We start from the raw sequence: 266,617 nt of genomic DNA, 5'->3' as shown, positions 1-266,617 counted from the left end.
GGTGTTTAAGAGCAGAAGCAGTCCAATATTGTGTTTGAAAAGTGAAAATGAAAGGAAGAAATCTCTCCCATTAATTCAAAATTAATGTACTGCCTAAAGAAAAGGAAAAAAAGGAGACGAAAAACAAGCACCAGAGAAAAATGATAATGATATGGTTAAAAAAAAGGAGACGATTATTTATTATTTAGTACAAACAGGAACTTTTATCATGAGTGAAATTAGTGTCTTGTTAATGCAAAGCATTGGAGGAGCGATGCAAATAAAAGATGATGCCATCGCTCCCTATCAACAACAGGAACACCAGCAAGAGGAATTCTTTTCTGAATCTACAAAGCTACCTGCTGTGCAGACAGCAGTGGGGAGAAAATCGACAGAAACTTGGAAAAGTGCGATGTTTTTTGGGTGGGTAGTTCATTGCAGGCAGCTCTTTTTTTTGTGTTCGCACAAACTCTTTGAAAGCATTCTATTAACAGCCAGACTAGCGAGGCGGCTGTGGGGGAGCCGAGGGAGCGCCGCGCCGCGGTTCCCGCTCTTCTCGGCTCCTGTTAAAATCCCAAACTGGTCTGTGCGACACCTGCGGGTGTCTGGAGCAGGTAGACGAGCAATTGTTAATTGTGTGGAAACTACAGAGGGACAAAAGTGCAGATGGCGGCGAGTGCGGGTCGCTAACATTCACTGTTGTGTTTGTTTCAATAACTGGCGGAGTCATTGGCATGCTGCTGCAGCAACCCTGAGCTGCTGCTGATACACTCCCCCCCCCCCCCCACACACACACACGCACCCTCACACACCAGAGAGAGCTGCTGGCTGCTGGGCTTGGGCCCTAATGGAAAGCTGAGCTATCATTCCGCCCTCCCAAAAACTTCAGGCAACCAAGGGGGTGTGAAAAGTCGAAGTGAAATCGAGGGAGCGGGAGCATGAGATTCACCTTTTTCCCCCTCTGCCAAACCTTTAATTTATTTCATCTCTCCCACCAATTTGCAGAGTCCCGAGACCACTTACTCCGTAATGAGAAAGTGGGCTGTGGGGGGGAGTGGGGGGGGGGGGGGGGGGGGGAGTGAGGCCTGTTGAGAAAACAGCCTTCAGCAACCTGTCAAGCTTTGCTCTTTGTCAGCCATTACTGCCCCACTTCTGCCTGGCATTTGATTTTTAGGAATCTGGAGAAACATTCTTAATGATGCCATCCACTCTCTTGTTAGCGGTCGTTTAGCGGAAGTGGAAGGTCAGAGGTCATGCCTCCCCTTTCTCCACTTCAGTCAACCAGTACTGTGTGAAATATAGCTTTGGAGATACACTAAGGCCCATATCTTAAATGCACTCCCGTGGATTAGGGGGAGATTTTTTCCTGAGCCTCTCGAAATAACACTCAGTGTGGAGGGTGATGGGGGGGATGCTGGAGAAGGACCAACCGGCCGTACCCCACGTGCGGAGACAATGAACTCCGGAGCCGTCACAGGGCGACACCGAAGATTAATGCAGGTGTAAAAACCATAGTGAGGCTTATTTTATGATAGTATTATGAAGCCCACAGTGAGCGGTACCCAGAAGTGTGCCGAGCACGGTGTGTGGCTGAGAGTGTGTGTGACGCTGATCCATCTATAAGTGCCTATAGGTCTAGAAAGCCATCATTTAAAATCATGACTGATTGGAACTTCACGATTTCCTGAACTTCTGAGGTGTTCAGGGACTCAGGCGTTCAGGGACTCAGAGGAGAGCCTGGCAGCACTGACAACTGAGCAACGGAATTTCAGTCACTAAATGTTTGCTACGGGGTACAAGTGGCACAATTTCAGCTCATTGCCTCTTCCTTTTGGGTAGTTAGATTTTTGCCAGCAGAGAAATGAGCAATTTAATGTAATTACAAACACACACACACACACACACACACACACACATTAAAGCGCGGCAATGCTTGGACATGAGAGAAATCCTCTTATGCGGATCTTTTTCTGCAGAGGTTGGTGCAAGAAAACAGTAAATATCCTTCTTGGGTTTAAAATATGGAGTGCCAAAGGAAGACCACCAGTTTGGAAACCTCATCTCTGCAGCCCAGTGTGTCACAAAGCAATTACTCTGACTCACCTTTTGTGTCTCACACACACACACACACACACACACACACTAAAACGGAGCCACATTTTGCAGGAAAACAAGAACCGTTTGGAGGGCTATGAAGGGACATTAAAAACGGAGCTTAACGGCGCCTAAATTGCGCTGATGCAATTAGCAATGTTGTCTTAAATCGCTAATTTGCGATTATGTTGTGCAGTGCTCATCTGTTCGCACGAGGACACGCTACATAAACATCAAAAGGATTCGCTTTCATTGATATTCATGAGCTATTATTAATGTTACTTACACAACACTAAGCTGTCTGGCAGATGAGATTTCTCAGGCCCGGCAACAAATTTAATTTTATGACCTATGGGATGCCAGGAGGGGAAACAGCCACTGAGTAGCTAACTCCAAACATCATTTCAGAGCTGCAGTTTTTTGGGTTTTTGTTTTTTCCATCCTGGGAAGAAGATATTGCAGGTGTATTTTCAGGGTAGAGCAGCTCCATTTATATCTGATTTGCCAAAACAAAATTGTTGCTGCAGCGTTTTGGGAATGAAATTAAACTCTTCCAAGGGTGATCACGGCCGAACTAAGACCTAACACACATATTAAGGAAAAGTTAGTTTAGTAACTATTTAAGTAACTATTCAGGGATTTCAAGCCAGAAATGCTAAATGCTAAACTGACAAACAGTTATTGAGCGTCAATTGGTGATTGTTCCACGAAGCGAGAGCTGGGCAGAAAAACCCTCAATGGATTAAAACAGGAAAATGAGAAGGGAAAAATGGACAGGATTATAGCATTATAGATTTTCTTTTGTTTTGGTTGGAAGGCGCAACATGGATGAAGGTGGGCCTGGCAAAAGTCTTAGAGGACGAGCATGACCAACAATGCCATACTTATCGATCACCTTTAAGAGGACAAACAAAAAGATAGAATCGAGGTATCATTATGTCCCAGGCCTTGGAAGGAAAAAAGAAAAAGGGAAAAGCTTGCGGGTCAATACTGGAGCAGCGCAAGTGCCGTGGGGTAGAGCTGGCAACTTAATAAAGCAGATGTATTGTGTGTGAGGAGACAGGTCGATGTGACTCCCCCCAGATGCAATGCATTTTCACAGCGGGATGGGCTGCAGCACTGTGCAGAGTGAGCTCAGACCAGAGGTCAGCCTATTCATTTCATCAGCAGCAGAAGCCAAAGAACAGTGGGAGAGAGGGAGTGAACACAGTGGAGAACAAATTATCATCCCCGGGGACTCTGCCCACAAGATATCCAGGAAAGCTTAGATGTTTTTAAGGGCAGGGGGGGCCTCTAAATATCATTTGGTCGCAACAGAATACACCTATTATCCTGAAAACGTGGACGCTGCCGCATGTAGGCGTGGAGAACCTGCCACTGCCGTGGCATTATTAGACGATGCAGATGTTGCTGGTCTTACCTTCTCGTAGTAGCGCAGCTCGTAGTCGAGGATGATGCCGTTGGGCTGCTCTGGCTGCGGCCATGATAGGGTGAAGCTGTTCATGGTGGAACTGATCTGGTGCATGATGGGAACGATGGAGGGAGCTGTAGAGCAGATAAGAAACGGTGCAACTGTGTCAGAGGCGAACGATGAAAGAGGTTGCTTTTCAAACTCAGAATGGTGCAGCGACGGCAACTGAGCTAATAGGCTAACGCCCATTAGCTGCCACTTGATAAAAGGGAACAAAAATCTACAGTGTCGTCCGAGCTGGTGCGCTCAGTCACTAGGTCACCTGACCAGGAGAGCGACCAATCACTGCTGCACACAGCCAAAATTTGCTCCTGCAGGACCAACATTCTGCACATGCTGGATCCAGAAATTTGCTTCCGTGCTGCACAGTTCCAGGATTTGCGAGCACGGACTTCACGTCAGCATAGCTAGGACCAGGACACCACAACTCTATGTCGTTTTCATCAGTGTAGTTCCTAACACAAGGTGCAACAGTCAACCCTTTATCCAGTTCTCCAACCTAGTAGTAAGTCACTCCTGATTAAGCTGGTGGTTAAAAGAGTGTGTGCTGCATCCGTCCAGAAGCAACTTGACGGAAAAAGAAAAACCGACTGTGATAAGATGTGGTCTCGCAATACGCAGCAACATGAGCAATATTTGCATGGGCTCATTTACATCACTGCCCCCGGCAACATCCACAGCACATGATGTCATGGTGAGCAATTACTAAACTGTGGTGGATGAAATCTAATAAAACTGCCAATATCCGATGTCAAAAACATGTCAGCGGGGAGAGTAAAAGTACCTCCAGAGTGGTCGTCTTCCTCTTCAAACACCGGGACAGTAAACCAAGTGCAATCTGAATACTAATATCTGTCTTCTCGTATGACTGTACCAGAGCAGATTTGCTCCACCCGGAAAAGGGGGTTCTTATATTCACGTCACACACTGCAGAATTTCTTTAACTTCCCATCCAAACTGCAGTTTCTGCTGCCCTGTTTGTTGTAAACGAATTACTGTTGCAGGCAGAGATTAGAAAAATGAAGGAGCCGCCGTGTTGGACTGGAACGGCGCTCTGCCAAAGACTGTTAGAGCAGGAAATACGAAAACTCCAGTGGAAGAGGCTCACAGATGCAGAGCGCACCTTTGCTCGTCTCAGAGCTTCCCGAGTCTGTTTTTCATCTCATCTCTGCCTTACTGATTCTGAAGGCGGGGGAGTTAGCAATACACTTAGATTAGCAGCAGATTAGTTTAAAGGGATGGTGTTAATGTCATAAATGGATTGAATCCAGAAGCATTCATTACAAACCGTAGGCAAACTTTTCCCGCCAAAAATAGCGATTTCAGAGCTTTTATGTGCAAGTGAAGCACATTGATGCCGCGTGAATGTGCGCCGCCCGCTGTGTGGTCACAAACTCCTCTGAAATGCTCAGATGAGCCCAGTTTCTTGAAGAACGGCCCGGACGACCTTAATCTTCAGACAAATTTGTGAACATACAAGTGAGTCTGATTAAGAAGCTAATTTCACTTGAAAAGCTTGCTGCTTGTATCCAGCTCCATCCCCACGCCTGGGGGCACAAGTGGTGCCCCTGAAAGAGCCTGTCATCTACATTTCCATCCCCTTGGCGCTCCCGCCGTCAGGGTTCGGGCACCGCTCCCCCGGCTTCACCAATGGCTCCTTTAAAAGGCGGTAAAAGACATCCCCTCTCAACTTAATGACCCTTCCCTCTGACCTCTGAAAGGTTGTTCCATTTCTCGACCACAGAACAGGGAGGACTCACTCTGGTCACTTTAAAGTGGATGAAATATCTTCCACGAAGCCCCCGGTGCCGGCTCACCAGAAAAATTCCAGCCAATGAATGAGTTGTGTTGACACTGTTGGTGTGAATGGATTCTCTTCCCTCTGTCTCCCTCCCCACCGTTCCCATACTCCTTCCAGAGCGTGAGCGCTAAGCTTCACCTCGCTGCACTTCAGCCTCTTTGCCTCTCAGGCTGGTTCACGCTCCACTGACCAGGGGGGCTGCCTGGCCTGCATTATCAATTACTGGCCACAGGCACACGCTGTACCTGACAGACCCGGGGGAGAGGCACTCTGCAGAGAAATTCCACCACTGGAAAAGAAAAAAGGAGAGGCGCGAGAAGGAGCTGCGGTTTTACATCCTCCACCTCAGAATCCATCGCAGCGTCTTGATGGATTCCTCCGATTATTCATATTGCAGGTGTTGGATCGCAAACTTCCGTAGGAATTCTCGCTACTTTCCCTGGAGGGGAACTTTTCCCACCGGAGGGGGCGTTCGGCGCTCTCCGGTGTGTCTGGGTGGATCCTCTGAGCCCACATGTGAAGGGCTTGTCAGAGACAATGTGCCGCGCCTGCACGAGGGTTAAGTTCAGCCCAATGAAGCGCCGCTGTCCCCTCCAACCACGTCCCCCCTGCTGTCACCCTGGGACGGCGATGCTGACAGTGATTGGTGAGTCTGTCCTGTGCTCCTCTCTCCTCCCTCCATCCCTTGTCTCCTGTGCTCCACTTTTATCTGGGCCCTCCACTTGCTGCCCCTGGCTTTTAATGCAGAGCTCAGCTCACCATTAATCAAAGTCAAAGCCTCCCAGTGTCTGGATGACACGGTGGGACGGAGGGAGGGACGGAGGCGGGGGGGAGGGGGAGTTGGAGCGGGTGAGAAAACCCAAGAGATTGTTCGGAATGAGCCAGTGAAAGAATGAAAAGCTTCTTTACCTTTGGGTGATTAATCTGCTGTGGAATACAGATGAGCCGGAGCGTCGTCTTTACACATCAGCCACACATGTGAGGCTCTGTGTTGATTTTTGCTACTTCACCGAGTCCGGAATTTTCACTGAGCACATCCAACAGGCTTGGGCCGCATCTTGAAACAGCTGTAATTTATTACTCCGCTTCCATAAAGTTGGGGAACATTATCGGCCTGTAGGGAAATATTTTAATTTTGATTTTCCTGCAGCTGAGATCCTGTAGCCGCCCAGTGAATACCAAAGTGTGGTAAAAACCCCTCTAAATGCTCCGTTTTTTATTCAAGTTTTGTGCATTTTTTGGCATAAAGCAAAGTAACAGTTCTTTACTTTAGAGGTCATCACCAGGACAATAGTAGCTAAAGCTTAAAAAGCTAGCTGCAAACTTTGTTTGGGTGTTTTAGTGAAAGTCCAGTTCCAGATAATCTTGAGGATGGAAAAGATCCAAGCATGCTCTGGTTCTCTCATGGGTTGTCCTCCCAGACGCTGGTGCTCCAGTGGACCGTGCCGGCTCCTAATGGGGGATCTCAGTGTCTCAGATGAGGGCAGCAGCCCCCAGTCACGAGTCGTGAGCTGTCAAAGGCGTAGGTTTAACCGGAACCCCCCCATTATCAGCGGCTCACATTGCCGAGCTAGCCACGAACATATGGTAATTGGCCCTCTCTTAAAGATCATACAGAGGATCAGTTCGGCACCGTGGATCTCAGTCAAGGAACCGCGATGGGCTTTGTATTCAAAAGCACAATATAAATGGAGGTTTTCTGAACCAAAGTTCTGCTCCACAGAGGAGCCACTTCACATCCAGCAGGAAAACAGCAGAACTCATAAGCCAACTCTCAAATTCTCAAGTGCGATGTTTTATTTGTTCTCATCCTGAGTGCGAGGAATGAAAAAGCAAGGCAGCGTCTAAAATGATGAGAGTGTTGGACACTCATGCGCAGAGGCGGCGGTGCAAGCCAAGAATGGAAACCCCCCCGACACCAAACAGCGAGGCAAACTGAAGAAGACATAATGAGCAGTGTCTTGAATTCCCTCCACAGGCATATTTACCTAACGTTCTAATCTGATTCTAGAACCCTGCAGAGCGCACATCTCTTTGATTCATCCGGTTGTTTGGACTGCGGCTCCGGCACATTTGCGTCTTAGCGTGCCGAGTGTATCCTGCTTGGACGGACGTGCCCATAGAAGGCTGGGAATGGCGGTGTTTGCATTTCTGTGGGAACGGTTCTCCAAACAGAACGTCTGAGGAGAGGAGACTGGTTTGTAGATACGCTCGGCAGTCTGTGATCACAGGGACTGCTGGCACACATCAGGGTCAAGAGGGCTGACGTTGGCCAACATTAGGTGAGGCGGACTTTACGTGCACGGGTGACCTAAGTTTGTGTTTGTGGCTGTTAATTCGGTTGATGCATCGAGTCGTCTCTTGCACTTAAACGGCCACATTTCACAAGAAGGGCGACAAAATGGAGGTTTTACAAGCTCATCGGGACTCAATCCAGGTCAGAGTTGAAGGAGTGCGTGAGAGAAGACAGTATATCATATGTACACGTGCACGTGTCTCCAATGAATGAACTACTAAATCACAGTATTGATCAGGGCTTCCTCCCAGACACACGCCGGGGAGGGTGGGTAAATGGCCTCATCTCACCGGGAGTCCACCCATTCTAGCGGCCTCTTTGTGCAGTAAGCCTCCGGCCCCCTGCTGGCTTATTTCTTTACTATTAGGGCCTCTTAGTTTTTAGAGTCAGCAGTGAAGCAATTTCAGCTTGAAAGGGATCCTGGTGAACAAGTACCGGCCTTTTCTTTCCCATGTAATCTTACTTGGAGGACTTCCACTTTCACTTACTTATAGTTGCTGATGGGTAATAACAGAGTTTAAACTCCAGGGGGAAGCTTCTATTTACCTTCTCAATTCTACAGCAAAGTGGAAGCCCAAAATGCCCAACTTGTAATTATTAATGTGACAAAAACCATCAGCCATTAACTTCCATTTGGAGTCTGACAATGGGAACACTGCAGCGTGTCTGAGGCCGAGGCTGTTTGTGACAGGAGCCGCTGTAACGGAGGACTGGGGTTGCAATTTGCTTTTCCCACGAAGCCGAGACATTCAGCCATGTTATTCCAAGGGAGGAGGGGGCTTAAAGGACTGGCGATGTGGAAAATAAATAGGAGCGTATTTTGATTAATTGCTATTTGCCGAGCAATCACATCACTCATTTCCTCCATCGTCCTTAACAGCAGGGCTAGGCGCAGCGGCAGAATGACTCACCTTGAAGGCGGAGCTCAGAGGGGGTTTAGAGGAGACTGTGAGCATTTAACGTGCATACCACGGCCCCACACTTCTGGGAATATCGGAATCCACTTAAACACTTGTTCACCCGCACACTTGACTTTGCACATTAACAACGAAATGCAACTGCTAGCGTCATATCCGACGTAGCCGGCGCAGCGGAGCCGTGCAATATTCATCTGTTTGAATCAAACATTGGCATCCTCACTTTTGTTTCAGTCTGCTGAAACTGTCCTCTTTTCGAGGCCAAAGCACGGAAGCCAGCCAAGTTTCAACAGGTGCTCCTATATTCATTTATGTTCCCCCACAGTTGTGACAGCAGTGGGTATGACAGAGTCATGCCGCCTGCTTTGCAGCGGGCCTTCAATTGGAAATTTATACGGTCCTCCAGGCTATTAATTGAAATTAATTTACTCTTTGCATTCTGTTACACTAGCTCGTTTCATCAGAAACAAGTAAACAGTCGCAATAAACCCATAACAAAGGGGTTTTTCCCTATTATTCTGTGTGTTTTCTTTAGTAATCATTCCGTGATTCCAGCCTCTTTCAGCAGTCAGTCCAATGAAACCTCCTGATGAAAGTAGGACCTGCGCAATTACCAGACTACAAAGGTACACGCCGGGATGGACAGAGGCCTGGCAGATTACTGGCAGACACCTCATTACTGCCGCAGACCTCAACAATGGGGCCGGGCATTGCTTCTTCTACATCTATCTGTCAGGAGTGCTATTAGCCTGTCAAATGGGGACAGTCAGCACCATTAGGCCACCCTGATAATCAGGCCTATTTACTCCCTCGTTTTCCTTTCTGTCACTGTCACAGCCTTGTAGGCTTGTTATAAAAATAATAAAACAAGCTTACATTTACACTTTCCCCATTTTATCGATTGTTACTCAATAAAAAAAAAAATCCTGAATTTTTAATTCAATGAAGTTTAATGAATTTTTAGTTTAATGAAGTTTAATTTTTTGAAGTTTTCATTGATTTTAACACTTGGAAGGTTTACACAATATCTAAAATACAGACAACTGTGTTTGTCTGGCTTGAACCTCACTCTAAAAAGTATACATCGACTTGTTAGTTGGCCTGAAATCCAAGTTGTAAAAGGTTTTCTAGCAGTTCAAGACAGTGCATTTTTAAAAAGGCGGGACGAGAAGCTCTGCAGATGTCAACAGCTAAACGGAGGAGCGTTAGCAGAAGAAGCCAGCTCACCGCGCCGCAAATATCTCGTCCAGGCAGAGTGAAAAGCGTGACAATGTTTGCAACATTTGCGACATTCGCAACATCCTATCCCTCGAGGATGCTAACTTGCTAGCTGCACGGACTATTGTTCTGTTCTGCGATGTCATCGGTCAGCCATGAATGGTCCCAGCTAACAAGCTGAAAAAGTGCATGATGCCACCTATGGTATTGGAGGCTACATAGGTTTCTTAATTCAACTATGCAAGCTGGGACAATGACAAAAGACCATTTTAATGGTTTTGTCCAGAGACGTCCAAGTACACAACATCCAGCGGCTGATACTTCCCAGCTCAGGCATGTCTGTCTCCTCAGGCTCCGTCCAGAGCAGCAAATAATCTAAATTATGTCACAAATTGACAACGGCATCAGAGATCCGACCCAGACGGGTCTTAAAACCTACGTCAGCTTTACTGTGATGCAAAACAGACGTCGGCAGAAAATGAAAAACATTTTCCGTTGTAACATTTTTGGTTTCATTTATTCTGTTTGACATCATTTACTACTTTTGCCTGGTGATGCACAGAATCCCAACTGCCAACAGGCGCCGCAGCTGAGGAACGAGCAACTGTACCATAACTCAGCTAACAATCTTTTGTCCTTCACCACGCCGCAGCTCCACTTTTATGACTGTTATTAGGTCCCACAAGCTGCAACTATGATTTTCACGGTCCAGCTCGTTCACAGAAACACAGAAAAATGAAGAGAGTGCCTCATTTAAATGTTTCACTTGGTCAATGCTTGTCCCCTGATAGGTGCTTCTGTGTATGCCGGATCTACAAAAGAATGAAAATGTTGCAGAATAAAAACAGAAATGCCAGAAAAGGCAAAAAAAAAAACCCGACTTCTCATTTCCACTGGCTGGGTTTGCGTCTTATCATGGACGAGCCCGCAGGGACGCGAGCAGGAAATGAGAAAGAAAGGAGGACAGCTTTCCAACGTGGGTGAGGTCAGGGGCCGCAACCGGGTGCACGCAAACTGAGGGGGGGGGGGGGGGGGGGTCAGGCAGGTGGGAGGAAGCTGTCAGCTTTAGGGACAGAAAAATGACTTTAATCAAATTTGCCCAGGTTTCCTTTATAAAAAAAAGGAAGAACCAAAGTGTAAGATGAGGTGATCTGGATCTTTGGACATGAGCTAACACTGATATTAGATCAGAACCCCCGGCCTCCACTTACCAGCCTGGTTGGTGGTGATGTCGATAGAGACATGCTGCGCCGGATACGGGCTCTTGTTGCTGACGCCGTTGACAGCCTGGATCTCAAAGCTGTAGAGGGTATGCGCCAACAGGTTGCTGATGAACACCCTCGTTTCGGTCAAGCCCAGCTGTCGAGGGACGAAGTCTACATTGTCGTCGCAGTGGGAGCAGGCCCGTCTGTCAGCACGGCACTTCTTGCAGACGATGTTGTACACGACATCACCGCGGCCGCCGGTCTCCCTGGGAGGGTGCCACTCGAGGATCACCGAGGTCTCGTTGACGATGGAGATGACGTTCCTCGGGCTGGAGGGGACGCCTGCAGACAGAAAGGAAGACGCGACAGTCCACGTGCAGCAGGGAAAAGCTGTCATCATCACACTCCTGCCTGTCACAATAAATAAGAAGCGGGTTTGCAAATCTGCCTGCAGTTAGGGTCAATTAAATCACTTTGCAGCCCTGTAATAAATCTAAGCACTATCATCGGAGAGCAGCTCGCATTTTTTCCCGTTTTTTCGGCCCCATTGGAATGCTAATTTATTCCATTCACACCCAGAGAAATCACACAGTGAAACATTTGTGTCTATCAAACATTGGTTATTTAGCAAAATGCAGTGTTCCATAGAGTATTCTTATCCAAGTGGCTCTGGAGATTCACGCTCCCGTTCCCTCCCTCATAGCCTGCCACCAGAGCGGAGCCTCAAAGACGTTATTCAGAACGAAATCAAGGAATAATAAAAAGACTGTTTTGCTTGAGTGGCGGATTAATACTGGGGGGCAGAAAAGTGGCTCGCTCAGCCTCCTACAATTGAAGCGCAATTATTGTAGATTCCAATCTGTTCAAACGGCAGATTCTTAAGAGTTGGGCTTCCCCCGGAGTGTCTGCGTTAGCCTGTCTGAGGCGGTTATTCCCTTCAGACACCCAAGAGATAAAATAGACCCTTCCCGACAGTTAAGCTATAGGAGGCTGCCATTCAGGACAGATGAGGGACAAACGCGTCCTCCCCTAACCTTGACGTGATTCTACGGACATGAAAACATAACAAAAAAACTGTTAATTGTTATGTGTTTTGCTTTGTGTGGACAGATGGTTACTTTAGTGGACACAGACAGGATTCATCACCGCTCCTCCGAACAGACATGTGGGAGAGCCCTGGGGAACCGCTGAGTGCTTATGGAACCGCAGCGGCCTTTCTGCAGGGAACGCAGCTCAGGGTCACAAAAACAGTAAGGTCAGGAACGGGGAAGGGCACATCCTCTACACCGTAATTATTATGGTCTGGATATGAAGACAGACAGCCCTTGGTGCTGAAATTAGAGTGAAAAGTGATGGATTTGCAGGATAGCAGTGATGGCCAGGACCACTTCATACCCTCCTTGTAGCATTTACATCCTCTGCACTGTGCATTTTTCTGCCCAGACGCACAAGAACGAGCAATTTTCTGTTCTAGCGTCTGCACAGTCTGTATTCACCAATTCCTGCTGTCAACGAGCCACAACGCTCTTTCTTCCCAATTACAAGTGAGCGCCACATATGCAGGGAATCGGATGTGACTGCCACTTAACCAGTGATTTGCAGACCATTACTGCTGCTCGTGGCTGTTTTAATTTGCCATAGGATTTAATTTGTTGTGAACATCCGCGCAGGCTCTCGGCCGGTGTTCCTTTAGCTATGCCAGTCAGATTTGGTTGCGCGCATATGTGTGTTAATTTAAACTACAAGGGCGAAGCACCCTCTCTAAGCTGGACTGTGAGCCGTACCACGGCACAGTACGAGCCCGGCTTTATTGTTTTTGTTTTTTTTTATGGTGCAATTGCAGCTAGCGTTGCGGAGTGCTAACCCCGTTTGCACAAGGACAATGAGGATGAGTCAGGCATTGCTTTTGTTCGGATTCAGCTCCGGCATCACGAGTCTGCATCAAGGGTCTGTTGAAGGGGGGATATGAAAGAGGGCTCCATGCAGAGATGAAACACATCTCCTCTCAACCAGACCCGTTATTCCATTTGTCCCGTAATAGTTGTGGCAATCACCAGATCATATCGCTGTTCTTCGGAGACAAACTGACAGGGAAATTCAGACCATTCTGTTTCTCCTCGGTGCAGAAGAAAATGTGTTTCTGGAAGGAATCAAGGGAAGGTGCCACCGGGGCTGCAAACGCGCCCACAGCCGCGTTCTCCACCGGCTCCTAATATGCCGATGGCCCCAGTGCCCACATAAACAGCTCGCGCTGTTTACTCCTTCACCTTTAAACAGTCTGAATCTGCCATTTCTCTCCTTTCACGGTGTTTGTTTTCATGATGTGAAACAGGCCTTGAGGGACTGGTGGAAGGTCCCTGCCTGTGATCAGTGGAGATACTGATCACAGCCAGAGGAGCTGTGGTGGGGGGGGGTCACAGAGGAGCGATGTGGACTGGTGGCCAGAGAAGCACACAGGCTGCTCAGTGTCCACAAAAAAATGTTAGGAAATTCCATCTGATTGAAACTTCCCAACAAGTTGTTGCAAGGAAAGCTGTGGACTTGTTTGTTGCGTGGGATCGTTCTAAGTATCTTTGGCGTCATGTTGGGGACAGGAAGGTCAAAGCGCTGATGTCCTTTTTTCACAACACTAGCGGGGTGCAGTGGACAGCTGGGTTGTTTACTGTGACTTTCCAATAATTCATCAAAGGCTTAAAGGTTGGTTTAAAACGAGGAGCAGATGTAGAGGAAAACCGTCAAATTTGTGGGATTTTGGATGGATCAGTCGAAAAAAGGAGCCAAATTACTGATCTCACAGGGGGATTTGAGTTGTGAAATGTGGATTTAAGAAGGGCCAGCCAAGTGGGGGATCAGGAACATTAAGAAACACATCGGAGTCGCTAACTTTTCCGACCCCAACCCTATATTTACAACCCTATATTTATGTTCATCAAGGACTGAACATTCCATGGGTTACTTTCGTGGACTGGTGTGCAGTGGGCAGCTTCTTTAGCCCCCAATTATCCCAAACATTTAAATGATCATACTCTCGGACAGATGCAACCCTCTGATAGGTTGATTCTCCTCCTCCTGCCACTGGTGCTGTTTTTTAATGAACAAATTACTCATTTCCACTCATGTCCACCCACGGGAAGCTTGAAGGACATCGTCCTGGGACCAGGAGGCGAATGCAGTGAGGAGGGAGGTGCAGTGAGATGCAAACCGGCGTCCCTCAGCGCAGTCTGAGCTGAGAGAAGTGGGCTTCACACCGCGAGACGGAGGACTTGCTGTTATCTTGCCTCGGGCGAGATTGGACTGAGTACAAGACACAGAGAAAACTGAGATGGGGGGTTGGTCCATCCCAGAGGTTGGGAAAAAAATGGGGGCGGGCAGAATGAAGCTCCCCGCTGACAGAGCCAGGCAACGGACAATCCATCAGCGAGCTAATCAGACTGATCTGGAGCACAAAGAGATCGGCGCCTCTGACGCCGGCAGAAAGCACTCCGGCTAAGGCTTCTGGTCTGATTTGAGCTGCGGTTGTGCTCCTCTTATCTGGACCAGCAGCATTAAAGAGATTCTTACTGGGATGATCTCACCAAAATCCACCTCGGCCCCTGCTGAGATCTGGGGCTCTGTGAGCTACAGTACGACCGAACCTAAAGAGCAAACCGGGAAGGTGATGGTACAAAATTCAACACAATCAACATTCTTTAAATTCTTTAATCTTATTTTTCCTACTTCCAAACTGGTGGGTAGTCTCTTCGCTTTTTTAGCAGCTGTTTAAATGGTTATAGCCATTGGATCAGCTGCGGTGCCAGTTCAAGGTGAAAATTGTGTGGCATCAGATGAGAATGTCCAGAGCTGGATGGTGTGGACAGATACACCATGTTGACGCGGTCAGACACAAAGCCACACTGGGGGACCCTCTACAACTTTAGGATGTTCGTTTAGGGTTATAAAAAGGAACCATTGCAACAGAGGTGCACTTAATTCACACCGGGGCCGTTAGGGCTGCCTAAAGTACGACTAAGCGATGTGGAATGTGTGTTCCTCGGCCTGTTCCTAGGGCCAATTAGCTCAGCCTGTACGCATAAATCAAGATTAAATGAATACTTAACCACAACAGTGATGCTTCAATGTCTGTAATATTGAGGAGAGTAAACCATTAAGACCGTCTCCCAGCGGCAGCAAAGTGAGAGAGCTAAACAAACTTTTGAGGGTTTAGGAGTTCCTTCCTACTGTGTTATACATCACATTAAGATGCAGCGATGCTGCGAGAGGCACCGCCGGATCTCCAGCGGGTAACGGCGGGACGGTGTCAAAGCTTAGCAGCACCGCGCCGAGTAATTAGGACTTCGGGGGTTGATCGCCAACAGAGGGGAAGAATAACAGCGAGGAGGAGAGGCAGAAGCAGGTACGATGGAGAGAACCAGCAAAGAAAAGACAACCGATGCTGGCGATGCGCGTGGAACTCACTGGTGCAGGGCTCGTCCGGCTGGTCGGCGTCGCCGCGATAGTAACCGTTGCGGCACACGCAGACGGTGGCGGCCTCGGCTGTCGAGCGGCTGTTGGGGGGGCACTGTAAACACAGACCTGGACCCTGGGTTGATTTGAATGTACCTGGAGGGCATGCTGTGAAAACAATAAGACAACGACAGGCGGTGAGTGAGGAAGACAAAATACACACATCAGGCAGCGTCAACAAGTAAACAACCTTCCAAACATCGCCTCCTCCTCTTCCTGTCTCCTGTACATTAGTGAGCTGATTAGGTTACTTGTGTCCTGAAGAGGTTGGTGTCGTAGCAGCTATCATTAAAAAGAGGATTTTTACCACCTAGCAAGTGTTGACATTGTCGGTTCGAGGAGGCTGGCTTGTTTTGGATTTGGGCCCTAAATTTTAAAGGCCGTTGCAGAGGACAAAGATTATTGCGGCTGATATCAGTGCGCCCGCATCCGGGCAATAACCCTAATCTCACATCCCATAAGGATACAAAGCTGAGAAGTTTCGGCGCCGTGCGGAAGGATTTACTGGCCGTAATAACCGTGATAAATGTCTGGTGTTTTAGCAGGGTTACAGATGCAGGAGGAGGGGGGGGGACTTTAGTGCTGCCGCACTCCAGAGACGGGAGGGGGCAATAAATTTAATGGATCAACCATCTTACACGTTATCCAGCTGTGTCTGTTCTGTAAAAGGTGTCAAAAGAGACAAGAACCAGTGTGTAAAAGGAGAAACTAAAGTAGGGCCGTTAAGATCAATTATGATAAACCTACACGGGGCTCTACTGTGCCAGAAAATGCTTTTTTCCATCCAACTTGGTACATGGAGTAAATAACTGTAATAAAGGAGAAGGAGGCCCCTTTAACCTTTATCGGTTAGGACAATGGTGAAAATGTAGCATAATGCAATGCAGAGGGGGAAAAAAAACCTTTGCCAACCAGCTTTTAAGATTTCATTTGAAAGATTTTTTGCATCATTAAAACACGCGTAGCGTACCGCTGGGTTTGAAACGTGGAACCTATTCAAGTGTGGAAAAGGCCAAGTGCTTTTCTGACTCCTCCATTCGCACTGTTCAACCTTGCTCTCTGACGGCCTGTTAATAAAAGATGGAGAGGCAGGGAAGGGAAACACGGCGAGGAGAAAGGCGTTGTTGTCCACACAGAACGCGAGCCGCGGCTCCCAACAGGTCGGCCGAACATCTCTTTTAGCACGGTTGACAGACTTGCCAGAAGCTAACAGACTGATCTCATGTCTAGTCACACAGTGCTGCTCAGCTGTCCCGCAGTGGCGTTGATGACCACGGCGACCCCGAGCAGCTTATAAATCCGGAGGTGGAGGGAAGAACATGGAACAACTTTCCAGGAATGTGATCATACAGGGAAGCTAATGTACTAGCTTAATGTAAGGAAAAACAACTCATAATAGAAATATGGAGCCAGCTGCAGATCTTCTAAAAACTTTTTAGATCTTTCTAAAAACTAATAACTTCCAAAGCTATCAAAGATTACAGGACAATAAAACACAGATCGAATTTTCATTTTCGGCTAGAGGCAGAGACAACGTATGCGTCATCATCTTTGGGAAAATTCACATCAGCCCAAGAACGGAGCCACACAGAGGCGAAGCAAACGCATACCTGCACAAATCTGCCACCCCGACTCTTGAAAGGGGATCGCGGTAAGTTGTACTGGGCCTGTTTAATGGGCTGTGAACACAATGCCTGCGTTGGGTTTCTGCCCTTGGGTTATTTACAGAGTGGCTACTGATAGCGTGGACACTTGTGAATGGGTAGAAGTTAAGATTAAAGGTAAGATACACGCTGAATCAGCCGTCTGAAATAGCAAAGGGACGTCACAATGCACAGGAGCGGGCACGCTCCTTCGAGGCAAATGCGGCAACAAACAATCCCAGTCTCGTCCCCAGGATACATTCCCCGAACTGATTTACACGGTGACACGTGTAACTACCGCTGACCCCATTAAGCTAAATGGCGCGCTCACATTTTCCACCACTTGACTAGCATATGATCCGCACGAGCCGGGGTAAATTACGATCTCTCTTTGGACAATTGAAGACACTGTGGTCAGCACTGATGGCAGGTGGGGGGTGGGTGGGTTTTTGAACTGGGGCCTGGTTTTGTGATGGACACGTTATGTGCACATCAATCACACAGTTATATTTCAAATCAATTAGTGACCGAGTTGCACCGCGGAGCACCAGGGAGGAAGGGAGGCGAGAATGAGAACAATGCAAACAATTTGTACACCTACAGAGGAAGCGATCCGAGGGTGCTGCACACGCGGCACGGACTTGGAAGGGAGCCCAAAGACCTTTCCCCCATTTTTTGTATATTTAGGCAGGACGGAGGGTTCTCGTCGATCACAGGTGGACCAGGACGGTTTTCAGGGACGGGATTAGAACATTAGAACGACCAATTAGTCTCCCCCAATGAGAGAATAACCCCCAACTGAACCGACTCTATGCAAAGCAACAAAATAATCCTCCCTTTCAAGTGCTCTCGGCAGGATGCTCCCTGCGGTGTTCTCTTTTTGGTCTGTCCCACCGGTAATCATTCATTCTTTCTTCTCCCACCTTTCCTCCCCTTGTTGCTCCTCAACTTTGATTGGCAGGTTTGATTTCTCGTTACGGTTGACTGTCCTTCAATCCTCCTCTCCTCCTCTCTCTGTTTCATTCTGTAATGAGCAGACTGGGTTTTTCTTTTCAGCTATGGATCCCTCCTCGCACCCCTGACCGAGAGGCGATGATCTCCCCGCTGTTTCGTTCCGCTCTCGTCCGTCTGAGACGACCATCAAATGTCACTCTGACCAGAAACGAAGCTCTAACATTAAATTATAAAGTCATTCTTTGTTCTTTTATTTCTAGTTTGTATTGATTGGAGGCTCTAAACCGTGCGTGTGTGTGAAAAGTGTGTGTTTCAATGGACTGGCGACCTTGGCGAGAGTCTTGGGAGAGGCTCCAGCGCCCCCTGTGACCCTGATTAGGAATAAGAGTCGGATTAGAGAAAACGGATGGATGGATTGATGGATGGATGGCTAAAGGAGTGAGGACCAGGGGAGGAGGCAGGTCTCAGGGCAGCCATTAAAGGATTCTGTCTGTACTCTGACAGCCAACTCCTTTAGAAAGACAAGTGTATTCGTTTGGCTCCATTTAAAGTGTGAATTACTGAATTTTTCATTGTCACAAAAGCATCTGGACCATAAAGTGAGGCGCAAGAAAATGGATTTCAAACACAAACCAGTCAGGTAACAGATATTAACTTTAGGTTTCTCCTAAAGTCTTCCTCTAGAAAAACAAAGCTTAGATTCTTCAATAGGATACATTTGTTAGACTCTGGTGATGAAGATGTGAAACATTAGGCCATAACTAATCTCAGAGATCTCCCACGCCAAGCTCTCACAACTTTTAGTAACTGTGAGATGCTGAACTGAAAGTGTCTGAGCAGACAGAGTGTGTGTGACCCGCTGGAGTCGCTAGTTAACCCCAGTGACCCTTAAGTAAAGCCCTCAGCCCCTCCCCGACACATCCTTAACCCCTGGTCTTCATCTATCACGTTGGAAGGATCCCAGTCTCGACAGGCTCTGGACCCCTGCACCACTTCAACCCCACCATCCCCCCTCCCCCCCCCACACAGACTAAATTACTTAAGATTGGGTAAAGACCCAATTTGACCCCAGTTTCTGAGCTTTGAGTGCAGGAGGCTGCGTGTTTTGTATTGATTTCCACATGCGATTAATCAGCCGGGCGCCAAAACGAACGCTCTGGCGGATGTGGACACAAAACACAGCAGGACACCCAACGACTTGAAACAAACGGGCAATCTGCGCCGCGGCCTATCGGAATTCTGTTTGTCATCGTTCATTTTGCAGCCACCGTGCACCTAATATATTCCAGGTTTCACCACCGAAATCCACCGAACAATCCGTCGGGACAAAGGCACGGCTGGGAGCAAAAGGCCGACTTTTCCAATTGAAAACACCTGTCAGTGAAGTATCCCGACAGCCATTGCTGTGGAACTGTGTGTAATTTGACACAGTCGTACCGACTCGGAGAACTCTGCGGTGCAGAGCGGTGACATCACTCGCCATCCCTGGTCAATGTCCACCTCCACTGCTCCCTGTCATCACCCCTTAATCTCAGACAAAGGAGAGAATGCGAGCTGCTATGACGAAGGGCCGGGGATGTGTTCTTAGGAATAAAGGCACGGTTGAGAGAGTGCAGGGCTCGAAGCATAACTTGTCTGCTTGTGTTAAGAGCGTGCTGCTGAAGAGTTCCTCCCACAGAACACTCCCCCTGATCATTAATCATCTGTCCATTCTCGCCCTGTCAGGGCCTTACTTTGGAGATAAAACCGTACAAAGCCACCCATGACTGCCCAAACTCCAGCCCGGCTAAAATCATTCCGGGATCAACAAATCTCTGCCTGCCAGTCTGGTCTTCCTTACACTTTAAACCTACTGTACTTCAGATTAAAACCCCCTCAGGCCATTCAGAACTCAACCGCTGATGTGGCTTCTGAGCAGCTAGCGTGTTGAGAAGATAGCACATAATTAACAAAAATCCATATCGACTTCCAAGAAACCCTGTAGAGCTGACTCTTAATTTTGGATGTTGAGTTGAGCTGTGTGATAACTCCAATAATGACTGTGTTTGCTTCAATATAGTATAATTACATAAACAATATTCCAACTGTGTACCTGTAAATAAAGAAGATGCCTAGAAAATAGTAGTGACTTGGTTACAACATGAGTGGAAGAGAAAAGACAAATAAAAGCTCGTAGACAGTATAAATGAAAGGCAGGAGCCTATTCTGCAGTTCTATTAGCTACCACAGTAGGACTGCTAATGCTAAGACTGTGGCAAGAAGTTACGTAACTATGGACTATAATTACATACTCAGCAATGATAAATGGGTAAAATGATGGATGTAAACCTCCCTTTTCAATGCTCAATTCCTGAGGTGCACGTTAATGCATCACTGTCACAATAATCCGATAACCTATCACCCCACCGCTAACCCTGACGGGCCGAGTCATTCCTGATGAGTTTGATAGGCTGATTGGATCAGGCTGTTGTGAATGAAAGCATGAATGTGTGTGATGGGGATGCGCGACTGAACCAAAGTCCAGACTTTCTTTCACACCTTTGCCTCTTCCTTGTACACATCTTGTCTTGACACTGCAGTATTCTGTCCTCTCCGCTGCTCCACCAGCATCGCCGGATGCTGCCAAAATCCCAGTCAGCTGTACTAATACCCCTTGAGAAAGCTCCGACATCCTTCAATTAGGCTAACTTTGAAGCTCAGCACAGTGCGTTATTACTGGGCAGCCCGGGAATATAGAACTACATGGAAAAAGGATGAGAACCAGCTAAATGTGATCAATTTTTGACACCACAAATGTGAGATATAGCAGTGCCAGGGCTGTGTTTGTACTCGCGATTATGGGCAAGAAAAACATTTCATGCTGGATTCAAAAGAGGGTGGCCACACAATGAATACTGCTGGAAGATGAAAGCGTCCGTCTAGTGAAAATAAATAGGTCTGTGTCTGATATCTTCAAAACAGCCCATTTACTGCAAAACAAAAAACAAAAAAATCATAAAAAAAAGACATGAAATCCCACAACCTGCATGCTAATGCTGACGCGCGGAGCAGGTGTCTGCTGCTTTCATATAGGTGTTTAAAACACGCAGGTGTGTTTATTGTATGCTCGAGACTCCCGGCGCATGTTTTAGCAGGCAGCCAATGTCCCTGGGCGGGCCGTTACTATGGTAACCTCACAGCTAGTCATTCTTTTCTTTGGCCTGCGATTTCCCTTTGAACAGCCGGCCCACAGCAGACCAGCCGACTGGGAAATCTGGCTCACCGAGCACGCGCGCACGGGTGGCGTGTCTGTGCGTTGGCCCATGTTTTGCGTGAGCTGTGTAATCTTTGAGTTGTCTCCACTGAGAAGGACGCTCTGTTCTGCACATGGCATGGTTGCTGAGGTCAAATCCGTTGCCAGGAAGATGCGGGAAATTGCCAAAATACCGGACAGCGAGGGACGGTCGGAGAGGTAAGACGCGGAGAATAAGAATAGGGGGAACACGTGCGGCTGTGCCAACTCCATCCCTGGCTGGCGGGGCAACAGAGCAAAGCCTCCCTCGCTGCTCTGCAGGCTGCGACATGTGCTCGCTCTCCAATCTCCGCTGTAATCGGAATCTAACGGGGCCACTGAGCAGGCACTGCCAACCAGCAGGGATAAAAAAGGAAAGACAGATGTAGATTGTGAGTTAGTTGATGAGGGGTGAAATGCTTTCTGCGAGCAATGAGGATTTTATTGCCCCCATTTGATTGCGACCGCGGCGCCGAGTCAGCCTCACGCGTGCGCGTTTCCACCGGCAGACGCGGCGGCGTGATGATATTCAGTTTTCCGTCAAATTAAATCTGTCAAGGCTCTTGTAGGAAGTGACACAGCTATCCGGAGTTCATAAAATTAGTTGCTGTGCCGTCTGTTTGGGTGTCAGAATCGCACAAAGAGGGATCATCCAAACGGGCCCGATCAAATGAGCAGTTACAGGCCCTGCCAATTACCTCGCCGCTGTGCAGCACAAAGGATAAAATGTATGCTCCGAGATAAATAGCATTCCCGCTCTTTTGGCTCCAAGTTGTGAGAGACCATTAGCTTCTTCTTTCTCAGCACTTGTCCCCTTTAAAAGGGATCTAGCTCGTTAACTTTATGGATGGATCAATTAATCCATAGCAGTTAGCCAAAGTTGCTCACTCTTGCTCTTTTGCTCCTTTGCTTGTGTCATTCTCAACACTGTTTATTACATTAGAAAAACCCTTTTTCTTTTGTCAGCTCACCTGTAAAGGCAGCACTTTGATTGACAAGCAGTTTTGACCGCCGATTACATAAAACAACTTCCATCTGTGGAGAAGATAGTAGTTTTTTCAATTGCAACCATCTAAACCTCAGCTGTTAGCACAAGCACCTCATTCCTTCTCACTCTTAATACCTGGTTCAGATGTCTCTAAATGGAGTATGCAGGGTCTCCCTCTTTGATTTCCTTTAATTTCCTCTGATTTTCCTCTGAAAATCAGACCCCCCCCCCCCCGTGACGTCCACGGTGGAGCATTTTCTCTCAATCTTGAGTTCTGTGCAAAAATACACCCCTCCGAGTCAACATTAGCAAACAAGGTCCCTAGTTTATTTTTTCTTCCAACTCTTGGACAGGGAATAAAGAGGTAACAAGACTGGCATCATCTAACTGCGAAACAATAATCTCAAAAACATACAAGTCCTTATCAGCTCATTTGAAGCTAAAAAGCTATGGGAATAGTTGTAGCGAGGCTTAACAACGGCTTCTAATATGCACGTCTCCTAAAATACGCAGCCCCCTGGCTCCAGGTTGAGGCCTTTGCTTAATGAGGGTAAAGGCCTAAGAAGGAGGATGAGTAATTATGTCCATTTGAAGGTAGTGGAGGAGTAGAATAATACAACAACTGGAAAATGAGGGTCCCCACACTGCTCACCATCCCCCTAATTTGATTCCTAATTGAGCGTACACAACACAATGTTTACACCTAAATATTCTGCCAGAGACAAGCAACCGGGGCAGAATAACAAGTCTGAGGCTGCCAGCACCTCCCTCCCTCTGAGCTCCGAGGAATCGCAGGAGGCCTCTCTGTGCCCAGACTGATGCTGCATAAGGGTGGAGCGCGGCATCGGGCGCCGACCTTTCACCCTCCATTAAGTGTCCTCAGCATGTCACACTGAGGCTGACATTTTCACATGCGGCAGAGAGGCTGCCAGACACAGCGAGAGACCACAGGTCGCTCACAGAGTGGATTTGGATGTGGATGAGAAGGTGAAGGGGGGGGGGAGACAGTGTGCTTAGAGCCAACTCTGTCAGAAATTAGCGATGATGGTGAGCTGGTAGATAAACAGATGATGGCAAAGAAGCCCTGAAAAGGCGTAAGTTGCTGATGTCATGGACATACGGCGATGTTTCGCCGACGTTTTACCCCGGCTAACCCCCGCAGGCTGTTGTCACGGGGGTTAGCCACGACAACGCTCGCTTTCGAAGAAAAATGAAAGAAAAAGTGACAGGGATTAGTCAAGTGGAGCGCAACAAGGGGAGAAACAAATAAATGGGAAAGTCAAAACAGTAAGAATGCAGGTAAATGGATGGGAACCATTTCGATTCACATAGCAACTGAGTGCAAAGCTGGAATCCCTAAAGCCAAAAGAGGTGGTTTTATCATTCTTGTGCTTCTTCTGCAGGCACTGCTAGCAGCAGATTAATGAGCGTGAAGGTCAACATGCATTGTTTTCTCGCCGGAAACGTTTCATCGCTTATTGGAAACAGGCTCCATTTGCACCCCTGCCATTTTTGTCCGGCACCTTTCATGTCCACCGTTGCCTTTGTTAGCTTCGCTGATTTCTTTGTGTTGTGTTTACCTCCAACAGGAGTCAAACTCTGCTTGTCTCCGACGGTGGGCGTCGATGGCTGCGTCGACGCCATGACAGTGCATATATCTGCCCTGTATTATAGCACCTAAAAGTCAGCTTCTCGTTGTGATTGATCCGACCTGACCCAGCACTGACATTGCTTTATCATCCAGCCAGAGTTTCTGTAAAACGGACGAACGGGCGCATCAATACTCATGTCATATTTACAGCGGCGCGACCTCCAGACAACCTCATGCCTCCCAGACAAACAGAAAGGCACTATCGCACGGCCACAGCAGGAGTGAACGGCAGACCCTCCCCTCGCCCCCCCCAACAAATCTGGACAGCGCTGACCTTTCCCAGGTACCCTTGGTCAGGTATGAAAGTTCCAAAAAAAGCAACCATGTAGTGTGTTGGGCTCATCCTGGATGTCTTTGTACAAAAGCACATTGATGGAGTCACTCGTCTGAACGAAGAGCCAGTGACATTCAAAAGAAAAGGCAGATCAAAACAGCTGAAGGAGGGGAGAGGGAGGTGGGCAACACTGACTAGATGCATTAGAAGTGGCAGAAGTAGCTGTAAAAGCACAGTGTCGGAGTGAAAAGTGCTTCACACAGATAGAGTGTGATAATTATAACCTTCTAAACTGCAGAAACGTGTCATCATAATGCCTCTCTGGATTCGCACTAGACGCAGAACTGACAACGGGAAAGAAAAATACCACAGGCAGGTAAATTTAATCCACGAGTGGTAGCAGGAAGACATGAAAGAACCACTCAGAGCATGAACGTGAAAGCATGAAGTCCTTTTTGGAAGTCTTTTCCATGTCTGTACGGGACAGCTTGTGTTTAGCCAAAAAGGCACGTAGCAAAAAGATTCACCGGAGCACCGGTCTGGATCCAACTGGGAGAAATAAAGCAATGCTGGTATGTTTTCACCGCTGACTTAGTGTGCGTGACTCTTCCTCATCAGGTCCAGGTGGAATTGTGAATGCTAGGAAAGACAGCTGCATTGTTTCCAGAGGAGAATTGAAGTGGGAAACACAACACAGCCAACTGGGAAACTGGATTAACAGCATAAATGGCAGAGAGCCATGGACAGGAGGCAGATCTACGGGCAAGCCAGGCCGCCTTCGTGCATGTGTCCGTTGCATCAAAGGAAAAGAAATTTAAAAAGATGGTGGCACCGGTGCAGTTTGGACTGGTCCAACCACAGCGGGGCGAGACCTCCGCACCCCCTCCCCCGCTGGAGGACGGCTCAGAATCCTGGGAAAAATGACTGCACCTTCATGGTGGCTCATTTCCGGTGCAAAACCATCTCCATTTCAAACAAACGTGTGCACGTGGCTGCGGACGGCCGCATAAGCAAGGTCAAGTAAATGTAACGCGCAATTACATTACATATGCATGAATGCAAACGCCGCCGCCAGGATCGCTATATGTCACACGCACGCTGGCATTTTCTGAACGCCACGTGCGGGTCGTTGGCGCCGCACGTTCAAGGGCCCTAGAAAATATAACACAAAGGCCGCGTGGAGCCCCAAAGCTGCGAGTAACAAACTAGAAAAAGTTCGCAAACAACACATATTAGATAAGATGTGCGCTTTCTTTTCCCCGTGATGGGGCGGGCTCGGGTGGCGCGAGATTAAATGTCATTTCCACTTTAGCACAGGTGGCTCAAATAATAACCCATGCATTTTATATACAGCAACTGCACGTAATGAAAACCTCCTCGCGCGCGCTAACCTCCGCGGACGGACACACACGTGCACCGACAGACATGGGGGAGATATATAACATATTGGCGCTGCCTTAAACTAAAAAACACGCACGGTCTGATGCCTCTGCTTTTTGTATTTCAATCACTGCATCTGCGGTTCTAAATTGATTGTAGCTGAACAGGGGCCAGAGATGCACCCCCTGCCTCACTGGCCCGCACCTTTATTGATTAAATCTGAGAGAGCCAATTGCTTTCACACTGGATTACTGCGTTCCAGAGCTGCGAGCAGGGTGAGCCAAACAGAACGGGAGAGAGGGAGGAAGGAAGGAGGAGAGAGCGGGTTGCAGCCATGAGAGCCACACAAACAAAACCTTCCAATCAGATTAGCAACGCTGCTAATTAGCCGCATCTATGAGGAAAAGGTCATTTAGGCTGTTTCTCTTTCCATCTCTCTGTCGCTGATACACACAACCAACCAACGCAACACACCCAAAATACAATACGTTGCATGAATCTAATTTGCCCAGCAACTACCCCGGGCAAACCAGGGAAAAGCACACTCTCAGGTGGTATGATTTAATATTTGTTGTTAAGAGAACAATCTGTTTGACTTTATTTGCTTGAGCTAGTTGTGCATACTTGTGAAACCAGTGTCAGCACAAACAAACAACATACGGAAATCATCTTGCATCTGGTTGGATCTACACACACACACACACACACACACCTACACACACACACAAACCCCTCTATGCTGAGATCCTACAGATCAGCCCGTGCTATCGCAGATCAAGGGTGTAATCTCATTCACCCCTGGAGCTAAGTAGCCCAGGGCAACAGTATTACACTTCAAAGCTTTACTCCGAGTTCGTTACACGTCCCAGCTCTACATTAACTGAGAGGAATCCAACCAAACTTTGCGACCTAGCCGGCACCAGGGGATTCAACCAGAGCTGGAGGATTTTTCTAACTATGGGATGTGGCCACCACTAGGGGCAGTGTTGAGTGGACCAGCCTCTCAGCACTCATCACTCTCCACACAACAATTAGCCACTCCTGCCTGGGGTCCTCTGTATGGGAGAATGAGAGGGGAGGGGCAGGGATCAGGGGGCCCCGGCCTCAGACCAAATACGAGCCTTTTTGTCTGGCTCGAGGTCCATCTCTCAGGCCATTCCCACAGTAGAGGCTTCTAATCCAGATTAAGCGCTTATGAAAATGAAGAGCCGCTTGCTCTGAGATGGAGACGGAAGAGGCAATGCGCACCCCTCGGGTCACAAAGACCCCCTCGCTCTGAGTGCTGACAGAGGCGTTTCTTGGGCAGTGGCAGTCCTATTCAAATGGCATTGGGGGCGTAAAAGCATCACATTAACTCCGCAAGTCAGGCAGGCTCAATATACATTTGGTTAATGCCTCTATTGTGGCACTTCCTCCATGGCTGCTCGCCTAGCGCCGCACCCGAGGAGGACTACTGGTAGAGTGGGAATAAAAGAGCCAGAGAAGACGAGATAGAAAAGGGGCAGCAATCACGGGGTAGGGGCATTTGTTGGCCCATTCATGCCTGTGAACCACACCTGTGAATGTAAGAGTGTGCAAGAATGTTCCTCTCTGAGAACAAAGTTTTCCAAAAAACCAATAACCAACCTGTAAGGGTGAATAATTGCAGGTCTCTTTTGTCAGGCTGTAATAATCAAGCAGGATGTCACAGAAAGATACACAGACTAGGAAAAAAGAGCAAAAGAGAAGCAGGCAAATTATGGAATGGACACGCTCTACAAGCATGTGTGTCTTTGTGTCCCTATCGCGCCGTATTTGGTTCATTCCCCAAAGGGTCTTATTATTCTTGGTGCTGGCTCGAACACAAAGGCAGCATCACTGTATCTCTGCCGATCCAGCTTCCCCTAGAGAACGTTCGAGACGCAGCAGATCTATTTGTTTGTCAGCTTCTGCCCGTACTCGGACCAATCAGATATCACTCTGTTTGAGATGTATACCAGCGTTGGTGCAGCGCTACCGTAACCTCTCCGAGCAAACTTCTCTGCTCTTTAAAGGGGAGGGCCTTTCGCAGTTCCACATATCAGACATCAGAAAAACATGTTAGAAGGTCGTTTGGAGGCATGTGTACATAAAAGCGACATGTTTACGGTGGTGTGTTGGCTTTGATAACAGCTGAAAGCACAACAGGTGAAACGCGGACCACTGCTGCACCTTTAGCGGAATGCTAATATCATTTTCATGCGCTCAGTTGTTATTCAGCGAATCCACACACACTTAAAGGGATTCATTAGACCCCCAAATGTCCCAACTGTGACAGTAAACTGTCCTCTCATCAAAACTGCAGCACATAACACCCAGGACGGGACCACATGCCCCCTCCAGTCAAAGAGAGCCCTGCACACAAATGAAGAACAAAGTACACAAAGAGAGGATTACCGAGTTGCCCCCCCCCCCTTCTTCTCACAAAGCCTGAAACATAAAACATTTGTCTTATTTCTCTGATTTCCCACCGTGCTTCAACGCAGCAGTGACTCTACATTCCACCGTGCACAACAATTTCTTGACAACGACAATGCATAAAGCATCATATTCTTCGTTCAGCCCTTCCCGTCTCTTCAGCTCGAACGGACACCCGCCGATGCTGAGAGGACGGTTTTGTCCCAACCCCCGATTGATTAACTGGTCATTGTGTTCGGGCTTGAATAATGGATTCCCGCCCCTGAAATAAGGCTGCGGGAAAAGAAAATGGTTTAGTTTTAGAGTTCATTTATTTTTCATTTCCTTCTCTGTCACTGTTGCAGCAAAAATAGATTTTTAAACTGAAATAAATAAATATATAAATGCATAAACACTCTGACCTCTTTTTTCAGAAATGTGATTCGTTTAATTGGCTGAAAAAGCCCTTGTTTATCCAGTAAAAACTGGAAACATTTGTGCATCGGGCCTTAAAACCAATATGGACACTCAACAGAAAAGACGAGTCACTTCTTTCAGCGCCATTTTAATCCAGTGTCTTCCATAGGTTTGGAAATCTGACACAGTAGAGGAGGGAGAGTTAGTCTGACGGGGGACAACAGAGCCAAGATCGATCGTCAAGCTTCCCTCATCCAATCTTAAAGGAAAGACTGCGGCTCCCTTCATTTATGCAGCGTGTACCTAACTGTACCTAATCGTAAATGTTTTAAACAAGCCTAATTCTGTACATAAGCTCAAACAGTAACACTTAAGACACCGTTTAAGTGTCACACCGAAAGTGGGTGACAATTTATGGCCAACATGATTCACTAATGACTGGAAATGTGTGGGTGTGTGTGTGTGTAGGTGTGTGTGTGTGGGTGTATGTGTATTTAGCTCTCTCATCCTGTCACCAACTGCACAACGGTTTTACAAGCGTTCAACCAAATCGCAGCCTTTTTAATGATTTTTTTGACTCACCCACCTGATGGGAAAGTGATGCAGCTCGGCTGGTAAAAGAAAGACTGATTGAATATCGAGCAGGTTCAATGAGGTCAATAACTGGTCTCAGAGGACTAGTGAAGCTGCAAACACTTTTACACTTAATCGAGTGAAATAATCGCACACACATTTCTGCGAGGCGCGTCCCAAATCTGCAAGAAGGTAATTCTTGTGGCTAAACGCACCATTTTTGCTTTTCGATACGAAAGGAAAGCGACACACTCAGACGTATTCCAGTCCGTCACACGGCCACGTTGTCCTTGTTTGGCTGATTCACATGTGTGATGGACTACAGTGTCATATAGTGGCCTTAGCATAATTGCAATTCTACGCTAATTACATTCACCGCCTGCAACGGCCTGCCACACGTTCTTTTATTCCTCGCCTCTGATAACCCACGGGAAGGCACGAGACAACTTCCTAGAAATGAATGTTTCCTTTGGCCATCAAGCTAAACAGGGCCGGCTGTATTATTAGCAGACGGGTGAATATTGATGGACAGTGATGAGGGAGAGGGGGAATCGATAAATGAGGGCCTGTGGAGGGGAGGAGGAGCTTTATACATTCTAAAATAGGGGGGAGGCTCAGCACGTCTCCTCATTACCATCTGCTGGAGCGCTCTCCGGCGAGGGAGATAGAGAAGGTGGCAAAAGGGTGAGGCGTTGGAGGTAAGGGGGGGGGGGGGGCGGACAATGAAGCCCAGGCAATCTTTAACATGCTGCCCAGAATGATTTCTTAAACAGACACTTTTCGGCAGAATTATTGATGTGGTTTTCTCTGCACCTTTAAGACTGCAATCATAATTCAAAAGCAGAAGATAATGGATTTGATTGATTGGGGTCACAGGAGTGTGTGTGTGTGTGTGTGGGGGGGGGGGGGGTTAAAGTGGAGCCCCTGATATTGCTGGACTTTTGTGTTTTTTGCCGGCGAGGGTGACACGGGCAAATTGCGCCGAGCCCCTGCCATCTGCTGAATGTTAAAGGCTCTTTGTCTCTGTGGCCTGGTGTCCATCAGTGACCGGGCAGGGGAGCCAGACACTGGGGAATTCAACTCACCACTGAAGTGGATTGAAAAGAGCAGCAAACAAAACTATGGTTAAAATGGGGCCTGTGGGGAAACGATGGGAAAGATTGCAACTGGGGGAAAAAAAGCCTGGTGACCAAAGATGCAGGCCTGAAAGAGACCGGAGGTCAGAGAACCGGACAGACAAAAAAAAAAGGTCTGAAAGGACAGAGTGGAAAATAATAGGAGCTGGAGTGTGTGTTCCTGTTTGGAGGCTCTGTGTGTGGTGGGTAAATCCTTTATGTCTGGATGTAGTCTCTGAATTCCCCTCGCATTATTAGCGCCTGACTCTTGTCGCTGGATAGAGAGCAGCGCATCTGTGTTTGGGGTCACCGCAAACACTCTGTTTGGCCCTACAACTCAAAGAGTCTTTGTCTGGGTCACACTCTTTCACCGGTGCTCTCTGGCACCCATCTATTCAGGCCATTGAGAGCCATGGAAACAAGAAGCCTTTCATTTTCTGCTCCTCCTTAAAGCGCTCGTGTCTCTTCCTCGCACTGCTCCTTCTCTTTCTCCCCCCGTCTTCATTATGGCCCTGCACGGCTAATAGAAACAGGAAGAGTCGGGCTGTTAATTGGGCTTCAAGGTGACTTCGAAGGTTTTTGGTGTGTGAGTGCATTGGCGCGAACATGTGCGACACACACGGATGAACAGAAGTGGACAAGACCAAATGGTCTGGAATTGGCTCTAATGGTGTGCCGAGGCCCCCGTTGCTCCTGTCTGCCAGCTTACACACAAACAAGACAAATAGAGAAGCAATCAAAGCCTAAATGGAGCTGAAAACTCTAAATTCAAAAGTTTTTTGAGTTAAATAGTCCATCCGGCGATAAACTTTACAACCACACAAATTAGCACGGATGGGTTGGCAATCGGCCGGCCTCGCTCGCGATGAAGCGCAAATCAGCTGTCTGACGTCTGCGACGGTGAAATCAGCACGTTAATAATGTGATAAATGTACCCTGGACGTCACATTTCACATTTTCAAAACGCACACTTAGAAGAATCGTCCCCCTCCTCGTCTCCTCTCTCTAAACATATGCACAACGTACGTGATGTCAGCCATTAGACGCCAGTGAGGCAGCCATGATGAATCGGCACTTAGCCCGGGGAAGCGCACTTTGCTCAATGGGCTGTGAATCTCCCGCTGCCACTGTCAGCCTGCAGAATGTTAAATAAAGTTATTTGAATATTTGTAATATTAATGTGCCTGCGTGTCAAAGCCCAGCAGAGCCTACCGGTGAGGGAACACACAAGAACATGTGACTCTTCTGGTGAATAGCCACAATAAATACCTGGCTAAATGAATGCAAATCAGGGACGCCGCATCGGTTTATATTGAACACAGAGGAGAGGACGTCCCCGGTATAAATAACTACAAATATTATGATTGACCACACTTTCTTGCTATCACACTTCATGGCTAATTCACAGGCCGGACGTGAGCTCAGCAGCTGGATTTAGCAATACATTTAATCCGTTTTGGAATTAAAGCGAAGTGAGAAGACGCGCAGTAATGTGCTTTGCATGAAAATAGTTAAACGCTTCAGCTAATTACAAAACATGACAGCATGTAGCTGTGTCTCTCCAGGAAGGTGCCGATTGGCCCGAACAAAAAAAAAGGAAGGAAGGAAGGAAGGCAGAAGGCGAATAAAACCAAAACCAAAACCAACAAAATTAAAAAGGCAGAAGTTTCCCCTAACAGCCCCATGTCTCCACTGACATCACTGTGTTTAGAGCTTAAAGACGGGGATGATTAGCCACCCGAGAAGGTGAAATCAGTGCGTGCATGGAAACACGCACACTGCTAAAATGATCAATGATGGCATTAGACGAAAGACAATAGAAGTAAAAAGCCATCAAGATGATCTTATTAATCACTCAGCAGGAGGCCGCAGCGAAGGCTGCAAAGAAGATCCAGTAGAACCAGCGTTGACACACATGGCCACCAGGTGAGCACCGCGCCGTCGACGGGAAAGTGATTAAAAATATTTATCACATTGCTAACATGGTTAGAAGGAAGGGTTTTTTTAGGGGGTTGGGGTGGATGGATGGAGGGGGGTATCTAAATGGCTCGTGTGAGAGCTGGTAATGAAGATGGCCTGCTGACATACAGGGCACAGCAACACTACGTGATCTCTCTGCCCAACTGACAACACACACACACACACACACACATGGAAACCAATGCTGAAACTAATAAAAATGTTAAACTAAACAGTCTGTGGAGGCATCTGAATTCTATGCAACTGAATTTTGGGTTTCAATGCGTTCCTCCAGCTGGATTGATTGTTTCGTTCCATCAGCTGAATTTATTGCTACTTTTTATCCTGCGCCCATTCGAAAGGAACAGTGAGTAAACATTGGCATGTACTCCCGCACGTCCCAGTTGGACAAATAATCCAAGATCAAATCAGCAAATTAAAATACAAACAGAACTGTTTTGATTCTCTGGTTTGCTACAAAGCTTTAAAAATGAAAGCATTTCTGCATGAAGTGGCGTGATCACATATTCATTCTTTTGCTGTTCATGTTCATTCATCCTAAACGGCCACTTTTCATCTACTGAAACAATATTGGCTCAACTCCCGTTTTATCGTAGATTATAATCCCCTGACATGACTCCGGATCTCTTATTTCCTTCATAGCTGTTTCTTAATTTCTTTGAAGGCAAATGTTGAAAAGAACAGCATAAACAACATCTCACTTTTTTCACTAACACCGTTCTTCCTGCGCACAAAGTCTTTAATCCACCCACTAATACAGAGTTTCCCACACACACACAACAAACACACACACGTGCGCACGTGCCAAACACAGCAGGAAGTCCACTTGCTGCACTTACTAACATGAGAAAGTCAAGGGGATTGTGGGAATTAGTGAAAATATAGGTTATCGTCGCAGTTCAAAGTCTGCAGAAAAGGGTGTCATGGTCCATAAACATACTCACACACAGGGATTCTGTGTGTGAGTATGTTTATGTGTGTGAGTGTGTTTATGGTGTTTAAATCAGTGCCACTGTCCCACACTAACATAAACCACACCAGTGTGGGGGAGATATCTGGAACTGTAATAATAGTGAGGGAATAAACTTGGTTACATAAACGGGAGATTTTGGAAATAAGCAGATCATCATTGAGTGCATTTATCAGAACTTCTAATGCAGCGATGCACAAATGCAACCCAGTTTTCCAGCTTTAAACAGTGTTTGATAAGTTTAAACTGAGCTGGAAGTCGCACCCTGTGGAGCCACTTCTAAATGTTTGTGACTGTGCTTTAAAATGTTAAATTATTTGTGTAGGGGAAGACACTGCTGACAGGATAGCGTGATCGTGGGTTTCCAGGAAAAATCAGCACATTTTGAGTAAATCCATATTCAGGAAAGGACAATGTAACAAATGGAGGTGTTTATATAAACGGGGGATTCTCCAATATTATCTACTAACCTGCTCTGCAATTCACTATTAGCACTCATGCTCATTATCTCACACAGGAAATGGACATGAGTCTCTATAAAAAGCCATACGTGTTGAAAAAGGAGCACATTTGTAGGAAAATGAGGGAAAATTGTGTTTACATTCAAAGATCAATGATAAATGCTTTAATCCATCAGATTTCACTTAAAACGTGGACTATTAACTTCAGAAAATGTATAAAGACTGAAAAGAAACACATAACATCTGCTATGGAAGATGTAGCTATGTTGTTGTTTAAATAAAACAACCTCATTTTAAAAATGTTAACTCAATAAACCAGAATTGATTGTCTTATTGTCAAATGTCTGGCCCTAAAAGTAGCTATCCTACAGGATTATGCTACTTCTGTCAATATCATATCACTATCAGTCTGCCCATTGCACTGTGCACGTACAGAAACAAACTCTAATCAATAACAAAAATGACAGGAAATGAAAACACATGAAGATCCGGTACCTGCAGATCCAGCACGGTACCTGAGTGCGTGTGTGGGAGTGTGTGGGAGTGTGTGGGAGACAGATGTTTTTGAGTGGATTGTTTAGAGAGCGGTTGGGAGAGGAGAGACATCGCACATTGAGCTTTGGAGATAGGTGCCACTCTCCTATCTATTTTCTTGATCACAGCAGATGTGTGTCAATCAGTCTTATCTTCGCCTCACACGTTCCCGGGCTAACTGCCGGAGGCAGCCCAAGCAGCGCTGCGCCACATGGGCCGCCCCGAGCACCGAGTATTATCAGCAGACACCTTGACTAAATTATTCTTTAAATGTGCTCAAATGTGAGAAAAATCAGGGTGTAGAGCATAAATGAGTATCAGAAGGCCTCAGGAAGTTAAGAGCGTTAGCTTGAAAACTTCAGCTTAGCCTCCGATTTCATGTTTGTGCTTTTCCTCTGTTCCTCAGAAGTTGCCCTACATTAAATTTCATAAAAATCTAACCATTTTTCACAATAAAGGAGGCTGTACAGAAGGATGGCGTTAGTAACAAATTAAGAATCAATGCTAATCTGTTACTATGGCAGCATGTGGATGTGATCAAGGAAGAGGTTCGACAATCCGTGCTCGGAAAAAAGCATGAAACACAATCAACTCTGCTGTTCCAGGGTACAAGCGCACTTATATGCGAGCTAAAAACAGAACAATTTCGTCTCTCTGATGTGATTTGGTACATCAAACACCGTCCATCACTTTAAAAGTGCCTGAATCTAAAAGCGAGCTTAGGAAGAACATGTTACAGGTCACCCAAAAAACGAGGTTTGAGAAGGTTTAGGACGCTTACCTCGACACACGTTGCCGTTGTCATGTTCAAACCCAGCTTTGCACGTGCAGCTCCCGATAGGAACCATCCACTCCCCGTCTCCATTGCAGTAAAGCTTTATGGGGACGTCGACCTCCTCTGAGTTGGGGATGCAGATTCCTCGGGCAATGACCAGGGAGGTGCTCTCAGCCCCCGTCATTGTTTCTGGGAAGATGGCAAAATTCTGCACCACACTGGGGCACTTTTTGTAGAAGACCCTGACAGAGAGCAGCGACATGCAGGCGCCGTAGTCCTGAAAAGCCAGGTAGAAGCCGTTCTTGGACAATGGGCCAAAGCTCCGCACCTCCGTGTTGACCTTCATCAGGCGTCCGTCGAAGTCCACCTGGGAGAAGCTCTCATCCGCCGCGATGGTGTCCACTTTGAGATAAGGGGCCTCCATCCAGAAGGCGGTGCTTTTGGTGGCGATTACGGCGTCTGTCTCGTAGTAGTAGAAGTTGAAGGTCTCCTTGCATGAGCCGGGCACGTTGGGGATGGAGCTGCAGTCGCGCACGGTGAATCGGATCTCCACGTAGATGCGCTGCGCCCCGCGCCGATCGACGAAGGTGGTGAGGAGCCAGTTGTTCTGACTGGGCTCGAAGACGTTACACACCTGGTACGTCCTGATGGTGTTGAGGTTTTCGTCGTAGCTGCTCACCTCCTCCCACTGCGGATGGAGAAAACCAGAAAACACACACACACACACACACTGCTGATTAGTCACCATTAAAAAATCAAACATTTCCTGTGTTTTGATGAAGAAGGTTCATGGCTGAGCCGCGGAGAACTTGGGCGCATCTCCGTAATCTCCCCAAAGCACTAAATTTGATTCTTCTTCCTGGATTAGCAGAGATCAGCCCATCAGGCTGTGAGGGCTTATTTATCCACAGACGGCGCACAAATATTCTTCCTTTACGAATTATAGCGGACGTCTAAAGTGCAGCAACACTAAAACTCTCTTCAAACACGCGCAGCAGCTGTGATACGTGCACCGCAGGAAGCTAGGCAGTGCATTATATCCAAACTAAAGAGCTCTACATAAAGAAAATCAACATTATGCTCCGCTGAATTACAATTAGACAGATGCAGGTTATTACTGGCGTGTTGAAACCATGCACGAGGCGTGATGTGAGGCCAGTTCTCACAGGTGTGACCTAGAAAGGGATGTTGAATGAGGCGCGGCTTCAGGATCGCCTCGGGTGATCAGCACAATGCGCCAGAATATGCTTTTATTATGGGGAATTTTTCAAAAGGAGGAGAGGGATTTTCAGGAAAAGAATGTGTTGAGATTCCAAACAATATTCTCAAAAACTGATTTGCTAAAGGTATTAGAATAATACAGAATTGCTTAATTAATATAACACAACTAAGTCACAATGAGCCAGTTAATCTTATGTGGATTTTTGTTGGAAATGCATCAAGAAATAGCATGGGGAAAAAAAACATAATTAACGTCGTGATTTATACTATAATACAAGAGGTTTTGTTTTTGGTCATGCACTCTTTCATATTTTTAATTGATTTGCTTTCATAAAATTACTCTGTTCCTCTATTTTCTACCTTTAATGTGGCCTTCCCAGCAATTATTTTAGCAAGGCAGCCTGAGTAGTTTAACTGTTTACACGCTCATTAAAATACTTTTCCAGTTCCGAATTCAACTAAATTTCAACCCGCTGCCCCTTTCATTTTTTTTCAAAATGTTTTAACGGCTTGAGAAACTCGGTGCCAGAGCCGAAGCGTTGGAGATCATTAAGTATCAATGTGGGATGCAGGCTGACCTGTGATTGGTTGGGAGAACTCTTGTGGTTCAGGTGAACAGAGGTTACTGGATACGACCGCTCGCCCAATAAAGAGTAAAAATTGTTTTCTCTCACATCAACACCACTAATAATGATTTTATTCCTTTATTTTTTGCTTGGCTAAAACATTTATTTCCACACCAATGTTCCAAACATTCCTCGGCGAGTGGGAGTTAATCGAATCCATGTTGCCGATGAGTGGCCCTCTGATTGGTTCTAGCTTCTCGTACGCACAACTGTCCCGGGGCGTCCTCCTCCACCTGACCTTTGAACTCAGTTGCTCCATCAGAGGTCGAGTCTTTACACGCAGCCTCCGTCCGTGTTGGAATGCAATCCGGAATCTTTGAAAATTTTGCAAAATTCCCCGCTAAAGCGACATGAACGGACCCTTTTTGACCTGAGAAAGAGACGTCGGCGTGTGGAAGAAAGATGGGGCAAGGGAGGTGGAGGGGAGAGTGGCGACACCGCCGACATGACAAATGAGTTTACAGAAATCCGAGGTGCAAATTAAACCTTTTCTTCATGGCTGCCCCCCCCCCCCCCCCCATGCTGCGCTCGTCTCCTCCCCTCCTTCTCCCCCGTCTCCTCTGTAATGACCATTCATCAGCATTACAGGAACCTGTCCCTTTCAGCGCCGCCTGTTCATTAATACAGCCGGGCCCCGGGCTCCTCCGCAGCTGACTGCCCTGGTCGAGGAGGGGGTCCTCGCTGCCCCACGTCTGGGCAAATGACCACCATCTTTCACGCCGCAGCAATGCCCGAGGCGTTTCAGATAATGCCTGTTTGAAATCTGTCCAGAAATTTATTGGCTCGTAAAGTAATGAGCTGTACTTCGTTTCATTTCCTCCTCGGCTGACATTTAGTGTCTTTGGTGACAGCAAACAAAACCTAAACGATATTTCATGTGTGTCTCCTTGTACGTGCTACATATTGAAAACCAAAGTGCTTGAGAACATTTCTACAAATGGGGGGGTCATTTGGCCGTTTCCCACAAATCAAAAGAACTGTGTTGAGGTATAACACACGGTTCTGAGGTTGAGGGTTGAACTGGGACGAGGGAGTTTATTGAGGGCTTAGAAGTTTGTTGGGAGGGTTAGGGTAGGAAACTCGAAAGTCCCCAAAAAGATAGAAATTCGGGGATGTGTGTGCGCATGTGTCCGTGGCCACATATTGATTTGCTAGCTGCTGTTGTGCAGCGACAACTCAAGGCTGCGAGTGACATCTCTGCTTCCACAGGTCCGAGAGATCTGATCATCCCCATTAAACACGTTTCTTTTCATCCTTGTTTTCTTTAACATTAAAATTCACTCAGCGCATGAATCTCAAGCACCTTGTAAAATAAACAATGAAAAAAGAAACCCGAGGCATGCCCCAGAGTGCCATCAGTATGCTGCAGTTTCCCTTTTTCAATTCCACGGCTCTTCCATAGACCTTTTACATCATTTAAGTCAAATCTATCTCCCGCGCTACTCCGCGGCATCTGTTTGACCTTGCCGGAGAACCGAGAAAAGGGGAGGCATCATCACCTGTCACCTCGCTGATAATGGAGTTCCCTGGTCCTTCCATCTATTTCCTTTCAAGGATTTTTGTATATAAAAACAACAGCTGATGCTGCTCGCTGAATATTTGGTCATGCTCGCGGGCCTGAGCACAAATCTATGCTCTCAACATGTATCATTCATATCGCAATGAGGTGGAAACCGGAGTGTTATTATTCCCATGTTCCTTTTTCGTTGCAGCTCGCCACATGGTTGCTATATAGGCCCCGTACATTCCCATGATTACAGAAAATGCTCCCACAGAAGCTATAAGCTAGGAGAATCACTTTGGAGATAGCTAAAACGTCCTTACTGAGCGTCACTGCATTTCTACTCAAAGCTAACTTTCTCGCTGATGAAGTGCCAGCCAAATACGGCAAACATCTTCATACAACACCTATCAGCGCTAAGCAACACCCCTTGGCTCGCCGGTAATAGGTTTGCTTTTTCCAGTAATCGAGCAGACTCTCTCCTCCTGGCCGCGATTGCGAAGTGGGGCCATTTGGTGTGTCATTATGGCTGCTCCGCTTTATGGAAATCAGCAAGAAGACGGAGGAGATATGGATTCACGGGGCGCTTAATGTTTTCGTTAATGACCAGTCACAGCTAGCTGAACCGGAGAAGAGATGGTAGCGTAAAGAAGGAGCCAGACTGATGGGTAAAAAAATGACTCAAAAGTAGGGGGGAAGGGGCAGTAATGTATCTGGCCTGAAGTTTCCGTTTTTCACAGCCTCGCCTGCCTGTCTTTCAGCTATCGATACTCCGCTCTCGTAAAGGCCATTTATCACATTGATCACCAGCCATTAGCTTCAAAGGCTAAAACAACCCGCAGCAGCAGTGACCACAGTCCTGCTCGGTGCAAAAACCAACAATGTGCTGGAGCCCCAATCATCCACTCGAATGACCTATCAGGAAATGGTTATAAAGCTTGTGGAGAACAATGGGGGAAATAGACTGTACTAATGAGTCGTTTAAAGAAGGTATTATGGGCCGTTTGTGTTAGCTACCACACGCATGCTCTAAAACGTGTCAAGACTGCTGCTCAGACAATGAGTGCGATGATAATACAGATGTGAGGATAAAATAAAAAGGCAATAAAGGCCCTTTCTGCTGTAGGAACCTTTCCAGAACATCCACAGTTCTTAGGACTATTCACACCCCCACCAAAAGCACATTTGGCCATTGTTGGTTGTTTGTCTTTAATGTGAATTGCAAATCTGCCTAAAACCTTCCTTCTCCTTCTATAGGATAGTAGAACCTCTTCTTTTAAAAGGCATCTTGTGCAACACAGGACCCTTTTTCTGGAGCAGTCTTAAGGTGTTGGCTCGACTCCTATAAATATTTTATGACCAAAGAGCTTTTTGACCTTTACATTATAGTGGGAGTTGTGAGTGTATGGCTATGTTTCAAAGGTCAAGCGGCAAACACATTCAGTGTGTTTATATGCACAATTTAAACGAGCTGTTGCTCAAAATTTGACTTCGGTGTCTGGTATTGTCAGAATCCGTTCCTTGTCACAGTTTACATGCATCAGAGGAATTTGGCTAACTGACGGGAAGACGGTCTCTTCCTCCAGACTAGAGGCGTCAGGTGTCAGACCGGCATTTCAAAGAGCATAATCATACGACTTTGTTCATCTCGTACATAATGTACGCTTCTTGTGCAGCTAAGATGTACGCTCTCCCTCACGGTCTCATGGTCATGTTGATGTCGAGAGGTTAGCGTCAGCGGTCAGCTAACATTGCGGAACATGTGTTGTCTGGATTAATGCCGACTAAAGTTTATACACGCCTAACGATTTTCTATCGCAGTGTGTGGCTTGGTCGGACAATTACTTCTGTATTTGAGCATCATGTAAACATACTGGGTGTAAAAAATCTTTTTCTCTTACCGTTTTTTAGACTGGCCATTTAAGAGTGCCATATGAACCAGTATATACGGTAACCCTACCATCCGCATGCGTAGTGTAACGCCTGGTTGCGACTGTTTTAAATCAACAACACTATTTGATACATGCTCAAAAGTTTAACCCCTCCCCAAAACATTTGTTTCTTGGGTTGTAATCTAAACTCCCGTTACCTAGACAACACAGGACCAACGGAAAGAGATGTGCTAATATTCCAGCGCTCATTTCAGACGAGACCTCCAGTTTCCCCGTCTAAATAAACTATCTGGAAGAGGTGTTACTTTATATGTTCCCCAAAGGATTCTGGGACTAGACTGTGTTTATATAGTGTGTGCAGCGTGCCGAGTGTGTTGTGTTTACATCTCTAATCCCAGGAGGAACGGATGGCACGTTTACGAGCACTTCCTACCCCACACTCCTCTGCTCATTTATCACCACGGCTCTCCAACATGTGGGCGCAGGCGTGCAGGAGATTGGTTCACGCGCTACAAGCTAAGGATGGACATTTCGATAATGAGATGATTTGTTATTCATGACAACGCAACATCGTAGAGGAGCAGGAGAAGGAACGCCTTTAGAGAACCAGTTGTGTGTGGGTGGGTGGTAGCGAGTTTTAATAATTATGTGCGAAAAAAATAAAATCAATGCAGGTGAGATTTGGTGGCAATGTGAGACGTTGGACCGGAACACTGTCTCAAGACGACCCTCGATCTGCGGATCTGCTGACAGTAATCGCGGTCCAGACGCGCTCTCTCTCCAAAGGCTGGTTCAAACCCCTCTGACTTAATGAGGAGATTTGCATTTCAACCTTGGGATGCGTTCCCTGAAGTCAGTGGAATGACCATCAAATAGGAGCAACAGGTTCGCGTCCAGGCGGAGCCGCAGCTGCATTCGGCCACGTGATTCTGAATATTAATGCTCGCATTTCCGAATTTTCTTATTTATTTAGTTAGTTTTTTTCTTCCAATTGCCTGACCTGTTTGTATTTTGTCCTGGAGCCTGTGTGGGCTGCCCTCCAGTTTCCACCCACAGTCCAAAATATGCACATTAGGTTGATTGGAGACTCTAAATTGCCCCCAGGTGTGTGTGTGTGTGTGTGTGTGTATGTGTGTGAGAGAGAGAGAAAGAGAGAGAGAGAGAGCAAGAGTGAATAGTGTGTGCAATGCAGAATGACCCCCCATGACAACTGGGATGGGTTCCAGCAGGCCAACCCCCCCCCCACACACACACACACACACACACAGACACACACACACACACTTTCAGCACCGTTAAGTGACTGCTAAGTGCGGGCGAGCAGGATTGAATGAATGAATAATAAAACAAGTTCGAAAAATACAAACCAAACTCCCAGCAGTCATCTGTAAGGTATGATGTAACGCCACGAGAGGCACATGCTCACACTCTCTGGCATACTGACATATTCTGAGAGCCATTCCTCATCTCCCACCTCGCACCAACACACACACACACACACACACACAGAGTCACGCCTGGGCCTGTAAAATATGCAGCGCCATGATTGCTATTATCATTTCTGATCAGCTATGTTATTGAATGAGGGTTGCTGTCGGGCCTGTTGCATGGGAGCGATTATTTTCCAGGGCATCCGTGGTCCAGTTCCGCCTGGCTGAATGTGATGGATGGGGAGGAAATGGTGATGTCTGAAACAGTCCCAAGTCCTGCCAGATCCAAGCCACTCAATAATTACAGTCGCATAGTTTGACTGAACCTAAATAAATCTGGGGACTCGCTGAAGTTGGGCTCCCTGACCCTCCTACGGCCCTGATCAATACATTTGGATTTAGGTGGGAATAATTTCATGGATTTTGTGAGAACTTGTGACCGCTGGGGTCTGGACTTGTCTGAGCATAGCTTCGTATTATCCATTCCTTCATTTATCTGTAAAGCACCACTTGATCCCCCTGTAACGCTGCTGGAATAACCCTGCACAGGCCACCAGTCTATCACACACACACACTCACACACACTTTTCTGGACACTCCCGGTCACCTTACAACATTAATCAATCAACAATAAATAGATACTTTAAAAAGCATTTGAGCTGAATAATTTAGGCAAAGTTTTAAGCATGTTTAAGCATGTAATTATGCTCCCCTAAAAAATGACCAGGATTTTCCACAGGTCTTAAATGTGATGCAGGTAATGTTCCATCCAGATCCCTGCTCTTTAACTCCCTCCAGATTTTAGAATACCACATATTAGCGGGAGTCTTTTCAGTTATTGTGCAGGCTTCGACCGAGCGGCAGGTCTTTTGATATTAAACACAAAAGGTTCCTCTTGGTTTAAAGGTTTTGTTTTGATTCTTTTTCATAATCTACATATTTCAGATTAGAGTAGGGTAAATTGGAATCATTTTTAAATTCTGCTGTTTATCAGATTACTCCTGTAAAGATCAAGACTTTGAAATGAATGGAAATTATACCACGGGCCTCAGCAAGGTCATATAATTAAAACAACAATTGACATTATATTCATTAACAGAAGGAAGCTGAACCGTCCTCTGCTGGGGCTCTCAGCACAGGCCGCTGAAGACAGACTGAATCTGACCTTTCAATATGCCGGAGGAAAGAAAAACTGTGGAAAGACAAAAAAGTCTTTGCAAGGCAAATGAGAAAGAATAGAAGGATTCCTGGCTAATTTTGTCTGCTTTGCAAAGCTAATAAAACCACACCGCAGGTTTGTCCTCATGCAGGGAAGCGTTGGTGTCTCAACTTGGTGCGTCTAAAGACCTGGACTTGGTAAAACAATGGACTATGTGTTGGAACAGGACACAGCAGTGATGACTTCTGGGCTAAAGTTATCAGGATGAACCATCAAGATTGCCATTAGCATTTATAGAACTCACTTTCCCAAATTTCACCATCTAAAAGAAGTCTGACTCGGTTGTCAAACACAGTAACACACTTTAATACCAAATGAGGTATAAATTCTTTTCTTTTTCTTTTGCTCCAGTTTCTTTAACTTTGTTATTTTATTTCATCTTTGCGGTAAGAAAATAATATTCTTGGGTTCTTCACACATCAGAATAAGCGGGGGGGGGGGGGGGGGCTTCACACTCGGTAAAGGAGGAAATCAATAATTGAAGTTATTTTATGTTATTTTATTTCCAGGAGGGAAACCGAAATAAAGGAGAACTTGCCTGATTTGGTGGCTATGCTACCTCTGTGGTGCGCCCTGTTCTGTCTGAGACATCTGAAGTGTTCAGGCGGTGAGCGCGATACTGATCGCAGATGTGGACCTCCCGGCAACATCTTGCAAACGGGTTTTCACGAAAGTTTAGCGGGGAAACGACATTCTCGGCTGATATATTATAGGTGTGGCAGAAGGCCGCAGATCCATCGTCATGCCGGTGATTTGTTGCCATACTGTTCGGGTGTTCACACTGAGAAGAGATAGTTGCGCTTGAGCCTGGAGGAAATGTAACTGCACGGCTATGTGGCGAAATTACTCTCAATAACAATGCAGGGAAAATGAGACGAGCCTCCCACTGTTAGGAAGGTGCTAACCGCGCCCACTGTCTACGCGCGCCTCCGAACACTTTCGACGTTTCCAATTGTCAGGCTAAGTTTGCCGCTTCCATTTGCCTCTGCGTGAACGTTTGAGCACATGCACCCGTGTAATGGAGGTGCTCCTTTCACCTAAAGCACAGCCGGTATGACTCACTGTCATTTTCACTCTTCATTCTATTTCAGCTCCAGCTCCTGGGGGGGGGGGGGTCAGAGTTCGTGTCCCTGCCTCCTTTTTCCAAGCCTTCTGACTCCTCTTCCATCTTTATTTTCCTTCCCACATCTCTAACTTTTTTCTCATCTGCATTCAATCAATCTCCGCTTACCTCCTTGCCATTTTTCCATCAGTTCCACTTTATTTTCTTCCATCCCTCCCTCCCAAACTCCTTCCCATGAGCCGGTTGAGCCACTGCTGCTCTGTCTGTCAGGATATGAATAATTGAGGTGTATTAAGTCTGGTCAGCAGATGGTGAGATGGCCGTTATGGATCCATCCGCTCTTTAGGAATCACCAAGTGTGCGCCGACACCTGTCTGGTTAAAGCTCACGGGGCGCCGCTAAAGCTCAGGACGCAGCGAGAGAGCTGGGCGAGGCACGTCCCCCCCCCAAAAAACAAGATGGCTCGGGTCTGACTGCACCTGTGCCAGTGCACACTCACGGACGCAGGTGCACACACGCTACGGTGACACTTAGAAGCCTGTAAAATGTGTCTGAGGGCACACATGTAAAATTAGGAGTGTAGATACAAACAAACAAGTCAGGGTTGAATGTATTCTGTTTTTTGTCACGCACCTGCTGCATCTGAACAGAAGGATTTCACGTGCCTTTGTCTTACTTCCTCACCCCCTTCCCACACCCCTCTCTGTGCTCACTTGGCCAGCGTTTATCCCTTAGTTGCAAAGACCTGGCCTTTTTCTCCACGCTTCACAGCCCCCACAGCCCTTGTCAGCACAGCCGCTCTTTCCCCACTGGCCATCTAGCCCAACCCCAACCCCCAAGCCTCCCCCCTCAAAGCCTGGACTCTTAGAGTCACATGAGTTAACCTAAGCTCCCTTCAACACGCACACCTACAACTGAAACCTGGCTGCTTTTTCTTCTCTCTCCCCACTTTCAACACAATTGATTTCTTCTAATCCCCTATTCGAACCCCCACAACCTCCCAGACTCCCTTCGTCCCATACCCTTATTTCCCCCTCCACTTTGGTTTCCAATTCATGTGAATTATTCAGAAGTAAAGAATACATAAATAAAGACAAGGGAAATCTGTTAGCTTATCTTGGTAAAATGGTAAAAATGTATGACATATTAACATCTCCCCACATCTCCAGATTTGTCTTTGATACTTTACGGCTGCAGAATTTAAAAGTGACATGTGGCATATGAGATAAGCAAATGGACTTCTTTATCTATATCAAATGTAAAGCAATAAGCTGAGAGGGAAAAACCATTAAAATAACTATTTAGGAGATACTGCCTAATGGCAAAGCACAAGAAAATGATCCAAATGAACATAAAGCCGGGTTTAGTAATTGTAACAACTCATTCTCAAAACGTATTCTAGGCAGGACTAGTTCCTGGTCTGGTGTCACAGAACTATCACATGATTGGTCAGATACACTATGTGGGCGTGGTTGTTGCCAGCGTAGTTGCAATGGGTAGTTTTGAGTTAGCTGAGCTGATAAATGCACAATGTGTGTACAACACAGTGTGTGCCGCGTAACTAGACACATAAATGGGTAATGAAACGGAAAAAAGGGGTCTCGCACAAAAAAAAACTGCCACAAATACATATGTGACAATTAGAACAGTGGGAGGCAGAAAGTCTGCTCTCTTGTTAAAGCAGTTTATTTGGCCTAGAGTTTGCAGTCAGTCAGTATTTCTTGCACATTGTCTTTATTTAAAAAAAAAAAAACGGCAACAACTGAATCACCTTTATTGACAGCTGCTTTTCATTTCCGGTTTTGAAAGTTTCTTGCCTCACCTCATCAAAAAATCCCAGAGACCATCGCCCCTGCTTATCTCCCCCTATGCAGGATATCTGCGTATGTACCATCCACACGCAAAGACGATTGCAAAAGATTGAGATAGTGTGTTTATGTGCACAACAAACAAAAGAAAAGAAAATCATAGGATCGGTGATCCAAACAATGTGCGTGACCTACCAGTAATCTTGAATCTCGTAAATATTGTTCTGTTTAAAGTCAATATCTACAGAGGCAGCATTTGGAATGCTAACACTGTCTACCATAAATATCAGTGCTCTGCAGTGTCTGTGCATGTGTGTGTGTGTGTGTGTGTGTGTGTGTGCATTCTGCCTTATAGGTATACAAATAAAACAAAGAAACGTATCTATATTTCTTAAATGATACCAAAATAATGGTTTCTGTAACAAGAGTCTTCGACCTTTGTCAAAGGAACCAGCAGGACCACGAAACTATTATATTCCTCAGCTAAAAGCAGCTTTTTAAACAGATTTTCTTATCAGTGACATGGTGCTCCAGAAAAGCTGTTGAAAGCTGAGAAAAATTAATTTGTATGAAAACAAACAAGAAACAGGAAGATACGGGAAGGATGAAATGTTACATTTTCAAGTGAAATCAAACAATAAGAAAAAAAAAGATGGAACCCATTACGGGGGGATGTTGTAATATTGTTTCCTGCACACATCTGTTTTCCCCCCTCTCATCTTTGATGCAACCGCAAGTGTGCATTCGCATACAACCCCGCCATTATATGGTCATGTTTCCAGGTCCCGATAGGTCCCCGTGCTTACTGCACTGGAACTAATGGTGCTGCTCCTGCAATACCTCAGAATTAACTCTTCAGGTCAGCCAAACACACTCTCTCTGACAAACACGTCTACACTTCTTCAATGAACTCCTCAAGGAGAGGTCACTAAAGGAACTTAATGAGATGTATCAAATAGCAGCTTGGATGACAACAGTGTGTGCTTTTCTCTTGTGGCGAGTATGAAAGTGGTTGGTTTTATGGAGGAATACACAATAAAATGAAAGTTTGGGACACACCCTGGCTCAACTCCGCCACGCCTTGGTTATAAAAGATAAGTCACAATGGCAAAATGTTAGCTGTTAGCTTACAGCTCTAGAGTGTGGCATAATGTTTTAAATATCGAAGCTGATGGGTCTCGAGGCCGCACTTGTCTCAAAGCAGGTAGCAACTCCAACCGTTGCCTGAACGGTGCTGGAGGGCAATAAAAACTTTCTTTACACACGTGTAAAACGCTTCGTAAAAGCCCGCAGAACCAGAAAATGTGTGAAACAATTACTCTGTGCTTGATGGCTCTTGCAAGATTGATTCCAGCGGCAGTGGTCTCTACAGCGTTTCAATAAATTATTAAGTATCACAGAAAACAAGTCCTTGAAATCCTTGAAAAGTGTAATGGGGCAATCATACCTGCGATACCGTGATTATCCAACAGTTTCCATTCCAATGACTTGGAGCTTCTTACTACTTTCATGCATTTGTATGTGCATGGAATCTTCTTTAAGATAAAAAGAGCTCTGGTAAAAACTGAAAACTGTCTCTTTCTGTTATGCCGTACTGCCTCTACTTCCTTGAATAACTGTATCATTACAGTACTATTTAGGATATGGTATCCTTTAGCCTCCATTTACAGGGACTTAGGTTCTGTGTTCTGGGGCTAAGGTGGACCCATTATGTCATTAAGTCATTATGAGCTGGGACATAGGGACAATAATACCTGTAATAGGAGCTACAGTGGGCACTACTTAAGGCTATATCTTGTCTGACTTCCTGTCTATTTATCTGTGGAGTAGAGATTCTAATTAACTTTGTCTTGTCTTTCATGTCACCGTTTTTTTCAGCCAGCCCAAGTTGTGGCAAGGAGAGACTCACCCCGGAATTCGGATATGCCGTCCATCCCAGCTCAGCTGTGGCCACCCGAGTGTCCATGATGGTCTCTGAGAACAGACAGAAAGACAGTGCAGAATCGTGGTTAGTCTACAAAGAAACTACTATTAGCATCATTCCGAACTGCATTCGAGGCCCAGTGAACACTGTCACTATCTTCAGTGAACAGAGAAGGAAAGGAATCCTTCAGAGTGGTTTCATCCGTCTCCGCTAGGCTTCTGTATAAACACAAGAGACGGTGGAAAGGGGCGCCACTTAGCTGAAAAGGATGTCTCAAGGCCTCTGTAACACTGCTAAATTCTCAGCCTTTGCGACATTCTCCCTTGGTTAACGGTTAACTTCTTTTCTCTGCAAGTACGACTAATGTATAATCATTTTGACTATATCGGGATTTTTTTTTTCCAGATATAAATGAACACATGGAATTTTCTTGCCCAGAATGAATCCCCCTGCACAGGTGTGCTGGTGAGATGTTAGAGATGTGTATTTGGAACGTGCACATCTCTGCCAGAACATCCGTACTATCTGAACATCTGATGTGATGACTACCAACAATGTTTGCGGCACGGCCGCACGGGGGGATTCAGAGGAAGTCCAGGTCTGGTTATCCAGAGATCTCTGCGATTGCACATTTGAAAAAAGGACTTTTGTTTAGCCAAATAACAGGCTTTGGCAAAGGACTCTGGAACAGTAGTCTGTTCCCTCCTGAACGGGACAACCGAGATGGTCCGATAGCGGTAACAAATGCTGTGTTTCTGATGTTTCGCTACAAAATAGGGCCATGTTTGCCTTTGTGCAGGGAAAAAAATGGGTAAGAAAACAACAATAGAGCAAAATATCAAGATTTTCTTTCGGGGTGTTGGTAGGGTGTTTTACTGTCAATCAAGTGGGCGTTTTTCGGTGGGCTGCCGCATTGAATACCTCACAAACAGGATTCACAAATTTCTTTTTAAGCTTAAACTGTCTACCTGAGAGAGCACAAAAAAAGCAGAACTATTGTAGAGTCCTTGCGCGAACTGTAAAAAATGTTTGATCTCTGTACTAAAAATTCTGTGTCACCTTGTTTTCACACCAAAAGCACAAGGATCAAGAACGATAATATATCTGTTTGAATCACAATGAACTTTGACCCCTGGTCATCAGGACCTAAATGACTTATTATCAGATTTACCGAAACCGGACAAACCAAAAACATAAAAATGACTGATGCCCTGAAATCTTAACGTCCAGGGAAAAAAAGAGGCCTTACAACAGGTCTCTCTGGATTTCCCCTCTCACTCACACAGATTTACAGCACTGATGAACAGGCTGACACCTCAGCCTTGCCAGAGCGATGACGGATCCATAATTTTCCCTGTAACAGACTGTTGGTCTGACTGTTCCATACTTGTGCGAGTGAACAGGGCATAATTCACCTTTTCTCAATGTCCCCGGCCTCGACAAGCCCTCACTCACTTCTGTTGTGGCCAAACAGATAAAGAAAATGGGCCCCCATGAGAGTGAATGGCACGTCTGGGTGATGTATGGCGGATGGAACGACATGGAGTGGTAGCGTCCGGGCAAACGGCTGCCCGGTGACACTCGTGTCTTTTAATGTGGGAAAGAAAAACCTCTCCCCGGTTGAGCGCAAAAGCAAAACACGCAGACTCCATAACAGGTTCCTAGGCCACTCCTTCGCCGGGAGCACAACACCAGTATTTCTTGCTTATCTGAAGCCTTGTCGAATTTCCAACTATTCAGACATCATTCCAAATGACGGCGTGCTAAAAGCTTGTCAAAAAAGCTTTAAGTAAAAAAAAAAAAATCCTGCATCTGAGTGACGTGCCGAGGCTGAGGAGGAAAAAAAGGGTCGCGCATTCCAGATGTTAACGAAGTGTAAGAACCTGCCTTCAGACATAAAATCAATTAGCCCAGGTATAATTCAGCGACTCACATATTTGCACGTGCACACCTGGATGCACACGCACACGCGCCCGCATTCATCAGCCGCCTCGGAGAGCAATTTTCTGTGTACACCTTCAGAGACAGCCTCGTTCACGCCCAACTTCCAACCGAGTCTTTCAATTTCCCCGAAAATCAAGCTTGTCTGCAGCCAGTCGGTTCCAGCCTGCCTGGCTGCCTGTACGATTTGCTGTCAGCCGGGGGAAGATGGGAACGCGCAACAGTCGGCAGGAACCAGCCAGCACTGCAGGGACTGCCAACCCTTTCTCAGGGGAAATCACACGAGCTTTAGTCAAATCACAGAGGCGCTCGATGGGCCGTTTCCAGCTTCCTCAGGAAATGAAAAGATGAAGGGGGGGGAGACAAGGTGGTGAAAGCGAGAGACAAAAAGGGTCAAAAGCTTAAGCGAGAGGTGGCCAAGCCCCGTCATGTGACCTATACCATTAGCGGCATATCAGAATAGAGGATGAGTAAATGGAGTGTGCTAAGTGGCTATTAGAAGCAGGGTGGGGGCCGGGCAGCCATCACGCCACCGCTTCTGCACCTGTCCACCAGCACTTGGGACACAGACAATGTCCCGTGTGTGCATGTGTGTGTTTTCAAGATTAGCTCTTATGTAGACCGCCGCATTTAATCATGAGTGGATTTGAAAAGCTTCATTTGGAACACAGCTACCTTTTGAAATTCCAGCTCTTCAGAAACATTAAAAGAGGAACATGGTTGGTGTGGTACACAAATTGGGGGTCCTCCTATGACAAAAAGCTCCCAAAGAACTGATCTTCTGCATCTAATGGTGGCTGGAATGAATATGCCTGAATTTTCTATTAATTTTGGCCTCGTTTAAATTCATTCAAACCCTTGAGATTTATGCACACATCAATATTTGCCAAAACCAATAATAAAAGCAGGGACTGAGCTCTTCTTGCTGTCTTTGCTATTTAAAGCTGTTAACTGTCCAGGTCAGATCATAAAACCCTCATAAAAGCAACCAGCCCTGCCTTTCTGCGGCTCCCTAATTGCACCCGCACCTGACCACGCAACCCTTTACACTCTCCTTTAAGTCTTTTGCATAGCCCCAGTAGGCGATCCCATTCTACCAGAAAAAGCCTGTGTGAGGATCCATTTAGACTGGTCAGACAACAGGATCAGGTGTTCGTTCTATGGGAATCCATTGTTGCTGACTTAAGCTTGACCGGTAAAGGCAGCATCATGAGGGCAAAGCTTGTGGTCACTTACTAAGGTGCTGTATCTGTGAGTTCATTTATGAGGACGTGTGTGTGGGTAGTGGTGGCGTGTGTGTGTGTGGTGGGGGGGCTCTTTTCCTAGATTCATATTTTGCTGTGTCAACTCTACCTGTGAGATTCAATAAATTCAACACCGTCAGGCTTGCTAGCTGCCTAAGCTGGATGAAAAAGATCATAAAGAGCTTAGCATTGAAGTCGTGGCTTATAGAGTTCCCAGCATTGCTGGATTGTGACACATAATATTCATATTTACTGCCACTCCGCTCAAACGACAGTAACTGGGTTCCACTGCGCTCACATTCACAAGACATCTTCGCCTAAATATCTCCTCAAAACATCAACGTTCAGTTTAATTAACAACCCTAATATTAAATATACGCACTCGACTATGATACTAAATTTCTTAAAGCCTGGAGTGAAGAGCTCATAGTGTAAGATTTGTCTTTCTTTTTCTATTTAAGGACCTATTTTAAGGACCCAGGAGAATGTTTCCTACATCAGCTAAGCAATAGATGAATTGTAGCGGTGCCTATTTTTATCAGTTACATGTCTGTAACGGACCTTTTTTCAACCTCACCCTGTCTTTGATCTATATATTTGGTGTAGCCGTAAAATATCTGCATTTCCAAACACTCTTTAAGCAAGAACTGTGATGGACTAGATCACTATGCATAAAAAAATCCAGAACCCAGAAGCCCGATGTTTCTAATCCCAGAAAGCAAAGCTCCATCTAATTAGCAGCAAGTGGTGGATCAATACCAAATGGCAGGCTGCTTCCATAGATAGAGCGAGGGGGACGGAGTGGAGAAGGGGGACAAATGAAAAAGCGAGAGAGACTGCATTAAACATTGATGGGGCCTCGTGTTACCGATCGATATGGTAGCCCCGTTCACACAATTACACATCAGCAAGCAATCTTATGATACATTGTATGAACACACATGATTACATAGCGTGAGTGCCTGGGTCAAAGAACAGCTATAGAAAGACATTCAGGGGAATAAAGGTAAAAAGAAATAATCCGTCCAATCTGATCAGGCTCTTTAAGCCTTTATGTTCGACTCTAATTCTGCCGCCTGAGAGTCACGGCGGCAGCACCTTTGTGTGTTTCCTCCCACATCTGCATGATTGTATGGCTGCTGGTCGATAGAACATATGCTGAGGCACCGCTCTCAATCTCCCTGCCGCCTTGGTGAATCGAATTGAACAATCCTCGGTGGGTTTCCCTTACCATCACATTACACATCTTTTCCACTGGTCTATGCTATAGCGCCCCCCCCCAACCACTCTCACACACATCCCATCATGACCACGTCCTCCTGTTCAAGAAATGCACTTTGTAATTCAATGAGACAATCATGTCCAGATTCTGAGAGGGATTTCTCTTTGTGATTGCAGCAACAAACTCAAATAAGATCCGAGGGGGTCTCGAGTGACGTTATTTTAGAGACTTTTATCTGTTCTCAGATGGGAAATCAAGTTGCAATGATACAGATGGGGGGGGGAGGAGGGAAGGCAGAGATGAAAATCCAAGAGGAGAAATCAGCAAGACTGAATTGAGCACTTAACAATGATGAACCCACCCCCCCACCCCTCCCCATAGCCTGCTGAGGCTGGCATCTTAATACGAGGCTGCAAACAAAGTGACAAATAAACAAGAGCTAAAGCTGCAGCCTCTTCCAATATAATCAGCCATCCACTCTGGGGATTTGTGAAAAAGACAGGACGCTCACGAATAGACAAACAACTGGGTCTAGACCCTGGCTGGGGTTCGAGGCGTGGCGCTGCTTCAGGTGGGGAGGCAGAGGGGGGGGTGTCCCAAAGAGGGGACGTCTGATGGAGTTCTGTTTAACAGAAGAAACGGGCTCCTTCTAATCTGCGCCACACCAAATGCCGTGTCACTCGCGCAGAAGGCGTCCCGCTCCCCAACAGTCGACTGAACAACTTCAAGAGCAATGTGTTGCGTCTGTGTCTCCCCGAGGACAGAAATGACAATGTGGCTGATTTGAAAATGAAAGAGGAAATAATCTGCCGTCCTCGGAGATGGTAGCGGAGAGAGATGGGAGTCACGAACCAAAGCCACAACGAGATGATGGATCGCAGGTGGCGCGCGCACCTAAGCGTGCGCAGTGTGTAAACAGCGCACAGGCACGCTGTCACTCATTGGAACGCAGCATAAAAGGAAGTCCGGGTCAGCAGCAGAGATAAGAGGAGACACAAGCCAAATGAGATCAGCAGCAGATGCTGGAACGCCTCGCGCGATAGCAACGCTAATACACGTGCAGATTCTGCCGAAGCTGATGAAATTATCCCAAGGTGACACTCTCCTGGCTTTATACATCTGGGCTGCCGTGTCGAATAAGTCTGGAGTTTCAACCTTGCAGCGCTCACGTTATCCCCATGGTTACTGCTATTGCAGCGAGGGCTCGGGGAGAACACGACGGCTCTAACAGGTGCTGGCGGCTAACGCAGGGCAGGAAAGCCTCTTGGGTAGAGGCGGCGCGTGCATTTATATCGCGGTGGTCAGTCACGAATCAGGGACGGTAGAACACAGAATCAGACTGTTAATACATAATCCATCCGCGACTCCGCCCTTCTCCCTCTCTTTCTCCCTTCTTCCCTACCCTGGTCAGGGGAGAGAGGTTAGACACATCATTTGCATTCATTAACATTACATTAGCAGACAGAGTGATCTTTAGAAACCAGGCTGCTGGAGAGTGTCATCTTTAATTCATCATAACCCTGCCACACATCTCACCCGCCCATCTCATCTCTCCGTTCCCCCAATGCCTTCTCATTCCTCCTTCCTCCAACCACTCTCACACGGCCCCTCTTTTCCTCCCGATGCTTTCTTTTGGCCTCCGTTTCTTGTTTCTTTGTTCTTTATTCTTTAAGACTTTCTCCCGCTTTAATTCACGTTTCATCCTTCCCTCTACTGCTCTTCCTTTGACTTTGACTCCTTTTTCTGCATAATGTCTTTTCTCAGAAGCAAAGGTGATGGACATGCCCCCAAAACACTCCCCCATACATATGTCTTAGCATAAATCCAGAAGGTGGAGCTTTTTCCTTTTTAAAAGACGCAAGGGACCGATCAAAGCACTTATCTTGAATACACTTGCTCTCAAAGCCCTCAATCATATACGCCTTTACTTGCGACATTTTCTGACACAGCTTGAAATGTAATTTCCTAGATTTCCAGCTGCAGCGAACTCACACGCGAGATGTCATGTGCGGCTTTGTGAATGTGTGCTTTGATCTGTGACAAAGTGCTGGAACTATAACTGTGCTTATTACACCAGTGCAGGAAGGAAACACCGACGAGCAGCAAAGGAGGGAAGAAGAGGTGCTCTTTTACATTTTTACCTCTGGCAAAGACAAAGAATCTTACCAAAAATTAGTCCCGTCTCATGGGTCATAAAAACAAACAGCCTAATTAGAGCAAAAAACTCCCAACGAGTCCCCCGGTTTTCAACAAAGCAGGCTGTGAAAAGGCAAACGCGGATAATCGTTAACCCGCAGGAAGAAGCGCTGAGCCATACACAATCGTGATATTTCTATATCATACTGAAATGATCAGTTGCATCCCGACATGGGGGGATATTAACATTTCCGTGAAGAGGTTAAACCATATCAACAAACTCGACTGAAACACGGTGTTCGTCATGGGGGCAATGGCTCTGCAATTTCAAATGGCTTTTCCCTCCCCCCTTTTTTCTGGCACGCACAGCAGAAATATGATCACGGAGATGTTCAAAGTGAGTCTAATAGTGATGACAACGCTCGGGGAATTCTGCAATTACTTGCCTGGATGTTGGTTCACAAATTCCCACGTGCAGCTCTGGGAATTCTGCAGGTAATTTCATAGATGGTCATGTTATTGGTTCTTTTTTTATTGTTTTATTATTTCAGGGGTGGCACGTGTGTGAGCTGCACTGATCTTTACGCCCGTATGTGCTCTCTTTTCAACTGAAAGTCATGAGCTCGGGGTCTTCTAAGGTTTGCAGTAGCAGCAGACCGAGATGGAAGCCAAGCTAGCTTCCCTACAACCATCACAATGCTCATTAGTGGTAACATTACCTCAAACCAGCCTGTCCGCTTTCAAGAATGCAGCAATTTGCTGCAGTCAAAAAAGGGTAATTACAACTCTTATCAGCCTCCTCACCTCACAAAACAGTATTTAAAGAGTGGAAGCCCCCTCCCCTCCCCTCCCCCTTACCTACAATGGAACAAGACATTGGCCCCCTGTCATTTATTCTCCCTGAGAGCTCTGCACCACCCACTCTCCGCTCTTTCCAGGACAAACATTAAATGCGGAAACCTGATCGTTTTAATGACACGGCTGAAATAATTCCTCAAACAAAGCCCGCAAATTGATAGCGGAGAGTAGCTGCTGGGATATCAGGTTGCCTCGGAACAACTGCCGGACCAAACTCCTGTTTATGTAGGAGATCTGGAATAGCAAAAACAGCCATGTAATTTAACCTTTTCCCATGAGGAGCAGGGGGGCTTTACAATGAAAGACATTATGGAATTTTTCAGCCTCGCATGTAAAAGTTAGGAGTTTGCCAGCGAGAGTACTCACATCGCTTCTGGTGGCCACAGAAAATGCTAGTCTGATGAAACAGACCTTGTTCTGGTCACGCTTGTGCACGGCTGACCTTTAGAGGTTTAATCTATAGCTAATGGGATATACGGGGTTAGTTACAGCAACCTTGATTTTCGAGCAGTCCAGGAAATAGTGCTGAACAAACAAAAACCACGCCACTCAATTAGCTTCAACGGCAGTTCTTCACGTTAATGAAGACATAAAGGGCTTTTATTGACACGTGCACGCGTTTGCGTGGACATGACTGATGAGGTGAGAGAAATCTCTCCAGGAAATGTTCCTGTGGAGAGAAAAGATTGTCGTGATGGAGAGATGAAGGAAAAATGGAATTCAAACTGAAGAAAGGATGCACTTTATAGCAACAGTGATGCTGTGGCCGTGAGCTAAGAGACACTGGGCACCGTGTGACAGAATGAATTCAGTGATGAAGAAAAGACTCCGACTTCTTTTGACTTTGACTCCCGTTTCAGCATAATTTCATTTTACAGCAGCAGAATTGCTGGAAACGACCTAAAATACTCACCATACACTCCTTAGCACAGAGCCAGGACGTGAGTCTTTTCTTGTATAAAAGCTATAAGGGGCCAATCAAAGCACGTCTCCTGAACACGCTTGATCTCAAAGGCCTCATTCATGCACACCTTGACTTGCTATACTTTCAAACAGAGCTTTAATTTTCTAGATTTCCAATTGCAGCTAATTCATGGGCAAGATGTCATGTGTGACTTTGTGGATGTGTACTTTGGACACAGAGAAAGACGGCGCCAGTGCTGGAAGGAAACACTGACGAACAGCAAAGCAGGGGAGAAGAAGTCCTCGGCACCAGGAGCACCTAGGCAAAGCAAGAATGACCCCTTCAACAAAATACCTTGCACATATTCCATTTTCAGTCAATCCAAGACACAAAATTCAATCAATCAAGACAAACTAGACAAAAACATCCTTATCATTGGTATAAAATAATAATATAATCCTCTCCCCAGGCAGGTCCAACATTGCACCCTGGCTGTCCCTCACCTGTACATGGGTCCAGTTACTCAACCATGACATCAACTGTGATTCCTAAACAGAGCTCAGACATGAATGTCTTGACTTTACTATTCCTTAAAGTTCTTAAAGAATTGACATTACCTTGACACTATATAACCGTATCTGTGGTTTTAACTGTGTTCAAATGTATTAAAGTATTAATCTCAGTCGGTAAAAGTTTCTGGGGAGAGCCAGAGAGATGTCCCCCTCTCTCTCACTCCGACTCAACAGTGGCAGTAAAAAGGCGACCTTCAACCACCTTGAACCCACTGGAGCTGAATTTCAATAAACGACAAATTATCAGCCCTCCTCTCTGGGGCATGGGAAAGGCACTAAGCCTGAACCAACCGCACATATAAGACGATCTAGCTGTCACGGAGGTGCGAGTGAGTCAATCATAAGACGCACTTGCATTCTAAGCCCATCGGGAATGCGCACCACTGGGGTGGACGACTGATTGTTTTAGCCGTGTATGTGTGTGTGGTCTACCGTCGCCTCGGATCCATAGTGCCAAGACGGCAACAGCGACGTGTTATTCAATTTAACTGTGTTTTCCCCTGACTGACATAGTGAGAGTCCAGTAATTGATGCCACGGTTTGGTACTCCCCAGCTGCGTGCTCTCCACCGCAGAGACGGCGCTACTTAAGCTGGTACGAAGAAGGAAAAAACGGACAATGTGATCTCACCCTTAGCCGCCGCCGAGGTACCCTTTGGGGATCTCGTTAGTGCGTGTGGCTTTACATACACACACACACACGCAGACACACACACGCCTCAGCAGCAACGTGCTTTACTGTACTGAGATCACCTTTTATTCCTCTATGCAGGCCCTGTTCATTGCCTCGGAAAAAACCCACTAAAGCTCCCTTCTTTGAAGACAGACTTTGTTTTGTTCTTTTTTAGGAGGTGGGGAGTTTGGCAGGGCGGGGTGGGGTGGGGGGGGGGGGGGGGGTGCGTTTTGTTTGTTTCTCCTCTGGGGCTTCTCCAGATACTACAGCATTCAGCAGTAGGGGAATCACAGATAGAAAATAGTCCTGAGGCGGAGGGAGAAACTTTGAGCGGAGGATCGGGAGCTTGACCTTCGAGCATCAGTCAGGCAGAGGTGTGGGAGACTCTCCAGTAAGAATCTTTAACCGGAGAGAAAAAAAGGAGGGAGGGATCATTTTTACCTGTGGCGAGTAACAGTCAGACAGATCTTTTTGAGCAGGATTCCCAAAGTCTCCGAGAGCAGAAAAATTGCTCCGCAACCCCTCAACAATGGCTTTTCAGCACTTTTTTCAAGCTCGGGGAATGAGGGCCATTTAAAAAAGGAGGCTATAAGTTTCCAGCAGGAATCTGTGTTCAGTGCTGCATTTCATGCCCCTGTTTTATTTCCAACATCAAGCACCCCCGTCTTTTTTTTTTGTTTACCTTTTATAATTTGCTGTTTGTTCTTTTTATCTCTGCTACTGTCTCATCAAACTTCTCCTCTCCAGGCCACAGTGGAATAAATGTTGTAGCTGAAGAAGAGTCTTCTGGGACAGTAAAATTACTTCAACTTCAGTCCGTTTTTTTTGCCAAAAGGGGGGCTGTGGGACACGCATATTGTGTTTGACCTCACCCAATTTGGCATCCACGATACACGATGCGGCTCTGAATGTCGCAACTATTCGGTGACAGCGGAAAGCAACGCGGCGCGGCGCTTCCAACATGGCTCTTTTTTCCCTTTCCTTTCAAGATCGCAACACATTGTCTCAGTAAAACTTCAAGTTGACTGTGACAAAGGCGGATCAGAGTGCACGATTCACACAACAGCCTGCAGCTAGCTTTAACTTCAAACCAGAGCTTCCAGTTTTGGAGCCCCCGCTGGATGAATCTGCTCACAGCTGCTGAAGTCAAAGGGCAACGCTACGCTAGCGTGTAACGCGACTGTGTGGCTGGAAAAAGCCGAGCCTCATTAAATATGTAGCTCCGCCATCCTACATTAGGATGTCGCTTTTACTGCGTGCTACAGGAAGAGCAACAGTGGCTTTGAAATACATGCATTCGGGCGGCAAACGCGGCTCTAAAAGCCGTTCCGAGCTGTTAGATTGTTTCGCCACTTGTATGTCAGAAGGTTAGAACAGATGCAGGTGTCTGTCCAGCGTGGGTGTGAGACTAAAGCTGTGATGGGAGACACAAGTGCTTTTCAGGTGTTTGGAGAGAACGGCACTCCATCAGGACCTGCTGGATTTTAGATGAACTGGCAGCTATGTTGTGTCGGTGGGAATAAGTCCACCTCCAGTGGAGGTGCGTGTGAATAAAACTGCTGCGAGCTGCTTCCATCCAGTGATTATTTATCTGTACAGTGCTGGCGCAAATTCGGCTTCTCTTTCCCCGAGAATGCTTTAGATTATTTATGGGGTGCGGATGTTAAAGCCAAGTTAAGGCAGATTTATTGCTGACATTTGGAATGAATTTGGGAGGGAAAAGAATGCTAAAATACTGTAGATGGAAGCGATGAAGGCTTGAAAAACAACAGGTGTTCATGGCCTCGGTGCCAACAGCGTCCCGTTGAATGAGAGGAACCAGAGACGGGCAGATACAGAAGAGAACCCCAGGGGGGTTCATTACAAATGTTAAGTAGAGCAGAAAGGCTCCGTCAAATCCCGGGGAAAATTAACGCTCAACCCATGGGGTTCTCCATTTCTGCACAGCCGAGTGAGACACTTCAAATATGAGTACCAAGAGGGCGGTTCAGTGCTGTTATTTTAGAATTGGATGTGTTTCTTTCCCTCCTTCTGGTTAAAACTAGAAATCCAATGTTAAATTCAATAATGGATTAATGTTCGGAGCTTTGCTGCTGCTCCACAGCAGCTCCACATTTTATCCCGTGATTTTTTACTCCGAATCCTTAATGCTACCATGAACATATCCCTTCCTTAGATGGTTTGGCAGCATGCAGTACTTATTAATTAATTAGAGCTAAATTTGTTCTAATTACATAAACAAGGAGAAATTTTGGCATTTAAGAACAAGTTCCTAAAACTGTTTTCTTGCCTGATTCCCCAGATTCTAGCTGGAATTTCAGGGAAAAAAAGAACGTAAAATGGAAAGAAGAAATAAAACAGACCTCAAGATAAATGTTGGAATGATTTTAGGGAGTGAGGGTAATGTGTTGCTCCTTAGCAAAGGAATTCTAATAAGATGAAGAACAAATGTTTGGCCGGAACAGAATTTTTGGAGCCGAAAAAGATGTTTTTCAAATGTTTCACATTTGTTGAATTTACGCTCAGCAAATAAATTTGATAAAAGAGTGCCTCTCCCATTCCAGGAGGTCTTTGTTATCTTAGACTGTGTCGTCATTAAAATTGGAACGTCTTGGAATGACTTCCAGAGTTTTTGCCCAGCAGTGTTGCTCATCTCTCCTCCTCAGGGTGGTTGTTATCCGGCGCGTGTCCCCCTGACAGCTCCTCATAATGAGCCTGACGAACCAAAGCAGAAGGTATGTGATACAGGAGAACACCGGCAGAAACAGAATCGGATGCCGAGTGAACAGGGTAGGAAAATGTATCTGTGGCGAGGCTGTGAGCTGGCATTCTTCCCGTTTTGCTGCCCGGCTGTGCAGAGATGCTGTTGCCATGGCCTCGGTAAAGGCAAAGGGTGATAACTGATGGTGAGATAATGCACCGTGCTATCTCCTCTCCTTCTACACGCGCTCCCTCTCCAGGTGTGCCGAAGGCTGGGGCTAAGTGACGAGCCAAGCCGCAGTGTCTGCTGCCTTTAATGGTGACATTATGCAGGAGGATGGGAGCAGCGTTCACACCAGGCTCGTAAATCAAACACTCCTGTAGAGAAACTATGTGAGGACTCGCCGCTCCACTAACCCTGCAAGGGCTTTACGTATAGAAATGGGGAGAAAAAACACAATCACACACTGAGTGTTTGCAAAGGGAGCCACACAATTGAGCACCTGCGTTCAAATGGCCCCGTTCATGTGATCCGAGGACGCAACTTCTTGTGAAGCCTGGACCATTAAAGAGCACCATTTAGTGTCTGTGTTCAAGCACCCAGCAGCTGTCTGTGCGTCTTGACTCTTGCAATGCCCACAATGCAATGACATAAATTGTGTTTTTGTGGCAAAACTACCCAGTGACATTGGTATCAAGCATGTACATGCACCGTGGCCTTGTCTTGCATAACATTTGCCAGGAAGATAAGGTCCTTGAAGGTTCCCGTGGGCCGCTGAAGCTGCCATTCTTATTTTAAAAATGTCCTCACACATTCTTGTCTTTGTGTTATGTTGACGTCATGAATATGGAACTTGCTTTTGCCTTGCCAAGGACAGATATGGCATTATTCTACATCGCTAGGTTGAGACAAAAGGCACTTGTGTCCGTGCGGTGACAGCACCTCTGCCGACAGGACAGCATGTTGTACAGGAACATGCGCCAGCGTGACTGAGGTTTGACAGAGCCGTTAAAGCATTATTAGTGCCTCCTGTCACAGCCCGGCAGACACGGAGGCCTGTCGGTGGCACAGGTGAGGTAAACACAGGTCCCTTTTAGCATATTACCCATCAGTCAACACGACAGGTGCAGGAGATAAAGAAATGCACGCCTACTGCGTGCGGGAAAACAAGCGCGTTTGTTTGAGCCCTCTCACAAGGAGGCCCCGTACGAAGAGATTTTGGCAGGTCTGCGCGAGTTCACACCCACATGCTGAAGAAAACAACCTGGTGACAGAGAAGGCAATACCTCACATAGCGAGCCCGTTGCTTACCCCCCTCCTTTCTTATTTATCCCTCCATTTCCACTGCCCCCGTAGAAAGATAATCTGAAGAAATCCTCAAAACTGGGTATTTTGTTCTGTGTGATTCATGAGCCACAAATCCTTGAAAATGTGCCCGAATGCTGATGCTCGGCATTTTTTTTCTTCCTGCTAATACGCAATTCTCGCAAAAGCCGAGGTGAGGAATTTGATTTGTCATCTGCCTCAAAGCAGATATCGCTTCGCAATAATACACTCCATTTGACACCTGCGATGATGGAAATGAAAGGAAATGTCAACTTCTTCTTCCGAGGCTATTTAGAAGGGAGGAAAACCACCACCGTTTATCTACAGGGAAGGTAATAGTCACAGTATTTAACAATGGAAAGCAATGGTAAGCATGGTGCCAAAAAGGCGGAGGGTCATGATGTGGCAACAGAGGTTTCGCCAATAAAAGTGTTTGGACTGGAAACATGCAGCTGGCAGGAGATGCAGGAGGCGGCGGTTAAGCGCTCTCTCTCTCCACGGGGCGCCATTTACCAAGTTCACCTTTGTCCGTCAGAATATGAACTAAGAAAAACACGATAGGCTTAAACCAACACGGGCCTGGAACTCTAAACTTGTGGGTTCCACAAGCTGTTTGATTTATTGCCCTTTTCAATTCGACAACGGAAGAAGAATGCGAAACAAAAGTTAAAAGCAGGTTGGAAAAAAAGGGCAAATGGGGGCGCTGACAGACGAAGAGACACAGAAGGAAGACAGCGCACGCATGGTCTCGCTGTAGTGTTTCCAAGGTCTGCTGGTATTTGTCTTACATCTCTGCAATGGCATGAAGGAACCTTTATCCGGCGCGATTCCTTCACTAAGATAATGGATTGCGAACACACAACCTCCACTACAGACCTCATCATCTGCCCCTTCCCCAATTCCCATCACCGACACGCAGCTCGCCACGCGCACACACGCACACACACCTCAGTCAACACTCTGAGCCGGGCGTGTTAATTCCTCCCAGCCTATTCTCAGTCACACACGGCCGCGGAGCCAGTCGCCAACGGAGCCTCGCTGCTAGATTAACCTTTGCTCTTGCCGCAGATCTGTTTTTCAGTGGGACCGCCACTCGGACAGGGGCCACGGCTGGCAGGGAATGATTCATTGTCGGAACAGTGTCAACGCAACGCTGGTCCCTGCATTAGAGGCTTTTGAAGAGAGGCCCTGTTGACGTGGGCCGAGTGCCAAGCCAGAGGAAAAACAGGCCTACTGCCCCACATGACTCTTAACCCGACCTCTCCCCTCAGGATGGAAGGATGGGTTTAGGAGTGTGTGCGTGTGGGAGGGGTGTTGGGAGAGAATGGCTGGTGTGTTCGGGGGTTCATAATATGGCTGCAGTTAATTCCCAGAGAAAGAGAAAGAAAAACAATTGTCATCTCTGTTATTTTCTCACAAATGTCTGAGCCTGTTTTCCCTGATCCTCCCCTGCGGTCTGTGTTACATTTACGAGAGGAAAAGGTCACTTGTCATCGTAAGTGTAACAAGCACGTCTCAGAAAAAACAACTACTGCCACTCTAGCGGCGGAGTCGGAGCCACTAGCTATTAGCTTTAAATGTGAAAAATACACAGAACGGTGAACATGACATAATTTGTCATTTCTTTCACAAGTGTGTTTAAGTTGGTTGTTGCAGCTCGGGGGAGAGGGGGAGCGTGAACGTCGTAAAACGTATGAAAAAGTAAAAGGCTGGGTGAAAATGTGCCACAAAAGTGAGAACATGACAGAACTGATGAACAGCAGCGCTGCAAATTACATATTGGCCTTTACGTGGCGCTGAATTCTCCCGAGCTCTTGGAGGGGGAAGCACGACGGACAACTAATTTCCTGAGAACGGAGCAGGAGCGGGGAGCAGGAGCGGGGACCTGTGAGCATCGCACGTCCACTAGCCCCTGCTCTGCCATGACAAAATAGCATTTAAATGACCTATAATGGGGCGGCGTGAAGGGAAAGGATGACGAGAGGAGGGGGTGATGGAGCAAGGCCAGCAGCTCATTGCTTCTCCATTGGTTTGTGGCGAACGGCGGTTTCACACTAAACAAAAGCCAAATGAAGAAAAAGCCAAAGGAGTGCCCATGCCCCGCCCAATCCTCTCTCAATTCATATTCTTCTCCCGAATGAAAAGATATCCCTGCCAATGTGAGCAATGCATTGATTAAAGTGCTTCAGAGAAAGGTTTGGAAAGTCCTGGAACCAAACCACACCTCAAGCAGAAGTGTATCAGGGACCGTCAACATATAAGACTTGTCAGGCTGGAAGAGAGAATGCTGGAAGTGAAAAGGTGATTCGATTTTTAATGAAGCACTGACAAATGGGTCTTAAACCCTGGCAGCCATAACTCAAGGTCTGGGTCCAGACATGCCTGGCAGGTACAAGAAGGGCAGAGTGCTGCCTCACAACAGGTTCCTGGTACTGCTGGCACATTTTCTTTAGCCACAGATGGATGTGGATGGATGGCTGTATCTTGCAGATTAATGTTTTCTTTGTGAAACGGCCAAATTATCCTGGACGTTGCCATTTAAAAATACATATTTTTTTTGTCAGTACGACAGACTACTGTATAGGCCTGAGCACATAGGTCTCCACGTGTACTGCACACGCATGTGAAATCCAGCCAGGAGGGCGAGAAGGACATTAAATCTTCAGATTGATATGCCAAAGGCAGTGAACGGAAGCATATAACATCGTGGGCCAAGTCCAAGCCATACCTCAGGCGTGTTCTACATTACTTAGAATACAGGAAGGGGGGGGGTGGCGTCAAAGCGCATTATGTTTATTGTGCCTCTTGAGTTACGGCGTCCCTCATAGTCCTCCCAATAAAAACGTCACAACGTTGCTCTTAGTATTCCGCGGCATTGGATGGAGTGTTTTCCATTTTATTATGAGCTCTAAGTAAACACGGAGGAAATGGATTTCACCTCCATAGCTTTAGTTCCAAAGGAGGGAACTAAAGGCAACTGGACTGCTGAATCCTTGCCCACTGGTTTGGTCAAGCTTCTCTTTACAGTTCCAGTTCCACTTTTAAGGCTTAATTATCGTCATCTGCATAATCTCACTGGCATTAATTTGAATAACTAAAGAACACCAGGGACACCAGTTCACACGTGTTCTCAAAGGGAGTCACCTGGCTCAAACGGAGCTCTAGAGTAATTGGATCAAAGCTCAATTCCATTCAAAGCTCTTGCCATATTGTGGAGCTCTGGTCATAAATTATATGAAGATTAGCAGGCAGAAATCACTTCTTTTTTTATTATTTTAATAAGAAAACGGTTGCCGAGCCTCCCACGCAGCAGTGGGGGAATTGCTTCGACTGAATTTGTCAGTCAAATTGACGGACACCTGCGCTTCTGCAGAGGTTCTGACGGAACAAATTAGAATACGAGTAAGTCATTAAGTGCCTGCAGTCACGCCGACATGTACTCGCTCGCAAACTTTACCACTTTTAATCATAAGCTGCCATATGTCTGCTTTCAGAGGATACCCCGTGGGCTTGCTACAGGAATTAGAGATCGGGGGAAGTCCACCTGTTATGAACAACACAAACCATTCCCTTCCGCCAGTCCTGAGGGGACAGCTCAGTTTCCAGTAAAAGCCGCTGAAGGGTAAACATAATTAGACTCTTTCGGGTCGCTCGACTCTGTTTTCCCCCCTTTCGTCGTTTCCTTTTGGCCTGTTCACCTCTTTCACGGAACACTTGCTTGCCGTCCTCCGAAGGACAGAGGAAGCTAGCAGGCGGAGACAGATTGCGCCAGAGTTATCGGGCATTGCAAGACAGATTTGGACACCTATGCTGTGAAGCACCTGTGCCAGCAGCAATACACATCTGCTATGCATCTGCTCATCACAGGTGATTACTGGAATTATACAGCGTCTTTTCAACCTTCCAAATGCTTCGTAGATGTGACTGATGTGTCTCAGCATCATTAACAGCACTTATTAGGAGTGCCACAGACACAGATTTTCTTCCTTTTCTGCTGATCAATAAAAAGCCAGTAAACCTTCCTGATTACGTGTTTTCTTTGTCCTGGCCCTGATATTTGAACTCCTGGTTGGGTTTAAAAATAATCCGTCAGACAACACACCTACATTGCGGCAGAGGTGACCCAAAGAAGCAACAAACAGCCTACGTACAGTTAGATGACACACCAGGATACAGCAGATCGCTTCAGTGTCAGAAACACAAGATGGAGCAGCACAGAAAACATCTGAAAGAAAGTCGAACCAGAAAATCGCATTCCAAACTAGGAACAGGGCAAAGAAAAAGCTAACACTATTAAGGTAACTCTAGCCTGCGGCTTTATATTTCTTATCTGAACGTTTGCTTCTGTTGGAAAAAGAAAACTCCACAGCTTCAATCCCTAACCCTAACCATCACAACTAAAGACCTAACCTTTCATCTAACCTCATTCCTACCTCAGCCTTTAAAAAAAAATATGTCTTATCCTTCAAACAGTTAGTTGTCTGGACCAGCTGAAATAAATGAATGGCGCATATTGTCCTGACTATGTGGCACATAGTAGAAAACACACAAATGCACACAATGTGTCCATTAAACAGACCATTATAACCATTATACACAGGCGGTCTCCAACACACAGCAGCTTCACCTCACCACTCTGTGCTTGGAGCTAAAAATGTGTGTGTTCTTAATACAGTCTTACAACCACCATCCCAGACATGTTAGAAAGGCTTAGACTCACTTTCCTAAACGGTGTGTTCAATGATCAGCAGCACTGCTAACACCAATCATTTGGAGCATAAGCAAGCCCAGATAAAAGGTACTGATGGACTAAAATGACCAGCATACAGGTGATGCGCTCTCACACCCTACTGTTTTTAAGGATAATCTGTATAATGGACACATTGTCACAATCACGAAAAAATTGGATGTTTCCCAAACTAAAAAGTGAAACTTTAGGGACGCTAACACCAGTGTGCTCCTGATGTTTGCAGCCATTATACATCAACTTCCATATCAGAGGAGCTCCAGACAATACCCTATTTACTCTCTCCACCAGATGGTGGTCTCCTCGCTTCTCTGGTAACACTTTTTTTGGGCCGGCGTTATTTTTATGCCTCGGGCTACCAGCCGATAAATGAGGCCTCGGAGACAAAGCGGAAATAAAGTGTCTGTCCTTCTATTGTCCACGGTGGTGGCTCAGATGTGTACAGTGCACATCGCAGCCTTACACGCTGTGGAGACAATCTCTGCCAAGTCTTCACACACACACACACACACACACACACACACACACACACACACACACACACACACAGTGGACAGTGTGGTTATCCAATGCCAAACAACATAATTTAAAATAGAAATGTGATTTGAAAGGGCTTAAGATGTGTGTACATACAGTATTTCCGTGACAGTTGGCTTTCTAAAAATAGTTGGCAGACTTTAATGGTGTTGGATACATTTTTTTTCAGTCTTTTTAAATATGGAGAGTGACAGACGTGTAGAAAATGTACAGTTCTCTTTGGGGTATTTTTATCTTTCCTGGCAGGTTTTGATTATCAAATTTTTTAAATTATTATTTTTTTTAAATTTAAAGGCTGTCAAGGTTTATATATATATATATATATAAATCTCTTCCTCGCCCTCCTGGGCGGTGCCTCCTTCCTTCAGACTTGGGTCCTGGGAGTCTGAGGGTTCTGTGCAGGATCTTAGCTGTTCCTAGGACTGCGCTTTCCGGCTGGGTTTGGTGTGTGCGTGCGTGTGTGTGTGTGTGTGTGTGTGTGTGTGTATAAAGATGCAAGTGCTGAAGACCAGCAAATGCTACTGACTGGACTGAATGTCTTCATATAACCCCACCCGTACATTCCATATATATGTTTCTTGCTGCAATTTGCTCAAGTTGGTAGACTTACTTTATACATTTCTCATAAATTACAGGTGCTGCAGTGGCAGGTGCATGTCTGCAGGGCGTGGAGCAGGACCTCTGCATGGGGCGACTAATGACGCCGCGGGAACGTGGTAGCCTGACTTGGCCGGAACTCTCTCAGGATTTATCACATTCTGCTGATGAGCCGCCCCGGGGGGAGGGGGATTTGGGGGACTTCAGGGACATTGTACATTTCCTCATTTTCTCCGGTTGCATGCTTTCCATGCTGGGATGTGTATTTTGCACTCATTATGGTGGGGACGCTCATTGGTTTTTGGAAGGAATACATTCCTGTCCTGTCTCCTCCGTTGATTTCTGGTAACTCGGTGCACTATTGCAAATCCTGGATATGCCACACCCTGAAAGGGAAAACCAGAGCACATTTGTTGCACAGAGCTGCCAGGCTGAATTTCTATTGCATCTCTGGACAATTTCCCAATCCATCCCTTACCAGACAAAAGACATTATGCCTGTGTAATTTTGGAACTTAAATAAGCACCGAGGCAGCACCTAATCTCCTGATCAATAAGGGGATTTAACTTTATACAAAAGACTCCGCGTCTGCATGCGCCACGGCCGCCACAGGAAAATCCTGCAGAGGTTCCTGCAATAATGTGTCTCCTCACCCAGTGTTCCTTCCCAGCCCTCACTTTTTTTGTTCCATGTTCACCTTTTGTCTTTTAATCCCTGTCTTTCTTGCCGACAGGACCGGGTGGATTAGAGCTAGGCGGAAGCGCAAACCCTGTTGCATTGAAGCAAGGCATCTCCTCTCCAACCCACACTTGCTTCAGGAGTCATTTGAGCGTGACGTCTCTGCGTGGAGATGCTTGCAACGCATGCTAACCGCAGCGGGGTTTCCGTGTAGGTGTGGGCCGCACGTGGGTGGTGCAGTACTTTACAACATGGTATAATTTGCTGGAATCGGTGCATCGCTACTTCCTCTAATCCTGTTTAAACTGTCTTCTGGAGAGAAGTGCACTGCACACAATCTCATCCTTTGTCTTTTTTGCCCTCGTCCTCCTCTTTAACTCTCCCTATTTCACACAAACACGCACCCACATGCACACTCCACTTCAGCTGGGTCTTTGCAGCACCGTATAAATATGCTTGTTTGGATCCCACCATGGAGGCAGTGTAAATAGAGTTACCGTCTAATCCTTTTCATTCTCCCTTGTCATTTTTGGATTTCCACACACACACACTCTGGATTCTCACTTAAGATGATCCTTTGTGGGGCTGAAACAGCAAAGCAAGCAGTCTTTCACAGCTGACAGACGAGGACTGGCAGAATCGAGTGAAATGGTATTAGTCAGTCCAATCTGTGTGGGGCATTTACACTCGGTGGATGTGCATTTCTTCTCCTCGCAGGCGGTTTGAGATATGGATTCATTTCCAGCCCTCTTGCAGAGGCACAAACAGTGTGAGTCTCGCTCACCTTCACATCGGATCAACCACAGATGAGCGCATGTGCTAGCGCACGTTATCGGAGGGCTAGAAGTCCTCCCAATCGCTGTCAAGTCAGCATCAAGGCTTACTGCATGAGTAGAAAATTGGTCATTTTCAGACTGTACCACGATAAAAACTTTTAACACAAAAGTTCCTCACAATCACAAACCCCCTACTGGGCTAGAACCCAGAACCTTCAGAAGATAATCATTTCTACTGACCATTCCTCAGCTTTGCAGACATCTATAAGTCTTCATTCCTGCCCCCTTGAGCGATTGTTTATTTATCTTATTGTGTCAGTGTTACAACTGCCGTGTGGTACAGGGTGCGGCTTTAGTGTTCCTAAATGGCCACCTCACATCAGAAAACCACAATGTTTTCAGCAGCGAAGTGATCGATCATTGCTTTTAAGGCCCTTCATCCCTGCTGCCAGGAGACCCTGACCTAAACAACAAATACCACTGCACATGTTCATGCCCACACCAGCCTCTCAGCCTTCAGTGCGTCAGCCACACAGCAGCAGCCAAATCAATAACCCAGGCTCTGATATTCATAAAAACATAAAAAATTAAAAGGTCCTCTCATAACAGCACCAGGCATTTAGGTAAAAAGTGGCATTGGTAAAACACACCCAAGCCCATTCCTGAAAAGAGCAAATACAGCAGGACAGGTAATACCAGCAGGTCATGATAGGGGGCAGTAGTGTTAGGTGGCCACTCAAGCTCCATATTCACAGACCACAACATACGCATTTAAGCTCATACATTTGTGCTAAAAAATCTCAGTAAAGAATCAGGAAGCAGAGAATCACGGGGAGCGCAGCGGACAGAGCAAACACACATTTTTGCTCGACACACTCAAACCATATTACCCTGGCTCAGTGAGCTCACTTGACTCCTCCGGTATAGCTATAAAAGTCACCCACCCTGTCATATTTTCTTCCATCTACAATCCTTTCCTGACTTCTCCTTCTCTATTCATCATCAAGCCAATTCCAACACCTCAAGCGGAATACGAAGCCCACTGGCGGGAGTTGCTGTTCTTCTCCTGCTTAGAAGGCACCAGGTTTGTGTGGCATTGTCCAAAAATCACACGTTGCGTGTTACTTTTTCTTCTGCCTAGGAGCAGATTCAGCTAAACCTGGCTCGCATCATGTTGTCCCGAAACAAATGAGGGAAACAGTGCAGCCATTGTTTTACTGTGAAAAAATAGCCTGCAACGTAACAAAGCATTCATTAGCGTGCAGCGCCGCACAACCATTTACAATGGCAGTCTAGCCGAGAAGATGGAATTTGCAGAGCAAAGATAACAGAGGGAAGATAGCGGAGACAAACCTGCTAACACAGAGCCAGACAACCACCCAGAGATCTGAAAGTCATTAACTCCAGCGCTGGCTGGAAGGGATGGGGTCTGTGATGGCCTATTTCTGTGGGCTCTATATCTCATCAGAGGTTCTCACCCCCAACTCCACTCGGTGTGATTTATTTGGCACCAAAAATCCTCCCTTTTAAAATCCAGTTGCAAGTTCAAGAGTGCCTCTATCTATGCTTTCCATCACATGTGGGCCAAAAGGGCAGTTGTCATGGAGATGGGACACAGGTGCTCCAGTGGTTCTCCATTGTGATGTTATCAAGGAACATGGAAAAGGAAATATTTGTTCACCAGAACCCCCATCACATAGAGGACTACTTAATCCCAACCGCAACATTGTCATGACTCAAAACTTTACTTGGGCAAAATTTCAGGGTCACCGATCTGTGTCACGGCACTGAAAAGCTCTCACAATGGTCCATTCACTGTGCACTGCAGACCAGCTGGTAGAGAACCTGCACAATATAACAAACTAATGACTCTATAATGAGAACTAGATCAGTTTCTGGCAGGTAAATGCTCCACTGACAGACCAGCGCAGACGCTGGTGCACAACACATGTTGTACAAAATGTAAACGGCAGCCTGCAAATGAAAATTTCATCTTGTATCTTGTTTATTTTTTTTTTAACCTCGGCATCTCACCTCAGAAGGTGGGGAGATTTAGCAGAGAGAGGTTGCCGATGCCGTGCCAACCCTCATTAATTTCCCCGTCTGTATTTCCAGGACAGCCTTATTTTGGTAAAAGCAGCATTTTCCAAGCTAACTCGTTGGGAAACCACAGAGGCATTGATGAGACATCAGACTTGGACTGAACAACGAGTGTAGAAGCCAATGGACATCTTGCATATGTATATATATATACACTGTATATATGAAATCCTCTGATATACTTGGATCTTGTTTACAGCAACAGTAAAAGTCTTCTTCTTTTTTTAAACAGTATTTCCGCAAAGATATAAGGATCTCAGCTGCAAATTCCCAGAAAACCTTTAATATGTCTTCCACACACTCCTCAAGTTCCACCGTGAGGTCAAAGCCAAATCAGTAATAGACGTCTACATGAGAGCAGCAACATGTTGGGGGCTCCATTCAGAGCCAGCAGACAGGCGCTGAGCCAACACACTTGTTTAATTTGCAATAATGTCTCCCTTTTAACAAAATATCTGTCGGCCGAGGCCGTTAATGTCCGTGTCTGGCTGCCGGGGAAATTTATACACGTCAACATTAGTAGCCATAATTTGTGCCTAAATGTCTCTTAACTGGCTCATCATAGATCTGTGATTGATTGTTTTTATTGCTGCACCATGCTAACCTTTACAATACATCTTCTGCTTCGCCTCGGTAACCAGACAGGGCCCTTTCTAGATTGCGAGGCGCCGTAAATCAGAGTTGATTTGGCTTCCTTCCACCGATACGTCGGCTCGCCCTGCCCGAGCAGGTTCCAACACAGAGCATTTCACATCACTCAAGTCGAACTCCACAGATTCCAGATGGAATGGTGCTACCTCCTTTTGGTGGCAGCGGGGGGAAGCAGTCCCCTTCAGAATGCCATTAATACCCCCAGCACGTCAGTCCTGTGGATTTGCCAGAGTATAATGTCATCTCTCTTCCCTCGGCTCTTCATATAAGGCCGTCAGAACAGATCTGCTGGATCTGCTGGTTACAGTAACGGGGGATGAGAGGAAAGGCCTTCGCTGTGAGGGAATCAGATGACACGGAACACGCTGGGGTCAAAATCTCACAGTGCTGCCAGACCGCCATCACGACGCTGCTGTAAGGAGGAAAGGGTTGTTTTAAAAATGAAATCATTTCCAAAATTACCTCCTCTGTTCTTTTAAAAATGAGGGGCACTGGTCATGTTTCTGTGTTATTCATAGTGTCTCGCAGCCAGGAAAGTGGTTCATCCATGACTTGACTAACATAAAAAATAGTGGCTTCAAGATGATGTCAATTGGCTCTTTGTTGTCAGAGAATAGTTGAACATCAAAGATTCCAATATTCATACATCAAAGGCAAATTAACTGAGATGCACACGCAACCCTGGATGAAAATCCAGCTAGCAGGGAGGGATAGGAATTTTTTTTTTTGGCATTCACAAAAGAAAACCTGAAATGAAAATGATTGCTGTAGATATAAGAGCTCAATATTTCCCTTCCTAAGTTTGTACTGGCTCACTCCTTTTAATTTGCTCACAATGGCAAGGCCGCACATTGAGTACATGAATGCAGCTTAAGCAAAAGCTTGTGTGAGGGGGATACTAGAGAGGCTGGAAGGAGAGAGGATGGAGTTAAGAATAGATGGGGAGAAGAGGAAAAATGAGAGGCAGACAGGGGAATTCATTAACTTCTCTTTAATAAAGCCTGATTCACAAGGGACCGCTTTCATTTCTTCATCTATCCAGGTCCAAACACACACGAATTAGGACACGATTGGCTCCAATGCCACACGGATCAACTCCAAATCACCGCACGCAAAGTGATCAAAAGCACAGCGATCAAACTAACGCAATAAAACCTGAACCCATTAAGAAAACCTGTAGCGCTTCATTAGTGGCAGGATGTCCGCGATGAAGCTTTTTTGAGCCGAACGCCGCCGTGGATCCTGTCTATGCTGACAGCAGCCTCTTCGCTACTTTATTCCGTGAATAAATCTCTGGAGTGCTGACAGCGTAGACACTGAATGTAAATATTTTGTAGACTCAACGGAACTCAATACTGCCGAGGAGCTCGATATCTTAAAGCAACAGCGCACACACGATGAGAAAATATGAAAACAATAGAGGCAAAACATCCCCTCCGTTCCGATTTTGCGAATCATCTTCGGAGATTTTAAAGCATTGAAACTGGAGTGGGGAACAAATCTGGTTTTCCTTTGGTGGTTATCGTTTGTGGGGGATGTGGGGCCATTAGAGCGGATGGTTGGATGGTATAGGAAGGCGGCAAGTGTGACGATAAAGTTGCTTCTACAGTATAGAGAGCATCCGCGCTTTCCCCATGGACCAGACAGCAAGGCTAATTTCAGCAGCGTGGGCTTTGTCAGCTGTCATTAGCATGCGCAGACCCACAGGAACACACAAACAGGCACATCCCCCCCTTTCCGAAACACATGAACGCAGCAGCACGCTCACTTCACTGAGCTGACTCTGGCAACTGTCAAACATCACGACCCAACTGGACGAAGCCCGGTGAAGATATTGTACACTTTGGTGCTAATAGATGGAGGGATGAGAGGAAGCGACAGCAGTAGGGAGGACAAAGTAATGCAGGCCAAGGGAAAAAGGAGACACAGCACACCGACAACGCCTGTTCCTAATCAGTCCGGAGGCCTCGGTAGTTCATAGATAGCAACGTGGCCCCTCCAACGCAAAAGGTCACACCATCACATCCGCTTTCATCCTATCTGCATCACACGCTGGCGACACCACCGAGTGGGAAGCTTTCATCATTTCAGAGTCAATCTGAACTCTGGGTTTGTTCATGCTCACAGTCCAACGGGCTCCATCTCCAGCATCATGGCGGCTTCGCTGAGTCATATGGAGATGTCAGCCGCAGTCAAGTGGAAGCAGTCAATTTTCTTCTCCGAGGATCAACAAACACAACAGCCGAGTGGAGGAAACAGCGGAGTTTGTTTTCATTCATGGTTCTCGTGCTCAAATAATCACATCTGGCTCTTCGCTGACCCGGCAAAGTTCAAAGCGTGGACATGCAGGAGGACGGGTTTCCTGCCTCCATCAGCGGGCTGTCTGCCATTGTCTCCCACATCCTGCACAGGTCAAAGGGATGATTGCGCCAAGGTGAAATTGTCGCAACACACATGCAACATTTGTTACAAAGTCTACAATTAGAAAAATAGAATAAATACGTACTTAAATTAATTCATATGACACGATATTAGAGTTTGGCACTGACACATATCAGCATGTTAGAAGACAGCAAATCCAACAGGAGCTGAGATAACAGTAATTACAGGAAGCCACATGCATTTTGCCACAAACATAAACACACACACACACCCACACACACACACACTCACACCACAGTGAAGCAGCCTGACCCCCTTCTGTGAAGCAGGTGTTGTGATACGGCTCTCCCTCCCTGTGTATTCATACACACACCTGCGTGTGTTCTCTCCCCATCCCAACATCTCACACACACAGACACACACACACTGGGGTGCGCACGTCTTCAAAGGCCAGGCTGTGAAGCTGAGGTGACATGTCTCTGGTCCCAAGCCATCCTCAGCAAATGTAGTGCTAATTGCGATTCCCCCACTGTTATAGAGCAGTGAGGCCCCAACCGGGTCCATATGGACCCCAAGATGGAACCATCGCCTGCTCACTAGAACAAAATATTCAAGCGTAAGTTCCTGCGCACAGTCTGAAGACGGGCCCATGTAGACGTTTGACAGCTGAGACTTAGCGAGACTTCAGCGCGACATCTTTAATGATCTCTTTATCTGATTGACAGGCCAAGCATGGCTCAATTCACACACCCAAGCATCATCTGCATGTAAAACAAACAGGGTTATCATGTCACGTACATACACACACCACACGCTGACACACAAATGTGCTACACACCCACCCGCTGAATGCTCGGAGGAAAAAAAAGGGGTTTCCTTCCAAAATCCTCTTGTGACTTCCACAATATTCTGCTATTATACTGCTAAGAGAGCTATTTCCTCCTGTAGTTATTCTGTCATCAGGGCATTGTGCTATACCGGCTCCTACCGGGCCTAAATGAGGCCCTTTCATGGGTATTTTCGGGTGCTTCAGGATGTTCGGATCACATTTCAGTCCTGCTGCAGCCAGTCAAACGCCATTTTGGACAATACATACCTGCGCCAACACACATAAAACGCACAGAGGCGTTTCCTTTCCTGACCCCAACCAGTGAACTCCAGCTTCCAGTGATTTCCTCCATCTTCAAGATGCTTTTACCTGTGTCTGTCTTTTATCTGTTACAGGAGGAGCAAATATCGTAAAGGAAACACACCGCTTCTCGGATGGAATTGCTGCGAATGAAATCTAGATATACTTCGCAGAACTGATCTGCTCTCCTGAAGGTCAGCCTGATCAAGAGCAAGGGCAAACGGATCAGTTCAGAGTTCTTAAAGGCGACACTGACATGCCACAGTGGGCCTCTTTTAATTGCAACTTAACAGATCCATCTCATGATAATGGCAATTACCTGTCAATTAGCAACGTGCTGATGTCACTATGATGGGAAAGACAAAGCAATAAGGAGCTGTTGGCGTAGAAATGGTTGTCCATACTAATTATCTGATCTATTGTCCGGCTGGGTTTGGTGTGTGTGCGTGTGTGTGTGTGTTTGTCTGGATGGAGTGTGAATGTTTTAATCGGCCTGCCAGCATCGTTTCACATCAGCTGAAAGACTCTCAGGTGCACATCTGAAGACCTCTGACACACTTCATCTCCCCGGCAGTCCATCCGTTTTATGTTAGCCGAGTAAATCTGGGAATATTCCTGAAAACCCCTGCAGGTTTCCGCTTTTTCCACTTTGTCTGTCGAATTAAATGCTTCTAAGAACACGAAAAAGGCGCACAAGATGAAAAATCAGGGCTTTATCCACCACCCACAACCAATCCATCAGACACAAACCCGTCTCCTCAACTAAGCACAGGACGCGCACGACATCTGTCACTGCTTCCAAGCTGTGATCCATGATATGATTGCGACGCCGCTACGTCCTGGACGATTTTCCAATTGATCTCCAGAGCCGAGGCGAGCTACGGTTAAAGAAAAGGACGGAGGCTTCGTATTTGCTTTTTGTCTGGTTGCATTTCTTTTTTCCCAAAGCATCCATCATCCCTTTTCTCCCTCTCTCTGTCTCTGAGGAGCTGCCGCATGATGTTTATCAAAAGGAAGTCAATTTTCAAAACATTACCTTCGCCTCAAATTGATTGAGAACACATGCGGAAATGCGAGGCGCTATCCATTCAGCCAATTACCGCGCGGCGTCTGGGATGGCCTTCAAGAGCAGATGAGTGTAAACCTGTGTTGTTTGTTTCACCTTCTAGAGAGAGGTTGTGCACTCCCATGTCCTGTTTCTTCCTTCAGCTGTTTTCACAAGTCCAAATCCTTGTTATTCGAAAGTTGAAAGGGTTGTGCCTTTTAAATTGTCTTTAAATTGACTTGCAATCCTTCAAAATGTGCATAAACACAGTTATGAAAACTCAGCTAATCGTGATGGAGGTCAAGCAAATGTTAGTGAATAAATACTGATACTAACTGTCAGCAATATAAAGGAATTTTTTATTTCTTTTCCGTTAAGTAAATACAGCTGGCCTAACACACGCGCGCGCAGAAAGACAGCCTTAATGTGCTCTGTGGAAGGAAAGTCGAAAGCCCGATGAACAAAAGGGCTGAGAGATGATCCGCGCTGCAACAAATCCCTGCCTGACTCTGTTTGGCCAGCTGCTTTTCTCCACTGCAGTATTCTGATGTGGCATTACACAGAAAGTATTGACATTACTGCAGGCTTCGACACGATACATCACACTTGGGGAGCTAAAAAAAACACATGATTGAAATTTAAATGAGTTTAAACCGACTGAAGTCCTTTTAAAATATCCATAGAGGCGCACATGCTGCAAATTTAAGCCTTTAAAATCGTCGATGAGTTACAGGGTGCTTGTTTAACAGTAATAAGCGCGCCCCTTCTGCATTAAGGACGTGTGATTTGATGTGTTACTGAATCCTTTTCTCAAATCAATGCGCTTGCTGTCATTGGGGAAAACCACCAGGCTGAAACGTTCGGCTCAACACGGTGGGACATGTCGATATTCAACATCTTGACCATGAACATCTGTTAATTTACAACCAAATTCAGCTCTGCTTAACTTAAACTCCACTGTGTGCCATAAAAATGAACTGTACTGTTTGTGGCCAGTTCGTTCGCCCGGCTCATAGAAGTGACCCTGTTCTTCCCAGGCATCATCGTCAGTCGGATGAACAGATGTGAAACACCTCATGGACCCGCTGCTTTCGCTACACATGGGAGAGAACACCGTACACGAATAAGAGATGAGAAAAGAAACAACCGAAGTGGGAAATACATTTGTAATAGAGCAGGTTTAAAAGTTTAAGAAAGGTGTTTGTGTGAGAAACTGACTTCTCATAAAGTCAAGACACTGTTAATACCACACAACAAATACACCACCGCACAAAATAGCCTTCCTGTTATTACTCACAATGGCTAAGACTTATATAAAAACTGCAAATCACACCCTGCAGCCGTCGAAGGAGACGTACACTCTCTGATCCCCGTGCACACACGCTGCAAGGGGCTGGAGGTGTTAGTAGCCGAACCCACCAGCCTCCTCATTAGTGCAAATAAGGCAGATGCAGGCCTGCCTGCCTCTCTGCTGTTGCACAAATTAGTCCGCCAGTTTCCCCTTCAACTAAAAGAATCAGGCACACAGAGGAACGAGACAAGAATGTACAGTTCTTACCCACAGAATGTCCTTCCATCAAAATAAGTCGTTTGGCCCTGGGTGACATAACTGTTTATGTAGGAGAGAGAAGTCAGAGGGCAAGTATGGCCTGAGAAAACTCAGGTTTATTATTATGAATACTAAAAATGGACTCAAACTAGAGGAATACATAACAGGTATTCAATATTTGAGATGACAGTTTGAAATTCTAATCAACGCTTCTAGAGTTGAGGTCCATCTTTGGTTTGCTAGTGTAGAGACTGGGGCCCAACGGCCAAAATTTGGGCTCCTTGAGGGAAATGCCTCCCTTGGTCCTAGTACTATTGCTGCAGTGTATCCAGGCTATTGCTAGTAGATCCAGACGGTGTCCACTGGTTTCATGTTAACCTCCGGGCTTCCAATCAATAGCTAATTACCACCAAAATGCTCTCTTATCTGGCTACTGAGGTAGATAGGGAGGGGCAGGCTAGAAATGTGCATGGCTGAGGAATTCAGAGTTACCTAGTCTAGAAACTTCCCTCCCACCGCTGCTACTAACTGGCCCATCAGTGTCCCACTCAGAAACCGGCATTCCATTTTGCACCGGGCGGACACCTCATTTCATCTCCGCCGTGCAATTTTCATTCCTCACGCTGAGGCAAAGACACACAGCGAGGAGCGAACGTTCATGCACAATTTCTCTCTATCTGCCCTTCACTTCCCAGCGCTTAATAAGAGATTACATTTATGGCGAGGAGAAGGGCAAGTGAACGGTGAAATATGTCTATATGTCCTGAACCTGAGAGAGATGCTGGCTCTTCTTCATTAATAATGGGACAGGCTCCAGGCCTAGGCCCTTAGCACTCCGTCTTCCCTGATTTCCCTTCCGCACATCAAAAGCAACACGGGTATGGCTGTGCGAGTGTGCCAGGGCTCTTGCTTGTCCTCATCTGAGTGTGTATACACATCATTCCCTATGAGAAACAGCCTGTGGAGAAGCCGGCTTTTATTTAATCAGAAGTGGAGCAGCTTCCACTTCCATCCTATTAATGTTCTGACTCTAATTCATCTGAGCACTGGAGACACAGCATCTTTTGTCCTGCTGATTGGTTCAGAATGCAAAAAAGAAGAAGAAAAAAAATCAGTTTGCTTTTCCACTAGGCAATTAATCTGTAGCGCCTAAATTAGTACAAAACTAGGTAAAGTGGAAAGTTTAGGGGTTTGGTTGACTTATGTTCCGCCCGCACTAAAAGCCGGTTGAAAAACAAGCGTATCCTGCTTTCTTCTGCCCCCACAACTTTCCAGCTCATAACCCTTAAGCTTGAGCCACCAGGCTTGAAAATCAAATGAAATCACCCTGGCCTTGACTCAAAAAGTTGATCTGATTTGGAGAAACATGAAGCAAGCTCTTTGTTCACTCAAGCCAACGATTCCGGCAGTCTTCACCCTCTTCCGGACGGTCCCGATGCTTTCACATCTTTTTCAGGACAGGATCGAGTTCCCTTTCAGTAAACACCAGAACGTTTCACGACTGCATCTGTTTTCAACTAAGAAGGAGAAGGTAAGGAATGGAATATGGGGGATTAAAGCTGGGGGAAAACGAGCTGACTTAAGGTGGGTTAGCTAAAATAAACACGTTAATAAGCAAAAATATTTAAAGTTGACAATTAAACAGAAAAAAAAAATTCAATATCAGGTTTTGTGGAGCAGGCTCAGCTAGCCAGGCTTTAAAGATGGCAACGAGGTTGGATATGAGGCTGAAGGCTTGGAGGCCGCAGGAGTCAGGGTGCGTGAACAGTGGGGGAAAAAGATTGGATAATCAATGCCTTCTCTTCCAGCCTCCCGACCCGGCAAATATCGAAAAGGCTCCCATTTCCTGCTGACTGAACAACTGTCACCCAATCTCTAGGACAGGTGATAATGGAGGGGGAAAAAACCTGAAAGACTGAAACATAATGAGAAAAAGCACATTTTCACACTGCTGTCCAAGACCTGAGGGGGGAGCAGGTCACTGCTCCCAATCAATTCAGAGGCATTGGCTGTGACTTGGGGAGTTTTATCTAAGTTTGCGCACGTGGAGTTGGGGTGAGTGTGCCTGCGGTTGTGTTCGTCGACAGCCGTGGTGAGTTCTACACTTGTGGCAGAGCTGTAAATGTTTCCAGAAAACACAGGACTAGCAAAGTTTGAAGTTCAACTGTGTCAGGGCAGTAGCTCCTGCTCTCCTGTGTTCTAATGCGTTTCGCATGTTGCCGGGAGTGGTGGCTCCACTTTCCCACAGTCTGGACCAATAAGGCCTTAGCCGTACGCCTCACTGTGGGCCACTAGCTCTAATAGGCAAGAGTAAAGCCGGCAGAAACCAATAGCAATGATAGCTTCTCTGAGGTTGCCAAAACGACGAAGTTGGAAGGACATAAAACAAGAGGGAGGACTGGAACGGGATCCCGAGTCGGGGAACAAGACATGCAGCAACATACAGTCATCGCCTTCTGCTCACTCCACGCTCTCTGGTGATGTTGCCGGTTCTCAATCTGTAACATACAGGGACGAGCTCGCATACCAGCCCCCAACCTGCATCCACCATCTGGCCTTCCCGAGGCTCGGGTGTCTCTGGGGTAAGGTGAGCCATGAGGGGCACCGTGTTTGTGTGTGGATCATAGGTACAAGTGCGGGTTTGAGAGAGACACAGAGGACACACAGCCAAGAGTTTTACAATTAAAAAGAGAGAGACTCAAACCCAGAATATTGGAGATATGAAAAAGAAAATAACAGCGTGTCGTAGAAGGAAAAAACCTCAGCGTGGCAGAGTTCGACCACACTGCCAGCACAACAGATTTACTGCACTGCAGGTACACGAGCTTCAGGCAGAGCTTTGCACTGGGGGTCGTCATAGCTGACTAGGCTGCATAAGCACACCTTAACACTCTCACATGCTGTAGACTCCTCACTGCAGGCAAAATAAAGCCTCCATTCTGCGACAAGGTCACGTCTGCACCCGGATGTGCAATACGGAAATGAGCGGAAAATTGAAATTCCACTTTATTAAGATGTGGTCCTAGGTCAGCCGTGCTGCCCACCGCCGGACACCAGTGCACACCTGCGTGTATTCACCGCCTCGGTCCAGCAGGACCCGTGATGGACCTCCAGTTCCAGTCTTCTGTTTCCAAACCGTTTGAAACAAGAGAACGGCGGAGAGAAGCGATCCTGAATTCCCATCCATTAGGGACTCAACAGGAGTCCTTTCACAGGCTGTCTCCTCCGCGCAGCTGGTGCACTCGCATGCATCTCCAGCGGTAGAAATCTTAACTCAATACTACACCAGTCTCGCAGAGCCAGTCTGAAGCACTACAAGCTGTTTTTTCACCACTGGATCGAAGTGTGCGAAACATGGAAATTCCTTTCAAGGTCAACGTATCGGACCTACAGTATGTGCAGAATGTTCAGGTGTCAAGCTGACACTGATTTATATTTTTCCTACTATTTCAGACAAAACTGTAAAATGTTCCAACTATTCAAACGTTCAATAGCTTAGTGTTGTGGTTTGAGTTCAGGCAGCTCTTGTTCATGAACTTTATGCCAAAATATTTAAGCTAGTGCCTCTGAAGACGTGCAGAAACCGGGAACTGCAGAAACATGCCTCCCCTCTTTAAAGAAGCCGTGCAGTTGTGATGACAGATTGGGCCTACATTGCTCAAGACAAGTAATTTCTGGAGTTTAACAAACACACGTACAGTCAGCGTGATTGGTGGTTTAATAAATTCACCGCAGTTTCCGTCATTTTTCTGACCCACTTGTAAAGACCTAAAAAGCATCTTGAGACTTGTTCTCCTCTCTAATCATTGAAGCTCTCTCATATCAAGTGCCAGGCAGCACAAACTGGTCCAAATTCACAATCACAGGATTAAGACCAGACCTAGACAATATTCAAGTGCTTTCTTTTTTAGCACGTGTAAAGCAGTACAGTGGGACCTCTACTTACGAACATCTCTACATGCGAAATTTTCAGGTTACGAAACGTCTCAACGGGAAAATATTTCCTCTTGTTACGAAAGAAATTTCAGGATATGAAAGGCAAAAATACGCTACCGCTGCTACTCGCAGCTCGCGGAGTTTAGCGAACGCAAACATGCTCTGCCATTGGCTATCGCCTAGCATCTTCTTGTAATCCCATTGGCTAGGAGGGACGTAAATATGTACAAGTTTGTGTGTATCCCAGCGTCTTCTTCGTCGTCTTCGGGATTTATTGTGGGTGTTCGTATGTTTGTCCATTAGATGGCAGTGTTACCACAAGTGTTAACGTTCGTTGCTAGTAATGATGGCTAATGTAAGATTAGCCTGTAATAAAGTTCATTTTGTTCCTGGGGAAGCCTTGCACTGAATTCCTATATTTATTTTACGGTAATTGTAACATGTATTTGTTACATGTTTTGATGCATTTTTATGATTTATAAAAAAAAAATTATGTCCGAATTTTTGGGGGCTTGGAACGGATTAGGGCATTTACATGGAAAACGCGTCTCTATTTACGTAATTTTCAGGTTACGAAACAACTTCCGGAACCAATTAATTTCGTAAGTAGAGGTCCCACTGTACATCTAATAAGGAGCAGCCATTTAACTGGACAGTTTAAGCCTACAGGTAATTATAATGACTCTAGATAAGGTTCCACTACTAACGTAGAGCATGGTGTGATTTACTTTGGTGCAGAACTTTGAGGATCTTGTGTCCTCTGCATTGACGTTGTGGATTAATATGAGACATCTGCTTGCCTGCAGCAGCAAACATGGAGGAGACTCAACAATTTACACAGGTACATAGGCACATGGAAATAACCCGATTCTATAGGAGAGAAGGGCTGAGTTAAGGGAAGATTTGTAGTTATGCTAATTGCTGCATTGCCAGAGGCGTAGACTCAGAGATTCTGAGCAGAAAATTTTACCATAACTGTGTATCTTTATCGTTAATAATGCCTCCACTTGGTCCTTGAATCTCCAACAGGATCTTTAGGGGCTGCTAACAGCACATTGCTAATGTTCTGGTGTCAAACCCATGCTGCACGGTTCCCAGTGTAGCACAGCCAGCTAACACACACTGCCTGCTGCTCATTTACCACCTCACTCGATTGCAGCTCCCTCATTTGTAAAATAGTCAGATTGCATCTTTTCTCATGTTCCCTGACCCCCCGCCTACTGTAGCTACCATCTTTGTTATCTTCCTCAGTCTAACTTTGCAAACTCGACTCCACTGCCGCCAACTTCTATCCAGCTAAATGAGCGGGCTTATCAAGGCCTAATTGGTTTAGGCGTAAACAGAAATAAGCAACAGCTCCGTGAGCGAGGAAGAATTACCGCGGCTGTTGGCAAGAACCATCCGCACACCGGAGAGTGAGGGCGCAGCAGAGGGAGACAGGAACTGTGCGATTGGTGAGATTTATGGGGGGGGGAAAGATGAGGGGCGTAGTAGGAAAGTTGGAGCTGAAATGATGGGAGGAATGAGGGGAGAAAACAAATGAGGGGAGAGACCGCGTTCTGTATCTCGTGGAATTCCTCCCCTTCAAAATAGGCTGCCATTGGTGGGATTGAGGGCCTGGACTCGTGCTTTAGCTTCCTCAATTTAACTTGTATTCAGGTGATTTCAACCTGTGAAACTGTCCATATTATGCGGTTAAAGGCATTATTTAAGATTTTCGGGGCGGGCTCACCAGTCCATCTGATGCTAATGTGAGATCAGTTCATTCGTTCTTCATCAGCATATGTACTGGACCATATGTTCGCAGCTGCCTGTTCCTCTAAAGTTTCAAACGCACCCAGACACACACACATCACTGATCTCTTTGTGATGAGCGGCCGATTTGGACTCGTAATCAGATTAAAGGGGGCACCCAGAAAGGCAGGGATAATGTGGTCAATAGCTTCTCTCTCTCTCTCTCTCTCTCTCTCTCATGCACACATTAAAGAGCAACAGATTGGAGTTCAAATCAGTGAAGATTTTAACCTTCCCATGGGGAAAACACTCCTTTTAATTAACAATTCAAACAAGAAAACCACTTTTTTTTCCCTTGAGGTAGCCATCTGACTAGGGGACCATCTTTATGTCCACCTGTTTCTCTTCTTATCTCATCTCTTAAAAGGTGAGATCCCACTTTTTTTCCCCCCTCTCGGGGAAATCTGACAACTCCCACCCGCCCTCGTGAATCGGCATTCATATTTTCTATTGCTGTCACATCACACCGGGCGCACGTCTGACCCTCAAAACATCCCTCCCTGCAAAGGCCGCAGGGCTGCATGGTTTCCATAACTGCACCAAAATGACAAAAACAAACACACAAGCTGAGGCACAAATGTTCCATTAAGGGCGTCGGAAGGGGCATTATTGTATATCACCGAGGTATGAAGATACAGAGAGCCATGGGGAGCCGCTGTTCGGTTTTATTGAGGAGGGGGTCTGCTGCTGGGACAGCTCAGGTCTATGGCCACAGCGCTGCGCACCGTCCCTCCAGGGTTCCACAGCGGAAATGAAAAACATGTTTAATCGAGGAGATATGAGCTACTTGTGGCGCTGCTGCGCGTCCACGTCCGTGTGAGAGGAAAAAAGACGCAGAAAGCCACGGGGGGACGACAGAGAGAGTGGAGCGCGAGCACAATTTAAACAAACCAAAGAATAAGCAGCTTTTTTAATGAAACAGGAACTTGCACACTGATTTCCACCCATTTTTTAGCAGAACTACTCCTGAAGGAAAGTACGAGATATGTTTTTGTTAACGGGCTGAAAAGAATCAGCAGGAGTGACGAAAGTAAATCTGAGCGCACCTGATAAAGTACTTCACGCTGTTAGTGTTTAAATAAAGTACAGTGCAAGTAACGCACAGGGTGACAGGACCAGGGGACGGGGGGACGATCTGCTGCGATCCACGTGTGTGAGATCCCTCATCTGCCCCCGACGCAGCGCTACCCGACAGAGGCGAGCATCCCCGGACGCAGGAGGAACCGTTTCCACCTCCACAAACAAGTCCGATCCGTGCGCCTTATTTACCTTCCATTGCAGAGGACACGGCGACCAGTGCGCACAGCAGCGCAAACAAATCCACTGCCATGGCAGATGGGTTGGACAGTCTCCGCGGCCGGTCCCCGAATTGCCAAGACGCACGGGCGCGCGTCAAAAAGAATCCCTCGGTTGTCAGCGCGGTACTCCAGCAGGCAGCCAGGGCGGTGAGTCACATCTCCAGCCGTAGTAAACAGTGTGTGACAATCGGCACAGGGGGAAGAACGGAGCGGAGGGGCTCCTCGGGTGCGAGAAAGGGGTGGGGGTGAGCTGGAGGAGGCGGCGGCGGTGGTGGAGGGGGGGGGGACCCGACATCGCCTGCTCTCAGCCCCATTAGAGTGCACGGGCCAATCACCGTGCGCGGAGCTGAAACTCACCAGCCAATCACCGGAACGCCGCTCCACCCACCAAGAGGTGTCAAAACACAAAACTTTTTCTTGACCTATTTGAAGGGACGCCCGCTGCACGGAAGAGAAATAGCGACCCCACATGGGTGACAGTGGCCACTGCGACCGAAAGGTTAAAGGACTCCCACGTGAATATAAATGCTCGCACAGAACGCCGACAGATTCTGCAGGATTAGAGAATTGTGTCGGCCTCCGTCGTGATGACTCTGAATATTAAAATATGCTGATCTGGTAAAACTGTGGAATGAAATCTCAATTTGAGGCTTCTGTCTGTGTTTCCTGGCTCTGTAGGCCTCATAATTCACCATCTATTTGTTATTTCAAGTGATTGAAACAATTGCTCTCCTGGTATTGTCTGAAAAGTGGAAAGAAACTATTTCTTAATGGCTTTACCACATTCAACCGCGCCTCCTAATGATGTTAAACAGGCACCACACTCCGCATGGCACTGTTACCCCCTTTTGAGCGAGCGTGTGCTCCGACAGATGGTGCACACAATAGGCTAACGGGGGTCTCAGAGGACTGGGGGCCACCTCTGCTGAGGGAGGGACAGTTGCTGCCCTGTGGGACCCAGACTGGCACCCGTCTTTGGCTGGGATGTCCCCACATGTTTCCGGGGTTGAAAAACTGGAATAGAGATATTAATCCAGAGCAGGAGGAAACCGGGTTGTACCCGAGGCCTGTGGATGACCTCATACTTCACTGCTGCTTTAACACTGGCCCAGATTTTTGGAATTCCACCCCAGTTAGAATTAGACAGAAGATTGTTTTGGTGAAAGAGCAGATTTGTAACCAAACCAAAGGGCTTCTAACGCTTCCTTAATGGATGTCCCAGTGCAGCAAAGGCCAGCAGATGAACTGGGTCAGGCGCGCCTCTTGATGAGCCTCCACCAACTTGGGAAAGCTGGTGATGAGATCATTTGTCCGTTTTAACGGGCTTCGCAAAGAGCGGCGTAGTGATGCAGCGCAGCGTGGGACCGGGCACCGGCCCCCCACACGGGCCCCGCGATGGCCTTTATTTTTTTCCATCAAGTCACTCATCATCACCTCTGACTCCACAGATCGCCTCCAAATACGGGAGCAATATGTCCTTGTTTGCTGTCCGCACCCCAGGGGAGGGGAAGGGAGGGGGAGGATATGAGGGGAAGGCAGGAACAATAGCGCTGCCGCCGTGGCACATCCTCTCCCACAACACACCGACAAAACGGCAGGATATAATAGCGCGGAGTGTGTGCGAGTGTGTGTGCAGCCGCTCGCCCACCCGGCACTCTGATAATGATCCACACAAAGCCACACAAGCACTCGCCTCCTCCAGCTCGAGTGCCTCGGCCCAATACCAATAGTGAGCCCAAACACATGGCAGAGAGCCTCTCAGCCTCCTCCCTCTGAAGCCCCTCAGGTTTCTTTTCCATGGCTCCATCGATGATCGGATTCCAAACCAGAATCAAAGAGCGGGAGGCCCCTCTGGGCGGCCGTACCCTTTGGGCTTGTGTTTGATTTAATGTTCTCCATCTTCTGACCCTTGCATGTCATGTTTGCATGTTTGACCTGTCTCCACCCTCCTTCAGACGCATGACCATGTGCTCTGACATTTACTTTTCTCCTCTCCGTTTCCTGTCTCCCGAGTCTGGTTGTTGGGAGAGAAAAAAAAGGCGCAGGCGGCTGCTCCGCACCGGGTTCAGACGTGTTCTGCGCGCCGACAACAGAGGAGCGCCTCGCCGTAAACAATGCGGGCCTTTTAAGGATGAAAAGGAAAAGTGGATTTTACGGCGAGAGCGCTGTTTGCTCAGACGTGCGCTCATTATTTAGATTTGTGATGTAGGTGTGTGTAACAGAGGAGTCGCTGATGAGACAAACACACACATGCAAAAAGAGCCAGATGATGATAATGGGTGAAAGTGAGCGAAGCAGGGCCAGACAAAAGGAAAGAGAGTTATTTTTACCCCGGACTACAAGAGCTGGAATAGTTGGCCCAGTGATGAATAAGGATGCATGAAAATGAAATGCCTGAGTCAATACAGAGACAGTGCAGGGACACGGGTGACAGAGGAGTGCAGCGTTGCACCTACCCGGGGGGGATAGACTGGTTATTAGGCTGAGCTTTAGCTTCATCCATCTTCAGGAGCCTGGGCGCCAGCCGCTGACAACCCGAGCGCCTAGCCAAGGCTGAATACAGATGTGTTCCGGACCCTGCGTTTTCCAAAAAGAGGGCCATCCCAGCCATGGTCACACATTCTGGGGCACGGCCCGAGAGACGCGACAGGAAATGGGCTCGTCGCGCGTCGGGGTTTTGCGGGGCGTGCGCCAAACCTGCGCCAGCTAGCAGCGTTGGCTAATGGGTTTGGCTTTCAGCGGTTCATCCCAGTTTCAGATTTCCCAGCACCGGATCACAGCCATCTGGGACTATCCCAAAATAAACCGAATAACACTCGCTGATGCTATCCTTTTTAGCACCTTAGTGTAAGCCTAACGACGTTTCCTTCCGCCTGTATGCACGTACATTATAGTTTGCGTTGCTATGTATTGGAGAGCTCCAGGAATGGCGCTCCAGCGGTAGTGGTACTCCCTTATGGAAGACCGCTGGGCTGAAGCACCGCCCGCACGTGCTCCCTCCCAACATATCCAGCACAACCGCGACGGCAAGATTGCAACAATCTTAGCAGAAGCACCGCAGGATTTAACCAGACATGGTTTTATGCATCTATAAGGTCTTTTAAAGAGTAGAAGGAGTCCCGGGAGTGGAACAGCTCTCCGACAGTGGGTCAGACGGGGAAGCGGGCCACGAGCTAAATACGGCACCCTCATTAATCTGCCAGCCAGGCCGAGACTGATGGTACCTGTCTCCTTCTATCAGCACACGGACACTTCAGAGACATCCACTGCCCTTCTGTGACGGAGAGCCGCTCGCACCGAGACAAATCTCCAAAAACAGCAGAGGGAACCGGGGCGCAGATGTGACAATACCTGGACGCAAACACGGGCCATTTATTAAACACCTGTGTGTTTTCCAAGCAGGATATTCAGAGGAAAAGAGGGATTAGGCTGTCTTCCCGGCGTCTTCGCTGCGGCCGGGGCGGTATTTGTTTCTAGTGCCGCTGTTTGATTAATAAGTCGTTAGTTCACATTCATCCCTTTCGAGATCTGAGAACCCTTGTTGTCGTTAATCAAGGCAGCACAATGAGGAGCTTCTGCTCGGCGCTGAATGAATAAGAGCATCATTACAGCCTTCTTCATCAAGTGCGCGCGAGAGCAGACGGGGGGGGGGGGGAAGGGGGGCTGACTGGGAGTGTGTGCGTGAGGGGCTGCGCTCCTACTCGCCTCTGCTGCTTAGCATATCCTCCGCGCGTGGGTGCGCTATCCTGGCGCCCGCTCTCAAACCTGCTCGAGTGCGCCGTGGAAGGGCGGATGACAGATCGCTGCACCTCCTCCTCGGTCCGTCCGCGCTCTGTCAGCCGCCACGGCCGGCCTGCTAGCGGCGGGTAGCTAATCCGCGTCTGACCGAATCGCGCCTGAAGATCGGGACGAGGCCTTTTTGGGGACTCTAATCACAAACAGGGTTAATGGGGATCCGCAGGGTTCACCTGTTTAGCAAGTCGAGCAGCTCCCCATCATCAGTTTGGCCTCCAGCCCCCCCCCCCCCCATCTATTCATTTATGCGTCGACCTTTTCCGCAAGAGGTGCCTTGACAACAACAACATTTGACACATGGTAAATTGTTTTTTGGTTTTTTTCCACATCCTTGTATAAGCTATTATGGGTAAATTAACTGAAGAGGCTCACGGAGAAGTTTCCCGCCTACGGAAGCGGCATTCGAGGGTGGACTCGTTAATGAGGAAAAACAAAACCGTCCTGACAGCTCATCACTTCACGTCAGCTCGCAGTGACGGCCAATCCCACTCGTTTCCCGCGCGGTTGTTTGTTTTCGCGGGGACACCATCAAAATGCCCCCTCTCCCCCTTCCTCGACGGCCCCTGACAGACAGTCCAGCATAATCTATCAACCTCGGCCAGGGCCCCGGTGAGGGACGACGTCTCACACACGCACACACACACACACACCCCGACATCTCTGAGTCTGTCATGCTAAATGGGATAAACTTCAGATGTTGCGGGGAGAAAAAACGGAGGTCAAATCAATCGACGCTCAGTCTGCGACACACTGATCTCCTGTCAGGGGCCGACCTCCGACGCTCCACAGATGCCTCTGAATACAAAGATGGCAGCATTTTCCTCGGGCTTGATCAGGCTGGAGAGAGAGAGAGTGGAAGAATGCGAGCCCCCCCTCTGACTGATGAACTCACTAATGGACTGAAATGTTTAATCACATAATCATTCCAACAGGGAGGAGGCTGAAACTGATGAGAAAATCAGAGCATGAATCATATTAAAGCGTGAAAGGACGCAACTTTGTTAATGGCGTGATATTACATTCGATCATGTATTAAGCATTAACGTGTGTAATATTTCACACAGAATGGATTTTCTCCAGGACTGGCGTCGAATTCTGTCAGGGCCAGAGGTTTGTTGTTGATGACCGCTAATTCGTAAATTAAAATTCTGGCCCGTGTGCAGTCATTTCGGCAGCTAACAGATGATGTCATCAGCAATTAATTCATCCGCTGGGCGGCCCAGTGGTCCAAACTGCCGGGTCGCAGCAGGAAGCTCTTAAAATCATAAGGGTGACTGGAGACTCTAAATTGCCCTTAAGTGTGAGTGAATGGTGCATGTGTGTGTGTGTGTGTGTGTGCGTGTTTGTGCGTTCTGTGGTGGACCGGTGACCTGTCCAGACCTCTCTCCCAATGAGTGCTGGGACAGACTCCAGCCTACTGTTTTATCCCAGCCCAGTCTAGACTGGAATCTGGGCAGGAAACTGGAACCTCCGGCACAGGTGGACCCACCTCCACTGTTGTGAACGTTAGCTTCGAATCTTTTTTTACAATCTTTTAAAGTTTTTACAGCTTTTGGCGAATTGATTTTGGCATGCGCTCTGCGTTTATCTTGTTGCCATTTCTTTCACAGACGTGGTCATTTCAGAAATGGATCCTGGCTCAAGCCGTCCATCCACATCTCATAACTTCTCTTTTTTTTTTTAAAAATTCAATTTTCCAAAGGTCAAACCCAATATGAAGTCGGTAGAAAGGAAATCAAAGCCGTTAGTGTGTTCCACCAATCAGCATTCTTCAGCTCACAGCTCCGCCCCCTTAAGAATTCCAGGGAAATCTGAAAGGTCCTACTGGGTACTTTCTTTCGGGAAAGTTTTTCCCCAGCTGCTTCCGGAGGCCTGAGAGCATGAAATGATGCGCTGACGTGCAATAAGGATGCGCATTGACACGCCACGCGCGCGTACAAACAAACAAATAGCGCCGGGTTAACACACCGACCTCCTGATATTAACACTGACCTTTGAGAGCTGTCTGTTCTCCCGGCGTGCGTCGGCATGCATCTTCAGATCAATAAACAGCGCTGCCAGGTGATGCTCGGAGCATTATCGGCCTGTTGCAGGCTCAGTGATACACACATGCGCACACACAGACACACACGGAAGCAACAAAGCCTAAATGTCAAAAGCTTGTCATGCACCCAGAATGCCAGGCTCTGTGATTGCCACGCTCGTACACAGTCCCACAGGCGGCGCCTCGTTGACCGTTAAACGGTTAATCGGAATTTTGTGTCATGTGGTTAGCGGCGGCGAGCGCAAGCAAGAAAAGCAATTAACGGTTCCAGTCGCTCCCATCTCGCCGCTTTACTCCACAGCTACGTTTCTCCCCACTTTGCTTTTCTTTCTTTTTTTTAAAAACTCATTTTCAGTTTAAATCCCGTGCTGGTGGATGCTGGGAATTCCACCATCTCTGTTGTTGTGGTTCAATCTCCTTATCCAATCAGGAGCAGAGCCCATTACCACACACTTTAGTCAATGGCTTCTCATTTGGACCAAAATCCCCAGATCATCAACTCATTGAAGGCTTGATGGATGGTCTGTCAAATGTGTGTGTGTGTTCCTGTACTTGCTACATATTGAGCACCAAAACACTCATTCTACTAGCAATGTGAGGACATTTCGGTTGGTCCACACTACTTAAACGGACTGTAGGTTCAGATCTGTTTGAAGTTTGAGGTTAGGATTGGGTCTAGGTCAGAGATGGGGTTGGTGGGGGTTGTTACTGGAGAATTTATCATGCCCATAAATGCCCTCCCAAAGATAGAAGGACAAGGATATACTACATTTCCTCAATAGTCATACATAGACATACAAAAAACCCCAACAACTAAAAAGTACATTTCCCATAAAGCATTGACAGAAAATGGCTGAAGAAAAACGACTAAATTGCACCATTATTGGTATCGACTCAGTTTCAGCAACTCGTGGAAAAAGAAGGATTATTCCATCCGTTTTGCTGCGCGTGTTTTACATCAAAAGCTCAGTGCGCAGATTCCGCTGACAGTGATGAATTAGCATAATTCAACTTAGTGATTACTAAAGACAGAATGATGCAGCGTGAAAGAAACGCAGGCATAAAGGGCTCGTTTCAGCAGCACAAAGGCGCCGTCACTCATATTGATCATGAAAATCAGTAGTAAATCATAAGTCATAAAGAAATGTATTAGAGAAACAACAATCTGCAGCCAATCAGACTTAATTTGAGGATGCATTAAAGCTTTAATTGGCCTCGATTCATTTTTGAGGATTTACATCATTTTCGCAAGAATACAATTTAACTTTGGGCTTCTTACCTGACGAAGCATCGTGAGATAAGTTGCCGCTAATTAAAAAAGGTACTGCTGGGTAAATGTATAAATTACATCCTGAGGAGGATAAAAGCAGACAGTCAGATAGGAAGAAATGAGTTGCTGGCTCAGAATGAGCTCACAGCATTCCGTATTAGTTTTGAATTGGAACTATTAATCCTAATGGTGAGAAATGCAGCAGTATTGATTTAAGTCAGCTTAGAAAAGCCTATGAAGAGGATAAGAGAAAAAAAGTCCTGTGTTCTTATCGAGCATGTTGTGCTTTTTGTTGTTGTTGTTGTTGTTTTAACTAGACAGAGAAGACCAATTTCCTGTCAGCAGAACTCACCGACTATGACAGCTCATAAGATCAGGGGTCGAAGGTCATGAAGGATCGTTACTGGACATGGAAGATGGCGCGCATCCCATGGGCTGCTCAAATGTCAGCCACATTCATGGTGCAGCATTCACAAGTGTAGCACAGTGGGAAAAGTGTGTTGGTTTCTTGTGTTTATTATATATCCGTGTTTTGGTTTCCACCTCGTGTGCGCGTCGTGCACCGCTGCCCCCCCCCCCCTTACCCCTTTCCGACAGTGACTGAAAACATGTCTGTGGTGACAAACAACAGCCCTAATTTCCTGCCGCGTTTAAGCTCGGAGCTGGCGTCACAGCACCCCCCTGTGTCTGTTATCGGCCACTACAACAGTGTGGCTGTTTTATTACATATGAAAATTTAAAGTCTGTTACAACACGAGTGGCTTTAAAAACAATAACATTTGTCATGGATTTAGTGACTTTCATTATTGTCGTTATTCTTCTGTCACCTCTAAAATAACAACACGCATTTCTGCCTGTTGTCAGGTCTGAGTGGGTCGCCTGAACTGAAAACATTAACCACTAGAGGCCGCCAGAGACATGATTTGTAGACTGTGATTAAACTGATGGAGGAAGTACTTAAGCCCGTCACTCAAGAGATGATTTTAATAACATTAACGGTTCGAAAACGGAAGATTAAGGCTTCCATTAGTGTAAAGGCTAAATTATTCAAGCACGTGGCCCAGATTCTGTGATGTATGATGTAATTTCGTTTTAACTCTGGTTCTCAGAAATTCCAGTGTCCTACTGGTAAAAGGATTTGCAGACACACAGACGCTGTCAGCGGAATTTAACTCAAATGAATTGAAAAAAAAAAAAGATTCGAAGAAATTCAAGATTGGGGAGGGAAAAGACAATGATATTTGTAAAAGGGTCTGCCATTTGATAACAGATGAAAATGAGATTAAATGTTTCAAACTTGTCACGGCGATACCGTGTAACGAATAAATATAAACACTAGATGGCAGTAAAAACATTCAAACTGAGCTAGAACAATGTCTGACCTTGTAATTAGCCCACTGACAGCAGTAGACATGTGGTACACTGAGGTTTCATTATTTAATTATAATTCTTATAATCAGACAGCTATAGTGGATAAGTGGAGGCTTGAGACGAGAGCGGTTGTTTCTGAAAAGACAGACTCATAAAGTGCCACCACGGAGGAAAAGGTCCTCTTCTACTCTTATTTTATTGGATTAATTGTAAAAAAAAAAAAAAAGACCTATTAAAAGAGCTGTGAGTGTTGATTTTCAGGTCTTTCTCGTTCTATGTTAGGGAATGGCTATATTAGTCCTTTCCCTTACACATGTTCATCTATTTTAATGATTTCCATGAGACATGAGGAATGATCCCGGTAGCAGGGAGTGATGTTCAGTGGTCAGACGTATAAATCATGGAGGAAACAGAAGGTCAGTGTGTACCGAGCTGTGGAGATTTTACTGACATGTGCCCCGTCGAGCTGTATTTGCAATACAGAGGCCTTCTAAGGTTGCAGCGCAGTCACGCATCGCAACGCTGTGACCCAGAGGGCAGGTTGGAAGCATTCAAGGCCCAGAATAACTCGTACAGTGCGGGCCGAGAGCGGGAGGCGGGGTGAAAAGGGTCAGTCGCAGCGGATCTTGAATAGCTTTAAGATCTGAAGTGATCTGTTGTGATCAAGCCGGAGCGGCCGGGGACAGACGGGCTAGCTTCAGCGAGTCGCTCTGATGGGCTGTAAGCGTTCACCCTCTTGGTCCGATTACACATCAGCCCCTTCTGGCATTTTTCACCCTATAATTTCGAACCTTGTGTTCAGCGGTCAGACCACAAAGTTAGCTACAGTACATATATCACAGCCCCCGCCCCCCTCGACCGGAGGATCACAGTCAAACGCTAGTTTTGAGAAAAGATCCCGAGTGGGCCCGTGGCCCCCGTTGTCACATGCCCGGAACAAAGCAAAGCACTTAGTGCGCCCGGACCATGTGGCAGTTTTTAGCTCTGTGGTAACACCAGACAGCAGCTGTCACCTCTGACATCATTACCGGAGCGATTTGGCCCTTTTTAGATGGCAGAGCGCCCTGATGCACTCTGGGAAAGAACTCGGGCAGATGGGACAGAGAATTTGAAAAGTAGCAGATGCTTTCCTGAGAAACCCAGAAGGGAAAAGAAGAAGCAGGCCCTCATGCTTTATTAATGTGTCATTTTGATTTAAAACCTTGTAAGGACTGAAGTAATGCTGGAATTATAGATTTCTTCCCAGTCATCATATCTGCATTTGTGGGCTTGAAAACCCGAGTCTGTGTTCCACTGCTGCTTTCTTAACTTAAGATGTGTATTTTCCTCTTGTTTTCATGTGTGAAACAAACGAAAATGAGAAAATTGAGATCAAAATATAGAACCTGTTACTAAAGGCGACACTCCGGTACTGATCAGACGAGCTGCTCCCGTCCAAGACGGGTCAGTCGGTTCATCTGGAGGTTGAACCCTCCGTGACCTTTGATGCGATCGTTGCGGATTCCTGTTTTCGTCTCCTCGGTTCCAGCCGTGCTCGCTGGCGGGAGTGAATCTCCTGACTTCAACATCACAAATCAATTTTTTTTTTTTTTAAAAAAAAGGTCCTTCTGGCAATTTTGTCCAATAAACTTTCATTATCATAATAAATTAGTGCTTTGTAGTTTGAATCCATCGAGTTTGCTTTCAGGACTGATTTGGTTCTTTAAAAAACACAAAAGTTGAACAAATGTCTCATCTCTCCAAATATTTTTGGGGACATCAGAGTGTGTGTATACATGTGTGTAAGTGTGTGTGTGTGTTTTAAGCTGGTCCTCAATTGTTTTAAATCTGCGAGCCATTTTATTTCAGGTCCTCGAACTCGGCCATAAAAAAACATGAGACAGAAGCCCGTTGAAAATCTTACAATGTGTATAATTGACAGATTTCAAATACACCAGCAAATGAGACATCAGTTTGCATTCCTCGCAACTTTCCGACGTTTCCTCTTCTCTGCCGAAGCACAAACCCTCTCCCAAACTCAATGAAAGCAAATAGAAAAAGAGACGTTGGGAAGTCCTCCTCTCCTCAACCTGGGAGCAACCCTCCGCGCGTTCAACTCGGTTTTCAGAGGTGGGATGTTTTAAGCTTGGTGCGGCAGGACTCCCGAGCTTTCACGCATTGAACAGGAGGCATCTCGCGGCGAGGGGGGTGGGGGGGCGTCCGTCCGCATCCTCCCGATCTTCTGGGACCTGTGGACTAGCACGCTGTGGTGGCGTCTCCATGCAGGCAGCGCCACTTATTGCCCCCCCAAAAAGTGCAGGTTTTCTTTTTTGGAAATGGGAGGGTTTTTTTTAGGGGGGGGGGGGGGGGGACACATTAATGACCTCATAAGGTGGAGGAGGAGGGGGTGAGGGAAGGGTGGTGGGGGCGGTTGTGCAAACAAATTTCAGCCAGAGACAGAAGCTGAAGTTACGAGTAGTTACGGAACTGGAATGTGACCATCACAGTCTGGGAGTCATTTCCCTGTCTCTTTTATCCACTTTATTTTTGAAATAAAATACAGGACGTGATGTTTTCTTTCATGCTAACATTCGGAGTTTTCAATAAGGCCACAAAAGGAAGACTCCGCCCCTCGCCACTTGGTTATGCTGCAAACCTCTGTTCATAACCCATAATCGACGCCTTGCAGAGTGTCACAGAAAGCCGCTAACGCTGGTTAGCGAAACGTCTCAAAAAGAAAAAAATAAAAGGGGGGGGGGGGGGAATTGTCAGGTAGCAACCTCATACATTCCGAGAGCAATAATGGATCTCTGGAGGAGCCCCCACCTTCTCAAATTGGATGTGCATCATTATCAGCTGTCACCAAGTGAAATATGCGAGCCTGTCCCAGTGTGCGACTGCCCGTTTCCATTTCCCACTATTCCCATTTCTCAGTCAAAAGCAATACTGACAAGCAAAGTCACTCTCAAGATAGTTATTACAGTAGTAGCTTGTGAATTCCCATTGAAGGGAAAAAAAAAAGTCTATTTTAATCTCCTGTTGCTGTCAGTGCAATCCAAAGATTTATAAAGCTTCTACTGTCTGTAACTCATTTGCTCTTCCGACACACCCTTGCTAGCATCGTCCAGTCACCTTGCTCTTCCTTCGGATTGAAATATGATGGCGCGCTCGTTCCCCTGTCAGGAGGAGTGAAACAAACAAACAAACAAACAAAAACCCCGCCCCGCTCCACGTTCTTGCATCATTCCCAGTCAGATAGACACATAATGAAACGCTGTGTCATTGTCGAATAGCTTTGCCATCACGCGGAAGCAAGAGCTCTTTAAGGTCATTAGAACCGATAAGTAAGGGGAGGTAAAGCGGGGGAGGGGTTGATGGTGTGGGAAGAAGAGGCACTGATAGAGAAAAGTTGCAGAAGGCAGAGGAGGGTGTGAGGATGACGGAACAGAGAATGAGCCAGGCATGATAATAAAGAAAAATGTGTTGAAATCAGCAAAGATGCGTCCGAAGCAGTCGAGAACACGGGAAAGCGCGCTGCACGCGGCGTCTGCAATAGCGGAACTGGCTAACTGCGAGGTGCGGCTTCGTTATGGATCACTGCTGCAATTAGATGAAATCATATAGCTTAATCATGCTGATCCCAGGGGGCCTCTGCGCGGGCGCACGTTCAGCGACATGTGCTCTGCGCTCTGCTGTCACTGTCACGTGTCAGTTCTTTTCTGCTATACTTTTCCAACAGTCGCCACCAGCCCTGGAGGCGTTCCGACACCTCTGCCTCACAAAGGTGTGGGCCCCGCGCGTTTTTTCCTAACGCCTCACAAACGGGTCTGTCGGGCTCTGGGCTGCGAGGATGAAGAGAGGGAGAGTGAGACCTGCCTCGGCAGGGGAGCGGGAGAGGCAGGCAGGACGCAGGGACGAGCAGCCTGCAGGGGGTCATTACTTTTACGATACTTTAGCGTGAATCATGTTAGCGTGAATGCGATTGTGGGGTTTGTTTGCTTAGCTTACGTGATAAAATGTAAAAAACATGCTAAGGCCTAATGTGTTCCAAGTCCTCGAGGACGGACTCCTGGTTTCAGAGTCACAATTATAGGTCTGTGGACATTTTCGCTGCATCGTGGTGAGGGATTTCACCGCTCTTGGGTTACTTTTTGAGTTGTTGGTGAATAAATAAAAATGTATTTCTTTGTTTTAATGGAGCGAAATCAAATCTGTGGATCTCAGCGGCACTGCAAAGTCCCATTCTCCCTCTCCCTGTGCGGTCAACACCAACACGCTGGTAACTACACGGTCTTGCACATGTCTTAGGTACAGATAAAATCACAGAGAACCCAAAGGACCACAAAGAAAATATTAGCAGATGCGACAAAACCAGCTGTAGAGGTGTAATATGTCGAGAAGTAAAAGAGCAGAACCCAAAAACGCTTATGAATACGTGTGATTCCACTTTGTGCTAATCCCAAACCAAAAGCAAGTCCATCCCAATGAGCTGCTGTTTCCGTGGTCATCATTAGATTTGGCAAAGTAACTAACGCCCACCCCACCTACTCCTTCCTCCACCTTTTGGACTCCTCCCAACCCCCCCGGTGTTCCGGTCTCAGTCCCAGTCGGCACATCCGCTCCATCGATTATCGTCGGAGCAGCAGACCCAACAGCAGAAGCAGGTTGATGGTGACGCAGGGGAGGTTCTGGGCCGCCGAGCTCCTCACCTCCTTGTTTTCAGGAGTGTTGAACACGGGCTGGTTGGTGGCGAGGATGACGATGCGCCGGCCTTGGTGGCACATCTCATCAGCACACGCGCCACTTCCAGAGCCGCTGACGTCATCACCTATGGACAGAATAAAAACATGCTAGCCTTGCACGACTCTATGTTTTGTAACCATTGGGAGGATTCTGTGAGAAAGTTCTGCCAACGTTGATGGTAGCAGCACATACTTGTGTCCTGGAAGTCCACATCGTGGCCGTTGAGAGCATTTTTAAGCCGGTGTGTCGTGATCTTGAGCTGCATTATCTGCTGGCGCATCATAATGTCGGGTTTGGTGATGTCGATTTCCACCTCGGGGTTGTTGATCTGATTGGCCAGGCCATCTCCGATGACTTCCGGGAGGTACCTGCCACAAAAATGATATTCTTCAATGTGCAAAAAAGCTGTTTAGTTATCTACGCTGTGTCTGAAACCAGCCCCTATACCCTAATAGTGCACTCAATAGCGTGGACGCCATTTTGAAATAGTGTCCGAATTCTTAGTGAGCATCGCTGCTATGTAGTGCACTCAATGTATCCCACAATGCACTGCGAAAAGTAGTGTACAACCGATGCACCGTAACTCGGAAAAATGTTACTTTTTTTTTTTTAACGTGATTTTCACTGTGCGGTTTGATATATGAAATTTTTGGGAAATAAGAAATCAATGTGTAGTTTACAATTGTTTTCAGTGGGGGGTCCAATATGATCATCTTAAAATATTACAACATAAATGTGTAAAAAAAATAAATCTAATTATAGGGTAAAATATTGCTTTTTCATAAAATGACCGCTGAATGTATTTCGGACGGGTTAAAATAATGAAATGGACCCGGCCACTTTTGCTATCGACCGGGGTCGTAATTGTTATGCGACACCATGACGTCATTTTGCGTGCGCTGTAGTGTCCGAACGATCGTTTTAAATTCAGTATACTACGTAGTTCACTCAATCCATGTCCCCAGTGTAGTGAGTGGAGAATAGGGAACGAGTGTGTGGTTTTGGACACAGCTCTAGAGTAAGGACATAGTAGGTCCACCTGGCTCGGCTCATTCCGTTCCAGCACTTATCCTCGGCCCCGATGCCAGTGGCCACTCTGTCGCTGCACACAATCCTCGGGAGGGAGACCCAATATGGCCGCATGTGCTCCAGCTTCGTGCGTACCTCCGCCACCTGACAGGAGGCGAGAAAATATAGGCTGAGAAAATGAGACTAGAGCGTTAGGCGGTTCAGTTGTATTGAAGCACTGAGTCACGGTGTCATGAGCCGTTCATGTGTGGGTGGAGTCGATAATAGGAACAGAGATGGGGTTTGGGAAATTCTAACCAGTGTGCCAATTTTTTCCGAGCTGGATCCCGTTTTTCCGAGCTGCATCTCGTCCACTGTCACTCTCCTGTACTGTTTGACCTCGTCCTGCATGGCGCCGCTGGATTGTCCCTCACCGAGCCTCCCGCACGCCTGGCCCAACTTAAGAGAAGAAGAGAACGAGATGACAAAGTCTACCTTCTCTGTTGAGTACAGGGGACATTTACGCATCAAAAATCATCTGGAACCAATGCTCATTGGCTTATTCGTCACCCTTGTGCTTCGTTTTTTTCCATTTGTTGTCTGGGAACTTGGGCTTTGTGACAAAGTCTGGAATGCTGCACTTACGCTAGCTACCTCGATTGAACCCTATGAGCTCATAGTGCATCAAAAATACATAGCATAAGCACGTAGAATGTATTTCTGCTTTTTAAAACCAACAGGAAGGAGCAATAATGTGACATAACCCTCGGGCGTCAATCCAATCACCTCGGAGAGTAATTCTCCATGTTCTGACAGCTAAGTTTGGTCGCCACAGTTGGGGTAAGGCGACGTCTGTCACCTATTCTGTCCTGCTGACAGGGGGAGCAAACATTTTAATTTTTAGATAAAAGAAATTCCCTTATCTCAGACTGGTTCCCAGCATATTCGAAAAGGGACACCAGTACATCAATTGGAACAGTAGTGGGGGGGGGGGTGTAAACCACTGATCAAGAGGATGGAGAAATGGAGATGAGGGACTCAGAGAGAGAATCGGGTCAGGCAGAACACCAGACCCACCTGGAGCCAACAGACCAACACAGGGTGGGTCCTACCGGCTGTATCCAGTAACAAAGTGCACTCTGACCTTGTGCTTGACCGCCTCCATATTCTCCATCATGGTGGACACGCCATCTAAGATGGAGTTTGGCAGAGTCAGGATCACATCCTCCACACCGCTGGGGCCATGGAGGTGATCGGCGACCTGCATCATTGTGTCTAAAGACACGAGTCGTGTGAGAGAGCATGCACAAAAGCATACAGTGAATATGTCAATGGAATCTTCCCGTCGGTCCTCCCCCCACCTGCCAGGTGCCTCCACTCGGTGTTGAGGTCCGCCTGGTTGGCCAGGCATCCCTTCATAACGTTGGTGCAGTAGTTTGCGCAGGGTCTGGCAGAGGCCATGCCACGGCAGTGGGGGCAGTAGGTCATCTTCATGATGGCCCGCATGCAGTCCTGGCTCAGCCGCACCTGCGAGGAGACGACGGTTGAGTCCATCCCGGGCCGAACTGACCCAACAGAGAAGAGATTGGCTGCTCGATGGGACAGTAAAGTGGTACCGATAGGAGTGGATGAGGATGTTTGTCAACGAAGACAATGGCGGTCGTGTAAATAAGAAAGGTCACTTCCCACAGTGATTTTGTCTTTTTGTCTTTTGGTTTGTTTTTTTTTGAGCTGTGCAGCAGCCGTTCGTGCCGCACTGTTTCCTTGGAAACTCCTTTTTGTTTCACACGTAGCGAATAGGCTCAGTTCCTCACTACACTTTTATGTCTTTCCCCCGCAAGGCCCCCCCATCCTCCCATCAAGGGCCTTGGTGCTTGAAACTGGGTTAATACCGGTAAGCTTTGCTCACAAGAGAATACGACTACACATACAGAACCAAATGATACGCTCATGTGCAGATGTGGAACATACCTGATGTGGAGCAGCATACAAGGACATTCGGGACAGCCTGATGCCTTTACTGGAATTCTGCTCTTTCAGTCGGAATTAAAATATCGTAAAATCCTTGACCTTTATGCAACCACTGGGTATACACGGCCTTGTGGACTCAGGTTCCCCACAATCTTTTAAATAATGATTTTGTTTAAGGTCATCAGTCAAATTTATTCTGACATGAACTTAATCGTAAAGTAACCCTTGCAGAAAATAGCAAGAGACAACTATTGAGGCCATGAATGATGTATGACTGAGTATGTAGTCATTATTGTCAGCGGCACCAGGTCGGACGTCAATAATCACATGAGTCACATCAGACATTGGTCAGCGCTTTACACTTAATAATGATAAGTCAGTATTCTAAATGTCAAGAGACGTGCAGCCTCGTGATTCGGAGGCGCCGTTTTGCTCCTTGATGTTGACAAATTTCTGTGCATGAAGCTCACGGAGGCCAAAAATATTCCGATTTCACCACATGAAAGTTGTTGGTTTGACGTTATCTGGTCTTTGACAACCAGCTCCTTCGGATCATACTTCCCGTCCTCTCTATTTCATGCCCTTTTTCACTTTGCTGCTCTTCTCTCTACAGTTAGCACGTATATACCATGCCCCCCCCCCACCTTCCCCGTGAGTTATAGAGGGAGTGGATCCATGCACCTCGCCTGTGCAGTGAGCTGTGCGGCGAATGGCCTACCCCCCCCCCCCCCCCCCCCCCCCCCCCCCAGCTTCCACTGAGTGTTATTACTGTGAAACTGGTTATTTAGTTGAAGGATTAAAATGCAGCAGTCAGGCCTTTACATGGATGACTGAAGAAACAAATATACATTCTATCTCCGTGCACGGTTCACTGCCCCGGAGCTCAGAAGTTGTCTTTTCACAGAGTCTGACTGTGTCTATAGCGGCTATCCTGACAGCACAGTGTCCGTTTTCCTTGCGTGATGAGGTTAAGTAGGGCAGAAAGCAGTAGATTACACTTTGTGTCATTTACAAATAGCGGACGGACATTTGGCAATTCTGTAATAAAGCTGAAATCAGCGCCAATAATTTAAATATTGTCTGCTCTCTATGACTCACAGCCTTGAAAATTGCATCAGATGGGATGCAGGAGGATCTCGGCATCCACCAGGCAGGAGACTGATGGAAAGAAAAGTTATGCTACTGGTTTCTGTACCCTTCAGCACTAAAAGAGATTATCTCCTTTTAGTGTTTTGCTGGCGGAGTTCCTCAGGGATCATAAGCCAATCTGGCACCTCCGGGTGTACACCCATGTGGCACAAGGCATGAATAGAAATTTAATTCTGGCATGCTACTCATGCTAATTCTTATCCTCATTTCCCTGTTAGCTAGTCGCAGCTTATGTTTATTTTTTCAGACGTCCTTTAGCTGCCCTCACAGGTGCCACTGTCGCTGTTGCTATACGTTAGGCTTCTAGATTTCTCCTCAGAATGAATCCTTTTGATAATTCACAAACTGCCATGTCCTTGCTTCAGATTCAGCAACTGTTTGACACAATGTGCATTTCTTTTTATCTATATTTCTAGAAGTCAAACACAAGACTGAACCCTTGACGCTCGCTCACATCTTTATTCCGTCTCTTCATCCTCATCTATACGTGCCCAATCTTATAATACGCCTCTGCTGGCAACAGTTTTGATACTCGCTGTGTGATAGAGTCTTTTTTTAAAGGAAGAGTGCAGTTAATTTCTCAGGAGGCCATTGCCCCCAACACTCTCCTCGCCCAGAGTGTGACAGGAGGAATTTGTCATGGGCGCATCGATGCCGGCCACCTCTTTTTACAACTTTTCGGGGGCTGAACTGATTTCCAAGTCTTGCCCCCATCTCGACCTTACTCATGCGTAATGCACAGAGGAGACCGTTGCTCTTGGGAGATATTAACCCTCCCCCTTAGCCTCAGCGGGCGTTTGTCAAGGAGGGGCTGACATTAACTGTTGTTGCAGGGGCTGATGTCTGAGCCGATGGCCGTAGTTTATAGTCTTTTCAGCTTCCACTAACATTGATCTGCTGCTGCTTTATTCTACGTGCGAGGAACAGTGGGAGCAGGCTTGTGTTCGTCTGCTCCCATCAACTAATAGGAGCAAAAAGCGGAATACTTGGGTCTCGTTTTGAGCTTCTAAAAGAGAACTCTTGAAAGATAACTGCTAGAAGAAGCAACAAAGGCAGAATGTGAGGGTTTACCTGTGACACTTTGCGCACTACCTCCCCACTCACAGCCAGCCCTTGAACAAAAGAACGCGCTGCCAGAACCGCACGTGTGACCGAGACCTTTATCGTACGAGGGTGGTCGCCAAAGGGTCGTAATGTCTCCATCTGCTTGGACACACACTCCAGATAGTCCTCACCTGCAGCCACATACATTTGTTCACTAAAAGGACACTCGTTTTGCATTATATCATGAGCCCACAAGTTAGCCAACTTTAACCAGGTACTGGGTAAAATATGGGTTGTACCTGCAAGGCTTTGCTTGTTTGTGTAGTGGAGAAGCTTTTCCAGGAGCCTGACCCAGAATTCGTTGAGCACCTCCTCCAGGTTGACATTGGAGCCCCTGTAGTAGCGCCTTAAATCCGCGTACAGGTCCGAGAAGACCTGGGCATTCTGGACATACAGAATTCCCCAGGCTGAAGACAGGGTTGCATGCAGACCGATGGCTGAGCGGTTGAGCAACTCCATGAAATAACCTAGAGCAGAGAGGAGACAAAAGTTTCAAATTAGAGGGGGGAAATGTGTGAGTGTCCACAAGCTGGTGGTTTTGGTTCTGATTTTCTTTCTTATTTTGGCAACATGAAATTCAACAACCAGCTCATAAATTCTCTTTGGTCTGCATCTCCACACGAATGGTGTGTGTGTGTGTGTGTGTGTGTGTGTGTGTGTGTGTGTGTGTGTGTGTGTGTGTGTGTGTGTGTGTGTGTGTGTGTGTGTGTGTGGGTTTGGTATACAGCGTTGTTGTTTTGTAGGTGTTTTATCGCGGCTGCCACCAGCTCCGTTCGGCAGATGATCTCCACAGGAAACACCCCATCTGGAGTTGGTTTACTCCTCTAATGTTGCTGTTTTCTAAAGCACATCACACCCCTGACGGAAAGCCACAGGGCTGTTGCATATTGAAGCAAAATGCTGGTTTCCGTGACAACAACATGTGAAATGAAAAACAAACAAAACGTATTTGATAGCGGTAAACTCCAACACCCACATCGTACAGTTCCAGCAAAAAAAAAAAAAAAAAGTTACATAATGGGTAAAATGTGCTAATAAGCTAAGCAATTCCTGACCCATCTGCGTGGCGTTATCACAGCGGCGGCCTTGCTGGATACTGTATCTGCATTCTGCTCGACCACTCATTAATAAATACCAGCTGGCCGGCTTCACTGCCGCGATAATTCGCTCCTTTCTTTTGGCGCTTTCACAGAATCAGAGTCAAAAGATCTAATCTCTTTTGGAGCTTTCATATGCAAGAGATGCGTGGCTAAATGTTAGCACTTAAGACTGACAACGGTTGGGTCTGCTGCCTCCAACCTCTACTAATGCAACACATCGCTTTTCTTTCCTTTAGATGAATCCAACGAAACAAGCCATGCTCGATTGTTGTGTAAAATTGCTGCACACTGGTTCACAATCGATAATAAAGAAAGCAAAGCTAACACCACATTCCTTTGTTAGATCGCTGCCTCTACGTAACTGCAGCCATATTTTCAGCACTTGAGAACTCATGGCCCAGTGGCACGTGGCTTCCCTCCCCTCACTCAAAACTATCTGGAAAAACAGACCCCCCTCCCCCTGGGCCAGCTTTAAAGTACCAAGAGCTCTGCCTCATTTGTTGCTTAGATGGGCCTAAAACACTGACAACTCTCCAGGATTTAGCAGAATCAAACATTAGCATCACATTTGAAAAAAGCACACATGCACACGCACACACACAGCCGATCCAGAGTGCTCAATGGCTGGCAGACAGAGTGACTGAGAGCGACGGTGACAGGTGCGGCTTTGCTTTTAATCCCCATTAGAATTCCGTCCCGTGGTGTACTGTCAGCCATACTGTAGAAGAGCCTCCAGGCCGGAGGAGAGAAGTGAGTCTGATCAGTAAACGTTCCACTCAGGTGATGGAATGTTGTTGGCTTTTTCATTAAATTCATTATGTCCATTTTCAGTCACTCATGTAGTTCCAAGTGTGTTTTTAAGTGCTCTGGGGTCACCGAGTGTGCGTGGGGGGCAAAGCTTGGTAAATGGGATCACACTGTCCGGCTCTCCTGCACCCTTCAGCTCGAGTGAATAATGATCGTCATTAGGATGAATCCTGGCTCGGCGCACGAGTCTCTGAGAGTGAAGGATGACCTTTCTTATTCCTTATCTGTTTGTGTCTCCATGATTCCAGGGACTGCTAGCTAGCTGACCCACCCGGGGAGGCCTCTGTCAGTCCCCAGGAACCTGTTCCTCGATAGTGGTTCACTGCTGCACAGATGCACAGCGAGTGATGTCATTGGGAAGCTCCAGTTTCCGTGCGCCTGGTCCAGTTTTATAATATGAGCGAATCGCTTAAGAAATAAATGTCGCAACAGTAAAGATCGCCCTCAGTAGATGAGCTGTTCAAATCTCACAATATTCCAGGAAATAAAACACAACGATTCAACAATATTCTCACATCTTGTATCACTTCAAATTAGCTGCCTTTAAAAATATACTTTTATTGTAACGATTGCAATATTATCACGCAGCCTATATATTTACTTTTTTACAGCCTCACTCCACTCTACACCCACCCATCACACACACACACACACACACGCACACAAACAGTGGAGACCAATTCAAGCAATTGTAGCCTAATCAGTTTTTTTTCTGCTGCCGTCATTCGTAATCACTGAGCTTTCTCGTCAGCTCATTTTAGAGTTAGAGGCTTATTTAAGCTCTCTTCAAGTCCCGTTTCCACTGGGCTCCAGCCTGATTAAATGCCCTCACCTCTCGGACCTGTCGTTTTAAATTTGTCATATACGCCGGCCAGCGTTTCTGCAGAAAACAAGTCGACGCTTGTTGACCCAACGGGGACATGTAGGCTTAGCAACGACCATTTCAATTGTATTTTCAGATGCAGAAACATCGCAGATCAGCGGTGCTTTGGCTCGGCATCAGCGCATGGAGAAGTGAGATCTGAAAATGAAGGAATGGGAGCACGAAATGAAAACCAGCAGCAAGAAAGAAAGAAAAAAAAAAAAAGTAACTGGATATGTCTTTGATGTCCGACGATCTTAATTGTATTTGTCCGTCGGACAAGTGCCGAATGATCATATTAGCTGGATGGGGGGACAGCCAGAGAGCCAAATACAAGTCGCATGCCAAGACGAGGAAAAGCTCAGGAGGCATCGCTGCATTGGAGAGAATGAGAATTACAGACTGGTTGTAACAATGCAACTGGTTAAACTGGATCCCCTCTGCATCGACGGATGAAATGGGGCTGACTTGTGTTTTATAAGATAATCAAAACCACTTTAGGAAGATCGGGCCAGACTGTAGAAGAGCCCAATTACATCACTATGAGCGGATGAGTTACGGCTGCATCATTTCTTCAGTTCGATGTAGCTCAGCTAAATGCCAGCAAGTATTGTGTGTTTGTTTTTGTTTGTTTTTGTAAGATTGCTCATTTATATCGGTTTAAAGTGCCCGACGCTTTCCAGTGCCGTGCACCCATGCATGAAATTTGTAGAATTCATTAAGATGCTGCAGATGATAAGTTTCAGATGAAATATGGATCTGTCAGATTCTAATTTTATGTCAGCCCTCTTGGATTATAAAACAGATACGCAAAACAAGTGGCCAGTTTACAAAACAGACGCCTTCAACAACAACGTAAAAGTTTCATCTCAATAAAATAAAGACCAAAGGCACCCAGAAGGTCTCGTGATCTGGAGTTCTTTTGCCCTCCACAATCATCCGTGATCTCCAGACGAGTACAAGGACAAAGAGGAAAAAAGTCAGAAAATAAAACACCCTAATAGAGACAGTTTATGTCATCAGTGCTCCAAATGCAGAAATGATTATTTGGGATCCATTAGCTTGTTTTTGTGTCGGTTTGATCTCTCCATCAATAACACTAATCACGCTCCCGGAGCTCTGCGAGCCCTTTCACTCAGCACCGAGAAGCAATTAAATGCTCCTTTCTATTAAACATCCAACACATCCTATAATACAAACCATTTATCTCCTTCGGGGAAGTCTTTTTTTCCCCTTTTGTCTGACTTTTCCTGCCTTTCCTTGTACAGTTCCTCTTCCCATTCATCCAGTTTTCTTTTTCGACTTTTCCTCCCCTTTTTGTGCCCAACACATCTGAACACGTTCATCATCTTTTTCCTCTCCTTCTGCCTTTCTCCCGGTGTCATTTCATCCTTCCGTGGCGCCGCTGCTCTAAGTGAGTAATGTGTTTGGCATAATTAGGCCAGTGTACTCCTGGTCACCGCCGACGTGATTTGCATGCAGATAAAACCAGCCAATCGGGGTCCCACAATGGGAGCAGATGTCCTTGTCTTTCATGACATCATCAAAAGTGACCCTGAAAGCAGGAAATTAGATTGGGGGGGGCAGGAGGTGGGAGCAAATACAATCAGGAACCTAATTGTTGCAACTCCAACATGTATTAAGCGGCGTGGGCAGCTTCTTTTCCTGTTGAAAATGTTATGACATTTCTCAAAAAAAACTATTTTAGTCAGTTTTGAGAAACAAATGGCAGGTTCGGGAGGTTTTGGGTAGGGCTGGCTCGACACCATGTGATGCTGACTCATGTTGATGTTGGCACGCAGAAATTTTCTGTTTAACTTTGAAATCTGTGGTCTATTCGTCTGCAATTTGGCAAATCTGCTGTTCAAGGGGTTAAAGTGCAGCCTTTTCTCAGTATCAGAGGCCTCTGCATTTTATATAGTTTCATTTTTGTTCATTCAATTAAAAAGCAACATCAGCATCAGATGGAATAGATTTACAGTCAATTGACTTAATTTGATTGCTTTCAGCTCCTCCACTGTTGACCTGGATCATCTTTTGTTTGTTGTTTGCTTTGCTGGTGTGATTCCTAATTCATTCTGCCAAATTTGGCCCGAAATTTGGCTCCGGAATCATCCACAGTGTTGAGTCACGTACAAGAATCCTTGTGGGCGATGAGATGCTAATGCAGGAGCTAACCGGTGAACATGGATTTAAGCAGACCTCGCCTGTTTAGATGTTTGACGTGACCTGGCGTGACCCATTAGGCCAGCTGGCCGATGTCTGCACATCTTGAACAAAATGACAACCAAAATATTGCCTCTCCTCTAGAAACAGCATGCATGGATGTCATCATCTAAAACGTCAGATATGATCCAACTTTAAATCGCTGACCTTCCCTGAGGCCAAAAGTTTGTTTTTAAGTTCCGTGTCAATAGATCGTTTGGTTTTCAGGCCTTAAAATGTAGTTTTAGACCAGTAAAACTGGGCTCTGGACCCTAATAACAGTCCCTTCTACATTCATGCTGTGACTACGTATTTGACGCGACACTGCGACGCATGTTTCAGACGTGTGTGTTTCTTCTCGCGCTGGCATGTGTCAGCATTCCAACGGAAAGGCGTCGCGGCGCGCAGTGAGGGCAGCCAGTGAACGCACCATTAGCTCAGACATCACCTGCACCCTCAAGACCTCCATCTGCCTGGCACACCTGTTTCCCGGCCTGACGCGCGGCTCACCCCCCTTTGCCCTCTGTGTCCTCTCTCATACCTCATCTTGCTCACTTCCAGCACGCCAGCTCCCTTTTTTCGCCACTGTCTCTTTCATTTCCACCTGTTTATCTCACACACACCCCCGTCCTCCCTTTCCCCTTTGTCTCTGTGGCTTTCTTTATTGCATCTGTCGCATTTCCAGGCTGTCCTCTCCTTCACCCTCTTTCTTCTCCTCGTCCTTCTGTCGCATGTTTGCTTAACCTGATTTGATATTTAGATTGCGCCTCTGTACACAGTGCGACTACGTCGGGACAAAGTGCGCGTCTCAGCACACAACGGCTCACTCAGTCGGTGACACACACTTAATGACAAGCGCATAAACGCGTGCATATAAACACGAGGGTGCACGCTCACGCGCCGCACGCTCACCCCCACAGACTAAATCCAGCTGGACGTGACTTCAGATCTGCGGCCTGGTCGGGGCCCCTTCCATGTAAGTTGTGCAGCCTGCCTGGGCTGGACCAGTAACACCCTGCACTTAGTCACATGGCACCAGTGAGCCCACGCCCTGCTAAACACAGCCAGATGTGCAGGAACACACAGTTCAGGTCAAAGTGGCTGTTTGCTCTTGATCTTCTGATGTAGTCAGGAAACAGATGCCACCTATTTTTTAGTGAGTGACTTAATAGTTTATTGATTTGTTTCACAGGGATAGGCTGTTATTGGCTATTTATTGGCCAGAGCACTGAGAAGCTCGCATACCACTTCATATGATGCAAGGCGAAGGCATAAACACGCAAAATTCCAAAACAATTTTGCGCCCTGCAAGCAGAAACAGAGGTAATTTGATACCCTAAAAATAAACCATCTATTGGCAGTTAATGCTACATTTGCGGTTAATTAACCTCAGTCTGTCTCTCAACTGTCTCCTTTTTAAAAGTTTAATCACCTTCCCCCGATGTGCTCCGCAGCCAAAGCGACTGTCATATATCATGCAGCACTTAAGGTCAGCGGTCTGATTAATTTTCTGTTCCCGCAAACAGGAGCGGCCATCCAAAGATGCACGCGAACAATAACAACTGTCTTCAAGCTACTTGAAGGGTGAGGGCGCGCCAGTGAACACACACCATGTGCAACTGTGTGCTTATTCAAGTTTTACGAACGCACATCATTGCAGTGTTTATGGTTTGGAGCAGAGTGTGTGTCTGCGGTCGGTGTTGTTTACTGGCACACTGAGCGAAGATATACTTCTTTTTTTAAAGCAGGAGAGCCTGAGAACATTCAGATTACGCAAAGTGACTCAGACAAACTCGTGTGCCTCCACAGAGCTGTTATGTTTGTGCGCCGGTATGTGAACTTGGCTGGGTCGCCATTAGCAACAAACTCCTGAGTGAGGAGAGAAGACACAGACTGAAGAAGAGAAGCAAAGATCTGTCATTCAGACACTAATCACGGTGATCTGAAAAGGTCAGGCAAGCTAGCCGAGCTCCGAGACTCGGAGCGATCCATTGTCGCTGACTGGCCAAGAGGAACAAGAGGAGTGCAGTGACACCCTTCTATTAGCTGGAACAGGTCATTAGGCACAACTAATTGCCTTGGAACACCAGTGTTCTACAGATCTGCCTCTGTTTCTGTTTCTGTCTCCACCTTCCATAGTGACGGGGTATGGCTATTAAGCCATATATGCTTTAAATGGATAGAAACAACAGATACACTCATACTGGAGCTGCTTACCATTGAGCACGCACACACACACACACACACACACACACACCCACATACACACACACATAAACACATACTAAATACCGTTATAAGCTAAGACTTAAGTAAAACCATTGCTTGAATAATCTCCCAAGGCTCTGTCATTTCCTGTAATTAATGTTATCTGATAGTTTAGATCATTTTCAAATAACACATTATTATACACGCGTAAACATATGACGAGGGGGCGGTGGCGAAGTTCCCGTAAATGGTGTGACTTGTTCTTGCTTGTATCGACTTTTGAGAATGCGGGGAGGACGCCGTTCGTCTAAGTAAGGAGAGCGTGTATGTGTGTCTTTCAAAGGGAGGACATTTTTGTAAAGTGGGGTCTTTTGGCCGGTCCCCACAAATTTAAACACCTTTTGAGGCTTCAAGATGAGCTAAAGTTTAGGATAGTATTGATCTTAAGTTAAGATTAGGGTGAAGAGGTTATTTGAGATGTTAGGGTATATGCATTAGGTCTATGAAAGTCCCCTATGTCTGTGAACGTGTGTGTGTTTATATCCTCCATTTCACTGTCAAGTTGTTCTATATGATGCCAAAACTCTAAATGTCGACGTCAACCTCTGGATTCTGTGGAGGACACATGTGGAGATGTATAAAAGATACAGAATTCTGACCTGGACTCCACCCGCTCCTTGCGTCAACACTCACCGTCGAAGGTCCTGTGCTGTCCGACCAGAGCGTTCTGCAAGGACCGCCCGTCGTTCTTGAGCAGCCCCTCCATTTCCCTGCGGCTCAACGTGGCCAGGTTTTCCTCCATGTCGCTGGTGCAGCAGGTGTAGCCCTGTGGGCACACGCGGAGGTGCTCCCCTAACAAGATGAGGGAGGTGGGATGAAGGAGGGAGAACAGAGAAAAAACAATGACATCAGACAGGTTCCTTCAACTGAATCATTGTTCACTAAAGCTGACACGAATGGTTCCCGCGTGTCTGCTGTGAGAGACGAGACAAATTTGCTGACTTGCTGTTATCGTTCCCCATCTGTTTCTTTGCCTGGTTTAACTGGAACGATTCGGAGGCCTCTGGAATCAGGAGCGATGCAGCGGCAGTGAAATGCTCATAGCGTGAGTATGAGTGCGCACACACAAAAAAGAGGAGAGCGGTTGAGTGCGCGGTTGTGTTTGCGTGACAAGACGGACACGCAACACAGCAACGTCTTGCAAGAGTGAAGCAGCTGCACCCACCTGGTAGCTCAACCCCTAAATTCTGCCAACGGGAAGTGGCTGTCATGGAAGGCAAAAAAAAACAAACACATTGGTGGTTCCAATTAGCATTTGCGACAGCACTGCGTGCGGACAACAGCTGGCAAAGAAGAGACGCTTCCTGCCTTTTATACTGGTTCTGTTTATAATTCTACACTCTCGTAATAAACTCATTCAGAGCCAATTGAACTGTAGGTGACTTAAAAAATCTGAGTGAAGTTGAAGAGTCAAATCCTTGCTAACGCTTCCGCAGAGACAGAGGCGCAGAGACAACCGGCATGTTCGGAGCAGGGGTGGGAGGGCAAGCCAATGCTGTTACGTCCACTCAAGTCACCAAGAAGTAAGCAGCAGATCCAAAGGCAACCCCGGGTCGGTGTATTTCCAGGTGAAACTGTATGGTGATAACATTTATACTGAACAGTAAAGGCAGGTTTTTATCTCTGTTATTCTGGATCTGGGAAGCACTGGTTGCACAGCAGAGATGGAATAAAACTTTACTGGACGATGAAAGCGGTCTTTAAGGGATTTCTGCTGAGTCTACTTACACGGCCAATATTCCAAAATAGCAATCTTTCCAATAGTCTCTCACAGCCCCGGCTCTCAGAGGTATTCTTTGATCATTCAATAAAATTTCCCCAATCGTGCACTGACAGCCATGCATGAAGGCATATCCTGGACTGTTCGTGTCTTTTATTTGCCTCTCAGAGCCAGAGACTTCTCGTAGCACCACCTTAAAAACCCCGAATTAGATTTTATGCCTTTTATTTTACTGTGGATGTTCCCTCACTTAATGACTTCACGGCTAATGTGTCAGCACTGTTTCGCTAACTGTCGTCTAAGTGTTTCATCCAGGCCAACATAAAAGTGGAGCAATTAAAGCAATTTTCTTTCTCTTCCCTGTACACAAAGGTAGGAGGCTAGATGTGAGGAAGAGGTGACATTGAACATCTTTGAGTGTGTTCTGACTGGCCACGCGTGACTCACAAACCCCGTGCTGAGGGTGAGTTTGGAGGGGGTGGTTGAAATATTTAAGGCTCAGTGAGACCTTCTGTGTGCCTGTAAAAGGGTATTTTGAGATGTTTGTCCGGATGGTGTGCATGGAAGCAATGTAAGCGTTTATGGTGACAGCAATCAACTCTTTGGGCAGCTTGAAATAGTAGCATGTTGCTAATAAGCCAATATAGCATAGAGACCATTTTTTTGGAGTGTTTTCCAGAGACTGAAAGAGTCTGCTGGACCGGCTACTAGAAAGTCTATAGAAATCCCTATTTACAGATGGACATGCATTGTCATCTGCCTAAGATATTCAATTTCCTGCGCTTTCTGCACATTTGGTACACCTGACCACTCCTCGGGTATCACACATTTCCTCGCATTAGGCAAATTCCAGCCCGACGTTGTCATTTCCTGATGCTGTTGTTCCAGAGTTGCTCCGGCAGTCTAGATAAATGTCATGGAATGCGTGATAAAACTGGGAGAGTATGGCCGGATACGGATAACGCCAATAAAGCGCCTGGGAGAAATGGTGGATATCAGCGAGGTTGAATGAAGCCAAAACAGCACTGGCGCAGACACCAAATTAAAATTGTAAATAAATAGATAAATTAATATAAAGAGTGTGCTACAGATTAAATGTTATTTATGATATAGCTGAATATAGAGAAGCTTGAGAACCCCCATGATCTAGTGTGGTGCTACTTGAAAGATTTGCTTTGTTCAGGTCGATCCTAGCTATCCTGAATTTGTCTGCCAAGCCAATAATGCTTCATATGGTTTGAGGGTGCACCAGAAACCCTGAAGTTAATTTGGCGTGGGTATCATTCGCCAGGGTTAAACAAAGATCTCAGGACACATTTGCTGTACATCAGGTAAAAAAAACAAATTTCACGTCCATGCTCGTCCACATTCTCTACATTCAGGGACCGATCTGTCCATTTGAGTCATGCCTACACATTCTGCATTACACTGAATCAGGATAAACATTACAAGGTCTTCTGGTGCTTCTTTCTCTTCTCCTTGACAGGCGAAGTAGTAAAACAGTGAGAAATTCCCAAACCATTAGCTTATCACTAGCCACCAGGGAGGAAGGCTCCTATTAAATAACAATCTGGGAAGGCATTGCGATAAAACGCCGGAGTGGCTGACAAACAGAGGCTTTTAGAGACGGTGGGAAAGACAGAAGGAGCAAAGCTCGGCAGGAAATGAAGAATGAGTCAAAGTCTGTGTTATCTGCGTCATCCGTCTGGAAGCCCAAATGCCCCTCTAGGCCGCCGGCACCGTGCAACAGTCGGGTGAGGGTCTCCACCACGTCCGTGGACCTTTATCAACAACATAACGCGCATCTATTGTCGCAGGTTATGTCACGTCTGCGTTGCAACGTTACGACAGCCCTCCACACGTGGTTTCCAGCTGGGATCAAACTTAAGTCAAAACACCGACTTTTCATTTCCCTCCGCGTCGGGCCGTGAAATCTGTCGCTGTCTGCGGAGGAAATGGCGTAAACGCTGCAACAAAATACACGCCACCAGTAAATTTCTGTCTTCAGTCCAGTTGAACAGGGCTATCACCCTCTTTAGCGTCTGCAAAAAGATGCTCTACATTTTTATTTATAGCAGACGAGCATCTCGGGCTGTCCTCTCATGTTACTGATTTGCGAGTGCAGACGTAGCTGACAGAAGCACTTCCGAGAGGTATGCAAATAAGATTTAGCCCGCACCGAACGTTGATGTCTAGTGAAACCATATACCGCGCGTTTGACAAAATGGCAGCAGCGCGGGAGCTCTAATATGCTGACACGCATAGCTGATGGCTCCGAGTAATGGCTGTCATTGCGTAACTGGCAATGTCTCCCATGGGCGCACGCTGAGGAATCAGAGATTAGCAGACTAATCCAGCGGTGGGTATGTATGCGTGTGTGGGGAAAATCAGGAATCCCACACTGATACAGCCCAACAGCAGATTATGGGTATTTGATTAAAACTGAAAGAGCCGTTTTTGAAACAGAGCTTTGTGTGACTGGTCCACCGACGCAGACGAGACGCCGATGCCTGTCGGGTAGCTAGCGCCCTGCATTCCGGCTCGATCTCGCTCTGTGCGTTTGTCTGTGGGTGACTCAGGCTTTAACCCAGACCCTTGATGCTTGGTAATATGAGCTAAGGGGAGTCCAACAGAAATAGCCTCTTTGGGGCAGACGGAGAGGCGGCCGTGTAACACATTAATAACTCGCGGTCCCGAGGTGAGGATCTCCTCGGAGCTCTCGCTGAACCCGGATGTGTTGCCTGATTAAACCTGCGTGCCAGTGATGGGACACCAGTTCATTTAGACTGTGGCTGCCCAGCCTCGACATGCAGCTGGGCTTTAATTTGTCTCATTTCAGACCCGCTGTGTGGCTGAGAAAACTCTGACCAGCAGCTCTTCCAACAACAGGATGGAGGAATAAGGCGATAAGGCAGTGATGTCAGTGATGGGAGAAGATATCTTATTACCGATTAAATAGTCGCTTAGCTAAAGGGGCGGTTGGCCAATCTCAACAAATGAACCGGAGGGAAATGGAGTGAACCAGGGAAGGGAAGTAGACTATTCAGAGTAACATGATGGAGATTAGACCAAACAGTACCACACGACTCTGCAGCAAAAAGATTAAGCCCAGACTGCGACCTGAACCAGGAACTACACATCAGGCCAGATCTTGGACCACCGGCGTCATCATAGGGCTGCAGAGGACATAGCAGGAAGAGGGAGTAATACACTGAGATTGCATCAGTTGTTTCATCTTTAACACATTTGCTGTTGCTAAAATGTCACTGGTTACAATATTTCTACATTTACTTTGCAAAGGTTGTTAGGTTGTTAATTAAAGATTACAGAAAAATATTGAAAACCCCACTGAACCATGGAATTATGGCCCTGCCCATCTAGGCAGAAGCTATATTCGCACACAGTATTCCCAACCTGCACTCAGAGCAGCAAAAAAAAAGAAGATTCCTGAGCAAGATTGAATTCAGCTGACCTATAAACCTGTGGAACGTAATTTATGTAATCAAGTTAAGAAACCAAACAAGACAAGCTGCCCTACATACGCATGAAAACCCACATCCTTTGATGGGCATGCCCTAACTTGAGCTTGTTCTCTTCTCATAAAAGAAAGAAAAAGATAAGGAGATAAGAAAAAAAAGGGTGAGGCATTGTAAATGTTCAAGTCGCTTTCAAATGTGTACGTGTGCCACTCAAGAGACAGGTTAGCATCAAAAACATCATCAAATGAAAGCAGTCACAATGGCTGCAGTTCGCTGACCCTATTCCTGAGGAATGTCGGTGCGGGTAAGTTTCCACTGAAGGCCTCGCGGAGGTTTTTGACATGATCCTTCAGAAGCTGACGTGCAGGCAAAACCCACGCTCACGCTTTTGCCACGTTCAAATGCCATGCCGCTCTACAGCATCGCTAGTTTTACGTAAACAGCGTTTTATTTCCACTTAAATCGATGAATCGCAAGTGAGCCTGTCAACAAATAAAAATGTCTTAGCATCAACCCAGCACTTATTCTCATCCACCATGACATAAAATCCCACTAGTAAAGTAACAAGATTTGAATTTCTGACTTTAGCAGACTTTCACATGAATTTTCCCTAGGCGGAATCATATTTTTCCCATTAACATGAAACCACATGAATATGCGAGTATGTCTAGAAGCCTGACAAATACTCCTCAAGATGAGGAACGTGGAGAAAGAACAGAAGGCCTTTAACACTGCTGGCACCATTGAAAGTCCGTCTGCCCAAAACTTTTGGCATCCGCAGTTTGTTAGAACTGTTTTTCGGAGAGCAGAGGCCTACATTTGTCTGAGAGAGGGGTTTTTTGGAAAGTAAAATTGCATTAGAGCGTGTAGATGTGAGCTAATGAGATCTGCAGAGGGTCTCCAAAATCTTAGACATCATCGCGATCTCAGTTCTCAAAAATCACTGGACTCAATATAAATTAATGTAATAATACGTGATATGAATAAAATAATACTGGAACAATATATTAACATCAGACCTTCAATGATGAAGCTCTGAGGAACTTCATTTTTAAAAGCAACATGGCTGAATAATTGTTTATTTACACCAAAAGGCAACTCTTTAAAAAGTAACTGGTTATATGATTGCTTTACATAGAAGTGCTAACGGCTACGGTGGGCTACATCACAAGCAGCTACACAAAAGAGCTTAGTCACAGGACAATATGTGCAGAGGACACGCTTGAAGCAACTCCATTAACTTCATTGCCGGGTTTTATAAAGAAATCATCCATAATGGACTGAAATATCAGTGTGCTGCAGGAGTTTTGATGTTTCTTTTATTTTATTCCGACTTGACTGTGATGAACTCCACCTAATACTTTAATATCCTAGGGGGAGGAAATATTTCCCTTCTGCATTGGTAGAAATAATCCAAAGCTGTAAAAATAAAGGAAGGGGTCATGTGTTTACAGCTTGAAATCACACACCAAGTATGGCCGGTGTCACTAAGCTTGGCAACATGATGTACAGTAGAAGACTGATTAACTGCCCCGACACTTATGTGTTCGGGGAGGACAGCAAGAAAGAAATGAAGCAAGAGAAGAGTGTGACGGCTGAAGCACCTCTTTCCAGTCAATGCTTTATTAGATATTGATATATTGAGGTAAAAGCTCACAAGGTAAAACTACAGCCACTTGGTGTTAGTCGATGGAGGTGGAAGAAAGAGAAACAACAAAAGGAGATGTAAACACTCAGAGATGTTAGCGAGAGCCTTAAGTTTCAAAGAAAGCTGATACTGTTCCCAACAATAGTGGCTGCAATCAGTGTCGCCTCTGTTTGTGAGAGTTGACTGATTACAGCAGCACTCAATAACTTGCAAGGTTAGCAACACAGAGCAATTTTGTGGAGAGGCTCAAGTAGCCGCGGTACCTGATGCTGAAAGTGAAATAAACACAATCCAAAGACAATGCTAATAATAACTGTAACAATAAACCCAGCCAATCACAGCCCGTCACTGTAGACTAGCGTTTCTGCGGCAAACACGCAACCTTTTCTGAGTAGAAATGAGCGGAAGTCTATTTTTACCAGCACACAAAGGACATATGATGGCAGAAATTAAAGTAATTTGTCTGTATGGCAAAGCTCTTTTCTCTTTGCTGCCACAGTACAAAGGCTTTCAACAGCCACCAATTTTCGGCCTCCTGCCAGCAAATACAAATGCGAGGAAGTCTCCATTTCAAAAAAGGGACAGGTCGCTGGAGCGTTAACTCTTAAAGTTAAACTTCAAGTTACAATAAATGCTCAGGGTTGCTAATTAATTTAAAAAACTGCAGTCATTTTTTTGCATCAAACTTTCTTTGAACATTGCGTTATGTTTGACTTTTAATTCAGGATGATAAATGTTAATTACATGGCTTTTGCAGATGACGCCATCCATCCCACCCAGCAGATAATGATAGAACAATTTTAAACCCAGCAAAATAGAACAGGGTTTAGCTAGCTTTCATGCGGATGGATCATATCACATATAACTCTCAGGAGCAACAGGTATCAGCATGTCTGAATATCCCTTAACCCCTGAAGTCGAGATACAATTGGCCAACAAATCGACAACAGCAGCACTGTGATCCCTGAATGGACAGAGAAAGTTGTGTATTTGAGTGTGTTTTCCTGCTGACTGACAATCAGACACATTATGACGGCAGCGCAACGACTGTGGGCTTCAGCGATTTAATGAAATGATCACTCATGAGTCATTCTATGAGTCTGATCTGAATGAGGGTTTGACATGAAAACCACGGCACAGAACAAGGGAGGCCTTGTCTGAGCGCTGGAGTGCGTGCACGGTGTCGTGCCAAGCCATCTCTTTTTGAAGTCAGGTCGGGACAGGTCAACACTCCAGGCCTTTCTCAGTCAGTGTGCGTTAGTAAAAGGTCCTGACAACAGACAGAAGGATGCTAGAGTGGGCTGCAGGCAAACCCAAATGTTAAAAATTATCGCACGAGCTAACAGACGTCACAGGCGGTGGCGTTCGGACGTGCCAGCGAAATATGCTGAGTCAGCTCAGAGCAATTATGACATGCGGGGGAGAGTCAGATTTGTTCGGTCAGCACAGAAGAGAAACGCCACCAGTCTCGGTGATGTCATCTACCGGCGGTGTGTCAGCCATGTGCAAAAAAAGACCGTTAATGTATAACTTAATTTGCAATCATAATTCATATATAATTCATAATGATAATTATTTTGATCGAAAGTGTTTTTGACAGGTTTTGGGTCTTTATTTTCCAGCTGACTCTGATAGAGGAGACTTGCGAGATTCATCCAGACCTCATCCAACTTTTTAGTTTAGTACAAATTTATGTGTATGTGTATATGTGTTGCATCTGCTCCAATCAAGATTGTCTTTGGAGATCTGGAACCCAGAAGCTGACCCCAAACACGCAACAGTGGCAGCAAGAACCTTCCCTTTAACAGGAGGACTCACTGAGCAGGACCAGGCAGACATGCGGGGACCCTTCTGCTGATGTTTGGACCTGGTCAAGGAGGATAAGAAGCAGATCGTTATGTTGCCCAGTCCTGGCAAAGTGATAGTGGTCATGTCATGGCAAAGGTTCCTCTTCCATTCCACACAAAACATTTGTATGGATCAGGGGTCTCCTCTTATCGAGTGTGACACTGTGCGGTAGACGAGCGATGCGAAAAAAGACCAAGACTTGTTGACCTTTGTCCCGAGCTGCCTAATCTCTGGATTCTTCCCAGACAGAGCACTGAGAACCATGCCAAATTACTGACCAACCCAGCTCAGAGGAAGTTTGCTAACTGTGCGGGCTGAGAATCACACCACTTTGATGCTAAAAGGTCAGACGAGATTGAGGGACGGCAAATTGGAGTAGGTCATGAAAGTCTGCGGGAAAGTTCAAAGTGCCGCGCTCACAGACACTGCTGCGATTGTAGAGCAACGTAGAGATGTGGCACATGCTCCTACTGGCAAATATAGGAGACGCATGCAGAAACGGAATGTCGCTGCAGTTTGTTCAAAGCATCAAAAGAGACATTTTTCAAAAACGAACAAACTCAAGTTCAGATTTCTGGATCTTTTCTGCCTCCTCGTCTTTCCATCACTCGCTTCGTTGATCCTATGATCCAATTTTTTTTCTTCTCAGGGTTCAGCTGAGAAGATGTCCTTGTCACGTCGGTCTGGCTTTTTAACCAAGCTACATAGGAAAAGCTCTGAGTCACTTAGTCTTTCTCCAAAATGTAGGGTTTTTTAAATCCATCGCTCTAAGCAGTCATCAAAATGTTCCTCTGTGTGTGTGTTGGTGTGTGTTTGTATAATGAGGACCACTGCAAACTTTTCAGCTATAAAGTGAGGACATTTTTGGGAGGTGAGGTCATTTTGGTTGGTCCTCACAACTCAAATTGTTAAATTGTGTCAATGTTTTAGGTTAGAATTGGCTTTTGGTTCAAGTTACTGATAGAGTTGGGCACTGCATTGTGTGTGTGTGTGTGTGTGTGTCTGTGTGTGTTGAGAGACTGATTTTGAGGTGATGACACAGTCCTTTTGCTTAATCTCCCTTCAGAGGTCATCCACGACATTTCATTTTGGCCCTCTGTTAATTTTAACACTGAGTTGTGATTATCAAACTTGGCCTCTTGCCCTTTAATAAAACTGTCAAATTAGCAAACACGCTCAGCCATGTAATGACTATTAGCTCATAAAGAATTCCAACCAGCAAGTCAGGTTTAGAGAAGTGGAAATATCATTCAGCACATCTAATTACATTTATTTAAACTATGCAAATTTTACATTTTAAATAATAGACTTGAGATTTAACTTTTGTAACGGGTTGAGTTGGAGATTTGGCCTGAGCTAACAGGACAAATGTCCTCCTGGAGCAACGTGGAGGCAATAGAGGAAAGACAGACAGAAGAGGCGATGGACACCGACCTGCTCGGGGAAAAAAGCTGGAGAATTTACACAGATTTGTCTTTTTTAGCTGCTCTGTTTCATATGTACAAATATCAGAATGTTTTGCAGCAGGTCATTAGAAAAACTGTGGTTTCCTCTTCTGTCCTGCTGTTATTTCAAAGTTAGCCCTGACCCGACAGTTTACTCGTCTCAGGCTGAAATCTCTCTAAAGCTCGCTAATTAATCAACGTCAACTTGCACAAAACAGTCACACCCACGTATTATTCATGTACCTGTACAAGAAAAACATTCTGGCAGGCTTAAAGGCACGCTGAAGGTAAAGTTTGCAAATTCTTCAGAGAATGTTAAAAGCCATGAAATCTGTGAAATCAGCTCCTATAGATTCTCATTATCTCTGCCTCCTCACTGTCCTGCTACTTCAGGGAGAGGAACTTGGGTGTTCCAAATGTTCTAAAGGGGGCACCTCCAGCCTTAAATATGTGGACCGTAGCCAGCCAGCACTGGCCTGACATCATGTACCCTTTCCCTGCATCACCACCACCGACAAACCCCACCATTGTGTGTCGGCACAGTCGGTGCCCTCCACCCAGACAGTCATCCTGCACTGCTATCAGTCAGCATGTAAAAAAGTACTTTTAATTAAATTTGGAGATGTCAGCTGCCAGTGAGAATGGCCAAAATACCCCCTCCCCCCGTTGGGATTTTCTACCTTAAATTAAAGGACTAAGATATTTGCATTCACTTACCAACATAATAAGATAACAGTGTAATTTCTTTGTGCGTGTGTGTGTGTGTGTGTGTGTGTGTGTACGTGTGTGTGCGTGCGCACTGGAGAGGAATTAATTATCCGTAAAACTACAGTGTGACAGCTCATTTTTCCTGCCTTACCCTAGGTCTGTCCAGGGTCTATTCCTACCTCTTTCCCAATGACTGCTGGGATTGACTCCAACGCCTCCCCTGTGACCTTAATTAGAATGTGTGTCAGTTTAACATAAATGGATAGTAACTTAATGAATCAGCTCTTTTTATTACCCCTCAAAAGAGGTAGAACTATAATAAAGTGGAATGAGGAATCTTTTTTGCTCTTAATTACCATCTTCTTTGATTTTTCCTATCTCCGAGCTATGCCGATATACGAGCCGCTGCCGTAAAATGAGAGAAAAATGTAAAATTCACTAAGTTAAAGTGTTATGATGGACTAGTTTGACTTCACTTTTGAAAAAAGAGAAAAATAAAGAGGGGCATGGATGGAGGGATGAAAGTCAGCGTATATATATGCAGGGGAAGTGAATAAAGATGTTGGACATCAAAGCCTGCTTTGGGCTGTGGGAAGAGGAGAGGCGACGTGAGGAGAGAAAAATTCCCACCAAGAACGTCTGCAGAGCAGAAGAAAAAGGGAAAAAAAAAGAGGAAGCTGGGTAGAATAAGAGCTCCTTTTCATTTCCAAGAGAGGAACAAGAAGTTGACAGAGTCTTAATAAGGAGGGTTGTCTCCAGACAGCACATCACAGTCCCTTTGCAGAGTACAAGAGGAACCGCAGGGGTTGTGGCCATTGAACCTGCCCGGGCAGATGTCTGTATCAGCAGATACCACTGCATTACACACACCCACTCATAAAAGCAATAAGTTATTTCATTCTGTTGGACAAAAACACACAGAGAAACTATAAAGAGAGATTTGAAAAAACCTGAGGTACAATAAAACTCGTCAAGAAGAAATAGAGGACTGGTAAAATACACAGCCTGGAACTTCCTCCTCAAATAAAGGGAGGAATTTCAAGGCTCACCTCCAAATAATGACCTCTAAATTGCAGGTGGGGGCAATTTATTTGTACATTGGGTTATTAAAACTTCAGGTCTTGTGGTGGTGGGTAAAGGACTCTCGGGCTTGTAACGGCTGCTATCTTATTTACATGTGATGTGGATGCTGTGGACAACAGCTCAGGAGAAACACTCCTGGATGAAGCGGATCATCAAAGTTCACACAGAGAAACGACGGTTGTGTTTCTGGGCAGATTATGAGTGTGCCAATCCCTGGAAACTCAATTAGAAGAGATAGCGATCTAATCCGTCTAATCCACAAGTCAACAGTCAGCAGCCTGGAGCTGGGGATCTTTCATTTTTCTCTTTACTTTTTCTTCCCTCGGTCATCGAGGAGGAAAATCTCAAATCTGTGTCAAAACATGAATGTGGCGCTTTATTTAACCAGAGAAGAGCAAAAAGAAACAGCAGCAATGTCGCAGAGGAAAATGTCTTTCCCACTCCGCGGAAAATTAGGTGAAAGAAAGAGATAATAAAACAAAACTGCTGCTTTGGGATAGTAAATGCTAAGCAAACACTGGCTGCAACTGTAGACATGGACAGATAAAAAACGTCCATCTGCAATCGTTTGAAAAAAGGTGTCAGCATTTTTAGCCCAAAAATGATGGCTTATACAATAGGCGGGAATAAAATAATAATCACATTAAATGGAAGTCTTAACATGGTCTATGAACAAAAAAATAGTATTTTTAGCACTGTAATGGTGCATTAGGCAGTATAATCTCGAGAGAGAACAGTGCCAGGATGCAAAATGGGAAATGTGGGAAGCAGTGGGGAGATTCAACAGTAAATGCTGGCTTTTTAAAAAACCCTGCATGTCATTTAGCCATGTAAAGCTACTTCATGTAGCAACTTTTCATACCCATTTGAGCTACACCAAATGACTTTACTAAAAGTAAAGTGCTGTTAGGCAAGGTAACTGTCTTTAAAGTGGTTGGGGGGGGGGGGGGGGGGGTAGAGAGAGAACACAGTGAACACAGAAGGATTGGAGCGGGAAAAGCCCTGCGACGGCTGCCCGAGACACAGCTTGAATCCACTCGAGTTTTATTGCCCGTCCAGGGTAGTTCAGAATACATATAGTATGAAAAAAATAAATAAATAAATAAAACACACTGTTATAGGTAATTAGAACCTTTGTAACTTATGGAGCGTCGACAATAAAGCGATGTAAAATTTTACGGATAGGGAAGAATTTTGGTCCTCGATGTTAACCTCCCCGTAATCCCTAATGTTTATTCTGACTCCAACAATAGTTTGGGGTAAAGGTTAGACTGCATGAGTGTGGGGATGACACTGGGGGAGAGTGCACACTTCTTAAATGATGCTTGAGGGGTGCTTGAGGCTTGCATCAGTAAATAGATGAATTGAGCTATTACTCATTCAGAACTTTTTCTTTAAAAAAAACAATATTTATGTGCATGAAAAATATACAATGTTGGCGATAAATGTGGTTTTGGAGAAGCTCTCAAGCGTTAGCTCCTTCCTGCTCATCCCAGGACACAGTCATAGATCATCTGGAATGGCTGTGAAAGTATAACTAAACAAAAATCTAGCCACTTCTAAGAAACGAAGGAGAGCTTATGTTTGGAAAAAGCTTTTAGTTTCTTGATTGAGCTTAATTTAATGAGCATGCATCACTGCTGCGTGAACGAGCAAGCGCGCGCATAGAAACGCGCGTATTCAAGTACTGGTTGAATGACCTGAGTCAAAGGAGCTAGGGGATCCAGCTCTCTGACCGGGGGATAAACAACGACCACTGACGTCAGCCCGCATCAACGGGGCCGGGGCCTGAGAAAGACAGCCAGCCAATTTATATAACAATGTGGAAGAGAAGAGGGGCTTTGCGGAGAGTGCGACAGCTGTGCTTAATCAAGGGAAGCAAGCCAAGAGAGACGTGAGGGGACACAGGCCGACTCAAAGAAGGTGAAGAAAGCTGGAGCCAAAAAGAGCTGGAGTGAAAAGCGGGAGATAAGACTGGGGAAAGCATCGAGCATTGAAACATTTAAAAGGAGGGAAGCGGGAGGATAGTTTGCGGGGGAATAGGCTCGGATTTTCTCCAAATGAGCGCAAAAGCCACCGGCGATTCCGACTTTTGAAATATCCCATTTCAGACTAAAATTACAGCAAACTCAGAGTCCGTCATGAAGACCCTAGACTTGGCCTGATGTCTATTGGGCCCTGACCATTCATCAGCAGACATCACGCGACAGAGCCGAGCCATTCATTCCTCCTGAGCCTCACGGTTTCCTCTGCCCAACAGGATTTGTGATTCAATTTGACTGAGTGATGCCCCGGGCCCCCAAGGCTGGAGCTGAGGCTGTGGTGGTTTAGTGGGAAAAGCAGGGCGGAGGGCACGGGGACGTGAATAAATGCTGCGAGGGGGGGGGGTGATGCCGATCATTCCGCTTCACTACCCGAAAATGCAATTCACATACAGTGCGGGCGCATATCCATTTCATTGGGGGACAGGAGCTTGTTAGCAGGGACAAACATGCATAAATACTGCAGGTGCATGTGCTAAATTGATTGGAATTGATTTTGAAAACAGTGAGATATCACTGCTAAAGAGAATTGATTCATCCAAACTGTTTAAAAGTTGTTTGAAGGTAAAATAAGGCCAAACCACAAAAACAGAGAATGCCAGAATGCAGCGAGACAGAGTTCTTTTGAAGTCCGGTATACATCATTTCTATTTCCATTTTATCTCAAGAGGAAGGTAGCATGAAAGATTTACAGAGAAGGCTTTTATATAAAGCAGAGCGCACTCAGATACAAAAGACAGGAGACCATCTATCTCTGACAAAGACTACTGTTAAAATAATGAATAATAAAAGCATAGGATGAAACCTTGTTGTATCCTAATACAGAGAGACAGTTTTCCATGCTAGAACAAACCCCATTCTTGAAGGGTTCCATTTTCATCACGGTCCTCAGTGGAGTTCACCTGTCCTCCCTTCATCTGTGCACGCTGACTGAAGACTCTTAATCGCACCTTGGTGTGTGTGTTTGTGTGTCTGCACAGCCAATAAATCAAAGGTATTCCGACCCCCCTTCTTGGAGAATATATTGTAAAATCACTAGCATGGCATGTTGATACTGTACATCCGACCAATCAGATTGCATTACCTTAGATCCCTGTGGATGCTCCCCTAATGACTGAGTAACAAAAGCTAAAGCCAAAGGAAAGTTCAGTGAGTTCTGGTGTGACTGCATCGTAACAGATTAGACACATCTAAAGATCACTGGGGGGTGAAAAGCTTGGTTCTTTAAGACCGTAACAACCAGCCAGCAGAGGCCACATCTGGCCAGAGACTTGCTGACTTTCAGTCAGGCTGGGACCATTAAATATTTCCCCAAGTCTTTTCTAACTAACTAGTATCGTCGCTTACGCATTAGGGACTTGATTAGCATTTGCCTAATTAAGTCAAATTGATAATAATAATAATAAAACTCATAATAGCTAAGCAGTGTGCATCTGGTGTGGGTGAGCACGTGTCAGAATTCATCAAGTCAAGCAGCACGAACGGAACATTCTCCATCCTGGCCATTGAACTTCCTGAAATCCATTCCGCCTAAAAAAAATCAGAAACACAGCCTTACAAAATAATAGTGCAAAATCCTCTCAGTTGCAATGAGCCACACGTAAAGGGAAAAAAATAAAAATAAATAAAGGAAAAAAAATCCAAACACCGTCAGCGATAGGATTGCGCAGTCAACTGAACGGACGCTGTTGTGTGGCTTATTTGGGACGCATGGGATCATGGGACACATTTGAATGCAGGTAGCTGCGCTCAGGTTCACGTGCCCCACCAAACACTTTCCACGCAATAAAAAGTCACAAGGCAGGCGGGCAGCCATGCGCAAAGCTCGAGTTGACAGAGTTCATTTGGAAGATGTAAAATATTTATGAGAGAAGACTGCGGGGGAGGGGGGAGAGGGTGTGTGTGGGGGGTGAAAACAGTGATGCAGCAAAGGAGGGAGATAACGAGGTGGACGCGCAGGCCCCGCCTGAAACGCCCCCTGTTAATGGCTGAGTTGATGGAGCAGGAGCTAAAGAAGCCACTGTCGTTTTGAATTAATTGGTTTCCTCCCAAGGGAAGGAGGGGGATACAAAGTGCAAAAGGTAGCCTTTCGTTGTGCAGAACCAAAATTCCAGAATTATGAGCTTCAAATCTTGGGTTCTGTGGATGAATTCAATGTATAATTCCCCAACACTGCAGGCTTTGAAGCACACCACCATGTAACCCTGGCATCAGTAATCGTTACCCTCTTTAACACAGCCACCTGACAGCAAGAAGGTTGTAGGTTCCAATCCAGGCTCATGCCTGGAGATTGCACCCGAACTAGCTTCCTCCTGAAAGCATGAGAGTCAAAATATCTTTAAGTGAGTCTGAGAACCCCAATTAGGCCCTGACCCTGATTAAGGAAGAAGCATTTAACAAGAAATGGACGGATGGAAAAACAAAACCGAGATTTAGGTAATAACCAGTTAATCCTGTATTGGAAATGGCATGACAACTGACAGTAATTACACATTTTATCCTGTAATTATGAGCCGTTTATGCGCCCCTGTTCTCCTAATGTTCGCATAATCCCCTGATCAACTCCACTCTTCAGTCACTTTTCTTCCAGATCCCCAGTAAATAACCACGTATGGTCAGGCCAAATAAGCAGAGCCACCATTAAGTACATAGGATTTTCCTCTGGCCATTAATAACGGCTGATAAATGATGTTACGTAAAACCAGATCTCAATATCTAATTGCGGAAAAATGTGCTTCTTAGGCAAAAATGTAAAGGAGTAGGTAGAAGCTGGAGTCAGAAAGGAAGAGAACTGCCTCACCACAAACAGTGGGAGCCATTTAGGAAACATCGGGGGTATCCTGGTTCGCAGACAAACTGGGGACTGGGGATGTGTTGCCGTCTAAACCAATTATATAGTGGAGAACCCAAAAAATGCACCAGATGGGGAGGAAGACATGCAGCCGGATCACAGAGCAGTATAGGCTGGGGGGGCAGAAAAACGACGAGGCCTCCAGGAAGCCAATAAAACTTTGCACAGATTTTGCTGTAATTACATACAAACGTCCACACAAAGGAAGTTGGGGGATATTTACAGTGAGTGTGAGAAAATGAAACTAGCACAGGACACGGCAGCCCCATTAAAAACACAAAAAACAATATTTTCCTGCAATTTGCAATCGCATTCTCGGAACAAATGACTTTAATATCTGCACTTTAAATACAATAAACAAACAGGCAAGACTTTTCTGGGACCATAAGTGCGTGCGCTGTAAATTTCCCATGAAAAATAAATGAATTCACAACTTCCTCTGCAAAAGCAGATGTGAGGGATGAGAGCGAATAAAGCCTCAAAGGAAAAAACTAAAAGGGAAGAGGGTGCGGGGAAGAGGGGGGAAAATGATTACACTAATGGGGAATGGCGTGAAACAATTTATCCAGAAGAGAGAAAACAGGAAATCACAGATGTCAAATGACAATAAAGCAAGATAATGGCACAGTGGGGAGCTACTTCCTCAAAAAAAAAGGAAATGTCCCCTTTGAATCAGCAGATATAAGTGAGATGAGGCGCCCGAGAGCCTGGAAACATGTTGGCAGCTTGAACGAGACGAATGTGACGTCACACGGGGGTTGCGTTCATTTCTGTCCTGCAGCTGTGAAAAAAGGGTTTTTTTCTAATTTGTTTTTTCCAAAATAGCCTTTGTTCCAAATTAGCCTTTGAAGGCCATCGCTGAGCACGTGTGCTGTCTTTGTTAAACCTGCACAAAATCCATCAGGACACTTGTCAGGCCTTCACGTGTCAGCTTGCTGATTTATGACACGTGCTCATCTTTTCATACATCCAATCTCCTCTTTTTGTGCCCATCTTTTATGCCTGGGAGACAAATGTGAAGGCTGCCTCCGAGCTATCGTGCAGGTATCGAGAGTTTAGATGTGTGGGAGGCTGGTTCACACATAGATTTAGACTTTATAATGCATAAAGTATCAAAGTTTGCATCAAAGTTTGAAATTGATTACAAATCCATCAGTTACTAGGCTGACTCACTTATGTGAACAAGTCTTGGTGCATGTCCTATTGGCAACATTGTCTCCAGGTGTGTGTGACTGTTACCTCCAGGCAGGGGATGAAGGAGGAAAACAAAAGAAAATGGTTTCCTGGGAAGAACAAGACAAGAGCAGAAACTGGTTGTCCTTTATAGAATTGTTTGTTTATTTAAGAAAACAACTCAAAACGCTGGTCAGCACTAAAATTGAAGGACTAGGCTAACACACACCGACAGAAAACACCACCACTCTGGTGGGGGAAAAGCCACAAGAGTACCCAAAGAATCAAAATCAAAAAACCAAAAACCAACAATAATTAGTACAATCAGTTCTGTTTCTTTTAACCAAAAGAGCAACGAGTGATCAGCTACATGCTTCCACCACTGTGGTCCACCATCTCACTCTCCCGGGCCAAAACTCTCCTTCACTCTTCAGGAAATCAGCTGAAAAATTGGAGGAGGGACGATCACCTGGAGGCGTAGCGTGGAAAAGGCACATAGATATAGCGCCATACACGACGGCGCTCGGGCCGAAAAAGTGACAGAATGGCGTTTGCGTGAGTTTCCTGTGATTAAAAGTTTCACCTTTCCTGCCTTGCTGAGGACATCCTCATTTGTGCCTGTTTGGTTTCGGGATGTTTCTTAAATTGGGAAAACATGCATATATTATTATTGTTTTTTATTTATTGGTTTATTACCTGCTCGAAACAGTCGGACGCATCTTGAATTCTTTGTGTTTTTTCCTGTGTTTAATGTGACAGTTACATGTGAAAACCTGCCTTTGCACAGACTACAGCATCAGACAGTCTTTTTATAGTCACCATTATAACTAACTCGTGCATGCATTTGTGTGTGTGTGTGATCTTCTCCTCTGAGTGCTGCACTGTGTCAGTGTGTGACTCCTTTCGTCTTCAGAGGAACTGGCTGTGTCAAAAGGAGAAGTACTCTCTTGTCACAGCCCACCCACTCGCTGTCTGTTGTTGTATGTTTGGTCTGTGTATGTGTGTGTGTGTGTGTGTGTGTGTGAGAGAGAGACTCTGCTCAGATCAGTGGGTACTGTAGTCTATACCATAGATGTGCGTCGCCTTTTAACATGTGAATATTTCAACCCCACCCCCCCCTTTTGATGCATCACGTGAAGCCCGCTCGCCGCTGTGGGCACTCTTGTTTCCGTACCATCACCAGGTCCGAAGATGTATCACCCTGAGCTATTGTAGCGGTTGTCCATTCCAGCTGTGTTGTCTGTGGGTGAGGAAAGGATCTGGAGCGACGGCGGACCGGCTTTAGCTCTCAGGGTGGCTCCGCTTCTGCTCCAGCTTCCTTTCCTGTTGCTTGACAGATGGAACAGATTCAGACCGAGATGCCCACCACCATAAAAAGAGAGCGCACGTGGTATAAGTGCTACAGGCTGACACACCCTTTGCAAAAAAGACACAGTGTATTTAAATGCAGAAGCGCAGCTGTTTTCTTTAGTCTGGGGGGGGTGAGGTCAGACAAAAACTTGGAGGAATTGTGGCAGCCTACACTCATTGAAGATGCTGTGATTGGTCTGCCCCTTGAAATCAACTCTTGGAGTGTTCAAACTTCATATACTGGACTCGCCATGGGAGAATAATTCAGCTCGCTGTGTAGGAGACACACAAAGCCTCAATAAAGGGAACTTGTTAGTGCAACGAGGGAATACACTCTCAAACACAAATTCCAAAGTTTGAATGAACCTTTCTTTCATTGATTTGAATAAACAAGCCAGAAATCAGTCTTCCTGTTGACTTATTCTTTTATGACACAAGTCCATAAAACCACATTTACATGTTACAGGTTCATGTTACATATCAAACAGTTGTTTCCCATTTCCTTTACTAAACTGGTCCTCTCTCTCTCCCTCTCTCTCTCCCCTTCCTCGCTCGCTCTGTTGAACATCAAACACGCTGTGGTCTGTTTCATGCTCCTTGCAACCCATTATGATTTAATGTTTAAGAGGCTTCTTACTGGCTTCAGCAGGTCCCGTATATCCAGTTGATGAACACGCAGGAAAACAAAGACAGGCGTACACTCTCTTGCACAAATGGAGATGCACACAGATGCCGGTTGTGGGGATTTCAACTGCAGGCTGATGTACGAGAGCGGGTGTAACTGTTGCTTTTCGCTTCAATCAGACCAGCCGCTAGGCCAGAGGGCTGACATTAACCATCAAATAAGCCTCAGTCCTCCTATCTACCAGTTGGTTAATGAGTGCCATTCACGATGCCGCAATATGTAATTCAATGTGATCAATTAGTCGCCCTCGGTGCGGAGAATAAGAGCAGCATATCAGCAGGGACAGAGATAAGACCACTGTCCAGAATGACAGCACTGCAAGCTTATCACACACTCACACACAAGCAACAACACAGCACTTACAGAGTATTTAATATTGAGAGTCAAGCTGGATTTGTTGCCAATTCAGCCATTCAGCTAGCTTGAATGAAGCTGTGAATGGAACAGGACGCCCTTGTCTGTTTTCCCTCATATTTTCTTGATTCTTCTCCACATCACAGAGGAAAGAATCTGTTTCTGGTTTTGCAGCCTCTCCCCAGCCCGGCCCACCTATATTTTACGCTGGCAGCGGACCGTTTAACCTCTGGCAGGGAAGCGCTGTCCATGGCAGCAAACTCGCTCGCAGCCATTACCTTATCATTACCGTCGTGGGGGCGAGGGAGTGCGCTTATGAAAATCTCTGCTCAGTTTTTTGCTAAGATGCTGCAAGGAATACATATTTTAAAAGATCTACCCCGCATTTAGAGCCCAGCTGCTGAATTCCGAAGTCTGATATTTTTGCTGTGGGCTACCATGACGATCAGCCCATATTTCCAGCCACATGTCAGATTTCAGTCCAAAGGGGTTCGTACCAGGCCTGGTCAGCAGGCATCCCACTGTATCATTAGGCAACGACTGGTTAGAGAGGACACGTGAGGGCGACTGAAGCAACTGGCAATCAATGACAACACAGACAGGGAAGCAACAATTGTTCTACACTGCTGCTGTCCTCGCAAGGTGATATTTGTACAATCTCAGGGCCCAAAACATTGATATTCACTGAGACTGTAATGATGGTTTGGGGAAGTAAGGGGGCAGCACAGACAGGAAAGCTGAATCGGAGTTTTTGGCACAGGGTTTGTGTGTGTGTGAGTTAAAAGTGATGTAAAAGTTCTGCCTTTATCATTATTTGACACTCGGGTGGCATTAGCCCAATACATTAAACGACTGGCGGGGTTAAAATACCACCATCCGTCTTGATTACTGGTGCACCATTGATTTCATTTGTGTTGGACCCATATTGTTGCCACGCTCCACTAAACCGCACTCACCCTTAACTCAATACCTTTCTGCCACGTGGCTTCTTTTCCCCTGGAGTGAATTGCCAAAGAACAGGTTCTCTATCCAAGTTAATACATGAGGCGTATCGATGGGGGAACAATATGTAGGAAACTTCCTTTAGCGCCTGCCGAGCATAATTAAACGGGGACCGTCGAGAACAGAGTTTCTGGCACGGTCTCGCCATAAGCTCAAAAAAGGAGTCGATAATTTCCGCTGCTTTTTTGGGACTTGTTTTGAGAGTTTGGATATCCTCCCTCTCTGTCCTCCATGAGACCAGCGGAAGTGCTCCAGTCAAACTGAACCAATACATTAGGCTCCGCTGTCAGGGAAGGAAATATCCTTTCGTAAATGTCAGAGATGATCTGTATCATTCCTGGGACCCGTCAGTTGAAGGCATAAATTACAGCTTTCATTTTTTTATACTGAGGTGTTTAATATGCCAGACTGGAGCGGATGAGCAGTTATTTATGCTCCAGAGCCGAGAGAGACAGGGACAGAGAGAGAAAGACCGTAAGGGCCAAAAACCTATCTTTCTTCTCTCCATTTTCCATCCCTCACTTCCTTAGTCTATGGGAATGCCTCCGTCTCTTATTTTCCTTCTCACCGAGAATTTGGTGAGCCCAGTCTTTGGTGCGGCTCTCCATCATTGATTGAAACAAGACGAATCGGCGGTGTCGTGGCACGACAGACCTGCTCTTTAACGTGTTATGGATTGAATGACATTTGAAAGAAGGGACGATTTCTACCAGACCGGGGCTGACATTAACTCTTTGAAATGATTTGCCCCGAATGGTCAATCAGGTAAATTCAAAGTGTCCAGTAACTACTTTGCTGTCGCCACTTTACGAGCTCAAGGCTTCATGGCATCACTACGTCACCTTCGAATCTGACAGTCTCCTCTCGCCTACCAGCGCAACCGGGGTCTTTGCATCGGCATTCAAATACCTCCCAGGTGCACTCCATAATCGTACCTCTCAGTTTAAAAGAAGAAATCAGAGGCACATTTCCGTACAGCTCTGAAACTGAGCCTGCATGAGTATCACTTCCCGTTTTCATAAAACCCAAAATTTGCAAGATTTCCGATGCTTTTGGGGACTACAAAGGCAAACATTTGACAGAGAAAAGAAAGATTTTTCAAATATACAGCATCTCTTGTTTTTTTCAATTGCTACTTCAATGCTATGGTATACCAAAGGGTTGCAACTCCGTAGCTTTAGAACCTGAAACTGCACTAAAGTCTTGCTCAGGGAGACAGAGTGCGTGTGTATGTGTGTGTGTGTGTCTGTGTTTAATGGAAATGCACAGCATGTAATTGTCTGTACTGTGAGGCTTGTGACTCTCAGACATCAGAATGTCACATTGCAGCACGCAGTCAAGTGACTCGGCTTGTAGCTCACAAGGAATGACTCCCTTCACGGGAAGCAGCCACCTGAGCAGCAAGGGGAGATCAGGGAGCATCTTGATTTGAACAGACAGTGATGAGGAAAAACGAGAGATTGAATCTCTGAAGCATCGGCTCTCTTCCGAGTTTCAAATTTCATATCAACAGATAAAATCCAGAGTTGCTATCTCTGCATCTGCCAAATTCTAAGGTGAAACTACAGTTGGGAAGAGCATGATGACAAATCTGCTATCATCCTTGTGTGTTTAACACCAGCACCCATTGTTGACGATAAATGCCACCCACTGCAGGTGCAACTTTGGCCCCAAAATAGATCAACATTCCTGTGGGAACCTGTGGAGAGCAGAAGCAGCAATAGGCGCAGCTTCAACGCGTCGAATACACTTTGGCTTCTATATCCCTTTGAAAATTTATGTAAGTGTGTTTAGCTGAATGTGGAAAGAAAATAAACCGGAGGGAAGGAGACTGCTTCTGTCGGGGCTTACCTGATATTTCAGACTGGGGCACGCCGTCCAGAGCGAAGCCTTTCCCACTATAAAACAGCTTGATATCCGAACAACTCCTGGCTTTGCTGGTCCCTTTGTCCCCGAAGGCTGGTGCCGTTAGAGAGCAGATCACCAGAACCGCTATGATGCAGGAATCCATCCCGGCTGACTTAGTCAAGTGCAAATCCAACTGTCCTAAAAGGAGCAGGAGACCCCGTAAGTGACAAGTGCTGCCGAGCGCCGCTGTGCGTAAAATATCCTCCACCTTTCTCTCTTGATCTCCTCTTGTCCTTTACAGCGCGTCTCTTCCGCGCACGGCTGCCCGGCACCGGAGCGACACTTCACTGCGCAGAGGTCCCGTCTCCTTCCACCCGACCCGGGTTTACCAACGTTGTCACTTCGAGGGACGAACTAAGAGATTTTGAGACAGACTTTTTTTTTTTGTTTGATCTAAGGAGCGAGAGCGAGAAGCAGGGGGCAAAATAATTAGGCGACCGAGGTGAAGCGGCGTCTGAAAATAGCGCTGCGCTGCGTCCCGTCGCCCTGCGCCTCTAACGACACCGGTGAGATCTGAGGACAGTCAGCTCGTTTTCAGCTCAGGGTTGTCTGGCGATGCTGTGGCGGTTACCATTCTGTGGAACGGGGAGAGAGAGAGGGGGGGGGGGGGAGAGAGCGAGGGAGGGAGAGGCAGAGATAGAGATAGAGAGGAGGGAGAGAGTACACTCGCACATCGTTGCGTCCCCGTTACATCTCGTTCCATCTAAATAGTATTTATAGCTTCTTTTTTTTATTTAAATATAAAAGCATTCTGGCCCACCTTTCGTCATAAAGGAACTTGACAGCATCCTCTGTTTCTTTTTGGTGAAAGAATGCGCCCCCTGACAGTTTGGCCTCCACCGACCAGGTGTCACAGGTGAGTTGTGGGCGGGGCCTCTGCCTCACCGTGCCAATTCGCAAACTCTGCTGCTTCTCCTCTGCAGTTAAACAGGTCACAGCCTGCTTCCGCTGTGTTTACCTGTCACCTGCTGAGAGCCTCCATTATCTCAGTCAAGCGCAGACGCTGAACGATTGCTGCCATGTACGGTTGTGCACAGAAATAGGCCAGAATAACAACAGGTCTACATGTATTGTTGCCCTCTTTCTTTTTTTCCCATGTTGGACATTCTCTTGCATTTGCTTTATCTGTTTATTTGCTTGGCTTTGTTTGCTGGAAGCCACTGGAAAAAAGGACGAGCTCTGTTTATAGAGCACATGGCATTTCAATAATACTTGGCATTTTTCAGCATTCATTAATTCTAATAGGCTTAGCGGCTATAGTCTCCCGGAGCCAAGCACACCAGCAACTCGTCATGCCCAGTGGCGTTAACATGTCCACAACTAAGAGGGTTGCATTATTTAGGAGAAGGGGGGGGGGACATATGTAAATTCACTCTGAAAATCCAGAGTGGTGACAATTGAATTTCAAGGTCTTCAGCTTCACCGTGTTGCTTTCGAGGCCCGTAAACTATAAATTTCTAGCATGTAACAGTGCAGATGAACAGAGGATCTTGCCAATCTCTCATGGCTGTTGTGCTTTTGTGGTCATACAAACTGCTCAGCTGACTTGAAGTGGATGTTATATCCCATAAAATATGTGTATGCGCATAAACAGCTCTTAAAATAAGCCCACTTTAGTCAGCTCAGTGTGTGAAATTGAACCAGTCAGCTTCTGCTTGTGGAAGGAGATGCCACCGCGCATTATTTCAGTGACACCTGGGAAAAAGTCCAGCGCCGCCTGAAATAACCAGCCGTCATACAACGCGAACAGAGGAGGGAAGGCGAGAGACCAAGAAAGGAGAAAGGACAGGGAGGGAAGTAGCAATTACAGTCATTTCCTGACTCCCATTTGGTTTGGATGCAGACATTGTTTATGAACACATTTGGAAACGCTGCTATATAATTATTCTCTTACTCATGCTTTGATGGGCCCAAACAAAAGGGGGCGGGGTTTGACATATCACTCACTGACGAACAGCTGCCATCACTTCCTGTTATTAGGCCGCTGAAATGAGCATGAATTACCACTTATTGTTGTGCTGTGTCAGGTGTTTAGCTTACAGCAGCCGGGACACACATGCTGAGTCTCCAGCACCAGATCCCCGTGGAGATGATCATCGTTCTGGCATATTATTATAAAGCTGTCTTACAGAAACCAAAGAACTGAAACTCTGGAGCTAATCAGTGCTCTTCCATTAAACTTATTTAATTATTTCTCAAAAATACTTATAATAGAGAATTTTATTGAAGACTATAAATCATGTTCATTTAGTCTTCTGAGATAGAAAACATTGTTTGTGGCTTAAAAAGCAACTTTAAGGGGTGAATTTCTAAGCAGATGTGAATTTAATCTTCTATTTGCAGGCGTGTATAAGTGTGCCGACGCAGGTTTTATGCTCGCCAGCGGTGCTAATGATTCGGGAATGTACCCTGTGACATTCAAGGACATCTTTATCATCCGATCAACCGATCAAATCCTTGTTTTGTGGATGTATCGCTGCAGACCTGCACACATGTGGCCAGTGATAAAACATCATGACCCCAATGTGTAGATCTGTCAAGGAGCTGTTGGCGTGTTTGTAATTTGAGTTTTTGTGTCTGGAAAGGGTCCACATGTGGTCCAGAGGTCAGCGTTGATTTTTGATGGGAAACTGATGGGCCCTCCACCTCGTGGGACAGGAGCTCATGTCATTAGCCTTCAGTAAATCCACAGAATGAGCAGGTTTCCTTCGGGCTGCTTCCTATTGAAGTTTTATTGCCTCTGACCATGAAAGGCCTTCTAATGAGCAGCAGGGCATGGTGGGGGTTGGGTGGGGTGGGTGGCAGGAACAGCAAAACATGGAGAGTCAAAAAGTGTGTGTGTGTGTGTGTGTGTGTGTGTGTGTGTTTTTTATTATCCTCCTGTATGAATGAATTTGCTCTGCACTTTTACTGCACTTCTTCTTCCAATTCTCACTCTCATCTATGCCTCAAGTGAACAAATCATCCTTTTTGAATCCTATAAATTTTTTTTTTGCCTTATGTGTGATTTCATTACCAGAAATCAATCTTGTCCTTCACCAGAGACGTTACACACATTTCACAGGTCTCAATAATCACGCCTTCTGAAATTGTGCTGATTAATGGTTGAGCGCTCCGGTTTCCAGCTGTTACACAGCAGTGCCCTTTTTCCCTCATTTTCAGTCAAAGCGTCTGTCTGATAAGCAGACATTTCCTAAAACCCACAAGCCTGTTTGGCTTTGACTTTTGCAGGGGAGGCATCTCCAGAGATAATCTCATCCTCCCGTTGAAGGTGAATTTATTGATTACGATGAAATTGTTAGTTGTTTTTTTTTTTTTAAAGTTATGCACAGATAAGTATAGTGCAGGCCTCCCTGTTTTGTGGAGATATAAATTAGATAAAGAGCGGGACACAGCCAGATCTGATAGAAAGCGCAGACACAAACACACATCACATCCAAGAGCTAGGGAGCAGCCAGGCTGACCGGCGAGGTTCTGTGTAAATATGAGTGTTGTTTCAACAGATTATGAAAGCATTCTGAGGAAGATCGCTGTGTCCCCTGCCTCAAATACAGTCTCAGTCAGTGGTCTTGAAGATAACATCCTTTCCACTTTTCTGAGCTGTCATCAACTTTAGTACATTGGCCTTGTTGCCCATTTTTCACATTTACTTTAAATTTAAAACGCATTTCCTGTTTTTACCAGGCTGATTCACGGATGCTTTTCTGCCTGTCCTGTTTCCATCATCTCTTGATCGCATTTACCCAGCGTCTGTCTGCGCTAACACGCGCTCCATAAATACTACATCTGCGTACTGCCGCGTACGCACAGAGAGAGAGAAGCTTCCCCGGCTCTCTGAGAACGTTTAGATGGCAAGTGCAAAGGGCTGACAGATAATACTGAAGAGAAATAGTGAGGGGGAACCGGGAGGAAAGGAGGTGGGCTAAGATAAGGAAGGATAGAAGATGATGATGGATGACGCGTGGAGAGCGTCAGAAAAAATGAGTTGGTTCAAGTAAGCAACAGCTGCAGTGAGGGATTTCACTGCTCAGTGAAAAGAATCAGAACTGGAGATAAAAAAAGAGAGGAAAATGGTTGAGACCTCCACGCATGGTCCAACCCTTAAGTTCTTGCTCCTATGCTGCCTTTATATCCCTCTGCTGGTATCTTCATGTTCCATAACCTAAACCAAAATAAAAAGTCTCTAAATAAGGCCAAAGATGTGTTCAAATACATCTTTAGACTGAACTGGTTCTTTCCTCCAGTCCTGCACCCACCATAACTCTTCAGCCCTGTGTGCTACACTCATATTCCTTTATTTATGATGTATCAAGCAGGGTAAATAACTTTCCATCTACCAATTGCTTATAAATTCAGGGCTCGTGTCGTGCATTAAGGACTCACTTCACATCAAGTGCAGGGGGAAAAAAATGTCTGAGGTCCCCGAGATGGCCCTCGACGTCGACTTCGGTGTGGCGGCAGAAAAAGAAAACATGTCTCTGAATTTCGATGCCTTGGAGCCGTCCAGAGTCAACCCTGCCTGTTTTTCCTGTGGCTCTGCGGCGGATCTTCCTCCAGATTGGCAGCCTCTCGTGTCCACGTGGACCTCGGGAACAGTGGGAGGCCACATCTCTGTGTGGTTCTCAGCCCCCTATGAGGAGCGCTTCATTATTTTCCCACTGCCACTTCAGAATATCCACACATTCCTCTCACATTCCTCCCAGGCCTCCCCCGTACTGAAGCGCTTTATCACAATCCTCCTCCTCCTCACATTTTTTCCTTTTAACAATTTGTCTTAATGACAGTATAACACTTACATTGAAGGTGTGAAGCATCTGTTTGAGAATGCAGGCGGTGATGCTTTCTTGCTTTTACATAGAGTTCAGCCATATATTTCACATCAAAGCATTTTATCACCCTTTGATCACAGAGACGATGCAGTTGTTGGCACCGACGAAGCGTCAGCTTTTGTCTGCACATCCTTCATACGAAGCCAAAGAATCTATCCATCCCAGTTGGATAAAAAAACAAAGGTAACAATTTTTGCATTATCATATAGATGGTCATAACCACACATGATTGCAAAGTGCCTACAAAAGCAGATTTTTGGTGATATGAGCCGACCCTAAGTTTTAGTTTTAGTTATTTATGTTTTCGCACAGATACATAAATAACCTGAAGGGAAGAGAGTTCTAACTCGCTCCAGCAGACAGACGCATTCAAATAGCGTTCTGATGCCTGTTATGTCTTTATCAGGTCAGCCTCCTTCCATCTGGATACATTTATAGATTTGACTGACTGTTCCCCAGGAGGAACATCAAAAGACGCATCAGGCCAACGTCACTTGAATTCAGCTCAACTCACACATGATCTCATCGCTGTATCATTGCGAGTGGAATCTGGTTCCCTGAAATGGAAAATAAGTACAAGGTAAGTAATGTAAATAAGTAATGTAACTGACACACAGGATCCATCCACCACCCACCCACCCATCCAAACATCCATCCATCTGTCCATCCTTCCATCCATCAATCAATCAATCCATCCATCCATCCATCCATCTATCCATCTGTCCATCCTTCCATCCATCAATCCATTCATCCATCCAAACATCCATCCATCTATCCATCTGTCATCCATCAATCCATTCATCCATTCATCCATTCATCCATCATCCATCCATCCATCCATGCAGCCAGCCAGTCAGTCATCCGTCCATCCATCCATCCATCCATCCATCCATCCATCCATCCATCCATCCATCCATCCATCCATCCATCCATCCATACCTGCTTTTTGGTTTGGAGTAGCCTGATATAATCTGAACCTTAGCATAAACCTACATTAAGCTTCTAACTGCTAGGCCATCATAAAAAATTAACTCTTGATTCAGTCCCAGTATAAATCCATTTGCTGAATATTTAGCAGTCATGATGCTTCACAGCTAATATGCTAATATATTATTATCTATACAGGCGTCTCAGCAGATATAATAAAATCAGCTACAGGTGGGAAACCTGGCTCTAAGGGGACTGTGTGTCAAACCCCCACTAGACGGCACTATCTAATGATTATTGCCATAACGTGCACGTAGTAAACAAGGAAATGTTGGCTTGCATTCGCCAGAAAATAGCAACCTCAGAGCGAATGCCATGCATGTGATGTAATAGTGTCAAATGTTACCACCCAAGTAAAAGAAGCAGCAACCTAGCAGTTAACCTTTTCATCGTTCGCCTCGCCCGGAGCACCAGCAGCCGCAGAAACATCTGAGAACATTCCCTGTTGGCCCAACAGCAGTCAAGTAAAGAAATATGTTTATGGTGTCGGCGGTGTAATCCAAATCCCGTCTGGTATGACGAATGGAGGATGTGCCAGGATTAAGACAACAGAGGCTCTGAAAATGTGATTTCCGCCCTTTTATGATCCGCATACCGCTCGAATCAGAACCAGCCATTCGCAGTCAATCATGCGGATTCATCCCAGGTAGCGCACGCGGCGCCGACCGGATACGCATGCAGAAACTTACATCACTAAAATATTCACAGGAACGTGTGTATGAAATGAAAACACAGAGATTTGCATGGGGAAAGGGGGGGGCACACAGGGGGGAGTGGAGGGACAACAGCACCCAGGGGAGCTGTAGAACTTTCACCCCATTGTTCATCCATCTCTGGGACATAGGAAATGAGGCTACTGGTAGCAAGCAAAAGGCCCTTGATAGAGAGATGAGATGTTTACACACACACAGAGGCGCACACACACACACACAAACACCAGCAGAGATCTCCAACATTCTCTTCATCCTGGGCTCGTCCTGGTGCAGCCACATTTGTCCCTGACTGTGGCGACTCAGTTAATCTGTTTTCATAACCACCGGGCTTTGGTGCTGACTAATGTTCAAGCACCTTTGCGCGGCCTGATTAAAGACATGATGCATTCTCATGACAACTCATCCTCAGCCGGCACGTCTGCGAGCCCAGTATGTGCCGACAGCAAATGTTGGTTATCAGAACAAAACAAGGAGCCGTCAGCCTTCGTACCGCTGGCACATCCTCACATTAGCTGTTGACATTCGGGATTTTAGAAAGAATTTCAAAGCAAATGTAAAAAAAAAAAAAAACAGACTCATATGAATATACATCAACTCATAACCTCAACAGGTCCTTGAAACGGGCTCAAGGCCTTCCCATAGTCCAAATTTAGCTCCGGGGTTATAATTCCTTTGCTGGGTCCGTGTCCAGGATGCCCACTCTTTTAAGCAGATTAAAACTTATTTGTTACATCACGTCTCCTGGCGTAGCTGTTTTTTCTCACTGACCTAATTATTAATGTGTTATTATGGGCCTTTTGTACACAAGTGTGCTTCTCTAAAAAAAAACAAGCAAGAATAACGCACTCCCATTTGTACTCCATTTTGTTAACTATTTATGTTTACTTATGTATGCTTTGTGGATTTATCTGTGCATACCAGCATTTGTATTTGGAGCCCGTGGCGTTGCACCGCAGCACGTTGAGCATTCCAAAATTGCTTTCCATAACTTTGCGGCAACTGGCAGCATTTTTAATGCTCTAATGATGAGCCATCCGGCGATGGGTGTTGGTGTACTTGTTCGATCAATCTCTGGTAGCTGAGGAGAAGGAAATGAAAGGAAATGTGTGCAGGAAGAAATAGCAAAGTAGGACTTTAAATTGGGACTGCTGCAGCTACCAGGAAGAGTTTTGGGCATTTAGGTTCAACAGAATCCAAAGTGACAATTCCGATATCAGAGAGTGAAAGAGCAAGCGGAACTAAATAAATCAGTACTCATTTGTTTACTCTATACCCAGTTTCTTGTGTAACCCTCAGTGTGTTGGTGCTGTGATCGGCGTTATGTGGAGGTTTGTGCCTGCCTCGATCAGTTTCACAACAGGCGGAACAAATTGGAATTCTTGTGGGATCTGAGATTATCGCACAGCTGAATGGCCGCCCTGTTTTGCTGCATTAATACGCCGCCCTGTTTGTACAAATACAGGACGACCGGTCAGAGTGAGCCCTCCGCTGAGCTCATGCCTCCCCTTTAGGTGTTTGAAATAGCATGTGCGACTGCTTCCCGTATGAGCGCCGTACCATCAGTCACTGGCAAATTACTGTACATCTTTCCTCGGGAAGAAAATGATGAAAAACCTTATAAAAGCTGACGGGCAGACATCACCTACTAATGCTGTTTACCTGACCTGTGCCATCGCAGCGCGAGAAACAAGACGGAACAGCCAACCGAGGCCAATCAGTGCTCTATTAGCAGCAGTCAGGAAAAATATTTGTGTCCCTGTTGTAAATTTGATCTCTGTCAGTGCTGCTCCTGTTGAGGGCATGTCATGCTGAAAATGTGCTTAATTGGACTCAGTTAGTTAACTCAGTAGCTCGCTGAAGGCAGTGCTAATTGGCCAGCAGCTATGATGGAGGGAGAATTGGCGGTGACAGATTGTGTTCGACTGTTGTGAAGACGAACTCTGCACGGAGGAGGACTGATGAGCTGGTGAAACACAGACGGGGAGGAGATCTGCGGTAAATATGAGCCACAGGTCCTCCTTTGCTTTGCCCCTTTTTCCCTGGATTGTCTGTCCTTGAAAAGCAATTTCCATTACTTCCAATCAAAACCTGGCACCGTGAGCGCCTTCTGCTGTTGCGACACATAGCGAGACAACCATTTTATGGTCAGGAGGGTATCTGAGAACATCTGTGAGAGCTTTCTTTTGCTAGATTCATCCCTGAAAATCTGAATTACTGTGAGAGCCAGTCAGGACAAGCGACGTGTCCGTTTGTGCAGTGATTTTTACTGTTTTGGCCGAGCCGCTGGAACAGAAGTGCTGATGTGTGCTACAATTTAAAATAGCCAAGACAGACAGCTGAGCGGCTGTGACCTCAGGTCCCCTGAATTCTCTCCCTCTCGTGCCGCTCCTTGCAATGTTCCTCGGTAGCAAGTTTGTTCTCTAGCGCAAATCTGTACACATTTTTATTTTTTTCATAAATGTTCTGACAAAGTTAATTTAGGAAATAAACCCCAGCTGGAATTGGGTTTGAAGCCAGCCTTCGCTGTCTGAGTTGGGTTCTATTACTGTACTTTTAAGTAATCCTCGACTTGGCTGGCTTTGTTAGACAGCAGAGGTTATTAAAGGACGGCAGGCGGCTTCAGTTTTGCCAGGCTCGGACAATGCAGTTTAATCACAGCGAAGACAAACAGGACATATAATATCCTCTGACTGGACATCGTCTTAGCTCCCCTCCATGGCTGGCACGGAGACCTCGTAGTAACAAGCATGAAATATGAGGATCATATGCAGACTCTCTACAATTGGACGCGCACAAGCGCTAGAGACAGGGTGTGGTGTTGACATCATCGGTTTGTGTTCGCGATCGTTTTAAAGTTCGTACGACTGCATGTGCGTGTGGGGGAGGGACAAAGACGGTGAGAAGGAGCTTGTGGACACTGTGCGCTGCAGTCTGGAAAGTGTTGGTGATGTAGTTTGAGGCTGATGGCTAAAACAGGGGGAGGTGTGGTGAGACTTGCAGGGCCACTGTCGCCTGACGCGCTGCCATCACATGCTTTCGTAATCACCACAGGGGAAAATTGGACCTTAAAGACCAATTAGGAAGATTGCTTCCTAATGTTTGTCTGTGACTTAGCCTATCTGGTTTTATCTAGAAATTCTCCCCACCACACGGAACGCACCTAATTGAGCTTGAAATGTTACATCACACTTTTTGCAAGTCATTATCGGCATTCTCTCCTCACTCGTGGCACCCCTCGATGTGGCAGACAGGGGAGGCTAACAGCGACGCTAACATCCCAGCTGACAGTCTATTTCAGGGCCTGTGAAAATGAAAAGTCACGGTCGCTGCCCCTCCCCCACCTGTCTATTCCTGGTGCACATATGGACGGGTATGTTGACGCAAGAGGTCCGATTCAGACACTTTGCCTTCTTATAGTGTTACCACACATGGATCAGCTGCTGCATGACTGGCAACAAAATGTGGTTAAGCCGTGTTTCCACCAAGCTGTAAGTTCTGTTTGGGAAAAATGTGTCTGCGTTTGAGTCTGCAGAAACCAAAATAACCAACTCCAACTGATTGGTGGGAACGGCATTGTCCAAAATCCTCAGCTATCGTATCCCGTGGAACTAAAGATTTATCAAATCATGTCTTTGTTGACTTTTACCACACTCTTCACTGTGCAGTACGTTGTCACACATCTTTAGTAGCTGCCGTCCATATCTTGAAGACGAAATGCAAACAGTCTCCATTGTTTGTGATCCTTTTTCGCCGCTTCAGCACTGCTGTCTTGTTTGCATCTTGACTTCTGAAGCTCATGCCAGGAGTTGTTGGCTTGTCTGGATCTTTCTAGTTAAAAAGGTATACAGTTCATTTCAGCATCAGATATTCTATAACCTGCTGATCTTGTTTCTTTGATCCCTGCATAGATTAAATTTGGATCTGACAAGTTCCGAACTGTGTGATGTAACTATTTATTGGCAAGCAGCTGTGCACAGGTGTCTTGTATGCTAACAAGACATGACATGTTGCACGTTAAAGATTCCAAAAGATTCTTTTGAAGATTTAGAGAGGGCAATTAACACATTTACAAATGTAGAAAAGTCACAGCCTTACCCAGAAAAAAATGACAAATATAATCCTTGAATTGACAAAAGGTTTAGGGTTAGGGTTAGGGTTAGGGTTAGGGTTAGGGTTAGGGTTGTCCTGATGGCACAAAAGTGACAAAATTATCTTTGAGGAAAAGAACCTTACTGGCTGGATTGGCATCTTGGGAGGGTTTTCACAGTTGATTGAGCAATGCTGTGAATTTAATAATGTCACTGCATTCAAAGCATGAAGAGAACACTTAAGTTGTCTTAACAGGTGCATTAGTGCAATAACAAAGGGAAATTTCCGTGAAGCCTCAGCCTGGACAAGCCCTCACAGGCCTGTGATGAGGACTGATCCAGAGAATCACAGCTAAGTGCAACTCAGGTATGCCAAAACTAATAAAAGTTGTTCCCCATAAATGCATGAACTGAAATTGATAACTGACAGTTGATCCTAGTAATGTTTAAGGAGTGTGAATAAGACACAAAACAAACAGGTGATTTAAAATCTGTACATTTATACACATGCAATGTTGTGTGCAATACGGGACAGTCAGGGTTTGGGGAGAGACGGGGGGCCTGAACTAAACAAATAAGATGAAGAGAACACATTTTAACAAATAATTCCATACACAGCTGGCATCACCTCCTTTTTTGTTTAGAATTGAATGTATTTACAAGTAAATGCAGAAATAGAAATTAGCTGTTCATAAGGAGAGGCTCCCTCGTTGCTGAGAACAGGCTCATCTCCCAAACTGCAGAGAAGAAACTGCCCTCATCCAGCGGGAGTGAAATCCTTACAGCGGCCCAGTACATCGAGTCCAACAAGGATGGATTTGCATTGATTGTGTTGAAACTGGCCAGAATGGCCTGCTTAAGAGAGTCTCTACGGGGAGTCGATTTACACCAAATGTATGGTGATGTTAGGTTTCAAACATTCATGGGAAAGGAGAGCTGGACATTAAGCTACAGAATGTATTAAAGATTGCATTTAATCTGGACATGCTTGCCTGCATATACGAGCTAATGTGCAATTACATGGACAAACAAAGAAAACCTGCTCCTGCAGGAAGCACGAGTCAGTCCGATGACGTGCAGCCTTTTTGTAGATGCATCCAAAATGTGATCATATATGTTACTGTCTTGAGAGACAATGCCCAGTAATATGTCAGAGAAATGAAAAGTCAATAATATTTTTGCATTGCTTTGTGTCTGGTAATGGGCAATCAAGCACAATTCCATTCATAGCAAAAGGAGAAGAAATCCAAACCTCATAAGCTCACATCAAACCCTTCCACTTATATACAGTGACATACTATACACACCTCACATTGTGTTGCGCCTGTGCTCTAACTGTGAACTCATTACAGTCTAATCCCTGCCAAGGTACATAGTCAATAAGTACATCAAATCTGCTGTTCTAGGCCAGGAACATGGGAGCGAGCTATCAATCTATCATGCACTCTTTAATCCACAAAAAGAAAATAAGTTTAGTTTTTCAATGAACTACATTCTTATGCCCTGCTGGCAAACAGTGAAGTCACCATTAGGAGCCTTTTTAGTGGCCTGAAAAGAAAGAAAAAAAAAAAAAGCCTGGAGCAACAGAAGAAAACAGCTGTATTTGGATTGCATTTATGAGTCTGTATACGTTTAAGCCTTTCAAAAGGAAAAACTGAGTGGCGCTGTAGTCCTGTTGTACACCACAGAGACCGAGGGCACCATAGATGGCTGCATGTACAATCGTCCAGGCCACAGACAGCCTACAAGAAGCACCTGGCCTGATCTGGTAGCTGAATGTGCGTGGGATTAACATGTGCATACACCCATGGTAGTGATGCTGCAGGACGATGCTCTACTTCCTGTCGGAGCTCTTCTTCCGCCTCATTCTTCATTTCCATCATCCTTCATTTCCTGCAAGTTTCCATCCATCCGCATATGATGAGGACAGGAGTCGTGATGCTATAATTTATACGTATATGATATAAGTGTCTGCGTGCGTGTATGCTGTTGCTAGGGCAGCCGGGTAGGCGGCAGATTCAGAACAAGGTCCATTGCAAGCCCAACGCGGTGAACAGCAGTGCCAGGCTCCAGTGTTTGGCCCAGCTGCCAGTTGCAGAGCCCCTTATCAATTTCACCAAGGGGGGCTTGGCAGAATTCTCATGTGCGCTGTCAATTCCAGGCTGCCTCACAACAGGCTTCCGCTCACTGGGGGCCTGAGTGTGCGCTGCGAGAGACAAAAGAGGAAGGGAATAGGAACACAGAGATAAATGGTGTTTCATTTTATGGTAATCAAGTTATCCTAATGTCTTACGACTGTTAGCACAGAGAAACGTTGCCGTTTGCGGGATCATAACCTGGAAAACAAAATTCCAGCTGCAGACATTGAGGAACACTTTTGACACAACATGGAAGTTCATGAAGCTAATATCAGCTAATGCTAATCTTACCCCTTCCCGCAGTAGAGATTGTATTTTAAAAGGTCTGTAATATAGATCATCATTGGCACAACCTGAACGATCATACTCAGGGACTCAGGAAGTTGGGACAGGGATGTGAACGAAGTTTATCTTAGAGATTTATGCATCAAGGCTCCTCTCTCGGCTTTAGCTAGTTCAAAATGCAGTGAGGCTTCTCACAGGTTTAAAAAGATCTCATGACATCTGGCTTCCCACCACTGGTTCCCAGCCCATTTTAGCATTGATTTTAAAATGTTACAGTTCACTTTTAAGGCCCGTTTTCTGAGTGAATTGTTGGCCTTGCATGAACCAGCCCACAGCCTAAGATCCTCAGACTTTCTGGCTTTCTCAGTCAAGGCTGGAAGGGTTTTTGCGGTCAGGGCCCCTTGGCTTTGGAGCGGCCTGCCTGACCGTGTCACGGAACTTTAAAATCTCTTCTGAAAGCCCATGTTGTTGTTATTGTTATGCTGCTGTTTTTAACTGTTTGGGAAGCACCTGGAAATCTGGGTACTCCCTAAACAAAGGTTATCATTTTATTATAATAAGTTGAGGCAACATTGAGCTTTGGCATACAGGAGCAAACTAAATGTGTACATGCCTCTAAGATAACTGCTTGTATTTAAGCCTCAGTCTGTTGCATGCAGACCTGTGGGTAGCATGGCACATAGCATCAGGGTGAACCAAAGATATCTGTGTTACTGTCAGAACAACAGCGGGCTGGTAGGAATTCCCCCATTGACAGTTGAACAATGTTGGTTTACCTCTCAGGTGACTTGAAACTCAGGTAAATGTGATGTTATCAGACATGACACAATCGTGAGATACTGCACAAGTCCAAGTACTCGGTGGAAGAGGAGGGGCTACCTCAACTTTTGCTGTTCTTCCTCAACGTGCTGACATCAAACTGGAATTAAATATGGAAAATGTGCTAACGTGGTTTTTTTTAGCACTGAGAATCCTTCTGAACACATCCCCTCTGTGCACAAGGGGGTTGCAGCCACACACTGAAAGGGTTAGGCAAGGCTCCAGAGAAAGGAGTGTTTTAGTTCCAATGGTTTTAGCTGTTTCAATAGACAATAGACAAAGACATTGTTTATCCAAAATCAGATTGCATTGAATGTGTCAATGGAAATGGGCTGCACCTCATCAGGGAAATGTCAAGAAAACAGAGACTGAACCAAACAAGAAAACCATATATGACAACGATGCACACCAAACCTTCCTTCACAGTAGTTCGCTTCAAAACACAAATTAAATGGCACAAATTCGGCACTAGGTTCAAGTGCCTTTTTGTTTTAGGAATTGAAGGAGTGAACCAGTGCAAAAAAATAACGTTAGTATGAATGTTTTTGTGCGCATCTGTTGAAACATGACTGGGAAAAAAAACAAAAAACTGGTTCACTGGTGAAATCACACTGAGGTTTCCACTGAGAAATTAGTGTGTGGAGATATGCTGGATGGATGATTTATGTGGATTCAAGAGCGGGAAAAGATTACAATAATAATGAGTGTTGTTTTTTTTGTCAATTTCACGCTATAGTATAATTTGTCAAAAACGCAGTGGGCTGTTTATTATCCTCGTTTAAATGATTTGTGTTTGTTGGGTACAGGTAGTGCCCAAAAAGTTAGACATCTTAATTATATTCAATTCTAAATGGTAAATAATTTAAATTATACAATTTTTATCCAACTTTAATCAATATTTCTAGGCAGATCAGATTCTGTGCATCTATACTTTAAATCATAAGAATAGCGATTGTGTATTTAAATGAGGGTTAACAGGTTGAGCGTGTAATCAAGAAGTTGTTAACCTAAGGAGACGAGGGTGGCAGAAGATGCAAATCCCCTAAATATGGTGAGGAACCAAAGGGAGAAAAAAGGCGGGTTGGGGGGGGGGGGTTTATACATCGTCATCGTAAAGTCAGCAGTATCAAGAAAGCTCTCATCCGTTACCCTGATAATGTTACAGGGACATCAATCTGCTGTTTTAAATTCCAGCAGCCCTGTCGACTTCCAAAGGGAGAATGGAAGTAAGTGGCAGAGAGCATAAGGCTCTGGTCTGGGAAGCCGTGGGTTGGTAGGCACCGGAAAAACAAGTCTGCAGATACAAATGGCCAAAATTCTTCTGTAGGGTGGCTGGGTTCATGCATATAGATAGGGCAAGGAGCTCAGCCAGCCAGAAATAGCTCAGAGCAGGGCATTCTGCTCTTTCAGATCCAAAGAAGCCAGCTGAAGTCATATGGGCATGTGGCCAGGATACCTTCCAGACATTTCCTCGGGGAGGTGTTTCAGGCATGCTCATCGTGGATAAGACCCTGGGGCAGGCACTGGAGAGATTGCATCTCCTGCTTGCCTTGGCAGCGCCCTAGTATTCTCCCAGAGGTGCTGTCTGGGCTCCCACTTAATTACAAAAGTTGATGTATTACAATGGCAAACTTTGCTTTTGCTTATTTTGGACATCTTTTGTCTTTTACAATACTATAAATCTAACATAATTCTGTATATGCAAAACCCCTGTTAGCATGCCTTCCTGCGAAGGTCTTCCCAGACGGGCAGCCTGGATGTCTGGAGAATCCTCCCATTTCCCATTGGCAGAATGGAGACGCAACAGCTGCAACTAACACGCCCAAGGACAGGAAAAAGAGTCGGACCTAAGGCGGCAGCCAAGAGCAAGGCCGGATTAAAGAGCAGGAGAGCGAGGAAGGGAGGACTAAGCTTCAGAAGGTTAGCCGGGATAGCGAATGACTCAGCCGTCATTTCCCCTCCTGCAGCTCCGCTCTCTGTCTCTATCCCTTTCACGTGTTTCTCTTGGTTCGCTCGCACCCAGATTACATCCTTAAACCCGATGCGGGGGGAAAACACACACTGTTTTCAGACAACGCTGCTTCTGTCTTCACGTGATAAGAGGCAGTCTTTTTTTTTCCCTGAGCACGTAATGCATTCCGACGATAAAGACGCACAGACAGCCAGTGTGCACGCAAATGGGAAAGCAGCAACAGCACATCAGGACTTTCTGAGAGGGCAAATCTGTTTGTTTGGGATCTGTTTGTGTTGTGGCTGCATGCGCCTTCAGTGGCGTGGAGTGCGTGGGGTGGGCTGCACAGGTAGCGTCCAGTTTGGAACGGCGCGACAGTAAACCAGGCCGTAGCGAGTTGACACGGCAGGCTAGCATCTACTGTTTTCTGCAGCTAACTGTGGGAAACGGATACGGATATTTCTTTCACTTTCTGGTGCATAAAGCCACCACGAGCGGTTGCGTGAGTAAACACAAGGTCTGGCTTGTTGCCTCTCCCCTGAAAGCACTTGTGGCAGTTCTCACTCATCTGCATGCTGTGCTATCATAAAGGCAGTCAGAAGGTGGAGCTTTGATTTTTCGGTGGGGTGGGAGGTGGGGGGATTCAACGTGGATGTGGGGGCTGGTAGAGGTCAGTAACTTCCTTATCCTTTCGCACTCTTGTTCTCACCATCTCGCTGTCTCGAGGCTCACTCTCCTGACCTTGAGAGTTTTCTCCCTGGTATGCCGATGGGGGGGCGGATGCACAGTGGGTGTGTGGGTTCATAAAGCAGACCGGGGTTTTGACAAGGCCACTGGACCTGCCTCGCGGCAATGTTTCATTAAGAGTGTTGACCTTTGACTTGGATTCTTTTTTTCTTGTCTTTTTTTAGCGCTCCAAGACCGACATAAATAAAAGCTGGAACACAGTCACAGAGATTTACGCGTGCTAGCGGTGACTGTGCACATGCAAATGGTGAAAACGTGAATTAGAACTATACGTTTCGGACATCGTCACTCGCAAATTCTCTTAAGTGGGACAGATTTAAGAAGTCTAAAGATATGTGTATGAATATTTATATGAGTCTTAAACTAGCAGTGTTTTAAATTAGAGGTGAGCTCACAGATACTTTAAAAAGATGTTATACATTAAACAAAACAGAACAAACCAAGCCTATTTTAGTGGCTACATTAAATTTAGCTAATTGTTACAACAACAAATAATAGGATTTATATAATATTATCAATATCATTATTATTATTATTACTATGAATGATACATGAACCTTAGAGCCCATATCTTTTCAGTTAGATCCATAATGTTTAACCTTTATGCTTGACGGTTGCTTGTGCTCATACTTTCACTTTCACATGTGTGTTTTTGTTTTCCAGGAGACGGTACAATGAAAGCAGCACCTGCGGCAGGTGGGCATCAGGTTTTTTTTGTAGATAGAGCCTCATAATTAATATACAGCCCCGTTGTCTGCCTATAGTGGGACCTTTGAACTCAAATAAAAGTGTGATGTTCACAGGTATTCTGACATCGTCAGGCTGCCAAGATGCCTCTGCTCGCTATCTTTATTTCCACGCTTTTCCCTGATTATCTCTGATGCATTTACCTGCCAAAGCCGTCAAACAACCTTTCCTTATCTCTTTCTGCACACAATTTCTTACAAAGGGGGTAGGAGGCGGAGGGAAGGGGGGAGGATGCATTCACACAGTTCATTACTGGCCATCCATCTCTGTCCCACTTTTGTCTGTGACTCACTCTTTATTCTGCGCCATTTAAACCAGGGGCTCCTTAGCCCGACAAATTCTTTATTCTGTATTCTGAGAAATGCACTGAACTTCTGTGGGGCATTACACAGAAAAGCTCATTTAGACCTCTGGGAACCGCGTGTCCTTCAGGGTACTGGGTCTCTCTGATAGGCCAGAAAAGGGTCTGAAGGGGCATAAATACAGGGGTGCTAATGGGGTACACGTTTTAGCCTACAGCTAACCAAGCAACGGCTAAAGTTGCATAGCAACCCTCACGGAAGGATTGCTGTGGTGGAATTCGCCAGCTGCAGTTCTTGGCTTGTGCGAGACCGTTAGGCTTGATTAAGATTTATGCACAGACATGCATACACACAGAAGCAGGCTAAAGGAGACCTGGGAGGACAGTGACCTGCACGAGTCAATGGGACGTTTCTCAAGACAAAAGGGAGCGCTGACGGGAAAGGGCCTTAAACCTCACTGTGGATTGCCCAACATTTTTGGATGATTACAGCATTCAGTCACACACCTTCCACTCCACCGGTGAACACTCAAACACCAGATGCCTTATTGCACCGGCAGGTGTTGAGGTTGTCCGTTTAGACAGATGAGCGTGAAGGAGACAGCAACACGCTGACGCTGTTGCACACACGAAGGCCTGCAATTCGTTGCCATCAATTCTGGTTGAGCGGGCCAACACATCGGGCGACACTCAGTAAAGAGCTGTCACTCGCATTTCGAGCACAAATCGCTCCCCCTTACCCAGAGCAATAAGCCCGGTAGTGTAAAGGTCTCAGGCTGCCTGTTCTGATTCTCTTGGCATCCGTGTTCCAGGAGGGGTTTGCTCAGAAAAGAGGCTCCGGTGTAAACTGTCATCTGTGCCCACACAAAAGACAAGAACGCCCTTTTCAAATTAGGCTGACCTAAGTGACGCTCGCTTTTTCAACTACAAAGTATTTCAAAGTATTCTCAGAAATCTGTGTGGGTAGTTGTGCTGTGATGCTATAAATGTTTGATTTTGTAGGGGTGAGACGAACACTTTGAAGTTAACGCTTACATAACTGAGCACAATTTTAGAGCCAAATTGCTTAGAGAGGTGCAGCGAGTGCGCCGTCCATGTCTTGTCTGCTTCCGTCTGGTCTCTAATCAGAATCAAGACCCAGAGGTCATCCCGCCCGCTCCCGTGAGCCCGGCAGCCTGCCCCAGGTTCACTTCTTATTGACACATCAACTATGGATAATGGCGGAGTGCTCCGTCCTCCCTTCAGAGGTCAATGAGACAGACCTTTAATGGAGTGCTTTGCATCCCTCTGATGCATCAACATACACCAAGTCACACAGAGATTACCAATGTGGAGAAGTTAATTCCGAAATTGGCAAATAAACCTCATTATCCGGTTGATCGCGGACTGCTAATGCAGCTGTATTGAAACTTTTTGTTGTGGCTTTACTTTAAACAGAAATTCACATCAGTGGGTTTGAGGTAGAGGCTCTGATGGGAAAATCCAACCCCGAGTCCTTTGATTATTTCCCTCCTGTTTTTTTTCCCTCTTTGCACCTAGCCTGTGTTTCCACTCGCATACCAGGGTGAGCCGAGACAAAAGGGATCAGTATCATCCCTGTTTATCCTTGTACTGTATTTTTCAATATCAGTGGAATGTCTGCCTTTATTTTTTCTGTGTTGTGTTACAGCAAGAATGCCAGGTTTGCTATTAGTAGTCAGGGTTGGGCTCCAGGCAAGTCAGGGATGTCAAAGGGGTCACCTAGGCAACACCCAACTCGCAGTGAACCCAATCTCCAACCTAAGCCTTGAGTCTGGGCATGGGTCTCGACTAACCAAACACTCCTGTAGCATACTTTTAAAACAATTCCGCAGAAAACTCCACAAATTACAATCGTTTTTCAGTCGCTTTAATTTTTTTTTTAAATTCATTTAACCTTGCTCATTTGAAAACGTATAACCATTTCAGGGATTCCCGGCAGCGTCCTGCAGTAGCCCAGTAATAAAGGCCACAGAGATGTTGCTTAGAAAGGAAAAGCTGATGCCAGTTACTGACAATGATTCTCATGTGATCGCTAACTCATGCTAATGTGCCCTTGCAGCTTTAGAGCTGCAGGAGCAGAATGGGAAAAAATAAAAGGCACAAGGAGAAAAATAACTGTAAACAGCACTGGAGGCTGCAGGATCATTATCTTAACCATTGAGACGTTTGTTAAGCCGAGCAAAAGAAAAAATATGCAGTCAGATCAGAACACCGTTGAATTTCCTGCTCCTCCTTCTGAAACCCGTCCCTTCTCCGTGGAACGTTTGCACTGTCCCCTGAGCCTCAGATTAAAGCCAAAGGGAAATGACATCCCTATTGGTAATATCCACAATGGGACCCAGGCGCTACATCTGCTGGCCAGCCGGCCTCAGCACACGCCATTCTCCTGGACACTGGGATGGAGAGATCAAGGGGTGGATTGGTTCTACCCTGCCTCGGAGAGATACAAGCACCAAATCCCTCAGCGACCTTCTTAACTCTCCTCTCTCATGGTACATTGCATCAGAGGTTCATATGTTGCAATCGGCTCTTCTGAAAATCAGTCGTTTGATTCTCGTGTTTGCTGTGCCTCCTTTTAACCCCCGTGTCCCCTCTCGCACCCTGACTCGCAACACTGCATAATCTTCCGTCTTTCCTCCATCTCTTCAGCTCGCCGACATGAAAGGCAGGTGGGCGTCGGGTCCGAGGCAACGGCGGGCTGCGGAGGGCTTTCCGACGATTCGGTGTAATCCCGCTAACGCTGGTGTGGGTTGGCCATATCCTGCCAAAGCAGTCGTTCATCGCAAGAATGCGCTCTGCATGCCAGGGTGAACAGCTGCCGCACACCTTTACGGCCTTAAAGGCTTTGAAGGGAAGATATCTCTCTGCCTTTGTTATTCAGGTACAAGCCCGCTGGCAGCGAGAGAACAGTATGAGCCTGGTACAATAAAGCTAACCTCGTCTCCAAGCATTCACAGCAACAATCTTTCCAGTTTTCAATTCAGTTGACAGGTGAACTATAGAATTGTGGACAGGAAACTAAATAGAGAGAAGCTGTTTGTAAAGAAGCAACACTTTTCTTCCTTTTCTCTTCGTCCTAAATTCCAGACTCACCTATTTCTTGTATTGTATGAGCATTTGAATGTAAAGTCCAACTAAATTGCAATGTCTCGCATTTCCTCAGGGAATAAAATCCATGAAAAAAAGTGCATCTGCAGATTTGAAATGGCGTTCAGAATTTGTTTCCGTTGGAGTTGGATTTGCAGTCCCACAAACACACTGCGTTCTCGTGTTCTTAGAGACAGCTGTTCTGTTTTATGGTGCTGTAGGCAAGATTAGGCAGGAAAACCTAATGTTAGACGGTCATCTGTTCACAAACACCAGCTCCAGAGCCCTGATTCACTCCAAGATCTTTTCATCCGTCCACATTTGCATAATTATGCTCGACAGGATGAAGGAAAAAAACAATCATTGGTATTGGCTTCATGCTAATAGGCAGGTTTAGCCTCTTAAATACAGATTGTGTGTGCAGTTAGGTGGGCAGCGCTTCCTTAAGAAACTCACCCCCATTTTAGACAGATGGTATTTGTTACAAAAAGAGAATTATGTTTTACGGGAGTTCTATTCAACTCACTGCACATCCCTATGGCTCAGTCCCTTTTTAACCGTTTAATTGTTGACATCCTGTTTTCGCCATCTTTTATGATAAGAACTCTTACACGACAAAAATGATGCACGCCACATTATTCCTTACGGGACGGAGTGTGGCCACTGGTCACAGTGGATGGAGTCTAACAGGGATTACTATTGTCAAACATCAATCTACAATTAAATAGCTTCTTTGACTGAAGCATCCAAAACACTTCTGGGCTAATACGTTAATAAGTTATAGTCACGCAAAGAAAATTTACCACAGAAGAGGCTCTCTCATTGCTGCAGGGTGCAGGAATTATATGGTTCATTAAAGATTTCGCTGATTTACTCTCTGGTTCATGACTTTGTCATGGTGATTCATAAATGAATAAGCCCTGTTTAGTTGGCACACAATATGCACCAGCGTGTCCCCAGGACATGGAAGGATATAAACTGGGATGAAATAGGGATAACATCATTTAATCTGCACGGGTTTTCCCACTGGTCAGGAACTGGACAGTGCAAAAAGAATGTGATTTTTTGCAAGTCAATGTGAAATGTTAATCTGCACTACTGTGCAAAACAAGCTATTTTTTCCCCCAGGTTTAGCTACAGGCTATCTCCTCATCGACACTTTCACCGTAGTTATCAACTAAGTCATGCTGCAGAAAGTGTGTCTGTTCTCTGCTGATTAGTTATGTTCATCAGCCTGGTGCTAAATCATCCCTGAGCACAACAGTGGGCGGCCATGTCCCATTTTAACACGGCCTTGGGAGTGCTGTAAAAGCTGCAAAACACTAAACGGACGCAGGTGCAGATGGAAGTCAGCACATATAATATGTTACAGCCAGGAACCAAGAAGCTGTTAGCATTTATACTGGCATTGGTCTAAATAAAGTTGATTGCGAAGCGCAAATGTAATCAAATGTTTGAATTTCTAAAAGGTCAGACACTCCAGAATTTGTGTTTGTGTTGTTTTTTTTTTCTTGACAATCCCGGGAGGAGTCGTTGATGGAGTGTCCCCTGCTGTTGAAGCGCGGCTGATGCTGCTGTAACAGCTCTCAGAAGGCCCTGGCGACTTTTATCCACGTCTTAACAAGAAGCAGGACGTAAAGGAGATGTCCAGAGCTCCCGGCTGCTGCGGCGCTAATGGCTATTGATCGATTTATTAGATAACCCTCTCACAACCGTTTGGGAAGGTCAGACCAGGCTTTGCTGGGATCACTTGTGTTGCAGGCGAAGTTTGGGCACTTTTAATGAACGTCTCAGTAGTTTTTTGCTTTGAAAAACCTCCCTTGGTTTTGTAACCAGCATTTTTCATGTTAAAACAACTATGCACCATCCTCAGAATGGTTTTAATTAGTTGTACACCTCTAAGACATGTGTGTGTTCCTCTGACTCCCTCTGTGTGCGCAGTTATGTTAGCTAAACCTCAAACGCAGTGCCTGCTGAATCGGCAGCTACTTTTTCCGCAGACTCATGAGTGTCTTGACGTCTTTAAACATGTCTGTGTGTTGGCCTGCTAGGACGACTTGGCCGTGATGCACAGGCAGCTCGAGAATGATCCGCCGATGATCTTTTTCGGCGCAATGCGTGCGCGTGGGTGCGCACAGTCGGCGTGTGTTGTCTCCTGATCTCAAGAACCTTCTGTGCTGCTACCTTTGGAGAGGCCTCGAGTAAAAGCAGCACGCCACATTCCAGAAATGCAAAAGTCGTGAGGGGAATTCCACCAATGAAAAGGGTGGCGCTGTGGCCATAAACAAGGAGGAACAAATCTGACCACTACTTGCAGACAGAGTGAGTGAGAACACACAGTAAAGCTGCGTGTGAACAGTTTGTGCGCGACTCACAGTTTTGGCTCGGACCGTCTCCCGATGCTTGACACCCATCTTCGTCGTCGCAGTCTGTGCTGCTGCCCTCCTCTGCTTCTCCGCTGCCCAGCTCGTCCCATGGCTCCATTTGGCCCAGTTTAGGAAACCTCTCCTGGGTCTCCTGCAGCAGGAAAACAGCAGCGACTTATAAACTCACATTATGGACGATGCTCAGCGCATCATCAGCCGCCATCGCCCTCCGCGGAGCGCAGCGTGAGGCGACACCGGCATGTTGCATCGAATTACAGCATCGGAAACATTCAGTTTGCAAGAGCACCCTAAAGAATTGGGCATCTTTGTTGATCCAGAGATGTTGATGCACATCATCACCTGTTAAAATGTGCATATCTTACATGCCTGATTTATTTGGGTAGACCATTAGAACGTCAGACATCTGGAAATATTGATTACCATCTGTCTGGTTCCCTCCTGAGTCCTACATGCTCACACTCCACTGCTTGACACTGTATAGACTTTAAAAAATTGCAAGTCTCATATTTACATGAGATCGTAAATCTTTCTGGCCCGACTAATTGACACCTCCTTCGTGATTGATGGAATGCTTTCTTTTGACCTTAGTCTTGCCTTAAATGGTGAACCCCCTAAGCAGCAGTACGGTGTACAAAAGGCTGTCTGGCGAGGAATGCTACATTTTACGATGTTCTCCCTCCCAGCGTGCGCCCAACTAATTGGACCACCTGCTGGCCCTTCCTGCTGTCCATCATCAAGTCGCTCTTTCTTCCTTCTTGATGCCCTCCTGACGTCACGGCAAACGGCATTTTAAAGAACAAACCGAGCGCGCCTGCGAGGTGTGATTGTCGGATTTGTCCGCCCTGTTAAAAACAGGCGCAGATATTTACGGTGTGCCTGCACATCTGCTGTTAAACATTCATGAGGAGGCTGACAGGCTCAATCCCGGTGCCACGCTGACCTTCACACGGAAGGAGCAAGCGCTAAAGACATGTGGGGAGGTGAGCTGGAGGAGCTGAGGTGAGCCTTGGAGTATTGAGGGATCGCTAATATCATTGCCAACGACACGAGACACTGTTGTGTCATTTGACGCGCCCGACAGCAAAGGTGACCTTTTAACAGCTCGCCTTCAGCCCCAAAGAAATAAGCAATTTATAGAGCGGGCATGCATCCATACTGCTGCTGTAAGACTTGAGAGGTGGCAACTCCTGATGTGGAGTAATGCTGCAATCATGTCAGACACTTCCCTGCTTGGGAGAAAGTCAAACAAAAGTCAGAATCGCATCCACTGGTGCCACCGAAATCGAATTTCCAGGACGCTTTACAAGGACGAACGTGTCAAATTCCTGATCCAAAAGGGAAAGATTAAGCAGTCATTAACATTTACGTCTCTTCATTTTGTTATTGGCGAGATATTTCAGTCTCCATCTCTCCGGGCTGAAAGCGAATTAAAGATTAAATGCCCAGACAGTCAGTGCCTTTATCTGATCAACAGAATTGGGGAAGAGTAATGAGGAGCCGGTGTAAAGCTGAGCCGATGTCGAACGCGTAATTGTCAGCATCAATTCTGTTGCGTCTCAAATGGAGTGAAACTCCTCAGAAGAGTCGGGAACACATTAGTATTCTTTACAGCCTTCTCCTGAACTGCAAAGTGACAGGGAAAGAGAAGAACAATAAGCAAATATAGTTAGACCTTACATCTGCCGCTTGTTCTATTTTCACTGAGAATTGTAAAAAGAATAGAACAAAAGTCTCCCCTAACTCAAAAGCGGCTGTTACAATTCAGGGAAATGCACAGTCTTCGAGGTCAGGTGTCACACCGGCAAGTCTTATTACAGCTCGAGGAAACTATTCTGTTGTCTTGAAACAGCAAAAAGGGCAATCTGCGAGAGGTGCACCTATCTAACATACCGCGGCCGGCTGGGAGAAGATAACGGCAGAGCTGGAGCAAAAGATGGGGAAAAACAACTATTTCCGATGGCAACACAAAAATCCCATTAACTATTGAACTGTTTGTTCAGCTAATAAACAAATCTGGTGCAGGTTCAGGAGGAAGAAAGACATTCTCTGAATAACAGAGTTTGCAGCAACGTCACCCGGATCCCTTTTTGGCTATTACGCTAATTACTGTCCCATTAAACACAACAGTGTCTGATCCAGCTGTCCTTAAAGCATTTTAATTTGGGGGAGAATCATTCACAGCTCTGTTGCTCATGGAAACCACAGTGTGTGCCATTTGGTTCCTTTTCATGTCATCATTATTATCATAATCATAATTATTACTGCAGAAACGTTGTACTTTACTCGATTTGTGGAATGTGAGGCAATGAGCTAAAGGAGGTGTGAGGCCACCATCCTGTCATCTGAATTTTCTGTCTCTCCCTGACAGCTTATGCGGATGAAAAACGTGAAGAGTTTGCTCAAAATGTATCCCATCAGCAGCGACGCTCCACACTTCCATGCAATTTAATTGAGTTGGGAAACAGAGAGTATGACGGAAGCGCCCGTAGCAGCTTATGTACTTAGGAGCCTGAAGTGACTCCGGTTCTCTGTTGAGGAGTTGAGGAGGTCGCAGAGACGAGCAACTCCATCAGTCATTAGTTTTGCCTTTCATCCAACAGCAAAACAACACTTGAACTGGATTTAATTCCCCAGCTGTTTTGTCATCCTAGATGACATTCGCCAACATTTTGGTTCAACTTAGCCCTGATTAGACTTGACTTAATAAAACAACAGGGGCAGATGCACCAAATGTCTCCAAGACAATCAGGTAGTGACCATTTGAAAATGAATACTGAAGAAGCAACAAAGAACAGAGGGACGGAAGATACAAAAGGGTATTGTGTGCACTCTAATAGGTTGACCGCGCTTGCTTGGGAAAAGCGAGTGATTGTGGAGTGGAGGAACAAAAGACAAGCTTTTCCTCTGACATGCCAGGACAAATCAGGTAATCCCATAAGGTTTCAAATTCCAATTCATGAGATGTGTCCTAGTCGTCCACTCGCACTGCCAACTCTTTTCGATCTGTCTCCAATGCATATTTTTCTCCTGCCAGAAAGGATGATGGGATGTGGCTTGAGAGGATCAGAACCAGAATTCCTGCACAGCGTTGACTACATCCGGCGTCCACAGAGAGAATGCGTCTGTCTGTAACCAGCAGCTGTAGACTCGGTTTTATATGGAAAGAGGGAAGTTGGTTACGATGGGTTTGAAATGTGTCCTCATGCACCACATGTGGGCTACTGCGACCCAGTCAGCATCTGAAGTCATGACTTCAGCGCGGCACATGGCAGCCTACTCTTTTCCTTCCATGATCCAGTGAAACACATCCTCCCCACTGGTGGTCACGGTGAAACCGGATAAACGGACAAAGAAAGCAAAGCTTGAGGACCCCGAAGGAAAAAGTGAGAGTTTAGGAGTCTACCTCCCGTCCTCCGGACCATAGCAGCACCCCTCTCTGCATTTCTGTCTGCGTGATGAAGATATTTCAGGCAAAAAGAGGCAGATATCCAGACAAATGGAGGATCCTAAGATGATGGACACACTGCTGGCAGATTTACAGTAACTGCTGACGCACCTCAGCCGTCTATAGCTGCTGATTCTGGGGACATATGATATATGGTCTCCTGGATTAATAGTGTTGGCTGTGGTCAACCAGAAGTCCTCCAGAGAGTTTTTGACTGGCAGATCAGGAGCACTCCTCAGCAGAGAACAATAGAGGCCGTCTTCATCCGGACGTTTGTGAAAGCTTTGAAATCCGCAACGCAGAAAATGTTTTCATTTTCTTCAGATTCGTAAAATGGGAATCGGGGCGGCGAGTGCCAAAAAAAGTTTTCTGTTAGCGTAACCTTTTCCGTGGTTAAAGGCGAGCCAACCCAAACCGCTCGCCGACCATCTAATCTTGCTTTGCTGATGTTTAAACAGCTTCTCAGCAACGTATTCCCACAACTGGACATGCACTAGTGCACATGAAACACTAACTTTTATTGTGTTTTGTAATTTGTGGAAGATTGTGACACAATGAAGAATTCTTTCGTAACTTTAGAATTAAGTCCAAAAATTATGTAATTGAGGTTTGGACAAAAACACTTTGTATTGTTTAAAAGAAGTTCCCAAATACCGAGAAAAAAAAAAAGGCTTCCTTATCCGAGGAATGCAGATAAACATTGGTTCTTTGTCTCGGGAGTTAAGAGTGAAAACAAAATGTTTTCTTTCTTTTTTTTAAGTGACTCTTCTCTTCTGCGAACAAACCCAGAACAGTCCGGGTTGCCCATGAAATTTGAGCTGTTTTCAGTTTTCTACTTCAGAATAAACTGACTACTTCTTCATTGGAGTAATGCCAGGAACACTTAGCTCCAACTGCAGTTATTAGATGCTGATTCTGTAGTTTTAGTGAGAAGTCATCAGCTGTGACCTCACCTCGCACCTCTGGAGGGATCACAACAGCCGCCCGCCCGCTGACTCAGGTGCGATACGGAGGCCTGGCCAAACGCCGGCGTCTGTCATGCGAGTTATTGCAACGCTGCTTGAAAAGCAAATGCAGGGTCGGCTTGAGTGACATCAGCGAATCTATGAAAGCCTGTCGGAACAGCTCGCCAGGTGATGGGGAGCGTGTGTGGGGCAACAGGCGGTTAGAACTGAGAGACCTGGATACAGAACCGGCAGCGGCACAAGCTGACGTTGCCGTTCCGTTCCCAATAAAACTCCAATGACTCCAATTAGTTAATCAAATATGCATGTGATACTAAAACTGGTCCAGATACAGCTGCAATAACCTAAATGCTTGCATATTGTTAGTTGTGTAATAACTAATCTCTGCTCTGTGTCTCCATGGAAACATTCAGCTGTTTGTTCAAAACATCAGTGCGTTCATTACATACCTGTCCTAATAAATAAGTTTATAATATGGTCAGAACCTACATCTTGTTTAGGTGTGGTTGAACACTGTAAACTAGCGGTGCTGCACAGTCCATGTGACCTCTGATCTTTACACCAGGGCATGAAATCTCATGACTTCTGCTGGCGGTGTGTTTGTGAGGTCATGGCTAAACGTGATTGGTAAATCCCAATCTGCTTTTCCCCATTTAAAAATCCCCCTGAGGAAATTTTGGCTGCATTCCCTGAAATGGAAAATCTGGACCGACGTTCAGCTGGATGCTCCAATTAACCGGAAAACACACCGCCTCTGGCCACCACTTTCACTGTCATAGAGGAATAAGGAAGGATTACATATCTTGGTACAAGCCAGAACACTAAATTAGTCACATCTTGAGCTTTTAAAAAAGCCGAAAAACACTCCCGGTTTTTCCCTGATCTCTGCATCTTATTACCGCATTTTAAAAATGTCACACTTGAAATCACAGTCTGGGTTCAGGGGGTCCAGTTACCCAGCCTGGGCAGAGGTTTGTTGCCGTGCGGTTGCCATGGCAGCGGCGAGGAGCAGCCATGTAGGCCTGCTCCATCTTCAAGTGGAAAGAATCCCCACCCTGTGACGTGCCACCGGCTCAGCCACCACAGCTTCTTCATCCCTGCACTCCTCCTCCCATCACACCTGCTTTAGCACGTTTCAGCTGGCATTTCTTCAGCTAGCATTCAAACGTTAGCATGCGTTAGCATTTTTAATATAAGATGTTGCTCTTTGTTAAATATTTCCTACCATCCAACATTTGAATGATTTATAATGTCTGATATTTGAAAAACAGTAATTCTTGTAGCCGCATAAAGCTAACATGCAAACCTGATTTAAAGCAGTAAATCCTCAGTCAGTCTCATAAATCTCACACATGCTCTGCTGCAGCTTGTGTCTGTCTATGGTTTCTGGCTATGGGGTTTTTGTCTCCATGTTCTGTTGACTTTAAATTTTCTGGCATCCAAAAGTCTCAAGAAAACCAATATAAAACGTGAAAAGAGCACCCACCCAAAGACAGCTGGACCGATGGCCGCGAATCAAAAATCCATTTTCAAACATTTATTGTTCACAATTGTGCTATTTAGAGGAAATACGCGGGTGGAGGGCCACGGCTTGGCCGGCGCACTTAATGGAGCGTTTCTTTGAAGGTCAAGATGTTTAATGCTCGTGTGTGACATCTTTTTATGCATTCGATTGTAAAAATGGAGGCATTCTTGGTAGCGAGAAGGAAACCGCTCGCCATTCCTCATTTATTCCGCTGTGCAAAAAGCGTCTACAAAAGGGCGAGTGTGAGTGAATGTGAACATTTGTCTGCTGACCGAAATACATAATTTCAAACGTTGCTCCAAGTGGAGAATGAAAAGAGAGGTCAGAGTCTACGAGGCAGCGGGGCAGTTTTCTCAATCCTCTTAGTGCCTGAAAGCTCCGGGTCTAACTATCCACCTGCAGGTGAAATTAAAAGGCTTAACTCCTCCACTAATCTCGGAAATGGAGGTTATACAAATCTGTTAATGCTCAGATTAGGGATTCTCTGAAAGAGCTCTAAAATCTTAAAATGGAACATGTCCAAGTTCATAAATAATATACTGAACTTCCTCCTGAAATACATTTTATGCGTCACAATAATCCCATAAAACATAAGAATAAACAGAAAATCATCTGGATAGCTCAAATCCTGGAAATATGTTGCTGTACATTGTCCAACAGAGGAGAGCAGTGTTGGTGCGGTGGTTACTGCAGCACCTTCGCTGCAAGGAAGTTTTCTATGTGGAGTTTGCAGGTTTTGTTCTAACCTGTGTGGGATTTCTCATGTTAATCTCGTAAAATTATGCTCAATAGTGCATAAAATTATCCTCAATAGGTTCAGAGAGTTCTTGTGCCTGGGACCTTTGTGACCCACATTAGGACTTCTTTATAGTTCATACAAAAGAATAATTTCGGCATTAACGTTTGATTGATGCTTAATATTTGTATATTTCTTCATCCTTCATAGCGATGCTACTGTTTACAGGCTAAATCCATTAAAGTTGCATTGCATTCGTACGATTGAGGCTGAAGTCGTTACCGGTCCTTTTAAACAGTGCGCTTTCATGTCAACCCAACATAAACATAAACCTTTTCAACTACTGTATTTCAAATGCCAGTCTCGCTGCCGCGTTTTGTTCTATCATCGTTTGCTCTTATCTCACACAAACACAAAGCTCGTGCCGAAACCGTGCCACCTGGCCCGGATTCCACGCGGGCTTTTTCGGAGCCCGGCAAATGTCAACGGGACGCCTTGCGTGGTTACCATAGCGATAAGACACTTGACAGCTGCCGCGCGCAATGGGAAGTTGCAGATGATCCCGGCGGGTGTCGGTGGCGGACAGGTGGACGTTCGCGCCAGAAGATGAGCCCTCCGAGATGAGAGCCGAGGTGGAAAACGCGCCTTTGATGGAGGATGTAAGGAACCATCAAAGACGGTTAGGAAGGAGCAAAGGGGATGTGTATGACGGATGGAAAGATTAATTTCGCCCAGTGAAGATAGAGGAGGTTAAGGATGGCTGGTTTTTCCTGTGAGCAGAGCAGTCTGGGCCACAAAAGGAGGCAGGCAGGCAGAGGGAAAACAAATCTCGTCATTCTCGTCTCCCAAATATCGCCTCTGGGGACAGTAAAAAAAAAAAATAGGCCTTTTCTTCCTGGGCCTTTGCAGCACCAAACCCCATCTACATGACAAAACAGAGGGCTTTGAAGCTCCTGATGTCACACTGGTCTGACCGTCACTCACTCCTGACCTTTCGCTTTCACCGACTCATCTTTGTTTACTTTTTATTCCTTTTGTAGCGATTCACTGAACTCGGCCGCTGCCTCCATCTAGATTCCATCTTTGATACTTCAGCGCTCTCAAAACAAGGGATTCCAAAACCCAATGAGGAAAAGATGGCTTTAGAGAACTGACATTTTGCATGCCAAACTTTTCTTCCCTTTGAAATTAGTTTAAGACATGATTTCTTTTAAACAAACAATTTCTGTGGTGCCTCAGATCGGCCCCGTGCTGTGTGTGTGTGTGTGTGTGTGCATGCACAATAGTGAATCTCACCTGGTTGAAGCGCTCCAAGGTCTCCTTGACTTCGGCCAGGGTCGGGTTGGGGATGCGAACTTTGACCTCTTGGTTTTGTCTCTGAGCACGCAGCCCATTCCCCACCACTCTGCCGGTATAGCTGGAAAAAGCCACACACATATTTTGGTTAAAAATAACTGAGAAGCCCAATCTACCAAAGACGGCTTAATCGACACAAATGTGTTTCTAGAGGAATGAAACCAGCATAAATCGCCTCACAGCAGGGGGGAAGTGTCTCGGTGAGTTGTGTTGACTGCAGTGGAGCTGCAGTATGGATCGATATTCACAGCCTGTGATGAAAGCTACATGTTTTGACCCATTTTGTATGTGTTTTCGTTTTGTCTGAGGATCCTGATCTAACCGCGCTGCACTGCTCTGGGGGCCATGTGATCGAAAGGATGTGATGTCATTCTCAGATACAGCAGAGATATCCTGTTGGACAAATAAATATCCAAAAGAGCAGAGTTGAGGTTAGCTTCGTTTTTTCCCCAAGTTTCTCTTGGTGGAAATGGATTGAAGCTAAAGTGTCTTGGTCCTGACCAGTGAGAATTAAATGAATACAGCTCTCCTAGTCCCACTGAAATATCATCACATTGTCAACACTGTACAACACTATAGATCGCTAACTTTAGCTAAACCCCATTAGCGCCTCATTTGCCAAAGATATAACACATAGCAGCACGTTCCGCAGGGAGCATTACACACCCCATTATGTAAATATTACACCATCGGCATTGAATTAAAGACATCAAGCGGCAGAAAATCACTTAAAGCGGCTTTTTATGTTTGCAACTGGAAATATTTTGAATAAAAATGCGACTCATGAAAGTCAAACCAGGGAAAGTGGCGAAGCTGGACCCACTAATCCCTGGCACGGTTCATGAGCCGGCTGCTTGAGCAGTTTAATGAGCATCAGGGAGGCCACCGAGATGTTTTAGACAGTGCACAATAAATACAAAGGTTATTTTAGCCTTATAATTAAAGCTCTATTTTAACCAGAGGAACATACAAAGCATATTCTCCTTCAAAGTTTTCAGGTTTATCCCACAGTTTTCCCCCACGCTGCAGTGTGGTTGGCACATCCAGGCGCTTCTCAGATTTCTGACTTCGCCAAATCACTTTCACAGCAGATCTTTTATGTTAATCGCTTAGATGGACAATTTAAGAGCGCTGGCGAACAGCTGCGTGTTGACATAAGTGGCCGATGGTTCCACTGACAATGCAAGACTGATTAAATGATTGCGGCTCCCCCGCGTGCATTTGTTTATAGGTTCCAATGCACAACACAAAAGCGCTGAATGTTAAGAATATGCGTCTCCACGAGTCAGCACTTTGCAGATTGGACCCATAAAAATGCTAAATGCTGCTACATGTTGTTATGTCATCTGCTTTATTTCCTCCACCCGGATGTCCCTTGCTTCACCTTAAACAGGCATGATTTGCTTTTGCAATACGTGAAATGTCAGTCACACTGGGGCTTCTTTTGTCAACAAACAGGTACTTCATTTCTTTTAGGCTTTTAAACACACATGACACAAATAAGAAATAAAAGAGCTGTGTGAGGATAGGGATCGCGTGGATGTGTCCAAGAATAGTGATGCTCTGTGTTAGATGGTGTGTTAAAGCAGGGCACCCTGAGGGCTGAGGGCAGCTGTGGCTCAGGCAACAGGGTGCTCATTGGATCAATTCCCGGCCCCTTCAGTCTACATGTGTTAAGTGTTATTGAGCAAGCACCCCAGTCCAGCATCCACGAGCTGGATCTTTGGTCTATGAACGCGCTTGCTAATTTCTAATGAGCATGTGGGTGAGACTGGTGCAAACCAGTGGGTGAGTGGGTCAATGTTAAGCACTTTAAAAGACGACTCACTCACCACATTAATACAGGTCACATTCCTTAATTGAAGCTTACATTTTATAAAAGGATGCCAGTTTTTATTCTTTTACAAAGGAAAAGTCTGTACACTGTATGGTGAGGATTGAGAAAGACCATTTGGCCCCAGTGACATTTCTCTTCTTCGGTTAAATGGCGGCTAACTGTGGAAAAAACTTCCACCTGAACATAAAAAAAGAATTGACTCCAAACATACAGAGTCTGACTCGTGACTTTCTGACTCGTCTTTGGAGCTGACTAATTCCCGTGTGAATGCCCGATTGATGCGCGCTCCTAAAGGCAGCTTTGTCTCTCTTCTCCTTCCTCCTGCCGGCAGAACAGGCCGGCACTGACCTCAGCTCCCCTACGCTGACCGCAGCGTGAACCGTCTTGATCTCCCGAATGCCTGGAAGAGCCCTCGCAGGCTGAGAGGCATGGAACAGGGAATAAAAATATTTTGTATACTGAGTCGTAATAATGGGAAAAAAAGGTCTATGGAGGGAACTAAGAGGCACACCGGTTTTGTAAACAAAACTAAGCTATAGCATGAAAGGAAATATTTCAAGGTTGGTAAACAGTTGACTCTGGGTACGTTGAACCGGGAGAACCTCTTGGTTGGGAGTGAGGGGGCGTTTAACTGATACCTTTGACTGATTGGTCTGCTGACAGGAGTTTTCTGTATAAACTTAAGGTTAAATCATATATATATATTTATTTATTTATATTCATTATTTAAACACAGGAGCCACAGGAAACAAGATAACAGGCCCTCTAACAATTTAAAGTGGTTGTTTGCACCTTGCGTGTCCTCAGAGCTCTTTGCAGCAGTCTGGCAAAATCTAAGTAATGGTAATTTACTTGCATTTCAACCATCCATGTTACAGCTGCGGCCTCCAGTGGGGGGGTCCGGTGGAGCGTGAGGGATTTAAGGGCCTTGCTACTGTCGTCAAGGCCACATGATGAAAAAGCCGATGTTTTTTTGTTTAAATACAATTCTACGCGGCTCTGAGATAAGAAAAAGTGTCTCCTTTCACGCGTGCATTTTGAAAGAGCTCAAGGTTCTGTTCCCACATGCAGATATACACTGAGGGGTGTGGTTGCGAGGTGAGCAAATATACCAGTAAGGTTCCTTCCACCATCCCTCTGCACAAATCCTTTCAGATTTTCCTCTGTTTTTCTGTTAAATGATATTTTCCTCTGGAGTCTTTAAATGAATAAGTAAAGAATTGCAGAGCAAAAAAAAGAGGCAGAGCCATTAGAGTATGACGCATGTGCCGGAATGTGTGAGAACCGCTTAATTATGTCACGTTAAGACCCACGCATCAGGTGTTCTCAGGTGTTTCAACTCAAACTTTCTCACCGGGTTGCGTTCAAGACCTGACTTGAAGTTTCCAGCGACCTGACAGGTGATGAAAAGTCAGAATGTTTGTGTGCGTGTCTGTCAGCAGAGTGCCATTACAATGAAGCAGTAATGATGCATTACAGAGCTTAAATGTGTCAGTAAAAAAACAAAAAACAATAGTGGATTTTATTTTACCATCTTAAGAACATAAATGCATGACAAAACCAACCTTGAACCCTAAGGCGACACTGAATGAGTCACATGTTGGAATAAACGACTTTAAAACTTAAACATGTTTTCATATTTAGCTCTCATAATATACAAATTGAATAGGATCCAAACTGTGGATGAGGAAAAGAGCCAGTGGGCACTGATGATGTCATATGACATAGGCCTGTGTCCTTTTATATATCCATATGTGACATTTGGGGTTATTTCAGCTGAAGGGAGAAGGAACCAGATCACGGGTGGTACCGCTGTCAAGATAAACGGCAAATTGCTGGTCTCCACACACACTCCCAGCTGTTCCGCGCTACAAGACTAAACACGTATCGAGTTCTATGATTCATTGCAATATGTTGTGCAAGCTGGAGCCTTGCAGTGTCATTTTGAGCCTCAGTGACACTTTTTTCTCTCTTCTATATGCAAGCAAAGGTCTCTTTGCATGCATGCATTTCAGTTTTCCAGGGTTATCCTCTGCATGGCACTGGCCAGTCGTATTTGCATATAAATTGGCATAAGTGAGGCAAAAAAAAAGGGGTCCGCAGGGGCTTAAGCACACATTTGTAGTTTAGACCAGCATCTAGATGTAATCAACACCTGGCCAACTTTGATCAGATATATCCAGTAATACTAAGGGCTGTTAAGGGAAATGGCCCAAAATGGCAAGGTTCCATTGTGTTTGCGCCTTTTTGTTTACACCCGAACTGTGTCTGGGGGGCCCACAAACCTTTGAAACTGGGCTCCAAAGTGAAAAGCTTTGAAAAAATGTTATTATTTTTGTCTCCCTGTAAACAGGGAGTGCTGTTTTAACTGAAAAAGGTAGCTAGGAACAACAGCACTAAGAGCTATGCCGACTACCAAGTAACTTTCAAGGGCTGTGTTCACGAAACATCGCCAACTACTGGCCTGGCATGCGCACTGCAGTGTTTTCAGTCGTTATCGTGGATCTGTGTGAACACAGGACTCTGTTGAATGCAAAGAGGACAACTTTTCCATTTCCGGCGGCGGCGCCGTCCTGTAAACGTGGCCTGAACCAACATGAATTCCAAAGGATCCAACTATGACTGAAGATAAACTGGAGCCGAGACTTCTCAGAACAGACACGATAGGCTGGGCCAGCTTGGAAAAACAACCAGAACTGACATCACTCCCATCAAGCAGAGGTTCTCAACCGCGCAGACAACTGGCCCGTCCCTGCCTCGCCCCGGTGCGGTGCGAGTGAACCCGGGGGGAGCAGGAGCAGCGGGCCAGCGGGGGGGACGGCAGCAGATTTCAACTTAACTGAGATTGGAGTCACAAAAAAATGAACTTTGTGGGAAATTCTGGCAGATTGATAGCACATTTATGCAAACGCCTTCATCAAACCACTGAATTTCAATACAGGAGATCCAGCAGCATCACATATTATATATTCCCTGGGAGATTCTGGTACTTTACACACTTTTCTTACCACAAAGCCTTCTTTTGTGAGTTTCTAGTATGTGACTCAGTGACTACATGCATACATGCATGGCAACACTGAGAACATAATGTTCTAAAAAAAATTGCATTAAAAACCTCTCTTCCTGGAACCGGTGGAGCGGGGCCAGCGGCGACAGCGAGGGAGGGGCCCGAGCAGATGCTTTCCTAGCCAGCTAGCTTTACGAGCACTGCTTAGACATGTTGAAATCCAGGGAGCAGCAAGGTTTGTTCTCAGAAAGGCCAGGCTGTTCTCACACACTCGCTGTGAGCTCAGCAGCCATCCATCCATCCTGGCGGCGCGCGGGACACAAACAGACGCGCGGTCAAGACTCCCTCTGCAAACATTTAATCAGCGTGACATAGGTCTGCAGCGCTGTCCCCTCTACACATGAACATGTGCAGACCACTATTTTACAACATCGTGACCCGTGATGCAGCACAAACACCAAACCAGATAAGTGTGTGGGGGGTGGGTGAACCCTGCACTAACGCTAAGTAAGTAATGGAATACGAATGATGTGGGGTCATCTAAAGGACAGGCGTGCTCCGGCAGGTCACTCCGTACTTCCACTCATTTTTCTTCTTCCTCTTGATTTGGCTCCTCACTTCCGCAAACTCCCTCAAATCCCGTCCTCTGTCTCTTTGATCCTCCATAAGTAACCACATTAACCACACGAGCGCCACGGCGCACCGCGATCACTTGGTGCTGCCTTGCGCATCCACTTTGGTTTTGATTGAATTCTGACTTTCACCCTCCGCTCCGTTCTCCCACCCCCACCCCCACACACACTCTCTATCTGTCTCCTTCGCTCCTGACCTCGCCTCCTCCTCCTCGCCTCAGCTCGGGGATTTCGGGGTGAAACATTTATTCTGGGCTTGTCCTGAGAAGACTGTCTGCTCGTGCATAATTCAATAAGAATCCGAATTTGTTTTCAAGTTCCGAACTTAAAAAACGCCCACCGATCTTCTGAAGCGCTGCTGCGTGTTTTTTTTTTTTTTTTTTTTTAAAACGGTCCGGACCCTCTGGGATGCTCCTTTTGCAGCCGGGCAAAGTTCTGCATCGAGTGATGACTCAGACATGTAGGCAGGGTAAGGATCTGTCAGAAATATAAAGATAGGAGCACAGGCGTGGCAGTCAACTTGGCAACTGTGCGCAAGATCAAAAACGTTCCTAACCCAGAACTTCCATTTCACTTGTTATGAGGTTCGACTTTAAAGCCGCTCTAATGAGCCCGTGCTGACGAGCTGAACCTGTGAAATGCCACAGCGGAAGCGGGTTTTCCTGTAGGATCATTCAGTTTAGGCAGCTTAGATACTGAAGACGGGAAATATTGTCTTGTCAAAGTTAGCCAAGAGTGGGTGGCGCGACCTATGACCCCTGCACGACCGTTACAACATCTCAGGTGGTGTTTGACAAACAGCAGGACATATAGGAGCTATTAGAGCATAAAAGTATCCTGCATGGGGAGAGAGAAAAAATACACAAAGGATTGCTTCAAATAGTGCCAACAAATGACCTCTTCCGTCATCTTTAAACGTAGATGGAGGTCCCGGCCCCAGAAAGTGGGAGCTGCTGAGCAATTACAGTAGGTGCAGGAGACACATTGGCTATTAATAATTGGGGCGAGTGGATGGGTGAGTTGGGGGAAGGGAGGGTTGCCTTTCCCAACTCGCGTTACTCTAAACTTATGTCACTTCAGCCAAGAAGAAACCCCGAGCCCGTCCGCGTTAATGAATCCTCACGGTTTCTCCATGTCCTGAGGCGCGACACCTGCACCGCGCCGGCTAAACGCTGCCTTTGTGGTGCCGCGCCGCAGTGAAATATGGCTGTTTATGGCTGTGTGGTTTGGTTAGAATTACACACAGCCATGCTGGTCTCAACTGCTTTTGCTGACTTTCTAAGTAGTCCCAGGGTGGTTTTACCAAGGGCCGGCTGGTTTATTGAGTGCTCGCACTGTAACGGCTATACTGTTGAAGGTCCAATGGCTCAAATTACTCACAGCTATTACGTACTGAAAGCCTGTCCTCAGCAGCCAATAAAAAAGTGCGACTGCGCTGAATAGCTCCATTCATTTGGCATGTTTCTTTGTCTTTATCTAATGCCACCAAATACTGTATGTGCGCACTGTAAATTCGGATTTTCAATTAGACCATCAGATCCAGCACATTTCTTTCAAATAATGTTCCTGAGAGGAATTTAAATTGTGTGCATCTGCATAGAGTCAGCAAAGTTTTTTTTCCCCTAATTTATCTTTTACACTGTTGAGGGCTCCATATTGCAAAGCAAAGCAGCCAGCCAGGAGGTGTGTTTGCTTTGGGTTCTGGGCTGTTGTTTGGATGTGTCTCATCAGATTGTTGCCCAGATGGAGATGAAAGTTGACCCCAGGACCCACCGAAGCACAGGGCCACAGTCTCCTGGATAACTGGCATCCCTAATGATGGCAAAATTTCAGAAGTTTCTCCTTCGAGAAGATTAAAAGTGCATGTTTTCAAAAACTCTTGCTGATTTACAGATTATTACTGGGATAATGGACCTTTTTCTGAAAACAAGGCCATGTCTCCTGTGCCCTGTTTGGTGCGTTCACAGACCATTAAAGCTCTGTGCACTCTTAATGCTGCTCCACTGTAATACAAGGTAATTGAGATGTATTAATTATATATGAATTACCTATGCTCTGAAACTGCTGAAAGCCTCTCGAAATCTCTCTGTACTTCATACCTGCTGCCTTGTAAGTCAGAAAACATTCCCACACTGCACCCTTGTGGCCAATATGAGGTATTGAATGTTTATGGCGCTCTTCAAAATTGACAGCTTAGATGTTTCATCAGGTTGGCTGAAGGAGATCATAGATCTTTAAATGGGGAAAGGCAAATCGCCTACATATGTAACTCTATTCAAGGCCGCTGATAACGTAAATTCTCTATTTGCAGAAGTGACCAATGCGTTCAGCCTTCAGAGTGGCAGTGACAGGGATAGCTGTGTCCCTTTCCTGCCTCTTGCTGTATAAGAAAGCAATGTGAAAAAGTCCAAATGGGGACTTCAGCATTTGAGTCTGGCCGTATCTGTAATTATCCTGTGGTTTACTTTGAGGTCATTTCCAAGCCTGACCGCCCCGGCTGTGTCTGTCACTGGGTGTAACTCTTCACCTCCCCGTGTCTCTTGTGTCTCGGCACAAAATACTGCAGGATGAGTCAACTTCTGTGAATCACTGGAAAACCCGAAACCACCGTGCCAGTCAAGGACATCGCATGCAGACAAACATCAGCTTGCATGCGTGCACAGTCCCACCTAGTACTCTTTATACTGAGTAGATTTTATTATTAGGTTTTTTTGGGTTTTTTTTACAAACTATGAGAAAGAATTATAATGTGCTGGTCAAGTTAAATCATTAGGTTTAACTATTACTACAATAGTTTAATACAATTGTTTAATAGTCACAGGATACATAACTAGTCCAAACCCACCCATTTATTCCTTATAATTCAATCCTTCATTAGTCCCACTGCAATGAGTACATCCGTTCAAATAAGTCACTGGCAACAATTCACCAGTAGGTGGCAGCCTTATCCAGTTCAACGCTAACACATTTAAGTCGCTTTAATAGATTAAGATACAGCGTGGACTTTTAAGGAAGGAAGGAAGGAAGGAAGGAAGGAAGGAAGGAAGGAAGGAAGGAAGGAAGGAAGGAAGGAAGGAAGGAAGGATTTTGACATAGAACCTGTCACCTTTTCGTGCTATACTAACATATTGTGGAGGGTATGGGCTAACTTGGGTTAGAGGACTAAAGCTGGTGTGTGTGTGTTTGTGTGTGTGTGTGTGTGGGGGGGGGGGGGGGGGTGGATCAGCTCAGGCAGACAAGGACAGGCAGAAGCAGGGAAAACTATTCCCTGGTGCACAGACGGGTTGAGTGGCTCATGATCCTCTGGTGTGGTGTGACCACCTGTTTGTCTGTCTGTCTGTCTGATCTAGCCCAGAATGGTATGAAGAGACACTTTACAGTTGGAAGCATAAATCCAGCCGAGGGTTCAAATGTATATAAGAAGTGAACATATACTGTTGTCCGGGCTGTGATAATGTAAATGCTTGATTTTAGAATTCAAGGAGGCCTGTTTCAATGCAAATAATCCAGTTTCAGCTGAGACAAACTGTACATTTTACTGGAGGTCACATACTCAGACGTGCAGTGGAGGAGGCTGGTGCTGGGTGTTGAGTGATGGGGTCAGGGATCACACTCAAAGGGCAGGTGGGAGCACAGCGAACGCATCTTCTGCCTTCCACAGAAGCACATGCTGAACTATGAGAAAATAGGGCCAACCCACGCACAAATCGGGGGCCGAGAACGAGAGAGAGCGATGCCTCCATGTGTTTCACTGCTACGATGTACAAACTTCTGCTAAAGTCGATCATCAAACTGTACTGGAGGCAGAGGGAGTAAACACTGCATTAACAACTGTTCAAATTGATAATTCCCCTAACTGGTGCAGTTTTGATTGGGTAGTAAGGAACTGCTTGAAGCTACAGGGAATGGTCATCATGTCGGTTTCTGTATGGTCAGAAACAGGAACCAGAAATAACGTAGATTTGGAAATGTTAGTAAAGGTTCAGCGAAAAACATCCCGACAGTTTCAATCGAGAATGCGCACATTCCTGTGTCCAATTCTAATCAATTATATAATGCGACACGCAGTCCAACTGCATTGAACAGCCAACGCTGCATTGAACGACAAACATGTGCTTTAATTTAAAAGGAACTTTTCTTTCCTTGCAATATATTATTTTTATGAGACTGAACAGATAGCTCACCGTGGCGCAGTAAAATAGGGGTGATTCTGATCTCAAATGAATCATGTCTACACCCCGAGAGTCTGGCCAAATATATATGGACTGGATCCAGTTCACATCTGATCCTTCTGTGTATCATCACTCTGTCACAACGCCGCCGCCTTCAGCTGTGAGGCACCCGTGCTGTGCTAGACAATTTTTTTTCACGGCCACTATTTGTAACTTCATACGTAATATTTCACATGAGCTTAAATATTTACTTGCTTGAGTTCTGGCTTGACGATGGCCGCGGCTCAGCGGCGATACTTTAACAAAAAGGGACAGGAAATTATTTTTAAAGTCAACATTAGTCCTTAAATGCATATTCAGATGTCCTGTCGTGCAGCTTGATCATGCACTGCGTGCATTAATTGATTAGCTGGTAAGGAATGTGTCTGTGTGTGTTCAGCAGCAGGGGGATCAGTAATGGGATGTGCGACGGTGGAGCGGGGAGAGGGGGGGGGGGGGGGCTTTCCCTTCATTCCGTTGCTCTTCCGTGTAGGGGCTGCATTCCCGGCACCACTCGGGGGGTGGGGGGGGGGGGGGGCTCCAGCGAGCAGATCACGACACCAAACCCACCCGGAATTCTAGGAACGTTTTCCCTGTGGTTTCAGGTTACCGCACGTGCACACACACAGCGCACATCACAGGCCTGTATGCACAACAGCCTCCACAGTAGCCTACTGTACTTTTGTTGTTTGGACAGAGTCCGTTTTGTTAGCTTTGCCTCTCTCCTCCCATGCTGGACCCTTTAAAAGCGCACATTCTTGACCATCGGGTCAGGACAGCAACTTAAATCCGCACTCAAAATACACGACTCGGGCGGGGGGGGCGCCCGCTGCGGGAATACAGTCGAACAGCTTCAGTTCCACGTCGTCTGCAGCACACAAATAGCGCGGTGGCCCGTGAGGCCGTAACAGCGTGCCCACACCGCCGCGGTCCACGGCTGCGTGTTTGGATCAAAGCGGAGGTTTAGAGGTGGATTTTCTCTGGCTTTGATGAACGTTGAAACGTACCCGACCGACTGAGAGGGTCTCTCTGTGTAACCGATACGGCCGAGACACCAAAACCTCGCACAAAGTCTTTTTATTTGCTTTTTAACAATTCCACTCACGCTGCACCTCTTACGTGACGGGAAAACATGTCGTGTCAATTAAATTTTCATTAAAAATAATAAAGTTTCAGGGCCCATGGACTTTTCCAACCAGGTTCTACAAAGTACTGTGGACAATGCTGGCATTCATAGATATAGAATGGTGGGGGGAAAATGAGGAAAGTTACTGTCAAACTCCAGCCTTAGACCTGGAAAAGACCTCAGAGTAGCAAACTGTTAACACTGAAAGCAGCTCCTAAAAGGAGAGCTTAAAACCTCACCAGATTTGCTATCATGAAAAGCGCTTCTGTAAACACATCTGTCACGAGCTATGATCAAATTCTTCCAGGCTATGGCCTCCAGGGGGGCAACCGGGCAGGGTTTCCCCCTCACTTCACTTTCATTCAGCCATTGGATGTTGCTTAACCCAAAATAAATATATGATAGGAATTCAAAAAGAAAATGCACAACTTAAAGCAGCAATACATCCTTTTCGCTGATGATGTATTGCTGTAATTTCTAAACTCAAATTTCTGTTTTTAAGACAATCTAACAGGGAATTTCTTTGTATCAAATGTGATTATTGTATTGACACAATATGGAATTAACAAACATTTCTGAGAAATCATTTTATTGAAACCATAGTTGGGAATCTAAAAATGTCTAACCCCAACTAACCACGATTGTTCAAAAAGTAGATCTGTTTGACTCAATGCTTTAACTTGCCTCGAGTGTGCGTGGCTCATCCCGGACTGCTTTGGACATTTTAGAACATGTAATGTTTATGTGACCAACTGCTGGTATAATCTAAAAGGAGGTAATTTGGGTTTTGCTATTTTTTGTCCTTTTTTAGGCTCAGGAGTTAAACACTGGGAGAGGATAACCTAGTCGTCCCCGACATGCACGCAGGGCACTTTTGACTGAGACGCACCCATTCAAACAGACTCATAGATGCAATTAACACGCAAAAAGGGAGAAAACTGTGTTCAGAAGCTACCGTATCCTGCTGCCACTGACCTACATTCTGCAGCTTTTTTCCTTCATTCATCAGGTCATCCCTCTTTCTATTCAGCGTTTCCAGAACCACACTTCCTCTGGCCTTCTCTATCCCTCTTTTTCTCATCCACATCCCAATCTACAAATTTGATGCCTTGCCAGTGGGCAAGCGAGGAGGTACATAGCTGGTTAGCGGCTACATTAAAGCTCACTTAGCTCACTTAGCCAGTCGAGCTGTTCCACTGAAACCTGCCAGATTATTGCGGTACTTTCTATTAACTCACCCTTCCAGCTCTACCTTCAACAAAGCCATTGCTCTTGCACTTTAAGGAAATTTTATAAATGCGCTGTCTACACACTAGGAAATATAAACACGAAGGAACGTTTTCCATGTTCAAGTTTCAAAGCGGCCAGCACGGAGAGCTAAACAAAACTGAGCATTTGATTAGCTCTTTCATGACACAGATTTCAAAATTGGCTCACAGTCCCAAGAGAAAGAGGCCGAGGTGGAAGCTGGCTCACTTTGGTCCAGGTCTCAGCAGCGTGTCAATTCACAATGAGCTATTTGAGCGGCTTCATGCTTCCCTCGCCTACTTCGCTTCCATCTTAGCCCTGTCTCTATCTGCTGTCTGAACTCTGGGGGCCGTGTTGAATAACGGAGCTTGAACCTGTAGACCGTCAGGGTGTAGGTCAATATTTCTTACATATCTGAATGCAATGCATGAGAAAAAACCTTAACGTGGCTTGAACATTACCCATTCCTCACGCACGGTTCTGTCAGGTTCCCCGTGACTCAAGAGAAGGAGAGCGTGGAGAAATAAATCTGAGATGTTGGGGTTGGAGGAACAGAAAGAGAGTGCGTGGGGTTGCCCGATGCGGCGTTCTCTTTCTCTCTCTCTTCTTGCTGCAATAACACAATGGATTCCAGATGTCAAGATGATAAACAAACGGATGGTCATAACCATTTAAAAATGCGAAGCATTCAGAAGCGATCTCATCGGCGTCTCAAATGTGGCCTGTTAGCCCGAGCAAATTCGAAATATCGAAATCAGTTAGAACCTGGGTGAGTCAAACAACACACACGAATACGCACCCCCCAGCGCCAACGCCCCTGTGTTTTCTCTCCGTTCTTTGCCGTCAATCAGCGGAATATAAAGGCTGGCCTCAAAAACCGCATATATAAACGATGACCTGACGATCCTTTCAAATGCTGTCGAGGTGGTCTATGTTTAAACCATTCACATAAATAAAGATGGCCAACATGTTCTCTGTTTCCTGCCAAATTATAAAAATAAAACCAAAACATCCTGGATTCATGCACTGTCATTTTGCAACGCTGAGGTTCAACGCTGAGCCGCAGCTTGCGCAGCAGCCGTTACGCAGCGGAGCTTGAGCTCCCACCCGGCTCACTCCAACAGTCAGTTGTTATTCATGAGATTTCGCCACATAACCTGCAGCTGTGATGGGTAAACAGACTGTTTTCTTCCTTCAGAGGCTGTAATTAACTTTAAATGGTGATCTCCTCTCATACTGGTGTTGTGCGGCCGGCTTTTTTTTCAGCGAAGGAGCCAACTGAGGCCATAACCTGCGTCGTTGTTTCAAAACATGCAACCTGCACACGCCCGCAGAAGAAAGGAAATAAAAGTGGAGGGATCTTAAATAACTTGAATGAACGCGATTCGTTGTTTCGGTGTTGACACTGCGCGGTCACGGGCCTGCCCTCTAAATAACGACCGTGGTCATTTCCCTGATCTTATCTTTCCGGAAAAGATGGTGCAAAGTATTTACAGCCGAAGCTGCGAATGTTCGGGGGGGTGCTCGAATGCATGCCAGCACGGACATTTGCTTGTAAGTACATCTGCTGTCCTTCCCTTGCCCCTCTGTCGTCAGATGCTGAATAAAGAGGGCGGGTGGGAGGGTGGTGGGGGGGGGGGGGTGTTCAGCCTGCAATGTCTTTGAACTGTTACAGTGCACAAGTGTGTGTTTGGGTGTGTGCCGGTTTGTTCTTACATCTCCGTGTGTGTCTCCCTGCCCAGGCACTGGACAACTGCCCGCATGAACAGCCTCTCCAGCTGTCAGACAACATATGGATCTCACGAGGGTTAATATTGTGTTTACGGGGTTGACGGGGGGAGGGTTCACGTGCTATGAGCCCACCAAACAGGAAGTCCCGCGGACCCGCGCCAGCACCATGTCTTCCTCACTTCTCCAGTGCACCTTCATGAACGACCGGGCCCTCTTCCGCCTCTGCTGCTGTTCTCAGACAACTTTCCCAGGCGCGGTCATCCCAGTGGCAGAAGTAGCGGCAGAGACGTCCGATTCTTTCCCATGCTGCCTCATAGGAGGGTCTTTGTTTCCATCCGGGCTTTGGGGTTCCACACAGCAGGGCCGTGCCCAGCTCCTCTGACTCCACAATGGGGCTTTATGCCGCCAAGGTTCCCCTCCCCCACGTGACTCCATCGCGCTTTGCTCCTCTGAGGCACAGGGACTCACAGGGGGCACCGAGGCACCGAAATGCCAACCCATTTCATGTCCTGCGCTCTCTCTGTCTCCAAGATACAATGAGAGAGCTTCAATGACCCACATGCTGAAGTGAGCCGTGTGAATGGTGCCACATTTTACATTTGTTCCTCCCTCTCTCTCTCGTTTTTAACCCTATAATACTTGAGACCAGCAGACCTCCTACAAGACTGTGTTTTGTATTGCAATTCAAATTGTTGTTGAAAAACCAACACATAAAAGAAGCAGCTCAGGGGTTTCTTGTATCTTCAGGGCTGAATTGTTGCCTCAATGTGTCAGTGAGCTCATATGTTCTTGATAACAGACGGAGCGTGCACACATGCTCATACACACACACACACACTGGCTGCCTACTATAGCTTGTGTGCTGACACTCTATCACGGGCCCTCATGAATGGGTGGTCTGCTCAACATCTCACAGCCACTGGCAGACCTCACAGTTGGGAAGGCTTGATGAGTTCAGCGGGCCAAGATATGAGGAAGAGAAGAAATCCAAGCTAAAGCCATGATTAATGCCGAAATTTAAATCTAGTGGCCCGATTTTCAAATCGACCATTTTTTCCTCAGGAATTTTTTTTCAAGCAAGAAAAGAAATGTTTTGTTTTAATCTAACAAACGGAGCTGGTAAAGGCCTCTCCACACCTCCGTCTTCCCCTGTCAAGGCTGGTGCCAAAAAAGAAAGACGCCATTGTGACGTGATCTGGTTTAGAGCCACCACACGGGAACAGCATAACCTTGTCGTAACTGCAGGCCGACTTTGGAGAATGTCTAAGGAACGGATCCAGGAAGGGAATCAGTTACAGGCGTAGACTTAAGCGCTATTCTGCATCGCTCCTCTGTTCTTCTCAGGCAGTCCGACAGACAGATTTAATACTCTAAGAGATTCACCTAAAACCATGAGAAGGAAATCGGTTCCAGATACCCATAAATCAGCAGGGGGGGAAAAATGACACAAATGTATGAAAGAAACAAAACTGAGGAAAAACAGATGACACAAATGCTTTATAAACCTGTTAACTGCTCCTAACTTTGGAACAGTGGTGGGTAAACAACTATTTCATGTGTCAAGACCCATTTAATGGCGATCGTTGCGTTGATCGGAGCTATAGTGTCCTGCTGCAACGCTATAGCTCCAAGGTTCTGACCGACACGGAAGGTTTCTTTTACAAAACTCAGACGAATACTTGATCGCAGGTTTACCTCTCCACCACGTCATCTCCGCTCCAGCACGTTGAGTCCTCCACCACATTCTCTCCTTCGCAGAGCATCTCCGGCAGGGCGACGAAGAATGACTTGTAGCGCTGCAGGTACATCAGGAACTCCCTGAGACAAAAGAGACGCGGCCGGGGGTCGCCTCTTAATACGAGCCATGCACTTTTCTAAATATTCACTGACACACTGGATTTACACTTTTTTTTCTTCGTTTTTAGCAGGGCCACGTTTGTGCTAGAACGGACGATAAATCACATTAGCGTTTCTTTTGAAGACTTGCAAATATAATACACATGATGACGCTGATGGAAATTAGTCAATGTGGCAGGTTTGCAGAGTCAGCACATTCTTCTCGGTCGTGCCATGTTTGGAAGCGCTCGCTGGACACGTGTCATTGATCAAGAGGCTGTTATCTTGTGCGCAAACACAGGTACTTCCTGATTAGAAGCACGTGGTTACCACACACGAGCCCGAGTTAAGGCACGTCATGAGAGGGGACGTGCTGACTCATTAACCGGCCGTCCAAAATCACATGGTTCTTGAGAACGTGTGTGAGAGGTCGAGAGGCAGGAGGCCTCTGTTCATGCTTACCTCGAGAGCGTTCTCAGACTATGTTTATTGTTCTTGGAGGGTTTCAGGGGGAACGAGCTGGGAATGATGGGAGTTGGAGTCCAGGGGAGGTTGTTGCGAGCAAGGAGGATGCGGGAGGGCGGGGTGAAGAAAGGGGTGAGAGAAGGAAAGAGAAACAAAAAGAATGACATGACATGGCACGCAGGGAGGACAGTTGACCCTGGAAAAGAGTGATTATTCATGCACATGCAGAGACCGGACACGACCAGACGAAAAACCGATAACCACCCAATTCTAGTGAAGTTAGAAAAAACACACGCAAGCAAACAACCGCCGCTTTTGAGAAATCTTTCTTTCTTTTCCACACAGAACAGCTTTATTCCACCATATTTCGTTTGACTGTCCTTCCTGTTCTGCCATGGACGATGCCACGTCTCTGAAGTGGTCACAGCTCACACATACTCCGGTCAGGCTTGGTGGCGGGCTCGGAGCTGGATTGTGTTACCATGAATGGCAGCGACGGTGCCAAAGCCAGACCTGTCAGCTAGGCTGGCATCAGTGCCACGATTCATGGTTTGGGACAAGGTCAGTCAGGCACTGCCACAAGTGTGTGGTTTGTGTGTGTGTGTGTCTGTGATGATGTGTGATGCTATTTAAACAGAGGCTGGCTGCTGCGCGGGGTTGGTGGTACGGACGTCTGGGTAAACAGGAAATTGCTGGACCGTCAGGACTAATCTCACCCACACTCCTCCTCTCTTGGCTCAGAACCACCAGCTGCTGTGAGAATGGGATGGCTGCCTCAGAGGCCAGGTGGAGGGCTTGAGGTGTGTGTGTGTGTGTGTGGGGGGGGGGGGGGTCCAAATGTGAAGGGAGAAATGAGTGTTGAAGCAATTGTGGCTGTGAATAAATACTGATCACTGCCTTCAGAAGGAATTACTGTGTTTACATTTTCATGCACGTTGACGTGACGAGGTCTTGTAAAAACATTCAAAAATGAATATTCAATGAATGGGAAGAACAATGCGCTCATTGTTTTCTGCTCTTTTTTTACCTCCTCAGATGGGCTAAATTCTCCAGCCAGTGTTCTGGTAACGGTTTGGATGGAGCAACAGATGGAAGTGGAGAGGATGAGGTCACAGTTGAGGTCCTGACCTCTGGGCTTGTGGGCTGCGTGCTTGTCGGCTCTCTGGTAGTCAGGCCACACACCTTGTCCACCTGTGGGGAGGAGCAATCACACAGACAGATGGACACCTGTTAGGCTAGAAACAACATAAAACAGCCCAGGTGGAGCTGTGGGGGCAACCTCCATAAACTTTGAAACGGCACCTGCACAGTTGAGGGCGCACGAGTGCAAATATTTTAGTCAAAAATAATTCCTGCTGGAGGGATGAACACTGTTTCAGGGTGGAAATAATTATGGAGCTGAGGACTTCATAGCAAGTGACAAGGTAAACAGGGCATGTGTATGAAAACGGTGGGATGGGTAACTGCTGGGAGGGCCGCCACAAAAATGCAGCACCTCGCACTGGCCCCGGGGCACTTCGCTGGCAGCGCTGGCGAGCATCTCCGGAGGGTTATTAGAGCCATCGCCGCAGAAAGGCAGACAGCGGGTTCACTGGATCGAACGGGAGCGTGTTTCAAACTAAGAGCGAAAATCAATGACAACTCATTTGCTTAAAAGCCTCGGGCTAGTGTTATGAAGTGCTCCTCAATTAGCTGGAGTGTAAGAGCACAATGGCTCTTCCACGCCTGAGTAACTGTGTGCTGAGTAACTGCTGTGATCAGTGCCTATATACTGTTCCATCTACAGGGATCAGTCATGTAACGCCGTCTAAATGGGCTGTTTAATATCGAGCAGCACTAGTCCGTGCTGATTTAAACAGGGTAACCTAACAGCAAACAGGCAACAAAGCAAACGTGTACCAATGTGTTATTTCTTCAATGAAAACCAATCAGAGATGAAGTAACACCTCAGCAACTAATAATGCTCTCCTCTGGAATTTCCTCATATTGCCAGACCGACAAATAAACTTTTTTGGGAGGCAACTGGGCACCATTTGTGCTTAAACTGTTTACCAAATGGGTGTGTCTATGCGCAAACTGCAGCCGAAATATGTGATAATGGTGACAAAATGCGTCTTACTAGCTTGCTAAAAATATGCGTTGCATCCCGAGCTCAAGCCCGTTATTACCCCAGCCTTAACTAGGGTTTAAGTGCAAGTTTTCATGCGATGGCCCGATATTCCGGAGCAGTCGGGGTGTTGAATTTAAACCGATAAACTACCTGAATGCTCATTGTTTGTTCTTCTCTTTTATTTTTAACACCGTTCTCCAGAGAAACAGAAGCAGGCACGAGGATGACATGTTTTACTGCTTTCACCATAAACTCCCCAAGGGCCAATAAAACCACGCTGACATGCAGGCAAGTGGCTCACAGGCACACATGCACATGTGAGCGCGCCATGTGTGCAGCTCACATTGTGCCGGTGAGAAAGACAGATGCTCTTTAAAACTTTCTCAACGCACACACAAAGTCAGCACACTGAGAACAGACCTTTTGTATGGATTGCAACAGTTCAGGGGACAATCTTACAAAAGTTCAATCCACTGGATTACTGCAGAGTAACTGTAGATTACCAGGATTAGCAGAGATATGTAAAATAGAATATGCTAGAGACTGAGGGATAAACTAAAGGAGATTATTCTAATTTTGGAGGAAATTTGATAGTTCTTGCAGCAGGTGCCCCAGTCATTAATGTTACTCCTTTTGTTCTATCTCCATGTTAAAAGAATCATTTCAGCATCCTTCTACAGTGTTTTCATGGTTGACAGCATTCATTTATAACACTTATTTTAAGTTTTTTTTCTACACCTGAAAAAGATCAATGTTGGGCCACCCAGTCAAGTTTCCACAGTCAGAAAAACGGGACAATAAAACAGAATCAGCTCTGTGAACTTTCCAGAGATCCAGACCAACTTTTAACCACCAGTCCTTCTTTCTAGAGAAAAGGTCAAGAAAAGGTCACAAAAGGTTCCGCTATGAATAGAATCAAACTAAAACTGCAATTTTATTTCACTAAATGTCTGATTAAGTCTAAAATGACAGCAGAAAATCCAGAGTGTCTGAGCCCGGGTGGATCTCTCCTCTAGGGGAGTATTGTTTTACAGATAGCAGCGGTGGTCTTCTCTACCAGTTTATTTTTTGAGGGATTATCCGGTAAAGCCAAAGGAACTTTCTCATCACCCTCTCACCCCAAGTGCATTTCACCGTGGGATGAAGGAAGGCTCACTGGGTTAATCAAAGCCCCCCCTTTCAAATTTTCCATAGCTGACAGAGCACACACACAGACACACAGACACACACACACACACACACACACACATGCACACACATTCATAATCAGGTCACCCTTTGCACTTTAGGACCAAATCCATATTGTAAGTTAATGACATCTAAATAAAGATTCCTTTGGTTTGCAAAATGTATTCATGCATTACTACTGTAGACTGGCTGGGAGTATTAAAAACAAAAAAGAAAGAGTGAAAACAGCCACATAGTGAGATTGTGTTCTAGTAAGCGGCCCTGGCCTCAGTTAAAACAGTATCCAGGTCTGAGCCAAGTCCTATAAGGACTGTATGTATTTGAAATAAAAAGTTACATGGAGAACAGACATACGCAACACAGCTTCTGTAGCTATTACTCATCGTATTTGAAAATGATCTCCAGAATCGAGCCGTTACGCGTCGTGCCAGTAGCGAGCCCATCAGGAGCACCAGGAGACTTTCCAGGGGCTTGGCAAGCCGATTGGCCGGCAGCATCGGGCCGGGTTTCAAGATGATGAATGAAACGACTAAATCAAAGAGGAGGGAGCGCGGGGTGGCTGCAGTTTGTCAGCCTTCCGTCCGCTTTTAACCTGATGAAGCGATCCCACTGTCACTCGCCCCACAACACCTACTGTCATGAATAAAGCTACGTGATGAGTGCTCTTGCTCCCTGAGTGGAGTGATGAAGACGGAATATCAAGGTTGTGAGGGCTGCACTATTCTGTCCTGTTGAAATGTGTGAAGGAGTGATTATGGTCGTGGAGCCGCAGTGAGTTCCCTCCCATAAATATCCCAGACTAAACCATGCAAACCAAGCTCAAAGTTCTGTAAAACTGATCCAAGCCCGGCTGACAATGTATGGAGGTGCAGCAGTTGTTGTCCTTTGGATTGCAATCATGGTTTAAGTCTTCAGATCTTCATGAATTAGTTGTAGCTGTAGTGTTTAGCTCCACCACCTCATCCGCTATTCTTTTATACACTTGGTTCACAACAAGATGCTCCAAATATCATACATTTCATGTAGCTTCTTTTCTTTTGCTCTAATTTTAAAGCAAAGTTTGTAAAAGTTAAAGAAACAATCACAAGTTAAACATGATGCGTTCCACCAATCAATGTTCTTCCACACAGCCCTGCCCCTCAGGAATTCTGGTGAATTTAGAAAGTCGCACCCTTCTGGTACTTTTTCTGGGAAAATCGGGAGTTAACAGGAAGTTCTTTTCCCGGAGATCTCCCATCATTCCCAGAGAAAAAGATTTGTGTTGGGATAAATGGATCCCTTGCTGTGGAAAAGAAACAGCTCTAAACGCGTATTTCTATGCATTTTAAGCGTTAAAACTTCGAGGCGATAAAGTGTATTTTTGTCTGTACACAAAACTGTCTGGAACTGCAAAAAGGCAGTTCTGGTGACGGAAGATGCCCCCAAAGGCTATGGAGGGTGATGGAGCAAAGATTCGGTTTCGCCTCTACTGACAAATGTAAAATGTCTTTTCAACTCTGTGAAAAATGGGATAATTTCCTTCCCTATAAAACCTCTTCATTACATCTGAAATGGTCACGTCCTGACCACAAAAGGACACAGTTATGGGACTTGTTGAGAGGATCAACACTAGATCCTGTGTTAAACAGTTTATCACGTTACGCCGCCCTCCAAGAATAACCGTCTATATGCTGTGCAGCCAGGATGCAGCCAAATGCAAAAATGTTTCCACCTTATTTATGCATTAAGGTGACTTCTTGAATTTCGCAGGACTAGCAGTGCTGCGGTGGAGGCCTTGAGGTTAAGGAAGCAAGCTCGCGACTGGAAAGTTGCCAGTTCAAACCAAGGACCATCTGGGGAAATCTGGGTGGGTTAGGGGAATAAGGAGCTCTCTCTCCTCCCTCAACAACACATTTAGGCGGCGTTTAACCACACAGAGGGGCAGATGTGAGCTTCAAGGTGTTGAGTTTAATCATACCATTATTTTCCCAAACAGAAACGCACTATAATAACATTTTGATTTTGCTATCAAAAGATTGTCATTACGCTAAATGATAACTGTGATCACCATGTGGACAAATGACCTTTATAGACAATATTTACAAGGTAATTGCCTCTAAAATGTAAAATGTTTCATGCAATAACTAAAACAGGCTCCTTCGAGAGGCCACTCTGAAGTGATGTGAGTTATACGTAACCTTTTTATCATTTCCGAGCTCTGTTTTGGCCTGTTCCAAATAAATTTTGCTCGAGGTTAAGAGAGCTGATGTGCCTGGGCTACTGTGGGCACCACAGATGTGCCGCCGGTCTGTTTATGCTACTTCCTGCAGTTTGCTTGGGCAACGGACTTCACACGTGCGAGGCAGAATTTTTCGGGCTTGTCGCGGCAGAAGAGGGATCGTCCGTGTCTGCTCGCGAAAATATTTAAGGTGCACAGATGTTTGCACAGAGCCTGTGCATACAGCCTCTGATGTCTGCTTACATTGCACAGACCCCAGCACATCCTTGTGCGCTCAAATACATTTTCGGCTCAGTTGACTGGAGTCAGCTTCTGGGATCAGGCTGGCTGTCTAGAGCTGACCTTATATTCCTGCTCAAATAATTGGATCATATTTATGGAAAGGCTTCGAATCTGTCCTTGAAAGGATTGAGCAGCGCTCTGCTTCACCACATAACACAAGGAAACACCCAGCTTGTCGAAGTGAGAACTTTGAAAAACAGAACAGGCTTTTATTAGCAGCTGATCTTAATTGTCTACACTGCATTAAACTTAGCCAAAAATAACAAGAAAAGAAGCACTGCTACTTTGAATATGAAAAATTAGACTTGACACGAGTCACTTTCATGTGGAACTCTTAAAGAGATGTTGTAAAGCAAATGAACTGATTGCTGTCCTCAGAGTTAACTTGTGCCTCCTCCCCCCTCCCCAAACGTCTGTTGTACTCTGATTCCCTACCACAGTTCCTGTCCACATTAGGCTAATTGCCTCTACAAGAGGTGTGACACTTATCGGCAGCGAGTATTAGTCAACAGAAGGTGATGAGTTAATCAGGTACTCATAATCATGATATGCTCATGGCAAGATGTCCTGGGCTCAATTCCGGCTCAAATCTTCCCTAGGTGAGATTTCCATGTTCCTCTCATGCCAGCTTGGGTTTTCCCCACCCACAGAGACCTTAACATTAGGTTGATTGGAAACTCTAAATCACCTCTCAGCCTGTGACTGCTGGGATAGACTCCAGGAAAGCTCATTACCTTAATTAAGAATGAGCAACAGAAAATGAATGGATGGATGGATGGATGGATGGATGGATGGATGGATGGATGGATGGATGGATGGATGGATGGAAACTGAATTTATATGGACAGGTTTCACAGTGACTTCTCAAACCATGTCTGGATGTATTGGGATCAGATGTGATCAACAAGCATCAATTATCAATTCACTTAATGTCTTTACTGAAAACAATTAGCTGCTGAGGCTTTTTAGTGTAAGAATATTCAGCTCACATGACCCCTCCTCCATCACTTCCTGCACTTCTTGTCAGATCTTACCCAGAAATCCTTGAGTGAGAGAGTAAAATATAATTTACAGGATCTTTCCCCTCTTAATCTCCGTTTCACTCCCCACAACAATTCTTCGTTACCATCGCGGCTCTAGATCACTGTCAACATTAATTCAAAAACCGCCCTGTCCTTTGCATGTTTTTCGGGAAGAGCTCATTGAGATTCCCCTCGTTTCTCCCCTCGCTCCAAGCTGAGGCTTGTTTGGCCAGATTAAATCTCCGCGAGCATCCAAAAATGAGGTTTTGTTCCTTGTAAATGTGGGTGTAATTTTTCAATTTGTTGACAACTTTTGACCATCCTCGTACACAAATTCCTGAGGGTTGCACGGACGGAATTTGGCCGGAATGCCGAGGACTGAAGTAGTTTTATGCTGCAGACAGCAGACAAGAGGCACGAAAATGAAACAAAGGTCCAGGTCTGCTTTTCCCATGGCTTGCAATATGTTGAAACAACTGCGACCAAGCAAATAAAATAAGCTTGTGGATAGAATCTCAGTGAATTTGTCCACTTTCAAGCCATTTGATAAATGCTGCAGAAAACCCACTCTGAAAGCACAACGTGAAGTAGGTATTTGGATAACGAACAACGGCAGATATGTGAGAGTTAAGCCAAAAGACCAGCGGGCCTGATGGATCTGGTGAGGGTGCTGGCTGCATATGGACACCCTGCAGGGAAGGTGAGGGATGGTTAAAGGCTGATGTATGGAGAGCTACAGGAGGAGAGGTCATGACTCAGCGATTCAAGGCAATGGGTGGAGAGAGAAAGCCAAACATAATGTTGCAACAAACATCCACAGTTATTAAGAGTTCCTCAGATCCAGAGATGTAAGAAACTTTTTTTTAATCCTGCCTTGTGCAGAATGAATCTATTCCTGAAGCCATCCAACTAGGTCAGAGCCAGTGTCCCATGATGAGGTGATCAGACAGTGGGCACAATGTGACGTCCATGCAGTCTCCCCAGACGGCATTTAAATGCACCGTTTAAACCAAATGAAGTCTTTACGCATTTAAATTCTGCTATATCTCTCTTTCCTGACTCTTAATCTGCACTGCCATTCATGTGAGACTCTAGGCCAATTCAGTTTGCGCAACAAGATATCATTTGTCATACAACCAAAACCAAACCTGTAAAATGCTGTTTCTTTTGTTTGTCCAAGCAACAAATTGCACACGAGCATGTAATTACATAATTCAAGGAGAAAAGTTTGGGGGTTTTGTGCCTAGCCCCAGGGTTTATCATCATCATTTAGACAAATAGGAGAAAAGAAGGAAGAAGGTGGGAAAAAAAGAGAGTCTGGACCGACCGTCATTAGTTAATGGACTGTTAAGTCTCTCAGCCAGACAGTTCGTCATTACGAAACGGAGAGGGCCAAAGGAGGCTAGAAGCTGGACGAAAAACAGCTTAGCTTATAGATTGGGCCTGCCTCAGTTATGATTCTATCAAGGTGACTTCTTGAAATGCTACCCTGTCCATGACTGCACCCACGTTATCCTCTTTACTGTTTTTAAGGCAAAGAAGGCATCCATTTGATTGCAGAAAATGTTGATACTTGGGTTTATTCCCGCTGTCTTAAAAAAGCCTGCAAGTTCACCAGAGTATAAACATTTTAAGTGCTAACACACAACAAAACGGAATTTGATTCTGTACTTTCCCAGCTAATGCTACGTTCAAGATATCTTGGCTGGTTCCCCTCTGCAACTACATAAATCGGGGGGCTGTGAAAGGGAAGATTATAAAAGCTAAAACATCAACAAAGTTTGTCACACCGCTCATACTATTTCATTTTATTATGGGATAGAGAAAAATTCAAATCACTTGCAGTCTACTGATGTACCACCATGGTGACTGGAAGCCTTCCAGTCAACCCGCTGGCCCTGTTTCCATTATCTAAAAGTGCAGGCTGCTATTATCATTCCTCCATAAGACGATAATGAAAAGCTAGGCTAAAACCAACCAGCAGGACGAGGTGCTCTAATCTCCACCATTAGCACCATTTTTTTTTATAAGCAAACAAAGACACTGTTACTAATTAAGTGAGTGATGGGATAACAGAGGTGGGGTTTGGGCGGTGTCAGCTGTGTGTTTCCTGTGTGTGCGTGCAGCTCCCTCCCCCCGAGATGGTAGAAGAAAGATGATATTAATTTTTAAGGCCGCCTGTGGCTTCTCAAGCACGGCTGACTTTGGTGGGAGACAACCAAAAACCCGAATGAAACAGAAAGAAAATGGCTGGAGCAACCTTCACGCCTGGTCCCAAAGCTGCGCGATTGACTGGATATTTTCCAATCTTTGCACTAATAGCCTCTGCTTGACATGATCCAGCCGGGGCTACTCGGAAATGTTCACCGGCAGGACCGTTTCCCTCTGACCCGCGTTCGCACACCTAAATAAGAGCAGGAATGTGTTAGGATGGATTCTATGCTTCTGGTCCAAAAAAAGGTCAACAGAAACCCCTCTCTCCTGCACCGCCACTTTTGTCGCAGGGTGGGACGCACGTGGACCGCTTCCATGCCCTTGACCTGATACTCGCTCACTGCTTGGCTACAGTCGGCACACACAGTTCATGCGTCGTGACCCGGGTGCTACCCTATGACGTATTTCACATATTTCAACATATAAGTTTCTCTGCGCCTGAGCGCATGAGGGAGAAACCGCAGAACGGTCTGGGATAACATCCCAGTGTAAAACCACACAGTCACAATAATTTTTCTAAAAACATATCTCGCCTGCGGGAAAACAAAGTTGCCTCTTTGTGCTTAATTTAATAAATGCTGCATACGTTATGGAAATGAATGGGTGCAGTAAGGCTTTTGCACTTTATTTGCCTTTGCAGTAGACGGGAGGATAATAGGCATGAAAAGTCACAGAGGTGTGAGGTTGAAGGTGGTTGTCATGACACGGTAGTTGTGCACAGGGGACCTAACAGGTTTCCTTGACAAGGCACTGAGGCTTTATAAAAAGCTTTAAAAGGGCCATGAGTGCTGGCCCTTTTAAACGTTGCAATACAGCTTTGTGTTGTTCCTCCAGGTGAGTGTGCATTAGTGCATTTTTTTTTTTTTTTAACTTTCCTTTGGGGAAAGGATCGGAGCCTCTGGCACCTTGCTGCCGTCTCATTTGCAAGCATGGGTAAGTCTCGTAAGTCTCGGTCTGTCCCCAGTACTCCCGGCACTAGCTTCAGCTGCACCCCGTGAATACCAAAGAGATTTTTACCACACATGCATCCAGGCAAGCAGCAATGACAGGCTGGGAATCAGCCACTTTAGCTCACTGAAATCCTGGGAATCAGCCTCTTCATGCATGTATAAACACTTTGCAAGAGCTGTATGTTAAGCCAGCTCAATTGTAAAGAATAAGGTAAGAAGCACCCCCCTCAAAAATGTAATGATATAACGACGCGTGAACAATGTGGAATAAAAGCTGGAAAGGTGCTGGGACATTTTCAGAGCCTTTGTCCAGGGTATATTACTCACTCCAATGCTTCAATGTGGGGCTCGAGAGGTTCAAGAACACCATCCCCACGACTGCACTGGCGAAGAGCCACCAGTTATTCATGTGGATGCGCCTAAACAGTAAGTAATTATTGTTTCAAGCTTATGAGTCCACTTTAAATGCAATCTCAGTAAAGTCATGCTTGATATTGAAAAGTAAACACTGCACTGAGCAGCTGTTCAGAATTACTTTGCGGTATAAAGTGCCAGGTGTAATGAGGCTGTTTGTTCTGATGACAGTATTTATATTAGGACCACTTTTAGGATCTAAACACTGCGTATCCAAACTTAACTTAATTACAGTCAGTATTCAGCTTGTCTGACAATGACTTGAAATGGCTTTCATGTGATTTTATTATATAATAAAGCTGCAGATAACACAAAGCATATGGTAGTTCTGCATTCCTATTTAATCCAATTTTCTTATGTAAAGTGCATTCAGTGAGTGAGTGATTTATGGTACTCCATGTAGGGGAGATTTATCTGGTTTGTCATGTCAAAACACCGCTCTCCATCAGTCCTGAACCCAGTTTTCTTCTAAGAGGGTGAATTTTTTTTTTTTTTTTTTTAAATAAATATCATTTTTCTCTGAATGGTTTAGACACCGTGCCAACTTTAATGTGGTGTTCGTTGTTGCGAGGGCTGGAAAAAAGCAGCTCATAACCCTCGGGGCAGCCTGCGGAGAGCTTTCCAATCAACACACCAAACAGCGCCAAGGTATATGTTTAAAACAAAACTGTTTTCATGTTCACTCACCGTAGCAGTGATGAGTGGACCATGGAGCTGCGCGTAGAGCAAAGCCTCATTAACGTGCCCCCTGACCCCGAGGAGGGCTAATTCCAGGCTGTGGTGCCCAGCTGTGGCGTGGGTTAGCTGCTCTAACAGGCTAGTGTACCTCCTCCAAGGCTGATCGAGCTCAGACACACTGGCCAGACAGCCCCGCATCACATTCAGACAGTAGCCCACACAAGGTTTGATCAACGTCAGGCCCCTGCAGTGCGAGCAGTAGACCATCTTCACCAGGCCTCTCACACACTCTTTGCTCAGGCTGATGTGTTCCGTGGCGTTCATCACCTCCAGGCCCTCCTCCAGGGCCAGGCCAAGTTGTCGGCCCACTCCCAGGGCCCCAGATAGCTCTTGGGCCATGACGGCTGGATGAGGCCCGAAAGGGTTGACGTCCTGTCTGATCATACGGAGACAGTCACCCATATCGCTCATTGTGCCGCCCTGAATTCCTGGGTTGATGAGGCGTGTGTAGGTGAGCGGGAAGAGGTTGTTAAAGAACTGGTGAACGGATGCCTCCACCGAGACGTTGGCCCCGCGGAGGTAGAGCGAGAGCGAGGAGAAGAGCTGGTTTACGTGGGGGAGGGCGTGGCGGGACATCGGCGTGTAGGTCCCCTCCAACAACGAGCTGAGGTGTCCCTGAGAGAACGATAGAAGATACTGGAACATGTCTGTAAAGAGAGGAAGAGAAACAGAGAGAAGAGAATGAAGGGTGAAGAGTCAGATCAATCTGATCACATGATCTATAGGCTTCAAACTCATATCTCAACTGTGACTCCTGTCCAGCTGAGGTCGACCTTTGTCCATAGGGCTATAACTGTGGACAATGGACATTACAATATTTACAAAATATTTGCACACTGTAGTATATTTTCTTTTTACATTTTGTATTTTTGGTTTTCTACCTGTGTAAAATTCAGAGTGACTCAAGTCAACATGTGTTAATGTATAGCTGACAAGTCTTAATGTTACAGGTGACAAATCTTGAATCGTAATTCCATCCCAGTAGGTCAGACAGCAAAACCAGTCAAATTAGCCTGTGCGGGATTCAAACATAATGTCGTGTATGGAGCCATCAACTGAATTAACCCAATAAATGTGTGTGAGAAAGAGGGATGATGACGATGATAATGATGATGATGTAAGAAGGAATAACCATCTGTTTGGATTTAGCTTTTTTTTTTTAAAAAACTATATATGACAAATTCGCCGTCTCTCATGCACACACGTAATTTGCGTCATTTGCTTATGTCATTTCCTTGGAAAGCGAAGCTGTAAAGCAATAAATGACGTCAGTCTAGAGGCTGATTGGTGCCAGTGAAGTACGCGTTGTGGATACGACAAGGACGCCCCCCCCCCCACACACACACCGCGATGAAGAAGGTCAACCAGAAAAAACGGTGAAGAACGCAAGGTCATTGGTGCCTTACATACAATCCAACTCATCCTTTCCACGGCCTTCGCGACCCCTCCGTTTCCTCTAACCAGCAGCTCTCCACGTGCTCCCCTCTGCACGAGACTGAGTGGGGCCGCGTGTGTGTGTGTCCGTGTGTTTGTGTATTCATGTTGCGGACGCAACACAGCGGCTCCTCTGGGAATCGATGTCAGTTTAAAAGCATGCCAGGACATGAAGGAGCATGAGCAACTGTAACGTTGGGGTGGGGGGTGGAGGGGGGTTGAGAGGGGATGCCAATACACACCCTTCCTTCTCCTGATTGTGGCCGTCATTCTGCACACATTCAGACATGGGGGGGGGGCTAAAATAGAAAAATATAAGCGTTCACTCCAATCAGGGGACAAACTATTCTTTATTGTTTCCTGTAATCATTGTAATCACACATTACGCATGCGTTTTGGTCATTTTGGTGTGTATGCGGGTCCCAATTCAGATGTTGGGCCGATTTAGGACAATTATAACAGTAAATGAAAAGGCAGACGCTGACATTTAAGTTTAAATAGACAGGCTGAAATTTTGGGTTGCGCTTTACTAATTACTGGGAAACGAATGTGTCAGCGTAAGGACCTTACAAAGGTACTGACACTGATTTGTGTGTGTGGGTGTGTGTGCACGCGTGTGTCCAGCCCCTCCCGTCTTACAGACAGAAGGATAACAACAGTCATGCCCCCCCCAACAGCTGCACTAATATGATCGCTGTCTGTTAGCCTTGGGGACTCCCCACTGGCCGGTAAAAGGCACGACTCATTTGCAGCACTCCAGCTAACACCATTGCCGTATTCAGAGCGGCTACTTCGCAAATCACCCTCCAACGTGCAGCTAGCTGGGACTTTAAGAGCTGCCTGTGACACATAAAAGTCGCAGACAACAGAAGCAGCGGCTGGTCGGGCATCTTTAAGTGGAAAAGTTGAGAGTCCGACTAACGGACAAGGCAAAAAACTGTCAAATGAGTAAACTCTAGCTAAAGTCAGGCTGACGGGCGAGTTACAGTTTCGGTTCCACTTCATTTGTCTGCCTGTGTGGCTACAGAGACGGTGCCAGATTTAAGTCCGTCTTCTTGCAGCAAGCCACAAGGCTCACTGGCCGCATGGCCTTTACACCATCAGATGCACCCAAAGGCTCAAGTTACATGGCATAACATAATGTTATTAGAGAGTTATCATGCTCAGCAATTCCATGGTGTAATCTTACTCACTGCAGGACTAAGTGAGTTCAAACTAGCTTCTTCTACAAGAGAAAAGCAAGACTGTTTAACTGCATGGGGATTTTTTTATTTATTTCTGGTAGGATGTTTGTGCAGGATGTGCTAATAAAAATGGGTTTTATTTCCAAAGAATGTATCATAAATTGACCAAAAAACCAGGGGGGAAAAGGGGGTGTGAGACTGTTAAAGAAGCAACTGAAGTTCCTGACAAGAAAAACAACTACTGTACAAGTGGATTCCACCTGAACACACACCGACATCTGGATCTGTTTGGCCCCCGGGACCTGAGCCCTACCCGGACTTTCCGTGTCATCCTCTGCAAATCCGACAGTCCACCTTTTTTATTCCTTCTGACAAAACACGATAATAAGGAAATAAAATAACGGAGAGCATGATTCATTCCATGTCAGCATCCCTTCGTCCCTGCTCTCCGTCTGGGAATCTCCCACGATCGCATGGATCCTGATTTGTGTCCAATCAAGGGCAATCGCTGTGGCCTTTTTCTTCTCTTTACAGCGCGAGCAAACGGGGAGACAACCGAAAAACAAGAAAACCAACAGCTTTTGAGGTCTACGACGACCAGAGCATGATGCTCATTTTGGGTTTGCTGTGCCTGGGAATGGATTTGACCACACTCCATTCCGACACACACACAGTTGTGGGTGGCTATCATTATCATGTCACTGTCTCTCATCAGGGAGCTTCTTGGTTTGCTGGGCCACTGTTATTTTGCATGAAGCAATTATCTTCCACTTCCAGTCCAAGATTTAAATGCATAATTGCCAGGTTAACCATAGAGGAATAAATGAGCGCGTTTGTTTAAGCTGCAACTCCGCGTGGTGGATCTGAGCTGCTTGGAATAAGCAAGGTGTAAAAAATAAAAATAAAATGAATAAATTGAATTGTGGAAAAGAGGACCCTCTATATAGAGGGTGTTGTGTCCCTGTAAGGGGATATGACACCATATTTCCAACAGTGCCGTGCAAAAGGCCACCGACTGAGGTCACTGCTTGTAATCACACAGTAAGCACACACGTGCACGGCAACCCAGCGTTTCAGTTGCAAAATCAAACGTCGAGTGTTTCATGGAGTTGATTCTTCAAGTCCGAACTTTCAATAGACAGATTAATACCTCCAGAAAATTGGTCAGACAGTGATACTGGAGAGATACCTATAGCCTTCATGCCGGGTACTTCCACATTTAAGAAAGGGTGGTAGTGTGTTACACAGCTTTTGTGCCATATCTAGACGGTCTGAATTACACAATAAAGTCCCAGATTGCTAGCTTTTCGTTATAGCAACACGCATTGAGATTAGAAGTGATGCATATTTGTGAGTAGCTGTCATATCTAATAGCCTGAGGCTAACATTATCACCTAGCTTAAATATATGTTGTTGACGACAGCTGGAGAGACCTCGTGGCGCTACGTTTGAGTGGTTACCTACCAGACCAGTGGCATCTATCCAAGCTTTATAATTTTAACATTTGGCAGCAGGAATGAAGCATATAGTAGTATGGTAGCATAACCAGTTCAGTAATTGGCTTTAGCGCAATTCAATTTTCTGTCAGGCCCTGGGATTCTGTAAAACAAATCACAATTTAGAAACAATTTTGATTGTGTCAGATCCTATATAAATAAAGATTGATTGACTGATTATTGTACATTACTACATTTTTGGGTGCCACGTAGCTTGACTTGGTGTTTAACTGGACATATTTTCACAGTATTCTTGCACAGGTGTGAATTAGCAATAGCAATTAGCAACGATAGCTTGCAGTTTGGCTTCTTTAAGTTAGTGTTGGAACATTACTGGTTGACCTACGACTTCACGGACTGTAAAAATTTAGAAGCCCAGGTAAAGTGGCACCAGCATTGCTTGTACATGGGGCACTTTCTGCCCACTCTACGTTTTGTGCAGATGAGACACTGTCGTCGTGTTCAGCCATCTTCTTCTGTTGAAGCTCCTCTGTTTACATTTTTACATGCAGTCCCGCTTCAGAACATTCTTCCCGTCTGTATACATGCAGGAGTAGATCAACGCTCAGTGGAATTCAGTCAAGCCGACACTTAAAGGTCCAGTTTTGGTCAGTCATTTCTTCTTTTTTTTCATTGTCAGCACACTGACTGAGAAAAAGATGTGAACAGTGATATATGATGATGGCATCCTATCATAAATCTACTAGTTAGTAGTTGTAATTTCTTTACTTCTAAAGAAACCTAATGAAACAATTTGACAACAACCTTGACTGACAACCAGAATAGCAGCACTATTATCAGAATACTACAGGGGTGGCAAAATATGCGGGTTTGAACCTGCGTTCATATTATGATAAAATAGGCTGCAAGTTCTCTTGGGTCTGTCCTATCGTCTTTATCAGTTCCAATACAACCTGTCAGGCTGACATCACGCTCAAAGCACTTTAATCCTGCAGCAGGCTTGAGTTTCACGCAGGTCACCATGTAGATGACATTGTAATACTTGTAGGATACATAGCCCCGTTTTAATTAGTACAAATACTGTAAAGGGCCAACTCGCACTCTCCGCTGGTCATCTTGGGTTACGGTGGCGCGCGGCAGTGCCAGGCAGTCTCCCACGCTCTAACTTTACACTCCAAAATCTAATGATAAACTATTAATAAGTCGGCTAATTAATCTGCTGATGTGTCTTGGATCGAGCGTGTGGAAAAGTGCGCGTCTAAAGAGGGACCGTGACTCATCACTCAGAAACCACATGGAGACATGCTGCTCGTGCAAATTTGTCCTGCACACAGGGAGCGGCTCCAGAACTGTGTGTGTCTCTCAGCCCCCTAAAAAGTAAAAGATCGCGATCGCAACGTCCTGTTCGAATGCAAAAATTCGGCAAACTCTGGGCCCAAATCCTCGGATCGGATCAGAGGTGCGACAGGTGCTGTAATAATGACTCCTTCTGCATTCCAGTAATTACAACAGCAGCTAAGCAATATGAAAACCCTGAAACATAAACAATACCATGGATGCCAGGGGCGTTTGGGGTGCTATACCGTGATAGGGCGGGGGGGGGATTCAACTGTTGTGGTGGTGGGGGGGGGTCACTCCTCTCCATCCAGGCCAAAGTAGGGAAACATGAGAGAAGGCAGGGAATGAGCAGATGAGAGAAGGACGGGGACACAGGAGACCGGGGAGCAGGGTGAGGGGGCTGGAGGGACGGGGTTGTTCAACTGGCGTATACCATAAAGGGCGAAATGTGGAGGGCCAGACGGAGGGCAGACCGCTGACAGACTGATGGACAGCACCTCTGGTCCTAAACATTAATAGTGACATCAGGCCTGTGGAGACCCCCTGATTACTCTTTTGGTTTACTGGTATATAAATCACAATGTCTGGGTTTAATAGGGTGTTGCATCAGGATCGGGGGGGTGGGGGGGCAGAGGACATTAAAAGTCAGTGATCTGTCACATAAGTACACGGCTTAAAGATTTTATAGCATTTGAACTCCTAAAACACTGTTATGATCCTGAGAGAGGAGAATAGTGCACTGCTAATATATTAATACTTGATATATCATCCATCTAAAACCACAGTAGTGGCAATAAATGCAATTCCAAGTAAAACAAACAAACTACACCATATAAACAAGAAACGATCCAAACAGAGGCGTGAGAGGAATAATGAATACTAAATGATTCTCCACTGTTCCGAACAGGCCCGGTTCTTGTGATTCGGGGGCTCTTTAGGCTTTGAAATGAATTGAAGCCTGGGTTACTCAGTCAGTTACAAAGCTGTTCTCACCCCCAGTCGGCAATCAACGTCCGGCTGCTCAGATGGCGCACAGGTGCGTCACGCAAGAGCCTATCATTTATTCCTCAAAAGGCAAATCGCTTGATGCCCTTGACCAAAACACAATCATTGAAAAACTTTGAGCCCTTCTTTTTTGTCTGGATACAAGAACACGACAGGACAGAAACTAAAATAGGAGTTTCCGAAGCAGAAATTCAGGAGACGGAAAAAGTGGTGTTTGATTTAAGCACCATCCCGTGCAAACTCCTTTTGGCAGTAGAGCTAGTTTAATAAGCCTTCCTGGCTGGAGCGGCGCATGTTTGGGCGGGGTCAGAGCAACATTTATAGTCAGCCTCCTCCTCTGGAACACAACAGATGAAAGACCGGAGGATCAGTTCATAAAGCCAACCGCTGGGACTCCTTAATGGTACGCTAGGAGCCGCAGAGGCGAGGAGGAAGAATGAGAGGAAGCGACCGTGTCCAACTTGGGGCGTATTAGGGAAAATGAGCTGACTTGAATGGTTGGCGTGATGAAGTGAGCTGGCCAGTTCCAGCCCACTACGGGCTGAAGTAACATCGTGACTCACAATGCAGAGACATGTAGATCGCATCAACATCTCATCAGTGATTCATTAAAAACCCGTAATGGACACGCTCCCACGGGCAGCCGATGGCTTCCTTTATTCCCCTCTGCTACATTTTACCAATAATTGGTCCCTGCAGATTTTTCCAAGATTCTGTTTTTTTAAAAAAAAAAAGTCCACCATTAGTCATTAAGCTGGGGGAAAAAAAGAAATGTGGAAATGTTAATCAAAGGAGAAATCTGTCTTCCGGTTTTGGACGGTTATCTGCTCTCTGCGGACACTTGAGCACATGCAGAACCGCATCTCGAACTTGCACACAGGGGTGCAGCAGAGGCAGACGGGACAGACTGGACCAATTCTCCAATGTGGAGGACAAATCCCACCAACTAAAGACAGATGAAATGGCCAAAGAGCCAAATTCTTTGGACAAAGAATAAGCCCCCAGAGGTACGAGTTCTTCTGATTATCGTGACACATCCTGGATCTCGCCGCACTAACACAGCTAAACGCAGACAGATTAGGTTTAGTCTACACGGGGACTATTTTGTTTAGACTGGGTAAGAAGCGGTGTCAAGAAAACATCTAAAAATCTTCCCGGCGAGAGAAAAGATTGGTTTGCCTAGAAAAAAAGGGGGGGAAGCATCTAATTTCCATGCAAGAATGTGAAATTATGGTCGAGGGACTGGCGACAGGCTAATTTATCCAGGGTTCATGTTAGCAGAGGAATCCGGTGTTATATCGGAGCAGACGATGGTTTCCGTGGAGGTCCAGATCTGTTGCAGAACCTGGAATTAAGAGCGAAGTGAGGTGACAGAATACATTTTTGAATTTATTGTTTCATTCTGCGGAGTGCTTTCTTGGCAGTCGGGTTGCGTCTGACACATGAGCGCTCCGTGCCCTCCGCATGCCAACGAGTAAGCAGCTGGCGCGGCGCCCGCCTAAACCCGCCGCGCTCGGGTGAAGCAACCGTTGCTGCAGCAGGAGAACGACGCTGCGCACGGAGGGAGAGGCTTGTTGGGGTTCAACGCACATGTAAGCACGCTGGTGCACTCTGAAGCTTTGGTTTTACCCTCTAAGCCCCCACTTTTTTCAGGTGAAAATGCAACGCTTCCGTTTTGGCTGCGCAAAAAATGCCTGAAATCTGAGGTACTAAAATGGGCTCCAGAGAGGAGAGTCTTGTAGTAGCTTGCAGGAGTACTCACAGACCATAAAAAGGCGTAGAAGTAGAACATTGAGTGTGGAACTCCTCGTCCTGGTTTGTTACCGCTACCCACTGGTCTGGCATGTGTGCTGCAGCGTATTGGTGGTCTGTGTGATTGTTCTTGATTGTTGTCATCTGCATGGGAAACCGTTTTGCTATGGAATCGGAAAAAAACGTCGCGTAAATGGGGCCTGAAAGGGGGAAGCTGAAATGCAGATGTAATTAGAACTTTTAACATGATTTTTATGACACTCAACCTTTCTCACTTTGTTTTTTCCCCTTCTGTCTCAGGATTACCCACAGGGCTAGAAACACCTTTAGTTTCACCGGAAGCCTACGGCTTGTTCACACATACACACAGTATTACATGCACAACAGTGTCAATGTGACTAACTCCAGTGGTGGATCCATAAACACATTTTCCCTGCACTCCTTTATGATTAAATGAGACGTTCAGGGACAGATTCCGGATATCCTCCCTAATTTAAGAATGAGCTCATGGCGCAGTGCAATGTCATCCTGTGTCCAAGCGTCTGCCTCTGGAGCAATAACCTGTCGGTCAAAACATCTGCAGACACGGAGCGCCCGGGAGAGGGAGAAAATTATGACGTGACTTGAGATTGGCTTGCGAGATTTCAGGCAGCGAAACTCGCCAGAATGCAGAGATTATGATATAGATAGACCGACATGCATGCAATAAAACATAAAAAGTGTGTCCGCAAGAGCCATACAGTGAGTCATCCTTAGTGCACGTGGATTCACACACATAACTCCCATAATAAATGTATGGTGACTGAGAACAGCAGAAGGAACAAATAAAAAAATGCAGAGGGATGGTTTGATAAATACTTGTAACTGAAGTATTGTGCAATAAAATGACTAAACTCTAATTAAAATATTACATTAGACTATTGTGGAATTAAATAAGAAGATGCCTTTATTGGACAGAACGGTCAAAGAGAATAAAAACGAAACAGTTTTCTGGAAATAGTTATAATTCCTGGATTTAATCATCCCAACCACTGTTGCATTGTCATCTTCCAAGAGGTTTGATTTCCTGTTTGCGCCGCCACAGCGTGGAGAATTTATATGGCAAGAAAATTTATATGACAAGTTGATTCAGGATTTAAACGTTACAGGTGTAGGTTTAGAAATGGGATTCAAGGAATCGGCTTTCCGCCCAGCACGAATAAATCATTAATACTAAATAACAAAAACCCTGGAAGCCGACTTCAAGTGTTCGTAAATCTAGAGCCAGGTCCAAAGAGGTGGTGGAGAGATTCTCTCCATCTCCCCAGGCCGGCGCAGCGGATGCCAGAGAGTTCTTGGATGATGACACAACTCTCGGCTAATTACATCGCCTCGATATGCGGAAGGTGGCGTCCTTGTGACGGCCTTTTTTTCCCCCTTCTCTGTCTCTCTCCCGTTGTAGCACGTTCTCAAATGAACATCCCATCTCTTCTGTGAAGGGCACCTCCAGTTCTAAATGTGATACGCTGTCATCATTGATGAAGGGCCGTCCGGCCCAGGAGAGTGCGTTTCCCTGACAGGTATTTGTCAGCTCCTCTGTGGAGAACTTGAGCCACGAGGTGGTCATGCCGATTTGCACAGATGGTAAATATTGTACATGCTCACATGTATGAACACTTATGCCCAGAATGATGAAGATGGACACCATGAACCCACCCCCACACACACACACACACACACACAGGTGTCGTGGCCTTTAGCGCCGGGCTGTGTCCTCCGCGTATCAGTGACATTAGCGATCAGCAATTTCGTGACATCTGCTCCTCAGTGTGAGTATACAGTGAACCAGATACTTGGTCTCTTGCTCGTCATGTTGACTTGCGGTGCAGATGGACAAACAATTCCGTCAGACTGCAGCGCACAGGTGCACGTGGGACCTAGAAGAGTCATTTACACCGTGGCACTTTGGCAGTAATTAAAATTGGGGCTCCGTAGTAAGTCTGGATTAGCTGCGGGTAAAGGGAGGTTATTCAAGTGGCCAATCCATCTGTTCAACATCGGTTTAGCCAATCAGAGACCACAAAGAGGTGCTGAGATTACGCAAGATTCTGGAAGTCTGAAGCCCTCGATGGCGGGTTTATGCTGGTGGAGTTTCGACTTGGCAACGATCCCTACCCACCTCCAGGACCCTCTTTAACAGTCAACTTTGCCATGGATTGCCGAGACACTCTTCCTCTACACACAAAGTCTTTCATGATAGTTACATTTGCAGCTTAGTCAAACTATGGTTGTCGCTGTCTAAATGGACTTCTGTCTGTATATAAAACAGTATACATATATGGGAGTGTATTTAATTTATTCGATGGTGCCTCCACTGCGACAGGTGGCAATTTGCACATTTTCAGCTTGTTGGTATCGGACCATTTCCCAACAGGACCCAGACACTAGTCAATTGCACAGCAAGTACATTAGCAACCGAGGCGTCATGAAGCGTGTCTTTTTATGCGCACAAAACTGCACTCCGCGATCAGACGGCTTCTTCTGTTTAAGCTCTTCTGTTTGCCTTCCTACATGCTGTTCAACTTCCTGGCCAGAAATTGGCAGAGAAGATCTCATCCCGAGCGGATCGAGTTGCATTCGCATATCTGGGTGTGTAGCTCCAAACTTTGATTTCACTCAAGTGCGTGTTAAACGGTACTTTAAAAGTGCATGTTAAGTCGGATTAACGCAGTAATTCAGTTATTTTAGGCGTCCTGTAAAGCCACTGAGTGAGAATATAACACATTTAGTACCAGAAGCATGAAAAGTTCCCACCCTTTATTAATGCGAGACATGTTTATGGGGTCGTACTCTCAACATGACAACGCCCACACACGACAAAGCGCAGTAGGGCTTTTAGGCTGTTAAAACATTGATGGGCCAAAGAAAACAGTGACACACACACACACAAGGGCTTTCAAACACAAGCACAATCACACTACTTCGACACACACCATGTATTTTTATTGTCCTTTTGGCCAAACTTCAGCAATCAGCAGGAGCAATTCTGGGTTGAAAAACTAGGTCCAGTGTATAAAGAAACAAATACATCGGCTTGGCTTGTTGCTACAAGATTTATGGAGAGCCTGGAACAACGGACAGATAAGAAGCCGCTCAGAAAATAGCGGCTACATCACAAAGGAATTATCAAATAAACACGTCACATTAGGGGAGCGAAGTTTTCCGTCGGCAGGCAAGTGGCTTTGTGGTGAACTGCACATGATCCAATTAGGCTGACACGATACAAACAAACGGAAAAAGGAGGGTGGGAGAAAGCTTCCCCCAAATATTTCCCATTACCCGAATCGTGAATAATGATCATGTGGCAGCCAAATATCATATCCTAATTACTTCATGCAAGCCACTTGCTAAATCACATTCCTCCAGAGGCACACTGTCCTTAGAAGGCCTTGCAAATTGAGGGCTGGTGACATCATCATTTTAGGCGCCACTATACTAACGTTTCTATTGTTGCTCCATTGTTATTTTCCATCTTGGCTTGATTTGGACATGTGGAAGACCTGATTTTTATCCTGCAGACATGCTCAGACCTTAGGTAAGAGGGGAAAGATCCTAAAGATTCAAGAAAAAAAACAAAAGCCACGGAGAGCAGGACCACTTTTTAGACGCGAGAATTCAAACTGGTGCAGCTGACGATTTTTTCTAAGAGATTATTTCAAGTGTTGTTATTGATCCCCGTCATTATAAAAGAGCCCTGACCTGTCGGAGCACAGGCAGTCCGGAGAGTCGGCTGTGGTAACTGGCAACGGAACACTGGCAGTGGATCTGATGGGCCTTACGGGGTTGGGAGACGGGGGCATCTGTTCAGTTCATGGTTCCAATTAAACAATTTGTCATGTGCTTCAAGGCTTTTCTGAACGGCATGTGTGGTCTGGCCAGGCGTATTACGCTGTTGATGGGTAGGTGGGAGTGTAGTTGCTGGAAGAGGGGATGCTGACCAAAAGATTCCCAGCAGTTCATCATAACAGGATGATTATTGCTGCCCAGTTCGTTTGTCACTTGCTTTTAATGTTGTGGCTTATCGGGCTACAAGTTTCTGTCAAAATAGGAATTCCCATTATTCTATTTTCCATGAACTGTATTTTGTTTTATGAGCTTTGGGGAGCTCGGCCCCTTTCATAAGGAAATTTAGGGAATATGGCGTCTGAGCGCTCCTTTGTCTTATAAAAAGTAATTGCATGGTACCAAAATTGCTCTTCAAACATCCAAAGCACGTTTTCCACCCTGTTGTAATATACAGGAGGTTTGGATTTTCCCAAAAACATTTAAACTGAAATAAGACAGGAATAAAGCAACACAGCAGGCTGGTGGTCTGTGTGGGTCAGTTAGGTGCAGCACACAAGCTTTTAGCTGGCAAATGACTGAGCGCTTATAGATCGATTCCAAATCTAGTCTGTAAAATAAAGATGAGATTGGATAATGATGCTGCAGATCAGCTTCCAAAAAGGACCTGTGGTCCCTCCTTTTACCAGTTACCCTAAATGATTTTTCCCCTTCAGAGCATGACAGGAGAGGAGAGGAGAGGAGAGGAGAGGAGAGGAGAGGAGAGGAGAGGAGAGGAGAGGAGAGGATGCAGTCGACTGTGGGAACTCAGTGGGCTGTTTTTTGCATAAACTTGCTCATGTTTGGGGCCTGTAAGAATCAGCTAAAGGAGAACTCTAACACTTCTGCAACACATCCTTTCTGCCCATTGGGGTCTCAGACCGACCCCGGTGGGGCTCCTACATCCCAACACTTACCCTGGAAGGCGTCCGAGTGTCCAGAGAGAAGGTGCTCCAGCTCGTAGCTGTAGGAGTGAATATTGTGGATGGTTTCTCGTTTCACAGCAATGTGGTAGCTCTCCTCCATCTTCCGGGTGCAGCAGGAGGGACCCTGGTGCTTACAAACTGACAGATCCACATCTAGAAGAAAGAACAGTCATACCTTAATGCTCTGCCGAAACCTTTAAGTGCCTAAAGTTAACCTTAGTGTTGCACATTACCAACGCCAATCGTCATCTTTAATGTGACTGTATGATTCACTGTAAAAATAGACACCAGTATGCGCATAGACGGACAAGCTGAAAGTCCACTGGGAGACAGGAGGCACCATGGGAGGGTGAGAAAGTAGACCAAGAATTCATCCACGCTTCCTGCTATAAATATTGTCTCCGCTAAATATATAAATATCTTTGAAGTCAGACATTTGGATACATGTCGTCAAGACATATATTTGTTCGTGCAAGTGTGACCAATAAAGACGCGTAATACCGTGGGCGTGTTTTTTACAATCCAAACAATTATCTTTGACTTGCACGCACTCTTCAACACGCACGCACCGGTGCAGTTCATTAAGAAACGCTGTCTAAATCAGGACTGTTGTCGGCCAGAATATGCAGTTCGTAAAGCAGCCACACGAAGGCAATGACCTAACTCCGAACAGTGTGATCCAAATAGCAGAGAGGCACGGTTACATCAGCGACGGCGAGCGCGCCCCCGTCTGTGCCAGAGTCCTCTGCTTCTCACCAAGGCGTGGCAATATCGCCCAGGCTATTCACAAGCCCGCAGTCAGCGTGGAGTGTAAAAAACTACCCTTTCACGCACATTTCCCCGCTCTGGGATATTTCCGATGACATGATAATGCATTCTGATGTGTGCCGTGTGAAGCGGGGTGTTGGACGATGGGACGGGGGTGGCAGGAGGCAGGTGTTGTAACCCGAGCCTAAAGCATGGCCTTAGGACGGACCGCAAGACCAGTGCCTCACTGTCCAAATCCCTCCATGAAACACAATAGGGTTGCATTCTCGATCCCTCTTTCCCTTTCTGCCCCCTCTCTATTTGCCTGGCATATCCCAGTGAGGCCTGGGTGTCTCTTAATTACCCAGCGAGGCTCCATTTGTTCCCATCCCAGGGCCAGACAAGTGAAGTCATTACTGGTCGCTGTGCTCCTTCCAGCCCCTTTGCTCCATCTTTGCAGCGCTCCAGGATTTTTATTTATTACTTTCCTGGTTTCTGGAAGCCTTTTTCTTTTGCCATGCCAAGAATATCGGGACACCTCTGGGAGGAAGCTTGGAGTGTTAAAAGTTGGAATTTTTCTATCATCTAATAAGTTTCCACCTAATTTATAGGTTATGAAAATTTGGATCCCGAATAAATTTCCTTTAACCTGAATAAATGGGGACGTCATAGGTGTTCTCATTGAAAATGAGGGCATGTTCCACCTCCAACAACACGCAACTGCTGTCCCAGCAGGATGATCATTAGTCTACAAATTTAACCGAGGACCCCTCTTGTGTAATATTCATTAATCTCCAATAACACTCAATTATATGTCTAAACCGGTTCTCCTTACTGGTTGGCTCCTTCGCTCTTTTGTGCTTGCATGTCATCAGTGACAACCTGAATATCCAGGGACTCACGCTGGAATCCAGCCTGCTCCTCTCTGTCTCTGGTGAGTAGCTGCGTGGAGTAAGTGATACTCAGGTTTTGACAGCTACGTCCACTGCAGCAGTCAGGTCAGAGTGTTACAAATACACCAGGTTGCTTTCTGGACCCATCAGGAACTGAGCAGTAGCTGCTTCTGGGTTCCGGTCTTTGGATCTTGAGATATTTGACATTTTGCTGCCGCCATCAACCATGTCGTCAGCGGTGCCTGCAAAAATCGCATCAGCTTTGGTTTTGTTCCAGCCCGTATTTAGTAGACACGGTAACAGTTTTAAACATCTGGTCAGTGCAATTTTCTTCCATTATTCTTTGCGAACCTAAGCTCTGACAAATGTCTGGGGGTGGAAGGGTCTCTGGTGAGGAAATCAAAATGATTGCTTCTGAGACATTTGGATTTGGATGCATGCTCAATTAAATGTAGTAAGAAGGAGCTAAAGATGTTGTTTGCTTCTTAAGTTCTTACATATTTGCTTAACAATCAAAATATTACTGCTAAATAATTTGGGGAGTATGATGCATCTTCCTCCAGTATCCCATTTGCCGCACAAGAGTGGCGATCCTTCCAGGTGCCCTGTGTAGACGATCTGTTTAACCATTACCCCCAACCTCCAAAAGGCCATCTGGGACAAAAATAACACTAACACGCTATCGCGACTAACTGACCTCTTTAAAATGTCAATCAACCTGTGCTCGGGCTATAAGAGCACTGTCAAAAAAGAAAATAAGCCAGAACAGCACCAAAAAACAGCTAGCTAGGTCTAGTCCCTATGCTAGCTCCTCTTGTCTCAGCATTATCAAAAAGGTAAATGTTGTTTCATTTAAAACTGTCGTTTTAAATCACTTCTGCCCTTTGTGTGATTGAAATTGGCCACTGCTCGCTCAACCTGTCTAAACACACGGCACTTTGCGCTCCAGACGCGGTGTCAGCTCTGAAGCCTGACCGGCTTAATCGTCCTCAGGTGGCAAATACCTCCGGAGTAATTTGCCATATTAAAGTAACAGCTCAGGGGTCTTGACCTGTTATTGGCTGTTCCCTTCAGCAGCAGCTCGATGCCCTCCATTGGCGGGACCCCCCCCCCCAAAAAAAAGAGAGAGGGGAAGCAGCTCACTGCACCGGATAATAGCTAAACTGGAATTCCATTCTCAATATGCGGTGCTACAGTAGCAACATACTTTCCAGCACAGATCCATAAACCGGTGTCCCTGTTAAGTGAATTACATACAAGATTCAGCTCAAATCCCCTGAAAGCTCTGCAGAGATTGTTTGGATTTGGGATGTGTTGATGACCAAGAGGCTTGTGGTTTCCTGACATTCCTGTTTAGACACTTCTGAGAACAAGAATAACTTTGTTAGAAATTAGCCAATTACTGCAGGTAAACCCCACTCAACCACCACCACCCCCACTCGCCGCAGGAAGGAGGGTTCGTTTGAAGCTGCTGGGTCGGCTTGTTTACCCTGCGCAGATCTGCCGTATTTAGGATGGCCGGCGTTTAAAGAAAACACATCTCAAAGGGCCTTTGCCACACACCTGCATCTTTAATCAACCATGAAACACAGCTGGAATGTTTGGATTTGCCCAATTCCAGAGTGGCGGCCGCCAGCGGACAGGAGTCGGAAGGCTGGTGGACAGATGGACGGAGGCAGGAAGGAGGACGGAACGGCCGTGTTTACACTACATGAGATACTATGGTCTCATTTTGGGGCTGACATAGAAGAAAAGAGAAAGGATTGCAAAAAATAACGAATTGTACGAGAGGACAAGAAATAAGAAGGTTGCTGCAGTGTTTAATTATATGGGGGAGTTGACTACAACCAATCAAAGACCAGGCTTTGAGAGCCTTCGACTGTAGCGGACATAGGACGTGGCGATATGTGATAACACACCCGGTTCCCATTCCCGCACCATTAACTGTCAAACCTGCAGCCAGGTACTCCTGATATAAAACACTTACTCTTCCATACTAAAATAGCTGTTAATGACTCAGGAAATCCGATTTAAAATTGAGGCCGGCCGTGTTAGATAAGCTCCTCCCGATCTGATACGATGATCATATTAGAGAAGTTAGTTACCAAGGAACCAACGACTGGTCTCCCCTCTCTGTGAGGAGCCACGACAGGGAGCTACTAACTCAAGGATGAGCTACTTCATGTCAGCCAATATCGGCGTCCCCTTGGTAACGAGTCGTGGCCCAGGGCTTGCGACGACAGCAAAGCAAATATTTTAGGTTATCTAATTAGATACAGATGTACGGTGATGGGGAAGCAGGCTTAAAGCAGTCGGCTTAGTGTGAAGGCTCTAATCCATTAAGAAAAATGGAAATTGAATATATAATACAGACGCTCTTCATTGACACAGGAGTAAAACATCCACATGATTATTGATAAGTATCCAGAATGATGTTGTAATTGGATTTTAAGTCGAATAAATATTTTTCAGAAATAATGCAATGAAAACAGGCAGTCAATCTGTCTTTCTGGACCTATTTTTGCATTTTTAAGTCAGAAAAAAATAATTACACTATATACACATTCAAACACCTCTCAAAATAAGAAAACCTCAATTTAGTGTGGATTTCCAGGCGTGGGTGGGTGTGACCTGCTTTATCTCAAAGCTAGCGGAGTTTTTTGCGGACGTTCCTTCTGAGAAGTAAAAAGCAAACAAGCACTGAATACGATATCAAAGGGTGCGGTTGTTTCGTTTGAGATCATAACCAATTGGTTGGCCCTTTGGTTCCTGGCTGTCCTGCTCCTGACACTGGGGCAGCGATCTCTTCAGCCCCATGAATGAAGTGCAGCACTGTGCACTAAAAAACAAACAACAGTCGGTTAAAAGACCTGAAGTTTTTGCCACTTCAGATTTCAAGAGTTGCTTTTGTTGGCGTTGGATCTGAGAACTGAAGCTGAGAAGCAAATGCACACGCACGCACACACACGCATGTGTTTGGTCACCTTTGAAGACCAGTAAACTCCTGACCCAAAACAAGTGAATCGCAGCAATAGATAAAGCAGGAACCAGAGATGAGGCGACGGGACTGCAGCGGTTGTCACCTCTCAAACATCTCCTCGCAGCTTGATGCAGCCGCTCGTTTCTCAAACATTGGTTCTCACAACAACTAGAAAATAAAGCACTTAAAAGGGAACTAAAGCCTCCCATAGTTCCCTCTTGGGTCTAACAATCACAGATGATGCTACCATGTAGCTGCCGCTGATGCAGGGCAGAAAAAAGGAAATAGGGCAAAAGTCCTCATTTCAGACGTGGTCGCCTTCAGAAACCCACGTTTAGCTGCTGCCCGCCACGAAAATCCTCTGTTGCTAGTAGAGACGCCGCGCTACACAAACAGATCAAGTGGTTTGGATGCACCTCCTGGTATGCTTCCCACTCAGCTATCTGGGTGATACTTAAGCTGCCTCCAACCTGCATGTGACATGACTGCTGAAAGCAGTCTGGTCTGTGGAGATGGTCCCAGGGCTGTCCAGAATATACTGAGGAAAAAGTCAAGAAGAGAAGGATCAAGGTGCGAGGAAGCCCCTACGCTACAGCCGCAGCTTGATTTTCTAGTGAAGACGTAGCTGAACTCCAGCCTGAACCCTCTCACGCTGGATTTCATCTCCAGAACACATGACAAACAAACTAACAAGCGAGTTTTCCTCCCGCAAAAACCTTCAAAGCCGCTTTCAAATAAACCTGCTAAAAAAAAAAAAAAAAATAATAAAAAGTGGTTCCTGAAGATCATGAGCTCACCGCCCCAAAGAGCTGGTGTTAGCAAATCGCCGTTTAGATTGATAATCACCCATTTCCTCCCACAGGATTAGAGCCTCATCCATACTGGGATTGATCACACGAAACCGTCTGCTTCACCTTCAGTTGGTTCTATCACAAAATCCCTGACTCAGCGCTTCCAATGCGCTCCGAGGCTTTGAGCCAAGGGAAATTTGCAAAATATACATATATTTTATTCTTTCAAAGCAGGCTGCGATAAGAACTGAACTGGCGTGTGATCACAAGGATCATGCTTTAAACCAGACCAGATCAGCTCCAGATACTATACTGGTTCTTATTATACCGATTATTCAGTTTAATCGGAATGTGTCATATTGACATGGAGAGTCAAGAAAATGACAAATATTTTAAAAAGCGAGAGAGGGCTAATACAGGGAGACTCCATATCAGATAGTGGCGGCAGACAGTCTGTAGTCATCACCTCCTTCCCTTTTTAGAGAGCGCTCGCGTGCGTAAAGTGCCAAGTTGGAAGCAGTGGGAATTTCTTGTAATATTAAATATAGAAAAGTTCTAACCTCGCAATATTAAAGAATGATCTAAAAGTGCGCCCGCCGAGCCGCGAAGACCGCGTTTGTGCTCAGAGGAAGGTCGCTCACCTGTGCGAGGTGTCTCCGGGACGCGGCTCAGGGGCCCAACCTGACGCAGCTGGAACGCGGTCTTGACCTCATGACAGCTGTACGAGTTCACCTCGATCACATTCGCCGCAAATATCGCCGCTGACAGGATCCAAAGAGGGCCACGATAAGAGTTCACGCGTGGGGATAGTCCTCGGGACATTGCCGCATCTCACAGCAGGTATCGTAGAGGCGGACAGACTACCGTGGTCTTACTCCGGACTGTGGAAGAGCGCGGATATGGAGAGCAACTGAAGCAGCGACGATGAGTTTAAACATCACCGACATTCACATCATTGACTGGGGCGGTCGTGCGCGCTGGTTTTGGGGGGCTCTTCTGGTGGGCACAGAGAGAGCGCTGCGGGCTGGAGCCTGACTGTCCCACGTTCAACACTTTGCAGTGGTCGGCTGTCTGCGTGCCTGATTCCAAAGCGCACTCTCCCTCCCTTTCTGTTCACTTCAGCAACAGTGTGTGCCCCGAACGAAGCTCTCTGCATAATATCCCCCATGTAACACCACCTAGTTCAAACCGATCCAAAACTTTAGTTGCACAAATGAGACACAGATGAGCAGATTTGGTCCTAAATATTTAAATTGTAGGCTGCGCGCGTGTGTTTGTCGTATTCTTTTTAAAGACACATCTCTGAATCAGAATCTCAGCAACAGAATGCCCGACTTCTGTTGCAGGTGCAAGAGATTCTGCCTGCAGGATTTCTCACTGCTTGATTTTAAATGGATCATATCTTTCATAAAAACCGTCGTCAGTATCTTTGCTGCGCAACGTTTGTAGGCAAGTTTTCAGAGTGTGAGATAAATACAGTTGTGGCCAAATAATCACGATCATCTGGACAAAATGCCGGGATTTAAGGACCAAATAGCATTTAAAAAGATTGTTGTACAATTATTTGGACTGTGGGTAAAAGGGTATTGGAGAGCTGTTTACTATTCGAATTTATACCAGAATTAACACCAGTCCATCAGATCATCAAAATAATATTAAAGTTTTTTTTCCCCCCGATCCTTTGCAGTTGTCTCTTAAACTAAAAGCGAGATTTGACAGGTTTTTTTTTTTTTTTTTGTCATATAACAATTAAGTCTACTGGTCTTCATTTAGTGTTCAATACTACCCTCTTGTGGACATAATGTTGTATTGCATCAAGCCTCAATAATGTCTTAAATGTCAATGTCTTAAAATGAAAATAACTACTGTAAAAATGTCTAACCCGTGGAGAGCACACAAATATACATGCAAAACTTCGACTCCATTCTGTCAGAAAACTGATTAAATTAAAAAAAAAAAAAAAAGGTTTGCAAATGAAACATTGCATTTTAGGATTAAATAATAAATCTGTGGACCGCTTTCTTGGAGAACAGAGGAGTGGAGCCTCAAGTCTGTTTCCTTTGAGTGTCTGGATCTGGGCAAAAGATCAGGATGTCATCATACATTTCTTAAAAATTTATAGAACTTAATGCGCCATTCACCAGCGCCTGGAAGACAGCTGGAGCATGGCTTAGAACAAAAGGGATTATGAAGTGCTAGATGTGTAAAAGTCCACCTACGACTTTTCCACCAACTAAGTGTCCAGTGATAAAAGATGATTCGATTCCCTAACTTCCCTCTTTCTGTTTTTGGCAACATCCTCCCCATGTCTTTTCTCAGGAAAGGGATGTTCTCATCATGTTCACGTCGTTAGCTGAGCCCGAGCTTTTGCAAATCCATTCAGAAATATTTCACATAACGCAACAGAAATAGCGTCGCAGCTATTCTGAAGTCCTGACAGCAACGTTTCTTCTTGCGCCGACATTTAAAGATGCAGAAACCATTTTTTCCTGTTGCATTGGCAAGTCAGACGGAGTTAACTTGGCCTTGGTTTCCCTCGGGAGGGTGACACTCTTTTAAAGTTCACAACATGTAAAGAAATGTCTTTAAAAACAAAGTTTACGTGTATTTGAAGGAAGCATCATAGGTGCAGCATTTACCTCATAGTCTCCCTGTAGACAACATGACAGAGCCAAAGGATTTGCTGTATAAGATGATATGCTTGCTTGATGACAGCTGCTGAAACATCATCATTCTGTTGCTGCATGAATCAAACTAAAGATTCTGTTATTGTACCTCAGCAGATTTAATAACTTATTGTTCAGCCCTTCATGAGGGCAGGACGGTCCTTTTCCTCCCCCATGCCACCTACCATTCGAAGACCTCAACGTTCGGGAGAAAACAAAGACCAGATGTTGAAGGCGGAAGATCCGAGTGGAAAACAAAGAAAAACGGATCCCAGCTGAGCTCACATAAGAAATCACCCAGAGTCCATCAGAAGACAACAGGAACAGAAGTAACTGCAGTCCCACTTAAAACAAGGCAAAAACCTTCTTTTGAGGTTTTAAATGTGAAAGGGAAGAGACAATTAGACACAGGTGAAAACACTGACGTCAGATAATGGACAGGGGGAGGGGGGTGAAGGAGAAACCACACCAGAAGGAATCAGCACACATGGAAAACGGGGGACTCGTCATCTAATCATAAACACTAAAGAACAGGCCCAGGTTGATGTGTTGCCCGGTTCTCTTTCAATATTTCAATTGCTTTTTTATTTCCAAGTCATTAGGTGGGCGGTCATATCCAAGAACTTAGATGCTAAAATATTATTTGATCATCAAACTTGCTATTACCACGAAACTGCAGGCCATTTCCATGTGCCTGGTGGATCGTTTCATCTTCTGAGTGCGAAATTTAAATTGTGGCATATTTTTTTTGGGAGGGGGGACAGGAGCTGTTCAATATTCCTTCTATTAAAGAAGAATATTACACTACTTTTATAAAGGGCGTTTTTAATAATGTATTTAATAGTTATCCTCATTAAAAGCAGAAAACTGTCTTTATTGCGATATATAATTTAGCCAGCAGATGGAGACATCTTTCTAATTCTCGCTTGAACTTCGACAGAGCTCAGAACAACGTGAGATAGTGACATTTGTTCAGCGAGTATAACATTTTTAACATTACTTTAAACTCAAATTTAAACTTGATTGATCTCAATGTGCATATTTTTTATTGTAGCAACTCATCAGTCACCTTAAACATGTGTTCTATTCAACACACACGTACACATGCAACATGCTTCAGGTTTTGTCCTCGGATGATACACACATGTGGATACTCGCGCTGACCTTTGGGTGCTACATCAGAAGGGTATCATAGTTGAGGCTTTAATGGCCTTTGAACTTCCAGTGTAGAAGGTCAACACTGCTAAATCAGTCTGGTAGAAAGATCCTCATTTCTGTCATTTTATGGTGGTAAGTCAATGATCTCTGAGGGCTTTAGCCCATCAGTTGTGTCCCTTTAAACTGGGGATTATGGGGGCTTAGGGGGTTAAACACCCAAAGATACTGCAGGAGCCCCCAGCTGCCTGCATCGAAGATTGTGTTTTCCTATTTTCACCTCTCTGTCTTGGTGTAACAGCAAGTGTTTGTTAGAGACTCGCCTCAGCCTGACATCCCTGGAGGAGCCAGGATGTGATAAATGAGTACTAAAAAGTTCACATAACCGCACGTTGTGTAGCTCAGTAGGAGAACGGCACAAAAACCAGGGTATTAAAAGTTCAACAACAACAACAAAAAATCCTTAAATGGAGATTTCCATGGAGAAAACACCACTTTACCAAACGTGCATGCGAGCAGGGAGTGGTCATCTGCCTGCACACGTCTGATGGGACCAGGAAGCTCATGCTCCATTTCCCCAGGGTGGAGGATGTGAGGAGTAGAAGTAAAGGCAGGCTGCATCTTTAATGAGACGCTGACATATTCAGCGCCACCGTCCTCACTATGTGTCCAGCCAGCACCTCCATCCCTTCCCTCATCTGAACTGCACAACCAGGGAGGAAACAACACGTGGAACCCGTCTCTGAGCCTCCGCAGCCAGAGTCAGAGCGTGGCCTGCAGCCTAAACCCCCTTTCATAAAAGCCCTTGCTCCATTCATAATGCCCCCCTCTCCTCTGTGACAGTTAATTGATTGGTGTAATGGTTTTTATAGACTCTTCATTAGCCTGTTACAGCAGTGGATCGATACCACATCATTACACGCATGAGCGAAGGGGCTAGCAGGGGATCGCCACATCACTCAGCGTTTCTGAATGGTCATTACTGTCACAGATTGCAGGAACAAGAACATATGTGTCTCCATGCCAGACGCGGTGATATCACTTGGCTACTGTGTTGACAATAATGCATTAGAGTTGCTGACGTCACCTGTTGCCTAATGCTGTTGACCTTTTGGTCCTGGAATTGAGCAAAACAAACATTTTTAGTGGAGCAGTATGTTTTCCCATGGTGCACTCTGATACAACAAAAGTTTTGGTTATTAACCCCCCCACACACACACACACACACACACACACACACACACGCACGCACACACACACACACACACACACCATCACATTCACTCCAGGGGCTGATCTTAATGTATTCATGCACCTCACAGGTGGCTCCCATCTGCTTTTCACACACTTCCGTGCATCTTTAGGAGCGTGTAAAGTTGCAAGCTTTTTAATCTTCTTTCACCCCCCCCCCCCCCCCCCCCCCCCCCCCCCCCCCCCTTCCCACACACACACACACACCCGTCCATCCCTGTGGGAGTGTCCTCCGCTGTTCGCCAAACAAAGTGCTGCTGTGCACATAGGTGGAAAATGTGTTTAACCTCTGAGATTCCCTCACTGTCTGTGCTCGGTGAACTCTGATCGGATCTAAACTCTTTCTTTGAGCTTGCTCACGCGGGCCGCACACAGAGGTCAGCCTTTGTGCGTGCGTGCGTGTGCGCGAGGGGCTGGTCGGAGCGGCGCGCTTTGTACGAACCCAATCGACCACGTGCCTTGACAAAAAGCGTAAAAAGGGGGGAATGCACCTTTTTGACAGGCCATTTGTGTCAGTGAGATCACAAACGTGGTGTTCTGTCATCCCCCTGTCTTTGCCCCCACCCCAACAGCCTGCTGTGATGATTAATGCCCCAGCGGTTCGTCCCCGATCCTGCTGAATGCCACACTAGTTGCTCTTTTTGGCTCCAACCCTTGTTTTCAACATCCCCCCTCCCCCATCCCACCCCCCCACCTCCCGTCTCACCACATGTTTGTGATAACTGATTTCGGTACCTCTGACTTACCACTCAGACCAGTGACCAGGAGGGTGGGGGCAGGTTTATATGGAGGGAAGGGTTGATGAAAACAACAGATCTCTGCCTCCCAATCCTTTTGTGTCGTCGGTGTTAATCCATCCAAGCAGACCCAGCCACCGCCACCCGCCACTTCCCCACCCCCTCCCCGCCCGCCTCGCTCATCCTCCCTCAGCCGCTGCCCCGTGCAGTACACCCAGCACTCCCAGCTCACCAACACAGACCTGCAGGAACACACACTTGCTCCCCCAGATGGGGAATCATCAGCAGCACCCTCTCAACAACAAACGAAAATACAACTCGCGCTCAACTCCGTCCTTGCTTTCACCCCGTTTTTCTTGTTTGTTTGGGTTTTTTTTGTTTTGGGAACACAAACACATCCCACTCTTGCATCATGCTCAGCCTGTGTGTGTGTGTGTGTGTGTGTGAGTTTCTCCTTTGTTGTGTGTGATTTGAAGGCTTTTCTTTGTCTTTTTTCATTTGTTTTGACTACTGTACATGTAATGAAGGCAGCTGAGAGAGCAATGTGATGTCTTCACTGCAAGTGGTTCTGTTTCCTGGTCTTGTTTACAAGCGGTGGGCGGGGGCAGGGGTGGTGGTGGTGGTGGTGGTGGTGGGGGGGGGGGGTGTGCAGTGGTTGCGGGGGGAAAAGGAGGTTGCAGCTAATGAGGTCACACCCTGGCAACCTGGTGACTCCTCCCAGTCAGCCCCCCCTCCCCTTCCTGCCTTTCTGATTTTTCCACTTGGCCCCCGATGAGAGTGCCCACCCACTCACCGCCCCCGCTTTACCCTCTGACAGGGGGAGAGAGAGAGGCAGATAGACAGACAGAGAGAGAGAGAGAGAGAGAGAGAGAGAGAGAGAGAGAGAGAGAGAGAGAGAGAGAGCTCTCCATGGTACTGAAGCAGAAAAACAACCCGGCTCAGTTACAGTACAGCTGCATGAGGGAGACACATGAGACACCGGAGACAAGACAACAAATAACAGAACACATGAGAGGAGTGATGAGAGTAAATCAAGATGAGTTGAAGAACAACTAGTGAGGGAACGAGAAAAGTAGGGAGAAACGAAGCCAGGGAGAGCTGATGCCCTAAGCAAAGGTGACTACAGTAGGTGGTGGGCGTGTTCTTCTTGTGATCTATAGCCGGGAAGCCCGGCGTCATCTGCTCCGGCGCAGACAGACTGTACAGATCTGCGTGCACGAGGAGGACGGAGGAAGCCGGCCGGCAACGTCATGACTGAGACCGCGCTCCGCTCCAACTCTGCTCGGTCGCAACCTTCAGGGTGCCGCGCATGAGGAGTCCTCCCAGCGGTGAGGCGGTTTTGTCCTTCTGCACAGAAGAACGGAGAGACAGAGATCCTGGGACGAAAACAAACACTGCGAGTTCTGCGTCTGCAGCCTGATCCGGAGGGGGCAGCTTCACGTGAGTGCATGCACGTTTGGGTTTGTGTCAAACCTCTGGGTGCGGTCTGTTGCTGAGCCGGCGTTCGCCTCTCACATGTAGCGTGTGCAGATGTGCGGAGCGGTGACGCCGGCAGCTGGATTGGAATTCGGTACCAACCGGTGCGGAGGGGTCGTGTCTCCTTTTGGTGTCCAGGGGAGAGAGCTGGCGACTGGACATTCAATGGCCTTCCTCCCCTCCAGTACCTGCCTTATCCTGTGGGACAGGGACTGCCTGTAACGAGCCAACCGTTTGGACCGTACAATGGAAGCACGCCTATGTGGATTTAACTGGAATAGCGCACCGGTGCCCCAGCAAAGGTCAGAGTTCACTAACGTGCACCGGAGGACGGGTCAGGGGAAGAGAGAAGACACATCTGTCCAGGAACAAGCAGGGACACAGCCCCTTTGTAAGTATGCATCCAAATCACAGCCACCTCGTGTGTGTTTGTCTTACAGGATAACCTTTTACCGTCTTAAGTTCTTCAGTTGTGTGGGAATGAGTTAAACAGGGATCTTTGCAAAGAGTGCGTCCGTTTGAGCAAAGTGAGAGTCTTAGACATCCCACACTGCAAAGAACTATTTCACGATGTTATTTGTGTTTGTTATTTTTGTCATCAAATATCAAGTTTAGACAATAAGCAAGAGACCATGAGATGTATTATGTTTACGAGGTTCTTCGCAAGAGCAGTGCAGTGTGTGTGTGTGCGTGTGTGTGTGTGTGTGTGTGTGCACGCGTGCATGCATATGTGGCTTTTTTTGGTCACCCCACAACCAACCTTACAATCTTTTTGACACTGCACCTTAAGAACATCCATGCCGCCCCTCTGCTCTGACGTGGCAGCCTGAAAACAGACGTGGTCGGCTAATTTCTTTTATTTTGGAGGCGGATTGCACCTTTGCTGTTGCAACTGTTGCAGCCTGCCTGGTGAACTCGGGACAACAGGAGATGAGATGGGACTAAACGAGACAAAATGCCGGCAGTGGGGGATTAAAACAGAGACGGGGAAATAAAAGCTGAGTGAAAAATTAAATTGGTTTCCTCACTGGACAGGTTTTGCGGAGATTAATAAATAAGAATTGCATTTTACAGCGATGAGTTGTGCGAGGACAAGCCAGCGCGAAGAGCAGGCTCGATAAAAACAGTGTGATAAACAAGCTGATTCTGGTGCACAGTGCTGCTGCTGGCTTATAGGGATTATGCAGGCTGGCTTAATTCAGCGCAAACAGTGTTTGAACTGTGCCTTTCCAAATTACACATGGTTCTGGTGCACCTCTTTTCTCTTCGGAAGCCAAGATTTGCTCAGTTTGTACAGTTTCAAATCTCTGGCCATGCCTGCGCTTAATTGATAAGATGTGATTTTTCAGGGAGGGGGGGAGCAAAGAAACTTCCACACGACTTGACATCAGAATTACGTGCCCCGGAACGCCGCTCCTAGATGGCAAATCTGTCTGTTCACTTGGCTCTTATCAGTTTTTTCCTTATGCTAGTAAAACCTATACTAAGCAGCGTCGGGAGCGTGTAGCGGCAAGTGGAATTGGCAGATAAACCCAATGACCTCAGCTGCACGCTGGACTCGCTGATAGACAGACAGGGAGATGGTGAAAATGGTCAGACAATGGCCGGTCTAGCAGTTGGCCCTGCACTCTCCATCTGGCAAGCACCCACTCCCCTCACCCCACTTGCTGCCCTTGCCTCCCTACACACAAACATATACACACGCCCCTCCCTTTGCCCACTCACACTCATTGCATCGCTAACACGTAAACACGCATGAAGTCTTAGGCTGATCTGAGAACACTGACCTACATAAATTCACGCGCTGTCTTCTCTGAAATCAGGCTTCTGAAATGTTGCATGTGCTGTGGCATATGCCATGCGGCACGGGCATGCATATTACACATGCATCCTCACAATCACAGCAGAAGTGTGAGGTGCAACTGTGTGTATCCCTCAAAAAAAAACAACTTTTTTAATGCTTTCTAACGTTGCTGTGAGTGATTGTGCTGAGGATTTTACTCGAGATTGGTTGGCGGATCTATAGCGCATATATGCAAAAGCAAACATCACAGCCTAACAGGATTGCTTCTGTTAATCTCGGCGGTCCCACGAGTGCAGTGTTTTTTTCCCCTTCCAAGCCCAGCGCCTCGCACAACATATCACAAAACAACACAAGATGAAAGTCCGGTGTGTCGGTTTCATTCAGACACTCGCTCAGGAAACGGAGGCCCCCACATCCGTGGAACCGAGAAGACGTCGTACCGAGTCACGGCCGGTTAGGATAGTAAAATGCTGAAAGGTGGGGTTGTGAAGCTGAACGATAGCTCCCTGGAGCCTTAGCACATTTATATGTTCACATGAGTGTGTGTGTGCGTGTGTGTGTGTGTGTGTGCAGTTCTCAATAAACAAAGATGTCGCAATACCTCTAGGAATGTGTTTACGTTTACAGAGGTGCACATGATGAAGATTTGTGAAGGCCCACATCACAAAACATGATATTTGTGCACATGTGGTAAAAAAGGATAATTACTAACATGCTGTTTGTGTTTGTTTGGTTGGTTTCTTTTAGAATGCTGTGGAAACACTTGAAGAATGATGAGCTCCAAAGAAGAGGAAACGCTCCGTTTTTTCCAGTATGTTGAGGAAAACGGGCTGAGAGCCTACAATGGCCTGGTAGCTCAGAACTTGGACCACGCCAGGAATGAGAGAAACAGACTATTCCTGCAAGAGAAAAACGACAAAAAGAGAAAAAAGGAGGAAGCCATAAAGAGGTAAAGAATTTAATCAGACATATTGAACAAATGGTGACTCTGGGATAGTCCGACTTTAGTAGCCTTAAGTGAATGAACCTGCAGTTTTTGGACCAACTCCGGGACATCACAGGGTTCCCTACAGGACGAGGTGGAAGAGAAGTGGGACAAGTGGTTAGAGGGTCCCCGTGGCAATGGCTGGTTGCCATATTTTGGGGAAGGCAAATGTAGACTGGTGCACCCCTTGTTAATTAATTTTTCACTTTTAGACTGATTTGGGACTTGTTCCTGAATGGAGGTCAGCGCTGCTCCATTTTCCGAGTCCGGAATGACAACGGAAACTGGTGAATTGAGAATCATACATAACTGGCCCAAGATTACGTCACGTGTCCTGATGCACAAAAACTGTACCCCGACAAAACTGTACAGAGTAACACCACGGTGTGGAGTCTGTGAACTAGATGAACGCATGGATGAGGCGTTCTTGTGTTGTGGGGTAGACCACATGCTTCGAGTCACACAAGCCCACAAAAAGATCAATTTAGAGTGCAGTTCAAGGCAACATAAAGGTAACTTGTTGAGGATTAGAGATTTATTTTTGTATCTACCAAAATGATTAGAATATAAATAATTTTTATTAGCTACATCCACAGGAGAGTACTCAAAAATTAGCACAGCAGTTTAGAATTGAGTGTGTTTGTGCAACTGACCTGACCGATGTTAAGAAGGGAAGTATTCACACGCAGTCCTTTGTGGCTGCTTTTGCCTGGGAATTCCAAAATAGCTGTTCTTCACTTGCACGATCAAAGATGACTTAGACTTCAACTTTCTGCTAGAGGCATCAAAAAGACGTTGAGAGTTCTAAAATTAGCACCACCTCAGTCTATCTTGGACCACCTTTTAACAGTTGCCAGCAAAGCTGCACCACCCTCATTAGTAGGCTGATGTAGCGCTACAGTATGTTGGGTCGCTAGCAACTACTGTCTTGCTCTCTTTCTACAGCATATCAGCTGTTGCCATGACTGAAATATTTATACACAGGAGGATAAGTCTAAAAAATAACTGGATTTTTCATGAGGCCTATATAGGTCAATGAGACGACCCATTTTCCTCTTAATGATGGAGGTGAGATGGAACGAGAGGACTTGTGTTCGTGCCTTCAAAAACGCACGAGTGGGCGAATACACGCGTGCTTTGTGAAACGGGGGAAGAAATGAGATCACGTTACCGGGGGGGAAAGGAGGATGAGCGAATGGCTTAAATGAGTTATGTTGAGAAGCAAGAGTGCTTGTTAGAGCAAATATGTTTAAGAGTGTGGCGGTGATGGAGTGGGGGAGACCTGTTAGAGGGAGAGATTAAGTGCGAGCTGAGTTGCAGGAGATGTGTTCTGCCTAGTGACAGCTGGAACAACCGCAGGCCAATCAGATCAGCACGTTAGGTTTGAATGAGGCGGGCCTTCCTGCCTGCTGCTATCCAACTCTGGGTTTCTTTGATTGTATTTCATCAGCAAGTTATTAACACACACACACAATTGCTGCACACAGACGTACTCTAGCGTGCAGCTCCACCCCCACCCCCATTCACCACACCACCACAATCAACACACCCACATTTACATATACTATATTTACATATGCATGCAAATTGTATTTTGCATTCGTTCTGCTCTACCGTGCACATTATCTTCCAATCAGACGGACATAAACAGACACATTCTTTTCCTGTTTCATGCCAGATCCATCCCAACTGCTCACAGTGCACCTGGTGGTCTGTCCTCCAGCCGATCACTGGGCAAATGTCCTATAAATAATCCTGTCACCGCCACTCGAGTCACAGTGACCCAACCGTCCACATGGGTTCCCGATGACACACCCAAAACATAGGCTAGGCAGAGGCTTCTAATTCTGCCCTTCTGACACTTGTGCCTAGATTCTACTGCACATTTTACTGTTAAGCTGAAATTTCACTCAAACATTGAAGTTTCCATGTTTAAACCTGTTACTCGATATTTACTTTAACCACCAAAATTAAAAAGAAATTAAAACTACAATGCCCCCATGGTTGAGTAGGATTCCTGTAATTACTGTAATACAGTGTTGCTATTTACATCTGAATAAAAGGCTGGTGATACGCACGTGCACTTTATTATTGTTTGGTGCTGGCAGCTGGTTTTGTGTCTGGTTTCTATGGGTACCATGTTGCTAGGCAAAGTTAAGCCCTTAACCAATGAACCCACCCCACCATGCACCTTCTGTTCAGCAGCTGGGCTGGAGGGAGGGTAGTCAGCAAAGTCACAGACAGCAGAAAACACACACGCACACATAGGCTGACACTAGAGAGCGATTTGGGAAGAAACGCATGCAAATTCATCCGGTTTCATGCCATTTGTTTAAACAAATCTCTGTCATGAAGCCCAGTCCAATCTGAAAGCGCATCAGCAGGTGAGCAGCACAGATCAGATATCTGTGTTTACTCTGCAGACCTGTCACGTCTTTTGTCCCGCAAACACAATCACATCGCTACCTCATTTGCAATGCACCCACACACACTCACACGCACACATGCTTAGAGCCCCTCCCCTTCCCTGCCACCACACACACCACTCAGATGTCATTAACACTCAATTCATGGCCAATCATCCATTTACAAGGATTGACTGTAAACAGACTGGGGCGCTTCCAAGCTGTAATCATGTGTGTGCTGGTGTGATCATTGTCAGTCCCATCGGGGTTAAACGCAAATCAATGCTGTGGCCAGAAAGAAAAACTGTTTTTCTTTAGCGTTAACCTGTTGGTTGAGAGAACAACTGACAAAAGGAGCATTGTAAAAGATCTCTTAATGTTGTCAGTCCCATGACACTACCAGAGGGATTATGTCAAGCATATGCTCAATGTTTTGTTTAATGATAATCAACATTATTGTGTTCATTATATATTGCGGTACCTTGTCATCTTATCTTGCCCCATGTCTTTCCTATTTCCGCTTTAGGACGGGGGAGGACATAGCAACTGAGGGAAAGCACTTGCGCATAGGGTCCATTACCATGCCCGAACCCCAGGAACGCATGCCCATACCCCTCCCGCAGGCCCTCGCCTGTGGCCAGGCCTTCTCTGTACGCTCCCAGTCCCTCCACTCTGTGGGTGGTGGTGGCAACAGCGGGGGTGGAGGAGACGAGGAAGTGGGGAGCCCGACCTCTAGGAAACAACCCCCGCCCAAGCCCAGGAGGGACCCGGCCACCAAGCTGAGCATGTCGTCTGAGGCAGTGGACCACAGTCCCATGTCCACCTGCCGTGGGGACAGATGTGATGGTGAGTGGTGGTGGCACTTCACACTGAACGGCCGCACTATAAATAGCTGTTGTGACCTCCCCGACATTGCTTTTCCTACATCTAGATATTCACTGTACCTCAGTCAGGAGTCAGTGCTTAGAAAATAATTAGCTTAGGATTAATTATGCTCACGTTGGACCAAGAAATTGAATTCATGATCACATGTTTTTTACATATATATATGTATATAAAGCAGCAATCAAAACTGAGACTTTGAATGCGGTCAGTTTTAGCTTAAGGGGATACTTCTTCTTTCACTATGTGACAGAGATGCTTAGATTGAGATCCATGATAATGAATCTACATTTGTTTCAGTGGATTTTCTCAAATCAATTATTTAATCAGTACATGTTTTTGTGGTCATTATTAAAATCAAATTGGTAAATCAGCTGAATTTTCAAACAAAATTTGATTTAATGAGTCCAGAATGACATTCTCCATCAATCATACAGAGCCCTACATGATGTTATAAAGCTGTTTAAACAGTTATCAGAAATATTGGTGTAGGTACCTGCACTGAGCATTTAAAAAAAAGAGGTATTGTGGCTCTGAAGCAGAAAAAAAAAGAAAAAGGCTGCAGAAAGATTTGACTCTGTTACCAATCAGACACATCGTTTGGGAGTCATCCAGCCTGGCTCAGATTGGTGGGGATCTCCGTGCACACAGATCTTCCTGGGCACCACGGCAACCATCCCACAGAAACAAGACCCCCTACATCCCAGCCAATCGCGGAATGGCCGAGCACCTCGAGCCAATGGGATTCGAGAGATGCTACAGTCTGACGTGTGCGAGCCAATCAGAGTCAGAGTGTGGGGGTGTCCCTGGATGAGGGAAGGGTTGCGTGCACTGTAGCTAGCGTTGTAGCGGGAAGGGGAGGAGCCTGTCAGTGTAGAATTCATTCAGGAGGAGCGATTGACCTAGATTTGTTTTCCCCAGGAGGAGAGGGGGTTGTGGGTAAACACATCCGCTACAGGGGGAGGGGGACAGGAGGGAGCGATGGATAGGAAAGGAAAGTCGGAGAAGAAGAGATGTTCGGAATGTTGGCTTCATCGTCATCAGAGTGGAAACAGAGACGTAAACCCACTCTAGCTACACATCAGTGTAATAACATAATGATCTGGTGATTATTCAAATCAGGAACACATTTCTGTGTGCACAGGCCTGAATAATTCCATTTTAATTAAACCCACAGGAATTCTGCTCTATCTAATAGCCACAAATTCTTTTTTTTTTTAAAATTGTCCGTTTGTGACAAAATTAGCATCATCAACGGATGATGACAAAAATGTCTGAACAATAAAACAATGACTCCATCCACAGGATGTCTTTGATTTCTTTCTATTGAATTTCAGAGCACAAGCCAACAGCTCTTTGCTGCCTTCAATCGGACACCCACACATAGTAGTATTTCCTGTGAAGATGAATACCTTATAAGATATAAAATGCATAGATAGCTGTCCTAATTTCTCTCTCTCGCTCTCTGAATGGGCAGCACGCGTACGCTTGCATGTGTGCGTGCGCCTCGTGACGGTAGTGAGTCATACAGTTACGGGAAGATGCATGTGTCTGGGCCATCTGCTATCTGAATTATTAAATGTGTAAAATCTGCAGTTTGAACGTTTTCTGACACAGTCCGCGTCTTTCTGACAGTTATCGTAGCTCGCCTGTGAGGCAAAAGGCCTTTCCAATAAAAAATATCTGAATACATCGCGCGCACCGAAGTTAGTTGTATTGCCATCTGCTCTGCTTGAGCTGTGAAGTACAACAGTAACATAATTAGTAACCATGAATACTGTACAAACCTCTCTGCACCGCATCAGAAGAGATTCACACTGCAATGCTACGTCACTACAATATAAAAGAAGTGTGTGACCCAGATACTATACTCACATACTGCTCCACTGCTGTATACGTGACCTAGAAACATGCATATGCCACAAATATTCCCACATATCTGACTCAAGAATTTGCTCGCAGGTTTGTGAGTTGACCTACAGCTGACCCACAAAATTGCAGTAGGTGTGGCTGCAGCGTTGCAGCTTTGAATCACAGACGGTCCGGAAATTAGAGGGGGGGTTTTGGTTTTTTTTGCAGGTATCAGGTGCTTAATTATGATTCGGCGAATTTGTGGGTAAGACTTCTTCTCTGTGTTTTAACAGCTCAAGGATGCAGCGAGGATTGCAGGAGGGTGCCGCCACCCAAACCCAAAAGAAACCCCAACACGCAGCTCAGCGTTTCCTTCGACGAGTCGTACATCAAAAGTCACGGAAGCGGTGCGATTTGTCCTTCCAAGCACCTCCACCGTGTCGTATCCCCCAGCGAACTGAACGCGTCGCCCCAGAGCGACGAGAGCCCCACTGACGACTGTGAAGATGAACCTGTCTACATAGAGATGGGGGGGATTGATGTGGGCTCACGAGAACCCTTGAAGAGTGAGGATGAGGAGCCAGGAGAGTCTGTGTATGAGGAGATGAAGTACCCAGCTCTTGATGATATGGAGTACCGCACCGACCCCGTGGGATGTCGCTCAGCATGCCCCACCCCTGCACCCTACGACCCCGAACCCCTCAGCCGCTGCTCCACCCCTCGAAACATTCCCCTCTGTGACATCCCCGCGCCCTTTCCCAATTTGCTCACTCACCGACCTCCTCTGCTGGTCTTTCCACCAGCGCCAGCTCAGTGCTCCCCTAATTCAGATGAGTCCCCCCTCACTCCTCTAGATGTAACCAAACTGCCCATGCTTGAGAATCAGTCCTACAGCAAATCTCCAACATCCTCCGCTGAGCCACCTCCCTCTGCACACCTTCGTAGGGAGCTCACCGCCACTCCAACCCTGACTGTGTCTGGACGCTCCTCGGCGCCTCCTCTTCCTTGCACCCTCTACAAATCCTCCTCGTCCTCATATCAGCGCAGTCACTCCGCTTGCCCTTCGCCGGTCAGCATGGGACGCTGTCTCACCCCTCTCAGCCTCATGCGGACGCCCCCCTATGACACCCCGATGCCATTCCCAGGGGGGCTGCCCCGTAGCGCCTCTGCCACCCCTCACGGGAAAGGCTCGCCGCCCCAAGACGGCGCTGGCCGTCTCCACGGCTCTATGCAGAACGTGTCAACAGCCCGTTCGCGGACGCCCACCAGCCCGTTAGACGAGCTGACCAACCTGTTCACCACCGGCAGGAACATGCTGAAGAAAAACTCGAGTGGCCGAAAATCTAAAGAGCCTGGAGAAAGTGAGTCAAATGCGGGTACATTTTAATGTGTGTTCAACAGTGTTTTTAATTTCTTGTTTATGAGATTCACAAGTACCTACAGAAAGTATTGCTTCCACCACACCGCTCAGGGTGACTGTGGCATTCCACAACCTTCCATTTGTATAATCTAGGTTCAGCGAGCCAAGTCTGATGGAGATCATATGATCTAATCTGAGGGGATTATGAAAAAAGCAGACAGCAGGGCCCTCAAACCTACTCATGGCATTAGGCCACCAGGCAGTATTACTTTTAAATATGTAAACATCATGCTTAAATACAGATCACTCGCCACACTCTAGGTTTGGCCACTATGACTGAAAAGGAAAAAAAGATTTGCTTGTAACTGATAATAATTAGTTTAAAACTGCATGTCACATTAACATGATTACATAAAGGCACAAGTCTTTTTGTAATGACTGCAGGCATAAACATACGTAAAATGCATTAACAGTGTAATTTATTAACAGGATAAGATCAATTTTGTCAAGTATTATTTTTTGAAAAAAATATGATGAATGGAATAATATAATGTCCTTTAATGTCCTATATTTGACATATAGATTCAGAATTACACCCTTTTTGAAACCGTAGCTGGAAGTTATAAAAGATTTTGATGGTCAGAAATAGTTCCACCAATTACTTTTTGCACATACATCTTAAACAGCTACACACATTCATACTTATTCGATGCTCATAGCAACTACAACATAGCAACAGTGCAGTGAGGAGGAATTCTGAGATTGTTATTTGCAGATTCTCTGTCTGTGGGTAATGCAGCCAATCACAGCTCAGGGCACAGCGGTGTTGAGTGGAGCAATGAGCTCCTGATGCGGAACTTCCACAGCTCTAAACTCACATCTACAACAGATCCGAGCTTTTTGATGTTTTTCCTGTCCAATCAGCTCACACTTGAGTTATGATTAAGCCAATCAGGTAGTGGTGGCAGCTGGGCAGACATCAGTGGAGGCTGAGAGAAATAATGATGCTACTTTCACTTCCGGGACGAGCACATCAATCTATCTAAGAGCTCTCCATGAGGCAAACTGTGGGATTTACTGATTCAAATCATGTTACAATATAATTGTTTAGTTCCTTCATTGACAGTGTTTACATCAAACTGCTTGCATTTGTTGTCTATATATCAAGGGGTGGGCAGTACTGGGCTGCTATTTTAGCACTTTTTCACAGCATGATGCTAAAGGGCTCTCATGCTGTGTCTGAGACTGGCTGCAGTAACACATGCTGTAATGAGCACAGGATGAATGGAGGTTAATTTCTTTTCTTCCCTTCTGAGGCAGCAACAGCTACTCTGACCCACTTACCAACTGGTTGGCACACACACAAACACACACACGCACACGTACACACACAATGTTGATACATGGAAGGCAAAGCCCCTATTAAAGCTGCGCAAAAGAAAAAACATGGAAGTCAGTCATGCACGTGATTTATATTATTATCATCAGTAGTAGTAGCAGCAGCAGTAGTAGTAGTAGTAGTAGTAGTAGTAGTAGTAGTAATAGTAGTAGTATTTGTGCAGTGATTCTGTGAACATCATGCACACATACAGTCGGTTGCACCATTATAAATCCTAAAATAATTTTAACACATAAACTCCATAAATATTAACTCAAAATGTCTATCTTTTAATAAACTGACTATAAAAACACTATAGTGCACTATATTGAACCACAGTCCTATTTAGTGCACTGCGTCAATGGCTGTTGAGCGACACCTAGCGACAAAGTGGGTGTACTACACAGGAACCACAGGAAAAACAGAATTATCAGTGAAATAGCTCATCTTATTAATAGGTTGAAATGTTACAGTGAACTTAAATAGTTCAATAGTTTTGCTTTATTTTGGCATAATGGATTTTTACAATGCATTATATAGTCAACTGTAGCAGTACTGAATGTTGCTTGATTTACGTTTTGCAGCAGAGTCCAAAAGCAAGTCTCACAGCGAGTCCAGGCGAGAAGGGAAGGAGCGGCACAGTCACAGCAAGGAGTCCAAACGTGAGTCGAAGGATCGTCACAGCAAAGACTCCTCGCACCGGAAAGAGAGAGACAAAGACAGAGACAAAGAAAAGGACAAAGAACGAGGCAGCAGCAATGTGGAACCGCTGCCCCACCGGCGTAACAGTAAAGATCGCACTGGTAGCAATGTAGAAGCACCACATGTTCGTAGGGATAGCAGGGACCAAAGTTACAACAGCGCAGAGCCTTTGCCATTGAGAAGAGACTCTAAGGACAGAGGGTGCAGCAACGGTGACCTGATGGCAAGGAGAGACAGCAAAGATCGGAACACGGGGCAAGTGATGGACCCTTTGCTGAGACAGGATAGCAAAGACAGGGAAAGACTGATAGATCACCCACCTGAGCTGCTACCAAGACAAGACAGCAAGGAAAGGACAAGAAACGGTGCAGATTGTAGACATGAAAGCAGAGAGAGACTGCTAGATCATCCCCCCGAGCTGTTACCAAGACAGGATAGTAAGGAAAAGACCAGAAATGGCATGGACTCAAAGCACGAAAGCAGAGACAAGCCACCTGAGCTTCTGCCCCGACAAGACAGTAAAGACAGGGTCAGAAACGGGGCAGAATACAGGCATGAAAACAAGGACCACCGTCTTGATCTGTTGCCCCGCCAGGATAGCAAAGAGAGAGTTAGGAATGACATAGAGCATAGACATGAAGGAAGAATAGACCAGCCACCTGAGATCCTTCCCCGACAAGAAATATGCAGAAGCAGCAACAGCAAGGACAGAGCTGGATACAACACAGAATCAAAGCTTGAGGGAAGAGATCGGAGCTGCCACAATGGAGATCTTCCTCCTCCCCTGCTACCCAAGCAGGAGGGTAAGGATCAGAGAACTGGACTGGAAACCAGGCGAGACAGCAAAGACAGAAGTCTGAATGGCTCAGACCAGCATCACTACGATGTCAAGAGCACAAAGAGCCCGTCGGAATATAAGTGTGACAATAAAGACCGGGGTTACCGATTAGACGGCACGCCCAGACGAGACAACAGAGCCAATCACAGCCTGGACCAATCAAAAGCACAAGAGAGGAATGGCCACGCTGTGTCGGGGCAGCATTCATCCACAACAACACCTACTCATCATGGGAGAACATCTGGAAGCCCGCCAATGACAATGGGAACAGGCAGTGGTGAGTCTGGAGCACAGACGCAGAGATTACTGATATGGTAGAAAGGATTAAAATGGGTGTGCACTTTAAACACTGTAATTTGTCCTCCCTTTGCAGCACCTAAGTACGGCCGCTCACCTTCCCTGCCTGCTAATCCCTCCCCGATGGGAACACCACAAAGAAAAGCAGCAGAGACACAGCAGAGTCAGGTATGGAACAAATCAGGACTGTGGTGCCAACATCTAATAATGTTAGGCAGCAAGTTAGCGAAACTAACTAATGTTAGCGAAACTCTCTTGTATTGACATCTTGTCTCTGGCCGTCAGATGCCGCAAATGCCATGGATGTGTGGAGACACAACTATGCTGGAACAGATCGAGAGAAAACGCACCCTCTGCATGGAGATTCGCTCCAGACAACATCCACACCTTCAGAAACTGCTCGAAAGGCCTTCACCATCAGACAGGAGTGAGGAGAGGCACCAAGATCGGAATCAGTGCAAGCAAGACAATTTATCAGCCCTTCCCAGCTGGGCGAAAAACAATGGGGCCAAAAAGATCCGTCCTCCACCCTACCCTACGCAGACAACTGTGTTCTGGGACACAGCCATCTGACTATGATGACACACTTACACCCCCCCCCCCCCATTTCATCCCCCAATTACCCACATTCCCACATTCCACTGTGTTGTGCTGATTCTTCCCTGCAACATCAGGGGTATCAGAACACCCGCTAAGAGCACTAGGGGGCAGTACTTGCTGATGTCAACGGTGGTTACCATAGCAATATCTCCACTCTTTCAGGTCGTCATGTTTTCTTATCATCACTGGTGATATTTGATATTTTTCTATTTCCTGTGATTGGATTCTTGTAATATAATGAGTAGAATAGATATTTGATGAATAGATATTTTCTAAATGAGATGGCAATTAAAAGCAGCTTAAATCATATATAGTAGATGTAGATGTAATCTAATGTTTCTTTTTATCTTTTTTTTTTTGGTTATTTTACATTTGAAAGCATAATCTATTAAGACTTGTACCGTAGTAGCATAATTTTCTTATGCCCAAATTGTTGTGCTCATAAGCACTTGAATGGACTATGTAATTATGTCTAGATGTACTTAACATTTTCACTCGTACAATATATACCAAGTTTAGGAGTTAACGTCGACGTGCTTTAGATTCCAGTGGCCTCCACGCCCGGTCTAGTATGCTCGGAAATGTACAACGAATGACAGAAAAAAAAAGAGCTTGCTTCCGCAGTGTAGCAGTGTAATCACTATGTCGAAGCCTTTTGAAAAGGTTTACTTGTTTTATTGGTAAGCGTGTTGGCTGGGATGTCATAATGGATGGCGAAAGCGTGAAATGTTTTGCTGTATGCTCAGCTACACAACGAGTGTGGATTCGGGGGGGGGGGTTAGTCAATTAGAACACACAATATTATCAGTGTCATTTTCACAAACCAACCAAAGCCTGTCAAAAGCAAGCAACGGGTGAGGTTGCACTCTAGACAGTTGGTTCTCTAAAATGAGGTTGGTGGCAATAGCTGGTGAGTGCCAGTGCCACGCACACTGCACGCCCCATGATATAGTGTAGATACTTGATGCCAATGACCAGCCTGTACAATCAACACCTGAGCTTTTAGGACATTTCTTAATTCACTGCAGATTATAATAGCCATATGCACCTGCTTAGGAGGTATCTACCATGATTATGCTTGTATATTATATATTTTTTGAAAAGGTAAAAGGTAGCTGCGCCATGCTAGTTTTAATCTATCGGGCAAAGAGATAAAGTCTCAGGACGCTCATCTACGATTGGTTGTCCCTGACAACATTTCTAATCGAATTGGCTGGCAACCATTCCAGATATCGAACCATTTAAGGACCTACAACATGGCAACAGCTCAGCTCTACCCAGTCAAGCAGACAGGGGTCGCACAAAAGCCTACGAAGGCTCGAGGCATTGTTAAAAACTAAACAGAGAAAAACAACAAAAAATCTTTTAAGTAAATTACCGTAACTGCACTACCCATCATAAACCACTGCATTTAATCAGGCTGATAACTTTCAGTACATATTCCTCTCCCCCAGCTCTCTCCCACTACCTCAGCCTCCTGCTTATAGATATAATATATATAATTGGTTCTCTTTAGCACATTAAAATGCATCATTGATATTGCCAAAAGAGTACGGGTCTGACAAAGAGGTTAGCCCCTCAAGAGTGGAGTGCAAGTGCAGTAGTCATGTTTTAGTTTTGAGTAATGTGACAGCGATCCCTCTGGGACAGCGCGGGTGAGACTGAGTGCATGTGTCTGTGTGAAAGAGGAGAGGGCATTGTGTATGTGTGTGTGTGAGAGAGAGAGAGAGTGTGTGTGAAAGAGAGGGAGTGTGTGCTACACTGTATGCAAGCTGAATCTATATAAATGATTGTTTTCAGACATTCACTTTGCCCCATCCATGGTGTCAGTGGGTGCTGGTTGGAAATGTAATAATGATGATGTACAATCTTTTTTGTGTGTATAAACGTGCACTGTGAAAAGGTAGAGAGAGCACCGCACTGTCAGAGTCCTCTGTCGAATTGCACTGAGTGTTCTCTTGTTTTCTGTACTTAAAAAAAGAAAAGAAAAGCGGAAAAAAAGATGTTTGAAGATGGGGGGAAAGTACTGTATTTCTGATTGTCACATGGGTTATGTTGAGAGAAATAAATAAATATGAACTTGAAACCTGCTATGGAATACAGTCAAAATTATTCACGTCATGGGATTTTGCACAAGATGTTGCTTTTGGAGTCGGCGCTAAACTCCAAATGACTTCCTGTGCGTAAACTTTATTGTACATTTCAATACAATTATACATTAATCAGAGTTGGATTTAACCATAATAAAGTTGTACTAAATAAGATAAGATAGCAAAATGATCACTTATAAGGAAAAGCGTTTTAAAATTAATGACAGATATGAAAATATTGCTGGACACAAGTTAAAGTCTGTTTATTTAGTTTCACAATGTGACAATGTGAAATACAATATATAATTGAACAAGATGTGAAACATATGCTAAATTGTAAGTCTTGGTTTGAAGGGAAAAGCTATAAAATGTTACAGCTATTTAAGGAGTAGGGTTCTTTACCCAGGAGGGTTCCATAACATTAAATGAAATTTAAAATGAAACTTAAAACTAAATTGTTAAAAAAAAAAAGCCTTAGCGTTCTCTAAGGCAGACATGACATTGACTGGTCTTACTGCGCTGTCGGTCAGGTGCCTTAATGGTGCCGGGTCTTGGGGCCTTGAATTGCTCTGTCGGGCTAATGGTCGTCAGCCAAAAACTGTAGAGGTTTGAAAAATAGTGACAGGATCCCTGTGGGCCCTGGCACTCAATGATGGGGTGAGTCTGAAAATTCTTTAAGCAGCTGCCCGAAGAAGTCAGAGCCTGTCCGCTACCCTCATCACCTGCCCCAGTGTGCTGAAGGGAAACATTATGAGAGAAAGCCCTTTTCTTCCAAATACACATCCAAACTTTTGATCATGCTCACCATGAGGAAAGAGTATCCCGTCCACAAACTCCTCCAGCCCTGTGGGCATGCGGGGGCTGTGTGCTCCTGGCTATGGAACACAACTGCAGGGGAAACTGTCTCGCAAACAACGCAGCGGCTGATGTGGGAGCTAATTTCTTGGCCAAAAACTGGCATCATAGGAATAGGAGCGGCGGTGGAGAGCCAGTAAGATTTATCGTTGCGGCTGGAAAAGTGACAGGCAGCTTTGTTGCAGTAGGAGAAAGGCATGGTTGAGAAAACGCGGAGGCAGGAGCCAGCCTGACCTGAAGAGTGAAATATATAATCCATTCACCTCAGTATGGACTGGAAAATCTGGGAAAAGGTACTTGTAATTGTAATACCCAGATCTTGAGCGTGAGCGTTCTTTTGTCCTTTCAAGTAGGCCAGACTGTAGCCCACCCAAAGCAGACTGCTGCCATCAGGACACTTTGGCACCTGGACCGACTGACTGTGAATTACCAAGAGGAAGCCTGGCCTTATCTTTCCCCTATGGCCTGGTCCACCTCGATCACCTGGTGGACCTGGAATTCCTTAAACCCCAAATGATCGATGTGAATAAAAACATAAAACAGGAAATAACAGATTTTTCTGTTTAAACAGATTATTGAAATCCCCAATAATAAGCATTGGATCTTATTTTAATTTGAAATTATTACCTTGAGGTCCAGGAAAGCCTGGTTGACCAACATCTCCTGGATCCCCAACAGGACCACTAGGACCAGGAGGACCTACTAGACCGGGAAAACCTACAAAACCTGCATGACCCTTCTCTCCTGAGAAAAGCAAACATGAGGAAAATTATATTTAACTATTAACCACATTAAACATATTTCAATAATTGAAAGAATATACAAACTCATCTTGCCTTTAGGGCCTGGAGATCCTGGAGGACCTGTGCCACCCGGTAATCCCACAGGTCCAGGAAAACCATTTGGTCCTGGTAGTCCAACTGGAGCTACACCAGGGACCGGGGGGATGGAGTCTCCTTGAGCACCCTTAGCACCTGGCATAAACATAATGAAATGTACGATATACCTTAAAAAGTTTTGCATAAAGTTAAAGCGTTAAATAATTCAAACGTATACGCTAACACAGTAAACATGATATGGCCTCACCTTTGTCTCCAGGTGGGCCAGTAACTCCCTTAAAGCCTAAAGGTCCAGGGACACCTGTTGGCCCTTTTGGCCCTAGAGGACCCCTGGGACCAGTAGGACCTCTACCGCCTGTCAAAATGCAGATTTGAGTATGTTCTGATGAATTTGAACACTGTTGACTAAATTTTTATATAACATTGGCATTGCAATGTACCTTTTGGTCCCGGGAGTCCTTGGTAGCCTGGGGAGCCAATAGGTCCTGGGAGACCTTTCTGTCCTTTGCAACCATGTAAACCAGGCAAGCCACCTGGGCCAGGGTTTCCTTTGATAAAAATGATCCTACCTGCAGGGCCAGGCCTGCCTGGAGGACCTTGAAATCCAATGAAAAATCATAGAGCAGCATGTAACATCATAAATATAGGTTTTCACACATCCTGGGTGGGACAAAGTTGATAAGTGATAGTTGATAATGTGCAAAACAACCCTTAAACAGAGAAGTTGGCTATAGAGAGGATGGTGATGAGCCAAAAGTAGAAAATGTGCGTATTAATGTTTAGTCTGAAATAATGCCACAACATTTTTAAACAAACACTAACAGACAGGTAATACACACCTGGGGAGCCTGGGGGACCTTCAAATCCAAGTTCTCCATTTTGGCCAGCCACTGGTAAGCGGCACTTATAGCCGGGACAACCAGGTTTTCCAGGAAGACCAGGAAGACCTTAGATTATATTAAAAAAAAACCTGAATCTCTTATAAAACTGGAAAAACAGTAAGATTAGAGACATTACCACAGGCTCTTTGACAATAATTAATAATCATTTTATTTCAACAAGCAGTAACTTCGGTTTGATTTCGGATGATACCTGTCTCACCAGGTGGGCCCCTCTGACCTTTGGGCCCTGGCATATTGGGACCTGGTAGTCCTGGTTGGCCTCTGACACCTTTAACTCCAGTAAGACCAGGTGGACCCGGAGGGCCTGGGATATCTGTTGAGTAAAATAACAAAAAATAATAAATATTAAATGACATATACACAACATAATGATTACATCACACTCTTTTTCTACATTTATTTTATAAAAACGATTACTGTTGGATGCATTTCCTTATTTCATACCAGTAGTCCCTTTCATGCCTTTTTCTCCCCTCAGACCATTCAGCCCATCAAGGCCTGGTGGTCCGGGTGGTCCTAAAATAAATCATAATTAAGCATCAAGACAGTTCTTCTTCTTATTCTTGTAGATGAGCACTCAAATACCTGGAGGCCCATAAGGTCCTGGTGGACCTGGTGATCCCAGGATGCCAGGATCACCTGGATAACCTGGAACACCTGGATTACCTAATGGGCCTTGAGGCCCAAGAAAACCTGTAGAGATGCGCAGAAAATAGATGTAACCACTGATCAGTATGGATCAACATGAACAATTCATTATAGTTTATTATCACCTTGTCCCCCTTGTCTTCCTGGTTCCCCCAAAATCCCTCGTTGTCCAGGATTTCCCGGTCTCCCTTGTTGTCCTGGCTGACCTACATCTCCTGGACTCCCTCTAGGTGCTTAAAGGAAATATTTTTTTGGATATAAATTTATTTTTACACATCTACTTAAGTAATCTTTGATGTGTTTCTAAATTTACCACAGGGTCCATCATCTCCAGGTAATCCTTTAGGTCCAACTGGTCCAGGCTTTCCATAGGATCGCCCTGGTTCACCTGAAAGCAGGACAGATAGTTTAATTCAACAGCAAATAACGAGTAACTAACAAATACAAGTCTAAAGATCAACACATCAGATTTTGAGATTAGTAACTGATGGAAACATCAGTGTTTAATGGAAAGAAATAGCAATAATAATTCAACTATTTTGATCTTTTACAGACCAAATGAGCAAAACAGTAAATCTGACTAGCAAGCGATAAAAAAAACATTTTTTTACTTCTCTTGAAGACTATTGCTGGTCGTGTACCTGTCAAATCTGCCTAAGTTTAAACACTATTTTGCTACTCCCACTAATTCTGCCACCATGTTGTCCGTGGTTGCATCAGTCCCAACAGTTAAGCAAGCAGACAAGGTACCTTTGGCCAGATAACATTTCTTCAATGATGGGAGATTAGAGCCTGTTGTAATGATACACATGTTGGTTCTAATTCTTCTTCTTCTGTTCAAGTTACATTTTATACCTTGTTTGTCAAACATGAAATAGGTTACTTCGTGATTCTCCTTTGACTCACCCTTAATCCCTTTTAACCCAGTCACGCCTGAGATACCTGGTTGACCTTGTGGACCTGGATCTCCCTTGATATCACATAAACAGTTCCATATTATTTCACATAATATCTTACTCTAGAACTATAGACATATACGACAAACACTCTACAGTAGAGCCATTAGAAAGAGAATGCTCCCACAGAGGCATAATGTTGTTATATGTACTGTATTAGTCTTACAAACTATAAAGGAAAAAAAAATGTTTTTTTTCACCTGATCACCAACATCTCCAGGATACCCCTGTTGACCAGGAAAACCTTTAATACCGGGATGCCCTGGTGGTCCTGGTAGTCCAAACCTGCCCGGAGAACCAGGGCTGCCTTTAAATCCAACCAAACCTGGGTCTCCCTCAGGTCCTGAATCCCCTGGTGATCCTCTCAGGCCCTTGGATCCTAAAAGTGACTAAGTGGTTTTAATTACAATTTACACAAATGGATTGTAGCAAAAGAGATCAGGGATCAAAAAGACATGTGATAATTTTGTTAAATGCAATAACCTGGTGGTCCTGCTTCTCCAGGTTCGCCATTTCTTCCTGTAAGTCCTTTTGGGCCTTTTCCCAAGTTTATAAGCAGTGATGGTCCTGGTAATCCCGGTGGACCACGCAAACCTGGACAGAATATTTCTCTGTAAACATTACTGGCTCTACACATTATGTACATAACTTCTGTTGAAAAATTTTTATTTTAAAAAAATGAATTAAAAATGACAAATAAAATAGAAACAATAGCATTCCTAATAGTGCTATACTATGCTCACAAAATCTCTTAAAACCTTTGTAAATGTTTAGAATACAGTATATAAAAATATATAAAAGTCCCACCAACTGGGATGTAGTTAAAAACTACTAAATTTAATTTATACATGGAAAACTACTTTATACAAGCAATATATACAAAAACACATTTTTGTATATAATGTCATAGAAAGAATGAAATGGCAGATTCTGGTCCTTGACTTTTAAAGCAAGACTTACCTTTCTAGCATTAACACACTTTTATTTTGAAATCTTAAAATGCCTAATAAGCATATGGTACATTTTTTATAGTATCTACCATCAACATAGATTTTTTTTTCTGTTGTTGCTGCTAATTCTTCTCATGTTCCAGATAAATGTTTCTGTTATACAGGTATTTCCTTTTATACTTACCTTTTTTACCAGGCACTCCTGGGTGTCCTGGGGGACCTCGGCGGCCGTTAAATCCCCTCTCTCCTTGTTTACCTTTAGGGCCTGGAAGTCCAAGGTGACCTGGTAACCCACTTAACCCGGGCCTACCCGGGTACCCTGTTTCACCTGGAGTAACGTTTAATTTAAAATACTTTAAAGGATGCTGTTAAAAGACATAATCACGGCATTAAATCGTTGACTATAGTTTTGAGTCAAAGGGAGCTGATTCTTGAAAACACCTGATCACAGAAGTCACCACAGCCTAAGTGTATTTTTGACCAAATGTAATTATGTAATTTTAAATCAAATAAAGCAGCAATTCACCTTTCTGTCCTGGTGGACCATCTATTCCAGGATCTCCTAAGGAGCCTATTGTTCCTCTTGGTCCAGCTGGACCTGGAGGACCAGGAGGGCCAGGAACACCTTGTGACCCCCTTTGTCCGTGACCGGTTGAACCTGTATCTCCCCTGATTCCCTTCTGACCTAGGAGACCTATGAAAGTTTTAAGATGAAATTGATAAATGTATGACATATCCATGGAGTTAATCCTCACAAGATTTAAAATACACAATATTTTTATTAACTAAAATATCTTGTTGATACCAGAATAATGCAATGATGTGGATACAGCTAGTCATCCATTTTCTTCTAAATGTGTGTGTGTGTGTGTGTGTGTGTGTGTGTGTGTGTGTGCGTGTGTGTGTGTGTGTGTGTGTGTGTGTGTGTGTGTGTGTGACACCAAACACCAAACCCATCTCTTATATGAGAACCATTCAAGTCCTACCTGGCAATCCCCTCACTCCAGGATTTCCAGTTGGTCCTATTGGACCTAGAAGGGCATGAAGGTCACATATAATACAAGATAATCCTTGTGGACCAGTGGCTCCTTTATCCCCATTAAGTCCTGGCTCCCCTTTGTAACCTGGTCTTCCAACTTGGCCTGGTACACCTATAATTGAAAAATGAATCTCCATCAAGATTAAATTAAGCATTTTCTTATATGTGATTCAAAATGAAATATGTTGATGTTGAGTGATTTGTCTGATTCAAACTAATAAACGTAACCTTACCTTGAGACCCTGGGCTACCAGGAATTCCATGAAGTCCTTTGGACCCCGCTCTTCCAGGGGGACCAGGTGGGCCGGGGGCACCAGGCCTGGTGGAAATAACATCTCCTGGTATACCCTTCATGCCTGGAGGGCCTGTTAAACCAGGGGGCCCTGGAGGGCCATCCAGACTAATTCCAAAAGCACCTGGGTCACCTGGATCCCCATTTGACCCTTGAGGTCCTTGAAAAAAAAGTCATTATAAAAGTCAAAGTTAAATTACAATTCTGATATTAATATGGATCTTGAAAAATTACATGTTTCAATTTAAGTCTTAAGTTTAAGACTTTGATGTGTTTCTAAATTTATATATATATATATATATATACCTGGCAGTCCAGTCCCTCCAATTTCACCATCATCTCCCTTCAGTCCTTTAGGACCAGGATGCCCTTCTGACCCCTGGAAACCATCTCTTCCTTGTATGCCTGGAATGCCTACAATCCCAAAAGAAAATAAAACTTTGTGCACAACCCAAACAAGGATAATATGCTAAATATTATTCACGGTATCTGTTCATAGTTATTTTCTTACATTTTAATTTGAAATATTTGTATAGTGAGACTTACCTGGTGAACCTGGCTCACCCTTTGGACCATGGGGTCCAACTTCCAGTTCATGACAGCACTGCTCAGTTTCACCTGATGAAACAAATAAAAGATGGTGTCACCAACATCTTACAGGAAGGGTGTTAACTTTATGAGGAAATACATTTAAACCAGACTCTAACCTGGAGGACCTGGATGTCCTGAAATTCCTGGATTGCCAGGATGTCCGTGATTTCCTTTTAGTCCAGGGATACCCCTAGGACCGGGAAATCCAGGGCCTGGTGGACCTGCAGGCCCTGGATGTCCTTTATTTCCAAAAACACCAGGATAACCTCTGGGTCCAGGTACTCCAACATATCCAGTACCCTTAAGAAAGACAGGACTAGATAGCTCTAGAAATAAAACTAGGCAGCAACTTCAAAAAAATGCAGAAAACAAAATGTTACTGGGGGGCCTTGGTCTCCTATGGGGCCAGGGAAGCCATCAACTCCTGGCCTACCGGTCGCTCCAGGAATGCCAGGATTTCCAGGAAACCCTTGGTCACCCTTGGTACCTTTTGAGATCAAAACAGTCCCTATAAAATTCTTAAAATATATTTAAAATAGCATATTGTTTTCAGCTAAGAGATTATTAGGGTATGGCTATCTAAGAAGAGACCAATGATAGATCCAAAACTTGTTAGAAGAGCAAAAGAACACTTTAGGCCTGCCTGGATGGGCTGAGGCGTATGTAACCCCTGCAACACTCAACCAGATTTACAAACTGTCTTAATTTTTTTTATTAGCATAGGATACAAAAGTCATCAGTCAGGGCTGAGGACATATGTGAGGATGTAACTTTGGAGAAAACAGAGTTAAATCAAGCAAATAGGTTCAGAGTATCTGTGTTATGAAGCACAAAATGCAGCACATTGTGTATAAAGCTCACCTTTAATCCCTGCAACAAAGAGATCACCTTTTTGACCTTTCTGTCCATATAAACCAGGAACGCCTTGATCCCCCTGTCAGCAAACAAAATTACTTTTTGTGGAAATAACAATAGAAATATCATAAAATCAAATTTGATAGTTGAAAGTAAATTATTCTCTCTTTACAGGTGGCCCTCTGGGACCTTCATTTCCTTTATGTCCTGGTTCTCCCTTTTGCCCTGGAGTTCCAGGTAGACCTGGTAGTCCATTATAGCCTTCTGGACCAGGGGGTCCAGGGTAACCTCTATCAGGAATACATGCACATTCCCCCTGCCAACCTGCAGGACAAAACGTTACTTAACAATTGTGCATATTTTCATTGCATAATGATTTAAAAGTGCAGCAACCCAACACTTTTAGTAGCAGGATAAAATTATCCATACACAAAAAGAAAAAAGCGCACCTTTTACTCCCTTAAATCCAGGAGGACCTTTTGGACCAACATCTCCAGGCTCCCCCGGGAAACCAGGCTCACAATAGTAATCTGTGCTTCAAACAACCAAAATTATCCACAATACTCTACATTTAAATTTAATCACAAAATGATTTATACACTTGACAATCTTACCTCCACATGCTGAGCCAATAAGATGCACATATGCAGACAGACACACACCAGAAAGAAATTCAAATCAATATAGACAAAAAAAACATATACCTAAAATAAAAAGAACCCTAGAAGGAAGCACTGTAATACCTCGATGGCCTTGGAGGCCAGATTCACCTTTACGTCCACGGTGTCCTTTTACTCCCTTTATTCCCAAAAGTGAATTGATGTCTAAATTGAGATACTTTCCTGGCTCTCCCTTGTAGCCCTTGGGACCAGGAACCCCCCGGTGACCAGTAATAGCAAGTCTGTCTGTGAGTGTGCAAAAGTTGAAGTAAACACTCTTATCTAGCATATCCAGATGACACAGAAAATGGGAAAAAGTTCACCTTAGCACCAGCATTATTTCATTTGGATGGGAGTGAATATTATATTCTTTTATATTCAGAGAATATTGGGCAAAACATGGGGCAAATTGATTACTGCTGTTGATATTTACAATAGTCACAAGAGGCACACAAGACAGACCGATGATCTTTACCTGGAACCGTTGATCCTGGAGGACCAGCAGGTCCAGGCAGGCCCATAACCCCAAGGTCCCCTGGCAGTCCTGGTGAACCAGGATGTCCATGGTCACCTTTAGGACCTGGGGAAAAAAATTCTGTGACTCCCTACAAAGATTTTTTGTGTATCATCACCCTATGGACATAGCTTAAGCCTTAGCCCCATACCCTCCCCTCACCTCTGACATCATTTTCTTTATAGTATTCTAGGGGACCAGGAGAACCCTGATCTCCCGGCTCACCCTGTTTAAAAGAGGGAGGAAGAAGAATAAAATGAAAAAGCAAATAAAATAACCAACATTTATTTAAACTTCATCATAACGAGACCTCATTGAGACTATCAAATAATGGTTGAAATTCCATAGAGCAACCACCAGATGGCAGGAGAGAAAAAAGTTTACATTTTATGAGAGCGTTTTTTTCTGTATTCAAACCTTTAACTGCAGCCATGGCAAAAACTAACATAGAATTTCAACAGCAAATTATTGCTGGATATTTTTGGAAAATCTATCTGATCACCTTTGGTCCAGTTACTCCATTGAGACCTGGAAGGCCTCTTTCTCCTGGGATACCCTGAAATTAGAACAAATCAAAGCATTTAACATCAAAGCAGTCGTGACTATCATTGCCAAAAAAAAACCAAAACACTGCAGCTCTACCTCAGGTCCTGGTGGTCCATTATTTCCAGGAAATCCCGGAAGACCCTAGATTAGAAAAAAGCGGTGTGACCATGGTGCATCTGTTCATGTGCCTTTTAATGCTTGCCAGCATTTAATCACCTACCGGAATGCCATGGAAACCAAATATTCCTTGCTCTCCTTTAACTGTTTCAGTGTACTCACTGAGGCTACCCTGTGAAATGAGTAAATACATCTAAAATTCATGCAGTCATATATATAGATTTTTTTCCCTTCTTGTACTTGACTTATTTTACTGTATTTTACTGAATAAAACCCACACGCATGCCTTTTGGTCCACATGGTCCAGGAAGGCCTTTGTCTCCCTGTGAACCACAAATAATATGGAATGAAATAAATCCTGAAAACATTTGTTATCATTACAAGTATGGTGTTGTTGTTGTTTTGACCTTGTAACCTTTGGGTGGAAGTGTATATTGAGGGGAATGGATGACTTCTTCTTGGCCTTGTGGACCAGGTGGGCCTTGCTCTCCCTACAATCATACGGTAAATTCAGAATAACCAAACATGAACAAACACCCAGATATCAATACACATGCGTATTCAGATAAAAACAACCTAAGGTGACACTATTAAAGGTGAAGGTTTCTCACGTCGTCTCCTTTGTCTCCTACAAATGACCCCCCAGGTTCACCCTATTAAAAACAACAAATGAGCTGCAGATATCTGTCTATGCATGTAGGATTTTTACATTTATTTTTCTTAATATCATGTAACAATATTAAATCAGTGACTCACTGGTGGTCCTCTCACACCTTTATGCCCATTCAAGCCCTAAAACCACACAACAAAAGTACAATACAATACAATCTTTTTCCAGTGTATACTATATATTAATGCTGTTTATTTGTTCTGGCTTAACACCTTAGCTCCAGGAAGCCCCGGAGGTCCAGTGTGGCCTTTTGGTCCAGCGCTTCCCTTTTTTCCCTGAGTAAAATTATGAATGCATTTTCAGAGACAGTTATTATCAGAAATAGAATAAAAACTGAGTTGTCATACAGGTCGCCCATATTCTCCATCTCTACCACGCTCCCCCTGTCAGAGGAAAATGCAAATTTAAAACCTGATTAGTCATTACTTGATGCGTTTCATGTTTGTTTTTTTATCAAAAACTAGAACTTACAGGTCCTACAGAAGAGAATAAAGGTTCTCCTTTCTTTCCTTTTGGTCCAGGTAATCCCTGATAGAGTAAAAGTTAATACATATAATAAATTAAAGTGTTTTGTATATGTTTTGTGTCTGTATGAAGAACTGCTTTTTATGGTATGTTATGTAACTTGTGAGGCGTGCATGTCTCACTCTTGACTACACTTGGATTTGAAACATTTGGATGGTAGTTACCAGTGGCCCGTGCACACCTTTCAGACCAGTAGATCCTGGAACTCCTGGTGGACCTTTCTTCCCATTACAACCATCCAGTCCTGGTAAACCAGGCTCTCCCCCTGCTCCAGGGTGGCCCTGGACAATCGCAGGGTGGTGAAATGTTGCAGTCACAAATAAAATGTACAATTATGAAATATCTGACTCTTGATATTATTTTGTGATGACTGTGTTTTTAAAGTTATTCCTTAAATATGTCACGGTACAAATTTATGACAATATAATTAATCAAGAAATAGATTCGATTGCAGTAATTATGGTAAAGTAACTTTTCTTAAAATGTGCTTAAATTTAACCACAAGGGGGCGACATCAACACGTGAATAAAGTATTACTACGCCATTAAATCTCCAAGATGCAACATGGGCCCATGACATATGTGGGAATTTCGAATATCACGCAGAAAGGAATGTTCTTATGTTATGTGAGCAAAATTAGCACATCTGTGTTCTTTTTGTCACGTATTGGTTTACTCACTGAGGAGCCATTATTGCCAAGAAAACCAGGAGCCCCATCTGGCCCCTGAAATATAAGAGGCAACATTTTAATAGGTGTTTCTTCTAACCACAATTGATATAACATGTGTCAACGTTCAGATTTCCATACACGGGCTCCTCTCAACCCCTCTGGCCCGTGCAGCCCCTGTGCTCCTTGACGGCCTTTTGTTCCAGCTGGCCCCTTGTGTCCACTTGCTCCCATTGGTCCTCTGGGGCCTTGTTGACCTGGCTTGCCTGGAGGTCCCTATGAAGAAAAAACTTTTTTTTCTTTTTATTTTAGCTTGTAATGTCACATTACTTGACGAGCAATAGATCCAGCCTTTTTTAAAATCTCAGGTCAAATTTATTGTTTTATCTAAAACATCCTTGTTAGAATAGTTTGTAAATTGTTTTATTATGTGGCGGATTGAAAGTAATTCAATTACTGTCCACATAATTGAAAAACTACAACCTACAATGACTAAAAGCTCCAGAACCCCAGATCAGAGTTCATACCTGGGCTCCTTTGGCAGGGAGACACTGACACACCAAACAGTCTCTCCCTTGACAAGGGCCCTCGATCTCCCCCTGAAACAGACATTAAAGCAGAGAACTTTGATGTTTCAATCTGACAACAAAAGGAGTGTGAGTGAAGCTATATAAGTAAATGGAATAAAAATGTCATTTCTGAAAACCTCTAAGTCAGCAAATGAATGATCGCTTGGTGACTATGAAGGGCATCAGATTCTCCTGGTATAGAAGAAACCCACGTCACTTCTGCTTCTTTCTCACAGCAGTCATCCTTCCCAAGAAGCTGTGTGTAGCTCTGTGCTACATTCTAAGAAACTAATATCTGCATTCTATTTGCACATTTGGGCTGGTCCTCAAAACCTTAAAGGACTGTTTGAGGGAAGAGGTTAAAATTGGGTTAAGGTCAGGGCTGAGGTTATTTGGGAAGGTTACAGTGAGGGTAAGGGATTGGGGAATGCATTAAGTCTATGAGAGTCCTCACAAAGATGGAAATACAAGGACTTGTGTGGGTGTGTGAAAAGGCGTGAGAACGCTCCAGAGATATCAGTCTCCCAAACATTTGCTGGTGTTTTCTCAAAGCTTCCCAAATATTTGGGTGAGTTTGTCGTCATGAATTTGGGTTCTGTCACACACCTGTTACCCTGCTGTGGCTTTGGGTCCAAACATGGATATCTTTTTAGAAAATACTATTTTTTATTTATCTTCACAGGTCAGTGGTATCCATCCATCCATCCATCCATCCATCCATCCATCCATCCATCCATCCATCCAGCCATCCATCCATCCAGCCATCCATCCATCCATCCATCCATCCAAACTAGCCATAGGGAGGAAATGAATAAAATGATATTACTGCATTGAGCTGCTGCACCATGACGACAAGTACAAGAGTCCATCTGTGAAAACAAAATTAAGAATCAGCTTCTGCCCGACTGGTCAGTCGTGAACATAACTTTGAATTTGAAAAGAGATTCAGCCACAGTCGATCGTCCTAAGATACATATGCTGGACTACTGAGTTCAAATGTACAGTTCTTAAAGGAAAACAACAAGTTAACAAGTGATACCACAGTAGTGTGAGAGCACGCTTGGGCCTGTCTCTGCAGAGTGGTCAATCTTTGGTTTACAAATTAGAAGGCAAGTATGTGGGTCAAGCAAGTATGTTTTGTTTGGTACAAACAGGCAACAAGTGTCATGCATTCCGTCCTTGTTTATGAGACCTCTTATCAATTTGATAGTTGTTTAATGCAATTTGGTGTCGATTTAGAAAAGTAGAGGCTATGTTTTAGTAAATTCGTTCAAACTTAATTTTTATTCTACCACATATGTAGTGTTTCCAAACTAAATGTTCCAAAATCACTTTAAGACTACATGTAATGCATACTTTAATTTAAAATATTCTCTTTGTTGGACTGAGAAACAATGAGTGTGAGTTTGCACTAGTTTTTGAATTTTACCTATAGTAACAATTTATGATCGATACATCTATAACATGCTTCTCAAGTTTTTATTGCTTGCCATATATCCATTTTATTGTATTCCTCTTTGCCTTAATGGACTAATTCAGTGTATCTTCCTCTCATTATCGCTAAACTTTACTTGTATATTTAACTTGCAATGAATAAAGTCACTACAACTGATGCTAACTTGTTCATACTGATGTTTAACTAAACTAAACACTAAACTGTGATCAGCCTCACCTGACATGTTGCAGTGTGACAGCAGGAACTGATGACCCCATAACCCCTTCAAACAAGCCTGTCTTCTACCTCAGTGCTGCCCCCTATGGTGGATGAAAGCACAGAGGCTTTCACTTCAGACAAAACGCATTCACCATTTAGATAATATGTGATATCCACGTCTTCTACTAACATTAGCACTAATATTACAATTGCTTTCATCAAAAGTAGTCCATCAAACTAGTTCCAACACTCACCCAGAATTCAGGAGCTCAGCTCGGTCTTGCTGGACTCTTCTTCCCAAACAGGATTGTTGAGTGTAAAATGAAACTGTGATGTTGCTAATGTTTGTATTGGGAAGAATGAACATGAGCTGGGAAGATCAGTGAGTCCTCTCAGACCTCCTTCCTTCCTCAGGGTCAAGTTAAACAACTTCTCAAGGCTGTCTCGTCTCTCACGGAGCTGTAAGAGAGAGTGTGAGGGCTTTTATTTCTGCATCGACTTCCATCTCTGAGCAGTGGATCGGTGAAGGTTCCCTCCAAACAAGGATGCCCAACGGAGCATACGCTGTTGAGCAATTCTAACAGCAAGCACAGCTATGGGAAGGCCACTGTTCGCAGCTCCTCTGATGTTGTTTGCTGTGATGCTGATGAGCATCGGTGCCGAAAAGGTACGGTCTTTTCTCCTTCTTGACATGAGGAGATTGCATACAAGGTTCACTGGCGAGAACATTGCTTGTTATTTTACTGTTAGCGTTGAAAGTGAATCTTTAACAGCTTCTGTGAATCTACTTGAATGTACAGCTACTTGTCATAATTCTTCTTAATGTGCAATTAAGTCATGCATACATGTATTAATTGTAAGGTATTGTTGAGACAGAGATAATAACGTTCCATGATGATGACAAGGTGCAGGTGTGCAGATATTTACGTCATGTGACTGCTGACTATCCAGATGCTGACTATCAGATTAAACATCTTACAGTCCATCTCTTCATGGTGATGATGCAATGATGTTGATCAAGCAAAGCAATTTATTGATATGAATTTTGGATCCAGATGCTCATGCAGCTACAATCATTTTTAGGCGACACTTCCCGGAATGCAGGGATTAAAACCTGGATCATATGATGAGAAGCACTGCTGTTGTGTACGCTGTGTCAGAGCAAAACGCTGGGGTTGTGTTCACATGTATTTTTAGTGTGTTTGCAGTGGAAAATCAAGGTGCCGCTGCGGAGGAGTGAAAGGCAACCGGGTGAGTGCATCATCTGTTGTCAGGGTGAACCACATGCAGCTGCTGCAGCAACACACTGGGACTGGACCCGTCCACCCTCAGCAGTTACACTTTAAACCACTACCATAAAAAAACTCCTGGCGGTTGTTTACCTGCCATCATTTTATCAGCATCTGTCTTTGCCATCACAGATGATAAATAGAATCCAACAATTAATATCTATAAATTTGGTCTCCATAGTGATTTATCTGATGTCCCTGTCTATTTTATTTAAACAGGGGGACAAAGGACCTGCAGGGTCTTCAGGTCCACCAGGACCAAAGGGCCATCCAGGACCCATTGGTAATGCTGGGCCTATGGGGCCAAAGGTGAGGCCTGGACATCCACAAACTGCTATAGAAAGAGCAGACAGACAATAACTCAACACATTTAGTTGAATTCATTGTGGATTTCTGTATTTGACAGGGCAACACTGGCCCCAGTGGACCCATGGGCCCAAAAGGCGACCCGGTAACTCGCCTGTGCTATATATGATTAATGACTTAGTGTGTGAAAATGGATTTTCTGACATCCAACACATTGTTGTTGACCCATTTTCCTTTCCAGTGAGTCATTTAAAAGATTTCTTTTGTTATAGGGACAGGAGGGCAAACAAGGATTTGCTGGGTCTCACGGTTTACCGGTGAGGCTTCTTTTATCTTGTTTTAAAAAAACAAAGGAAGCTGATATCCAAACACATGAACCTTGAATTCTAATCTGAGAATATGATTTTGGCAGTGTCCTCTTTGTTCACATTTGGCTAAAGAGGTGAAAACAGTCAGTGTTGGACAAAAAAGCATGTCAGGAAAAACAACAACACTGTGATATTAATGAAATTGCACCAAAATGTAAAATGAACATGAAACATCAATTACAAGAAATAGTTCAAGCCTTATATGAAAAAACATATGCATGGCAATAAGACCACCCTTATCTGTCTTTATTATCTTTTGCTGTTATTTGTCACAGGGATTCCCAGGTATACAAGGACCCCCGGGACCCCCAGGAACCCCAGGGTGCAATGGGACAGATGTAAGAAAATGTCATTGTAGTTAATTGTAATTTTTGCCTCCATTATTGCCACACAAAGACCTGCACCTGATTACTACAAAATTTCAAGACACTATATACATTTTAGGGAGAAGAAGGACATCCTGGGAGCCCAGGGTCCTTAGGCCCACAGGGGAATCCAGTATGACGCAAACAATAAACGGTTTCCTTGTTACACTTCATACAAACTGTAGCCTACTTTCCATTTGTGGTCAACATTTGTTTTACTTTTCAGGGTCCGCCTGGTTCTCCTGGGCCGGAGGTAAATATGAATATGCTGCAAACTCCTTTAGTATAATTCAAAACAAGGGAGACGTATCGGCCAAACTCAAGTGTCTAGTAATGTTTAGCCTAAATTGTGTGGTTTACAGCTAGAGGGCACTTAAATCGACATCAATCAAACATAGTTGTGATTGCATGAAAACAGAAATCTATAAGGATATTTTATGTTTCACAGGGAGAATCTCAGGTACCACTAACGGCTGAACCAGGAGGCATTGGACCGCAAGGGAATAGAGGAGAGCCAGTAACTATTCTTGTTGCATTTACAATAACATCTTCCAGTTCCTGTGAATCTTGTTTGTTTGTCCCTTGTGTTTGTATTGAGGAACCTTCCTTAATTTTTAAGGGACGACCAGGTTTACCCGGAGACCAAGGCCCCCTCGGAAATCCTGGTCCGCGGGGCTCACCTGTGAGCAAAGTTTTTAAGTTGTCGCACAGCAGTTTCACATTGGTCCCACCATTGTTTTTATACATTTTCTATGAACAGGGAAATCCCGGGCATGGGGGTCTTCCAGGAGCAAAGGTAATGCTGGTGATCTCTCCACCCTTGTTTCATTTATGGTAAAATTTGCAGTCGTTTTTGTTATCTCGGGGCATGTTGTGGACATGTGCAACACCCTTTCCCATCATTGATAAGACAGTGTTTTCTAAAAGGGGCTTGGCAAACAAGAGTGGGAGTGTGAACACCAGCATGGAGAAGTAGAATAAAGAGGAGTGTGAGAAACACTGCAACACTTTGTAAACAAGACACATGTTTTATATTCGGCAGGGTCAGGAAGGCGTCAGTGGCACCACAGGACCTCGTGGGCCAAAGGTAGTTTTAAACACATTTAGCATTTAATTACAAAATATATCATCAGAAACTGTGTTTTTCGTAGGGAAAGCAGGGTCCAGTGGGCCCACCAGGCCCATCAGGTCAAATCAAAGAGTTTCTCACTGGGATTTCCATATTAAAGGTACCAACACATAACTATAGTGATTACTCCCATATGAAAGGGGTAAATGTTTCATGTTTAGAATTTCCATTTATGATAATGTGACAGAATCCAAATAAAGACACTTTTTTTCCCAATGCAGGGTATAAAAGGGGATGTGGGAGAGAAAGGCTGCAAGGGAACACCAGTGAGATTTTACTTTACCTTCTGATGTCAGCTATTAATAATGTTGTCAGGTATTTTATTCATCTCCACTGCATTTTCAGGGTGACCCTGGTTATGGCTCTTATTCTAAAGGTGCCAAAGGAGACAAAGGGCACGAAGGTCCTGAAGTAAGTTACTGTGTCACATTTGTCAAAATTCTCTCTCCGATGATGCATATCAGAAATATCCACCTTGAGGTAGTGCCAACGTTGATCTTCTCGATGTTTTAGTTTCATAGCTCATACATAGTCTGACCTTTAGAGGGCAGCAATGAGGCATTAAAGTCTGCTCAAAAGGAAATAATTAAGGAAACAAGGACGCCCTTAATACTGCGGTCTTCCAGTCTTTGATTAAACTAACAGTCTTATAATTTCCCAAAAATGATTGTTCTTTTTCTTCTTTTTTTAGGAATGGGTGGGAGATGGGGTCTTCCTCAGTCATGAAAACGTATATACTTTTTTTTTTCCTGCAGGGAAGACAAGGGGAAAATGGTGACCCTGGAGGGCCTGGAATTATGGTATGATTAATGTGCTCTGCTGTGCGTCGTTAGTTGGAATATTAGCTGTGCAGCACATAAATTTGCTGTTTTCTTTAGGGACCAATTGGGCGCACAGGTGATCCAGGATATCCAGGCTTACCAGGAAGGCCGGTCAGTTGATTGTCAGTGGTCAAAACAACAGACAACTTTTTTGGTGTGCCTTTTCAAACATCATCGTTTTAAATGCAAATCTTTAGGGTGAGAAAGGAAATAGGGGTCCCCATGGTCCACCGGGAGATGTGAGTTACCAGAGAGCTCGAAGCAGAGATCCTCAGTTATCTCCACCCATCCCATCACGGTGTCTATGTGGTTTCTTAACAGATAATTGGAGGAGTGACGGAACCACTGAAAGGCTACCGAGGAGACCCTGGTCTGCAGGGCCAACCTGGGCTTCCAGGGAAACCAGGTGCATTTGTTGTCTGTTTTGTTTGTAATTGATCAATTCCATCTCAATTGGATAAATAAATATAAACATAAACTATTCTTGACTCAGGTATTGTGGGGTTTCCTGGACCTGATGGACTTCCAGGTACAGAGCAAGGAAGCTGTGATTTATCCTCTCTTTTAATTACTTTATCAGCCAATTTCTTTTTAAAAATTAGATCACATTCAAAATGTACCTTCATTAAGAGCTTTGTCTTGCACCAGATATATGACTTGCTCTCTCTGGCTTTAAATTATGCAGGGCAGGCAGATGAATTTTATATACAAAGCCCAAGTGGTCCACCCGGCTTTCCTGGTCCTAAAGGGGATCCTGGGGAACAGGGAGGTATTTATCATGGACCCCCAGGTCCCGATGGGGATGTGGGTGATCCCGGGCTTCCTGGGGATCCAGGTCCACCGGGATTTCCTAATAACAGAGGTACATGTGTATGTGTATATATACATATATATATATATGTGTGTGTGTGTGTGTGTGTGTGTGTGTGTGTGTGTGTGTGTGTATATATATATATATATATATATATATATAAAAAACAAATGCATCTCTTTACATTGACTCAGCACACTGATGCAAATGGATATACTGTATGTATGTTATTGGTCAGCCATCACGTATTGATCATATTGGTCTACATATGTCACGTATGTCAGTGTGTGAATTTGTTTATTTTGTTTGTGGTCATGAAAAGAAATCATACGATGAGGTTTGCAGTATTGGTATTTCTCGTAGATGACAGGATTTTCATGGGACCAAGAGGGGTGAAGGGAATGAAAGGTGTACTTGGACCTAGTGGACATCAGGGACAGCCTGGATTGAAAGGTTGGATTCTGTTACTCACTAAAAATTGTAAATATTTTAAGTTGAAAAATATTTCTGGCAATGCGACTCTGTGCAGGAGACAAGGGAGAACTCTGTTACAACTGTATGGGAAAAGGACTTCCGGGACCACCAGGTCCTCGTGGTCCCCCCGGTGTCCCTGGTAATTCAGTACATCAAAGCTTTCATATGATCATTTTCAACATTTGAAAGATGTTAAAGCAGAGCAATAAACATGTAACACTGGAACTGACCTCCTATTTTGATAAGCCAGGGCACAGTGAAGGACCGGGTGATAAAGGTGAACCGAGCTGCCCAGGACCTAGGGGCTTACCTGGAATGAAAGTAAGTTACTGCGTATTAAAAAAAACAAAAATTTAAACAACCTCCAGCAGTGATGATTTTCTTTCAAGGGTCCGGTTGGTGAAAGAGGACACCCAGGTCCTCCTGGACAAAAGGGAGACAAGAGGGAATCACAAAAGCTACCTGGATTAAAGGGGGAGCAAGGCGTCCCTGGGAAGACTGGTAGACCTGGTGCAGATGGAGTACCTGGGACTCCAGGGAGACCAGGTTACAAAGGCAGTCAAGGGCCACCAGGTGATCCGGTAAGGTCTAGACAACCTTGAGCTTGTTATCATTTGATCTCCTTTAGCTTTCAATGTTGTTTGACTTTATACAACATAAATAATTGAAGGAACTGTGTTTTAAATTTATCCTCTAGTCTCATGTCCTTGGTGCAGAGGGAGACCGTGGTCCCCCAGGTCCACCAGGACCAATAGGGACCCCAGGGCCAGTTGGCTATCCTGGACAAGCAGGATATGGGCCTATTGGACTGCCTGGAAGTCAGGGAGAAGATGGTGTTCCTGGACTTCCAGGAAGTCCTGGAATTCCAGGTAAAGTGGTAAACAGAATAATGTGTATACCATATGCCAAAGCATAAAATGACAAATGAAACTCTGAATGATATAAAATCTTCTGTATCCAATTAAAATGATTAGGCCCAAAAGGGGAACCAAGCCACATCCACACCATAGGACTTCCTGGTCCACCTGGATTCAAAGGTGTACCTGGTGCACTGGGCAGATCAGGTAAGCAAGGCTGCACGGTTGACAGGATGATTCATTGATATACAAGGATCAAATACGACATTATATTCATATATTCAAGTATATGTCATGGAAAAAAGTCAATAAATTTGATTTTATGTGTGAGTATTTATGTGTACATTATTTATTTTTTCTGGAACAAAAGCTGTAGAATGAATGTTTATTCATGGAGTTTAATAGTTCATTCATTCATTGTTTTTAATAGTTTGACTTTATGTGTTATTATGTGTAATAGTGGATAATCTTAGATATGATGGATAATGTGTCATAATAATCAAACATCAGGTTATCCTGGAGCACCAGGTGCCCCAGGAGCACCAGGTTTACCAGGAGAGAAAGGTGAGAAAGGAAGTGTGTCATTTCTTGGAAGACTTGGAGACCCTGGACCAAAAGGTAGTCAGTTACACTCAATTTAACAGATGTAACTAAACATCTAGTTTTATACGTGTGTGTTAATGGTGTGTCTCATTCAGGTGACAAAGGATATCCTGGTATACCAGGTAATCCAAGTATGGGCTTTCCTGGTTCGCCTGGGCAACAAGGTCCTCCAGGCCCTTTGGGACAGAAGGTCAAAAGCATACTCAAGGGGAAGACTTAATCTTATTGTACAAGGCACAAATACACAAATCTGACACAGACTAGAGTGAGAGCAAATCTTATATATACAAGGGACAGTCAGAGATGAGGTCACATGAAGAAGGTCACAAGGAAAAAGCACCATAAACACAAAGGCACCCATGGAAACAAACAATTCACAACATCACAGAAAAAACTTTTACTGAATAATCAGGAAAACAGAATAATATACAAAGATCCAAACTAAAATGCAAAACAATATAGATGTTAGGACAGAAATAATTGTTATTTTGTAAATTATAAATTATTTATCCTATATATTGGAATTTACTCCTAATATCATTGATGAAGATGACGAACTTGCTTATTTCTATGCTTTTAAACAACATGTCTTTATCTGTCTCTTGAAGCATAAATGCTGTAAATACGATGCTCCAAAACCAAAAAAATAAAGTCATTTTTAAGAGCAGCATTCATTAAGCCATGAATTTGTGCAAATATAGAATGCTAAGAGCTGTTGAAAGAGCAATTCATTGTCCTAATTAAAACAATATCAAGGATTATTTTGCATGATTTTCAATGTTTCAATGGCACAAACTTATTTTTACTTTTGGTTGATACTTGAAAGTGGGTGTAGCTCTATTATCTAATAATAGATCTGGCAACAGTACAATGACATCAAATGTCTTATGTGTTATGTCTTGAAATGAAAAATGTAGTACACATAGGGTAATACCACAATATCAGATTTATGAAGGTCAATAAAAGGCTGTAGTGTGTAATATGTTTGTGATTTTCAGGGTGATGCTGGCCCAGGACACCCAGGCCCTCCAGGGCCTGCAGGAAGTCCAGGTAGAAATGGAGATCAGGGACCTGTAGGAGATCATGGAATCCCAGGCCTACTGGGAAAACCAGGATTCAATGGGAATCCCGGTCTTCCAGGAGAAAAAGGTAAAATCCTCTTTTGTTGCTTTTTTCCAATGCATCGCTTACCTCTTTAACTTGCTCCGTTAACCAGGACTCCTCTGGATATGACTTATTAAACCACAACAAATTATAAAACTCAGAATTATTTTATTATTATTACTAACCCTAACCCTATTATTATATTATTATTATTATTATTATTATTATTATTGTTGTTGTTGTTGTTGTTAGCATTATTCGTAATAATAATAATAATAATAATAATAATGGTTGTTGTTATAAACTACCAGTTTTACTCTCATTCAAACAGGAAGTAAAGGTGTTATAGGACCACCAGGACCACCTGGTGATGATAAGCCATGTGAAAAACTACCTGGACCACAAGGTCAAGATGGTGCTGCAGGACACCCAGGTCTGAGCATATAAAATGATCAGATAATGGATTACTTTTAATTTGCATTTGCATTTATCCAATATTTTAGCATTTTCTGTCAAATTTATCAAAAATTGAAAACAATCTTTTCAATACTTTGTTCTGTCTCTTCAAGGGATTCCGGGTTTACCTGGTCAGAAGGGAAATGTAGGATTGCCTGGGTTTGGTCTTCCTGGTCCTCCTGGGGAACCTGGTTTAATTGGGTCATCAGTACTAGGTCCTCCAGGGTTTCCTGGACAAAAAGGAATCAAGGGACAAAGTGGTTTGCCTGGACAACCTGGTATGCACTTGTATGATCTCACTTGAGAGAAACGCTCAAAATAATTTTAAAAATGATTTTGAGCATTTATCTTCTACATTTGTAGGACTAAGAGGCGACCCTGGCCCGGACGGGGCTTCAGGAAATGGACCAGAAGGATTACCTGGAATCACAGGACCACCGGGCCAAATAGGTAACACACATTGCATCGTAGGCTAGTTTACTGTAGTCAGTGTGTTGTGATTTTCATCAATATTTGAGTTGCCAAATCATTATGTGCAGGAGACCCTGGCCCAGAGGGAGCCAGAGGTTCACAGGGAGCCCCAGGCATGAATGGAGACCAAGGACTCAGAGGTCCTCCGGGCCTACCAGCACCACAAGAAATATGTGCCAGTGGTCCTCCAGGGAATCCTGGTGACCCAGGTAGCCCTCACCATACCTGCCCCCTAGTTTAGATTTTTATAAAGTTTTATTTAATGGCGTAACAAGCTGTTAGTTTGAATTGTGATACTTTGACTTGTATTTTAGGACACCCCGGTCTACCTGGATCATATGGAGATAATGGAAGTATTGGACCAAAAGGGAGAAGAGGGGTGATAGGAGCTCCAGGAAACCCTGGACAAAAAGGTGTGCTATGTGTTATATAATAATAATGTTTTTGGCTTTCAAATCACCAATATCATATAATTGGTAGTGACATATAGACCATCTTGATAAGCTGTCTTACACGAGCATCAATATCAACACACACACCCTTGTGTGTATAATGGTGCTGGTTGTAACTGTTGGGTTAAATTTGTGTACCAGATGAGGAACATAGTTATGTCTTTTATGAGAACACAGGTGAGAAAGGAGATCCAGGTTTTGAAGGACCGGGAGTCGTCAAAGGACATCAAGGAGCTCCAGGAGAAACAGGATTCAGAGGACCTTCAGGTAAATGCAATAATGATGCCCCTTGACCTAAAAATCCTAAATCTGAGTTCTTCCTGGTATAGTACCTCTTGACAGATTCTCAATGAAAATCCAATGATGATGATTCAATGATTAATGATAAAGCTTAATCTGGAGAAATCTGTGAATTATATAAAGACTGGACATCATGTGTCATATATAAGGAGTAAATATGATAGTTCAGTCTTGATAATTTATCTAATGAAATTCTGCCAGGGCCAAAGGGATTCAAAGGTGTTCAAGGAAGTATTGGAGTCAGAGGTCCACCTGGTTATCCAGGTCCAAATGGTTACAAAGGGGATAATGGAGAGCCAAACTACAATGGATATGGTGTTCCGGGACCAGTAGGACAAAGGGTAAAAAGAAATCATCATCAAATTTTGGTTACCGGTATATGCAATTAGAAAAAGCAATTTTTTCTGTTTTCCCCTTAAGGGTGAACCTGGATATAGGAGCACTGATGTGATGAAAGGTCAAAAAGGTGAACCTGGCATTTCTGGACCTGTAGGACCAACAGGAAAACAAGGAGCCCAAGGAAACTCTGGACCCGTTGGACAACATGGTCACTACCACTGCAGATAATAATAAGGACATTTATGGTTGGTTGTTTAGTCTGTGTTGCTCACTGTTTTGTTGTTTACTCTTTACACTTCTATTTTAGGTTTTCCTGGGAGCCAGGGGCCCAAAGGGTCACCTGGACCTCCAGGAATCAAAGGCCACATAGGACCGAAGGGGTTGCCAGGTAGACATCTTATATATAAAAGTTACGCAGGAGTACAATGCTTTTATTTTAATGTTTTTTTTTAACAATACCTCTTTTCCTTAGGTAACATTGGTCACCCAGGTGTTGGTGGTTGTCCAGGACCTAAGGGGAACCAAGGCCGGGATGGGATACCTGGACCACCAGGGCAAAATGGGGACACAGGTAAGAGAATTTTCCCAAGAAAATTTCTATGTGATCCAGAGACCACTTCTGTAGTTGTTTTCTAGACGGACGGACGGACAGACAGACGGTACCCTCAAAATCAAGGCTGTATCTCAACTGTAACTGTTGTTACTTTCCTCTGCAGCCATAGGGACAGCTGGTAGGCCTGGTCACACAGGCCAGCCTGGTGAGTTTGAGGTCATTTGTTTTCATTTTATTTGAGCAACATTTAAAGACAATATGTAGAAAAATATAATATAATATTATAAAATGTTACTTCTATTTCCAGTAGTGATTAAAATTGAAGTAAATATGTTTTTACATGAGCTGCATAGGACAAAAACACAAATCTCACAGAGATTTGTTTATTATTAGGTGAATAAGCAAATGAATAAGATGATTTGTCCACACAAAATATTTTTCCTGTATACATTATAGGTCCTCCTGGAGATAGAGGAGCGCCTGGTTTGCCTATGAGAGGAAGCCATGGTCCTATTGGAGACAGGGGACCTTCAGGTCTTTCTGGCATTTCTGGTCCAGCAGGACAGCTAGGAAGCGAGGGACACTGTATTCCTGGACTGAAAGGAGACCGTGGACATCCTGGAAGTCCTGGTTTTCAAGGTGACATAATTTTAAAAGTTGTACTGTTGTACATCAACATAATCCCAAAGCTCATAGGACCATAGCTCATTTTGCAAACAACACTCATAACTTCAATAAAAAGGGATTTAAATGAGCTTATTGCTTGTGCTCTATTCAATTTTTACACCTAGGCCTTCCTGGTTTACCTGGACCTCCTGGTTCTCCAGGGCAAGGGTTAAAAGGGGAGATTGGAGACCCTGGGCCTACAGGAAATCCAGGCCAGAGTGGGCCCACTGGTGATCCAGGCATTCCAGGACCACATGTGAGGCACACCTGTGGCTGATTTTTGGCTGAATACATTAAAAAGATTACTTAAGACAATCTGACAATATCAGAGTTTCTTTTGCCCTTCTAGGGTGTAGGAGGCAGATCTGGAGGCCCAGGTACAAGAGGTGATGATGGCCTTCCTGGAATCCAAGGACCTTTGGGTAATATGGTATACATGTGAATCTATAAATTTGTTTTTAACACCCAATCATCTCACCCTAGCTTTCTGACAAATGTGTATTCCTATTGTACATGTGTGCTCTAGGTGAAAAAGGAGACCCTGGAAATATTCCTGGACCACCTGGCCTGCCAGGGTTGAAAGGTTTCCCTGGAAAATCTGGTGCGATAAAACTCTGAAAGGTCACAACCTTGTGACATGGAGCAATACTGAGCCTTGTAGCTGAGGATACCACACACATCACTTAGAATCACTTTCTGAAATGCAAGCTTTATCCTCATTACCTTATAAACAAGACATTGGCTTTCAGTTCACCCATCTCCATCCCTACAGGTCGCAAAGGTGAACCAGGAATGAATCCAGTTTTATATGAACCAGGACCTCCAGGCTTACGTGGTCCTAAAGGAAGTCAAGGAGCTCCAGGGAGCATTGGCCCATCAGGACTGCCAGGTCCTTCAGGTAAATAGTTTGGAGCTCTGCAATATGAGGACCAATGCTCTTCAAAACAAAGGATGCTGCATTAAATGTGGTCAGTTCAGACCTTGTTACTAACACATACGAGTACTCACTGTATTTATTTCTCATCAGATGTTTATCTGGACTCTTGTTGCATATTTTATTCCACCAATCTGTTTTGCCTATTGGGTGTACATTGCAGGCCAGCGAGGTGTTAAAGGGGAATATGGTTCAAGTCCAATAGGCCTGCCAGGAGTTATAGGGCAGAAAGGACAGAAAGGGAGAGAAGGACTGCCAGGTTTGTCCATGTTTGTAGATAAAAAGTTATCCAAATTCTTCATTAATCATGGGTTTCATCAGGCTTTGAAGGGAGACCTGGAGATCCAGGCCTAAAAGGTCTTCCTGGTTTGCCGGGCAAATATGGCCCGCCTGTCGCTGATATTTTTATGATTGCCAGGCACAGTCAGAGTATCCATATACCTGTCTGTCCTTGCGGCACTAGCCTCCTCTTCTCTGGCTACTCCTTCCTCTTCATGCACGCGAATGACAGAGTTCACGGTCAAGATCTTGGTAAGATCCGAGAAACCTTTATAAACAGATGTTTCACAAATACAGATGCATTATTACAGCATTCTAACACTGTAAAATGGTCTCTCAGGAACCCCAGGGAGCTGCCTCCCCCATTTCTCCACCATGCCCTTCCTGGTCTGTGACACAGAGAGCAACTGCCGTTATGCTTCTCGCAACGACTACTCTTACTGGTTGTCCACTGGCAAGGCACTGCCTGAAAACATGGTTTCCATTACCGGGGACATGCTGGCGTCTTACATCAGCAGGTGGCTGGAGTTAACGCTTTATCATCAAAAAGTTAACAAAAATGTTTTCTTGACTGTTGGAGCCAAACTTGTTTAGGTGTGCCGTGTGTGAAACTACATCCAACGTGATAGCTGTCCACAGCCAGACAACCCAAATACCTGACTGTCCTCAAGACTGGGTGTCATTGTGGAGCGGTTACTCATTTGTCATGGTAATGTAAAAAGAAGCTACCATGGCCACATTAAAGACATGGGTCTTTAATGGCGTTCTCATAACTTTTTTCCCTCTCTTTCCATCCATCTATAGCAAACTGGTATTGGTGCAGATGGCTCCTCTCAGCCCCTCATTTCCCCTGGATCTTGTTTAGAGACCTTTCGTAAGGTTCCCTTTATCGAGTGCCACGGCAGGGGAACATGTAACTACTACCCTGACTCCTACAGCTTCTGGATGGCCTCCTTGGACCCCAAAAATATGTTTGGGTAAACTTTCTTCTCCCTATTATGGATGCTTGCTATCATGAAATCAGCAGAAACTTAAAAATCCTCTCTAAAGTACAACTGTGTGTGTGTGTATGTGTGTGTGTGTGTGTGTGTGTGTGTGTGTGTGTGTGTGTGTCGCGCCTTTAGGAAACCTATTCCTCAGACAGTAAAAGAACCATCACTGCAGAGCATCCTCAGCCGTTGTCGAGTCTGCATGTCACTGCAAACATAACAGATGCCACGACGTATGAAAATCGTTCTTTTTTTATCATTGTTTCTCAAAATGAGCTGATGTTAATGTTCAGTGAATTTACTGAATCATTTATTGAAGTTAGAGAGAAGTATGGTGTGCTAATGAACCCGACAGAAAGAACCTGTAAGCTGTATTAATGTTTTTTCGATTGTTATTTTAGTTCAGAAACCAAACCTTGACTTCGAATATATGTATATTGCGAGTTTTATCATTACCATATGGATGAGACTTGTGTAAAGAATGCAAATTTTACTGATGAGGCAGCCAGACTGCGGAGAAATAACTAACGCATATCTGTAGCACTGGATGAATCGTGGCCTATAACGTGACACACTTGAGTCGTGTGGTGCCTTCCCTCTAAGTATTTCTTTGAATTTCAGCATGTTAAATTGTGCATTAAAGACGTTCCATTTATGACTCACGCTGCCTGCCTACTGCTTTTTTTAAAAATAAAATAAAAACCAAATAAGGGGCAATGCTGCATATACAGAACATATACAGTCTTATGTAAGATTAAGATTTTTTTAAAATGTTCTAATAAATGTTGCAAACGGAGGGAAATATATTCAAATTAAATGCAAATTAAATATAAACATTATATCATATGTGTTTGAAGACATCGGTTATCAAAAGCAAGATAATTTCCATTTAGAACAGCAGTTCTATATTTCAACATCTTAATTCTCTGCACTCGTCGCTCAGAAAATCAGCGTGGCATTATAGCCCTGAGGAGCAGCTAACAGCTCTGTCAATGATCAATATGCAAACACTCCATAGCTAATTGCAACAGAACACAGATAATAAACAGCACTGTGTTCAGAACGCTGTCCCAGAAGCACATCAAGGTGTTTTTGATGCTCAGGTTTCCAAAGTAACAAACAGGCTCACAGGCCTGTGTGAAGAAGCCTGCTAACACGCGCATGAATTATCACGTCGTTATCACCATTAGCATTAAGTGACATATTTGGAGCAAAATCACAACTGGATGATCACACATCGCAGTGAGATAGCAGGCAGCCAGCCATCTCTTGAATGCCACCTTGAATTAAAGAAGTCTCTCATGGCCCAGTTGCAGACAGTTGTCGGACTGTACACACACACAAACAGGTGCCCTGGAGCCTTCTTAAAAGGATTATCCCGCTCCCCACTGTGCACTTGTTCAGGCAGCTGTATTAGACTTCTGCGCCTCTCTAATTGGGTTATACCATGATCTGCTGAAAGGTTGGTGCACTTCAAGGTCATTTCCTACTCAAAAAGGACACCCTCTCCATTGTGTCCACACATTTACAAGGAAAAATGCAGCTGTGTTATGTAATCTTTTATTATTGTGCTGTGTATCATAAAACTACAGGCTGCAAAAGTAAAGTTCTTAAATAGGAATTGTAATTTTATGACTCCCAACATGACTTGTTTGTTTACATTACATTAATTTTCGGTTTTTGCATCCAAATCCTCTAAATCCACGACAAAGAACCTTTACTGTCCATTTTGAGCACCTCCACTGCAGGTCTGTTGGGTGGTTCTCATTACAAAACCAGTGAAGCCCGTGACAGTAGCATTTCAATCCAGATGCAAAGGAGTTGTTAAGTTAAACAGAGCAGAAATCTCATTAAGGACATTTCCAGGGCAAAGTCACAGGGTTGTAACAAATCATAAGTTGACCTAATGGCCCCTGAATATCCCCGCGCCTGCATGCTGCCCATTAATTCAGCTTTAGTAGGGTTAATGAAATCATTGTTTCCTAGATGTCAGTGTCATTAATGTTTTATTTCACGTGAGTGCGCATTATACTTCACAGGAGAATTGCTGTAAAACACGAAGTACATTAACATCATAACAGCCTTTTCCGATAAGCTTCACTCACACATCCGCCACTGTGTGTGTAAAGGATGACATAGTCCGAGATGGTCAAAATGTCCTTTTTCGGCCTTTGGTCTCGCTCGTAATGACTGCTGTAAATTAACCAGTGAATGCTTCAATGCACTGATGGGGGCAAACAGAAAATTGAGAATGGTCATTACGCAAATAACCTGCACACTCCTCCTCCTCCCTCCACTTTATGGCCCAAGTTCCGCCTTAAAAACGGACGTGCTGCTGCACTCCACGGTGAAGATTCGCATTAGCGGTGGCATCTTGCTGTGGAGAATTTCCTCTACAAGCCATAGAACATTGGAAAGATGGCCCGTGCTCTGTGCATTTTGGTCCTCCTGTGCTTTGCACCTTGCTGTGCTGAAAATTCAAAGACTGAGCACCGATTCAATGACCTGCAGGTTCAGGAAGACTTGCTGTCATGGCTGAAACCACAGGAAAAATGGGTGAGATATTTTATTCTTTCATGTTACAAGGCTTTTTGAGTATCTGTGTATGCATGTGCAGTGTCTACTTGTGCCTTTTGTGTTTAAAAATAGGGTAAATGTATAATTTCCATCATGAGTGAAACTGTGAAGCTTTGATTTGTTTCTCAAAGGTCAAAACTTTCATAATTTCACATATCCTGATGATTCAATTCCACTTCAGGAGCCATCGAAAAGACAGACTTTAGAAGACCTGCTTTACAAACTCACAAACTACAAATCGGAAAACCGAATCCTCCCCCAACAACCCGGAGACACGGAGAACCAGGAGAAGAATCGCAGGGACCTGGACAACCTGAGGGTTCAGCAGCGTCAGTTCGGCTGCAGGATGTTCTTCTGGAAGTCCTGGACTTACTGCTGATGTTAATGTCTGCTTTTTGAAGCTATCTTGTATCTTACTAAAGATAAATTACTGTTTTGTGGTCTGATACATTAATTTCTGAATTGCTTGAAACCTATATATCGGCTAGGCTGGCCCACGGGAACACTAAGCTGTTCAACAGTTTAGCACCATCTCTTTTTGTTTTTTTTGCAGTTGAGTTTGATTACACATGCCTGGGTCATTCACTGGAGCCTGCACCTGGCATTGCAGAGAAGGTGAGAGCTGAATATTTAATGATCAGTCAATGACCGGCAGAACAGCTGCTGCTAAACACTCCTCGCCATACTCATGAGAACAGCTGACAAGCTAGGTTTTCCTCCTGACCAGTTGTCCTTTGGTAGGATGTTGGGATGAGTTGTGTCTTTTATTGTGCAAATGTAATATTTTACATCCTCTTCTGTGCTACATTGTTTCCCCTCTAGCAGAGGACGCTGGCCTTCCCATTAATAAACTCGAAGAAAAACGTCTGCAGCCGGTTAATTGTTTCCAACTCGTCCAAAAACCAATAAACCACATTTAATTCATTGTGTAAACACGGGCTTTAGTAGTTTCCCTCGTACCAGCACTTCGTGGGGGAGAATAATATCCCTTGTGCATGCATGCCTTTGTGTGCAGAATAACGTTTATTTCACAGCCTCTAAGCATTTTTCTTGTTAAAAATCGAATTGACCGTTTTTTTTTGTGCGAGCTGGGCACAGACGAGTGTGGTCCCACATCACTGCCAGCGGGTTCTGATCCCTAACTGCAGCAAAATGAAGCGGGGACACTGCAGCATGTTTATTATCACTAAATGAGCCTCTGCCTCTATGAGTCATTGAACTGCTGGGGGAGTTTTAAAAGCTCTCAGCCTGTCTGGGTTTCTCTCCCCCCCCCCCCCCCCCCCCCCCCTTCCTTGTTTCTGACTTAAATGGCATCAAATGCATAAGAGGGAGAGATAAGAGCACTTTTAAAAGGAGCTCATCAATCAGCGAGTGCTGCGATGTCACTAACATCCCTCGTGTTTGGTGCATGTGCACCACCCAAGGGTTTTAACTGGTGAGCCATATCCTGAGTGGATTGGCTAAAACTGAGATGTTACACTTTTTATTCCTCTGCAGCCACATCGGTCTGAAGACGTCAGCATCAGGCTGCTTGGTATTCATTAAGCCAATAATATGGATATTCATTTCATTCCTTTCTGCACTCTCTTGCTGTCTCGCTCTTGCTTTCCCTTAAAGCCCTAAAATTAAATGTCTATTTTCATTAGTGGTTCTCCACAGTGCGACCAACCTTTATACACTCAACGGATCCTCTTCCACCGCCGCAGACAGTTTCCTGCAAGCTGTTGAAATTGGGTTTCTTTATCTGTGCAGATTCCATCATGTTGCACCTCAGTCGGCTTGATAACACCCTGTCACTTTCTGGAGCCTTCTATTACAACTCGCAGGGACACGTCTGCGCTAAAAATGGCATCTGTTGCAAACCTTCCAGCGATATATGAGAGTTTTAAAAATGAGAGTCAATCAAAGCATTATCTCAAGGGAGTAAAAGGTGCCACACAAAAGCACGCTCCCTCCAACACGTCTTATTTGGGCATGTCGAAAAGTGGATAAAATCTGGATGAAGTTTGCAAGACTGGGACTGCTGAAGAAAAGTGGATGAGCTGTGGGATGAGAGCAAAAAGTAGCAGTGTTGGAGCACAACTGCAGTCAAAGCGCTGCTCACTATTCTTTCTGTCCCTGGGCTATTAGGATTGAGCAGAACCGCTTCTCTCTGTAACATGAACCACTGCCAACACATTAACATGCTCATACTGCAGCCCTTCTTCAATAAGAGTGTGTGAGGGGGAGTGGGTGTGTGTGGGTGGCCAGGTGAGTGGGATAATGATGTGTGTGTGGGTTCATGTGTGCACTGTGTGTGAGGCATGAGAGCGAGGAAGGTTCTGCACAAATGCAGGAAAGATGGTTCAAAGAGAGGAAACAAGCTGTTTTGAAAGATTAATGCCAGAAACAGCATCAAAATAAATTCGATGACTTGATTGCACCGATGGTGAAATATTAATGTTCAGAAATTGCACTGGAGGCAACATCTTAAGGCAAATTCTGAAACTTTATGGAAATACTAGCAAGAAGACATCGCAAGTGTGTGTGTGCTGTGGATGTCTGTCTGCTGCATTTTGAAGAGGTAGGTGGGAGATGGCTGATGGCCTGCGGCAAGAAGATGGCAAAGCATAAATGTATGGATCCTCCTTTCTTCATCACATAAGAAACAAGCTGCTTTGTCTGACACTTAAAGCTTTAAATTTGCTCCCTATAGCCACCAGACATACTGTACAATTTCACTCTAATAATCACTCTCAAGCGCTCTTAAGTCCTCTGAAAGTAAACACACTATATTATAACCAATTATCTGATACGTTTGCCAACTGTGAGAAGCGGTTTTAGATGTAAAAGATGCAGATTTGCGGTGGGGGGAAAAAAAATTGAACCAGTGAGATCAAAGTAACATCAGTAAGACTTAATTGAACAGAGACCAATTATTTTTAATGAGTGGAACAGAGTGGCCCACTTCTGAGTAGGACTTCCCTCATTCTGAGTGTGAGAATAGAGAAACGTGGAGTCCCAGAAGAACAAGCCTATATCAAACCTGTGGGGGGGAAGGCTGTTTGAGGTGAGTCTGCAGAAGACAACGTCATATTAGTGAGATGCTTATTTGAAAAGCCGGCGTTGCCAAAGGGACATTTTCTGACTTGTCAGCAGTTACGTGCCATGAAAATGAAATTTATGGCATTCCCGACACTTGGACCGCTTTGTAATTCAGGCAAATGGAGTTTTGCAATGCAGAGATGTTGTTAACTATGCCAACTGAGACCTTTAAAATACGACTAAAGGCATTAAGTCCGCTGCAACAAATCAGCTACATTTTTAGCACAAATGGGTCGGAGGAATGCGGGAACTACACAGGGGGACATTTAGGCAAAATCACCATTTGTTTTGTTTTGGAACACCTTATAATGTCAGTGGTACGCTGCCAGGTGCAGGAGACGCTCCAAAATGAGAAGTTTCTCCTCTCGGTGGGTTACCAGTTTAGAGCAAAAGGATCCAGCCAAAGAGCAACATTAGCTGAATTAATTGCGTTTTTCTGGGGAAAAGACATTTTTAGACCAAAGTTTCGTGGCTCTGGTAAAACCAGTCAGCTGTGAAGACTCAGGCGGTTTGTTTGCTGTGGGAGAAGTCAAATAGAACTTTTTGTTCTCTCGCTGAAGCAAAAATCCAAGGCAATATTCCATCCGTCATCTTTAATCTTCAGTACGTATGTGGAGGCTGTCAGCGCTCCATTTTGAAAATGACTGTTAGGCCACACAATAAATGTGACACTAAATCAGTTGTCATTTGATGTTTCATAAAGGTTCTCGTGTGAGTGCGAAAGATCCAACAAATGTGTTTCACAGTCCGATGCGTTTAATGCATTTTCTGCCAAATTAACGTCAAATCCTGTAATCGGGCAAAAGCAATCAACACAGCAATCTGGAATAAAACCTTCAACCTTTCAAAAGATACGATTGAGATTTACTTTGCACGGAGTTCGGAATTTCAGATTGATTTAATACTTAGTTACACAGAGGAGTAAATCTGTGCGGTGAAATGCACCAGAAAAAGCAGAAATGGGAGAAATACCAAAGAGCTGAAATTTCACATCCCTTCTTTCTT

General features: G+C 45.3%; 7 protein-coding genes and 1 long non-coding RNA gene across 17 annotated transcripts in view; 4 read left to right on the top strand and 4 right to left on the bottom strand.

The window, feature by feature from the left end:
* Positions 1–84,599, bottom strand: part of ephb1 (EPH receptor B1) — a 112,282-nt gene extending 27,683 nt beyond the window's left edge. For all 3 annotated transcript variants that reach the window (XM_029831093.1, XM_029831094.1, XM_029831095.1), the window contains exons 1-6: positions 84,336–84,599; positions 47,555–47,619; positions 34,892–35,573; positions 15,437–15,592; positions 10,988–11,323; positions 3,494–3,618 (exon numbers count right to left, since the gene is read on the bottom strand). In XM_029831093.1, coding sequence (XP_029686953.1) covers positions 3,494–3,618; positions 10,988–11,323; positions 15,437–15,592; positions 34,892–35,573; positions 47,555–47,619; positions 84,336–84,396 — 1,425 coding nt within the window. In that variant the 5' untranslated portion in view covers positions 84,397–84,599. The remainder of the gene's footprint in view (positions 1–3,493; positions 3,619–10,987; positions 11,324–15,436; positions 15,593–34,891; positions 35,574–47,554; positions 47,620–84,335) is intronic.
* A 10,131-nt stretch (positions 84,600–94,730) lies between these two features.
* gpc1b (glypican 1b) lies at positions 94,731–133,910 on the bottom strand. Of its 2 annotated transcripts, XM_003975596.3 has the most exons (11): positions 133,545–133,910; positions 133,280–133,474; positions 110,674–110,832; positions 103,038–103,265; positions 102,766–102,929; positions 99,936–100,101; positions 99,719–99,849; positions 98,893–99,033; positions 98,606–98,739; positions 97,759–97,934; positions 94,731–97,651 (listed from the first exon to the last, which is right to left on the bottom strand). In XM_003975596.3, the coding sequence occupies exons 2-11, from the start codon at positions 133,437–133,439 to the stop codon at positions 97,452–97,454; spliced, it is 1,659 nt and encodes a 552-aa protein (XP_003975645.1). In that variant the 5' UTR covers positions 133,440–133,474; positions 133,545–133,910; the 3' UTR covers positions 94,731–97,451. The 2 variants fall into 2 exon arrangements, with proteins under 2 accessions (XP_003975645.1, XP_011614707.1); XM_011616405.2 differs by having other exon boundaries at positions 133,280–133,910.
* Positions 133,911–133,958: 48 nt separating this feature from the next.
* LOC115247849 (uncharacterized) lies at positions 133,959–150,689 on the top strand. The gene is made up of 5 exons (XR_003886902.1): positions 133,959–134,192; positions 138,246–138,348; positions 138,572–138,745; positions 148,913–149,115; positions 150,557–150,689. It is a non-coding gene; the product is annotated as an uncharacterized lncRNA (long non-coding RNA).
* Positions 144,331–211,246, bottom strand: LOC101067285 (glypican-5-like). 2 transcript variants are annotated; one of them, XM_011616402.2, is made up of 9 exons: positions 210,702–211,246; positions 204,641–204,802; positions 191,642–192,339; positions 181,584–181,747; positions 180,554–180,610; positions 179,951–180,073; positions 164,404–164,524; positions 156,425–156,566; positions 144,331–146,159 (listed from the first exon to the last, which is right to left on the bottom strand). In XM_011616402.2, the coding sequence occupies exons 1-9, from the start codon at positions 210,880–210,882 to the stop codon at positions 145,972–145,974; spliced, it is 1,836 nt and encodes a 611-aa protein (XP_011614704.2). In that variant the 5' UTR covers positions 210,883–211,246; the 3' UTR covers positions 144,331–145,971. The 2 variants fall into 2 exon arrangements, with proteins under 2 accessions (XP_011614704.2, XP_011614706.2); XM_011616404.2 differs by lacking the exon at positions 180,554–180,610 and having other exon boundaries at positions 210,702–211,245.
* Positions 211,247–216,796: 5,550 nt separating this feature from the next.
* nyap2b (neuronal tyrosine-phosphorylated phosphoinositide-3-kinase adaptor 2b) lies at positions 216,797–232,540 on the top strand. 2 transcript variants are annotated; one of them, XM_029830498.1, is made up of 8 exons: positions 216,797–217,309; positions 217,400–217,736; positions 219,897–220,098; positions 223,066–223,385; positions 225,566–226,633; positions 228,595–229,827; positions 229,924–230,015; positions 230,133–232,540. In XM_029830498.1, exons 3-8 carry the CDS (start codon positions 219,920–219,922, stop codon positions 230,418–230,420), a joined length of 3,180 nt encoding a protein of 1,059 aa, XP_029686358.1. In that variant the 5' UTR covers positions 216,797–217,309; positions 217,400–217,736; positions 219,897–219,919; the 3' UTR covers positions 230,421–232,540. The 2 variants fall into 2 exon arrangements, with proteins under 2 accessions (XP_029686358.1, XP_029686357.1); XM_029830497.1 differs by having other exon boundaries at positions 217,391–217,736.
* Positions 232,541–232,550: 10 nt separating this feature from the next.
* On the bottom strand, positions 232,551–246,809 carry LOC101066835 (collagen alpha-5(IV) chain-like). Of its 2 annotated transcripts, none has more exons than XM_029830487.1 (48): positions 246,640–246,809; positions 246,404–246,486; positions 245,558–245,600; positions 244,690–244,761; positions 244,304–244,438; positions 244,175–244,219; positions 243,660–243,776; positions 243,442–243,498; positions 243,318–243,353; positions 243,183–243,245; positions 243,057–243,092; positions 242,912–242,953; positions 242,708–242,791; positions 242,579–242,623; positions 242,404–242,472; positions 242,280–242,324; positions 242,140–242,193; positions 241,800–241,863; positions 241,599–241,703; positions 241,208–241,369; positions 241,079–241,087; positions 240,914–240,994; positions 240,637–240,788; positions 240,471–240,543; positions 239,990–240,096; positions 239,726–239,909; positions 239,565–239,636; positions 239,325–239,432; positions 238,960–239,178; positions 238,674–238,838; positions 238,214–238,381; positions 237,872–238,015; positions 237,221–237,331; positions 236,938–237,116; positions 236,688–236,751; positions 236,095–236,169; positions 235,907–236,014; positions 235,719–235,826; positions 235,578–235,649; positions 235,324–235,446; positions 235,071–235,178; positions 234,672–234,827; positions 234,479–234,586; positions 234,229–234,366; positions 234,020–234,136; positions 233,705–233,893; positions 233,343–233,626; positions 232,551–233,272 (listed from the first exon to the last, which is right to left on the bottom strand). In XM_029830487.1, exons 2-48 carry the CDS (start codon positions 246,442–246,444, stop codon positions 233,012–233,014), a joined length of 4,998 nt encoding a protein of 1,665 aa, XP_029686347.1. In that variant the 5' UTR covers positions 246,445–246,486; positions 246,640–246,809; the 3' UTR covers positions 232,551–233,011. The 2 variants fall into 2 exon arrangements, with proteins under 2 accessions (XP_029686347.1, XP_029686348.1); XM_029830488.1 differs by having other exon boundaries at positions 246,404–246,516; positions 246,640–246,694.
* A 36-nt stretch (positions 246,810–246,845) lies between these two features.
* LOC101066615 (collagen alpha-5(IV) chain-like) lies at positions 246,846–260,613 on the top strand. 4 transcript variants are annotated; one of them, XM_029830489.1, is made up of 52 exons: positions 246,846–247,052; positions 247,583–247,636; positions 247,894–247,983; positions 248,081–248,125; positions 248,253–248,297; positions 248,624–248,686; positions 248,793–248,846; positions 248,940–248,966; positions 249,162–249,230; positions 249,333–249,395; positions 249,474–249,509; positions 249,756–249,800; positions 249,865–249,942; positions 250,064–250,108; positions 250,188–250,253; positions 250,598–250,642; positions 250,721–250,774; positions 250,861–250,902; positions 250,985–251,069; positions 251,157–251,192; positions 251,349–251,525; positions 251,838–251,927; positions 252,004–252,087; positions 252,199–252,269; positions 252,338–252,529; positions 252,646–252,817; positions 252,923–253,012; positions 253,316–253,423; positions 253,504–253,598; positions 254,407–254,557; positions 254,844–254,945; positions 255,082–255,246; positions 255,332–255,418; positions 255,508–255,648; positions 255,754–255,852; positions 256,069–256,158; positions 256,393–256,532; positions 256,612–256,738; positions 256,838–256,918; positions 257,003–257,101; positions 257,247–257,288; positions 257,540–257,722; positions 257,875–258,005; positions 258,099–258,171; positions 258,276–258,350; positions 258,522–258,647; positions 258,847–258,942; positions 259,005–259,214; positions 259,303–259,480; positions 259,557–259,671; positions 259,767–259,939; positions 260,087–260,613. In XM_029830489.1, exons 1-52 carry the CDS (start codon positions 246,981–246,983, stop codon positions 260,169–260,171), a joined length of 4,962 nt encoding a protein of 1,653 aa, XP_029686349.1. In that variant the 5' UTR covers positions 246,846–246,980; the 3' UTR covers positions 260,172–260,613. The 4 variants fall into 4 exon arrangements, 3 of the variants coding, with proteins under 3 accessions (XP_029686349.1, XP_029686351.1, XP_029686350.1); XR_003886911.1 differs by lacking the exon at positions 260,087–260,613 and having other exon boundaries at positions 259,147–259,214; positions 259,767–259,907; XM_029830491.1 differs by lacking the exons at positions 258,847–258,942; positions 259,005–259,214; positions 259,303–259,480; ... (1 more) ...; positions 259,767–259,939; positions 260,087–260,613 and having other exon boundaries at positions 258,099–258,179.
* Positions 260,614–262,294: 1,681 nt separating this feature from the next.
* LOC105418126 (somatostatin-1A-like) lies at positions 262,295–263,408 on the top strand. The gene is made up of 2 exons (XM_011616446.2): positions 262,295–262,507; positions 262,710–263,408. The coding sequence occupies exons 1-2, from the start codon at positions 262,370–262,372 to the stop codon at positions 262,905–262,907; spliced, it is 336 nt and encodes a 111-aa protein (XP_011614748.1). The 5' UTR covers positions 262,295–262,369; the 3' UTR covers positions 262,908–263,408.
* Positions 263,409–266,617: the final 3,209 nt, after the last annotated feature.

The sequence above is a fragment of the Takifugu rubripes genome, chromosome 22 (assembly GCF_901000725.2).
Source record: "Takifugu rubripes chromosome 22, fTakRub1.2, whole genome shotgun sequence".
NCBI lineage: Eukaryota > Metazoa > Chordata > Actinopteri > Tetraodontiformes > Tetraodontidae > Takifugu > Takifugu rubripes.
The sequence above is the reverse complement of the archived record's forward strand: the minus strand, read 5'-3'. Positions and strand labels throughout refer to the sequence as shown.

Excerpts from the sequence above, each read along its gene's own strand:
- LOC101066835 (XM_029830487.1), bottom strand. The coding sequence starts at position 246,444 with ATGGGGTCATCAGTTCCTGCTGTCACACTGCAACATGTCAG. Across the intron at positions 237,332-237,871 it reads AGGAGTGCCTGGTAAAAAAG|GTTTGCGTGGTCCACCGGGA; the intron begins GTAAGTATAAAA and ends TATTCTGTCCAG. Across the intron at positions 236,015-236,094 it reads TGGAGATGATGGACCCTGTG|CACCTAGAGGGAGTCCAGGA; the intron begins GTAAATTTAGAA and ends ATTTCCTTTAAG.
- LOC105418126 (XM_011616446.2), top strand. The coding sequence starts at position 262,370 with ATGGCCCGTGCTCTGTGCATTTTGGTCCTCCTGTGCTTTGCACCTTGC. Across the intron at positions 262,508-262,709 it reads TGAAACCACAGGAAAAATGG|GAGCCATCGAAAAGACAGAC; the intron begins GTGAGATATTTT and ends ATTCCACTTCAG.
- LOC101067285 (XM_011616402.2), bottom strand. The coding sequence starts at position 210,882 with ATGTCCCGAGGACTATCCCCACGCGTGAACTCTTATCGTGGCCCTCTT. Across the intron at positions 156,567-164,403 it reads CCTTGGAGCGCTTCAACCAG|GAGACCCAGGAGAGGTTTCC; the intron begins GTGAGATTCACT and ends TTCCTGCTGCAG. Across the intron at positions 146,160-156,424 it reads AGACGGTCCGAGCCAAAACT|CGCACACTCAGGCCCCCAGT; the intron begins GTGAGTCGCGCA and ends TGTCTCTCGCAG.
- gpc1b (XM_011616405.2), bottom strand. The coding sequence starts at position 133,439 with ATGGATTCCTGCATCATAGCGGTTCTGGTGATCTGCTCTCTAACGGCA. Across the intron at positions 110,833-133,279 it reads GCCCCAGTCTGAAATATCAG|GGGAGCACCTCCGCGTGTGC; the intron begins GTAAGCCCCGAC and ends TCATCTTGTTAG. Across the intron at positions 102,930-103,037 it reads AAACAAGCAAAGCCTTGCAG|GTGAGGACTATCTGGAGTGT; the intron begins GTACAACCCATA and ends ATGTGGCTGCAG.
- LOC101066615 (XM_029830489.1), top strand. The coding sequence starts at position 246,981 with ATGGGAAGGCCACTGTTCGCAGCTCCTCTGATGTTGTTTGCTGTGATG. Across the intron at positions 251,193-251,348 it reads TGGACCTGATGGACTTCCAG|GGCAGGCAGATGAATTTTAT; the intron begins GTACAGAGCAAG and ends TAAATTATGCAG. Across the intron at positions 255,649-255,753 it reads AGGGAATCCTGGTGACCCAG|GACACCCCGGTCTACCTGGA; the intron begins GTAGCCCTCACC and ends CTTGTATTTTAG.
- nyap2b (XM_029830498.1), top strand. The coding sequence starts at position 219,920 with ATGATGAGCTCCAAAGAAGAGGAAACGCTCCGTTTTTTCCAGTATGTT. Across the intron at positions 220,099-223,065 it reads AAGGAGGAAGCCATAAAGAG|GACGGGGGAGGACATAGCAA; the intron begins GTAAAGAATTTA and ends TTTCCGCTTTAG. Across the intron at positions 223,386-225,565 it reads CCGTGGGGACAGATGTGATG|CTCAAGGATGCAGCGAGGAT; the intron begins GTGAGTGGTGGT and ends GTGTTTTAACAG.